General features: G+C 42.9%; 3 protein-coding genes across 3 annotated transcripts in view; all 3 read right to left on the bottom strand.

The window, feature by feature from the left end:
- The window catches only part of LOC128058097 (trophoblast Kunitz domain protein 1), an 8,653-nt gene extending 2,318 nt beyond the window's left edge, over window positions 1-6,335 (bottom strand). Inside the window, exons 1-6 of the mRNA XM_052650458.1 lie at window positions 6,242-6,335; window positions 4,116-4,199; window positions 2,979-3,050; window positions 1,688-1,786; window positions 1,108-1,191; window positions 1-18 (exon numbers count right to left, since the gene is read on the bottom strand). The exon at window positions 1-18 is cut by the window's left edge and continues 54 nt beyond it. Coding sequence (XP_052506418.1) covers window positions 1-18; window positions 1,108-1,191; window positions 1,688-1,786; window positions 2,979-3,050; window positions 4,116-4,199; window positions 6,242-6,335 — 451 coding nt within the window. The remainder of the gene's footprint in view (window positions 19-1,107; window positions 1,192-1,687; window positions 1,787-2,978; window positions 3,051-4,115; window positions 4,200-6,241) is intronic.
- A 43,481-nt stretch (window positions 6,336-49,816) lies between these two features.
- Window positions 49,817-112,284, bottom strand: LOC128058095 (trophoblast Kunitz domain protein 1-like). The gene is given in 22 exon segments (XM_052650457.1): window positions 49,817-50,013; window positions 51,264-51,362; window positions 52,553-52,624; window positions 53,707-53,790; window positions 54,272-54,370; window positions 55,582-55,653; window positions 56,709-56,792; window positions 57,290-57,388; window positions 58,595-58,633; window positions 58,636-58,666; window positions 59,752-59,781; window positions 59,783-59,835; window positions 60,321-60,419; window positions 61,598-61,669; window positions 62,927-63,010; window positions 102,861-102,959; window positions 104,177-104,248; window positions 105,345-105,428; window positions 105,926-106,024; window positions 107,222-107,293; window positions 108,478-108,561; window positions 112,191-112,284. Coding segments are annotated over 22 exon segments (1,818 nt in total).
- A 7,773-nt stretch (window positions 112,285-120,057) lies between these two features.
- On the bottom strand, window positions 120,058-247,425 carry LOC128058094 (uncharacterized). The gene is given in 30 exon segments (XM_052650456.1): window positions 120,058-120,196; window positions 133,614-133,815; window positions 135,062-135,160; window positions 136,381-136,452; window positions 137,665-137,748; window positions 138,250-138,348; window positions 139,553-139,624; window positions 140,827-140,910; window positions 141,427-141,525; window positions 142,728-142,766; window positions 142,769-142,799; window positions 144,003-144,032; window positions 144,034-144,086; window positions 144,586-144,684; window positions 145,887-145,958; window positions 147,174-147,257; window positions 147,764-147,862; window positions 149,050-149,121; window positions 150,321-150,404; window positions 151,075-151,173; window positions 152,385-152,456; window positions 153,692-153,775; window positions 156,030-156,156; window positions 182,806-182,942; window positions 188,510-188,653; window positions 195,094-195,281; window positions 200,134-200,353; window positions 245,620-245,762; window positions 246,393-246,547; window positions 247,360-247,425. Coding segments are annotated over 30 exon segments (3,048 nt in total).
- Window positions 247,426-288,358: the final 40,933 nt, after the last annotated feature.

Here is a 288,358-nt window from a genome sequence, read left to right as displayed (position 1 = left end):
TCTCAATAATCTTGGTACCTATGAAAGAACAGATTTCAGATTTTCAGAAATATTGAACCATGAACCAGGACAAGTTTTAAATATAGAAAATAAAATCATAGGTAAAAGTGGACAAAGAAAAAGGCCTGAAGACTTTGCTAATATTGTACCAGCCTTGGTCGCATGAGCCCAACGACGCAGGTAGTGAAATCTTTTCAGGAATCTATCCTCAAGGAAAATGACCAAACTTGGCCGTGAAAGAGAATAAGCTATTTAGTTTTATGGCTGGTAAACAAACATTCAAAGAACTCCTTTAGCACGTCTTTACTGTTCAGATGAGAACTATAGATGACTAGCCTGAGGACACATAGCAAGAGGCTGATAGGGTTCAAAATAGACACTCCCTGTCAAAACCCACCTGATATACTATCCTATTCAGCCAGGAACTCTGACCATATGGGTAAATGCTGAGAGCTTCAGGGTGCAGTGTCCTACTTTCATTAGTCCCCTGTCCCCAGGATTCACCCGAGCTTCCAAAGCACAGGGAGGGTGAGTCTGGGTTTCCCTGACACCAAATCTGCGATGCGTCAAGAAACAACATGCAATTCCTCCAAACACCCCCTGGGTGCCCCACAGGGCCATTTAATTCTGACAGCAAATCCAGGGAGTTAGTAGAGATTGTGCAAGTGGAGGGCTCAGAACTGTCCTCAGTTCAGATGCCAGCCATGTTATCCCGAGTCACTCCTGATTTGACACAGTGTCTAAAACTGGGAAGTTCCATCACCCCACGCCATGTTCTATAACTCAGTAAATCAGATGACCATTCTAAGGAGGACCACTCACATAGTGGTGTCTTATATTCATGAAGGATGAATCTGGGCACAGAGAGATGAGTGAGAAGTGCGGGGCAAGGTGGAAGTAGAGTGTGAAGAGCCTACATTCCCTAGAAAGCACGGGACCCTCACATCACCGCCATGTGCTACAACCCCAAACGCTCTCTGAATCACATATTTATGGATTCTTATTGAGGTTTCATCAAATAGGCATTGGGATTGAATCATTGGCCGATGGTGCCTGTTCTCATTCTCAATGCCCTCTCCTCTCCCCAGAGTTGCAGAGAGTTCACACCTGTAGCCACGCCGTTGATGATACTTGTAACCACATCTATTACTGAACGCTTCTCAAGTCCCCTTCTGTGGCTTGTCTTCAGACCTATGAAAGACAGGAAATTCCAACAGTTTCAGGAAGCCTGGGACATGAACCAAGTAAGGATCAAATATGCACATAAAATAGTAGTCTACTGTGAACACGGGAGGGAACAAATATGGATAATAAACAATAGTCAAACGGGAACATGGGAAAGGGCCTGGAAACCTTCCTAATAATCTCTCAGCTTTGGTATCAGGAGTCATCCTACATGGGGCTCTTTCTTACATTTGCTCTAGAGAGTTCACCCCAGGTATTTCTATTTATTTTTCATGAAAGAGGAATACTCATTATTTGATGTCCAAATATTCTTTCCTGCCTAAAGTAAATAGTTAAAGACATTTTTTAGATGAACACATCTTGGCGAAACATGCATAATTTTCACCATGAAATATTTATGGACTGCTGAGGTTTCAAGAACTAGGCTAATTGATTGAAGCATTGGTCATTGATCAGAACCTCAGTGCCCTTCCCTCTTCCCCAAGGTGCAGAAACTACAAACCATTATTCTCCTCACTGAGTGTTGTATATTCAAGCTGGAGTGTTGGCAATTCCTCTAGTGTATGGTTATCAAATTGAATTCTGGAAATCATCACCTGACCTATGAAAGAGAGTAAATTTCAAGAGTTTTAGGAGGCCTGGTCCATGAAACAGGAAAAAGATCAAACATGGATAAGATAATAACAGTCAAAAGACAACAAGGGAAAGGGCCTGGAGACTTCCGTTATATTGTATCAGCCTTGTTCCCACAGGCTACCCCACAAGGGCCGTGTTTCTTGCTTTCCCTGCTCTGTGGTTCCACATCTTTTTGATTATTGTAAATAATACAGGAATAGACATTATTTGATAAAGAAATAGTTTTACTAGGCCAAAGCAAGTAGGTAGAGAATTATTTTCAGATTAAAACATTGTGGTGAAAAATGGAGAAATCTGGTCTTTGAATAAAGTCTTTCTATTCATAACTCATCATCTGTTCTAGGAACTCATGTACATGTTTCCGCTGTTCAGATGAGGAAACTGCAGATGACTCGCAGCAGGACACAAGCCTGTGGGTGGCCTGGTCAGGACAATATACTGTCATGTCACAACCCAAATGATGCACTATTGATTGGCTAGGAACTCAACAATACAGAGAACTGGAGAGACTTTCCAGGTCCGGGGTCTTAGTTTCACTACTCACCTCTCCGCAAGCCTCACCTGAGCCCTCAAATCACAGGAGAGGGTGAATCTGGGGTTTTCCTGGCACTAAATACATGGTTTTTCCCTCAACCATCCAATTCCCAACACCCAACCAGCTGCCCACTGTCCACTGACTTCTGATACCGTATCTGTGGAGTCAGGGCCAATGGTTGAGGTATCCAGAATGCCCTGACTTCAGAGGCCAGCCATGTGTTCTCGAGTTATCATGCTTCTGACCAAGTGACTAAAACTCGAAAATTCCATGACTCCACCTCCATGGTCAAACACTCAGTGGAAAAGGTGACCAAACTCAGGAAAACTTTTAACCACTGTTTTCACATTAATATCTAGGAGAAAACTCAGAAACAGTGAAATGGAGGAGATCTTTAGGGCACGGGAGGAGTGGAGTAGGCGGAGTGTCCACGCCCTCCTGAGCAGAGCACCCTCACCTCAGGACCATTTGTTCCCCCTTCCTAAGCTCTTTCAGCCACTATTGATGAATTTGTGCTGAGGTTTCACTCAACAGGCATAAGTATTGAATTGTCAGCCAGTGGTGCTGATCTCAGTCTCAGTGAGTGCCCTCCTCTCTCCCCACAGGTACAGAAAGTTCAAACCTTTAATGGCTTTAGTGATTATTTCAGCCAATCCTGTTAGTATTCCAGCTCCCTTCTCAATAATCTTGGTACCTATGAAAGAACAGATTTCAAATTTTCAGAAATATTGAACCATGAACCAGGACAAGTTTCAAATATGGAAAATAAAATCATAGGTAAAAGTGGACAAAGAAAAAGCCCTGAAGAATTTGCTAATATTGTACCAGCCTTGGTCCCATGAGCCCAAGGAAGCAGATAGAGAATATTTTCATGTCTCTATCCTGGTGGAAAATGACCAAACTTGGCCATTAAAGAGAATAAGCTGTTTAGTTTTATGACTGGTAAATGTTCAAAGAACTCCTTTAGCACTTCTTTACTGTTCAGATGAAGACTAGAGATAACTAGCCTGAGGACACATAGCAAGAGGCTGATAGGGTCCAAAAGAGATATTCCCTGTCAAAACCCACTTGATACACTATCCTCTTTGGCCAGGAACTCTGAACATATGGGTAAATGCTGAGAACTTCGGGGTGCAGTGTCCTACTTTCATTAGTCCCCTGTCCCCAGGATTCACCCGAGTTTCCAAAGCACAGGGAAGGTGAGTCTGGGTTTCTCTGACACCAAATCTGTGATGTGTCAAGAAACAACGTGCAATTCCTCCAAACACCCGCTGGGTGCCCCACAGGGCCATTTAATTCTGACAGCAAATCCAGGGAGTTAGTAGAGATAGTGCAACTGGAGGGCTCAGAACTGTCCTCAGTTCAGATGCCAGCAACGTTATGCCGAGTCCCTCCTGATTTGACAAAGTGTCTAAAACTGGGAAGTTCCATTTTCAACAACTCAGTAAAATGATGACCATACTCATGAAGAGCACTTACATCAGGATGTCATGTTATCATAAGGATAAATCTAGGCACAGCAAAATGAGTGAGATTTGCAAGGCAAAGTGGAAGTGTGGGGAGACTCCACACCCTCGACAACACACAACCCTCACATCACCGCTGTGTATTACCACCCAGAATGGTCCCTGAATGCCCATATTTATGGATTCTTACTGAGGTTTCACTAAGTAGGCATTTTGATTGAATCATTATTCAGTGTTGCCTAGTCTCAATCTCAGTGTCCTCTTCCCTCCCGAGAGTAGCAGAAAGTTCATACCTGTAGCCACACCGTTGATGATACCTGAAACCACATCTATTACTGAACGTTTCTCGGGCCCCCTTCTATGGCTTGTCTCCAGACCTATGAAAGACAGGAAATTCCAACAGTTTCAGCAAACTGGGGCATGAAGCATGTAAGGATCAAATATGCCAATAAAATAGTAGTCAACAGTGGATGAGGGAGAAGACAAATAAGCATAATGAGGAATAGTCAAAAAGGGACATGGGAAAGGGCCTGGACACTTTCCTAACTGTCTCAGCCTTGGTCCATTGGTCAGCCTACAGAGGGCTACTTCTTACGTTCCCTGCAGCACATTCATTGCAGGTCTATCTGATTAGTTTTCATGATAGAATAACACTCATTATTTGACATGCAAATGTTCCTTCTAACCCAAAGTAAGTAATAAAGTAAATTTTTTCAGATTTTTTCAGATTAACACATTGGTGGAAAATGTACAAAATTCAGCATGAAATGTCATTCACCTCCTTATACATGTGAATGGTAATTGGTTCAAAACCCGTGTAACATACATCCCCTGTTTGAGAAGAAAATTGCAGATGACCTGCCCCAGGCATGTGGGTGGCAGGGCCAGGACAAGATACTAGCATGTTACAACCCATTTGATACACTCCCTGATTCTCCCAGGAACTCTGAAAACACAGAGCACAGTTTCTGGCTGCAATGTGAACATTCATTACTCCTCCTTTTTGGAGCATCCCCTGAGCCCCAAATCACAGGGCACAGTGATTCTGGGTATTCCCCTGACACCAAATACGTGGTGTCTCTCGCAACAGCATTCAATTCCCCAAACACCCACTGGGTGTGCAACAAGTCCATTTACATGTGATGGGAACTGATGGAGCTTCTGCAGATTCTGCAGGTTGAGGGCTGAAAACTCCTCAGTTCAGATGCCAGCCATGAGGTCCCAAGTCAATCATGCTTGTGACCAAATAATTAAAAAGGGGATTGTGGGTCCATGACCCCATCTTCAAATTCAACAACTCAATAGAACCGGTGGCTGAACTTTGGAAAACCATTGCTTATATTCCCGAAATAGAACTCAAGGCAGAAAAATGGAAGAGATGTGCCGGCAAAAAAGGAGGGAGCTGTGCCCAGCCTCTGTGCCCTAGAGAGCACAGCACCCTCACATCAGCTTCCTGTATTCACCAACCCACAAGCTTTCTGAGCCCAGTTCATATGTATTTCTCCCTAGGGTTCACTAAGCAGGCATGTTGGTTGGATTAGCAGCCACTGTAATTAATCTCACTCTCAGTTTCCTCCCTTCTCCTCAGAGGTGCTGGAGTGACAGTTGTTGAAAACTGTAAACAGTAGAGGCATGCTTGTGATTTTTGGACACCTACCATATCTTGAGGTTCCCTTGAGTTGCCTCGTCTCATCTCATAACATCTAACAGCAGGAAACTCCAACAGTTTTAGAAACTCCAACAGACCTAGGCCATTAACTAAGAGATGGTACAAATTTGAAGCTTTCTACTACTATGCAGGGCTTTCCTGGTGGCTCAGCTGGTAAAGAAACCACCTGCACTGCTGGAGACCGGGCTTCAATCCTTGTGTTGGGAAAACCTTCTGGAGAAGGCAAAGGGATCCCATTCCAGGATTCCAGCTTGGAGATATATATATATATACAATAAAATAATAAAATTGTAGTATATATCCTCATATAGTCAACATATCAGTGGAGTCAAATCTTTGCACTTTAAGTCCTCCCTGATGGTCCAGTAGATAAGAAGGCACATGCTAAGGCAGGGGACATGGGTTCTCTCCCTGGTCAGGAAGATTCCACGTGCCTGGTGGCAACTAAGAAGGTAAACTGAAACTTACGAGCCCAAATTCCTAGAGCCCTTGCTCTGCAACCAGAGAAGCCACTCCTACAAGAAGCCCACACACCACAACCAGAGAGCAGACCATGGAACTAGAGAATATCCTTTCATGGGAGGAAGACCAATGCTGCCAAAACCAAAGAAATGGACAGTAATCCTGACCAACATGACAGGAGATATCTAGAAATGCTTGGCAATACCCACTCCACACCTGCCCTGCCCCCTTCCATGGACTTCTGTCATTTTCCCAGAAGCTGTAGAGGAGAGGTGAGGCTGGACCTACCTTCATCCTGGATATGGTATATATTCAGCGGGGTGCTGTCCACCAGGATAACCAGGAAGGAAAGAAGGGCTGCAGAGAGGCAGAGCCGTCTCATCTTGGTGGCCTTGCAGGAGGGCTCCTGAGGATGCTGAGGATGGACACACTGAGCTTTTAATATTGTGGCTGAGTGGTGAGATCAGGTGATAAGGAGGGGAGTGGGCAAGGGGAGGAGTTGAGTCAGTCCTGTTTATTGCATAATCTCCCTACCTAACCATGCCTCCTGCATCTGTCTGCAGGGCTCAAAAGCCCAGTAAGAGCACTTCTCACTTGATGATGCCTGTGGGTCTCGTGTAAACACAGATTGTGATCAGAGAGATGCAGTGTGTCCTATATGGACAGTCAGGGAGCATCCCAGCCCCTAGAGCAGTGCCTGGCATGTGATGAACGATAAGTACGTTGATGAGGGCAGATCAGAGGGCAGATCAGTAACCAGCGGTGTGGTAACCAGGTCCTCCATTCCAGCCTCCTGCAGGTGTCGTCTCACCTGGACCTCAATGTCCTGACCCCCCTCCCCTACCTCAGATGGCAACTGTGACACAGGTCACCTTCCTACAACCGTTGCCACAGCTTCTCTGGTGGATGGACACTTGCACTTTTCCAGACATTGGTCCAGGAAGGGGCTTAGCTGGTGAAGGTGATGTTGTCCTGGGCAATAACCGTCTTTATGCATCAAAAAATGAGTAATGGAGGGTGGCTGAGGGGAAACAGGGAGCGGAATCTGTCTCCGCAGCATGTCCAGCAGTCACCCCTCACCTGGTTTCACCAACAGGAGAGCGGTCTCCCTGAGTGGACATCAGGAGACCTCAGAACACCGTGGCCACCCACTTCCTCCTGCTCTCTCCCTCTCTGTCGATGGGGCCATAGGACCTCAGTTTGGGAACCAGCTCTGCATTGTCCTACCTTTTAGCCTGAGGATTTAAACCTCTCAGAACCCCGTGTCTTCAGGAGTCACATGAGACACGTGCTATGTACCCATGTGGTTGCCATGGAAGCAATGGATGCAACAGGCATATGTTCCTCCTCCCTAGAAGGCAAATCCTTTCTAGTAGTAATAAAAACAGTAATGAGTAACTTCTCCAGGCAAAACTTCAATTCTTTAATGTAACTAGCATTATTCTAGACACATGAAATATGTAACTCATCTAATCCTAAAAATCTTTAAAGAAAGGGGGAGAAACTGTTGACATATCCTCGGGTTACTGAGGAGGGACCTGAGGTGAAAAGAAATAAGGTAATTAGCCTAGATCATAGCTTGTAGAGAGGATTTGGACCCAGTGATCTGACTTAGAGTCTGTGCACATGCACTCTGCTGCACTGCAAGCTGTAAATTAGAGTGCACACACGCCACACCCACCAGCCCTTCAGTCACTCTTGTTTATCACTTGTAGTTACAAACATAGAGCACTGCTGAGGATGGCGGGCACTCTCAGTACCAAGCTGGCTTAGTACACATGTGCATCGGAGTGGGTTACTCACAAAACAAGCCACTGTGAGTCGAGGGTCTACTCCCTTCTGAGACATTTCACATGCGTGATTTCATTTAGCCTCATGTCAATCCTGCAACATCTGGAATTCTCGCCCTTCGTGTTAAGCAGAAAGCAGAGGTCAGAGGTAAAGCCACTTGCAAAAGATACACAACCCGCTGATGGTAAAACAAGGATTTGTATTCAGGACGTGCTGCAGCCCTGCCCCTCTTTCTGAGTCAATCTCTGCATCTGAGACCAGGGAGTAGTTGAGACTCTCCCCAAAAGAAACTCCTCTTTCCTCTCTTCTCATCTCTCATCAGTCTGTCTTTCTCTCCCAATACCCTCCCCTCCTGATCCTCCTCACTCTTGCCCTAATTAGAGGCCCCCCAGGTCCACAAGCCTTCTGAACGGCCAGTTTTCATTCCAGCGCCCCTCTCCCTGTTCATGGATGTCTGGTCTCTAATTAGAAACCTCCCTGGCCCCTGAAGGCCTCTTTAGAGAAATTGAAGAACAGGAACAAACAGTCACTGTATACTGGATGAAAACAAGCGACCCCAACCCTCTGGGACCCCAGGTCATACTCTGCTTCTGTTCCTCAATATCTCCATCTGAATAATGAGAACCTTCGAATCCTTGGTATCAAAGGTCACATGTTCAAATGGACGGAATGCACCTGGGGCAGACAGAAGATGTTTAGATATTTAAGATGCTGTGCCGTCAGAGAGGTATGTTCATATCCAAGTAATTGCTGATTACTTTCTGCTACAGGATAAACGAGCACCTGACTTTTGGAACCCTGCAGTATCTTTCGCCAGATTATTTTCAAAATTAAAAAGGAATGTCACCAGAGGATGCACATCTGGCTACCACATATGTATCGTTAACTACAGAGTTCATTTTACAATTTTAGGAATTTATAAGATTTCACAGTGGGACATTTCACTAAAAAATTTTCTGTCAATGTAAGACAAGTAAACAAACTGTCATCACAGTCCTGGTATTTAGCAAGGACCATGGGTCTCAAATGTGAGTGAGCATCAGAATTCCTTAGTCATTTGGTCAAACACAGATTTGAGATCCTCATCCCCAGAATTTTGATTCAGTAGCACAGGTTGGGACCTGACTAGCTGCATCAACAAGGTTCCCAATGTGCTGAGGGTGTTTCTCCATGGACCTCCTTTTGAAAACCATGAACTAAGCTAAAGAAGAGCAACCCTCTTCTTAAGAAGGGACCATTCTCTCCAGTTTCCAGAAGTCCCATCATTCCTTATTGTCTGTTTGCCTTCACCCCAACTCCGAATACTTCCATTCCCATTACTCATCTGTCCAGGAGGGCATTTAAAATTGTGACCTGTGATGAGGGCCCACAGTAAGTGTTGATAAAAAGATACCTTGCCGTTCTTAAGGGCTTCTCTGGTGGAGCAGAAGTTAAAGCATCTGCCTGCAATGTGGGAGACCTGGGTTCGATCCCTGGGTCGGGAAGATCCCCTGGAAAAGGAAATGGCAACTCACTCCAGTATTCTTGCCCAGAGAATACCATGGACAGAGGAGCCTGGTGGGCTACAGTACATGGGGTCACAAAGAGTCGGACAAAACCGAGCAACTTCACTTCACTTCACTTCACTTCATTCCTATTTTAGAGATGAAGATGTTGAACTATAGCTATGAAAAACAGACTTTCTGGAAGACAAACAGATGAAAAGCAGGAGGAAGACACTTACATGTTTTTCAAGTGTTCCCAGATTTTTCGATTTCACTAGTACACAAACAAGCACAACCCATGCAAAGCTATTTGATATTAACACAGATGATGCATTAAAGATATTGGACATAACTTCATGAGTTCACATCATATTTACAAGAATAGGAGGTGGCCCCAGCCTCTCTAACAACATCCGGGTAGCCACATTCCAAGCTTCTTCATGTGCTGGTGGGGTTGAGGATGACGTTGAGGATGCAGTGAGGAAGACGATTACAGCAAGAATCAGGAATTCACATCCCAGACTCTACTTTCACTGCAGTCATGAGGAGCTTTTCTCCTGCATAGTTGCCATCCTTACCTAAATATTTATAGACTATCCTCTGTGCCTGGAGCTGTGCAAAGGTCTAGGGATAAAGGGAAGTCCTGCTTTCATGGTGCTTGGAGCCAACTGGATGAGGCAGGAGTAAAGCAAGCAGTCATATGGGAGAGAGGAAAGAAGCAGATTCCTGCTAAGGAAGGTGGGGTTTAGAGGCAAGATGGAAAGGCTGAATATTATCACAAGCAACCAGAGCTCAGCCCTGACTGGGTCCTCCTTGGACCTCAGCATCTCAGGAGAGCCCAGTTCCCATGGCCTCTGCAAAGGAGAGGAACTTGCTAACTGAAACTCTGAAGCCCTGACCCAGACACTGAATACCTGGGCGGGATCTAAACCATCCTAGAAATGAGCAACCGCAGTGCTCTCAATATCAGAATGGCCAATAAAAAGAAAGTGAATTTTTGGGCTGAGGTGGCTCAGTAGACCTACTGACCTGCTCTGTGTCATGGCTGACTTTCTCTTCCCATGTAACCAAGGGCATCATGAGAGTAAGCTTGGATTATCAGGATGGTGCTTCTACGGCTGACCATTTGCCAAGTTGACACCTGGAGGACAATGCTCAGCCCATGATTTCTAAGGGCACTGCAGCCACTTCTCCAGGGAGGCAGCAAGGAAAATAGTCACTATGGGTGGTTTACAGGAGTGTGTATCCTCCTGAGGTCCAGCTCTTTTCCCAGGCCTTCCCCTCTGCCTATACTGTGCCTGCTATCTTTCCCAGGATAGGATAGCACCTGCAGGGGCTTTAACACAGCCTGGCCCCCATTGTAGTCTTTGTTCTTAACATTTTAACTACCATACACAAAAATCTCCCAGAACCTGGACTGGTGTTGTAGCTGTGTCTGCCTAGTTTGGCCTTGCAGGGACCCATGAATGGATGCTCCAGCCATAGGTCAGGCCATAGGGCAGCAGGGATGGGAGCATCTTGGTGAAATAGGAGGATGGTCATCACAGCTGGCTCTAAAAGGTACATACAGATAATACCAGTTTGTCTGCAATAGAAACTGGTAGGGGTGTGTGTGAAAAGGCCCTTTCATATCCTGTGTAGTAGGACATTATTATTCATATTGTTAGGCTTCAGATCGACAGGATGATACTGTAAACAATTGCATATCCTTACTGATATTTATACATGAAGTGGCATGTTGCCACTGATTAGCTTCAAGTAGAACAAGAATAAAAGATACATATGAAGAACATTCTCCTCATGTTGATTATGACTGGTACAGGACAATGGTCCATGAGTTTATAATACTAATATCTGCACATGTATATAGCTGAAAGCTTCTGGTAAAAAGAAGAAAGTGTGAAGCCATCATGATTTAATGGACGAAGGCATGGAACCAAACCCCTCACTGTGTTCACTTTGTTTACTTCATGGGCACTCAAATTATGGAATATTGAGGAAGGACTGATATTTTGAAATAAGAAAATATAAATAAATATATAATATATATAATTTATAAGATATATATATAATTTATAATATATATAAATTATAAGAAATATAACTGGTCTTTTACCATTCCTGAAACCAAGCTCCTAAAATAATTGGAATTCCTAGGAGAGGACAGCACCCAGAGAGTCTCTCATGAAGTGAGAGAGTGACTAGCAAAGCCTCAATCTAACCTTAGACTGGGGATTTGTTGCCTGGATAAACCAACTCATGATTTGGTGGTTGAATTCTTTCTCTTTTTTTTCTGAATTTATAAATACTTTATTTGTAGGATAATTGCTTTGCAGATTTTATTGTTTATTGTCAAATATCAACGTGAGTCAGTGATAAGTATAGGTTTTAATTCCCACCTTCTGCTTTTCCCTGACCCCAAACCTCAAGGAGAGTTGAGAGTTTTAAGGGTAAATACATCACAAATGCCTAAAGATTTGATGAATCCTGATTTGTGATGATTCCTCCACAGAAGTCTCAATACAGCAAGTTATTCATGTTATTCTAATGAACTGAGATCAATCCAGGCAATAACATGGATATACACTTCATCATGGCTCACCTGGAAAGTTCAGCAGCCTGCCCAGAGGCCTTTGTCTCTGCCCTTCACCCCTTAGAGGCCACTCTCCACACTACAGCCACCATGGTCCTATTTCAAAGCGAATCATATCACATGGTTCCCATGACCAGTGCCTCAGTGACCACCTAGCTTTCTGAGAGTCATATCCTGATTTTTAAAATTCTACAAGCCTCTTCCTGAATTGTCCCCAGGCCTTCTATGTCTCATCCTGTCCACTCCCCTGCCTCTCAACCCTCTCAGCCTCAGCCACTCTGGCCCTGGTTGTGGCTCTAACACTCAGGCCCTTTTTTGCATGCTCTGCCCAAAGCTTCCTTATCACAGAGTATTTCCCTGACCCTTGCCACCCTCCTAATCCCCAACACTCCTCAACACTCATCATATCTGGTATAAGATATTCCTCAGTCTTCATTGTGTGTGTCCCTCCTTAAATTGTATAGTATTTTACTGTATTCTGTTTAGAGCTGTTTCCCTACTGAAACAGCTATGCTCTCAGAGTCAAAAAGATACATTTTGATAAATATTTCTCAAGTCAATGGCTCTTCTATTTCATACTCGTGCCAAGTGCACCATCATTGTAGAGAGTGGATAAAGTAAGAATTCTATTAGTTTCTATGATGATGAGGCATATCTACATAATTATGAGCAAAAATGTCATCTATATCATTATAGGAAAACAAAATATAGTCTGTTAGGTGAGCATAGAGAAGGCCATTGAGTTTTTACTAAGATCATACCAGCCTGGGAAAAGCAGTCTTGGCCCCAAGAGCAAATTCATCAAAGGACTTCATTTCTTGCTCTGCCTGCAGTTGCCTCTGAAGAGAAGACCCTCAGCTGTCATTCAACTCTCTGATTAATTTCATCACAAAAAATGATCATTATTTGACACATTTTTTTTTTTTTGCATATGTCATGGAGAAATAAATGTAGGTAGGTCAACAAATCTTTCAGATGAAAATGCCTTTGCGGAAAATGGAAACCACTGGCCACAAAGGTGTAAATTCTTTGTCCTCATGACTAGTAATCCTTTGAAAAATCTCTAGAAACATGGTGACCCTGCTCTCATGAAAAAGCTGCAGGTGGGAATATCCCCAGAGACACAGCATGCAGGTGGTAGGATGAGACAAGACACAGTCTGTCACAACCCATTTTATCAAGTCTCTGATTCTGGTAGGAATTCTGAAAATGCATAAAACTATTGAGGGGTTCTGAGCGCTCTGTTCAACATAATATAGTCCCCTGTCCCTGAGCCTCACCCCAGACACAAATGGAGGAAAATAGTAAGGCTGGGTGTTATCCCTGACACCAAATATGTGGGTATCTGCCAACAGCAACTATTTTCTCCACACCCACTGGGCATCCAGGAGTCAATTCACTTCTGACACTAAATCTGCAGAGGTGATCCAGAGCCTATAGGGTGAGGTTTCCATACTTGAGTACAGCCCACCCTTCAGGTTTTGATCACAAGTCCTGGGATCACTTACACGTGTGACCAACTGGCTGTCAATTCAGAGATTCCTTGACCCAATTCCCATGGTGAACAAGTTAACAGAACCACTCACAGAAACGGGGACACTTTACTTCAGGCCCCAGTTATTATAAACTATGACATTCAGACAACAGAAGAGAGGAGAAGCATAAGGCAAAGAGGTAGCAGGAATTGCTAAGCATCTACACCATCTCCAGACACTCCTCCCTTACAAACCCTTGATGTTATCAACCCTTTGAAGCTTTCTGAATCCAGGGTTCATGGGTTTTAATTGATGGTTTGATGTGTTCAGTTTGATTGACTCTTTGGCCATTGTTGATGTAACTCAGAATCTGTTCTCTTCTCCCTACGGGGACTGAAAATTTTAACCCCCTAATCATCTGACGATATTTCTGGAGTCTAGCTAAACACAGATACTATCTAAGTTCTGACACTTCAGAGATTGCAGTGTTTAAAGTAAGACAATAAATTCCAAGAGTTTCTGGAATCCTAGGGCATGAACCAGGTCAAGGATCAAATATGGATCTTTTTACTGTTCTATAGTGGGGTTTAGGGACAAGGAAAATACCAGGAATAGACAGTCTCAGAGATGAAGTTCATGATTTTTTAAAATGAGGTGGGACACTTTTATTAAAAGCAGAACACATAATGATACTTTTGGAGAGTCAAGAAATGTCCCTTGAGTTCAACTGCTCACTTCCCAGAAGAAATCTAGAGAGGGCTGGCAGCATCCTCCACACCCCTCTTCCTGCCCCTTCCATGGACTCACCTTCTTGCCCTCCAGTCTGTAGAGAAAAGGTGAGCTAGGACTTACTCTTGGAGAAGGAAATGGCAACCCACTCCAGTGTTCTTGCCTGGAGAATCCCAGGGATGGGGGAGCCTGGTGGGCTACCGTCTATGGAGTTGCACAGAGTTGGACACGACTGAAGCGACTTAGCAGCAGCAGCAGCAGGACTTACTCTGGACCCGTGTTGGCTTCATCCCCCAGAATGCCGGCCAGAAAGCTGCCCAGGAGGATGAGCAGGGCTGCAGAAAGTCAGAGTGTGCTCATGTTTCTGGCCTTGAAGAATGGCATCTATGGAAAGAAGGATGCCTACAAATCTGTTTATGCCAAGCCAATGTGTAAGAACAAACAAGAAGAAGTGAGTGTGGAAATGGAGGATTGGGGTCAGCCATGTGCAATGTGTAATCTCATCACCTCCCATTGTCCTGCCTGTACGTGTGTGTCTGCTCAGTCACTCGGTTTTATCTGACTCTTTGAGACCCCATGGACTGTAGACCACCAGGCTCCTCTGTCCTGCTTCTGTCTGCTTTGGCGAGGATGCCCAGGAAATACGATTCTCAAACTTGACCCTGTCTGTGGTCTCGTGAGAAGACGACTGTGATTCTAGTGTAGAATTTTGTCCAGTATGGTCACTCAAGGGGCATTCCAGCACCTAGAGCACTGCATGGCACATGATGGATGGTCCATGAGTGGATGAGACCTGAACAAAGGACTGCTAGGTGACCAGCAGTGTATTAGCCCAGGTCCTCCTTTACATCCTCATGAGGAGACTTCATATCTACCTGTCAATGTTCCCCCTTTCACATTAGTTTCACCTACTTCAAAAGACAGGTGTGACACAGGTAAGCTTCCTGCAGCCGTTGTGGCAGCATCTCTACTGAAACATACAAGCTCTGACCTGGCAGTGTTCCAAAGAGATGTTGAGCCAGGAAACAGCATCTCCATGCGGGGCACAAATCCTGATATTCTGGGTAGAAATAAAGAGAAGGGAGTGGGCAGAAGGAAGTAGAGACATACACACATCTCCAGAGCATGACCACCCACTGCCCCTCACCTGGTTTCACCAACAAGACAGCTACCTGCTGGATTGGACCTCAGTGGCTAGAGTGGATTTCAGGGACTTTGCAAGATTACATACCTGCCATATACCCCCACCACAGCTCTGAACTCTCCACTACTGGTTTTGGGAACAGAGGAGCTCAGTTTGAGTCTCAGTTTTGCCATTACCTAACTATGTGATCTGGGGTGGGAAATTATCCACTTCTTCACTTGTAACATATATGGTGTTGCTCATTTCCTGGGAGTGCACTGAATCATTTCAGGTGATAAGACATATATTCTTATCTCTGCAAACTCAAAGTCCTTTGAAATAATTATAATCAGTAATTAGGATAACTAACACTTAACTAAGCTTTGGTGTCATGGTGGTCATAGCAGACACCCTCTTCCAACAACACAAGAGAAGACTCTACACATGGACATCACTATATAGTATATACTGAAATCAGATTGATTATATTATTTGCATCCAAATTTGGAGAAACTATACAGTCAGCAAAAGCAAGACTGGGATGGTGGCTCACATCATGAACTCCTTATGGCCAAATTCAGACTAAAATTGAAGAAAGAAAGGAAAACCACTAGACCCTTCAGGTATGATCTAAATCAAACTTTAATGATTATACAGTGGAAGTGACAAATTACTCAAGGCTTAGATCTGATAGACAGACAGCCTGAAAAACTATTGTTCAGGATGCAGTGATCAAGATCATCCCCAAGAAAAAATAATTGAAAAAGCAAAATGATTGTCTGAGGAGGCCTTACAAATAGCTGAGAAAAGGGAAGGGAAAGGCAAAGGAGAAAATGAAGGATATACCCATTTGAATGCAGCATTCCAAAAAATATCAAGGAGAGATAAGAAAGCATTGCTCAGTGACCAATGCAAAGAAATAGAGGAAAACCATAAAATGGGAAAGACTAGGGATCTCTTCAAGAAAATTAGAGATACCAACAGACCATTTCAAGCAAATATGGGCAGAATAAAGAGCATAAGTGGTATAGACCTAAAATAACAGCAGATATTAAGAGGAGGTGGCAACAATTCACAGAAGAACAGTACAAGAAGATCTTCACGATCCAGATAACCACAATGGTGTGATCACTCACCTACAGCAGACATCCTGGAATGTGAAGTCAGGTGGACCTTAGGAAGCATCGCTGTGAACAAAGCTGGTGGAGGCTATGGAATTCCAGTTGAGCTATTTCAAATCTCAAAAGATGAGGCTGTGAAAGTGCTGCACTCAATATGCCAGCAAATTTGGAAAACTCAGCAGTGGCCACAGGACTGGAAATGGTCAGTTTTCATTCCAATCCCAAAGAAAGGAAATGCCAAAGAATGTTAACTAACACACAATTGCACTCATCTCACAGGTTAGCAAGATAATGCTCAAAATTCTCCAAGCCAGGCTTCAACAGTATGTGAACTGTAAGCTTCCAGATGTTCAAGCTGGACTTAGAAAAGGCAAAAGAATCAGAGATAGAACTGCCAATATCCATTGGGTCATCGAAAAATCAAGAGACTCCAGAAAAATATCTACTTGTTCTTCACTGACTATGCCAAAGCATTTGACTGTGTGGATCACAACAAACTGTGGAAAAATCTTCAAGAGATGGGAATTTCAGACCACCTTACCTGCCTCCTGAAAATCTGTATACAGGTCAAAAAGCAACAGTTAGAACTGAACGTGGAACAACAGACTGGTTCTAAATCAGGAAAGGAATATGTCAAGGCTGTACATTGTCACCCTGCTTATTTAACTCTTATGTAAAATACATCATGCAAAATGCCAGACTCTATGAAACACAAGCTGGAATCAAGATTGTAGGGGGAAATATGAATAACCTCAGATATGCAGATGATACCACCCTCATGGCAGGAACCAAAGAAGAACTAAAGAGCCTCTTGATGAAAGTGAAAGAGGAGAGTGAAAATGTTGGCTTAAAACTCAACATTCAGAAAACTAAGATCATGACATCTGGTCCCATCCCTTCATGTCAGATAGATGGGGAAACAATGAAAAGAGTGAGAGAATTTATTTGGAGGGGCTCTAAAATCACTGCAGGTGGTGACTTCAGTCATGAAATTAAAACATGCTTGCTCCTTGGAAGAAAAGCTAGAAGCAATCCAGATGGCATATTAAAAGGTAGAGACATACTATGCCAATAAAGTTCCATCTAGTGAAATCTATGGTTTTTCCAGTCATCATGTATGGATGTGAGAGTTGGACTATAAAGAATCACAGGGGGAAGAATTGATGCTTTTGAACTGTGGTGTTGGAGAAGACTCCTGAGAGCCCCTTGGACTGCAAGGAGATCCAACCAGTCCATCCTAATGGAGATCAGTCCTGGATATCCATTGGAAGAACTAACTGATGCTGAAGCTGAAACTCTAATACTTTGGACACCTGATGCAAAGACGTGATTCCTTGGATTAGATCCTGATTCTAGAAAAGATTCAAGGCAGGAGGAGAAGGGGATGACAGAGGATGAGATGGCTGGATGGTATCACAGACTCGGTGAGCATGAGTTTGAATAAGCTCCGAGAGTTGGTGATGGACAGGGAGGCCTGGCATGCTGCAGTCCATGGTGTGCAAAGAGTCGGATACGACTGAGCAACTGAACTGAACCGAACTGAACAGAACACTTAACTACATTATCCAGAGAGTCAAATAAAGACAAGGAGGACTAAGGAAAGGGCTGGACCTGGGTGAGATCAATCACTGAAACAAGAGGGCTTTCAGTTTCCCCTGAGAAGGGACACCTAGTTGAAATTGGGATGGTGACTCCACTCTGGCCCTGAGGGAGATTCCTGAGGGTGGAATTCTAGAAGATTATGCTAATACAGTTAATGCTATTTCTTCCTTTCTTACTCCAGTCAACAGCACATTTAAGGGCAGTCAGGAACAGAGGAAAATAAAATCCTGATTCTAGACGATTTGCTTCAGTCTGTCATGTTCAAAGTACTTTAGCACTGAAATCACCCTGGTTCTCAATGTTCCCAAATCTGGGCATATCTTAATGCATATATCACCTTCCTCTTTATATGAAAAAAGAATCTGTGTCTCAGGAAGATGAAAGGACTTGCAGAAGACCACAAAACACTGTGAGTTACAGAAGCCAAATTCTTTTCATTAATATCAATCATTTCATTGCACTGTTATAAACTAAGAATAATTAAAAATTAAATAACGTATATTTATAGTATGACTCCTCTTCATAGATCACAGCCTTGTTGTGGCGAAAGGACTTGTGTAACTCAATGAATCTATGAGACCTGCCATTTAGGGACACCCAACTCATCTCACATGCTAGTAAAGTAATGCTCAAAATTCTCCAAGCCAGGCTTCAGCAATACGTGAACCGTGAACTCCCTGATGTTCAAGCTGCTTTTAGAAAAGGCAGAGGAACCAGAGATCAAATTGCCAACATCTGCTGGATCATGGAAAAAGCAAGAGAGTTCCAGGAAAACATCTGTCTGCTTTATTGACTATGCCAAAGCCTTTAACTGTGTGGATCACAATAAACTGTGGAAAATTCTGAAAGAGATGGCAATACCAGACCACCTGACCTGCCTCTTGAGGAATCTGTATGCAGGTCAGGAAGCAACAGTTAGAACTGGACATGGAACAACAGACTGGTTCCAAATAGGAAAAGGAGTACGTCAAGGCTGTATATTGTCACCCTGCTTATTTAACTTCTATGTAGAGTACATCATGAGAAACACTGGACTGGAAGGAACACAAGCTGGAATCAAGATTGCCGGGAGAAATATCAATAACCTCAGATATGCAGATGACACCGCCCTTATGGCAGAAAGTGAAGAGGAGCTAAAAAGCCTCTTGATGAAAGTGAAAGAGGAGAGTGAAAAAGTTGGCTTAAAGCTCAACATTCAGAAAACGAAGATCATGGCATCCGGTCCCATCACTTCATGGGAATTAGATGGGGAAACAATAGAAACAGTGTCAGACTACTTTTTTGGGCTCCAAAATCACTGCAGATGGCGACTGCAGCCATGAAATTAAAAGACACTTATTCCTTGGAAGAAAAGTTATGACCAACCTAGACAGTATATTCAAAAGCAGAGAGATTACTTTACCGACTAAGGTCCGTCTAGTCAAGGCTATGGTTTCTCCTGTGGTCATGTATGGATGTGAGAGTTGGACTGTGAAGAAGGCTGAGCACCGAAGAATTGATGCATTTGAACTGTGATGTTGGAGAAGACTCTTGAGAGTCCCTTGGACTGCAAGGAGATCCAACCAGTCCATTCTGAAGGAGATCAACCCTGGGATTTCTTTGGAAGGAATGATGCTAAAGCTGAAGCTCCAGTACTTTGGACACCTCATGCGAAGAATTGACTCATTGGAAAAGACTCTGATGCTGGGAGGGATTGGGGGCAGGAGGAGAAGGGGACGACAGAGGATGAGATAGCTGGATGGCATCACGGACTCGATGGACGTGAATCTGAGTTAACTCTGGGAGATGGTGATGGACAGGGAGGCCTGGCGTCCTGCGATTCATGGGGTTGCAAAGAGTCAGACATGACTGAGCAACTGAACTGAACTGAACTGAATAAAGATGGGTCATAGTGAAGAGTTCTGACAAAATGTGATCCACTGGAGCAAGAAATGGCATAGCACCCCAGTATACTTGCCATAAGAACCTCATGAACTGTATTAAAGGACAAAAGATATGACCCTGAAATTGAGTCCTTCAGTTTGGAAGCTGAACAATATGCTACTGGTGAAAAGCAGAGAAGAACTACAAATAGCTTCAGAAGAATGAACCAGCTGGACCTAATCGCAAACGATGCTCAGTTCTGGATGTGTTGGTTGATGAAAGTAAAATCTGATGCTACAAAGAACAGTACTGCATTGGAACCTGGAATGTTACATTGGTGAATGAAGGTAAATTGGATGTGGTCAAGTAGGACTGGAAACAATAAACATGAACATCTTAGGAATCCGTGAACCTAAATGGGAGGCAATGGGTAAATTTAATTCAGATGACCATTTTATCTACTACTGTGGGAAGAATCCCATTGAAGAAATGGAGTAACCCTCAAAATCAACATAATAGTCTGAAATGCAGTACTTAGTTGCAGCCTCAAAAATGACAGCATGTTCTTGGTTCGTTCCAAAGCAAGCCATTCAACATCACAGTAATTCAAGTCTATCCCCCTCCTACTGACGCTGAAGAAGCTGATGTTGATCATTTCTGTGAAGACCTAGAAGACCTCCTAGAACTAATACCAAAAACACATGTGCTACTCATCACTGAGGATTGGAATACAAAAGTAGGAAGTCAAGAGATACCTGGAGCAACAGGCAAGTTTGGCCTTGGAGAACAAAACAAAGCAAGGCAAAGTCACACTGAATTCTGCCAAGAATGCACTGATCAAAATGAATGCAGAATACCCTTTATCAAGAACACAGAGGACGACATACACATGAACCTCACCAAATGGTCATTCTTTGTAGCAGAGATGGAAAAGCTGTGTAGTCAGTAAAAACAAGACCAGGAGCTGCCTGTGGCTCAGATCATCAGGTTCTCATAGCAAAATTCAGAATTGAACTAAAGAAAGGTGGAAACTGCTAGGCCAACCAGCTACAACTTAAATCTCATGCACTGTGAATATGTAGCAGAGGGAACAAATAGATTCAAAGGATTAGAGCTTGTAAACAGTGTGCCTGAAGACCTTTGCACGGAGGTCTGTAATATTGTACAGAAGGCAGCAAACCAAACTATTCCAAAGAAAAAGGAAAGCAAGGAGGTAAAGTGGAGGATTTTAGTGGTTTCTGTCTGGAAATATGAACAAGTACAAGCATTATCTTTATTTTTTACTAATAAAATAAAAATCTCAGACATGTTGAGAATTTGCCCAAGACTGGAAAGATATGAAACAGAGCACCAACACCCTGTGTGTTCTCATTTAATCAAATACTAATACTTTTGTGGACTCCATGCCAAGATCATGGCATCCGGCCCCATCACTTCATGGCAAATAGATGGGGAAACAGTGGAAAGAGTGACTGACTTCATTTTCTGGGCTCCAAAATCACTGCAGATGGTGAACACAGCTACGAAATTAAAAGACACTTACTCTTTGGAAGAAAGTTATAACCAACCTAGACAGCATATTAAAAAGCAGAGACATTACTTTGTCAACAAAGGTCTATCTAGTTAAGGCTAAGGTTTTTCCAGTGGTCATGTATGGATGTGAGAGTAAGATTATAAAGAAAGGTAAGCACAGAAGAGTTGATTCTTTTGAACTGTGGTGTTGAAGAAGACTCTTGAGAGTTCCTTGGACTGCAAGGACATCCAACCAGTCCATCCTAAAGGAGATCAATCCTGGTTATTCCTCGGAAGGTCTGATGTTGAAGCTAAAACTCCAATACTTTGGCCACCTGATGTGAAGAGCTGACTCATTTGAAAAGCCCCTGTTATTGGGAAAGATAGAGGACAGGAGGAGAAGGGGATGACAGAGGATGAGATGGTGGTACGGCATCACCAGCTCAATGGACATGGGTTTGGGTGAACTGTGGGAGTTGGTGATGGACAGGGAGGACTGGCATGCTGTGGTTCATGGTGGCACAAAGAGGCAGACACGACTGAGTGACTGAACTGAGCTGATGCCAAACTTTACTGTTCTGTGGTGAACAGATACTGTCCATTTCCAAAGTTGCTTCCATTGTAAATCTTCCCAGAAGCAGAGCAGGATAGCCGCATCAAAGTCCCTCTGCTTGGGAGAGCAAGGACCTGCCATGTTAGGTGATGAATAAAGCAGCTAAGTGCCATTTCTATGCTTCCATTTCCTCCCCTGAAGGATTCTTAGCATGATTAATCCAAAAACGTGGCAAAATGCTAACAAAGAGCCAGGGATACTAAATGATAGTTGTACTTTTTTAACTGAAGTAAGAAGCCCCCTCCCCAGCTGTGACTTCAGGGAATCAGATTTCTGGGAGGACAGCACAATTGAGCCTCCAACCCCTTCTTCTTCAGAGAGTCAGGAGGATGACCTGCCCCCTTGTTTGCCTGAACTTAGAAGTAAGGAAGAAAAACTGTCATGTTGACGTGTGTAAATCCCAGGTTTCTGTGTAACTTGTGTTGCTATTAAGGAGTCCATGATGATTTATTGGGTTTGCTTCCTACACCAGGTAGGGTACAGTCTCTGGAAAGGGAAAGCAGAGGGACCCACTATCGGCAGAACAATGAGAAGGGCCACCATTTCCATGATTCCTGTTGGTTAAGGTTTGTAATTACAAACAACAGACTCCACTCCAGTCAGTTTAAATTTGAATATACATTTACTGAAATATAAACCATAGTCCAGTCCTTTGGCTACCTCATGCGAAGAGTTGTCTCATTGAAAAAGAGTATGATGCTGGGAGGGATTGGGGGCAGGAGGTAAAGGGGACGACAGAGGATGAGATGGCTGGATGGCATCACTGACTCGATGGACGTGAGTCTGAGTGAACTCCAGGAGTTGGTGATGGACAGGGAGGCCTGGCGTGCTGCAATTCATGGGGTCCCATAGAGTCGGACACAACTGAGTGACTGAACTAAACTGAACTGAAACCATAGTCTTAGAAGCTACAGAAATGAAAATTGCAACATCATTGTGCAGTTAAGGAGCTTTTGTAAAAGAAACTCTTCTCTTATGACTGATGCTGAGAACAGGATGCTGGAAATTCCACCTTGGACACCCACAAGGAGAGTAGAGGTGTTGGGAAGGGTGATAAAGGTGAGGATGCCATGACGATGGGAGTTAAAACAAAAACCCTGTGTTGCACCGCAGCCTTGTAGTTAATCTGGCCAAGAGGAATGTGCTCCTACATTCCTTCCTTCCTTCCTCAAGTAATTACAAGCTATCTCATGCATCTAGAAGCTGTGCGAAGTGCTAGGGGTAAAGGGAAGACATGCTGTCATGGTGCTGAGAGCCAGCTGGATAAGACAGAATTAGACATGCTGGCCAATAGAGGAAAGGAAACACGCAGGCTCTGCTGAGGAGGGTAGGGGAGAGAAGACTGTGAGGAGACTGAAGAGGTTCAGATGCAGCCAGAGCCCAGCCCTGCAGGAGTCCTCCTCGGATTTCAGAGTTTCCGGGAACCACTCTCTGCATGTCCTCTGCAAAGAGAAAGGAACTTGTTGGGTGCCATCATTGTAGCCCCAGGCCTGGACACCCATCATCTTGACAGACCCTATGTTTTCCAAAAACTATGGAACTGTAGTCCCCATGACTCGAATGGCCAACAAGAAAGAAGTGAATTTTCCAAGCCTAGGTGTGGTGCTCAGGAGCATGCAGACCTGCCCTGTAGCATGGCTGAATCAGTGTTCCATTTGAAAAAGAGGAGCATGTGATCAGGCTCAGATGATCACAAAGAGGGCCTCTGGAGTTGTCCTTCTGCCATTCTTTCCCTGGAGAACTCGTTCAGTGTGTGGTTTCACAGGACACTGCAGCCTCTTCTCCTGGCAGCAGCGAGGAGGAAGACAGTGTGCAGGGTGAATGGTGTATGTGTGGTCCCCTGAGCTCCCTCTTTCCCCAGCCCTTCCCCTTCTCCTGTGCCCTGCCCCTGTCTTACCACAGGGAACCAGCCCCTTGAGAGCAGGTCTTTATGCAATCCTCTAACTTTTCAAAGTTATTTTCGTTCCCTTCACAGCCACCATACACAAATTGCTCGCAGAATCTGGTCTGGGTATTATAGAAGTACCTGGTCATCATGGCATTGCAGCCACTTGTTAATTTAGGCTCCAAGTAGAAGACAAGCTTAGAAGCTGCTGGAAGGAGAGGAGCAATGGCTCAGTTATGAGGATGGTCATCACAGCTCTGTAGAAGGACAATGAGAACAGCCAATTTCCTTGCAATAGTGAATGTTAGCATTGTGGAGGATGGTCAAATTGAAAAGACCATTTGAAAACCTCCTTGCTGGGACAGAATTATGAATGTTGCTAGGGGTGACATGATATAATAATAATGTACAAATGTATATCTTCTCATGAAGTCTTTTAAGAAAGATTGGTATAATGACATAGCTAAGCCTTAAAATGTCTGTAAGATCTGAGGACTCCCAGTGGTTAAGAACCACCTTCCAATAAAGGAGTCATAGATTCAATACCTTGTCAGGGAGATGAACTCCCAAGTGCTGTAGACACTAAGGCAGCAGGGCACAAATTCTTTATATTCTTGACTGGTACTCTGTTCAAAGAAGGCATGGAACATTTTTTCCCCTCTTCAGATGAGGAAACTGCAGATAACTTTCCCCAGGAAACAAAGCACATGTGTGGAGAGTTAGGACAGTTTCCTATGATGTCAAAACACATCTGATGTAATTTCTGATTCTACCAGGAATTCAGAAAATACAATTTATTTGCAAGTGTTTCTGGAGCCAGTGTCCTACTTTCAACACTACCTGTATCCAAGGAAACCTAAGCCCCAAATTTACAGGACAGAGTGAACTTGGGTTTATTTTAACACAAATATGTGGTGTCTACCAACATCAAGCAATTCTCCTGATACCCACTGTGCGTCCCCCAGTCAATTGATGGCTGATAGAAAATCTATGCAGTTAGTGCAGATCCCACAGGTTGAGCACTCAAGACTGTTCTCAATTTATGCCAGCCACGTGGTCCCCACTTACTTTTACTTGTGACCAAATGGATAAAATGGGGATGAAGATGACCCTACCTCCATGTTCAATAACTGTGTTACTGAACAGGAAAACACTTCCTTACTGTTTTCAGTAAAGCAAATCTATTAATACAGAAGAAGCATCAAAGATTTTGGATATGACATCATGGGTGTATTCGCAAGAATAGGAGGGGATCCCAGCATCTCTGGCAGCATCCAGGAGGCCAAATTCCAAAGGCTCTCAAAATGCTGATGGGGTGGAGGATGAAGGTCGTGATGCAGAGACAAAGAAGATTGCAGCAAGAATCATGAATTCATATCCCAGGCTCTCCTGGAGGAGCTTTTCTCCTGCACTGTTTCCATCCTTACTTCTATATTTATGGACTGTATCTTTTGTGCCTGGAACTGTGCATAGTTCTAGGGATAAAGGGAATTCTTACTCTCATGGTGCTTAGAGCCAACTGAATGAGACAGGAGTAAAGCGCGTACTCTTATGGGAGAGAGGAAGAGGCAGATTTCTGCTGAGGGAGGTAGGGATGAGAAGCAAAAGGGAAAAGCTGAATATTATCACAAGCAGTCAGAGCTCAGCCCTGACTGGGTGCTCCTTGGACTTCAACCTCTCAGGGGAGCCCAGTTCCCATGGCCTCTGCAAAAGGAGAGGAACTTGCTGATTGAATCTCTGAAGCCCCAGACCTGTACACTGGGTACCTGGACAGGACCTAGACCTTCCTAGAAATGAGCAACCACAGTGTTCTCAGGATCATAATGGCCACCAAGAAGGAACTGAACTTTTGAAGTCAAGGTGGGGGACTCAGTAGCCCTACCAACTTGCTCTGTGGGGTGCTGACTTACTCGTACCATCTAAGAAAGGGGAGCATTAAAGTTAGCTCAGATTATCAGGATGGTGCTTCTAGGGATGACCTTTCATCAAGCTGGCTCCTGGAAGACATGCTCAACATGACATTGCAGCCATTTCCCCTGGGAGGCAGTGGGGGAAAACAGTCACTTTGGGTGGTTTTGAGAAGCGTGTATCCTCCCAACCCTTCCCCCATCCCCATAGCCTGCCTGCTGCTGTTGAGTATAAAGGATGTACAATTGAGAGTTGTGAGTTAAGTTTTATTTGGGGCAAAATGAAGACTGCAGCCTGGGAGGCAGCATCTCAAATAGTTCTGAGAGACTGCTCCAAAGCGACAGTGGGGGAAGGTCAATATATAAGGTTTTAGGGAAGGAAGAGTTCAATGCAATGAAGCACTCATTTTACAAAAGGTGTTTTTCTTAGTCATGAGGATCTGATGAAGGGCTTTAGTGCTCTAGATATGAGGAGATGCAAGTATTGACATCATGCGATCTATTCCTAAAAACTTCCAACTATCTAAAGACCTGTCCACCAGATTCCCTGGAGCAGAGAGTGACTCAGTTCAGTTCAGCTCTTTACAACCCCATGGACTGCAGAACACCAGGCCTCCCTGTCCATCACCAAATCCCAGAGCTTGCTCAAACTCATCTCCATAGAGTCAGTGATGCCATCCAACCACCTCATATCTGGAGTCCCCTTGTCCTCCCACCTTCAATCTTCCCCAGCATCAGGGTCTTTCCAAGGAGCCAGTTCTTCACATCAGGTGGCCAAAGTATTGGAGTTTCAACTTCAATCAAACCTTCCAATGAATATTCAGGACTGATTTCCTTAGGGATTGACTGGTTGGACCTCCTTGCAATCCAAAGGACTTTCAAGAGACTTCTCCAACACCACAGTTCAAAAGCATCAATTCTTCTGCTCTCAGGTTTCCTTATGGTCCAACTCTCACATCCATACATGACTACTGGAAAAACCATAGCTTTGACTAGATGGGTCTTTGTCAACAAAGTAATGTCTCTGCTTTTTTAAAAATATAAATTTATTTATTTTAATTGGAGGCTAATTACTTTACAATATTGTATTGGTTTTGCCATACATTGACATGAATCAGCCATGGGTGCACATGTGTTCCCCATCCTGAACCCCCCTCCCTCCTCCCTCCCCATCCCATCCCTCTGGGTCATCCCAGTGCACCAGCCCTGAGCACCCTGTCTCATGCATCGAACCTGGACTGGCGATTTGTTTCACATATGATAATATACATGTTTCAATGCCATTTTTCCAAATCATCCCACCCTCTCCCTCTCCCACAGAGTCTAAAAGACTGTTCTATACATCTGTGTCTCTTTTGCTGTCTTGCATATAGGGTTATCACTACCATCTTTCTAAATTCCATATATATGTGTTCAGTTCAGTTCAGTTCAGTTCAGTCACTCAGTCATGTCCGACTCTTTGCGACCCCATGAATCGCAGCACGCCAGGCCTCCCTGTCCATCACCAACTCCCGGAGTTCACTCAGACTCATGTCCATCGAGTCCGTGATGCCATCCAGCCATCCCATCCTCGGTCATCCCCTTCTCCTACTGCCCCCAAACCCTCCCAGCATCAGTCTTTTCCAATGAGTCAACTCTCCGCATGAGGTGGCCAAAGTACTGGAGTTTCAGCTTTAGCATCATTCCCTCCAAAGAAATCCCAGAGTTGATCTCCTTCAGAATGGACTGGTTGGGTCTCCTTGCAGTCCAAGGGACTCTCAAGAGTCCTCTCCAACACCACAGTTCAAAAGCATCAATTCTTCGGCGCTCAGCCTTCTTCACAGTCCAACTCTCACATCTATACATGACCACAGGAAAAACCATAGCCTTGACTGGACGGACCTTAGTCGGCAAAGTAATGTCCCTGCTTTTGAATATGCTATCTAGGTTGGTCATAACTTTTCTTCCAAGGAGTAAGCGTCTTTTAATTTCATGGCTGCAGTCACCATCTGTGGTGATTTTGGAGCCCCCCAAAATAAAGTCTGACACTGTTTCCACTGTTTCCCCATCTAATTCCCATGAAGTGATGGGACCGGATGCCATGATCTTCATTTTCTGAATGTTGAGCTTTAAGCCAACTTTTTCCCTCTCCTCTTTCACTTTCATCAAGAGGATAATTGGTGTTTTTCTTTCTGGCTTACTTCACTCTGTATAATAGGCTCCAGTTTCATCCACCTCATTAGAACTGATTCAAATGTATTCTTTAAATGGCTGAGTAATACTCCATTGTGTATATGTACTACAGCTTTCTTATCCATTCATCTGCTGATGGACATCTAGGTTGCTTCCATGTCCTGGCTGTTATAAAAAGTGCTGCGATGAACATTGGGATACACGTGCCTCTTTCAATTCTGTTTTCCTCAGTGTGTATCCCAGTAGTGGGATTTCTGGGTCATATGGCAGTTCTATTTCCAGTTTTTTAAGGAATCTCCATACTGTTCTCCACAGTGGCTGTACTAGTTTGCATTCCCACCAACAGTGTAAGAGGATTCCCTTTTCTCCACACCATCTATAGCATTTATTGCTTGTAGACTTTTGGATAGAAGCCATTCTGATTGGCTTGAAATGGTACATCATTGTGGTTTTGATTTGCATTTCTGTGATAATGAGTAATGTTTTCATCTTGAGCATCTTTTCATGTGTTTGTTAGCCATCCCTATGTCTTCTTTAGAGAACTCCCTGTTTGGTTCTTTGGCCCATTTTTTGATTGGTTCATTAATTTTTCTGGAATTGAGCTGCAGGAGTTTCTTGCATATTTTTTAGATTATTTTTCAGTTGCTTCATTTGCAATTATTTTCTCCCATTCTGAAGGCTGTCTTTTCACCTTGCTTAGAGTTTCCATTGTTGTGCAAAAGCTTTTAAGTTTAATTAGGTCCCATTTGTTTATTTTAGCTTTTATTTCCAATATTCTGCGAGATGGGTCATAGAGGATCCTGCTGTGATTTATGTGGGAGAATGTTGTGCCTATGTTCTCCTCTAGGAGTTTTATAGTTTCCGGTCTTAGGTTTAGATCTTTAATCCATTTTGAGTTTATTTTTGTGTATGGTGTTAGAAAGTGTTCTAGTTTCATTCTTTTACAAGTGGTTGACCAGTTTTCCCAGAAACACTTGTTAAAGAGATTGTCTTTTCTCCATTGTATATTCTTGCCTACTTTGTCAAAGATAAGGTGTCCATCAGTTCAGTTCAGTTGCTCAGTCGTGTCTGACTCTTTGCAACCCCATGAACTGCAGCATGCCAGGCCTCCCTGTTCATCACCAACTCCCAGAGTTCACTCAGACTCACGTCCATTGAGTCAGTGATGCCATCCAGCCATCTCATTCTCTGTCGTCCCCTTCTCCTCCTGCCCCCAGTCCCTCCCAGCATCAGAGTCTTTTCCAATGAGTCAACTCTTTGCTTGAGGTGGCCAAAGTACTGGAGTTTCAGCTTTAGCATCATTTCTTCCAAATAAATCCCAGGGCTGATCTTCAGAATGGACTGGTTGGATCTCCCTGCAGTCCAAGGGACTCTCAAGAGTCTTCTCCAACACCACAGTTCAAAAGCATCAATTCTTTGGTGCTCAGCCTTCTTCACAGTCCAACTCTCACATCCACACATGACCACAGGAAAAACCAGAGATCAAATTGCCAACATCCCTCTGCTGGATCATGGAGAAAGCAAGAGAGTTCCAGAAAAACATCCATTTCTGCTTTATTGACTATGCCAAAGCCTTTGACTGTGTGGATCACAAGAAACTGTGGAAAATTCTGAAAGAGATGGCAATACCAGACCACCTGACCTGCCTCTTGAGAAATCTGTATGCAGGTCAGGAAGCAACAGTTAGAACTGGACATGGAACAACAGACTGGTTCCAAATAGGAAAAGGAGTACGTCAAGGCTGTATATTGTCACCCTGCTTATTTAACTTCTATGCAGAGTACATCATGAGAAACGCTGGACTGGAAGGAACACAAGCTGGAATCAAGATTGCCGGGAGAAATATCAATAACCTCAGATATGCAGATGACACCACCCTTATGGCAGAAAGTGAAGAGGAGCTAAAAAGCCTCTTGATGAAAGTGAAAGAGGAGAGTGAAAAAGTTGGCTTAAAGCTCAATATTCAGAAAACGAAGATCATGGCTCCGGTCCCATCACTTCATGGGAAATAGATGGGGAAACAGTGAAAACAGTGTCAGACTTTATTTTTGGGGGCTCCCAAATCACTGCAGATGGTGACTGCAGCCATGAAATTAAAAGACGCTTACTCCTTGGAAGAAAAGTTATGACCAACCTACATAGCATATTCAAAGCAGAGACATTACTTTGTCGATGAAGGTCCGTCTAATCAAGGTGTCCATAGGTGTATGGATTTATCTCTGGGCTTTCTATTTTGTTCCGTTGTTCTATATTTCTGTCTTTGAGCCAGTACCATACTCTCTTGATGACTGTGGTTTTGTAGTAGAGCCTGAAGTCAGGCAGATTGATTCCTCCAGTTCCATTCTTCTTTCTCAAGATTGCTTGGCTATTCGAGGTTTTTGTATTTCCATAGAAATTGTAAAATTATTTGTTCTAGCTCTGTGAAAAATACCATTGATAGCTTGATAGGGATTGCATTGAATCTATAGATTGCTTTGGGTAGTATACTCATTTTCTCTATATTGATTCTTCCAATCCATGAACATGGTATATTTCTCCATATATTAGTGTCCTCTTTGATTTCTTTCACCATTGTTTTATAGTTTTCTATATATAGGTCTTTTGTTTCTTAGGTGGATATATTCCTAAGTATTTTATGCTTTTCATTACAATGGTGAATGGAAGTGTTTCCTTAATTTATCTTTATGTTTTCTCATTGTTAGTGTATAGGAATGCAAGGGATTTTTGTGTGCTAATTTTATATCCTGCAACTTTATCTTATTCATTGATTAGCTCTAGTAATTTTCTGGTGTAGTCTTTAAGGTATTCTATGTTTACCTTCCTCTGAAATTTTCTGGAAGAGTTTGAGTAGGATAGGTGTTAGCTCTCCTCTAAATTTTCAGTAGAATTCAGCTGTGAAGCCTTCTGGTCCTGGGCTTTTGTTTGCTGGAAGATTTCTGATTACAGTTTCAATTTCTGTGCTTGTGATGGGTCTGTTAAGATTTTATGGTTCAGCTTTGGAAAGGTGTACTTTTCTAAGAGTTTGTACATTACTTCCAAGTTGTCCAATTTATTGGCATATAATTGCTGATAGTTCTCTCTTATTATCCTTTGCATTTCTGTGTTTCCTGTTGTGATCTCTCCATTTTCATTTCTAATTTTGTTGATTTGATTCTTCTCCCTTTGTTTCTTGATGAGTCTAGCTAATGGCTTGTCAATTTTATTTACCTTCTCAAAGAACCAGCTTTTGGCTTTGTTGATTTTTGCTGTGGTCTCTTTTGTTTCTTTTGCATTTATTTCTGCCCTAATTTTAGAGACTTATTTCCTTCTACTGCTTTTTTTTTTTTTTTTCTTCTTCTACTGCTTTTTAATATGCTGTCTAGGTTGGTCATAGCTTTTCTTCCAAGGAGCAAGTGTCTTTTCATTTCATGGCTGCAGGCACCATCTCCAGTGATTTTAGAGCCCAAGAGTGCCTCACTCCACCCTGAACTCCCACCAGGTTTGTTGATGGTCAACAGCTACAGCAAGCAGCATGGGGTTCAGTCTCCATAGAGGCAGATGGCAAATGGCTTTGTTGTTCACTCATTGCCAATGCCCTTGGTAAGTGCCAATTTGTAGTTGACACAGCCCCCTTGTGGTCATCAATCTGACCAACCTGGGGGCAGTTCATGACCATTTTGTCTGGCTTTGCTGAGAAGGCTCATTCCCAGTTCTGAAGAAGGTTATTGCTGATAGGTCACTCAATGTGCTGTTACTGGAGTAGGTCTTCATAGACAAAGATCTTCTAGTTATGGTCCATGAAAGTATTTCCTTCATTGCCCCTTCCCATATCTAGAGTTACACTATCACAATCATTGATCACAAATCGAGATATACATTTGATCAACTGCTTTAAGTCTGGTCATCATTATTTTCATTGGAGGCTCAGTCATACTCTTGGTAATACAAGAAGAAATAATCTTGTGAAATATGCAGAATACAAAGAGTATAGTTAATAAAATTAGTGAAATTGAAGGTAAATATTTTAGCCATGTGCTTCCCACACCAAATCAGTTTTTGTTTTGTTTTGTTTTTTAATCATCAAAACTGGGGAATGGGTCATTTAAAGCAGAAATCTGATTTTTCATGTGGTTCATCAAATGTGTTACATTTAAGGATTTATCAGGTATGAAAATAGAGCACTCACTTTGAATGAGAGCACAGATATCTCCTTGTGATTCTAAGGTGTCAAAGGCCTTGCAGTTGCATAGCATCCCCTTTCTCATCATAGAGATTTCAGAATTCAATAGGCTAATAGCCCAGTTACTATCATTTAAAGCTTATGAAAGTTGCTAAGGCATCTATATAGCCAATTACATCCTCCAACCCCATTGAAGACATGCACACACACACAAGGTGCTAAATGGTCATACCAATAGAATACAGATCTTTGACCCACTGGGATCATATGAATGGTAGATTGGTTGTGATGACCTCTAATTCGCTGACATGTATGACCTTAAATTCATGGGACTCCTAGGATACACCTTTGTATCCATATCTGTAGACGTCAAAGCCATAAATTAGTGCCACAAATCCACTGAGTTCCATACCAATCACTCTCTCTAAGGGTAATAATAGGCATAGTCCATAAAGCACCCAGCCTTGTCTCATAATATTACCAAGTTAATCATTTTTAGTTTGATTTAATTGATCCCAATATAGAGGAGCTTTTAAACTTAAATTACTATGATGCTGCTGCTGCTAAGTCACTTCAGTCATGTCCGACTCTGTGCGACCCCAGAGACAGCAGCCCACCAGGCTCCCCCGTCCCTGGGATTCTCCAGGCAAGAACACAGGAGTGGGTTGCCATTTCCTTTTCCAGTGCATGAAAGTGAAAGGTGAAAGTGAAGTCGCTCAGTCGTGTCTGACTCTGTGCGACCCCATGGACCCCATGGAGCCTACCAGGCTCCTCCGTCCATAGGATTTTCCAGGCAAGAGTACTGGAGTGGGGTGCCATCGCCTTCTTGGTGGTAACCATATAGATCCGTCCCATAATTGTGGGAGCTTTCCTTTTAAAGATGAGAGGTTAGCTTGTGTGTGTGTGTGTGTGTGTGTGTGTGTGTGTGTGTGTGTGTGTGACTTAGCTTGTCACTCTGAGTTTGAATGACCATAAGAGAAAACTTGAATCTATGGTGAGCATCAGAACAGGTATCATTAATTGACCGGGTGAGAGGATCCCAACTAGTAATATCATGAATAGACAGAGCATGACTGAACACTTAGCTAAAATAAATTTCCTAGGGGTATCCAATCAGAGCCCTGAAGGACAGAAATCTATAAAGGTAGAAATACTATCAGAAATACTGTCCAGAAATACTAGATACAGGTAATTTGTCACACCCCAAAAACTGGATTGAGTTTTAAACTAGCATAGAATCATGTCCATAATGGAAAACATTTGATCGATAGGCACAGGTCCAAGGAATCAAGAAAATATTATAATTGATCATGCAAATCAGTTCCAGTACCTTGGGCAAGCTATCTACTTTTGAGGTCATCTTCTCATCCCAGTGTAGTGCAGTTTCCTCTGTTTTGGCATTGTTAAGGTGAGTTTGAGTTCAGCAGGCCTCTTTATAGACCAGTCCAGCTTAGGGGTCTTTGGAAGTCACTATCCCTTCAATTTCACTGGGCATGAGTTGGTCAAGAGTATCTGATAGAAAGGTCCTTCCATCCAGGTTGGAGACAGTTTCTTAAATTGTCTTTTTCCAGTCTCGGTTGCAGATCATGCATGAGGCATCTGATCTTCATTGAAAGACAGATTATTGAGATAAGCTTCAGAAACAAACCTATAGTGTCCTTTAATAACTCAATTAAATTTTGCATTGATATACCCTAACAAACAGCTGACTCGATGGACGTGAGTCTGAGTGAACTCCGGGAGATGGTGATGAATAGGGAGGCCTGGCGTGCTGTGATTCATGGGGTCGCAAAGAGTCGGACACGACCGAGTGACTGAACTGAACTGAATTGAACTGAACAGCTAAGAACTGTCCAAGAAATGAATCTTAGTAGATACAGACCTCCATTAACGAAGTGGGGTTTAACATTCATTGAAACTTCTTTTTCTCCCTAAAATCATCATCATTTTTTACCAAACAGAACCAAATTAAGACTTGTTTGTGATATATGTCTGGCCTCGCTAGACTTGCCCTGGTGATTTATACAGCCATAATTGATCATAGACCTTTTTGCTTTGCTGAAACTTTTTATAGAGTCTAAGACTGAATGAAACATTTCAGGGCTAGGAAAGTCATGCCAAAGGCTTGTCACATATTTTGCCTGACAGATCTGAGTGAATTCCTCCCTTCTCAAGGTCTCCAAAATTCCTTGAGATGTCTGTACCTGTGAGTGAGATAACCTCCCTAACTTATCTAATAAAATTACTGAAAATAAAGAGTTTCCAAACTCTGGAGGGCTCAGATAGAGAGAAAAGATAAATGTTTCAATTTGTTTACAAAATATAATTTTACCAAATTACTGTCAAAATTAGTTTTAAGGGGAGGTTTTTATCTTATACCCGGAAAACACAGATTCGAATCAGTGATTTTTCAGATTATAAACCATAAGAGTTATAAGTGTATCACCAGTTCATTCAGTCCTTTTGTTAACCTTTGTGAAGCCATCAGGATTTCCATTAGAATCCTTACCCAGTTCAGAAACTGGTATTTATCCAAAAGTCCTTTCTATATATCTTCTTGAAGAGGAAGCATTTCCATGAAACTTGGCTTGTGCTATGAAAATATTTTGAGATAGTAAGTAAAATTATGCCTGGTAACATTTCACCCAGACACATCAGAATTTTAAGAACTCCATACAGTTTCTAGGATACCTGTATTAGTAACATTACTACTACTACTACTAAGTCGCTTCAGTCGTGTCCGACTCTGTGTGACCCCATAGACAGCAGCCCACCAGGCTCCCCTGTCCCTGGGATTCTCCAGGCAAGAACACTGGAGTGGGTTGCCATTTCCTTCTTCAATGCATGAAAGTAAAAAGTGAAAGTGAAGTCGCTCAGTTGTGTCCAACTGTTAGCGACCCCATGGACTGCAGCCTACCAGGCTCCTCCATCCATGGGATTTTCCAGGCAAGAGTACTGGAGTGGGGTGCCATTGCCTTCTCCAATTAGTAACATTAATCGTACAATATAACCTGAGACTTATTACTCACTTGACAATATTTCCCATGTCATTCTGTAACAAAATGAACCTAGTTAGTGTAATATCTCTCTTTGGGATGTTTCAGGGGCCCTCTGAAGCATCCCAAAATTAGCTAGAAATCAAGTTGGTTATTAGGTTGATTTAGGAAGTTTTGTCAACAAATATCAAAAAGCTTTAGAACACTCAGTCAGATAGGATTATCTGAATTTTATATTAGCATTTTATAGATTTGTGAGCATAAATACCAGTGACAATTTTTAAAACCTTTTCTTTCTTAGACAGCACATTTTAGGATGGCACCAAACATGGTTCATTTTTAGTTCCAAATCTCTTTATTTCACTGTAAGACGAGATTAGTGTTCAGTAACAAGTGTTCCAAAATCTTATTTTATTTGGAAATGACCTACCTATTCAATAGACTTTCAACCCTTAGTTTAACATAACCCTTAGAAATTCAAGTTGCCCCAATCTGGAGAGACTATTTTAGACAGACATTCCTAAAGCATAATGATTCATAATAGAGCTTACCTAAAAGCTCATATCTCATTTATATTTTTTAGAAGTTACTCAAGATAATTTCCTTGTTGACAAACTTGTAACAGATATAATAATATTGAACTAGTATTAAATCTAGATAAAATGAAAATATTCTACTTAATGTTAATTATACTAAGACATGTATGTATTAGCCAGATCAACAGACATTAATATTAGGTATTTAATACTGATTATTTCCCAGTTCACATGAACCTGAAATTCATTTCGGTTAATTTCTTTTCTATTTAGAAATATTGGGTTTGTAACTGCTTACAGTTGTTGTCCCCCCCCCCCCCCCCCCAGGACAATTAGATTAGGGCTCATTTACAAACTGATCTCAGCATTCAGCAATATTATCCAAAAAACAAAGACACACAGACATACATATATCCAAATAGGCACAAGAGATCCTATAGCTCTGTTTTCCAAACTTAGTTATGAATCAGATATCACAATACAAAACTCACTAGTTGTAAATAATGACCAGAATAAGATTTTAAAAGGCTCTTTCCCCTTTATTTCCCTTTTGGTTTCAGGAATTAGAGATAGTCTAGATACGTGATCCAGAGAGCTCTGGTTTAAAGGTATAGGAGGAGTTATTTCCTTAGGGCATGAATTCTTAAAGAGATAATTTTTTTCCTTCAAGCTTTTTCTCCAGTCTAAACAATATTGCAAAATTCAGACTTAAATTGAAGAAAGCAGGAAAAACCACTAAACCATTCAGGTATGACCTAAATAAAATCCCTTATGATTATACAATGGAAGTGACAAATAGATTCAAGGAATTAGATGTGATATAAGAGTACCTGAAGAACTATGAACAGAGATTCGTGGTATTGTAGAGAAGGCAGGGATCAAGACCATTCCCTGAAGAAGAAAAGAAAAAGGCAAAAAGGTTGTCTGAGGAGGCCTTACAAATAGCTGAGAAAAGAAGAGAAACTAAAGGCAAAGGTGAAAAGGAAAAATATACCCATTTGAATTCAGAGTTCCAAAGAACAGCAAAGAAATATTAGAAAACAAACAAACAAAAAAAAACAACCCTTGCTCAGTGATCAATGCAAATAAATAGAGGAAAACAACAGAATGGGAAAGACTAGAGATCTCTTCAAGAAAATTTGACATACCAAGGGAATATTTCATGCAAAGATGGGCAGAATAAAGGACAGAATTGGTATGGACCTAACAGAAGCAGAAGATATTAAGAAGAGGTGGCAACAATACACAGAAGAATATACAAAAAAAGATCTTCATGACCCTGATAACCACGATGGTATGATCACTGGATTACAGCCAGACATCCTGGAATGTGAAGTCAAGTGGGCCTTAGGAAGCACCACTATGAACAAAGCTAGAGGGGGGGAAGGAATTCCAGTTGAGCTATTTCAAATCCCAAAAGATGATGCTGTGAAAGTGCTGCACTCAATATGCCAGCCAATTTGGAAAATCCAGCAGGGGCCTCAGGACTGGAAAAGATCAGCTTTCATTCCAATCCCAAAGAAGGGCAATGCCAAAGAATGTTCAAGCTACCACACAATTGTACTCATCTCACAGGCTAGCAAAGTAATGTTCAAAATTCTCCAAGCCAGCCTTCAACATACGTGAACTGTGAACTTCCAGATGTTCCAGCTGTTTTAGAAAAGGCAGAGGAACCAGAGATCAAGTGGCCAACATTCATTGGAAAATCAAAACAGCAAGAAAATTAAAAAAAAAAATCTACTTCTGCTTTACTGACTACATCAAAGCCTTTGACTATGTGGATCACAGCAAACTGGAAAATTCTTCAAGAGAGGGGAATACCAGACCACCTGACCTGCTTCCTGAGCAATCAGTATGCAGGTCAAGAAACAACAGTTAGAACTGGACATGGAGCAACAGACAGGTTCCAAATCAGGATATCAAGGCTGTATATTGTCACCCTGCTTATTTAACTTCTATGCAGAGTACATCATGAGAAATGCCAGGCTCTATGAAACACAACCTGGAGTCAAGATTGCCCAGAGAAACGTGAACCTCAGATATGCAGATGACACCACCCTCATGGCAGAAAGCAAACTAGAACTAAAGAGCCTCTTGATGAAAGTGAAAGAGGAGACTGAAAACATTGGCTTAAAACTGACATTCAGAAAACTAAGATCATGGGATCTCGTTCCATCCCTTCATGGCAGATACATGTGGAACAGTGCAAACAGTGAGAGAATTTATTTTGGGGGGCTCCATCACTGCAGATGGTGATTTCAGCCATGAAATTAAAAGATGCTTTCTCCATGGAGGAAAAGCTATGACCAATGTAGACAGGACATTAAAAAGCAGAGACATACTTTGGCAATAAAGTTCCATCTAGTGAAAGCCATGATTTTTCCAGTCATCATGTATGGATGTGAGAGTTGGACTATAAAGAAGCATGGCATTGAAGAATTGATGCTTTTGAACTGTGGTGTTGGAGAAGACTCTTGAGAGTCCCTTGAACTGCAAGGAGATCCAACCAGTCACTCATAAATGAAATCAGTCCTGAATATTCATTGGAAGAACTGATGCTGAAGCTGAAACTCCAATACTTTGGACACCTGATGCGAAGAGCTGACTCATTTGAAAAGATCCTGCTGCTGGTAAAGATTGAGGGCAGGAGAAGGGGACAACAGAGGATGGGATGGTTGGATGGTATCACTGACTCGATGGGCATGAGTTTAAATAAACTCCAGGAGTTGGTGATGGACAAGGAGGCCCAGCATGCTGCAGTCCATGGGTCACAAAGAGTTGGACACAACTGAGCAACTGAACTGAACACTTAACTACACTATTCAGAGTTAAAAAAAAAGACAAGAAGACTGGGAAAAGGGATAGACTTGGGTGAAATCAATCACTGAAGCAAGAGGACTTTCGATGACTGCTCAGGAAGAAGGACACCTAATTGAAATTGGGATGGTGACTCCACTCTGGCCCTGAGGGAGATTCCTGAGGGTGAAATTCTAGAAGATTATGCTAATACAGTAAATGTTATTTCTTTCTTTCTTACTCCAGTCAACAGCACATTTAAGAGCAGGCAGGAAGAGAGGAAAATAAAACTCTGTGAATCTAGACGATTTGCTTCAGTTTGTGGTGTTCAAAGCACTTTAACACTGAAATCACCCTGGTACTCAAAGTACCCAAATCTGGGCATATCTTAATGCATATGTCATCTTCCTCTTTTTAGGAAAACAGAATCTGTGTCTTTAGAGATGAAATGACTTCCCCAAGATCAAAAACCACAGTGAGTTACTAAAGCCAAACTCCTTTCATTAATATCAATCATTTAATTACACTGTTATAAACTAAGAATGATTAAACATTAAATAACAAATATTTATAGTATGACTCCTCTTCATGGATCACTGCCTTGTTGTGGCAAAGGGACTTTGTGTACCACAATGAATCTATGAGCCATGCTGTTTTCAGTTCAGTTCAGTCCAGTCACTCAGTCATGTCCGACTCTTTGCGACCCCATGAACTGCAGCACGCCAGGCCTCCCTGTCCATCACCAACTCCCAGAGTTCACTCAAACTCATGTCCATCGAGTTGGTGATGCCATCCATCTATCTCATCCTCTGTCGTCCCCTTCTCCTCCTGCCCCCAATCCCTCTCAGCATCAGAGTCTTTTCCAATGAGTCAACTCTTTCCTTGAGGTGGCCAAAGTATTGGAGTTTCAGCTTCAGCATCATTCCTTCCAAAGAACACCCAGGACTGATCTCCTTTAGAATGGACTGGTTGGATCTCCTTGCAGTCCAAGGGACTTGCAAGAGTCTTCTCTAACACCACAGTTCAAAAGCATCAATTCTTCTGTGCTCAGATTTCTTTACAGTCCAACTCTCACATCCATACATGAATATTGGAAAAACCATAGACAGACGTTTGTTGGAAAAGTAATGTCTCTGCTTTTGAATATGCTATCTAGGTTTGTCATAACTTTATTTCCGAGGAGCAAGCATCTTTTAATTTCATGGCTGCTATCATCATCTGCATTGATTTTGGAGCCCCCCAAAATAAAGTCTGACACTGTTTCCCCATCTATTTCCCATGAAGTGATGGGACCAGATGCCACAATCTTAGTTTTCTGAATGTTGAAGTTTAAGCCAACTTTTTCACTCTCCTCTTTCACTTTCACCAAGAGGCTTTTTAGTTCCTCTTCACTTTCTGCCATAGGGTGGTGTCATCTGCATATCTGAGGTGATTGATATTTCTCCCGGCAATCTTGATTCCAGCTTGTGCTTCTTCCAGCCCAGCGTTTCTCATGATGTACTCTGCATAGAAGTTAAATAAGCAGGGTGACAATATACAGCCTTGACGTACTCCTTTTCCCATTTGTCTGTTGTTCCATGTCCAGTTCCAACTGTTGCTTCTTGACCTGCATATAGGTTTCTCAAGAGGCAGGTCAGGTGGTCTGGTATTCCCATCCAAAAAGGACAGGTCATAATGGAGAATTCTAACAAAATGTGATACAATGGAGCAGGGAATGGCAAACTACCCCAGTATACTTACCATGAGAACCTCATGAACTCTTAAGGACAAAAAGATATGACCCTGAAAGATAGTTCCCCCAGGTTGGAAGCTGAACAATATGCTACTGGGAAAGAGCAGAGAAGAACTACTAGTAGCCTCAGAAGAATGAAGCGGCTGGACCTAATTGGAAATGACGCTCAGTTGTGGATGTGTCGGTTGATGACAGTAAAATCTGATGCTGCAAAGAACAGTACTGCATTGGAAACTGGAATGTTAGGTCAGTGAATCAAGGTAAATTGGACGTGGTCAAGCAGGATTGGAAACAATAAACATGAACATCTTAGGAATTGGTGAACCTACATGGGAGGGAATGGGCGAATTTAATTCAGATGACCATTTTATCTACTACTACGGGCAAGGTTCCCATTGAACAAATGAAGTAACCACCATAATCAACATAACAGTCTGAAATGCAGTTCTTACTTGTAACCTCAAAAATGAAAGCGTGTTCTCGGTTCATTTCCAAGGCAAGCCATTCAACATCACAGTAATTTAAGTCTATCTCCCTCCTACCGATGCTGAAGAAGCTGATGTTGATCATTTCTGTGAAGATCTAGAAGACCTCCTAGAACTAACACCAAAAAAATATGTTCTACTCATCATTGAGCATTGGAATACAAAAGTAGGAAGTCAAGAGATATCTGGCTTAACAGGTGAATTTGGCCTTGGAGAACAAAACAAAGCAAGGCAAAGACACACTGAATTCTGCCAAGAACGCACTTGTCATAGCAAATACCCTTTATCCACAACACAAAAGATGACTTACACATGAACCTCACCAAATGGTCAATACCAAAATCATATTGGTGGCATTCTTTATAGCGGGGATGGAAAAGCTGTATAGAGTCAGTAAAAACAAGATCAGGAGCTGACTGTGGCTCAGATCATCAGGTTCACATAGCAAAACTCAGGCTTAAATTAAAGAAAGTTGGAAACTACCAGGCCATCCAGCTAAGACTTAAACTTAATGCACTGTGAATATGTACTGGAGGTAACAAACAGATTCAAGGGATTAGAATTTTTTAAACAGTAATTGAAGATCTTTGCATGGAGGTTTGTAATATGGTACAGGAGACACCAAACAAAACTATTCCTAAGAAAAAGGAAAGCAAGGAGGTAAAGTGGAGGATTTTAGTGATCTCTGGCTGGAAATATGAACTAGTACAAGCCTTATCCTTATTTTATACTAAAGAAAAAAAATCTCAGACATGTTGAGAATTTGCCCAAGACTGGAAAGATATGAAACAGAGCACCAACACCCTGTGTATTCTCATTCAATCAAATACTAATACTTCTGCGGTCTCCATGCCAAACTTTACTAATCTGTGTAAGATTAGTAAAACTTTACTATCTGTGTAAACAGATACTGTCTATTTCCAAAGTTGCCTCCATTCTAAATCTTCCCAGAAGCAGAGCAGGATAGCCTCATCAAAGTCCCTCTGCTTGGGAGAGCAAGGACCTGCCATGTTAGGCGATGAATAAAGCAGCTAAGTGCCATTTCTACGTCTCCATTTCCTCCCCTGAAGGATTCTTAGCGTGATTAATCCAAAAATGTAGGCAAAATGCTAACAAAGAGCCAGGGATACTAAATGGTAGTTGTACTTTTTTAACTGAAGTAAGAAGCCCCCTCCCCACCTGTGACTTCAGGGAATCAGATTTCTTAGAGGACTGGACAACTGAGGCTCCAATCCCTTCTTCTTCGGAGAGTCAGCAGGATAACCTGCCCCCTGTTTGCCTGAACTTAGAAAAAAAGAAGAAAAGCTATCATGCTGACATGAGTAAATCCCAGGTTTCTGTGTAACTTGTGTTGCTATTAAGGAGTTGATGATGATATATCGGGTTTTCTTCCTATGCCCGGCAGGGTACAGTTGCTGGAAAGGAAAAGGGAAGGGAACCCACTGTCTGCAGAACAATGAGAAGGACCAGGTTTAGTGCCAACCACGTGGTCCTCACTTTCATTTACTAGTGACCAAATGGATGAAATGGGGAGGTAAATGACCCACCTCCATGTTCAGTAATTGAGTGTTACTGATCACCAAACTTAGGAAAACACTTCCTTACTGTTTTGAGTAAGGCAAATCAATTAACACAGAAGAAGCATTAAAGATTTTGTACATGACATTATGAATGTCACATCATATTTGCAAGAACAGGAAGAGGTTCCAGCCTCTCTGGCAGCATCCAGGCAGCCAAATTCTAAAGGCTATCGCAGTGCTGGTGGGGTGGAGGAAGTAGGTTTCCATGCAGACAAAGAAGATCACACAAAAATTGTGAATTCCCATCCCAGGCTCTACTCTCACTCCAGTCATGAGGAGCTCTTCTCCTGCACTGTTTCAATCCTTACCTCTGTATTTATGGACTGTATCCTCTGTGCCTGGAGCTGTGCAGAGTTCTAGGGATAAAGGGAAGCCATGCTGTCATGGTGTTTAGAGCCAACTGGATGAGACAGGATAAAGCAAGCAGTCGTATGGAAGAGAGGAAAGAGGCAGATTTCTGCTGAGGAAGAAAGGGTTGAGAAGCAAGATGGAGAGGCTAATATTATCACAAGCAGCCAGAGCTCAGCTTGACTGGGTGCCCCTTGGACTTCAGTTTCTTGGGGGAGCCTAGTTCCCATGGCCTCTGCAAAAGGAGATGACCTTGCTGGTTGAATCTCTGAAGCCCCACTCCTGGGCACTGTGTACCTGGACAGGACCTAGACCTTCCGAGAAAGAAGCAACAACCATGCTCAGGATCACGATGACCACCAAGAAGGAAGTGAATTTTTGAAGTCAAGGTGGGGGACTCAGTAGCACTACCGACCTGCTCTGTGGGGTGCTGACTTACTCTTCCCATCTAGAAAGGGGAGCATGAGAGTAAGCTCAGATGATCAGGATGGTGCTTCTAGGGCTGACCTTTCGTCAAGCTGGCTCCTGGAAGATGCTCAACCCATGATTTCCAAGGACACTGTAGCCATTTTCCCCGGGAGGCAGCGAGGAAAACAGTCACTTTGGGCGGTTTTGAGGAGTGTGTAACCTCCTGAGCCCCACCTCGTTTCCTGCCCTTCCCCCGTACCTGTGGGCTGCCTGATGCTGTCGACCATAAAAGATGTACAACCTGAGAGTTGCGAGTTAAGTTTTATTAGGGGCATAATGACGACTGCAGCCTGGGAGCATCTTAGGGAGCTCTGAGAGACTGCTCCAAAGCGACAGTGAGGGAAGGTCAATATATAATGTTTTGGTGAAGGCGGAGTTCAATACCATGAAAAGCTCATTTTACAAAATATATTTTTTGTTAGTTATGAGGATTTGATGTCACCATGAAGGGATTTAGTGTTCTAGAATGAGGAGATGCAAGGATTGAGATCATGCAATCTGTTCCTAAAAACATCCAACTATCTACAGATCTGTCCCACCAGATTCCCTGGAGCACAGAGTGACTTAGTTCAGTTCCACTGTCCAGTCACTGTCCTGTCCAACTCTTTGCGACCCCAGGGACTGTAGCACGCCAGGCCTCCCTGGCCATCACCAACTCCCAGAGCTTGTTCAAACTCATCTCCATTGAGTCGGTGATGCTATCTAACCATCTCATCCTCTGTCGTCCCCTTATCCTGCCCTCAATCTTTCCCAGCATCAGGGTCTTTTCCAAAGAGTCAGCTCTTCGCATCAGGTGGCCAAAGTATTGGGGTTTCAGTTTCAACATCAGTCCTTCCAGTGAATATTCAGGACTGATTTCCTGTGAAATTTACTGGTTGCATCCTTGCAGTCCAAGGGACTCTCAAGAGTCTTCTCCAACACCACAGTTCAAAAGCATCAGATCTTCAGTTCAGTTCAGCCCAGTCACTCAGTCATCCAATTCTTGGCAACACCATGAACCACAGGACGCCAGGCCTCCCTGTCCACCACCAACACCCAGAGTCCACCCAAACCCATGTCCATTGAGTTGGTGATGCCATCCAACCATCTCATCCTCTGTCGTGACCTTCTCTTCCAGCCCTCAATCTTTCCCAGCAGCAGGGTCTTTTCAAATGAGTCAGCTCTTTGCATCAGTTGGCCAAAGTATTGGAGTTTCAGCTTCAACATCAGTGCTTCCAATGAACACCCAGGACTGATCTCCTTTAGGATGAACTGGTTGGATCTCCTTGCAGTCCAAGGGACTGTGTCTATATTATTTTACTATATATTGTTTAGAGCTGTTTCCCTACTCAAAAAAAAATATGCTCTCAGAATCAGAAAGATATATTTAGACAAATATCTCTCAAATAAATGATTCTCCTATTTCATACTCATGCCAAGTGAACCATCATTGAAGAGTGTATAGAGTAAAATTCCTGTTAGTTGCTATGAAGGTGAGGCCTGTCTATATAATTATGAATATAACAGTCATTTATATCATTACAGGAAATTAAAATATACTCTGATAGGAGGGCAAGGGGAAGGGCATTGAGTCGATTAATATCATATGAGCCTGGGAAAAGCAGTCTTGGCCCCAAGAGCAAACTCAACAAAGTACTTCGTTTCTTGTTTGCCTGCAGTTACCTCTGAAGAGAAGACCCTCAGCTGTCACTCAACTCTCTGATTAATTTTATCACAGAGAAATGATCAGTATTTGACACATTTTTTTTTTTTGAAAAGTCATGGAGAAATGTAAATAGGTCAGCAAGTCTTTTAGACTAAAATGTGTTGGTGGAAAATAGACACCACTGATCTTAAAGGTGTAAATTCTTTGCACTTATGGTTAACAATCCTTTCAAAAATCTCTAGAAACATGGTGCCCCGATCTCATGAAAAAGCTGTAGATGGGAAAGTCCCAGGATACACAGCATGTAGGCAGTAGGATGAGGACAAGATGCAATCTGTCACAACTCATTTAATCAGGTCCCTGATTCTGAAAGGAATTCTGAAAATGTAGAGAACTACTGAAGGCTTCTGAGAGCCCTGTTCAACATAGTATAACCCTCTGTCCTTGAACCTCACCCCAGATACAAATGGAGGAAAAGAGTAAGTCTGTCCCTCACACCAAACATGTGGGGTCTCTGCCAACAGCGAACAGTTCCCCCATTATCACTGGGCATCCAGCAGTCTATTTACTTCTGACACAAAATCTGCAGAAGTGACCCAGAAACCACAGGGTGAGTGTTCCATTCCTGAAGACAGCACACGATTCAAGTGTTTTTCACAAGTCTGTGATCTCTTACACGTGTGACCAACTCAGTGTATATTCAGAGATTCCTTAACCCAACTCTCATGTTGAACTAGTTATCAGAACCACTCACAGCACTGGGGACCTTTAATTATGGTCGCTTGTTATTTTAAAGGATAAAACTGCAAGACAGCAAAAAGGAGGAGAAGCATAAAGCAGAGAGGGAATAGGAAATGCCGAGCCTCCATGCCATCTCAAGACACTCCTCCCTTGCAAACATTTGATGTTATCAACCCTCTGTAGCTTTCTGAATACAGTGTTCATGGGTTTTAATTGTGAGTTTGAGGTAGTCAATTTGATTCTTTATGAAATCTCAGTATCCACTCTCTCTTCCCCAGAGGGACTGCTGCTGCTGCTGCTAAGTCGCTTCAGTCATGTCCGACTCTGTGCAACCCCATAGATGGCAGCCCACTAGGCTCCTCTGTCTCTGGGATTCTCCAGGCAAGAGTACTGGAGTGGGTTGCCATTTGCTTCTCCAATGCATGAAAGTGAAACTAGGGACTGATAATTCTAACTCCCTAATCATCTGATGGCATATTCTGGAGTCCAGGTGTACACAGATGCTATCTAAGGCCTGATCCTTCACAGAATTCATTACTTAGAGAAAGCCAATGAATTCCAAGAGTCTCCAGAGTCCTGGGGCATGAACAAGGACAAGGATCAAATATGGATGTTTTTACTACTCTAAAGTGGGGTTTAGGGACCAGGTAGAGAATAGGAATAGACAGTCTCAGACATGAAGTGTAGAATGAGTGGAATATTTTTATTAAAAGCAGAACATGTAATGATACTTTTGGAGAGTTAAGAAATGTCCATGGAGTTCAGCTGCTCACTTTCCAGAAGAAATCCAGAGAAGGCTGGCAGCATCCACCACGCCCCTCTTCCCACCCCTTCCATGGACTCAACTCCTTTCCCTCCAATCTGAAAAGAGAGGTGAGCTAGGCTGTACACTGGGCCTCTTGCTGGTTTTACCCCCTGAAATGTCAGCCACTTCTGTTTCCAGGAGGATGAGCAAAGCTGCAGAAATGCAGAATCCGTTCATGTTTTTGGCCTTGCAAGAAGGGCATCTATAGAAAGACAGCTGCTGACAGATCAGTTTACACCCCAGCTGATGGGTAAGAGCAGATGAGAAGGAGGGGAGTGAGGAAAAGGAGGATTTGGCATCAGATGTACAATGGGTAATCTCCCCACCTTCCATTTCCTGCTTCTGCCTGTGTGCCTGCTCAGTCATTCAGTGTGGTCTGACTGCTTGAGACCCCATGGACTGTAGCATGCCAGGCTCCTCTGTCCAGGTTCTGTCTGCTCAGGGAAAATGACCAGTGATTTCAGTCCTCAAACTTGACTATTTCAGTGGTCTTGTGAAAACACAGAATGTGATGCTACAGGTGGAAATTTGTCCAATATGGTCACACAGGAGCATCCCAGCAGCCAGAGCCATGCACGGCATGTTATGGATGGTGCAAGGGTGGATGACAGCAGACTAAAGGACTGCTAGGTGACCAGCCGTGTGTTAGCCCAGGTCCTCCTTTACAGCCTCATTCACGGGGCTTCATATCTACGTGTCAATGCACCCCCTCTCACATTAGCCCCACTTACTTCACAAGAAGGTATGACACTGGTAACTCTCCTGAAACCATTGTGGCAGAATATCTACTGGAACACACAAGCTCTTTAACTGTCACTGGCCCAGGCAGTTGTTGAGCTGGGGAAAGAGCATCTCCATTTAGGACACAAACCCTGATATTCTGGGTAGAAATAAAGCAAAGGGAGTGGGCAGAAGGGAAGCAGAGACATAAACACGTCTCCAGACCATGACCACCCACTGTCCCTCCCTGGTTTTGCCAGTAGGAGAGCTACCTGCCAGAGTGGACCTCGGGGCTCAAGTGGATCTCAGGGACCTTGGGAGATAACCTACTACCCATCCAACCCCACCACAACTCTTCCCCTGCAAAGTTAAAATCCTTTGAAATAATAATAATGAGTTATTATGATAATTCACACTTAACTACATTGTCGAGAGAGTCAAATAAAGACAAGGAGGGGTGGGAAAGGGGCTGAACTAGAGTAAGATCAATCACTGAACCAAGAGGGCTTTCGGCTACCTCTGAGGAAGAAGGAGACCGAATTGGAATTGGGACGATGACTCCACTCTAGCACTGGGGCCGTTTCTTGAGGGTGAAATTCTAGAAGATGACACCACTACAGTCAGTGTTATTTCCCCCTGTCTTTAACACAGTAGACGGCACATTTAAAGAGCAGTCAAGAGCAGAGGAAAATTAAACACTGTGTTTCTCGACAATTTGTTTTAATCTGTGCTGGTACAGTGTTCACCATGGTTCTCAAAGTACCCAAATCTGGGCATTTTTAATGTAGATATCACCTTCCTCTTTTTATTAAAAAAGAACCTGTATCTCAGGGAGTTAAAATGACTTGCCCAAGATCACAAAACACAGTGAGTTACTGAAGCCAAACTCTTTTCATTAATATCAAGTCATTTTCATTACACTGTTATAAACTAACAAATATTAAAAATTAAATAACATATATTATAGCGTTACTCCTCTTCATGGATCACTGCCTTGTTGTGGCAAAGGGGCTTGTGTAACTTGATGAATCTGTGAGCCATACCGTGTAGGACCACATAAGATGGACAGGTCATATTGACGAATTCTGACAAAACATGATCCACTGGAGCAGGGAATGGTGTACTACCACAGTACACTTGCTATGAGAACCTCATGAACTGTATTAAAGGACAAAAAGAAATGATCCCGAAAGATGAACCCACCAGGTCGGAAGCTGTCCAATATGCTACTGGGGAAGAACTGCTAAGTCACTTCAGTTGTGTCCGACTCTGTGCGACCCCATAGACGGCAGCCTACCAGGCTCCCCTATTCCTGGGATTCTCCAGGCAAGAACACTGGAGTGGGTTGCCATTTCCTTCTCCAATGCATGAAAGTGAGAAGTGATAATGAAGTCGCTCAGTCGTGTCCTACTCCTAGCGACCCCATGGACTGCAGCCCACCAGGTTCCTCCGTCCATGGGATTTTCCAGGCAAGAGTACTGGAGTGGGCTGCCATCGCCTTCTACTAATAGCCTCAGAAAGAATGAGCGGAAACGATGCTCAGTTGTGGATGTGTCTGGTGATGAAAGTAAAATCTGATGCTGCAGAATAGTCCTGCATAAAAACCTGTAATGTTAGGTTTGTGAATCAAGGTAAATTGCACGTGGTCAAGTAGGAGATGGTAAGAATAAACATTGAGGTCTTAGCAACCTGTACACCCCCCTCCCCCACCGTTTGAGTGAATTTACAAGTAACGAAGAAAAGCTGTCACGTTGATGTGTGTATCTTTCAGGATTCTCTGCAGCTTGTGCTGCTATTAAGGAGTCAATGATGGTCCAATGGGTTTTCCTATATCCAGTAGGGCACAGTCTCTGGAAAGGGGAACAGGAGGTGCCCACTGTCTCCAAAACAGTTAGAAGGACCACCATTTCCATGGACCCTGTTTGTGATTATAAACAACAGACTCCACTCCAGTCAGTTTAATTGTGAATATATATTTATTGAAATATGAACCATAGTGTTTGAAGCTACAGGAATGAAAACTGCAACATCGTTGTGTAGGAAAGGGGCTTATTTAAACCAAACTCTTCTTTCATTACTGATGTTGAGAACTGGATGATGGAAATTGAACCTTGGACACCCTCAAGGAGAATAGTGATGGAGGGAATGGGGATGAAGGTGAAGATGCCTTGAGGATGGGGGTGAAAACAAAAGTCCTGTGTGACACCGCAGGCTCTGCTGTTACTCTGGTCATGAGGAATGTGCTCCTACATTCCTTCCTTCCTTCCTCAAATAATTATGAACTGTCTCATTGGTGTCGGGTCCTGTGTGAAGAGCTAAGAGTAAAGGGAAAACATGCTCTCATGGTGCTGAGAACCAGCTGGATGAGACAGAATTAGACATGTTGACCAATGGAGGAAAGGAAAAGGCAGGCTCTGCTAAGGATGGTAGGGGAGAGAAGGACTGTGAGGAGGCTGAAGAGGTTCAGACGCAGCCACAGCCCAGCCCTGCAAGGGTCCTCCTCGGACTTCAGAATTTCTGAATCCACTCTTCGCATGTCCTCTGAAAAAAGAAAGGGACTTGTTGAGTGCCATCAGTGTAGGCCCAGACCTGGACAATGATCAACTTCATAGATCCAATATTTTCAAAAAAATATGGAACCACATTTCGAATAACAAACAAGGAGGAAGAGAATTTTCCAAGCCTATGCAGGATATATAGAAGCACTGCAGACCGGCCCTGGAGGGTGGATGAGTCAGTGTTCCCAACTGAGAAAGAGGAGCATGTATTCAGGTTGAGATGATCACAAAGAGGCATCAGGGGTTGACCTTCTGCCATCCTCTCCCCGGAGAACTCGCTCAGTGTGGCTTTCACAGGACACTGCAACCTCTCCTCCTGGCAGCAGCGAGGAGGAAGACACCATGCAGGGTGAATGGTGTATAGTTCCCTGAGCTCTGGCCCCTTTCCCCAGCCCTTCCCCTCCCCCTGTGCCCTGCCCCTGTCTTACCACAGGGACCCTGCCTCTTGACAGCAGGTCTTCATGCAGTCCTCTAACTTTTCAAAGTTGTTTCCATTCCCTTCACAGCCACCGTACACAAACTGCTCACAGAGGCCAGTCTGGGCATTGTAGAAGTACCTGGTCATCGTGGCATTGCAGCCACCTGTTACTTTAGGCTCCAGGCAGAGGGCAGGCTTAGAAGCTGCTGGAAGGAGAGGAGCAATGGCTCAGTTATGAGGATGGTCATCAAGCTCCATAAAAGAACAACAACTAGAACCCCCAGTTTGTTTGCCATAGAGAATGTTAAGGTTGTGGAGGAATGCCAGATTGAAAAGACCATTTGAAAACCTCCTTTCTGGGACAGAATCATGAATGTTGCCAGGGGTGACATGATATAGTAATCAGGTACAAACGTATATCTCCTCATGAAGTCCTCTAAGGAGGTTTGGTACCGTGCCTGAATAGCCTTAAAACATCTATAAGGCATCCAAGGCTGTCCAGTGGTTAAGAATCTGGCTTCCAGTACTGGAGTCATATGTTCAATCCCTTGTCAGGAAACTAAACTCTCCGGTGCTGTAGACACTAAGGCGGCAGGGCATAAATTCTTTGTATTCATGACTGGTAACCTGTTCAAAGGATGCATGTAACTCATTTTCCCTCTTCAGATGAGGAAACTGCAGATAACTTTCCCAGGAACAGAGCATGTGGGTGGTAGAGTCAGGACAAATTGCTATGATGTCACAACCTATCTGATACAATACCTGATTCTACCAGGAATTTGGAAAATATAGTTCTCTTGTAGAATATCTCGAGTCAGTGTCCTATGTTCATCACTTCCGTGTACCCAAGGTAACAATAGCTCCTAATCATGGGCCAGAGTAAGCCTGGGTTTCTCCTAACACAATGTCTCTACCATCAACCAATTCCCCTTCACCCACTGGGCGTCCCCCATTTATTTGCCTGATATGAAATCCATGCAGTCTGTGCAGACCCCACACTTTAAGTGCTCAAGACTGTCCTCAATTTAGTGCCAGACGCGTGGCCCCCACTTACTTTGGCTTATGACCAAATGGATAAAATGGGGAAGTCCATGACCTCACCTCCATCTTCAATAACTGATGGTTACTTATGACCAAACTGAGGAAAATACTTACTTGCTGTTCTTAGATGAATATACATGAAACATTCACAAAGAGTGAAATGGAGGATACGTGTAGGGCAAAGGGATGTGTGTGTGTGTGTGTGTGTGTTGTGTGTGTGTGTAGATTCCATTCCCTTGTCAGCACAGCATCCTCACAATCATATTCACCACCTAGAAAGCTCTCTGAACCCAAATATTTATGCACTGTTGAGGTTTCAAGAAACAGGCTTATTGATCGAAGCATTGGTGTTTGGTCATTGATCTGAATCTCAGTGCCTGTCCTTCTTCCCCGAGGGGCAGAAACTACAAACCTTTATTCTCCTCATTGAGTGTTGAGTATTCAATCTTGAGTGTTTGGTATTCCTCTAGTGTATGGTTATCAAATTGTATTCCGGAAATCATCACCTGACCTATGAAACAGAGTAAATTTCAAGAGTTTCAGGAGGCCTGCTTCATGAAACAGGAAAAGGATCAAACACGGGAAAGATAATAACAGTCAAAAGACAACAGGGAAAGGGCCCGGAGACTTTTGTAGTTTTCTCTGCTTTCATCCCACATCCTCCTTCACAAGTGCTGTTGCTTGGTCCCCTGCCATTGCCCTCTTCCATGGTTCAACGTCTTTTGATTTCTTTTAATAATACAGGAGTAAATATTATTTGATAAAGAAATATTTTTACTGGGCCAGAGCAATTAGGCAGAGAACTTCTTTCAGAGTAACACATATCTGGTCATGACACGTGAATAGAGTCTTGCTGTTCATAACTCGTCCTCTATTCAAAGAACTCAGGTAACATGTTTCCCCTGTTCAGATGAGGAACCTGAAGATGACTTTCCCCAGGACACAAGCATGTGTGTGGCCTGGTCAGGACAAGATACTGTCATGCCACAACCCCTCTGATACACTATTGATTGGCTAGGAACTCAAAAATACAGAAAACTGGTGATAGTGTCCAGGTCCTGGGTCTCACTTTCTCTACTCACCTCTCCCCAAGCCTCACACGGGCCCTCAAATCATATGGCAGTGTGAGTCTGGGTTTTTTCCTGACACCAAATATGTGGTTTTTCCACCAACCATCTGAGTCCCAACAGTCAAGGGGCAGACCACTGTCAATTTTCTTCTGATACCTTATCTGTGGAGTGTGTGCCAATGCCACAAGTTGAGTTATCAAGACTGTTCTCACTTCAGATGCTAGTCATGTGGTCTCATGTTATCATGCTTCTGCCAAGTGACTGAAAGTTGAACTTGCCATGACGCCAATTTCATGCTCAAAAACTCAGTCGACCCAGTGACCAAACTCAGGAAATCGCTTACTCACTATCTTCACATTAAGGTACCGGGCAAAATCAGAAAGAGTGAAATTGGGGAGATCTTCAGGGCATGGGAGGAGTGGAGTTAGGCGGAGCGTCCGCGCTCTCCTGAGCAGAGCACCCTTACCTCAGGACCATTTATTCCCCTTTCCTAAGCTCTCTCAGCCAACATTTACGGATTTGTGCTGAGGGTTCACTCAACAGGCGTAAGTATTGAATTGTCAGCCGGTGGTGCTGATCTCAGTCTCAGTGAGTGCCCTCCTCTCTCCCCAGAGGTGCAGAAATTTCAAACCTTTAATTGCTTTAGTGATTATTTCAGCCAATCCTGTTAGTATACCGGCTCCCTTTTCGACAATCTTGGTACCTATGAAAGAACAGATTTCAAAATATTCAGAAATCTTGGACCATGAACCAGGATAAATTTCAAATTTGAAAATAAAATCATAGGCAAATGTGGACAAAGGAAAAGGCCTCATGAATTGGCTAATAATGTACCACCCTTGGTCCCAGGAGCTCAAGGAAGCAGCTAGAGAAATCTTTTTAAATCTCTCCTGGTGGAAAATGACCAAATGTGGTCATGAAATGCAAATAAACTGTTTATTTTTATGACTGGTAAATGTTCAAAGAACTCATTTAGCACTTATCTACTGTTCAGATGAGGACTATAGATGACTTGCCTGAGGACACATGGCATGAGGGTGATACAGTCTGAACAAGATACTTCCCTGTCAAAACCCACTTGATATATTATCTTCGTCTGTCAGGAACTCTGAAAATATCGATAAATGCTGAGCGCTTCGGGGTGCAGTGTCCTACTTTCATTAGTCCCCTGTCCCCAGGATTCACCTGAGCTCCCAAAGCACAGGGATAGTGAGTCTGGGCTTCCCTGACACCAAATCTGTGGTGTCTCTAGAAACAACATGCAATTCCTCCAAACACCCCCTGGGTGCTCCACAGGGCCATTTAATTCTGACAGCAAATCCAGGGAGTTAGTATAGATTGTGCAAGTTGAGGGCTCAAAACTGTCCTCACTTCAGATGCCAGTCATGTTATTCTGAGTCACTCCTGATTTGACCAAGTGTCTAAAACTGGGAAGTTCCATGACCCCACTCCATGTTCAATAACTCAGTAAATCTGATGACCATACCGAGGATGACCACTCCACATGGATGTCACGCTATCATAAAGGATAAACCTACGCACAGCAAAATGAGTGACAAGTGCAGGGCAAAGTGGAAGTGGAGGTGTGGGGAGGCTCCACGTCCTAGACCAAACAGGACCCTCACATCACATCATGCGTTACATCCCAAATGCTCTCTGAATGCCCATATTAATAGATTTCATTGAGATTTCACTAAACAGGCACTTTGATTGAATCATGGGCCAGTGGTGCCTGTTCTCAATCTAGTGCCCTCTCCTCTCCCCAGAGTTGCAGAAAGTTCACACCTGTATCCACACCGTTGATGATACTTGTAACCACATCTATTACTGAACGCTTCTCAAGTCCCCTTCTGTGGCTTGTCTCCACACCTATGAAAGACAGGAAATTGCAACAGATTCAAGAAGCCTGTTACATGAACCAAGTAAGGATCAAATATGCAAACAAAATAGTCAACAGTGGACAAGGGAGGGAACAAATAAGGAAAATAAACAATAGTCAAAAGGAGACATGGGAAAGGGCCTGGAAAGTTTCCTAATAATCTCTCAGCTTTGGTATCAGGATTCAACCTACACAGGGCTCTTTATTACATTCCCTCCAGAACATTCGTCCCAGGTTTTTCTGATTATTTTCATGAAGGAGGAATACTCATTATTTAACACCTAAATACTCCTTCCTGCCTAAAGTAAGTAAAGAATTTTTTTTAATTAATATATCTAGGTGCAACAAGCACAAAGTTTACCATGATATTTTTATGCACTGTTTAAGTTTCAAGAAATAGGCTTATCGATTGAACCACTGATCAGAATCTCAGTGCCCTTCCCTTTTCCCTGAGGTGCACAAACTACAAACCTTCGTTCTCCTCACTGAGTGTTGAGTATTCAATACTGAGTTTTGACAATTCCTCTAGTGTGTGGTTGTCAAATTGTATTCTGGAAATCATCACCTGACCTATGAAAGAGAATAAAACTCAAGAGTTTCAGGCAGCCTGGTCCATGAAACAGGAAAAGGATCAAACATGGATAAGATCAGTTCAGTTCAGTTCAGTCGCTCAGTCGTGTCCGATTCTTTGTGACCCCATAATAGTCAAAAGACAACAATGGAAAGGGTTTGGACACTTTCATTATTTCTTGCTTTCCCTTCAGTTGCCCTTCTCTGTGGTTCTACATCTTTTTATTGCTCTTAATAATACAGGAATAAACATTATTTGATAAACAAATATTTTTACTTGGCCAAAGCAAGTTGGTAGAGAATTTTTTTCAGATTAGCACATTGTGGTGGAAAATCGACAAATCTGGTCATGACTCATGAATAAAGTCGTTCTATTCATGACGCATCATCTGTTCCAAGAACTCATGTACATGTTTCCCCTGCTCAGAGGAGGAAACTGCAGATGACTTGTCGCAGGACACAAGCCTGTGGGTGGCCTGGTCAAGACAAGACTGTCACATCAAAACACATTTGATACACTATTGATTGGCTAGGAACGCGACACTACAGAGAACTGGGGAGACTTTCCAGGTCCAGGGTCTTACTTTCACTACTCACCTCTCCGCATGCCTCACCTGAGCCCTCAAATCACAGGAGAGGGTGAGTCTGGGTTTTCTCCCAACACCACATACGTGGTTTTCCCCCCAACCATCCAATTCCCAACACCCAACAGGCCTCCCACTGTCCATTGATTTCTGATACCATATCTGTGGAGCCAGGGCCAATACCACACGTTGAGGTATCAAGAATGCCCTGACTTCGGAGGCCAGCCATGTGTTCTTGAGTCATCATGCTTCTGACCAAGTGACTGAAACTCGAAAATTCTGTGACTCCACCTCCATGGTCAAAAACTCAATCAAACAAGTGACTAATCTCAGGAAAACTCTTAATCACTGCTCTCAAATTAATATACAGAAAAAAAACTCAGAAACAGTGAAATGGAGATCTTTAGGGTACGGGAGAAGTGGAGTTAGGCAGAGTGTCCACGCCCTCCTGAGCATAGCACCTTCACCTGAAGACCATTTGTTCCCCCTTCCTAAGCTGTCTCAGCCAATATTTATGGATTTGTGCTGAGGATTCACTCAATAGGCATAAGAACTGAATTGTCAGCCAGTGGTACTGTCTCAGTCTCAGGGCCCTTCTCTCTCCCCATAGGTGCAGAAAGTTCAAACCTTTAATTGCTTTAGTGATTATTTCAGCCAATCCTGTTAGTATACCGGCTCCCTTTTCAACAATCTTGGTACCTGTGAAAGAACAGATTTCAAAATTTTCAGGAATATTGGGCCATGACCCAGGGCAAGTTTCAAATATGGAAAGTAAAATCATAGGCAAGTGTGGACAAAGGAAAAGATCTAGAGAATTGGCCAATAATGTACCAGCCTTGGTCCCAGGAGCTCAAGGAAGCAACTAGAGAAATCTTTTCATGAATATATCCTGATGGAAAATGACCAAACTTGCCCATGTAGTGTGAGTAAGCAGAATCTTTTTATGACTGGTAAATGTTCAAAGAACTCATTTAGCACTGATCCACTGTTCAGATGAGGACAACGGATGACTTGACTCAGGACATACGGCATGGGGATGATGGGTCCGAAAAAGACACTTCCCTGTCTACTATCCTTTTCGGCTAGGAACTCTGAAAATATGGATAAATGCTGAGAGCTTCGGGGTGCAGTGTCCTACCTTCATTACTCCCCTGTCCCCAGGATTCACCTGAGCTCTCAAAGCACTGGGAGACTGAGTCTGGGCTTCCCTGAGACTAAATCTGTGGTGTTTCTAGAAACAACATGCAACTCCTCCAAACACCACTGGGTGTCCAACAAGGCCATTTAATTCTGACAGCAAATCCAGGGAGTTAGTATAGATTAGAACTGTCCTCAGTTCAGATGCCAGCCATGTTATCCCGAGTCACTCCTGATTTGACAGAGTGTCTAAAACTGGGAAGTTCCATTACCCCACTCCATGTTCAATAACTCAGTAATCTGATGACCATACTCAGGAAGACCACTCACATAAGAATGTCAGGTTTTCATGAAGGATGAATCTAGGCACAGAGAGATGAGAGAGTAGTGCAAGGCAAAGTGGAAGTGGAGGTGTGGGGAGGCTCCATGCCCTAGAGACCACAGGACCCTCACATCACCGCCATGTGTTACCACCCCAAACGCTCTCTGAATGCCCACATTCATGGATTCTTATTGAGGTTACATTAAACAGGCATTTTGATTGAATCATTGGCCAGTGGTGCCCATTCTCAATCTCAGTGCCCTCTCCTCTCCCCAGAGTTGCAGAAAGTACATACCTGTAGCCACACCATTGATGATACTTGTAACCACATCTATTACTGAACGCTTCTCAAGTCCCCTTCTGTGGCTTGTCTCCACACCTACGAGAGACAGGAAATTCCAACAGTTTTAGGAAGCCTGGGACATGAACCAAGTAAGGATCAAATATGCACATTAAATAGTACTCTACTGTGAACACGGGAGGGAACAAACATGGATAACAAATAATAGTCAAAAGGGGACATGGAAAAGGGCGTGGAAACTTTCCAAATAATGTCTCAGCTTTGGTATCAGGAGTCATCCTACACAGGACTCTTTCTTACATTTCCTCCAGAACATTAATCCCAGGTGTTTCTCATTATTTTTAATGAAAAAGGAATACACATTATTTGAAACCTAAATATTCTTTTCTGCCTTAAGTAAAAAGTTAAAGAAAAAATTTTAGATGAACACGTCTTGGTGAAGCATGCACAATTTTCACCATGAAATATTTATGCACTGCTGAGGTTTCAAGAAATAGGCTTATTGATTGAATCATTGGTCATTGATCAGAATCTCAGTACCTGTCCCTCTTCCCCAAGGTGCAGAAACTACAAACCTTTATTCTCCTCACTGAGTGTTGAGTATTCAAGCTGGAGTGTTGGCAATTCCTCTAGTGTATGGTTATCAAATTGTATTCTGGAAATCATCACCTGACCTATGAAAGAGTAAATTTCAAGAGTTTCAGGAGGCCTGGTGCATGAAACAGGAAAAAGATCAAACATGGATAAGATAATAACAGTCAAAAGACAACAAGGGAAAGGGCCTGGAGACTTTTGTTATATTGATTAAGCCTTCCTCCCACAGGCTGTAGCACAAGGGCTGGGTTTCTTGCTTTCCCTGCAATTGCCCTCCTTCATGCTTTGACATCTTTTGATTGCTGTCAATAATACAGAAATAAAGATTATTTGATAAAGAAATTTTTTACTCGGCCAAACAAGTAGGTAGAGAATTATTTTCAGATTAAAACTTTGTGGTGGAAAATTGACAAATCTGGTCGTGACACATGAATAAAGTCTTTCTATTCATAACTCATCATCTGTTCTAGGGACTCATGTACATGTTTCCCCTTGTTCAGATGAGGAAACTGCAGATGACTTGCTGCAGGACACAAGCCTGTGGGTGGTCTGGTCAGGACAAGATAATGTCATGTCACAACCCATTTGATGCACTATTGATTGGCTAGGAACTCAACAATACAGAGAACTGGGGAGAGTTTCCAGGTCCAGGGTCTTACTTTGACTAGTAACCTCTCCCCAAGCCTCACCCGAGCCCTCAAATCACAGGAGAGGGTGACTCTGGGTTTTCTCCCAACACCACATATGTGGTTTTCCCCGCAACCATCCAATTTCCAACACCCAACAGGCCTCCTGTCCATTGATTTCTGATACCATATCTGTGGAGTCAGGGCCAATGCCACACGTTGAAGTATCAAGAATGCCCTGACTTCGGAGGCCAGCCATGTGTTCTCGAGTTATCATGCTTCTGACCAAGTGACTGAAACTCGAAAATTCTGTGACTCCACCTCCACAGTCAAACACTCAATCAAACAAGTGACTAAACTCAGGGAAACTCCTAATCACTGTTCTCAAATTAATGTACAGAAAAAACTCAGAAACAGTGAAATGGAGGAGATCTTTAGGGCACAGGAGAAGTAGAGTTAGGCAAAGCACCACGCCCTCCTGAGCAGAGCACCCTCACCTCAGGACCATTTTTTCCCCTTCCTAAGCTCTCTCAGCCAATATTTATGGATTTGTGCTGAGGTTTCACTCAACAGACATAACTATTGAATTGTCAGCCCGTGGTACTGTCTCAGTCTCAGTGAGTGCCCTCCTCTCTCCCCACAGGTGCAGAAAGTTCAAACCTTTAATGGCTTTAGTGATTATTTCAGCCAATCCTGTTAGTATACCAGCTCCCTTTTCGACAATCTTGGTACCTATGAAAGAACAGATCTCAAAATTTTCAGAAATATTGAACCATGAACCAGAACAGGTTTCAAATATGGAAAATAAAATCATAGGCAAAAGTGGACAAAGGAAAAGGCCTGAAGAATTTGCTAATATTGTACCAGCCTTCATCCCACGAGCCCAAGGAAGCAGGTAGAGAAATTTTCATGTATCTATCCTGGTGGAAAATGACCAAACTTGGCCATGAAATGAGAATAAGCTGTTTAGTTTTATGACTGGTAAGTGTTCAAAGAACTCCTTTAGCACGTCTTTACTGTTCCAATGAAGACTATAGATGACTAGCCTGAAGACACATAGCAAGAGGCTGATAGGGTCCAAAATAGATATTCCCTGTCAAAACCCACTTGATATACTATCCTATTCAGCCAGGAATTCTGAACATATGGATAAGTGCTGAGAGCTTCAGGATGCAATGTCCTACTTTCATTAGTCCCCTGTCCCCAGGATTCACCCGAGCTTCCAAAGCACAGGGAGGGTGAGTCTGGGTTTCCCTGACACCAAATCTGTGATGCGTCAAGAAACAACATGCAATTCCTCCAAACACTCGCTGGGTGTCCAACTAGGCAATTTAATTCTGAAAGCAAATCCAGGGAGTTAGCATAGATTGTGCAAGTTGAGGGCTCAGAACTGTCCTCTGTTCAGATGCCAGCCATGTTATCCTGAGTCACTCCTGATTTGACAAAGTGTCTAAAACTGGGGAGTTCCATTACCCCACCCCATATGCAATAACTCAGTAAATCTAATGACCATTCTAAGGAGGATCACTCACATAGCGATGTCTTGTATTCATGAAGAATGAATCCAGGCACAGAGAGATGAGTGAGAAGTGCAGGGCAAGGTGGTAGTGGAGTTTGAGAAGCCTACACTCCCTAGAAAGCACGGGACCCTTACATCACCACCATGTGCTACAACCCCAAACGCTCTCTGAATCACTTATTTATGGATTCTTATTGAGGTTTCATCAAATAGGCATTGGGATTGAATCATTGGCCAGTGGTGCCTGTTCTCAATCTCAGTGCTCTCTCCTCTCCCCAGAGTTGCAGAAAGTTCATACCTGTAGCCACACCGTTGATGATACTTGTAACCACATCTATTACTGAACGCTTCTCAAGTTCCCTTCTATGGCTTGTCTCCAGACCTATGAGAGACAGGAAATTCCAACAGTTTCAGCAAGCCTGGGGCATGAACCAACTAAGGATGAAATATGCATATTAAATGGTAGTCTACTGTGAACAAGAGAGGGTATAAATATGGATAATAAACAATAGTCAAAAGGGGACATGGGAAAGGGCCTGGAAACTTTCCTAATAATGTCTCAGCCTTGGTATCAGGAGTTCCTACATAGGGCTCTTTCTAACATTCGCTCTAGAGCATTCATCCCAGGTATTTCTATTTTTTATGAAAGAGGAATACTCATCATTTGACACCCAAATATTCTTTCCCACATAAATAGTTAAAGACATTTTTTTAGATGAATACATCTTGGTGAAACATGCACAAAATTCACAATGAAATATTTATGCACTGCTGAGGTTTCAAACAATAGGCTTATTGACTGAAGCTTGGTCGTTGATCAGAACCTCAGTGCCCTTCCCTTTTCCCCAAGGTGCAGAAACTACAAACCTTTATTCTCCTCACTGAGTGTTGAGTATTCAAGCTGGAGTGTTGGCAATTCCTCTAGTGTATGGTTATCAAATTGTATTCTGGAAATCATCACCTGACCTATGAAAGAGAATAAATTTCAAGAGTTTCAGGAGGCCTGGTCCATGAAACAGGAAAAAGATCAAACATGGATAAGATAACAGTCAAAAGACAACAAGGGAAAGGGCCTGGAGACTTCCGTTATATTGTATCAGCCTTGTTCCCACAGGCTACCCCACAAGAGCTGTGTTTCTTGCTTTTCCTGAAATTGCCCTCCTCTGTGATTCCACATCTTTTGATTACTGTAAATAATACAGGAATAAACATTATTTGATAAAGAAATAGTTTTACTCGGCCAAAGCAAGTAGGTAGAGAATTATTTTCAGAAAAAACATTGTGGTGAAAAATGAACAAATCTGGTCATGACATGTGAATAAAGTCTTTCTATTCATAACTATTCATCTTTTCTAAGAACTCATGTACATGTTTCTGCTGTTCAGATGAGAAACTGCAGATGACTGTGGATGGCCTGGTCAGGACAAGATAATGTCATGTCACAACCCATTTGATGCACTATTGATTGGCTAGGAACTCAGCAATACAGAGAACTAGGGAGAGTTTCCAGGTCCAGGATTTTATTTTTACTACTCACCTTTCCGCAAGCCTCACCTGAGCCCTCAAATCACAGGAGAGGGTGAATCTGGGGTTTTCCTGGCACTAAATATATGGTTTTTCCCTCAACCATCCAATTCCCAACACCCAGTGGGCCGCCCACTGTCCACTGACTTCTGATACCGTATGTGTGGAGTCAGGGCCAATGGTTGAGGTATCCAGAATGCCCTGACTTCAGAGGCCAGCCATGTGTTCTCGAGTTATCATGCTTCTGACCAAGTAACTGAAACTCGAAATTTCCCTGACTCTGCCTCCATGCTCAAACACTCACTGGAACAAGCGACCAAACTCAGGAAAACTCAACCACTGTTTTCAAATTAATGTCTAAGGGAAAACTCAGAAACAGTGAAATGGATGAGATCTTTAGGGCAAGGGAAGAGTGGAGCAGGCGGAGTGTCCACGCCCTCCTGAGCAGAGCACCCTCACCTCAGGACCATTTTTTTCCCCTTCCTAAGCTCTCTCAGCCAATATTTATGGATTTGTGCTGAGGTTTCACTCAACAGGCATAAGTATTGAACTGTCAGCCCGTGGTACTGATCTCAGTCTCAGGGCCCTCCTCTCTCCCCAGAGGTGCAGAAAGTTCAAACCTTTAATGGCTTTAGTGATTATTTCAGCCAATCCTGTTAGTATACCAGCTCCCTTCTCGATAATCTTGGTACCTATGAAAGAACAGATTTCAAATTTTCAGAAATATTGAACCATGAACCAGGACAAGTTTCAAATATGGAAAATAAAATCATAGGCAAATGTGGACAAAGGAAAAAGCCTGAAGAATTTGCTAATATTGTACCAGTCTTGGTCCCATGAGCCTAAGGAAGCAGGTAGTGAAATCTTTTCATGAGTCTATCCTGGTGGAAAATGACCAAACTTGGCCATGAAAGAGAATAAGCTGTTTAGTTTTATTACTGGTAAACATTGAAAGAACTCCTTTAGCACTTCTTTACTGTTCAGATGAGGACTATAGATGACTAGCTTGAAGACACATAGCAAGAGGCTGATAGGGTCCAAAACAGATATTGCCTGTCAAAACCCACTTGATACACTATCCTATTCGGCCAGGAACTCTGAACATATGGATAAATGCTGAGAGCTTCTGGGTGCAGCGTGCTACTTTCATTAGTCCCCTGTCCTCAGGATTCACCCGAGCTTCCAAAGCACAGGGAGGGTGAGTCTGGGCTTCCCTGACACCAACTCTGTGATGCGTCAAGAAACACCATGCAATAAACATTGGGGTACGTGTGTCTCTTTCAATTCTGGTTTCCTCGGTGTGTATGCCCAGCAGTGGGATTGCTGGGTCATATTGCAGTTCAATTTGCAATTTTTTAAGGATTCATGTCAATGTATGGCAAAACCAATACAGTATTGTAAAGTAAAATAAAGTAAAAGTAAAAAAAAAAAGAAACAACATGCAATTCTTCCAAACACCCACCGGGTGCCCCACAGGGCCATTTAATTCTGACAGCAAATCCAGGGAGTTAGTAGAGATAGTGCAACTGGAGGGCTCAGAACTGTCCTCAGTTCAGATGCCAGCAACGTTATGCCGAGTCCCTCCTGATTTGACAAAGTGTCTAAAACTGGGAAGTTCCATTTTCAACAACTCAGTAAAATGATGACCATACTCATGAAGAGCACTTACATCGGGATGTCATGTTATCATAAGGATAAATCTAGGCACAGCAAAATGAGTGAGATTTGCAAAGCAAAGTGGAAGTGTGGGGAGACTCCACACCCTCGACAACACACAACCCTCACATCACCGCTGTGTATTACCACCCAGAATGGTCCCTGAATGCCCATATTTATGGATTCTTACTGAGGTTTCACTAAGTAGGCATTTTGATTGAATCATTATTCAGTGTTGCCTAATCTCAATCTCAGTGTCCTCTTCCCTCCCGAGAGTAACAGAAAGTTCATACCTGTAGCCACACCATTGATGATACCTGAAACCACATCTATTACTGAACGTTTCTCGGGTCCCCTTCTATGGCTTGTTTCCAGACCTATTAAAGACGAAATTCCAACAGTTTCAGCAAACTGGGGCATGAAGCAAGTAAGGATCAAATATGCCAATAAAACAGTAGTCAACAGTGGATGAGGGAGAAGACAAATAAGGATAATAGGGAAAGGTCAAAAGGGGACATGGGAAAGGGCCTGGACACTTTCCTAATATAGTCTCACCCTTGATCCATTGGTCAGCCTACAGAGGGCTACTTCTTACATTTCCTGCAGCACATTCATTGCAGGTCTTTCTGATTAGTTTTCATGATAGAACACTCATTATTTGACATGCAAATATCCCTTCTTATCCAAAGTAGGTAATAAAGTAAATTTTTCAGATTTTTTCTGATTAACACATATTGGTGGAAAATGTACAAAATTCAGCATGAAATGTCATTCACCTCCTTATACATGTGAATGGTAACTGGTTCAAAACCCGTGTAACATACATCCCCTGTTTGAGAAGAAAATTGCAGATGACCTGCCCCAGGCAAGTTGGTGGCAGGGCCAGGACAAGATACTAGCATGTTACAACCCATTTGATATACTCCCTGATTCTCCCAGGAACTCTGAAAATACAGACAGTTTCTGGCTGCAATGTAAACATTCATTACTCCCCCTTTTTGTAGCATCCCCTGAGCCCCAAATCACAGGGCACAGTGATTCTGGGTATTCCCCTGACACCAAATACGTGGTGTCTCTCCCAACAGCATTCAATTCCCCAAACACCCACAGGGTGTGCAACAAGTCCATTTACATGTGATGGGAATTGATGGAGCACCTGCAGATTCTGCAGGTTGAGGGCTGAAAACTCCTCAGTTCAGATGCCAGCCATCAGGTCCCAAGTCAATCATGCTTGTGACCAAATAATTAAAATAGGGGGATTGTGGGTCCATGACCCCATCTTCAAATTCAACAACTCAATAGAACCGGTGGCTAAACTTCGGAAAACCATTGCTTATATTCCCAAAATAGAACTCAAGGCAGAAAAATGGAAGAGATGTGCCAGCAAAGAAGGAGGGAGCTGTGCCCAGCCTCTGTGCCCTAGTGAGCACAGCACCCTCACATCAGCTTCCTGTATTCAACAACCCACAAGCTCTCTGAGCCCAGTTCATATGTATTTCTCCCTAGGGTTCACTAAGCAGGCATGTTGGTTGGATTAGCAGCCACTGTGACTGATCTCACTCTCAGTTTCCTCCCTTCTCCTCAGAGGTGCTGGAGTGACAGTTGTTGAAAACTGTTAACAGTAGAGGCATGCCTGTGATTTCTTGGACACCTACTACATCTTAACGTTCCCTTGAGTTGCCTCATCTCATCTCATAACATCTAACAGCAGGAAACTCCAACAGTTTTAGGAGACCTGGGCCATTAACTAAGAGATGGTACAAATTTGAAGCTTTCTACTACTATGCAGGGCTTTCCTGGTGGCTCAGCTGGTAAAGAAACCACCTGCACTGCTGGAGACAGGGCTTCAATCCTTGTGTTGGGAAAACCTTCTGGAGAAGGCAAAGGGATCCCAATCCAGGATTCCAGCCTGGAGAATTCCATGGACTATACAGTTCATGGAGTCACAAATAGTTGGACCCAACTGAGCAACTTTCACTTTATTTACTTTTACTACTACACTACAGTGGGGTTCAGGGACATAGCAGGGAACAGGAATAGAGAGTCTCCGAAATGGGAACCCTGATCTGGTAGAGTTTATACATATATAATACAATAAAATTGTAATATAGATCCTCATGATACTCAACATATCAGTGGAGCCAAATCTTTGCACTTTAAGTCCTCCCTGATGGTCCAGTAGATAAGAAGGCACATGCTAAGGCAGGGGACATGGGTTCTCTCCCTGGTCAGGAAGATTCCACGTGCCTGGTGGCAACTAAGAAGGTAAACTGAAACTTACGAGCCCAAATTCCTAGAGCCCTTGCTCTGCAACCAGAGAAGCCACTCCTACAAGAAGCCCACACACCACAATCAGAGAGCAGACCACGGAACTAGAGAATATCCTTTCATGGGAGGAAGACCAATGCTGCCAAAACCAAAGAAATAGACAGTAATCCTGACCAACATGACAGGAGATATCTAGAAATGCTTGGCAACACCCACTCCACACCTGCCCTGCCCCCTTCCATGGACTTCTGTCATTTTCCCAGAAGCTGTAGAGGAGAGGTGAGGCTGGACCTACCTTCATCCTGGGTATGGTGTATATTCAGCGGGGTGCTGTCCACCAGGATAACCAGGAGGAAGAGAAGGGCTGCGGAGAGGCAGAGCCGTCTCATCTTGGTGGCCTTGCAGGAGGGCTCCTGAGGATGCTGAGGACGGACAGGCTGACCTTTTAATATACTGGCTGAGGGGTGGGATCAGGTGATGAGGAGGGGAGTGGGCAATGGGTGGAGTTGGGTCAGTCTTGTTTATTGCATAATCTCCCTACCTAACCATGCCTCCTGCATCTGTCTGCAGGGCTCAAAAGCCCAGTAAGAGCACTTCTCACTTGATGATGCCTGTGGGTCTCATGTAAACACAGATCGTGATTAGAGATATGCAGTGTGTCCTATATGGACAGTCAGGGAGCATCCCAGCCCCTAGAGCAGTGCCTGGCATGTGATGAACGATAAGTACGTTGATGAGGGCAGATCAGAGGGCAGATCAGTAACCAGCGGTGTGGTAACCAGGTCCTCCATTCCAGCCTCCTGCAGGTGTCGTCTCACCTGGACCTCAATGTCCTGATTCCCCTCCCCTACCTCAGATGGCAACTGTGACACAGGTCACCTTCCTACAACCATTGCCACAGCTTCTCTGGTGGATGGACACTTGCACTTTTCCAGACATTGGTTCAGGAAGGGGCTTAGCTGGTGAAGGTGATGTTGTCCTGGGCAATAACCATCTTTATGCATCAAAAAATGAGTAATGGAGGGTAGCTGAGGGGAAACAGGGAGCAGAATCTGTCTCCACAGCATGTCAGCGGTCACCCCTCACCTGGTTTCACCAACAGGAGAGCGGTCTCCCTGAGTGGACATCAGGAGACCTCCGAACACCGTGGCCACCCACTTCCTCCTGCTCTCTCCCTCTCTGTCGATGGGGCCATAGGACCTCAGTTTGGGAACCAGCTCTGCATTGTCCTACCTTTTAGCCTGAGGACTTAAACCTCTCAGAACCCCGTGTCTTCAGGAGTCACATGAGACACGTGCTATGTACCCATGTGGTTGCCATGGAAGCAATGGATGCAACAGGCATATGTTCCTCCTCCCTAGAAGGCAAATCCTTTCTAGTAGTAATAAAAACAGTAATGAGTAACTTCTCCAGGCAAAACTTCAATTCTTTAATGTAACTAGCATTATTCTAGACACGTGAAATACATCACTCATCTAATCCTAAAAATCTTTAAAGAAAGGGGGAGAAACTGTTGACATATCCTCAGGTTACCGAGGAGGGACCTGAGGTATAAAGAAATAAAGCAATTAGCTTAGATCATAGCTTGTAGAGAGGATTTGGGCCCAGCGATCTGACTTAGAGTCTGTGCACATGCACTCTGCTGCACTGCAAGCTGTAAATTAGAGTGCACACACGCCACACCCGCCAGCCCTTCAGTCACTCTTGTTTATCACTTGTAGTTACAAATATAGAGCACTGCTGAGGATGGCGGGCACTCTCAGTACCAAGCTGGCTAAGTACACATGTGCATCGGAGTGGGTTACTCACAAAACAAGCCACTGTGAGTCGAGGGTCTACTCTCTTTTAAGACATTCCAGGTGCATGATTCCATTAAGCATCATGTCAATCCTACAACATCTGGGATTCTCGCCTATTCCGTCAAGCAGAAAGCAGAGGCTCAGAGGTAAAGCCATTTGCTCAGGACACACGATATGCTGATGGTAAAACAAGACAAGCGACCCCAGCCCTCTTGGACCCCAGGTCATATCTCTGCTTCTGTTCCTCAGTATCTCCGTCTGAATAACGAGAACCTTAGGCTCCTTGGTATCAAAAGTCACATGTTCAAATGGACGGAATGCACCTGGGGCAGACAGAGGATGTTTAGATACCTGAGATGCTGTGCCGTCGGAGAGGTATGTTCATATCCGAGTAATGGCTGATTACTTTCTGCTACATGATAAAAGAGCACCTGACTTCTTGAACCCTGCAGTATCTTTTTTCCAGATCATTTTCAAAATTAAAAAGAAGTGTAACCAGAGGACACACATCTGGCTACAACATATGTATCGTTAACTACAGAGTTCATTTTACAATTTTAGGAATTTATAAGATTTCACAGCAGGACATTTCATTAAAAAAATTTTCTATCAGTGTAAGACAAGTAAATAAACTGGCATTACAGTCCTGGTATTTAGCAAGGACCATGGGTCTCAAATGTGAGTGAGCATCAGAATTCCTTAGTCATTTGGTCAAACACAGATTTGAGATCCTCATCCCCAGAATTTTGATTCAGTAGCACAGGTTGGGACCTGACCAGCTGCATCAACAAGGTTCCCAATGTGCTGAGGGTGTTTCTCAATGGACTTCCCTTTGAAAACCATGAATTAAGCTAAGAAGAGCAACCCTGTTCTCAGGAAGGGAGCATTCTCTCCAGATTCCAGAATCCCCACCATTCCTTGTTGTCTGCCTGCCTCCCCATCCACTCTGAATATTTCCATTCACTTTACTCAGCTGTCCTGGAGGGCATTTAAAATTGTGACCTGTGATGAGGGCCCACAGTAAGTGTTGATAAAAAGATACCTTGCTCTTCTTTAACAATCTTATCACATAGGTTCCATTATTCTTATTTTCGCGATGAAGATACTGAACTATAGCTATGAAAAACAGACTTTCTGGAAGACAAACAGATGAAAATCAGGAGAAAGACACCTGTTTTTCAAGTGTTCCCAGATGTTTCAGTTTCACTAGTACACAAACAAACACAACCCATGCAAAACTATTGATACTAACACAGATGATGCTCAAAGGTATTGGATGTAACTTCATGAGTTCACATCATATTTACAAGACTAGGAGGTGGCCCCAGCCTCTCTGGCACCATTCAGGCAGCCACATTTCAAGGCTCTTGATGTGCTGGTGGGTTGAGGATCAAGTTGAGGATGCAGTGAGGAAGACGATTACAGCAAGAATCAGGAATTCACATCCCAGACTCTACTTTCACTGCAGTCATGAGGAGCTTTTCTCCTGCACAGTTGCCATCCTTACTTAAATATATATGGACTATCCTCTGTGCCTGGAGCTGTGCAAAGCTCTAGGGATAAAAGGAGGTTCTGCTCTCATGGTGCTTAGAGTCAATTGGATGAGGCAGGAGTAAAGCAAGCAGTCAGATGGGAGAAAGGAAAGAAGTAGATTTCTGCAAAGGAAGGTGGAGTATAGAAGTAAGATAGAATGGCTGAATATTATCACAAACAGCCAAAGCTCAGCTCTGACTGGGTCCTCCTTGGACCTCAGCATCTCAGGAGAAACCAGTTCCCCTGGCCTCTGCAAAGGAGAGGAACTTGCTAATTGAATCTCTGAAGCCCTGACCCGGACACTGAGTCCCTGGGCAGGACTTAAACCATCCTAGAAATGAGCAACCACAGTGCTCTCAATATCAGAATGACCACCAAAAAGGAAGTGAATTTTTGAGCTGAGATGGGGGGCTCATTAGACCTACCGACCGGCTCTGTGGCGTGGCTGACTTTCTATTCCCATGTAACAAAGGGGAGCATGAGAGTAAGCTCGGATTATCAGGATGGTGCTTCTAGGGCTGACTGTTTGCCAAGTTGGCACCTGGAGGACATGCTCAGCCCATGATTTCTAAGGGCACTGCAGCCACTTCTCCAGGGAGGCAGCAAGGAAAATAGTCACTATGGGTGGTTTACAGGAGTGTGTATCCTCCTGAGGTCCAACTCTTTTCCCAGACCTTCCCCTCTGCCTATACTGTGCCTGCTATCTTCCCCAGGATAGGATAACACATGCAGGGATCTTAACACAGCCTGGCCCCCATTGTAGTCTTTGTTCTTAACATTTTAGCTACCATACACAAAAATCTCCCAGAACCTGGACTGGTGTAGCTGTGTCTGCTTAGTGTGGCCTTGCAGGGACCTGTGAAAAGAGGCTCCAGGTCTATGTCAGGACATAGGGTTGTAGGGATGAGAGGATCTTGGTGAAACAGGAAGATGGTCATCACAGCTGAGTCTAAAAAGGTAAAATACAGAAAATACCAGTTTGTTTGCAGTAGAGACTGGTAAGGGTGCATGTGAAAAGGCCCTTTCATATCCTGCTTTGTAGGACATTATTATTCATGTTGTTAGGCTTCAGATCAACAGGCTAATATTGTAAATAATTGCATATCATTACTGATATTTGTATTCAACAATGGAAACAGTGGTTGACTTTATTTTTGCTCCAAAATCACAGCAGATGGTGATTGCAGCAATGAAATTAAAAGATTCTTACTCCTTGGAAGGAAGTTATGACCAACCTAGACAGCATATTAAAAAGCAGAGACATTACTTTGTCAACAAAGGTCCATTTAGTCAAGGCTATGGTTTTTCCAATAGTCATGTATGGATGCGAGAGTTGGACCATAAAGAAAGCAGAGCACAGAAGAATTGATGCTTTTGAACTGTGGTGTTGGAGAAGACTCTTGAGAGTCCCTTGGACTGCAAAGAGATCCAACCAGTCCATCTTAAGGGAGATCAGTCCTGGGTGTTCATTGGAATGACTGTTGTAGAAGCTGAAACTCCAATATGTTGGCCACCTGATGTGAAGAGCTGACTCATTAGAAAAGACCCTGATGCTGGGAAAGTTTGAAGGCAAGAGGAGAAGGGGATGACAGAGGATGAGATGGTTGGATGGCATCACCGATTCAATGGACATGAGTTTGGGTAAACTCTGGGAGTTGGTGATGGACAAGAAGGCCTGGCATGCTGCAGTTCATGGGGTCACAAAGAGTTGGATATGACTGAGCAATGGAACTGAACTGAACTGATAATTATACATGAATTGGCATGTGGCCACTGATTAGCTTCAAATAGAACAAAAATTAAAAATACATAATAAAAATATTCTCCGTATGTTGATCATGACTGAAGCTGGACAATGGTCCATGAGTTTATAATACTAATATCTCTACATGTATATAGCTGAAAGCTTTCAGTAAAAAGAAGAAAGTGTGAAGCCATCATGATTTAATGGAAGAAGGCTGGAAGCAAATCCCCCACTATGTTCACTTTATTTACATGATGGTCACTGGAATAGCGGAATATGGAGAGAATTTTGATACTTTAGCTTATATAAGAAATATAATTGGTCTTTTACCGCTCCTGGAACTGAGCTCCTAAGAGGATGGGATTTCCTAGGAGAGGAGAGCACCAAGAGAGCCTCTCATGGTGTGAGAGAGTGACTAGAAAGCCTCAGTCTGACCTTAAAGTGGGGATTGGTTGCCTGGGTATCCAACACATGATTTGGTGGTTGAGTTCGTTCTTTTTTTCTGAATTTATACAATTTTTATTTGTAGGATAATTGCTTTACAAAATTTTGTTGTTTTCTGTCAAACATCAACATGAATCGGTGATATATATATAGGTTTTAATTTCCACCTTCTGTTTTTCCCTGACCCCAAACCTCACGGCGACTTGAGGGTTTCAAGGCTGAATACATCACAAATGGCTAAAGATTTAATGAATCTTGATTTGTGATGATTCCTCCACAGAAGTCTCAATACACCTAGTTATTCATGTTATTCTAATGAACTGAAATCAATCCAGGCAACAGTATGCATACCCACATCGTCATGGCTCACCTGGAAAATGCAGCAGCCTGACCAGGGGCCTCCGTCTCTGCCCTTCGCCCCCTAGAGACCACTGTCCACACTACAGCCATTATGATCCTGTTTCAAAGTGAATCATATCACATGGTTCCCATGACCAGTCCCTCAGTGACCCCCTAGTTTTCTGAGAGTCATATTCTGACTTTTAAAATTCTACAAGCCTCTTCATGACTTGTCCCCAGGCCCTCTCTGTCTCATCCCATCCACTCCCCTGCCTCTCAACTCTCTCAGCTTCAGGCACCCTGGTCCTGGTTGCTGCTCTAACATTTGGGCACTTTTTTGCACAGCTCTGTCCAAAGCTTCCTTATCACAGAGTATTTCCCTGACCTTTGCCACCCTCCTAAACCCCAACACTCCTTCTTCTCAACACTCATCATATCTGGTATAGGATACTGCCCAGTCTTCATTGTGTGCCTCCCTCCTTAAAGTGTATATTTTTTACTGTATTTTGTTTAGAGCTGTTTCCCTACTCAAAAAGCTATGCTCTCAGAGTCAGAAGGATACATTTTGATAAATATTTCTCAAGTCAATGGCTCTTCTATTTCATACTCATGCCAAGTGCACCATCATTGTAGAGAGTGGATAGAGTAAAATTCCTATTATTCTCTATGATGATGAAAGAAAGAAGAAAGAGAAGTTGCTCAGTCATATCTGACTCTGCCCCTCCATGGGCTGTAGCCTACCAGGCTCCTCCATCCATGGGAATTTCCAGGCAAGAGTACTGGAATTGAAAGTGAAGTCTCTCAGCCGTGTCAGACTCTTCGCGACCCTATGGACTGCAGCCTATCAGGCTCCTCTGCCCATGGGATTTTCCAGGCAAGAGTACTGGAGTGGGTTGCTATTTCCTTCTCCAGGGCATCTATAATGATGAGGCCTAACTATATAATTATGAGTGCAACTGTCATCTATATCATTATAGGAAAACAAAATGTAGTCTGATAGGTGAGCTATAGGGAAGGGCATTGAGTCTTTATTAAGATCACACCAACCTGGGAAAAGCAGTTTTTGCCCCAGGAGCAAACTCAACAAAGGACTTCATTTCTTGTTCTGCCTGCAGTTGTCTCTGAAGAGAAGATTAATTTCATCACAAAGAAATGAAAATTACTTGACATATTTTTTTTGCATATGTCATGGTAAAATAAATGTAGGTAGGTCGACAGTTCCTTCAGATGAAAAGGTTTTCAGGGCAAACGGAAACCACTGACTACAAAGGTGTAAATTCTTTATACTCACGACTAGCAATCCTTTGAAAAACCTCAGAAACGTGCTGACCCTGCACACATAACAAAGCTGCAGGTGGGAATATCCCAGAACACACAGCATGTAGGTGGTAGGATGGGGACAAAACGCAAGCTGTCACAGCCCATTCTATCAAGTCCCAGATTCTGCTAGGAATTCTGAAAATGCCAGAAAACTACTGAGGAGTTCTGAGTGCTCTGTTCAACATAATATATTCCCTGTCCTTGAGCCTCACCCCAGACACAAATGGAGGAAAAGAGTAGGTCTGGGTGTTGTCCCTGACACGAAATATGTGGGTATCTGCCAACAGCAGCCAGTTTCTCCACACCCACTGGGCATTCAGGAGTCAATTCACTTCTGACACTAAATCTGCAGAGGTGATCCAGAACCTATAGGGTGAGGGCTCCATCTGTGAACACAGCCCTCCCTTCAAGTTTGATCACAAGTCCTGGGATCACTTACACGTGTGACCAACTGGCTGTCAATTCAAAGATCCCTTGACCCAATTCCCATGTTGAACAAGTTATCAGAACCAGTCACAGAACTGGGGACCCTTTACTTATGGTCTCCTGTTATTATAAACTATGAAACTCACAGACAGCAAAAGAGAGGAGAAACATAAGGCAAAGAGGGAATTGCCAAGCCTCTACACCATCTCCAGACACTCCTCCCTTACAAACCTTTGATGTTATCAACCCTCTGAAGCTTTCTGAATCGAGTGTTCAAGGGCTTTAATTGACGGTTTGATATGTTCAGTTTGATTGAATCTCTGGCCATTATTGACAGAACTCAGAATCTATTTTCTCTTCTCCCCAGAGGGACTGATAATTCTAACCCTCTAATCATCTGACTGCATTTCTGGAGCCCAGCTGCACACAGATACTATCTAAGTTCTGATACTTCAGAGATTTCAGTGCTTAAAGAAAGACAATAAATTTCAAGAGTTTCTGACATCCTGGGGCATGAACCAGGGCAAGGATCTAATACGAATCTTTTTACTATTCTATAGTGGGGTTTAGGGACAAGATAGAGACCAGGAATAGACAGTCTCAGAGGTGAAGTTCATAATTTTGTAAAATGAGGTGAGATAATTTTATTAAAAGCAGACACATAATGATACATTTGAGAGTCAAGAAATGTCCCCGGAGTTCAACTGCTCACTTCCCAGAAGAAATCCAGAGAGGGCTGGCAGCATCCTCCACACCCCTCTTCCTGCCCTTTCCATGGACTCACCTTCTTTCCTTCCAGTCTGTAGAGGACAGGTGCGCTGGGACTTAATCTGGACCTGGTTGCTGACTTCACCCCCCAGAATGCCAGCCGAACAATACCCAGGTGGACAAGTAGGGCTGCACAAAGTCAGAGTGTGCTCATGGTTTTGGCTTTGAAGAATGGCATTTATGGAGAGAAGGGTGCTGACAGATATGTTTACACCCCAGCTGATGGGTATGAATAAACACGAAGAGGGGAGTGTGGAAGTGGAGGATTTGGGGTGAGCCATGTGCAATGTGTAATCTCATCACCTTCCATTGCCCTGCTTCTGCCTGTGCGTGTGTGTCTGCTTAGTAACTCCATCTCATCTGACTCTTTGAGACCCCATGGACTCTAGACCATCAGATTCCTCTGTCCTGCTTCTGTCTGCTTTGGTGAGGATATGCAGGAAGTATGATTCTCAAACTTGACTCTGTCTGTGGTCTCTTGAGAAAACAGAATGTGATTCTATGTATGGAATTTTGTGCAGTACCGTCACTCAAGGGGCATTCAAGCACCTAGAGCACTGCATGACACATGATGGATGGTCCATGAGTGGAAGACAGCTGATCAAAGACTGCTAGGTGACCAGCAGTGTGTTAGCCCAGGTCCTCCTTTACGTCCTCATGAGGAGACTTCAATCTACCTATCAATGCTCCCCCTCTCACATTAGCTCCACTTACATCAGAAGATGGGTATGACACAGGTAAGCTTCCTACGACCATTGTGGCAGCATCTCTACTGGAACACACAAGCTCTTAACCTGGCTCTAGCCAAAAGAGATGTTGACCTGGAGAAGAGCAAGTCCATCTGGGGCACAAACCCTGATATTCTGGGTAGAAATAAAGTAAAGTGAGTGGGCAGAAGGGAGCTAGAGGCATAAACACATCTCCAGAGCATGACCACCCACTGCCCTGCACCTGATTTCACCAGCAGGAGAAGTACCTACCAGAGTGGATCTCAGGGACTTTGAAAGATTACCTACCATATACCCCCACCACAGCTCTGAACTCTCCACTACTGGTTTTTGGAACAGAGGAGCTCAGTTTGAGTTTCAGCTCTGCCATTTCCTAACTATGTGACCTGGGGTGGAAAATTACCCTCTTCTTCACTTGTAACATGATATCGTGTTGTTCATATCCTGGGACTTCTCTAAATCATTAGAGGCCATAGACATATATTCTTATCCGTGCAAACTCAAAGTCCTTTGAAATAATTATAATCAGTAATTAGGACAACACTTAACTAAGCTTTGGCATTATGGTGGTCATAGCAGACACCTTCTTAGGACAACACAAGAGAAGACTCTATACATGGACATCACCATATGATAAATACTGAAATCAGATTGATTATATTATCTGCAGCTGCAGCTGAAGAAATTGTATACAGTCAGCAAAACCAAGACTCGAACTGGGAAGAGGTCATGAACTCCTTATGGCCAAATTCAGACTTAAATTGAAGAAAGTAAGGAAAAACCAATAGACCACTCAGGTATAATCTAAATTAAGCCCTAAGATTATACAGCAGAAGTAACAAGTAGATTCAAGGTTTATCTGATAGAGTGCCTGGAAAACTATTGTTCAGGATGCAGTGATCAAGATCATCCCCAAGAAAAAGAAATTGAAAAGGCAAAATGGTTGTCTGAGGAGGCCTTACAAATAGCTGAGAAAAGAAGAGAAGGGAAAGGCAACGGAGAAAACGAAGGATATACCTATTTGAATGCAGCGTTCCAAAGAATATCATGGCGAGATAAGAAAGCATTGCTCAGTGATCAATGCAAAGAAATAGAGGAAAACCATAGAATGGGAAAGACTAGAGATCTCCTCAAGAAAATTAGATACCAACGGACCATTTCAAGCAAATATGGGCAGAATAGAGAACAGAAATGGTATGGACCTAACATAACAAGAGATATTAAGAGGAAGTGGCAACAATACAGAGAAGAACAGTACAAAAAAGATCTTCATGACCCAGATAACCACAATGGCATGATCACTCACCTAGAGCAGACATCCTGGAATGTGAAGTCAAGTGGACCTTGGGAAGCATAGCTATGAACAAAGCTGGTGGAGGCTATGGAATTCCAGTTGAGCTATTTCAAATCCCAACAGATGAGGCTGTGAAAGTGCTGCAGTCAATATGCCAGCGAAACTGGAAAACTCACCAGTGGCCACAGGATGGGAAACGGTCAGTTTTCATTCCAATCCCAAAGAAAGGAAATACAAAAGAATGTTCAAACTAACACACAATTGCACTCATCTCACAGGCTAGCAAAGTAATGCTCAAAATTCTCCAAGCCAGGCTTCAACACTATGTGAACTGTAAGCTTCCAGATGTTCAAGCTGGACTTAGAAAAGGCAAACAAACCAGAGATAGAACCGGCAACATCCATTGGGTCATCAAAAAAGCAACAGGTTCGAAAAAATATCTACTTGTTCTTCACTGACTATGCCAAAGTCTTTGACTGTGTGGATCACAACAAACTGTGCAAAATTCTTCAAGAGATGGGCATTGCAGATCACCTAATTGTCTCCTGAGAAATCTGTATGCAAATCAAGAAGCAACAGTTAGTACTGGATCTGAACACCAGACTGATTCCAAATTAGGAAAGGAGTACATAAGACTGTATATTGTCACCCTGCTTATTTAACTTATATACAGAGTACATCACGCAAAATGCCAGGCTCTATGAAACACACGCTGGAATCAAGATTGCCCAGAGAAATGTGAACCTTAGATATGCAGATGACCCCACCCTCATGGCAGAAAGCGAAGAAGAACTAAAGAGTCTCTTGATGAGAGTGAAAGAGGAAGTGAAAAAGTTGGCTTAAAACCAACCTTCGGAAAACTAAGATCATAGGATCCGGTCCCATCCCTTCATGGCAGATAGATGGGGAAACAGTGGAAACAGTGAGAGACTTCATTTTGAGGGGGCTTCAAAATCACTGCAGATGGTGACTTCGGCCATGAAATTAAAAGATGCTTGCTCCATGGAAGAAAAGCTATGACCAATGTAGACAGCATATTAAAAAGCAGAGACATACTTTGGCAATAAAGTTCCATCTACTGAAAGCTATGATTTTTCCAGTCGTCATGTATGGATGTGAGAGTTGGATTATAAAGAAACATGGCACTGAAGAATTGATGCTTTTAAACTGTGGTGTTGGCGAAGACTCTTGACAGTCCCTTGGACTGCAAGGAGATCCAACCAGTTACTCATAAATGATATCAGTCCTGAATATTCATTGGAAGAACTGATGCTGAAGCTGAAACTCCAATACTTTGGACACCTGAAGTGAAGAACTGATTCCTTGGTTTATACCCTGTTGCTGGGAAAGACTGAAGGTGGGAGGAGAAGGGGACGACAGAGGATGAGATGATTGGATGGTATCACTGACTCGATGGACGTGAGTTTAAATAAGCTCCAGGCATTGGTGATGGACAGGGAGGACTGGCATGCTACAGTGCATGGGGTTGCAAAGAGTCTGACAAGACTGAGCAACTGAACTGCACCGAGAACTTAACTACATTATCCAGAGAATCAAATAAAGACAAGGAGGACGGGGAAAAGGAATAGACCTGGGTGAGATCAATCACTGAAGCAAGAGAGTTTTCAGTAATCGCTGAGGAAGAAAGACACCTAATTGAAATTGGGATGGTGACTCCACTCTGGCCCTGAGGGAGATTCCTGAGGGTGAAATTCTAGAAGATTATGCTAACACAGTAAATGTTATTTCTTCCCTTCTTACTCCAGTCAACAGCACATTTAAGAGCAGGCAGGAAGAGAGGAAAATAAAACTCTGTGAATCTAGATGATTTGCTTTAGTCTGTCATATTCAAAGCACTTTAGCACTGAAATCACCCTGGTTCTCAAAGTACCCAAATCTGGGCATATCTTAATGCATATGTCATCTTCCTCTTTTTAGGGAAACAGAATCTGTGTCTCTAGGGAGATTAAATGACTTCCCCAAGACCAAAAAACACACTGAGTTACTGAATCCAAACCCTTTTCATTAATATCAATCATTTAATTACACTGTAATAAACTAAGAAGGATTAAAAATTAAATGACATATATTTATATTATGACTCCTCTTTATGGATCACTGCCTTGTCGTGGCAAAGGGACTTTGTACCACAGTGAATCTATGAGGCATGCCGTTTAGGGCCATCCAAAAAGGACAAGTCATAATGGAGAATTCTAAGAAAATGTGATCCACTGGAGCAGGGAATGGCAAACTACCCCAGGATATTGCCATGAGAACCTCATGAACTAAATTAAAGGACAAAAAGATATGACCCTGAAAGATGAGTCCCCCAGTCGGAAGCTGAATAGTACACTACTGGGGAAGAGCAGAGAAGAGCTACTAATAACCTCAGAAGAATGAAGCGGCTGGACCTAATCAGAAACAATGCTCAGTTGCAGATGTGTCAGTTAAGAAAAGTAAAATCTGATGCTGCAAAGAACAGTACTGCATTGCAACCTGGAATGTTAGGTCGGTGAATGAAGGTAAATTGGATGTGGTCAAGCAGGACTGGAAACAATAAACATGAACATCTTAGGAACTGGTGAACCTAAATGGCAGGGTATGAGTGAATTTAATTCAGATGACCATTTTATCTACTATTGTGAGCAAGAATCCCATTGAAGAAATGGAGTAACCCTCATATTCAACATAACAGTCTGAAATGCAGTACTTAGTTGCAACCTCAAAAATGAACACGTGTTCTCAGTTCATTTCCAAAGCAAGCCATTCAACATCACAGTAATTCAAGCCTATCCCGCTACTACCAATACTGAAGAAGCTGCTGTTGATCATTTCTGTGAAGATCTAGAAGACCTTCTAGAACTAACACCAAAAAAATATGTTCTACTCATCATTGAGCATTGGAATACAAAAGTAGGAAGTCAAGAGATACCTGGAGTAACAGGCAAGTTTGGCCTTGGAGAACAAAACAGAGCTAGGCAAAGTCACACTGAATTCTGCCAACAATGCACTGATCATAGTAAAATACCCTTTATCAACTACACAGAAAATGACTTACATATGAACCTCACCGAACAGTCAATACTGAAATCATATTGGTGGCATTCTTTGTAGCAGAGATGGAAAAACTGTGTAGAGTCAGCAAAAACAAGACCAGGAGCTGACTGTGGTTCAGATCATCAGGTTCTCATAGCAAAATTCAGGATTAAACTAAAGAAAGGTGGAAACTACTACAACTTAAAACTAATCCAATTTAAAACTGCTACAACTTAAATCTAATCCACTGTGAATATGTAGCAGAGGTAACAAATAGATTCAAGGGATTAGAACTTGTAAACATGCGCCTGAAGACCTTTGCGTGGAGGTCTGTAATATGGTAGAGGAGACAGCAAACAAAACTATTCCTAAGAAAAAGGAAGGCAAAGAGGCAAAGTGGAGTATCTCAGTGGACTCTGGCTGGAAATATTAACAATTACAAGCCTTATCATTATTTTATACTAAAGAAAAAAATCTCAGACATGTTGAGAATTTGCCCAAGACTGGAAAGATATGAAACAGAGCACCAACACCCTGTATGTTCTCATTCAATCAAATACTAATACTAGTGTAGTGTCCATGCCAAACTTTCCTAATCTGTGTGAAACAGATACTGTCCATTTCCAAAGCTGCCTCCATTCTAAATCTTCCCGGAAACAGAGCAGGAAAGCCTCATCACAGTCCCTCTGCTTGGGAGAGCGAGGACCTGCCATGTTAGGCGATGAATAAAGCAGCTAAGTGCCATTTCTACGCTTCCATTTCCTCCCCTGAAGGATTCTTAGCATGATTAATCAAAAAATGTGGCAAAATGCTAACAAAGAGCCAGGGATACTAAACAGTAGTTGTACTTTTTTAACTGAAGTAAGAAGCCCTCTCCCCACCTATGACGTCAGGGAATCAGATTTCTTAGAGGACTGGACAACTGAGGCTCCAACCCCTTCTTCAGAGAGTCAGGAGGATAACCTGTCCCGTGTTTGCCTGAACTTAGAAGTAAAGAAGAAAAGCTGTCATGTTGACATGTGTAAATCCCAGGTTTCTGTGTAACTTGTGTTGCTACTAAGGAGTCCATGATGATATATTGGGTTTGCTTCCTATACTTGGTAGGGTACAGTTGCTGGAAAAGGAAAGGGGAGGGACCCACTATCTGCAGAACAATGAGAAGGGCCACCATTTCCATGGATCCTGTTGTTTAAGGTTTGTAATTACGAACAACAGACTCTGCTCCGGTCAGTTGAATTTTGAATATACATTTATTTAAATATAAGCCATAGTCTTTGAAGCTACAAAAATGAAAATTGCAACATTATTGTGTAGTCAAGAAGCTTTTATAAAAGTAACTCTTCTCTCATGACTGATGCTGAGAACTGGATGCTGGAAATTCCACCTTGGACACCCACAGGGAGTAGAGATGTTGCAAAGGGTGATAAAGGTGAGGATGCCATGACGATGGAGGTTAAAACAAAAACCCTGTGTTGCACCGCAGCCTTGTAGTTAATCTGGTCATGAGGAATGTGCTCCTACATTCCTTCCTTCCTTCCTCAAGTAATTAAAAGCTATCTCATGCATCTAGAAGCTGTGCGAAGTGCTAGGGGTAAAGGGAAGACATGCTGTCATGGTGCTGACAGCCAGCTGGATAAGCTGGCCAATAAAGGAAAGGAAACAGGCAGGCTCTGCTGAGGACGGTAGAGGAGAAAAGGACTGTGAGGAGACTGAAGAGGTTCAGATGCAGCCAGAGCCCAGCCCTGCAGGAGTCCTTCTCGGATTTCAGAGTTTCCAGGAATCACTCTTCACATGTCCTCTACAAAAAGAAAGGAAGTTGTTGAGTGCCATCACTGTAGCCCCAGACCTTGACATCCATCATCTTTTTTTTTTTTTTTTGGCAAGCTAAGTAAACCATTGTCAAATTATTTCCTGAAATAAGTTAATGTAACTTAGGTGCTTTATTAAAATAATCATTGCAGCCTATGGATGAAGACCTGATCATAATATGACTTTTTAATATAAATTATTCATTTTAATCAGAGGTTAATTACTTTACAATATTGTATTGGTTTTGCCATACACCAACATGAATCCACCACAGGTATACATGTGTTCCCCATCCTGAACCACCCCCCTCCTCCCTCCCCGTACCATCCCTATGGGTTGTCCCGGTGCACCACCCATCATCTTGACAGACTCTATGTTTTCAAAAAAAATATGGAACTGTATTCCATATATATGCGTTAGTATACTGTATTGGTGTTTTTCTTTCTGGCTTACTTCATTCTGTATAATAGGCTCCAGTTTCATCCACCTCATTAGAACTGATTCAAATGCATTCTTTTTAATGGCTGAGTAATACTCCATTGTGTATATGTACCACAGCTTTCTTATCCATTCATCTGGATGGTACCGGGGGGGAGGAGGGAGTTCAGGATGGGGAACACATGTATACCTGTGGTGGATACATGTTAATGTATGGGCAAAACCAATACAATATTGTAAAGTAATTAACCTTCAATTAAAATAAATAAATTTATATTAGAAGAATATGGAACTGTAGTCCCAATGACTGGAATGGCCAACAAGAAAGAAGTGACTTTTCCAAGCCTAGATGTGGTGATCAGAGGCACTGCAGATCTGCGTGGAGCATGGCTGATCAGTGTTCCATTTGAGAAAGTGGAGCACGTGATCAGGCTCAGATGATCGCAAAAAGGCCTCTGGGATTGACCTTCTGCCATTCTCTCCCTGGAGAACTCTCTCAGTGTGGGTTTCACAGGACACTGCAGTCTCTTCTCTTGGCAGCAGCAAGGAGGAAAGACTCCATGCAGGGTGAATGGTGTGTGGTCCCCTGAGCTCCACCTCTTTCCCCAGCCTTTCCCTTCCTCCTGTGCCCTGCCCCCTGTCTTACCACAGGGAACTAGCCCCTTGAGAGCAGGTCTTCATGCAGTCCACTAATTTTCAAAGTTATATTCATTCACTTAACAGCCAGCATACAAAAACTCTCTTCAGAGGCCAGTCTGGGTGTCGTAGAAGCACCTGGTCATCATGGCATTGTAGCCACCTGTTAATTTAGGCTCCAGGAGACTGCTGGAATGAGAGGGGTAATGGCTCGGTTATGAGGCTGGTCATCACAGCTCCATACAAGGTCAACAACAAGAACTGCCAGTTTGTTTGCAGTAGAGATTGTTAGGATTGTGGAGGATGGTCAAATTGAAAAGACCATTTGAAAACCTCCTTGCTGGGACAGAATTATGAATGTTGCTAGAGATTACATGATATATAATCATGTACAAATGTATACCTTCTCATGAAGTCTTTTAAGAAAGATTGTTATAATGCCATAGATAAGCCTTAAAATGTCTGTAAGATCTGAGGACGCCCAGTGGTTAAGAACCACCTTCCAATAAAGGAGTCATAGATTCAATACCTTGTCAGGGAGATGAACTCCCAAATGCTGTAGACACTAAGGTGGCAGGGCACAAATTCTTTATATTTGTGACTGCTACTCTGTTCAAAGAATGAATGGAACATTTTTCCCCTCTTCAGATGAGGAAACTGCAGATAACTTTCCCCAAGAAACAGACCACGTGTGTGGTAGAGTCAGGACAGGTTCCCACGATGTCAAAACACATCTGATACAATATCTGATTCTACCAGGAATTCAGAAAATACAATTTACTTGCAAGTATTTCTGGAGCCAGTGTCCTACTTTCATTACTACCTTGTACCCAAGGTAACCTAAGCCCCCAATTCACAGGGCAGAGTGAGTCTGGGTTTATCCTAACACAAATACATGACGTCTCTACCAAATTCAATCAATTTCCCAGACACCCACTGGGCATCCCTGAGTCAACTGATGTCTGATAGGAAATCCATGCAGTTAGGGCAGATCCCACAGGTTGAGCACTCAGGACGGTCCTCAATTTAGTGCCAGCCACGTGGTCCTCACTTACTTTTACTTGTGACCAAATGGATAAAATGAGGAGTTAAATGACCTGTTCAATAACTGGGTTCAGTGTTATTGAATTATGTTATAATATTATCACAAGCAGCCAGAGCTCAGCCCTGACTGGGTGCCCCTTGAACTTCAACCTCTCAGGGGAGCCCAGTTCCTATGGCCTCTACAAAAGGAGATGACCTTGCTTATTGAATCTCTGAAGCCCCACTCCTGGACACTGTCACCTGGACAGGACCTAGACCTTCCTAGAAATGAGCAAACACAGTGCACTCAGGATCACAATGACCACCAAGAAGGAGGTGAATTTTTGAAGTCAAGGTGAGGGACTCAGTAGCACTACCAACCTGCTCTGTGGGGTGCTGACTTACTCTTACCATCTAAGAAAGGGAAGCATGAGAGTAAGCTCAGATGATCAGGATGGTGTTTCTAGGGTTGAACTTTTGTCAAGCTGGCTCTTGGAAGATGCTCAACCCATTATTTCCAAGGACACTGTAGCCATTTCCCCCAGGAGGCAGCGAGGAAAACAGTCACTTTGGGCAGTTTGAGGAGTGTGTACCCTCCTGAGCTCCACCTCTTTCCTCAGCCCTTCCCCCATGTCCCCATGCCCAGGCTGATGCTGTTGACTATATAAGGTGTACAAGTTGAAAGTTGTGAGTTAAGTTTTATTAGGGGCAAAATGAAGACTGCAGCCTGATCTCAGATAGCTCTGAGAAACTGCTCCAAAGTGATGTAGGGGAAGGTCAATATACAATGTTTTGGTGAAGGAGGAGTTCAATACCATGAAAAGCTCATTTTACAAAATTTTTTTGTTAGTCGTGAGGATCAGATGAAGGGATTTATTGCTCTAGATATGAGGAGATGCAAGGATTGAGATCATGCAATCTGTTCCTAAAAACATCCAACTATCTACAGACTTGTCCCACCAGATTCCCTGGAGCACAGAGTGACTCAGTTCAGTTCCATTCAGTCACTGTCTTGTCTGACTCTTTGCGACCCCATGGGCTCCATCATACCAGGCCTCCCTGGCCATCACCAACTCCCAGAGCTTGTTCAAACTCATCTCCATCGAGTCAGTGATGCCATCCAACCATCTCATCCAACCATGCGAAGAGCTGTCCTCATTTCTTTCAATTCGTTTTTCATTTTTCCTCTCTGATTCATTTATTTCCACTATTCTATCTTCTACTTCACTGATACTATCTTCTGCCTCCATCATTCTACTATTTGTTCTCTCCGGAGTGTTTTTGATCTCATTTACTGCATTATTCAATATATACTATTTTTTATTTCTTCTAGGTCCTTGTTAAACCTTTCTTGCATCTTCTCAATCCTTGTCTCCAGGCTATTTATCTGTGATTCCATTTTGATTTCAAGATTTTGGATCATTTTGACTATCATTATTCAGAATTCTTTATCAGGTAGATTCCCTATCTTTCTCTTTTGTTCAGTTTGGTGGGCATTTATCCTGTTCCTTTACCTCCTGTCTCTTCATCCTGTTTATATTGCTGTGTTTGGGGCGGCCTTTCTGTATTCTGGCAGTTTGTAGAGTTCTCTTAGTTGTGTAGTTTCCTTGCTGTTGGGGGGGGGGGGGGGGGTTGTATGGGTAGCTTGTCAAGGTTTCCTGGTTAGGGAAGCTTGTGTCGGTGTTCTGGTGGGTCGAGCTGGATTTCTTCTCTCTGGAGTGCAATGAAGTGTCCAGTAATGAGTTATGAGATGTCAATGGGTTTGGAGTGACTTTGGGCAGCCTGTATATTGAAGCTCAGGGCTGTGTTCCTGTGTTGCTGGAGAATTGTGTGGTATGTCTTGCTCTGGAACTTGTTGGCCCTTGGGTGGTGCTTGGTTTCAGTGTAGATATGAAGGTGTTTGATGAGCTCTTGTCGATTAATGTTCCCTGGAGTCAGGAGTTCTCTGGTATTCTCAGGATTTGGACTTAAGCCTCCTGCTTCTGGTTTTCAGTCTTATTTTTACAGTAGCCTCAAGACTTCTCCATCTATACAGCATCATTGATAAAACATCTAGGTTAAAGATCAAAAGTTTCTCCACAGTGAGGGACACCCAGAGAGGTTCACAGAGTTACATGGAGAAGAGGGAGGAGGGAGTTAGAGGTGACCCGAATGAGATGAGGTGAAATCAAAAGAGGAGAGAGCAAGCTAGCCAGTAATCACTTCCTTATGTGCACTGCACAATCTGGACTGCTCAGAGATGTTCACGGAGTTATACAGAGAAGATAAGAGGGAGGAAGGAGACAGAGTTGGCCAGGAGGATAAAGGGGGGGGGGGGGGGGGAGCGGAATCAAAAGGGGAGAGACAGATCCAGCCAGTAATCAGTTCCCTAAGTGTTCTCCACTGTCTGGAACACACAAAGAGATTCACAAAGTTGGGTAAAGAAGAGAAGGGGGAGGTAGGAGATAGAGGTGACCCGGTGGAGAAAAAGGAGAGTCCAAAGGGGGAGAGAGCAGTCAAGCCAGTAATCTTGCTCCCAAGTAAAAATGGGTACTGAAGATTGGGTTCTTAAAGGTACAAAATTGATAACAAATACCAAAAAGCAAAGATTAAAAATCTAGAGAAGAGGTTGGATTTTCAAAAATACAATATTAAAGAACAGAAAAAAAGAAAAGCAAAAAAAAGCCACAAAAATTATAAAAAATATATATATATGTGAAGTTTGCTTTAAAAAATAGGGTCTTTTTTTTGCAAACTAATAGGTTATAAAAATGAAAATTAAAGGAGTAATAGAGGACTTTAAAATTTTTTTAAATGATATGTAAAACTATACCTAGGACTATCTCTGGTGTTGTGGGCAGTGTCGGGTCAGTTCATTTTTGGCTAGTTCTTTGGTCCAGCTTATGCTTCTCAAGATCTATAGGTCCCTTCCTATGTAGTCGGTGCTAACTACAGGGTTTTAATCTATTGCACCTGTCACTTCCAAGGCAGTTCCCTCTGTTTTAGCTTCTTCTGTTTGCTGGTCTCTTCAGTGTCTGATTTCCACCCTGACACAAGGGTGCGGTGGTGGACACTTTTTTAGGCTCACTTGTTCAGTCGTCCTGTGGGGAGGGAGGGATGCTGCAAACAAATAACACTGGTGTGTGCTCGCAGTGCCTTAGCCACACTGGGCCTGCCCCCGCTCGTGGCGTGTCTGCCCTCCCTGCCTACACTGCTCAGGCTCTAGGTTGCTCTACCAGGAGCCGTCCAAGGCCAGCCCTGGGCTGCATGCACATCCCGGGTCTAAGCCGCTCAGGTTCAGGCACTTGGGTAGTCCTCAGAGGCACAGACTCGGTTGGGCCTGCGTTTTGTGCCTTTCCCAGGTCCAAGCAGCTCAGGTGATGAGGTGTTTGGCGAGCGTGGTCGCTGCGACTTATCTCCTCCCCCGTCCCTGCCACTCGGTTTTCTGGGTATACAACCAGCGTGCCTTCTCAGGCAGATGTTGACCATCCAGAACCCCAAGAAGTCTTGGTTAGCAAAGAAGCCTGCTTGCAGTTTGGTAGATAATACCTCTCTGGGGCCGCGATTGCCCCCTTCTGGCTCTGGCTGCCTGTCACCAGAGGGGGATGGTCTAGCCGGCTAGTTTTGTTCAGTCCTTTGTTCTGTGAGCAGGCCTGGGGGTGTCTTAGGTTAGGGCTTTTCACGTGGTAGCTATCCCACAGTCTGGTTTGCTAGCCCAAGTTGGTTCCCTCAGATTGCCATCAGGGCATTCAGGCCTGGTCCTTACTATAAGTAATGCAGCCCACGCCTCCCTGCCCAGCCCTAGCTTGCTAGTGGCATGTGCAGGCGTCTGAACTGCTTTTCTTTTGGGGGAGTTACCACTGGGCATGTAATCTGTGGGGTTTAATTATTTATTTATTTTTCCTCCCAGTTATGTTGCCTTCTGGGGTTCCAAGGCTCGCCACAGACTCGGCAGTGAGAGTGTTTCCTGGTGTTTGGAAACTTCTCTCTTTTTAAGACTCCCTTCCTGGGACGGATCTCCTTCCCTACCTCTTTTGTCTCTCTTTTTGTCTTTTATATTTTTTCCTACCTCCTTTCAAAGACAATGGGCTGCTTTTCTGGGTGCCTGATGTCCTCTGCCAGCATTCAGAAGTTGTTTTGTGGAATTTACTCAGCGTTTAAATGTTCTTTAGATGAATTTGTTGGGGAGAAAGTGGTCTCCCCGTCCTATTCCTCCGCCATCTTAGGACCGCCTCTCTCTTCAAGAAAAATTGACATACCAAGGGAATGTTTCATGCAAAGATGAGCACAATAAAGGACAAAAATGGTATGGATTTAACAGAAGCAGAAGATAGTAAGAAGACGTCTCAACAATACACAGAAGAACTGTACAAAAAAGATCTTCATGAGCCAGATAACCATGATGGTGTGATCACTGGATTAGAGCCAGATATCCTGGAATACAAAGTCAAGTGGGCCTTAGGAAGCATTACTAGGAACCAAGCTACTGGAGGGGATGGAATTCCAGTTGAGCTATTCCAAATCATAAATGATAATGCTGTGAAGTTGCTGCACTCGATATACCAGCCAATTTGGAAATTTCAACAGGGGCCACAGAACTGGAAAAGATCAGTTTTCATTTCCATCCCAAAGAAGGGCAATGCCAAAGAATGTTCAAGTTGCCACACAAATGCACTCATTTCACAGGCTAACAAACGAATTCTCAAAATTCTCCAACCCAGGCTTCAACATGAACTGTGTACTTCCAGATGTTCAAGCTGGTTTAGAAAAGGCAGAGGAACCAGAGATCAAATTGCCAACATCTGCTGGATCATGGAAAAAGCAAGAGAGTTCCAGAAAAATATCTATTTCTGCTTTATTGACTATGCCAAATCCTTTGACTGTGTGGTTCACAATAAACTGTGGAAGATTCTGAAAGAGATGGGAATATCAGACCACCTGACCTGCCTCTTGAGAAACCTATATGCATGTCAGGAAGCAACAGTTGGAACTGAACATGGAAAAACAGACAGGTTCCAAATCAGGAAAGGAGTACATCAAGGCTGTATATTGTCACCATGCTTATTTAACTTTTATGCAGAGCACATCATGTAAAATGCTGGGCTGGATGAAGTGCAAGCGGGAATCAGGATTGCTGGGAGAAATATCAATAATCTCAGATGCACAGATTACACCACACTTATGGCAGAAAGCGAAGAAGAACTAAAGAGCCTCGATGAAAGTGAAAGAGAAGAGTGAAAAAATTGGCTTAAAACTTGACATTCAGAAAACTTAAGATCATGTCATCCTGTTCATCATTTCATGGCAAGTAGATGGGGAAACAATGGAAATGGTGAGAGACTTTATTTTGGGGGGCTCCAGAATCACTGCATACGTTGACTACAACCATGAAATTAAAATACGCTTGCCCCTTGGAAGAAAAGCTATGACCATGCTAGACAGCATACTAAAAAGCACAGACACTACTTTGCCAACAAAGGTCCACTTAGACAAAGCTATGGTTTTTCCAGCAGTCACGTACACAAATGTGAGTTGGATCATAAAGAAAGCTGAGCACCAAAGAACTGATGCTTTTGAACTGTGATGTTGGAGAAGACTCCTGAGAGTCCCTTGGACTGCAAGGAGATCCAACCAGTATATCCTAAGTGAAATCAGTCCTGAATATTCATTAGAAGGACAGATGCTGAAGCTGAAACTCCACTATTTCGGTCACCTGATGCAAAGAACTAACTCTTTGGAAAAAATGCAGAGGATGAGATGGTTAGATGGCATCAGTGACTTGATGGACATGAATTTGAGTAAGTTCTGGGAGTTAGTGATGGACAAGGAGGCCTGGTGTGCTGCCAGTCCATGGGATCAGAAAGAGTCGGACATGACTGAGTGACTGAACTGAACTGAACTGAATGAATATTGTGACCATGTTGTCAAAAATTGTATTTTTCTGTGATCATAGTTTTATAGCAGAAATAGTACTCAGCTTGGCCCTGATAACAAGGGAAGATTGATCCCAGCAGGGATTGTCCCTCTGTGGAAGTGGGGGTCTTAGTTTGATCAGCTCCAGGCTATTGATTACAGGAGAAAGTCCTGGACATAAGGGAACTTCAGTACATTTTCCTATCCTATGTCAATAAAGATCTAATATTTTTAGGCCATTTTTCTTGTCATTGGATGATTTGCAATAGATTGACCAGTCCAAAAAAAAATTTGTTTTTCCCCAAGGGGTTCCAAAGTGGGGTGTGGAAGCTTAGAGTGAGCACTTCCCATGTTAGTTCGAGCCGTTTGCACCAGTTGTCTGTACACTCAAACCAAATGGAACCAAAACCTCACCAGCCAGGAGTCAAACTCGAAATGAAACAAAAGGCAAAGAGATGCCCAGAAATCAAAAGCCAAGTGGCAAGAGTGTCCCCCAAAAGATGGTAAAGTGATACCCAGAAATCAAAAGCCAAATGGAATAAATGCCAAACATGACTTCCCAGGTCCACTCATCCTGAGACCTGGCAGAGTCAACGTTAGCAGCCTTTTTTACTGATGATATAGTTTCAGGCAATTTCTTGTTGGTTTCCTGCAAAGAAGTTACTCAATCATTTTCTCTCTTAAAAGTTTCTAGATACAAGTCAAAGTAAGCACGGCCGGCCTTTTCTAATTGTGTGTGCAAAATGTCAGTTTTGGAATATCAAAAGAACCCTGATTTGGCCATTTTAGGTTGAGATCTCTTTTAGTATAATTTCTCCAATTAACTAGGTACTTACAAGTATGAGCTCCGTACATATTGTACAAGAATCTGGTTGGAGAGTTAGTCAGAGGCTGGCTTCCTGACACCCCTTTGTTTCTGTTTTTGAGAGATTCTGTTTCTATTTTAAGCTGGGTAAAAATCACCAGTTAACTTGCGTAGTGGGCCAATGTGCTATTTGTGAGCTTAACTCCTCCAGGAGTTATCCCAGAGCTGTTTCAGCTTGTCTTACATGTCTCGGATTCTGCCTCCGGCAATCTAAGACACCGTGGCTGCTCAGGTAGCTGCATGGCCAGTTCTTATGTGCAAACCCCAGATGAGCAAGTATTTTAGTTAGTGAGTGGGTTTCCCTATGGGACCACTGCACGGAATGAGGACTAGGCCTCCACCACTCCCATCAATTTCTTTATCACCTGATAAAATGGAAACCAGCCAGGAGGAGTCTTGTCACCTTACTTCAAAGCAAAGCTCCCATATACCCTCCTCACTTTTATCTTGACGAATCTATCATGGCAGTCAAATTAAGGAAAAGTGTCAGATCAGTCTCTTACCTAACCACTCAGCCAAGACCCTTCAATCCCCTGAAACAGAGTGACCTTGGCCTCATTCAGCCAAGCCCCAGGTATTCCTTGAATTTTTTCCCGGTCGAGCCCTCCCCGCCAGTACCTTTCCACTGGGTGGGCTAGTCCCCTGGCATCTTTCAGCCATGCCCCTTCCCACCCACCCAGTATCTTTTGACTGGGTGGTAATTTCTCGGTATCTTTCAACTGACCCCCTCTCAGCATCTAGACCATGACTGGGTATGCCCTGGATGCTCCACTCTCTACCCCCACCCACCAGTATCTTTCCTACTGGGAGGGGGCAGGTAATCTGCTCCACTGCCAAATAAAACTCAGAATCTCAACCAATACAGGAAATTCAAGAACTAGGAGAGACTTACCCAAATTTGTCTGCACTCCCCGAGGAGCGGATGGGTGCAAGGCGTCACTGCTGGTACCAAAGCTCTGGTTCTTCATGAAGTCCAGTCAAAGGAAGGAAGTCCACTCTGGGTCGCTGGTTGCCATAACTGTTGACTAAAAAGTTGTACAACTTGAGAGTTGCAAGTTAAGCTTAATTTGGGGCAAAATGAGGACCACAGCCTGGGAGGCAGCATCTCACATAGCTCTGAGAGACTGCTCCAAAGTGGCAGTGGGGAAAGGTCAATATACAAGGTTTGAGTGAAGGGGGAGGTCAAGACCCTAAAGGTCTCATTTTACAAAAGATCGTTTTGTTAGTCATGAGGATCTGATGTCCCCATGAACAGATTCAGTGCTCTAGATATGAAGAGATGCAAGGATTGACATCATACAATCTGTTCCTAAAAATATCCAACTATCTACAGGCCTATCGCACCAGATTCCCTGGAGCATAGATGGCCTCACTACACCCTGAACCCCCTCCAGGGTTATTGAAGGTCAACAGTTGTAGAAGGATGGGGTTCAATCTCCCTAGAAGCAGACGGAAAATGCCTTTGATGTTCACTCATTGGCAATGCCCTTGGTAAGTGCCAATTTGTAATTGACACTGTGTAACTCAAGATAGGATACCACCAGCAGGGGTCTTAATGCAGCACAGCCAACATTGTAGTCTTTGTTCTTAACATTTTAGCTACCATATACAAAAGTCTCCAACAACCTGGACTTGGCATTTTATCTGTCTCTGCTTATTTTGGCCTCGCAGGGACCTGTGTATGGCGGCTCCAGAAGCACGTCAGGCCACAGGGCTTTAGGGATGGGAGGATCTCAGTGAAATAGGAAGATGGTCATCACAGCTGAGTCTAAAAGGTAAAATACAGGAAATACCAGTTTGTTTGCAATAGAGAGTGGTACGGGTGCAGGAATGTGAATGGAAGGTCCCTTTGATAGTCTGCTTTGTAGACATTATTATTAACGTTGTTAGGCTTCAGGTTGACAGGGTAATAGTTCTATACATTATGGATATTTATACATGAATTGGCATGTTGCCACTGATTAGCTGCAAATAGAACAAGCATAAAAGATATATATTAAGAATATTATCCATATGTTGATCATGACTGGACCTGGACATTAATCCATGAGTTTATAATACTAATATCTGTACATGTATGTAGTTGAAAAGAAAAACATGAAGTCGCTCAGTCATGTCCAACTCCTTGCAACCCCATGGACTGTCGTCTACCAGGCTCCTCCGTCCATGGGATTTTCCTGGCAAGAATACTGGAGTGAGTTGCCATTTCCTTCTCCAAGAGATCTTCCCAACCCAGGGATTGAACCTTGGTCTCCCACACTGTAGGCAGACACTTTACCGTCTGAGCCACCAAAGCTTCCAGTATAAAAAAGAAAGTGTAAAGCCACCATGAACTCATGGAGGAGGCTTGGAAGAAAATCCCCACTGTGTTTACTTTGTTTATGTCATGCACACGGGAATAAAGGAGTATTGAGGGAATAATGATACCATGACTTATATAACAACTATTAATTTGGTCTTCTAGCCATTTCTGGACCAGAGCACCTAAAACTATTGGATTTCCTGAGAGTTACCTGCAGCAAGAGAGTTTTTCATGATGTGAGGGAGGTGACTAGCAAAGCCTCAATCTAAACTTAGAATGCAGGTTGGTTGCCTGGGTAACTAACACCTGATTTGGTGGTTGAGTGTTTTTTATTTTTAAATTTATATATTTTTTAATTGAAGGATAACTGCTTGACAGAATTTTCTTGTTTTCTGTCAAACCTCCACAAGAATTGGCTGTAGATATAGGTTTTAATTCCCACCTTCTGCTTTTCCCTGACTCCAAACCTCAAAACAGGCTAGGGTTTGAAGGGTGAATACCTCCCAAATGGCTAAAAATTTAATGAATCCTGATTTGTGATGAAGCCGCCACAGGAGTCTCAACACAGCAGGTTATTCATGTTGCTTTAACGAACTGAGATCAGGCTTACCTGGCTAATGCAACAGCCTGCCCAGGGGCCTCTGTCTCTGCCCATGCCCCCTAGAGGCCACTCTCCACACTACAGCCACAGGATCCTGTGTCAGAGTGAAACATACCCAATGGCTCCCACAGTGACCCCTAGCTTTTCTGAGAGTCAAATTCTGATTCTTAAAATTCTACAAGCCTCTTCCTGACTTGTCCCCAGGGCCTCTCTGTCTCATCTCCACTCCCCTGCCCCTCAACCCTCTCAGCCTCAGCCACTCTGGTCCTGGCTGCTGCTCAAACACTCAGGCACAGTTTTCGAAGACTCTGCTCAAAACCTCGTTATCACAGAGCATTTCCCTCACCCATGCCAGCCACCTATATCCCTATCACTTTCTTTCTTCACAACACTCAAAAACCTAGCATAGGATTTTCCCCAACTTTGTTGTGTTTCCCTCCTTTATTGTGTGTATATTATTTTACTATATATTTTTAGAGCTGTTTCCCTACTCAAAAAAAAAAATCTATGCTCTCAGTATCAAAAAGATATATTTTGAAAAAATATATCTCCAAATATATTTGGATATATATCTCCAAATATATTTCCAAAAGACATTTAGAAAAATATGTCTCAGGTAAATGACTCTCCTATTTTGTATTTATGCCAAGTGAACCATCATTGAAGAGAGTGGATAGAGTAAAATTCCTATTAGTTGCTATGATGGTGAGTCCTGTCTATATAATTATGGGTGTAACTGTCATTTATATCATTATAGGAAATTCAAATGTACTCTCATAGGGGAGCAAGGGGAAGGGCATTGACTCGACTGATATCATATCAGCCTGGGAAAAGCAGTTTTGGCCCCAAGAGCAACCTCATCAAAATACTTCATTTCTTCCTCTGCCTGCAGTTGCTTCTGAAGAGAAGACCCTCAGCTGTCACTCAACTCTCTGATTAATTTCATCACAGAGGAATGATCAGTTTTTGATATATATGGATTTCTTTTTTTTTCTTTATTTTATTTTTTAATATAAATTTATTTATTTTAATTGGAGGTTAATTACTTTACAATATTGTATTGGTTTTGCCATACATCAACATGAATCCACCACAGGTATACATGTGTTCCCCATCCTGAACCCCTATCCCTCCTCCCTCCCCATACCATCCCTCTGGGTCATCTCAGTGCACCAGCCCCAAGCATCCAGTATCATGCCCTGAACCTGGACTGGTGATTCGTTTCATATATGATATTATACATGTTTCAATGCCATTTTCCCGAATCATCCCACCCTCGCCCTCTCCCACACAGTCCAAAAGACTGTTCTATACATCTGTGTCTCTTTTGCTGGTATGTCATGGAGAAATGTAGGTAGGTCAGCAAGTCGTTCAGACTAAAATGTTTTGGTGGAAAATGGACACCACTGATTACAAATGTGTAAATTCTTTGCACTCGTGATTGGTAATCTTTTCAAAAAACTAGAGAAACCTGGTGCCCCTGCCCTCATGAAAAAGCTGTAGATGGGAATATCCAGGAAGCACAGCATGTACATGGTAGGATGAGGACAAGACACATTCTGCCACAACTCTTTTAATCAAGTCCATGATTCTGCCAGGAGTGCTGAAAATGTAGAGAACTACTGAAGGCTTCTGAGAGCCCTGTTCAACATGATATAAGCCTCTGTCCCTGAACCTCACCCCAGATATAAATGGAGGAAAAGAGTAAGTCTGCGTTTTGTCCCTGACACCTAACATGTGGGCTCTCTGCCAAGAGCAAACAGTTCCCACACTATCACTGGGCATCCAGGAATCAATTCAATTCTGACACTAAATCCGCAGAGGTGACCAGGCCCCACAGGGTGAGGGTTCCATTCCTGAAGACGGCCCATGATTCGCGTGTTGATCACAACTCTGGGATACCTTACACGTGTAACCAGCTCGATGTAAATTCAGAGATTCCTTAACCAGCTCTCATGTTGAACCAGTTATCAGAACCAGACACAGAACTGGGGAACTTTAATTATGGTCCCTTGTTATTAAAAAGGATAAAACTCTGATATAGCAAAAGTGAGGAAAAGCATAAGGCAAAGAGGGAATAGGAAATGTTGAGCCTCCATGCCATCTCAAGACACTCCTCCCTTACAAACACTTGATTTATAAACCATCTGAAGCTCTCTGAATCCAGTTTTCATGGGTTTTATTTGTGGGTTTGAGGTAGTCTCTTTGACTGACTTTGGCCATTCTTCATGGAACTCAGTGTCCACTCTCTCTTCCCCAGAGGGACAAGGGACTGATAATTCTAACGCTCTAATCATCTGATGGCATGTTTGGAGTCCAGGTGCACTTAGAGGCTATCTAAGGTCTGATCCTTCACAGAGTTCATTATGTATAGAAAGCCAATGAATTCCAAGAGTTTCCAGAGTCCCAGGCATGAAACGGGACAAGGATAAAATATGGATCTTTTTACTATTCTAAAGTGATGTTTAGAGACAAGATAGAGACTAGGAACAGACAATCTCAGAGATGAAGTTAATGGCTTTGTAAAATGAGTGGGATATTTTTATTAAAAGCAGAACACATAATGATACTTTTGGAGAGTCAAGGAATGTCTCTGCAGTCCAGCTGCTCACTTCCCAGAAGAAATCCAGAGAGGGCTGGTAGCATTCACCACACCCTCTTCCTGCCCCTTCCATGGACTCACTTCCTTTCCCTCCAGTCTGCAAAGGAGAGGTGAGCTAGACCATGCTCTGGGCCTGTTGCTGGATTTGACCCCTGGAACACCAGCCACCATGGTGCCCAGGAGGATGAGTGAGGCTGCAGAAATGCAGTCTGCTCATGTTTTTGGCCTTGTAAGAAGGGCGTCTATAGAAAGATGGTTGCTGATAGATCTGTTTACACCCCGGCTGATGGGTAAGAGCAGGTGAGAAGGAGGGGAGTGAGGAAAGAAGGATTTGGGGTCAGTCATGTACAATGGGTAATCTCCCCACCTTCCATTTCCTGCTTCTGCCTGTGTGCCTGCTCAGTCATTCAGTGTGGTCTGACTCCTTGAGACCCCATGGACTGTAGCATGCCAGGCTCCTCTGTCCAGGTTCTGTCTGCTCAGGGAAAATGACCAGTGATTTCAGTCCTCAAACTTGACTGTGTCAGTGGTCTTGTGAAAACACAGAATGTGATGCTACAGGTGGAAATTTGTCCGATATGGTCACACAGGAGCATCCCAGCAGCCAGAGCCATGCACGGCACGTTATGGATGGTGCAAGGGTGGATGACAGCAGACTAAAGGACTGCTAGGTGACCAGCCGTGTGTTAGCCCAGTTCCTCCTTTACAGCCTCATTCACAGGTCTTCATACCTTCGTGTCAATGCTCCCCCTCTCACATTAGCCCCACTTACTTCACAAGAAGGTATGACACTGGTAACTCTCCTGAAACCACTGCGGCAGAATCTCTACTGGAACACACAAGCTCTTTAACTGTCACTGGCCCAGGCAGTTGTTGAGCTGGGGAAAGAGCATCTCCATCTAGGACACAAACCCTGATATTCTGGGTAGAAATAAAGCAAAGGGAGTGGGCAGAAGGGAAGCAGAGACATAAACATGTTTCTAGACCATGACCACCCACTGTCCCTCCCTGGTTTTGCCAGTAGGAGAGCCACCTGCCAGAGTGGACCTCAGGGGCCAGAGTGGATCTCAGGGACCTTGGGAGATTACCTACTACCCATCCAACCCCACCACAACTCTTCCGCTGCAAAGTTAAAGTCCTTTGAAATAATAATGATGAGTAATTATAATAATTCACACTTAACTACATTGTCCAGAGAGTCAAATAAAGACAAGGAGGGGTGGGAAAGGGGCTGGACTAGAGTAAGATCAATCACTGAAGCAAGAGGGCTTTCGGCTACCTCTAAGGAAGAAGGAGACCGAATTGGAATTGGGACGATGACTCCACTCTAGCACTGGGGCCGTTTCCTGAGCGTGAAATTCTAGAATATGACACTACTATACTCAGTGTTATTTCCTCCTTCCTTTATTACAGTAGACATCACATTTAAAGAGCAGTCAGGAGCAGAAGAAAATAAAATGCTGTGTTTCAAGACAATTTATTTTAGTCTGTACTGGTCAAAGCACATTAGCACAGTGTTCACCATGGTTCTCAAAGTACCCAAATCTGGACATTTCTAATGTAGATATCACCTTCCCCTTTTTATTAAAAAAGAACCTGTATCTCAGGGAGATAAAATGACTTGCCCAAGATGGCAAAACACAGTGAGTTACTGAAGCCAAACTCTTTTCATTAATATCAGGTCATTTACATTACACTGTTATACTAATAATTATTAAAAATTAAATAACATATATTATAGCGTTACTCCTCTTCATGGGTCACTGCCTTGTTGTGGCAAAGGGGCTTGTGTAACTCGATGAATCTATGAGCCATGCCATGTAGGGCCACCTGAGATAGATGGGTCATAGTGGGGAGTTCTGACAAAACGTGATTGACTGGAGCAGGGAATGGCATACCACCCCAGTATACTCGCCACGAGGACCTCACGAGTTGTATTAGAGGACAAAAAGATATGACCCTGAAAGATGAGCCTACCAGTTTGGAAGCTGTCCAATATGCTACTGGGGAAGACCAAAGAAGAACTACTAATAGCCCCAGAAAAATGAAGCCACTGGGCCAAAGCAGAAACGATGCTCAGCTGTGGATGTGTCTGGTGATGAAAGTAAAATCTGATGATGCAAAGAGTAGTCCTGCATAGGAACCTGAATGTTAGGTCCATGAATCAAGGTTAATTGGACATGGTCAAGGAGGAGATGGTAAGAATAAACATTGACATCTTAGGAATCAGTGAACTGAAATGGAAAAAAAAGTTTGAATTTAATTTAGATGATCATTTCATCTGCTACTGTGGGCAAGAAACCCATAAAAGATATGGAATAGCCCTCAAAATCAACAAAAGAGTCTGAAATGCAGTACTTGGTTGCAGCTTCGAAAATGACAGCTGTAACTGGTTCGTTTTCAAGGCAAGCCATTCAACATCACAGTAATTCAAGTCTATCCCCCTACCACCTCTGCTGAAGAAGTTGAGGTTGTTCAGTTCTATGAAGACCTAGAAGACCTCTGATAACTAACAACAACAACAACAAAAAATGTTCTGTTCATCATTGGAGAATGGAATTCAAAAAGTAGGAAGTCAGGAGATACGTGGAGTAAGAGGCAAGCTTAGCTTTGGAGAACAAAATGAGGCAAAGCAAAGACTAAATGAATTCTGACAAGACAATGCATGGCCATAAACATTACCCTTTTTCAACAACATAAGAGATGATTTTACACATGGACATCAACAAATAGTCAATAATGAAATCAAATCAGTTGTGTTCTTTGTAGCCGAAGATGGAGAAGCTGAGTAGAGTCAATAAAAACAAGACCTGAAACTGACTGCGGCCCAGATCATCAGGATGCCATAGCAAAATTCATGCTTAACCAGAGGAACTGGGGGCAACTGGATCATCAAAGAAGCCAGAGAGTTCCAGAAAAACATCTACGTCTGCTTTATTGACTATGCCAAAGCCTTTGACTGTGTGGACCAAAACAAACTCTGTAAAATTCTTCAAGAGATGGAAATACCAGACTGCTTGACCTGCCCCTTGAGAAATCCGTATGCAGGTCAGGAATCAACAGTTAGAACTGAACATGGAACAACAGATGGTTCCAAATAGGAAAAGGAGTATGTCAAGGCTGTATATTGTCACCCTGCTTATTTAACTTATATGCAGAGTACATCATGAGAAATGCTAGGCTGGAAAAAGCACAAGCAAGATTGCTGGGTGAAATATTAATAACCTCAGATATGCAGATGACACCACCCATATGGCAGAAAGTGAGGAACTAAAGAGCCTCTTGATGAAAGTGAAAGAAGAGAGTGAAAAAGTTGGCTTAAAGCTCAACATTCAGAAAACTAAGATCATGGCATCTGGTCCCATCACATCATGGCAAATAGATGGGGAAACAGTGGAAACAGTGGCTGACTATTTTTCTAGGCTCCAAAATCACTGCAGATGGTGACTGCAGCCATGAAATAAAAATATGCCTACTCCTTGGAAGAAAAGTTATAACCAACCTAGACAGCATATTAAAAAGCAGAGACATTACTTTGCCAACAAAGGTCCATGCAGTCAAGGCTATGGTTTTTCCAGTAGTCATGTGTGGATGTGAGAGTTGGACTGCAAAGAAAGCTGAGCACTTATTGCTTGCAGACTTTTGGATCGCAGACATTCTGACTGGTGTGAAGTGGTACCTCATTGCGGTTTTGATTTGCATTTCTCTAATAATGCGTGATGTTGAGCATCTTTTCATGTGTTTGTTAGCCATCCATATGTCTTCTTTGGAGAAATGTCTATTTAGTTCTTTGGCCCATTTTTTGATTGGGTTGCTTATTTTTCTGGAATTGAGCTGCATAAGTTGCTTGTATATTTTTGAGATTAGTTGTTTGTCAATTGTTTCATTTGCTATTATTTTCTCCCATTCAGAAAGCTGTCTTTTCACCTTGCTTAATAGCCAGGACATGGAAACAACCTAGATGTCCATCAGCAGATGAATGGATAAGAAAGCTGTGGTACATATACACAATGGAGTATTACTCAGCCATTAAAAAGAATCAGTTCTAATGGGATGGATGAAACTGGAGCCGATTATACAGAGTGAAGTAAGCCAGAAAGAAAAACACCAATACAGTATACTGACACATATATATGGAATTTAGAAAGATGGCAATGATGACCCTGTATGCAAGACAGCAAAAGAGACACAGATGTGTATAGCGGACTGTTGGACTCAGAGGGAGAGGGAGAGGGTGGGATGATTTGGGAGAATGGCATTGAAACATGTATACTATCATGTAAGAAACGAATCACCAGTCTATGTCCGATGCAGGATACAGCATGCTTGGGGCTGGTGCACGGGGATGACCCAGAGAGATGTTATGTGGAGGGAGGTGGGAGGGTGGTTCATGTTTGGGAATGCATGTACACCCGTGGTGGATTCATGTCAATGTATGGCAAAACCAATACAGTATTGTAAAGTAAAATAAAGTAAAAATAAAAATTAAAAAAATAAAATAAAAAAAAAGAAAGCTGAGCACTGAAGAATTGATGCTTTTGAACTGTGGTGTTGGAGAAGACTCTTGAGAGTCCCTTGGACTGCAAGGAGATCCAACCAGTCCATCCTAAAGGAGATCAGTCCCGAGTGTTCATTGGAAGGGCAAATCTTGAAGCTGAAACTCCAATACTTTGGCCACCTGATACAAAGAGCTGACTCATTTGAAAAGAACCTGATGCTGCAAAAGACTGAAGGTAGGAGGAGAAGGGGACAACAGAGGATGAGATGGCTGGATGGCGTCACCACCTCAATGGACATGAGTTTGAGTATGCTCTGGGAGTTGGTGACGGACAGAGAGGCATGGAATGCTGTAGTCCACAGGGTCGTAAAGAGTTGGACAAGACTGAGTGGCTAAACTGAACTGAACCACATGTGACTTAAATCTAATCCACATGAATACGTAATGGAGGTAACAAATAGATTAGGGTTAGAACTTGCTAACAGTGTGACTGAAGACCTGTGTTCAGAGATCCACAATATTGTACAGGAGGCAGAAAAGTAAACTACTCCAAAGAAAAAGAAAAGCAAGAAGGAAAAGGGGAGTATTTCAGTGACTTCTGGCTGAAAACATTAACAAGTACAAGCCTTATCCTTATTTTATACTAAAGAAAGCAAATCTCAGAGATGTTGAGAATTTGCCCACAATTGGAAAGATATGAAAAAAGAGCACCAGCACCCTGTGTATTCTCATTAATTCAAATACTAATACTAATACTTTTGTGGTCTCCATGCCAAACTTTACTAATCTGTGGTGAAACAGATACTGTCGGTTTCCAAATTTGCCTCCATTCTCAATCTTCCCAGAAGCAGAGCAGGAAAGCATCATCAAAGTTCCTCTGCTTGGGAAACCAGGACATGCTATGTTAGGCAGTGAATACAGCAGCTAAGTGCCATCTCTATGCCTCCATTTCCTCCCTTGATGGATTCTAAACATGATTAATCCAAAAATGTCAGCAAAATGCTAACTCAGAGTCTGGGATGCTAAACAGTAGCTTACATTTCTTTAACTGAAATATGAAGCCTCCTCCCCACATGTGACTTTAAGGATGTGGATTTCTTGGAAAAGCGGACAACTGACTCTAATACCCATTCTCCTTCTGAGGCCCAGGAGGAAAACCTGCCCCCCGGTTTGACTGAACTTAGAAGGAAGGAAGAAAAGCTGTCATGTTGATGTATGTATCACCCAGAATTCTATGTAGCTTGTGTTGTGATTAAGGAGTCGATGATGATATAGTGGGTTTGCTTCCTATACCCATTAGGGCACAGTCTCTGGAAAGGGGAACAGGAGGTGCCCACTGTCTGCAGAACAGTTAGAAGGACAACGATTTCCATAGACCCTATTGGTTAAGGTTTGTAATTACAAACAACAGAAACTTCATTCAGTTTAATTTTGAATATACATTTACTGAAATATAAACTATAGTGTTTGAAGCTACAGAAATGAAAATTGCTACATCATTGAGTGGAAAAGGGGGCTTTTTAAACCGAACTCTTCTCTCATTACAATGTTGAGACCTAGATGCTGGATATTCTGCCTTGGCCACGCACAAGAGGAGAAGTGATGGTGGGCAGGAAGATGAAAGTGAGGATGCCTTGAGAATTGGGGTGAAAACAAAAATCCTGTGTTACATGGCAGGCTCTGCAGTTACTCTGGTCATGAGGAATGTGCTCCTACATTTCTTCCTTGCACAAATAAATTTGAACTGTTCCATTGGTGTCAGGAACTGGGTGAAGAGCTAAGGGTAAAGGGAAAACATGCTCTCATGGTGCTGAGAACCAGCTGGATGAGACAGAATTAGACATGCTGACCAATGGAGGAAAGGAAAAGGCAGGCTCTGCTAAGGATGGTCGGGGAGAGAAAGACTGTCAGGAGACTGAAGGGGTTCAGACGCAGCCACAGCCCAGCCCTGCAGGGGTCCTCCTCGGACTTGAGAGTTTCCGAATTCACTATTTGCATGTCCTCTGCAAAAGGAAAGGAACTTGTTGAGTGCCATCAGTATAGCCCCAGAGGAGGATGGCCAACTTAATAGACCCCATATTTTCAAGAAAGTACGGAACAAGAAGGAAGTGAATTTTCAAAGCCTACATAGGGCAGTCAGAAGCAGCGCAGTCCCACCCTGGAGGGTGGCTGAATCAGTGTTCCCAACTGAGAAACTGCAGCATGTAATCAGGCTGAGATGATCACAAAGAGACCTCTGGGGTTGACCTTCTGCCATCCTCTCCCTGGAGAACTCGCTCAGTGTGGCTTTCACAGGACACTGCAGCCTCTCCTCCTGGCAGCAGCGAGGAGGAAGACACCATGCAGGGTGAATGGTGTATAGTTCCCTGAGCTCTGGCCCCTTTCCCCAGCCCTTCCCCTCCCCCTGTGCCCTGCCCCTGTCTTACTACAGGGACCCCGCCTCTTGACAGCAGGTCTTCATGCAGTCCTCTAACTTTTCAAAGTTGTTTCCATTCCCTTCACAGCCACCGTACACAAACTGCTCACAGAGGCCAGTCTGGGCATTGTAGAAGTACCTGGTCATCATGGCATTGCAGCCACCTGTTACTTTAGGCTCCAGGCAGAGGGCAGGCTTAGAAGCTGCTGGAAGGAGAGGAGCAATGGCTCAGTTATGAGGATGCTCATCAAGCTCCATACAAGGACAAAAATTAGAATCCCCAGTTTGTTTGCCATAGAGAATGTTAAGGTTGTGGAGGAATGCCAGATTGAAAGGACCATTTGAAAACCTCTTTTCTGGGACAGAATTATGAATGTTGCCAGGGGTGACATGATGTAGTAATCATGTACAAACGTATATGTCCTCATGAAGTCCCCTAAGGAGATTTGGTACAGTGCCTGAATAGCCTTAAAACATCTGTAAGGCATCCAAGGCCGTCCAGTGGTTAAGAATCCGGCTTCCAGTACTGGAGTCCTAGATTCAATCCCTTGTCAGGAAACTAAACTCTCCAGTGCTGTAGACACTAAGGCGGCAGGGCATAAATTCTTTATATTCATGACTGGTAACCTGTTCAAAGGATGCATGAAACTTGTTTCCCCTCTTCAGATGAGGAAACTGCAGATAACTTTCCCAGGAACAGAGCATATGGGTGGTAGAGTCAGGACAAATTGCTATGATGTCACAACCCATCTAATACAATATCTGATTCTACCAGGAATTCGGAAAATACAGCGCACTTGTAAGAATATCTGGAGTCAGTGTCCTACGTTTATCACTCCCGTGTACCCAAGGTAACAATAGCTCCCAGTCACGGGCCAGAGTAAGCCTGGGTTTCTCCTAACACAAATCTGTGATGTCTCTACCATCAACCTATTCCCCAATATTCCCTGGGCTTCCCCCACCCAACTGACATCTGATATGAATACCAAGCAGTCAGTACAGACCCCACAGGTTGAGCACTCAAGACTGTCCCCAGTTTAATGCCAGACATGTGGTCCCCACTTACTTTGGCTTGTGACCAAATGGCTAGAATGGGGAAGTCCATGACCTCACCTCCATCTTCAATAACTGACAGTTACTTATGACCAAACTGAGGAAAATACTTACTTGATGTTCTTAGATGAATATACATGAAACATTCACAAAGAGTGAAATGGAGGATACGTGTAGGGCAAAGGGATATGTGTGTGTGTGTGGAGATTCCATTCCCTTGTCAGCACAGCACCCTCACAATCATATTCACCACCTAGAAAGCTCTCTGAACCCAAATATTTATGCACTGTTGAGGTTTCAAGAAACAGGCTTATTGATTGAAGCATTAGTGTTTGGTCATTGATCTGAATCTCAGTGCCTGTCCCTCTTCCCTGAAGGGCAGAAACTACAAACCTTTATTCTCCTCACTGAGTGTTGAGTATTCAATCTTGAGTGTTTGGTATTCCTCTTGTGTATGGTTATCAAATTTTATTCCAGAAATCATCACCTGACCTATGAAAGAAAGTAAATTTCAAGAGTTTCAGGAGGCCTGCTTCATGAAACAGGAAAAGGATCAAACACGGGAAAGATAATAACAGTCAAAAGACAACAGGGAAAGGGCCTGGAGACTTTTGTAATATTGCCTCAGCCATGGTCCCACATCCTATCGCTCAAGGGCTCTGTTCCTTGTTTCCCTGCATTTGTCCTCTTCTGTGGTTCAAAGTCTTTTGATTACATTTAATAATACATGAACCTTTATCAATAATTATTTGATAAAGAAATATTTTTACTTGGCCAAAGCAAGTAGGTAGGCACAGAAATTTTGTCAAAGTAACACATTGGGTGGAAAATGGACAAATCTGGTCGTGACACATGAATAAAGTCTTTCCATTCATAACTCATCATCTAATCGAAGAACTCTTGTAACATGTTTCCCCTATACAGATGAGGAAACTGCAGATGACTTGCCACAGGACACAGCCTTGTGAGTGGCCATGTCAGGACAAATTACTCTCATGTCAAAACCCATTTGCTACACTACTGATTGGCTAAGAACTTGAAAATACAGAGAAATGGTGAGAATTTCCAGGTCCAAGGTCTTACTTTCATTACTCACCTCTCCCCAAGGCTCTCCTGAGCCCTAAAATCACATGGGAGGGTGAGTCTCAGCTTTTTCCTGACACCGAATACTTGGTTTTTCCACCAACCATCCAATTCCCAACAGCCAAGGGGCAGCCCGCTGTAAACTGGCATCTGATACCATATCTGTGGGGTTAGTGTCGACGCCACAGGTTGAGTTACAAAGACTGTTCTGAATTCAGAAGCCAGCCGTGTGGTCTCACATTATCATGCTTCTGACCGAGTGACTGAAAGTTGAACTTTCCGTCACCCCAACTCCATGCTCAAAAGCTCAGTCGAACCAGCGACCAAACTCAGGAGACCTTTTACTCACTGTCCTCACTTTAAGTTACAGGATAAAATCAGAAACAGTGAAATGAAGGAGACGTTTAGGCCAACGGGGGAGTGGAGGTGAGAGGAGCCTTCATGCCCTGGTAAGCACAGCACCCTCACATCGACATTGGTTCCCACCTCATAAGCTCTCTGAGCCAACATTTATGGATTTTTACTGAGGTTTCACTCAGTAGGCATAAGTATTGAATCATCAGCCAGTGGTACTGATCTCAGTCTCAGCGCCCTCCTCTCTCCCCATAGATAAAGAAAATTCAAACCTCTAATTGCTTTATTGATTATTTCAGCCAGTCCTGTTAGTATACCGGCTCCCTTTTCGACAATCTTGGTACCTATGAAAGAAAAGATGCCAAAATTTTCAGAAACATTGGACCATGAAACAGAACAAGTTTCAAATAAGGGGGAAAAAATCATAGGAAAAGGTGGACAAAGGAAAAGTCTTGGAAAATTTGCTAATATTGTACCAGCCTTGGTCCCACGAGCCCAAGGAAGCAGGTAGAGAAATCTTTTCATGAATCTATCACAAAGGAAAATGACCAAACGTGACCTGAAATGCGAAGGAGTAGTTTCTTTTTGTGGTTGATAAAGGTTCAAAGAACTCATTTAGCACTGATCTACTGTTCAGATGAGGACAATAGATGGCTTGACGGAGGACACAAGGCATGGGGGTGATACGGTCTGAAAAAGACACTTCGCTGTCCAAACCCACTTGATATACTATCCTCTTCGGCCAGGAACTCTGAAAATATGGACAAATGCTGAGAGCTTTGGGGTGCAGTGTCCTACCTTCATTACTCCCCTGTCCCCAGGACTCACCTGAGCTCCCAAAGCATGGGGAGACTGAGTCTGGGCTTCCCTGACACCAAATCTGTGGTGTCTCTAGAAACAACATGCAATTCCTCCAAACACCCACTGGGTGCCCCACAGGGCCGTTTAATTCTGACAGCAAATCCAGGGAGTTAGTATAGATTGTGCAAGTGGAGGGCTCAGAACTATCCTCAGTTCAGATGCCAGCCATGTTTTTCCGAGTCACTCCTGATTTGACAAAGTGTCTAAAACTGGGAAGTTCCATTACCATGTTGAATAACTCCATGTTCAATAACTCAGTAATCTGATGACCATACTCAGGAAGACCACTCACATAAGAATGTCAGATTTTCATGAAGGATGAATCTAGGCACAGAGAGATGAGAGAGTAGTGCAAGGCAAAGTGGAAGTGGAGGTGTGGGGAGGCTCCATGCCCTAAAGACCACAGGACCCTCACATCACCGCCGTGTGTTACCACCCCAAACGCTCTCTGAATGCCCACATTCATGGATTCTTATTGAGGTTTCATTAAATAGGCATTGTGATTGAATCATTGGCCAGTGGTGCCCATTCTCAATCTCAGTGCCCTCTCCTCTCCCCAGAGTTGCAGAAAGTTCACACCTGTAGCTACAACATTGATGATACTTGTAACCACATCTATTACTGAACGCTTCTCAGGTCCCCTTCTGTGGCTTGTCTCCACACCTACGAGAGACAGGAAATTCCAACAGTTTTAGGAAGCCTGGGACATGAACCAAGTAAGGATCAAATATGCACATTAAATCGTAGTCTACTATGAACAAGGGAGGGAACAAATATGGATAATAAATAATAGTCACAAGGGGACATGGGAAAGAGCCTGGAAACTTTCTGAATAATGTCTCAGCTTTGGTATCAGGAGTCATCCTACACAGGACTCTTTCTTACATTTCCTCCAGAACATTCATCCCAGGTATTTTTAATTATTTTTAATGAAAAAGGAATACTCATTATTTGACACCTAAATATTCTTTCCTGTCTAAAGTAACTAGTTAAAGAAAAAATTTTAGATGGACACACCTTGGAAAAACATGCACAAAATTCACCATGAAATATTTATTCACCGTTGAGGTGTCAAGAAATAGGTTTATTGATTGAAGCATTGGTCATTGATTAGAACCTCAGTGCCCTTCCCTCTTCCCTGAGGTACAGAAATTACAAACCATTATTCTCCTCACTGAGTGTTGAGTATTCAATGCTGAGTGTTGGCAATTCCTCTAGTGTATGGTTATCAAATTGTATTCTGGAAATCATCACCTGACCTATGAAAGAGAGTAAATTTCAAGAGTTTCATGAGGCCTGGTCCATGAAACAGGAAAAAGATCAAACATGAATGAGATAATAACAGTCAAAAGACAACAAGGGAAAGGGCCTGGAGCCTTCCTCCCACAGGCTACCCCACAAGGGCTGCGTTTCTTGCTTTCCCTCCAATTGCCCTCCTCCGTGGTTCCACATCTTTTGATTACTGTTAATAATACAGGAATAAACATTATTTCATAAAGAAATATTTTTACTCAGCCAAAGCAGGTAGGTAGACAACTATTTTCAGATTAAAACATTGTGGTGAAAAATGGAGAAATCTGTTCGTGACACGTGAATAAAGTCTTTTGGTTCATAAACTCATCATCTGTCCTAGGAACTCATGTACATGTTTCCGCTGTTCAGATGAGGAAACTGCAGATGACTTGCTTCAGGACACAACCCTGTGGGTGGCCTGGTCAGGACAATATACTGTCATGTCGCAACCCATTTGATGCACTATTGATTGGCTAGGAACTCAACAACACAGAAAACTGGGGAGAGTTTCCAGGTCCAGGGTCTTACTTTGACTAGTCACCTCTCCCCAAGCCTCACCTGAGCCCTCAAATCACAGGAGAGGGTGAGTCTGGGTTTTTTTCCTGGCACTAAATAGATGGTTTTTACACCAACTACCCAGTTCCCAACACCCAACCAGCCGCCCACTGTTCACTGACTTCTGATACCATACCTGTGGAGTCAGAGCTAATGCCAAGGTTGAGGTATCAAGAATGCCCTGACTTCAGAGGCCAGCCATGTGTTCTCGAGTTATCATGCTTCTGACCAAGTGACTAAAACTTGAAAATTCCCTGACTCCACCTCCATGCTCAAACACTCAGTGGAACAGGTGACCAAACTCAGGAAAACTCTTAATCAAAGTTTTCAAATTAATGTCTAGGAGAAAACTCAAAAACAGTGAAATGGATGAGAAATTTTTAGGGTATGGGAGGAGTGGAGTAGGTGGAGCATCCATGACCTCTTGAGCAGAGAACCCTCATCTCAGGACCATTTGTTCCCCCTTCCTAAGCTCTCTCAGCCAGTATTGATGGATTTGTGCTGAGGTTTCACTCAACAGGCATAAGTACTGAATTTTCAGCCGGTGGTGCTGATCTCAGTCTCAGTGAGTGCCCTCCTCTCTCCCCACAGGTACAGAAAGTTCAAACCTTTAATGGCTTTAGTGATTGTTTCAGCCAATCCTGTTAGTATACCAGCTCCCTTTTTGACAATCTTGGTACCTATGAAAGAACAGATTTCAAGTTTTCAGGTATATTGGACCATGAACCAGGACAAGTTTCAAATATGGAAAATAAAGTCATAGGCAAACATGTACACCCATGGCAGGTTCATGTTGATGTATGGCAAAACCAATACAATATTGTAAAGTAATTAGCCTCCAATTAAAATAAATAAATTTATATATTTTTTTAAAAGTGGACAAAGGCAAAGGCCTGAAAAATTTGCTAATATTGTACCAGCCTTGGTCCCACGAGCCCAAGGAAGCAGGTGGAGAATGTTTTCATGAATCTATCCCAAAGGAAAATGACCAAACATGATGTGAAATGTGAAGGAGCAGTTTCTTTTTGTGGCTGGTAAAGGTTCAAAGAACTCATTTAGCACTCACTGATCTACTGCTTAGATGAGGACAATAGATGACTTGACTTCAGACACATGGCATGGGGATGATAGGTTCCGAAAAAGACACTTCTCTGTCAAAACCTACTTGATATACTGTTCTATTCGGCCAGGAACTCTGAAAATATGGATAAATGCTGAGAGCTTCTGGGTGCAGTGTCCTGCCTTCATTACTTCCCTGTCCCCAGGACTCACCTGAGCTCCCAAAACACGGGGAGACTGAGGCTGGATTTCCCTAACACCACATCTGTGGTGTCTCTAGAAACAACATCCAATTCCTCCGACACCCCCTGGGTGTCCAACAGGGCAATTTATTTCTGACAGCCAACCCAGGGTGTTAGTATGATTGTGCCAGTTGAGGGCTCAGAACTGTCCTCAGTTCAGATGCCAGCCATGTTTTCCCGAGTCACTCCTGATTTGACAATGTGTCTAAAACTGGGAACTTCCATTACCCAACTCCTTGTTCAATAACTCAGTAAATATGATGACCATACTCGGGAACCCCACTCACATCAGGATATCATGTTGTCAAAAAGGATAAATCTAGGCACAGGAAATGAGTGAGATTTGCAGGGCAAAGTGGAAGTATATGTGTGGTGAGACTCCACACCCTAGACAACACACAACCTGCTGTGTGCTACCACCCCAAATGTTCCCTGAATGGCCATGTTAATGGATTCTTCTTGAGGTTTCACTAAACAGGCATTTTGATTGAATCACTATCCAACGGGGCCTAATCTCCACTTCAGTGCCCTCTTCCTTCCCCAGAGTAGCAGAAAGTTCACACCTGTATCTATACCGTCAATGATACTTGTAGCCACATCTATTACTGAACGCTTCTCAGGTCCCCTTCTATGGCTTGTCTCCAGACCTATGAAAGACAGGAAATTCCAATAGTTTCAGCAAGCCTGGGGCATGAAGCAAGTAAGGATGAAATATGCAAATGAAATAGTAGTCAACAGTGGACAAGGAAGAAATCAAATATGGATAATTGACTATAGTCAAAAAAGACATGGGAAAGGGCCTGGACACTTTCCTAATATTGTCTCACCCTTGATCCATTGGTCAGCCTACAGAGGGCTCTTTCTTACATTCCCTACAGCACATTCATTGCAGGTCTTTCTGATTAGTTTTCATGATAGAAGAACACTCATTATTTGACATGCAAATATTCTTTCTTGCCCAAAGTAAGTAGTAAAGTAAATTTTTTCAGATTTTTTCTGATTAACACATATTGGTGGAAAATGTACAAAATTCAGCATGAAATTTGATTCACCTCCTTATACATATGAATAGTAATGGGTTCAAAACCCATGTAACACATATCCCCTGTTTGAGAAGAAAATTGCAGATGACCTGCCCCAGGCATGTGGGTGGCAGGGCCAGGACAAGATACTAGCATGTTACAACCCATTTGATACACTCCCTGATTCTCCCAGGAACTCTGAAAATACAGAGCACAGTTTCTGGCTGCAATGTGAACATTCATTATTCCTCCTTTTTGGAGCATCACCTGAGCCCCAAATCACAGGGCACAGTGATTCTGGGTTTTTCCCTGACACCAAATATGTGGTGTCTCTCCCAACAGCATTCAATTCCCCAAACAGCCACTGGGTGTGCAACAAGCCCATTTACATGTGATGGGAATTGATGGAGCTACTGCAGATTCTGCAGGTTGAGGGTTGAAAATTCCTCAGTTCAGATGCCAGCCATCAGGTCCCAAGTCAATCATGCTTGTGACCAAATAACTAAAGTAGGGGGTTGTGGGTCCATGACCCCATCTTCAAATTCAACAGCTCAATAGAACCAGTGGCTAAACCATTGCTTATATTCCCAAAATAGAATTCAAGGCAGAAAAATGGAAGAGATGTGCCGGCAAAGAAGGAGGGAGCTGTGCCCAGCCTCTGTGCCCTAGTGAGCACAGCACCCTCACTTCAACTTCCTGTATTCACCAACCCACAAGCTCTCTGAGCCCAGTTTGTATGTATTTCTCCCTAGGGTTCACTAAGCAAGCATGTTGGTTGGATTATCAGTCACTGTGATTGATCTCACTCTCAGTTCCCTCCCTTCTCCTCAGAGGTGCTGGAATGACAGTTGTTGAAAACTGTTAACAGTAAAGGCATGCTTGTCATTTCTTGGACACCAACCACATCTTGAAGTTCCCTTGAGTTGCCTCGTCTCATCTCATAACATTTAACAGCAGGAAACTCCAACAGTTTTAGGAGACCTAAGCCATTAACTAAGAGATGGTACAAATTTGAAGCTTTCTATTACTATGCAAGGCTTTCCTGGTGGCTCAGCTGTTGAAGAAACCACCTGCCTTGTGGGAGACCTGAGTTTGATCCTTATGTTGGGAAGATCCCCTGAAGAAGGCAAAGGGATCCCATTCCAGGATTCTAGCCTGGAGAATTCCATGGACTATGCAGTTTAAGGGGTCACAAAGAGTTGGACACGACTGAGTGCCTTTCACTTTACTTATTTTATTACTACACTTCAGCGAGGTTCAGGGACATAGCAGGGAACTGGAAAAGAGTCTCAGAAATGGGGACTCTGATCTGGCAGAATTATTTTATATATATATACTCAGCAGTGGCCACAGGACTGGAAAAGGTCAGTTCTCATTCCAATCCCAAAGAAATGCAATGCCAAAGAATGCTCAAACTACTGAAAAATTGTGCTCATCTCACACACTAGTAAAGTAATGCTCAAAATTCTCCAAGCCAGGCTTTAGCAATACGTCAGCCATGGAATTCCAGACGTTCAAGCTGGTTTTAGAAAAGGCAGAGAAACCAGAGATCAATATGCCAACATTTTCTTGATCATTGAAAAAGCAACAGAATTCCAGAAAAACATCTATTTCTGATTTACTGACAATGCCAAATCCTTTGAATGTGTGGATCACAATAAACTGTGGAAAATTCTACAAGACATGGGAATACCAGACCACCTGGCTTGCTTCTTGAGAAACTTATATGCAGGACAGGAAGCAACAGTTAGAACTGGACATGGAAAAACAGACTGGTTCCAAATAGGAAAAGGAGTACATCAAGGCTTGTCACCTTGCTTATTTAACTTATATGCAAGTATTGTCACCCTGCTTACTTAAATTATATGCAGAGTACATCACAAGAAAGGCTGGGCTGGAAGAAGCACAAGCTGGAATCAAGATTGCCGGGAGAAATATCAATAACCTCAGATATGGGGATGACACCACCACCCTTATGGCAGAAAGTGAAGTCGAATTAAACAGCCTCTTGATGAAAGTGAAAGAGGAGAGTGGAAAAGTTGGCTTAAAGCTCAACATTCAGAAAACAAAGGTCATGGTCTCCAGTCCCATCACTTCATGGCAAATAGATGAATAAACAGTGGAAACAGTGGCTGATTTTATTTCGGGGGGCTCCAATTTCACTGCTGATGCTGATTGCAGCCATGAAATTAAAAGACACTTACCCCTTGGAAGGAAAGTTATGACCAACCTAGATAGCATATTCAAAAAACAGAGACATTACTCTGTCAACAAAGGTCCAGCTAGTCAAGGCTATGGTTTTTCCAGTAGTCATGTATGGATGTGAGAGTTGGACTATAAAGAAAGCTGAGTGTCGAAGAATTGATGCTTTTGAACTGGTGGTGGTGTTGGTGAAGACTCTTGAGAGTCCCTTGGACTGCAAGGAGATCCAACCAGTCCAACGTAAAGGAAATCAGTCCTGGGTGTTCATTGGAAGAACTGATGTTGAAGCTGAAACTCCAATATTTTGGCCACCTGATGTAAAGAGCTGACTCATTTGAAAAGATGCTGATGTTGGGAAAATTGAAGGCAGGAGGAGAAGGGGACGACAGAGGGTGAGATGGTTGGATGGCATCACCGATTCAATGGACATGAGTTTGGGTAAACTCCGGGAGTTGATGATGGACAGGGAGGCCTGGCATGCTGTGGTTCATGGGGTCGTGAAGAGTCAGACATGACTGAGAAACTGTACTGAACGAACTGATATATATATATATATATACACACACATGTGTAATAAAATATAATAAAATTGTAATATACATCCTCATGATAGTCAACATATCAGTGGAGTCAAATCTTTGCACTTTAAGTCCTCCCTGATGGTCCAGTAGATAAGAATTCACATGCTAAGGCAGGGGACATAGGTTCTGTCCCTGGTCAGGAAGATTCCACATGCCTGGCGGCAACTAAGAAGGTAAACTGAAACTTACGAGCCCAAATTCCTAGAGCCCTTGCTCTGCAACCAGAGAAGCCACTCCTACAAGAAGCCCACACACCACAACCAGAGAGCAGACCACGGAACTAGAGAATATCCTTTCATGGGAGGAAGACCAATGCTGCCAAAACCAAAGAAATGGACAGTAATCCTGACCAACATGACAGGAGATATCTAGAAATGCTTGGCAACACCCACTCCACACCTGCCCTGCCCCCTTCCATGGACTTCTGTCATTTTCCCAGAAGCTGTAGAGGAGAGGTGAGGCTGGACCTACCTTCATCCTGGATATGGTGTATATTCAGCGGGGTGCTGTCCACCAGGATAACCAGGAGGAAGAGAAGGGCTGCAGAGAGGCAGAGCCGTCTCATCTTGGTGGCCTTGCAGGAGGACTCCTGAGGATGCTGAGGACGGACAGGCTGACCTTTTAATATCCTGGCTGAGGGGTGGGATCAGGTGATGAGGAGGGGAGTGGGCAAGGGGAGGAGTTGGGTCAGTTCTGTTTATTGCGTAATCTCCCTACCTAACCATGCCTCCTGCTTCTGTGTTGCAGGGCTCAAAAGCCCAGTAAGAGCACTTCTCACTTGATGATAGCTGTGGATCTCATGTAAACACAGATTGTGATTAGAGATATGCAGTGTGTCCTATATGGACAGTCAGGGAGCATCCCAGCCCCTAGAGCAGTGCCTGGCATGTGATGAATAAGTAGGTGGATGAGGGAAGATCAGAGGACAGAACAGTAACCAGCGGTGTGGTAACCAGGTCCTCCATTCCAGCCTCTTGCAGGTGTCGTCTCACCTGGACCTCAGTGTCCTGACCCCCCTCCCCTACCTCAGATGGCAACTGTGACACAGGTCACCTTCCTACAGCCATTGCCACAGCTTCTCTGGTGGATGGACACTTGCACTTTTCCAGACATTGGTCCAGGAAGGGGCTTAGCTGGTGAAGGTGATGTTGTCCTGGGCAATAACCCTCTTTATGCATCAAAAAATGAGTAATGGAGGGTGGCTGAGGGGAAACAGGGAGCGGAATCTGTCTCCACAGCATGTCCAGCGGTCACCCCTCACCTGGTTTCACCAACAGGAGAGCGGTCTCCCTGAGTGGACATCAGGAGACCTCAGAACACCGTGGCCACCCACTTCCTCCTGCTCTCTCCCTCTCTGTCGATGGGGCCATAGGACCTCAGTTTGGGAACCAGCTCTGCATTGTCCTACCTTTTAGCCTGAGGATTTAAACCTCTCAGAACCCCGTGTCTTCAGGAGTCACATGAGACACGTGCTATGTACCCATGTGGTTGCCATGGAAGCAATGGATGCAACAGGCATATATTCCTTTTCCCTAGAAGGCAAAGTCCTTTGTAGTAGTAATAAAAACAGTAATGAGTAACTTCTCCAGGCAAAACTTCAATTCTTTATTATAACAGGCATTATCCTAGACAGGTGAAATATGTAGTTCATCTAATCTTAAAAAATCTTTTTTTTAATTTTTATTTTTACCTTACTTTGCTTTACAGTACCAGGACATGGAAGCAACCTAGGTGTCTATCAGCAGATGAATGGATAAGAAAGCTGTGGTACATATACACAATGGAGTATTACTCAGCCATTAAAAAGAATACATTTGAATGAGGTGGATGAAACTGGAGCCTATTATACAGAGTGAAGTAAGCCAGAAAGAAAAACACCAATATAGTACACTAACACATATATATGGAATTTAGAAAGATGGTAATGATAATCCTATGAAGTCTTTAAAGAAAGGGGGAGAAACTGTTGACATATCCTCGTGTTACTGAGGAGGGAACTGAGATATAAAGAAATAAAGCAATTAGCTTAGATCATAGCTTGTAGAGAGGATTTGGACCCAGCGATCTGACTTAGAGTCTGTGCACATGCACTCTGCTGCACTGCAAGCTGTAAATTAGAGTGCACACACGCCACACCCACCAGCCCTTCACTCACTCTTGTTTATCACTTGTAGTTACAGACATAGAGCACTGCTGAGGATGGCGGGCACTCTCAGTACCAAGCTGGCTAAGTACACATGTGCATCAGAGTGGGTTACTCACAAAACAAGCCACTGTGAGTCGAGGGTCTACTCTCTTCTAAGACATTCCATGTGCGTGATTTCATTTAGCCTCATGTCAATCCTACAATATCTGGGATTCTCGCCCTTTGTGTCAAGCAGAAAGCAGAGGCTCAGAGGTAAAGCCACTTGCTAAAGACACACAACCTGCTGATGGTAAAACAAGGATTTGTATTCAGGACGTGCTCCAGCCCTGCCCCTCTTTCTGAGTCAATCTCTGCATCTGAGACCAGGGAGTAGCTGAGACTCTCCCCAAAAGAAACTCCTCTTTCCTCTCTTCTCATCTCTCATCAGTCTGTCTTTCTCTCCCAATACCCTTCTCTCCTGATCCTCCTCACTCTTGCCCTAATTACAGGCCTCCCAGGTCCACAAGCCTTCTGATGGGCCAGTTCTCACTCCAGCTCCCCTCTCCCTGTTCATGGATGTCTGGTCTCTAATTAGAAACCTCCCTGGACCCTGCAGGCCTCTTTAGAGAAATTGAAGAACAGGAACAAACAGTTGCTGTGTACTGGATGAAGACAAGTGACCCCAACCCTCTGGGACCCCAGGTCATACTCTGCTTCTGTTCCTCAGTATCTCCATGTGAATAATGAGAACCTTTGATTCCTTGGTATCAAAGGTCACATGTTCAAATGGATGGAATGCACCTGGGGCAGACAGAAGATGTTTCGATACTTGAGATGCTGTGCCGTCAGAGAGGTATGTTCATATCCGAGTAATGGCTGATTACTTTCTGCTACATGATAAACGAGCACCTGACTTTTTGAACCCTGTAGTATCTTTTTCCAGATTATATTGAAGATTAAAAGGGAGTGTAATCACAGGATGCACATCTGGCTAAAATATATTAATCATTAACTGCAGAGTTCATTTTAGGAATTTATAAGATTTCACAGTGGGACATCTCATTAAAAAAATTTCTATCAATGTAAGACAAGTAAACAAACTGTCATCACAGTCCTGGTATTTAGCAAGGACCATGGGTCTCAAATGTGAGTGAGCATCAGAATTCCTTAGTCATTTGGTCAAACACAGATTTGAGATCCTCATCCTCAGAGTTTCAATTCAGTAGGTCAGGTTGGGACCTGCATAGCTGCACCAACAAGGTTCCCAAGGTGCTGAGGGTGCTGCTCAAGGGGCCACACTTTGAAAACCATGAACTAAGCTAAGAAGAGCAACCCTCTTCTCAGGAAGGGAGCATTCTCTCAGTTTCCATAATCGCCACCATTCCTTATTGTCCGCCTGCCTCCACACTCACTCCGAACTTCCATTTACATTACTCACCTGTCCTGGAGGGAATTTAAAATTGTGACCTGAGATGTGGGCCCGCAGTAAGTGTTGCCAAAAAGATACCTTGCCCTTCTTTAACAATCTTATCAATTAAGTATCATTAGTCCTTTTTTAGAGATGAAGATACTGAACCTCAGCTATGGAAAAGCGACTTTCTGGAAGACAAACAGATGAAAATCAGGAGGAAGATACCTGCCTGTTTTTCACGTGTTTTCAGATATTTCAATTTCAACAATACACAAACAAATGAACACAACCCATGTGTATCTATTTGATATTACACAGATGATGCACCAAAGGTATTGGACATAACTTCATGAGTTCACATCATGTTTACGAGAATAAGAGGCGGTCCAGCCTCTCTGGCAGCATTCAGGCAGCCACGTTCCCAAGGCTCTCGAAGTGCCGATGGGTGGAGGATGGAGGTGAGGATACAGTGAGGAAGATGACTACAGCAGAATCAGGAATTCCCATCCCAGGCTCTACTTTCACTGCTTCACGAGGAGTTTTTCTCCTGCACTCTTTCCATCCTTAAATATTTGTGGACTATCCTATGTACCTGGAACTGTGCAAAGTTCTATAGATAAAGGGAAGTCCTGCTCTCATGGGGCTTAGAGCCAACTGGATGAGGCAGGAGCAAAGCAAGTAGTCATATGAGAGAGAGGATAGAGGCAGATTTCTGCTGAGGAAGGTAGGGCTGAGAAGCAAGAGGGAAAGGCTGATTATTAAACGGCCAGAGCTCAGCCCTGACTCCGTCCTCCTTGGACTTCAGCTTCTCGGGGGAGCCCAGTTCTCATGGCCTCTGTAAAAGGAAAGGAACTTGATGATTGAATCTCGGAAGCCCCAGACCTGGACACTATGTACCTGGACAGGACCTAAGCCATCCTGGAGATGAGCAACCACAGTGCTTTCAGTATCACAATGACAACCACAAAGGAAGTGAATGTTCAAGCTGAGGAGGGGTTGAACTATAGACCTGCTCTGTGGCATGGCAGACTTACTCTTCCCATGCAAGAAGGGAAAATGAGTAAACTCAGATTATCAAGATGGTGCTTCTAGGGCTGATCTTTTGCCAAGTTGGCACCTGGAGGACATGCTCAGCACACGGTTTCTAAGGGCACTGCAGCCACTTCTCCCAGGAGGTAGCAAGGAAAATAGTCACTGTGGGCAATTTTGAGAAGTGTGTACCCTTGTGAGCTCCACCTCTTTCCCAGCCCTTTCCCTCTCCCCATTCTATGCCTGCTATCTTACTCAGGATAGGATAGCACCCACTCTTAACACAGCCTGGTCCCCACTGTAATCTTTATTCTTATCATTTTAGCTACCATATACAAAAATATCCCAGAAGCTGGACTTGGCATTGTAACTGTGTCTAATTAGTTTGGCCTTGCAGGGACCTGTGTATGGAGGCTCCAGGCACACGTCAAGCCACAGGGCTGTAGGGATGGGAGGATCTCAGTGAAATAGGAAGATGGTCATCACAGGTGGGTCTAAACGGTCAATACAGAAAATATTGTTTGCAATAAAGACTGGTAGGGGTACATGTGAAAGGCTGTTTCATATCCTGCTTTGTAGGACATTATTGTTCATGTTTTTAGGCTTCAGATCGACAGGGTAATATTATAAATAATTTCATATCATTACTGATGTTTTTACACGAATTGGAATGTTGCAACTGATTAGCTGCTAATAGACCAACATATTCTCCATATGTTGATCATGACTGGAGCTGGACATTGGTCCATGAGTTTATAATACTAATATCTGTACATGTATGTAGCTGAAAGCTTCCAGTATAAAAAAAGAAAGTGTGAAGGCATTATGATTTAATGGAGGAAGACTTGGAAGAAAATCCCCCACTGTGTTCACATAATGGACACTGGAATTAAGGAATATTGATGGTATATTGATACTTTGACTTATATAAGAAGTATTAATTGGTCTTTTAACCATTCTTGGAAACGAGCTTTAAAACGATTGGCTTTCCTAAGAGATGACAGAACCAAGGGAGTCTTTCATGATGTGAGGGAAGTCACTAGCAAAACCTCAATCTAACCTTAGAATGGAGGTTTGTTGCCTGGGTAACCAACACCTGATTTGGTGGCTGAGTACTTTGCTTTTTTAAATTTCTACATTTTTTTATTTGTAGGAAATTGCTTCACAGAATTTTGTTATTCTCTGTGAATCATCAACATGAGTCAGTGATAGATACAGGTTTTAGTTCCCACTTTCTGCTTTTCCCTGACCCCAAACCTCACGGAGAGTTGAGAGTTTTAAGGGTAAATACATCACAAATGCCTAAAGATTTAATGAATCCTGATTTGTGATGAAGCTACCACAGAAGTCTCAATAGAGCAAGTTATTTATGTTATTCTAATGAAGTGAGATCAATCCAGGCAACAATATGGATACACACTTCATCATGGCTCCCCTGCAAAATACAGCAGCCTGCCCAGGGGCCTCTGTCTCTGCCCATCGCCCCCTAGAGGCCACTCTCCACACTACAGCCACAATGGTTCTGTTTCAAAGCGAATCCTATCCGCTGGCTCCCATGACCATTCCCTCAGTGAACCCCTAGCTTTCTAAGAGTTAAATTCTGATTCTTAAAATTCTACAAGCCTCCTCATGACTTGTCCCCGGGCCCTCTCTGTCTCATCCCGTCCACTCCCCTGCCCCTCAACCCTCTCAGCCTCAGCCACTCTGTTCCTGGTTGCAGCTCTAACACTCAGGCACTTTTTTGCACAGCTCTGTCCAAAGCTTCCTTATCACAGAGTATTTCCCTGACCCTTGCCACACTCCTAATCCCCAAAACTCCTTCTTCACAGCACCCATCGTAGCTGGCATAGGATATTCCCAAGTCTTCATTGTGTGTTTCCCTCCTTAATGTGTATATTATTTTACTGTATTTTGTTTATAGCTGTTTCCTTACTTAAAAAAAACTATGCCCTCAAATCAGAAAAATCCATTTTGATAAATAATCCTCAAGTAAATAACTCTTGTATTTCATACTCATGCCAAGTACATCATCATTGTAGAGAGTCAATAGAGTAATATTCCTATTAGTCTCTTTGATGATGAGGCCTATCTATATAATTATGAATGCAACTGTCATCAATATCATTGTATAAAAATAAAATATAGTCTGATATGTGAGCAAAAGGAAGGGCATTGAGTCTTTACTAAGATCATACCAGCCTGGGAAAACAGTCTTGGCCCCAAGAGCAAACTCAACAAAGTACTTCATTTCTTGCTCTGCCTACAGTTGCCTCTGAACTGATGACTCTCCACTGACACACAACTCTCTGATTAATTTCATCACAAAGAAATGATCGTTTTGTGCAACATTTGTTTTTTTGCATATGTCATGGAGAAGTAAACGTAGGTAGGTTGACAAGTCTTTCAGATGAAAATGCTTTGGGGGAAAATGGAAACCACTGGCCACAAAGGTGTAAATTCTTTGTCCTCACGACTAGTAATCCTTTCAAAAATCTCTAGAAACATGGTGACCCTGCTCTCATCAAAAAGCTGTAGGTGGGAATATCCCCGGAGACACAGCATGTAGGTGGTAGGATGAGGACAAGACACAATCTGTCAGAACCCATTTTATCAAGCCCCTGATTCTGCTAAGAATTCTGAAAATGCAGAAAACTACTGAGGGGTTCTGAGTGCTCTGTTCAACATAATATGGTCAACTGTCCCTGAGCCTCACCCCAGACAGAAATGGAAGAAAAGTGTAAGTCTGGGTGTTGTCCCTGACACCAAACATGTGGGGTCTTTGCCAACAGCAATCAGTTTCTCCAACACTCACTGGACATCCAGGAGTCTGTTCACTTCTGATGCTAAATCTGCAGAGGTGATCCAGACCCTATAGGGTGAGGGTCCACCCGTGAACACAGCCCACCCTTCAAGTTTTGATCACAAGTCCTAGGATCACTTACATGTGTGACCAATTGGCTGTCAATTCAGAGAGTCCTTAACCAAGTTCCAAATATTCAGAACCACTCACAGAACTGGGGACCCTTTACTTATGGTCCCAGTTATTATAAACTATAAAACTCTGAGAGAGCTAGAGAGAGGAAAAGCATAAGGCAAAGAGGGAGTAGGAATTGCCAAGCATCTACACCATCTCCAGACACTCCTCCCTTACAAACCTTTGATGTTATCAACCCTCTGAAGCTTTCTAAATCCAGTGTTCTTGGGTTTTAATTGATGGTTTGGTGTGTTCGGTTTGATTGAATCTTTGGCCATTATTGGCCGAATTCAGAATTTATTCTCTTCTCCCCAGGGGGACTGGTAATTCTAACCCTCTAAACATCTGATGGCATTTCTGGAGTCCAGCCGTACACAGATACTATCTAAGTTTTTTTCCTTCAGAGATTTCAATGCTTAAAGTAAGACAATAAATTCCAAGAGTTTCCAGCATCCTCGGGCATGAACCAGGATAAGGATCAAACTGGATCTTTTTACTATTCCAAAGTGGAGTTTAGGGAAAAGGAAGAAACCAGGAATAGACAGTCTCAGAGATGAAATTCATGATTTTGTAAAATGAGGTGGGATTTTTTTTTTTTTAAAGCAGAACACATAATGATACTTCTGAGAGTCAAGAAATGTCCTTGGAGTTCAACTGCTCACTTCCCAGAAGAAATCCTCAGAGGGCTGGCAGCATCCACCACACTCCTCTTCCTGCCCCTTCCATGCACTCCCCTCCTTTCCCTCCAGTCTGTAGAGGACAGGTGAGCTGGGACATACCTCAGCCCCAGTTGCTTTTTTCACCCCCCAGAATGCCGGCCAGAAGGGTCCCCAGGAGGACGAGAAGAGCTGCAGAAAGTCAGAGTGTGCTCATGTTTTTGGCCTTTAAGAATGGCATTTATGGAGAGAAGGGTGCTGACAGATATGTTTACACCCCAGCTGATGGGTAAGAATAAACGCGAAAAAGGGAGTGTGGAAATGGAGGATTTGGGGTCAGCTGTGTGCAATGTGTAATCTCATCACCTTCTATTGTCCTGCTTCTGCCTATATGTGTGTGTAACTCAGTCTGATCTGACTCTTTGAGATCCCATGGACAGTAGACCACCAGGTTCCTCTGTCCTGCTTCTGTCTGCTTTGGCGAGGATGCCCAGGAAGTATGATTCTAAACTTGACTCTGTCTGTGGTCTTGTGAAAAAACAGAATGTGATTCTCCATGTGGAATTTTGTCCAGTATGGTCACTCAAGGGGCATTCCAGCACCTAGAGCACTGCATGGCACATGATGGATGGTCCATGAGTGGATGAGAGCTGATCAAAGACTGCTAGGTGACCAGCAGTGTGTTAGCCCAGGTCTCCTTTACATCCTCATGAGGAGGCTTCATATATACCTGTAAGTGCTCTCCCTCTCACATTAGCTCCACCTACTTCAGAAGACAGGTGTGACACAGGTAAGCTTCCTGCAACCATTGTGGCAGCATCTCTACTGGAACACACAAGCTCTTTTCTGGCACTGGTTCAAAGAGATTTTGAGCTGGGGAAGAGCAGCACCATCTGTGACACAAACGCTGATATTCTGGGTAGAAATAAAGTAAATGGAGTGGGCAGAAGGGAAGTAAACACATAAACACATCTCCAGAGCATGACCACCCACTAACCCTCACCTAGTTTCACCAACAGGAGACCTATCTGCCACAGTGAACCTCAGGGACTAGTGTGGATCTCAGGGATCTTGGAAGATTACCTACCACCCATATACACCCACTACAACTTGGAACTCAACATTAGTGTTTTTTGGAACAGAGGAACTCAGTTTAAGTCTCAGTTCTTCCTTTTCCTAACAATGTGACCTGAGGCTGGAAATTACCCTCTTCTTCACTTGTAATGTGATAGCATGTTGCTCATATCCTGGGGCTGTTCTAAATCATTAGAGGCCCTAGATATATATTCTTCTCCCTGCAAAATCAAAGTCCTTTGAAATAATGATAATGAGTAATTATGATAATTGACACTTAAATAAATAAAGTCAAATAAATACAAGAAGGAGTGGGAAAAGAGCTGGACGTGGGTGAGATCAATCAGTGAACCAAGAGGGCTTTTGCTTACCTCTGAGAAAGAAGACCTGATTGGAATTGGGACGATGACCCCACTCTATCACTGAGGCAGTTTCCTGAGGGTGAAATTCCAGAAGATGACACTGCTACAGTCAATTTTATTTCCTACTCTCTTTATTACAGTTGACAGCACGTTTAAAGGTCAGGAACAGAGGAAAATATAATTCTGTGCTTCTAGAAATTTCGTTTTAGTCTGAGGTGTTCAAATACATTAGCAACAAAGTCACCATGGCTCTCAAAGTACCCAAATCTGGGCATTTCTTAACGCAGATACATCTTCCTCTTTTTACTAAAAAAGAATCTGTGTCGCAAGGAGATGAAATGACTTGCCTAAGATCACAAAACACAGTGAGCTACAGAAGCCAAACTTTTTTCATTAATATCAAATCATTTTCATTACACAGTTACAAAATAGTAATTATTAAACATTAAATAACATACAGTATGGCTGCTCTTCTTGGATCACTGCCTTGTTGTGGCAAAGGGGCTTTTGTAACTCAAAGAATCTATGAGCCATGCCGTGTAGGGCCACCCAAGATGGACGGGTCATAGCGGAGAGTTCTGAGAAAACGTGATCCACTGGAGAAGGAAATGGCATACCACCCCAGTATGTTTGCCATGGAACCTCATGAACTATATAAAAGGACAAAAGCCTATGACACTGAAAGATGAGTCCCCCAGGCCAAAAGGTGTCCAATATACTACTGGGAAGGAGCAGAGGAGAACTACTAATAGCCCCAGAAAGAATGAAGTGGTTGGGCCAAAGCGGAAATGACACTCAGTTTTGGATGTGTCTGTTGATGAAAGTAAATTCTGATGCTGCAAAGAACAGTACTGCATAGGAACCTAGAATGTTAGGTCCATGATGCAAGGTAAATTGGACATGGTCAAGCAGGAGATGATAAGAATAAACTTTGACATCTTAGGAACCAGTGAATGAAAATGGATGGGAATGGGCATAATTAATTCAGAAGACCAATTTATCTACTAGTATAAGCAAGAATTCCATAGAAAAAAAGTGGAGTAGCCCTCATAATTAACAAAAGAGTCTGAAATGCAGTAATTGGGTGCAACCTCAAAAATGACAGCCTGTTCTCAGTTTGTTTCCAAGGAAAGCCATTTAATGTCACAGTAATTCCAGTCTATGCCCCTTCCATCGATGCTGAAGGAGCTGAAGTTAATCAGTTCTATGAAGACCTGGAAGACCACCTAGTTCAGTTCAGTTGCTTAGTCATGTCTATCTCTTTGCAAACCTATGGACTGCCGTGTGCCAGGCATCCCTGTCCATCACCAACTCACATCCATTGAGTTAGTGATACCATCCAACCATCTTATCTTCTGTCACCTCCCTCTCTACCTGCCTTCAATCTTTCCAGCATAAGGGTCTTTTCTAAGGTTCATCACATAAAGTGGCCAAATTTGGGGTTTCAGCTTCTTCATCAGTCCTTCCAATGAATATTAGGACTGATTTCCTTTTGGATTGACTGGTTTGATCCCCTTGCAGTCCGGGGGACTCTAAAGAGTCTCCTCCAACACCACAGTTCAAAGCATCAATACTTCAGTGCTCAGTTTTTTTATAGTCCAACTATCACATCCATACATGACTACTGGAAAAACCATAGCTATCACTAGATGGACTTTTGTTGGCAAAGTAGTGTCTCTACCTTTTAATATGCTGTCTACATTAGTCATAGATTTTCTTCCAAGAAGCAAGCGTCTTTTAATTTCATGGCTTTTAATTCCACCATTTGCAGTGATCTTGGAACCCCCCCAAAATAAAATCTGTCACTTCTTCCATTGTTTCCCCATCTATTTGCCATGAATGATGGGACTGGATGCCATGATCTTAGTTTTCTGAATGTTGAGTGTAAGCCAACTTTGTCACTCTCCTCTTTCACTTTCATCAAGAGGCTCTATAGTGCTTCACTTTCTGCCATAAGGGTGACGTCATCTGCATATCTGAAGTTATTGATAATTCTCCTGGAAATCTTGATTCCAGCCTGTGCTTCATCCAGCCTAGCATTTTACATCATGTACTCTGCATAGAATTTAAATAAGCAGGGCAACAATATACAGCCTTGACATACTCCTTTCCCAGTTTGGAACCAGTCTCTTGTTTCATGTCTGGTTCTAACTGTTGCTTCCTGACCTGCACACAGATTTCTCAGGAGGCAGCTCAGGTGGTCTGGTATTCCCCTCTCTTGAAGAATTTTCCACAGTTCGTCATGATCCACACAGTCAAAGGCTTTGGCATAGTCAATAAAGCAGAAGTAGACATTTTTTTCTGGAACTCTCTTTCTTTTTCAGTGATCCAGTGGATGTTGGCAATTTGATATCTGGTGCCTCTGCCTTTTCTAAATCCATCTTGAACATCTGGAGGTTCTTGGTTCACATACTGCTGAATCCTGGCTTGGAGAATTTTGAGCATTACTTTACTAGCTTGTGAAATAAGTGCAATTGTGTGGTAGTTCAAACATTTTTAGCATTGCCCTTCTTTGGGATTGGAATAAAAAGTGGCCTGTTCCAGTCCTGTGGCCACTACTGAGTTTTCCAAATTTGCTGGCATATTGAGTGCAGCACTTTCACAGCATCATCTTTTAGGATATGAAATAGCTCAACTGGAATTCCATCACCTCCTCTAGCTTTGTTCGTAGTGATGCTTCCTAAGGCCCACTTGACTTCACATTCCAGGATGTCTGGCTCTAGGTGAGTGATCATAGCATCATGGTTATCTAGGTCATTAAAAGATTTTTCCTATAGTTCTTCTGTGTATTCTTGCCATCTCTTCTTAATATCTTCTACTTCTGTTAGGTCCATACCATTTCTTCCCTTTACTGTGCCTATCTTTTCATGAAATGTTCCCTTGGTAACTCTGATTTTCTTGAAGAGATCCCAGGCCTTTCCCATTCTATTGTTTTCCTCTATTTATTTGCATTGATCACTGAGTGGGCTTTCGTATATCTCCTTGCTATTCCTTTGAATTGTGCATGGATATATCTTTCTTTTTCTCCTTCACCTTTAGCTTCTCTTCTTTTTTCAGCTATTTGTAAAGCCTCCTCATTTTGCATTTCTTTTTCTTGGGGATGGTCTTGATCACTACCTCCTGTACAATGTCACAAAGTTCTGTCCATAGTTCTTGAGACACTCTGTCATATCTAATCCCTTGAATATATTTGTCACTTCCACTGTATAATCATAAGGGATTTGATTCAGGTCTTAACTTAATGGTCTAGTAGTTCTCCCTACCTTCTTCAATGTAAATCTGAATTTGGCAATAAGGAGTTCATGATCTGAGCCACAGTCAGCTCCCAGTCTTGTTTTTGCTGACTGTAAATAGCTTCTCCATCTTTAGTTGCAAGGAATACAGTCAATCTGATTTTGGTATTGACCATCTCATGATGTCCATGTGTAGAGTCTTCTCTTGTGTTGTTGGAAGAGGCTGTTTGCTATGACCAGTGCATTCTCTTGGCAAAACTCTGTTAGCTTTTTCCCTACTTCATTTTGTATTCTAAGGCCAAACTTGCCTGTTACTCCAGGTATCTCTTGACTTTCTACTTTTGCATTCCAGTCCCCTATGATGAAAAGGACATCTTTTTGGTGTTAGTTCTAGAAGGTTTTGAAGGTCTTCACATAAATTCAACTTCAGCTACTTTGGCATCAGTGCTTGGGGCATAGACTTAGATTACTGTGATATTGAATGATCTGTTGTGGAAACAAACAGAGATCATTCTGTCATTTTTGAGATTGCAACCAAGTACTGAATTTCACACTCTTTTGTTGACTATGAGGGCTACTTCATTTCTTCTAGGGATTCTTGCCCACAGTAGTAGATATAATGGTCATCCTAATTAAATACACCCTTTCCAGTCCACTTTAGTTCTCTGATTCCTAAAATGTCAACGTTCATTCTTGCCATCTCCTGTTTGACCACTTCCAATTTACCATGTTTAGTTCACAGATTCCTAAAATATCAATGTTCACTCTTGACATCTCCTGTTTGACCACCTCCAATTTACCTTGATTCATGGACCTAACATTTCAGGTTCCAATGCAATATTGTTCTTTACATCATCAGGTATTACTTCCATCACCAGTCACATCCACAGCTGAGCATTGTTTTTGCTTTGGTTCTGTCTCTTCATTCTTTCTGGAAATATTTATCCACTCTTTTCCAGTAGCATGTTGGGCACCTAAAAACCTGGGAGTTCATCTTTCATTGTCATATCTTTTTGTCTTTTCATACTGCTCATGGGGTTTTCAAGGCAAGAATACTGAAGTGGTTTGCCATTCCCTTCTCCAGTGGACCGTGTTTTGTCAGAACTCTCCACTATGACCTGCCTGTCTTGGGTGACCCTACACAGCATGACGCATGGTTTCATTGAGTCAAACAAGGCTGTGGTCCATGTGATCTATTTGATTAGTTTTCTGTGATTGTGGTTTTCTGTGACTCAGGAGAATGTTGGATCTCACCAAAACAAGATACCCCAAATCCAAGGGCAAAGGAAAAGCCCCAACAAGATGATCAGTCAGTTCAGTCAGGCAGTTCAGTTGCTCAGTTGTGTCCAACTCTTTGCGACCCCATGAATCTCAGCACACCAGGCCTCCCTGTCCATCACCAACTCCCGGAGTTCACTCAGATTCACGTCCATCGAGTCAGTGTTGCCATCCAGCCATCTCATCCTCGGTCGTCCCCTTATCCTCCTGCCCCCAATCCCTCCCAGCATCAGAGTCTTTTCCAATGAGTCAACTCTTCGCATGAGGTGGCCAAAGTACTGGAGCTTCAGCTTTAGCATCATTCCTTCCAAAGAAATCCCAGGGCTGATGTCCTTCAGAATGGACTGGTTGGATCTCCTTGCAGTCCAAGGGACTCTCAAGAGTCTTCTCCAACACCACAGTTCAAAAGCATCAATGCTCCGGCGCTCAGCCTTCTTCACAGTCCAACTCTCACATCCATACATGACCACTGGAAAAGCCATAGCCTTGACTAGATGGACCTTAGTCAGCAAAGTAATGTCTCTGCTTTTGAATATACTATCTAGGTTGGTCATAACTTTTCCTCCAAGGAGTAAGTGTCTTTAATTTCATGGCTGCAGTCACCATCTACAGTGATTTTGGAGCCCAAAAAAATAGTCTGACACTGTTTCCACTGTTTCCCCATCTATTTCCCATGAAGTGATGGGACCGGATGCCATGATCTTCGTTTTCTGAATGTTGAGCTTTAAGCCAACTTTTTCACTCTCCTCTTTCACTTTCATCAAGAGGCTTTTTAGCTCCTCTTCACTTTCTGCCACAAGGGTGGTGTCATCTGCATATCTGAGGTTATTAATATTTCTCCCTGCAATCTTGATTCCAGCTTGTGTTTCTTCCAGTCCAGCATTTCTCATGATGTACTCTGCATTTAAGTTAATAAGCAGGGTGACAATATACATCCTTGACGTACTCCTTTTCCTATTTGGAACCAGTCTGTTGTTCCATGTCCAGTTCTAACTGTGGCTTCCTGACCTGCATACAGATTTTTCAAGAGGCAGGTCAGGTGGTCTGATATTCCCATCTCTCTCAGAATTTTCCACAGTTTCTTGTGATCCACACAGTCAAAGGCTTTGGCATAGTCAGTAAAGCAGACATAGATCTTTTTCTGGAACTCTCTTGCTTTTTCGATGATCCACTGGATGTTGGCAATTTGATCTCTGGTTCCTCTGTCTTTTCTAAAACCAGCTTGAACATCAGGAAGTTCACAGTTCACAGTTCTGAAGCCTGGCTTGGAGAATTTTGAGCATTACTTTACTAGCATGTGAGATGAGTGCAATTGTGTGGTAGTTTGAGCATTCTTTGGCATTGACTTTCTTTGGGATTGGAATGAAAACTGACCTTTTCCAGTCCTGTGGCCACTGCTGAGTTTTCCCAATTTGCTGGTATATTGAATGCAGCACTTTCACAGCATCATCTTTCAGGATTTGAAATAGCTCAACCGGAATTCCATCACCTCCACTAGCTTTGTTCATAGTGATGCTTTCTAAGGCCCACTTGACTTCACATTCCAGGATGTCTGGCTCTAAGTGAGTGATCACACCATCATGATTATTCAGGTCGTGAAGATCTTTTTGTACAGTTCTTCTGTATATTCTTGCCACCTCTTCTTATTATCTTCTGCTTCTGTTAGGTCCATACCATTTCTGTCCTTTATTGAGCCCATCTTTGCATGAAATGTTCCCTTGGTATCTCTAATTTTCTTGAAGAGATCTCTAATCTTTCCCATTCTGTTGTTTTCCTCTATATCTTTGCATTGATTGCTGAAGAAGTCTTTTTTATCTCTTCTTGCTATTCTTTGGAATTCTACATTCAGATGCTTATATCTTTCGTTTTCTCCTTTGCTTTTCACTTCTCTTTTTTTCACAGCTATTTGTAAGGCCCTCTCAGACAGCCATTTTGCTTTTTTGCATTTCTTTTCCATGGGGATGGTCTTGATCCCTGTCTCCTGTACAATGTCACAAACCTCATTCCATAGTTCATCAGGCACTCTCTCTATCAGATCTAGTCCCTTAAATCTATTTCTCACTTCCACTGTATAATCATAAGGGATTTGATTTAGGTCATACCTGAATGGTCTAGCAGTTTTCCCTGATAGGAGGGGCAAAATCACATTTAGAATCAAATTTCATACCCACTAGAGATACTTGGAGGGTTCAAACTAAACCTTTTGTGCACCGGAACCCAGAGACTCCACAGAGAATGTGCCAGGCCTCTTCGAGTGTTTGAGTGTCTCCTGCGGTGGCACAGGTCAACAGTGGTCTGTTGCAGGGGCAAGGGCTCTGTGTGCAGCAGACCTGGGTCACAGAGGATGTGGCATAAGCCCTCCTGGAGGAGGTCACCCTTAACCCCACCATACAGCTGCCGAACAGATGACTCACAAACTGCAAAACAATTATACCAAATAGATTCTTATACTATTAAGAAAGTTCTCGGACCCACAACAGAATTCTCAATCTGGGGATCTGACAAATGGACTGAGAATCCCCAGGGAATTTGACTTTGGAGGCCAGTGGAATTTTATTATAGAACTTACACAGGACTGGGAAAACAGACTCTTGGAGGGCACAGACAAAACCTTGTGTGCACCAGGACCCAGGAGAAAGGAGCAGTGACCCCACAAGTGACTGACCCAGACTTGCCTGGGAGTGTCCAGGAGTCTAAGGTGGAGGTATGGGTTGACAGGGACCTGTTGCAGGGTCAGGGGCACTGAATACAACAGTGTGTGCACAACCTTTTGAAGGAGGTCACATTATCTTTATTACCCCTACTATAGTTTACCCTCAAGTCGAAAAGAGGGAGGGAACACAGCCCCTCCCATCAACAGAAAATTGAGTTGAGATTTACTGAGAATGGCCCCGCCCATCCGAACAAGACCCAGTTTCCCCCACAGTCAGTTTCTCCCATCAGGAAGCTTCCAGAAGCCTCTTATCCTTATCCATCAGAGGGCAGACAGAACGAAAACCACAATCACAGACCTCCTAGAACTAACACACACACACACACAAAATGTTCTATTCATCTTTGGGTATTGGAATGCAAATATAGGAAGTCAAGAGATACATGGAGTAACAGGCAAGTTTGGCCTTGGAGAACAAAATGAAGCAAGTCAAAGTCTAACTGAACTCTGCCAAGAGAATGCATTGGTCATAGCAAACACCCTCTTTTAACAGCACAAGAGACAACTTTACACATGAACATCATCAAATGGTCAGTACTGAAATCAAACCAGTTGCATTCTTTATAGCTAAAGATGGAGAAGCTGTGTATAGTCAGCAAAAACAAGACCCGGAGCTAACTGTGGCTCAGACCATCAGGTTCTCATAGAAAATATCAGGCTTAAACTAGAGAAATCAGGGAAAACTACTAGGCCAACCAGATCTGACTAAATCAAATCCATTATGAATATGTAGCAGAGGTAACAAATAGATTCAAGGGATTAGAACTTGCGAACAGTGTGCCTGAAGAACTGTGAACAGAGCTCCCTCCCTATTATTGTACAGGAGGAAGCAAACAAAACTATTAAAAAGAAAAACAAGAAGGCAAAGTGATTATCTGATGAGGCTTTACAAGTAGCTGAAGAAAGAAGAGAAGCAGAAAACAAGGGAGAAAGGGAAAGGTAGATCCAACTAAATACACAGTTCCAAAGAACAGCACAGAGAGACAGGAAGGCCTTCTTCAATGAACAGTGCATAAAACTAGAAGAAAACAAGAGAAGGAGAAAGACCAGAGATCTCTGCAGTAAAACTGGAAATATCAAGGGAACATTTCACCCAAAGATGGGCACAATAAAAGACAGAAAGGTGGAGACCTAGTAGACGCTGAAGAGATCAAGAAAAGATGGAAGGAATACATGGAAGAACTGTATAAAAAAGATCTTAATGAACCAGATTAATATGATGGTGTGGTCAGACACCCAGAGCCAGACATTCCGCACTGCCAAGTCAAGTGGGCCTTAGGAAGCACTGCTGTTAATGAAGTTAGTGGATGCGATGGAATTTCAGTAGTTATGCAAAACCCTAAAGGATGATGCAATCAAGCTGTTGCATTCAATATGTCACCAAATCTGGAACACTCAGCAGTGGTCACAGGATAGGAAAAGGTTGATCCTCGTCCCAATTCCCAAAAAGGATAGTGCTAAAGAATGTGCTAACTGTCGGACAATTGCACCTACCTCCCATGCTGGTAAAGTCATGCTTGAAATCTTGCATGATGAGCTTCAGTGTTATGTGAACCAATAACTTCCAGCTGTCCAAGCTGGGTTTAAAAAAGGCAGAAGAACCAGAGACCAAATTGCCAACATTCACTGGATAACAGAGATTGCATGGGAATTTCATAAAAATATGTACCTCTGTTTCATCAACTATGTCTGGTGTAACCCTGTTTGTTTAACCTATACCCTGAACACATCATGAGAAATGCCAGGCTGGGTGAGTTACAAACTGGAATCAAGACAGATGAAAGAAACATCAACAACCTCAGATATGTGAATGATACCAGCCTAATGGTAGAACACAAAAGAGCAACTAAAGAGCTGCTTGATGGGGGTGAAGGAGAAGAATGAACGAGCTAGCTTAAACTAAATATTGAAAGAACTAATATCATGGCATCTGGCCCCATTACTTCATGGCAAATAGAAGGGAAAAATGCAGAAGTAGTGACAGATTTCCTCTAATTTGTCTCTAAAACCACTGTGGATGGTGACTGCAGCCATGAAATCAGAAGATGATTGCTTCTTGTTAGGAAAACTATGACAAACCTAGAGAGTGTGTTGAAAAGCAGAGACATTACTCTGCCCAAAAAGGTCCATATACTCAAGTCTTCTCAGTGGTCATATATGGTTCTGAGACCTGGACCAGAAAGAAGGCGGAGCCTGAAGAATTGATACTTGCAAACTGTGATGCTGGAGAACACTCCTGTAGATCCCTTGGACAGCAAAGAGATAAAACTAGTCAATCTTAAGGGAAATCATTCCTGAATACTCATTGGAAGGGTAAGGCTGGAGCTGAAGTTCCAGAATTTTGATTATCTGATGCGAACAGCCAGCTCATTGGAAAAATCCCTGATACTAGGACAGATTGAGGCCAGAAAGAGAAGAGAGTATCAGAGGATGAGATGGATGGATGGCAAAATTGATGAAATTGACATGAACTTGGGCAAACTATGGGAGGGGGACAGGGAGGCCTGGCGTGCTGCAGTCCATGGGGTTGCAAAGAGTGGGACATGCCTGGGTAACTGAACAATAACAGCAACAACATAGTATTACTATCACTATTATCATGTCTGACATTCATCAAGTGGTTACTCTGATAACACTTGAACAAAGCATTTAACAAATGCATCTCTTTCACTCTCATCACAACACTTTGAGAATGATAGAGAAAGAGAAAAGCAATCTCTGAGTTCCAAGACCTGAGCTGGTACCACAATGGCTCTTCTTTTCTGCTGCTCAACATAAACACTTTACAATGCTTCCACATCAATGAGACCATTCTGGATTGGTGAAAGATCTACACAAAAATAAGACATTGGATAATCATGTTTGAGCACTGAGCAAAGGAAACATTACGCAAACCATCAATATGACCAAACACCTTCCTATCTTGAGTGACTGTTAGATTTTGGCCAAGTACAACTCTAACCCTATCTAGTCTTTGCCTCTTAGAGTTAAGATTAAGATACTCAGAGAACTATCACACTTCCTAAATGTCATCCATCCAGACAAAGTCAGCTATCTGAAATCTTCCCCAAATTCAACTCAGAAGCCCACATCTTATAAGTTCTTTTTAATATTGTCTTAAGAGGACTGCATATTGTTTTCCAAGATAATACCACTTCCTTGCTGCAGTGAGTAATAAACCCAACGAGTTCAACTAGAAACGGGAGTATTTTAGTGTTCTCTGGTTAGAAACATTGATAAGTACAAGCCTTCTCCTTATTTTTATAAAGAAAGCAAAGCTCAGAGATGTTGACAATTTTCTCAGGACTGGAAAGCTATGAAAAATAGCACCAACACCCTGTGTGTTCTCCTTTATTCAAATACTAATACTTGCTCTGGTCTCTGTGACATAGTGAAACAGATACTGTCTGTTTCCAAAGTTGCCTCCATTCTAAATCTTCCAAGATGCTGAGCAAGAAAGCATCATCAAAGACCCTCTGCTTGGGAGAGTGGGATTCCCTGCCATGTTAGGAAATGAATACAGCAGCTAAGTGCCATCTCTATGTCTCCATTTCCTCCCTTGAAGGATTCTTAGCATGATGAATAGAAAAATGCAGGCAAAATGCTAACACAGAGCCAGGGATACTAAATGGTAGTTGCCCTTTCTTTACCTGAAGTTAGAAGCCCCCTCCCCACATGTGACCTCAAGGAATCGGATTTCTTAGAAAAGTGGACAACTGAGCTTTATGCCCATTCTCCTTCTGAAAGTCAGAAGGACAACCTGCACCCCAGTTTGACTGAACTTAGAAGTAAGGAAGAAAAGCTGTCATGTTGACGTGTGTATCTCCCAGGACTCTGTGTAACTTGTGCAGCTATTAAGAAGTCGTTGATGACATAATGAGTTTGCTTCTTATACCCAGTAGAGCACAGTCTGTGGAAAGGAAAAGGGGAGGTGCTCACTGTCTGCAGAACAGTGAAAAGGATCACTATTTCCATGGACCCTATTGGTTGAGGTTTGTAGTTACAAACAACAGACTCCACTCCAGTCAGTTTAATTTTGAATGTGCATTTATTAAAATATAACCCATAGTGCTTGAGGCTACAGAAATGAAAATTACAAATCATTGTACAGTCCAGAAACATTTGTAAATGAAACTCTTCTCTCGTGACTCACGCTCAGAACTGGATGCTGGAAATACTGCCTTGGACATCCACAAGGAGAGCAGTGATGGTGGGGACAGGGATGAAGGTGAAGATGTCGTGAGGATGGGGGTGAAAACAAAAATCCTGTGTTGCACTGCAGGCTCTGAGTTAATGTGGTCATGAGGAATGTGTTCCTACCTTACTCCTTCCTTACTCAAATAATTATAAACAACCTTATTGGTGTCAGGAACTGTGTGAAGTGCTAGGGGTAAAAGGAAGACATGCTCTCACTGTGATGAGAGCCACCTGGATAGAATAGAATTAGACATGAGGAAAGGAAACAGGCAGGCTCTGCTGAGGAGGGTAGGGAGAGAAGGACTGTGAGGAGATGGAAGAGGTTCAGATGTAGACACAGCCCATCCTGCAGGAGTCCTCCTCGGACATCAGAGTTTCAGGGGCTACTCTTCGCATGTCCTCTGCAAAAAGAAAGGAACTTGTTAGTGCCATCAGTGTAGCCCCAGACCTAGACAATGTTCAACTTAATAGACCCCATATTTTCAAAAAAATATGGACCCACATTCCTGAATCACGAACAAAAAGGAAGTGAATTTTCCAAGCCTAGGTGGGGCACTTAGGAGCACTGCAGACCTGCCCTGAAGGGTGGCTGAGTCAGTGTTCCCAACTGAGAAAGAGGAGCATGTGATCAGGCTCAGATGATCACAGAGGCCTCTGGGGTTGACCTTCTGCCATTTTCTCCCTGGAGAACTCGCTCAGTGTGTGGTTTCACAGGACACTGCAGCCTCTCTTGGCAGCAGGGAGGAGGAAGACACTGTGCAGGGTGAATGGTGTGTGGCCCCCTGAGCTCCGCCCCTTTCCCCAGCCCTTCCCCTCCCCCTGTGCCCTGCCCCCTGTCTTACCACAGGGACCCTGCCTTTGGATAGCAGGTCTTCATGCACTCCTCCAATGTTTGGAAGTTGTTTTCGTTTCCTCCGCAACCGCCATATACAAACATCTCACAGTGTCCGGTCTGGGCATTGTAGAAGTACCTGGTCATCGAGCCGTTGCAGACACCCACAAATTTAGGCTCCATGCAGAAAGCAGGCATAAAAGCTGGGGAAACTAGAGAGGCAATGGCTCAGTTATGAGGATGGTCATCACTGCTCCGTACAAAGACAACAACTAGAACCACCGGTTTGTTGCAAGAGAGAATGTTAAAGTTGTGGCATGTGGTCAAATTGAAATGTCCATTTGAAAACACCCCTTCTGGGACAGAATATGAATGTTGCTAGGGATGACATGATATAGTAACCATTTACAAATGTATATCTCATCATGAAGTCTTCTAAGAAAGATAGGTATAATGCCTTTGATAAGCTGAAGAACATCTATAAGATTTCCAAGGTGGTCCAGTGGTTAAGAATCTGTATTCCAATTAAGTAGTCCTAGGTTCAGTTCCTTGTCAGGAAACTAAACTTTCAAACGCTAGAGACACTAAGGAGGCAGGGCATAAATTCTTTATATTTATGACTGGAACTCTGTTCAAAGGATATATGTAATATATTTCCCCTCTTCAGATGAGGAAATTGAAGATAACTTTTCCCATGAAACAGAGCCTGTGGATGGTAGAGTCAGAACAAGTTACTATGCTGTCACAATGCATCTGATATAATATAAGATTCTACCAGGAATTCGGGAAACACAGTTTACTTATAAGAGTTTCTGCAGCTGGCGACCTACTTTCATTACTTCCTTGTACATAAGGTAACCTAAGCCCCCAAATCAAAGGGCAGACTGAGCCTGGATTTATCCTATCACAAATATGTGGTGTCTCTACCAACATTAAGCAATTCTCCAGACACCCACTGGGTGCTCCCCAGTCAATTGATGTCTGGTATGAAATCTATGCAGTTACTGCAGATCCCACAGGTTGAACACCCAAGACTGTCCTCACTTTAGTGCGAGCGACTGTCCTCACTTTAGGTCCCCACTTAGTTTTGCTTATGACCAAATGGTTAAAATGGAGAGGTCCATGATCCCAACTCCATGTTCAACAGCTGAGTGTTAATGATGACTAAACTTTGGACAACACTTACCTACTGTTCCCAGATGAATATACATGAAACATCGCAGTGAAATGGAGGAGAGGAGTGGGGCCAGGGGGCAGTGGAAGTGTGTGGAGCCTCCATTCCCCAGTGAGTACAGCACCTCACAATGGTATTGACCACCCAGAAAACTCTCTGAATCCAAATACTTATGCACTGTTCAGGTTTCAATAAATAGGCTTATTGAAGGAATCATTGGTCATTGGTCATTGATCTGAATCTCAGTGCCATTCCCTCTTCCCCGAGGTCCAGAAAATACAAACCTTTATTCTCCTCATTGAGTGTTGAGTATTCCATATTGAGTGTTGGCAATTCCTCTGGCATATGGTTTTCGAACTGGATTCCGGAAATCATCACCTGACCTGTGAAGGAGAGTAAATTTCAAGACTTTCAGGAGGCCTGGTCCATGAAACAGGAAAACGATCAAACATGGATAAGATAATACCAGTCAAAAGACAACAAGGGAAAGGGCCTGGAGACTTTCATTATATTGTATCAGCCTTCCTCCCACAGGCTACCCCACAAAGGCTGTTTCTTGCTTTCCCTGCAGTTGCCGTCCTCCGTGGTTCGACATTTTTTGATTACTCTTAAAAATACAGGAATAAACATTATTTGATAGAGAAATACTTTTGCTTGGCCAAAATATGAAGGTAGGCAATCTTTTTTCAGATTAAAACATTCTGATGGAAAATGGACAAATCTGTTCATGACATGTGAATAAAGTCTTTCCATTCATAACTCGTCATCTCTTCTAAGAACTAATGTAACATGTTTCCCCTATACACATGAGGAAACTGCTGATTATTTGCCCTAGGAAACAAGCATGTGGCTTGCCTGGTCAGGACAAGATGCTGTCAGGTCACATCACATTTGATACACTATTGATTGGCTAGGAACTCACCAATACAAATGACGGGTGAGCGTTTCCAGGTCCAGGGTCTTACTTTTACTACTCACCTCTCCCCAAGCCTCATCTGAGCCCTCACATCACAGAGGAGGGTAAGCCTGGCTGAGTCTATTTTTCCTGACACCAAATACATGGTTTTTCCACCAACCATCTAATTCCCAGCACCCAACAGGCCTCCCACTGTCCACTGACTTCTGATATCATATCTGTGGAGTCAGGGCCGATGCCACAGGTTGAGGTATCAAGAATGCCCTGACCGCAGATGCCAGCCATGTGTTCTCAAGTTATCATGCTTCTGACCAAGTGATTAAAACTCGAAATTTCCATGACTCCACCTCCATGCTCGAAAAGTCAATTGAACCAGTGAACAAACTCAGGAAGACTCTTAATCACTGTTCTTAGAGTAACGTACAGGAAAAAACTCAGAAACCATGAAATGGAGGAGATCTTTCGGACATGGGAGGAGTGGAGGTGAACGGAGTCTCCATGCCTTCCTGAGCAGAGCACCCTCACCTCATGACCGTTTCTTCCCATGTCATAAGCTCTCTGAGCCAATATTTATGGATTTGTATTGAAGTTTCACTCAATAGGCATATGTGTTGAATCGTCAGCCAGTGGTGACTGACCTCAGGCTCAGTGCCCTCCTCTCTCCCCAGAAGAGCAGAAAATTCTAACCTTTAAGTGCTTTCGTGACTATTTCAGCCAATCCTGTTAGTATACTGGCTCCTTTTCCGAAAATCTTGGTACCTAAGGAAGACAAACATTTCAAAATTTTCACAACTATTGGACCATGAACAAGAACAACATTCAAATATGAAAAATAAAATGATAGGGAAAAGTGGAGAAAGGAAAAGGCCTGGACAATTTGCTAATATTTTTCAAGCCTTGGTCCCATGAGCCAAGGGCTGGTGTTCATCCTTTCCCAGCAGTTCCATTTCTGACTGGTCAGGGTCTGTGTGATTAATTTTTAAACAGAGGGATAATCATTATTTGACCATAAATATTCTTTCTTTCTGGCCCCAAGTAAGTAGGTAGAGAAATATTTCATGAACATATCCCTGTGGAAAATGACTGAACATGGCCCAGAAATGTGAATAAACTGCTTATATTTATGACTGATAATATGTTTAGTGGAGAAGGAAATGGCAACCCACTCCAGGATTCTTGCCTTAAAAATCTCATGGACAGAGGAACCTAGCAGTCCATGGGTTGCAAAGAGTCGGACACGACTGAAGAAACTATACTTCATGTTCAAAGAACTCATGCAGCACTTATCTGCTGTTCAGATGAGGACTATAGATGACTTGCCAGAGGACACATGGTATGAGGGTGAAAAGGTCCAAACAAGATACACCCTGTCACAACCCACTTGATATACTATCCTATTCTGCCTGGAACTCTGAAAATACCGGTAACTGGTAACAGCTTCTGGGTGCAGTGTCCCACTTTCATTACTCTCCTGGCCCAGCAATCGCCTGAGCTCCCAAAGCACAAAGGAGAGTGAGTTGGGTTTCCTTGACACCAAATATGTGGTGTCTCTCGAAACAATATCCAGTTACCCAAACACTCACAGGGTGTGCAAAAACACAATTTAATTCAAAGAGAAAATCAGGGGAGGTCACATGTATTCGGCATGTTGAGTCTCAGAATTGTCCTGAGTTCCAGAGCCAACCATGTGTGCCCGTTTCTCATGATTTGGCAAAGTGTCTAAAACTGGGACGATCCATTAACCCACCTCCATGTTCAATAACTGAGTTAATCTCATGAACAAAATCAGGAAGACCCTCACATCACCACCCTCCCTGTTGTAACAGCCCAGAAGCTCTCTGAATCCCCACATTTGTAGATTCTTCTTACAGTTTCACTAAACAGGAATTTTGATTGAATCATGGGCCAGTGAGGACTGTTCCCAGTCTCAGCGCCCTCTCCTCTCCCCAGAGCTACAGGAAGAACACAAACCTTTAAGCACACCGCCGAGGATACCTTTAACCACAGGTAGTACTGAACGCTTCTCAATGCCCTGTTTATGGATTGTCTCCACACCTAGGAAAGACAGTAAATCCAAGAGTTGCAGGAGGCCTGATCCATGGACTAAAACAATGATTAAATATGAATAATAAAATAGTCATCAACAGTGGACAAATGAGGGCAAAAATATGGATAATACGCAATAGTCAAAACAGAACGTGGGAATGGGCCTGAGACTTTCCTAATAATGTCTCAGCTTTGGTATCATGTGTCAACCTACACAGGGCTCTCTCTCACATTCCCTGCAGAACATTCATCCCAGGTTGCTCTAATTATTTTTCATGATAGAGAAATACTCATTATTTGACAGTCAAATATCCTTTGTTGCCCAAAGTAAGTAGGTACAGAAATTTTTTATATGATACAACTTGGCGGAACATGCACTAATTCACCATGAAATGTTTATTCACTGTTGAGGATTCACGAAATAGGCGTATTGACTGAATCATTGGTCATTGCTCATGGATCTCAATATCAGTGCCCATCTCTCTTCCCTGAGGTCCAGAAAATACAAACCTGTATTCTCCTCAATGAGTGTTGAGTATTCAATCTGGAGTGTTGGCATATCCTCTTGCATGTGGTTATCGAACTGTATCCTGGAAATCATCACCTGACCTATGAAAGAGAGTAAATTTCAAAAGTTCAGAAGACATGGTCCGTGAAACAAGAGAAGGAACACAGATGCATAATATAATACCAGTCAAAAGACAACAGGGGAAAGGGCCTGGAGACTTTCCTAATATTGTTTCAGCCTTGCTCCCACAGGATACCCCACAAGGGCTGTGTTTCTTTTATTTCCCAGTAGCTGCTCCCCTCCTGGCTCAGATCTTTGATTACTCTTAACAATATGGGAATAAACATTATTTGATAAAGAAATATTTTTACTTGGCCACAGAAAGCAGGTAGAGAATAATTTTTTCCCCTTAACACATTGTGTTAGAAAATGGACAAATCAGGTCATGACACATGAATAAAGTCTTTCCTTTCATAACTCTGCATCTGTTCTGAGAACTAATGTAACATGTTCCCCTCTTCAGATGAGGAAACTCCAGATGACTAGCCCAGGAATAAGCATGTGAGTTGCCTGGTCAAGACAATATACGATGAAGTCACAACCCACATGATACACTACTGATTGGCTAGGAACTCGATAATACAGAGAACGGGTGAGAGTTTCCAGGTCCAGGGGATTACTTTCACAACTCACCGGTTCCCAAGCCTCACCTCAGTCATCAAATCACAGGGGGGTGAATCTGGGTTTTTTCCTAACACCAAATATGTGGTTTTTCCAACAACCATCCAATTCCCAACACCCAACAGGCCATCCACTGTCCATTGGCCTTAGACACCATATCTGTGGAGTTAGTGCCAATGCCACAGGTTGAGGTATCGAGACTGCCCTGACTTCACTGCCAGCCATGTGTTCTCAAGTTATCATGTTTCTGAACAAGTGACTGAAACTCGAAATTTCCATGCTACCTCCATGCTCAAAAGCTCAATTAAACCAGTGAACAAACTCAGGAAAACTCTTATTGACTGTTCTCAGAGTAATGTACAGGGAAAAACTCAGAAACAGTGAAATGGAGGAGATCTTTAGAGCATGGGTGTAGTGGAGTTCAATGTAAACTCCATGCCCTTCTGAGCAGGGCAACCTCAACTCATGACCATTTCTTCCCACCTGATAAGCCCTCTGAGCCAATATTTATGGATTTGTATTGAGATTTCACTCAAAAGTCGTATGGATTGAATCATCAGCCAGTGGTGGCTGACCTCAGGCTCAGTGCCCTCCTCTCTCCCCAGAAGAGCAGAAAGTCCTAACCTTTAAGGGCTTTCTTGACTATTTCAGCCAATCCTGTTAGTATACTGGCTCCCTTTCCTACAATCTTGACACCTAGGAAAGACAAACATTTCAGGAATATTGTACCATGATCCCGGACAATGTTCACATATGAAAAATAAAACAATAGGAAAATGTAAGACAGAGAAAAGGCATGGAAAATTTTCTAATATTCTACAAGCCTTGGTCCATGAACCAACCACACAAGGTCTGGGTTTCATGCTTTCCTGGCAGTTGTTGTTCTCAGTGGTCTAGGTCTGTGTGATTAATTTTTATATAGAGGGATAATCATTACTTGTCCTATAAATATTTGTTCTTTCTGACCCAAGTCAGTAGGTACAGAATTGTTTCATGAACACTTCCTGGTGTAAAATGACCAAACATGGCCGTGAAATGTGAATAAGCTGTTTATATTAATGACTGGTAATATGTTCCCAGAACTCATGCAGCACTTATCTGCTGTTCAGATGAGTACTATACATGACTTGCGGATGAACACATGGTTTGAGGGTGACAGGGTACGAACAATACACCCTGTCCCAAGCCGCTTGATATATTGTCTTATTCTGCCCTGAACTCTGAAAACACTGATATTGGTAACAGCTGCTGGGTGCAGTGTCCCACTTTCACTACTCCACTGGTCCAGCACTCACCTGAGCTCCAAAACACAAGGGAAAGTGTGTTGGGTTTCCTTGACACCAAATTAGTGGTGTCTCTCGAAACAACATCCAATTCCACAAACACCCACAGGGTATGTAACAACGCAATTTGATTCGGTGAGGAAATCCAGGGAGTTAATATACATTCTGCATGTTGAGTCTCAGAATTGTCCCAAGATCAGGAGCCAGCCATGTGGGCCCATTTCTCATGATTTGGCAAAGTGTCTAAAACTGGAAGTTCTGTTACCCCACCTGTGTTTTCAATAACTCAGTTAATCTGATGACCAAACTCAGGACAACCACTCACATATGGATCGCACCTTGTTATTAAGGATAATTCTAGGCACACCAAAATAGGAGATGTGCATGGCAAAGTGGAAGTGGAGTTGTGGGGAGCCACCATGTCGTAGAGAACACCGGACCCGCACATCACCACCCTCCCTGTTGTAATAGCCCAGAAGCTCTCTGAATGACCGCATTTATGGATACGTTTGCAGTTTCACTAAACAGGAATTTTGACTGAATCATGGGCCAGTGAGGCCTGTTCCCAGTCTCAGTGCCCTCTCCTCTCCCCAGAGCTACAGGAAGAACACAAACCTTTAAGCACACCGCCGAGGATACCTTTAACCACAGGTAGTACTGAACGCTTCTCAATGCCCTGTTTATGCATTGTCTCCACACCTAGGAAAGACAGTAAATCCAAGAGTTGCAGGAAGCCTGGTCCATGGACTAAAACAACGATTAAATATGAATAATAAAATAGTCATCAACAGTGGAAAATGAGGGGAAAATATGGATAATATGCAATAGTCAAGACAGAATGTGGGATGGTCCTGAAGACTTTCCTAATAATGTCTCAGCTTTGCTATCAGGTGTCAACCTACACACGGCTGTTTCTTACATTCCCTGCAGACATTCATTCCAGCTTGCTCTAATTATTTTTCATGATAGCGGAATACTCATTATTGACACCTAAATATTCTTTGTTGCACAAAGTAAATAGGTAAAGAAATTTTTTTATTTTAAATTTATTTATTAGATGAATACATTAGCAGAGCATGCACTAAATTCACTGTGAAATATTTATGTGCTCTTGAGGTTTAAAGAAACGGGCATTTGGACTAAATCATTGATCATTGGTCATGGATCTGAATCTCAGTGCCCTTCCCTCTTCACTGTGGTCCAGAAAATACAAACCTTCATTCTCCTCAATGAGTGTTGAGTATTCAATCTGAAGTGTTGGTAATTCCTCTTGAGTACTGTTATCAAACTGTATCCCTGAAATCATCACCTGACCTATGAAAGAGAGTAAATTTCAAGATTTCAGAAGACATGGTCCATGACACAAGAAGAGGAACACAGATGCATAATATGATACCAGTCAAAAGACAACAGGGGAAAGGGCCTGGAGACTTTCCTAATATTGTATCAGCCTTGCTCCCACATGCTACCCCACAAGGGCTATGTTTCTTGCTTTCCCTGCAGCTGCTCCCCTCGTGGCTTGGATCTTTTCATTACTCTTTATAATATGGGAACAAACATTGTTTGAAAAGAAATATTTTTACTTGGCCACAGAAAGCAGGTAGAGAATCATTTTCTCCCCTTAACACATTGTGTTGGAAAATGGACAAATCAGGTCATGACACGTGAATAAAGTCTTTCCTTTCATAACTCTGCATCTGTTCTAAGAACTCATGTAACATGTTCCCCTGTTCAGATGAGGAAACTCCAGATGACTTGCCCAGGAATAAGCATGTGGGTTGCCTGGTCAAGACAATATACGATGAAGTCACAGCCCACATGATACACTATTGATTGGCTAGGAACTCAATAATACAGAGAACGGGTGAGAGTTTCCAGGTCCAGGGGATTACATTCACAACTCACCTCTCCCCAAGATTCACCTGAGCTTCAAATCACAGAGGAGGGTGAGTCTGGGTTTTTTCCTGACACCAAATATGTGGTTTTTCCAACTACCATCCAATTCCCAACACCCAACAGGCTGCCCAGTATACATTGAGCTTGGATACCATATCTGTGGAGTTAGTGCCAATGCCACAGATTGAGGTATCGAGACTACCCAGACTTCAGATCCCAGCCATGTGTTCTCGAGTCATCATGTTTCTGAACAAGCGACTGAAGCTTGAAATTTCCACTCTACCTCTATGCTTGAAAACTCAGTCAAACCAATGAACAAACTCAGGAAAACTCTTAATCACTGTTCTCAGAGTAACGTACAGAAAAAAACTCAGAAACAGTGAAATGGAAGAGATCTTTCGCCATGGCTGTGGTGGAGTTGGATGGAGCCTCCATGTTTTCCTGAACAGAGCACCCTCATCTCATGACCGTTTAGCCCCACCTGATAAGCTCTCTGAGCCAGTATTTATGGATTTGTATTGAGGTTTCACTCGAGTCGTATGTACTGAATTGTCAGCCAGTGGTGACTGACCTCAGGCCCAGTGCCCTCCTCTCTCCCCAGAAGAGCAGAAAGTCCTAACCTTTAAGGGCTTTCTTGACTATTTCAGCCAATCCTGTTAGTATACTGGCTCCCTTTCTGAAAATCTTGGCACCTGTGAAAGACAAACACTTCAGGAATATTGTACCATGGACCAAGATAATATTCATGTATGAAAACCAAAGCAGTAGGAAAAAGTAAGGCAAAGTAAAGGCCTGGAGAATTTTCTAATATTGTACAAGTCTTGGTCCCATGAACCAACCACCCAACAGCTGGGTTTCATGCCTTCCCAGCATTTGCTCTTCTCCGTGGTCTAGTTCTGTGTGATTAATTTTTAAACAGAGGGATAATCCTCATTTGACCCATAAATATTCTTTCTTTCTGGCACCAAATAAACAGGTATAGAAATTGTTCATGAACATTTCCTGGTATAAAATGACCAAACATGGCCATGAAATGTGAATAAGCTGTTTATATTTATGACTCGTAATCAGTTCCCAGAATTCATCCAGCACTTATCTGCTGTTCAGATGAGGACTATGGATGACTTGCCACAGGACACGTGGCATGAGGGTGACATGATCCAAACAAGATATACCATGTCACAACCCACTTGATACACTATCCTATTCTGCCTGGAATGCTGAAAATACCAATAACTGTCACAGCTTCTGGGTACAGTGTCGCACTTTCATTACTCCCCTGGGCCAGCAATCTCCTGAACTCCCAAAGCACAAGGGAGAGCGAGTTGGGTTTCCTTGACACCAAATATGTGGTGTCCTTCGAAACAATATCCAATTCTCCAAACACCCACTGGATGTGCAACAACGCAATTTAATGCACATAGGAAATCAGGGGAGTTAAAATACCTTCTGCATGTTGATGTCTCAGAACTGTCCTCAGTTCAAATGCAATCCATGTGGGACCATCCCTCATGATTTGACAAAGTAAAACTGGGAAGTTCTATTACCCCACCTCCTTGTTCAATAATTCAGTTAATCTGATGACCAGTCAGGAAGACCACTCACATAGGGATCGCACCTTGTTATTTAAGATAATTCTAGGCACACCAAAATGAGTAGATGTGCAAGGCAAAGTGGAAGTGGAGCTGTGGGGAGCCACCCTGTCCTAAGGAACACAGGACCCTCCCATCACTACCCTCCCTGTTGTAACAGCCCAGAAGCTCTCTGATTGCCCACATTTGTGGATTCTTCTTGCGGTTTCACTAAACAGGAATTTTGATTGAATCATGGGCCAGTGAGGACTGTTCCCAGTCTCAGTGCCCTCTCCTCTCCCCAGAGCTACAAAAAGAACACACCTTTAAGCACACCGCCGAGGATACCTTTAAGCACAGGTAGTACTGCACGCTTCTCAAGTCTCTGCTTATGGCTTGTCTCCACACCTAGGAAAGACAGTAAATCCAAGAGTTGCAGGAGGCTGGTCCATGGAGTAAAACAACGATCAAATATGGATGATAAAATAGTCGTCAACAGTGGACAAATGAGGGAAAAATATGGATAATACGCAATAGTCCCAACAACGTGGGAATGGGCCTGGAGACTTTCCTAATAGTGTCTCAGCTTTGGTATCAGGAGTCAACCTACACAGGGCTGTTTCTTACATTCCCTGCAGACATTCATTCCAGCTTGCTCTAATTATTTTTCATGATAGCAGAATACTCATTATTGACACCTAAATATTCTTTGTTGCCCAAAGTAAGTAGGTAAAGAAATCTTTCGAGATGAATACATCTTGGTGGAACATGCACAAAATTCACCGTTGAAATATTTATGCACTGTTGAGGTTTTAAGAAACAGGCATATTGACTGAATCATTGGTCGTTGGTCATTGATCTGAATCTCAGCACCTGTCCCTCTTCCCAAGGTGCAGAAACTACAAACCTTTATTCTCCTCACTGAGTACTGCGTATTCAATCTCGAGTGTTGGCAATTCCTCTTGTGTATGGTTATCGAATTGTATTCTTGAAATCATCACCTCATCTATGAAAGAGTAAATTTCAAGAGTTTCAGGAAGTTTGGTATATGAAACAGGAAAAGGATCATACATGGATAAGATAATACCAATCAAAAGACAACAAGGGAAAGGACCTGGAGACTTCCATTATATTGTAAAGCCTTGTCCTCACAGGCTACCCTACAAGGGCTGTTTTTTGCTTTCCCTGCAGCTGCCCTCCTCCGTGGCTCTATAGCTTTTCATTACTCTTAATGATACAGGAATAAACCTTTTCAAACCAGAAATATTTTTACTTGGCCACAGCAAGTAGGTAGAGAATATTTTTTCAGATTAGCACATTGTGGTGGAACATGGACAAACATGGTCATGACACGTGGATAAACTGTTTCTACTCATAACACATCATCTGTTCTAAGAACTCATGTGACATGATTCCCTGTTCAGATGAGAAAACTGCAGATGACTTGCACCAGGACACACATTCAGGAGGCTTGGTCAGGACATGATACTGTCACATCGCTACGCATTTGATACACTGTTGCTTGGCTCGGAACTCGACAATACTCAGAACAGTGAGAGTTTCCAGGTCCAGGGTCTTACTTTCCTAACTTGCCTATTCGCAAGCCTCACCTGAGCCATCACATCACAGTGGTGAGTGACTCTAGGATTTTTCCTAACACCAAATACATGGTTTTTCCAACAACCATCCAATTCCCAACACCCAACATGCCACCCAAAGTCCACTGACTTCTGATACCATCTGTGGAGTTTGGGCTGATTCCACAGGTTGATGTAGGGAGACGGCCCTGACTTCAGATGCTAGCCATGTCCTCTTGAGTTCTCGTGATTCTGAGCAAGTGACTGAAACTTCAAATTTCCACAACTCCACCTTCATCCTCAAAAACTCAATCGAACCAGCAACCAAACTCAGGAAAACTCTTAATCACTGCTCTCAGTGTACATTACAGGAAAAATCTCAGAAACTGAATACGAGGAGATCTTTAGTGCATGGGAGGAGTGGAGATGGACAGAGCCTCCATGCCTTTCTGAGCAGAGCACCTTCAACTCACGACCGCTTCTTCCCCCCTCAGAAGTTCTCTGAGCCAATATATATTGAGTTTTTTTGAGGTTTCACTAGGAGTTCAATATGTACTCAGTCGTCAGCCAGTGGTGACTGATCTCAGTCTCAGTGCCCTCCCCTCTCCCCAGGGGAGCAGGAAGTCCAAACCTCTGATTGTTTTGTTCAGCATTTTAGCCAATCCTCCTAGTATACTGGCTCCATTTCCGACAATCTTGGAACCTATGAAAGACAAAAATTTCAACATTTCAGAATATTGGAACATGCATCAGGACAACATTCACATATGAAAATTAAAATGATAGCAAAAAGTGAGAGAAGGGAAGGCCAGCAGAATTGTCTAATATTGTAAAGTCCTTGGTCCCCTGAACCAGCCACACGAGGCCTGGGTTTCACGCTTTCCTGGCAGCTGCTCTTCTCGATGTTCTAGGTCTCTGCGATTAATTTTTAAACAGAGGAATACTCCTCACTTGAGCCATAAATATTCTTTCTTTCTGGCCCCAAGTAAGTAGGCACAGAAATCTCTCATGAACATTTCCTGGTGTAAAATAACCAAAAATGCCCACGAAATGTGAATAAGCTGTTTATATTTATGACTGGCATTATGTTCCCAGAACTCATGCAGCACTTATCTGCTGTTCAGATGAGGACTATGGATGACTTGCCAGAGGACGTGTGGCATGAGGGTGATTGAGTTCGAACAAGATACACCCTGTCATAGCCCACTTGATACACTCTCCTATTCTGAAGGGAACTCTGAAAATACCAATAATTGGTAACGGCTTCTGGGTACAGTGTCCCACTTTCATTACTCCCCTGGTCCAGCACTCATGAGCTCCCAAAGCACAAGGGAGAGTGAGTTGGGTTTCCTTGACACCAAATATGTGGTGTCTCTCGAAACAACATCCATTTCCACAAACACCCACAGGGTGTGCAACAATGCAATTTAATTCAGATAGAAACTCGAGGGAGTTAATATACATTCTGCATGTTGAGGTCTCAGCACTGTCCTCAGTTCAGATCCTAGCCATGTGGGCCCATCCCTCACGATCTGACAAAGTGTCTAAAACTGGGAAGTTCCATTACCCCACTCCATGTTCAATAACTCAGTTAATCTGATGACCAACTCAGGATGACCACTCACACAGGGATCACACCTTGTTATTAAGGATAATTCTAGGCACACCAAAATGAGTAGACGTGCAAGGCAAAGTGGAAGTGGAGTTGTGGGGAGCCACCATGTCCTAGAGAACACAGGACCCTCACATCACCACCCTCCCTGTTTTAACAGCTGAGAAGCTCTCTGAATGCTCTCTGAATGCCTGAATTATTCTTGAAGTTTCACTAAACGGGTGTTTTGATTGAATCATTGGCCAGTGGGGACTGTTCCCAGTCTCAGTGCCCTCTCCTTTCCCCAGAGGAACTGGAAGAACAAACCTTTAATCACACCGCCGAGGATCTTTTTAAACACTTTTTTTAATGAACGCTTCTCAAGGCCATGTTTATGGCTTGTCTCCACACCTATGAGAGACAGGAAATTCCAAGAGTTTCAGGAGGCCTAGCCATGAACTAAAACAATGATCAAATATGGATAATAAAATAGTCGTCAACAGTGGACAAATGAGAGAATAACTATGGATAATACAAAATAGTCAAAAGGGAACATGGGAAAGGACCTGGAGACTTTCCTAATAATGTCTCAGCTTTGGTCTCAGGAGTCAGCCTACACAGGGCTCTTTCTTACATTCCCTGCAGAACATTCATCCCAGCTTGTGCTAATTATTTTTCATGATAAGAGGAATACTCATTATTTGACACCCAAATATTCTTTCTGGCCCAAAGTAAGTAGGTAAAGAAATCTTTTGAGATGAATGCATACTGGCAGAACATACACTAAATTCACCATGAAATATTCATGTAATGTTGAGGTTTCAACAAACAGGCTTATTGATTGAATCATTCATCATTGATCATTGATCTGAATCTCAGTGCCCTTCCCTCTTTCGTGAGGTCCAGAAACTACAAACCTTCATTCTCCTCACTGAGTGTTGAGTATTCAATCTCGAGTGTTGGCAGTTCCTCTGGCATATGGTTATCGAACTGTATCCCAGAAATCATCACCTGACCTATGAAAGAGAGTAAATTTCAAGAGTTTCAGGAGGCCTGGTCCATGAAATAAGAAAAGGAACAAACATGGATAAGATAATACCAGTCAAAAGACAACAAGGAAAGGGCCTGGAGACTTTCCTTATACTGTATCAGCCTTGCTCCCACAGGTCACCCCACAAGGGCTGTGTTTCTTGCTTTCCCTGCAGCTGCTCTCCTCATGGCTGGGATCTTTGATTACTCATAATACTACAGGAATTACATCATTTGATAAAGAAATATTTTTACTTGGCCACAGCAAACAGGTAGAGAATTTCTTTTTCAGCTCAACACATTGTGTTGGCAAATGGACAAATCAGGTCATGACACATGAATAAAGTCTTTCCTTTCATAACTCTGCATCTGTTCTGAGAACCAATGTAACATGTTTCCCCTGTTCAGATGAGGAAACTGTTGATTACTAGACCAGGAATAAGCATGTAGGTTGCCTGGTCAAGAGAATATAGGATGATGTCACAACCCATTTGATACACTATTGATTGGCTAGGAACTCGACAATACAGAGAACGGGTCAGAGTTTCCAGGTCCAGGGATTTACTTTCACTACTCAGCTCTCCCCAAGCCTCACCTGAGCCATCAAATCACAGAGGTGGATGAGTCTGGGGTTTTTCCTGACACCAAATATGTGGTTTTTCTACAACCATCCATTCAACACCCAACAGGCCGCCCAGTATCCATTGATCTTGGATACCATATCTGTGGAGTTAGTGCCGATGCCACAGATTGAGGTATCGAGACTACCCAGACTTCAGATCCCAGCCATGTGTTCTCGAGTTATCATGTTTCTGAACAAGTGACTGAAACTCGAAATTTCCACTCTACCTCCATGCTCAAAAACTCAATCAAACCAGTGAACAAACTCAGGAAAACTCTTATTCACTGTTCTCAGAGAAACTCAGAAACAGTGAAATGGAGGACATCTTTAGGGCACAGGTGTAGTGGAGTTGGATGGAGCCTCCATGCCCTTCTGAGCAGAGCACCTTCAACTCATGACCGTTTAGCCCCATCTGATAAGCTCTCTGAACCAATATTTATGGATTTGTATTGAGGTTCCCCTCAAGAGTCGTATGGATTGAATTGTCAGCCAGTGGTGAATGACCTCAGGCTCAGTGCCCTCCACTTCCCCAGAAGAGCAGAAAGTCCTAACCTTTAAGGGCTTTCTTGACTATTTCAGCCAGTCCTGTTAGTAAACTGGCTCCCTTTCCAACAATCTTGACACCTAGGAAAGACAAACATTTCAGGAATATTGTACCGTGATCCCGGACAATGTTCACATATGAAAAACAAAACAATAGGAAAATGTAAGACAGGAAAGGCAAGGAAATTTTTCTAATATTCTACAAGCCTTGGTCCATGAACCAACCACACAAGGTCTGGTTTCATGCTTTCCTGGCAGTTGCTGTTCTCAGTGGTCTAGGTCAGTGAGATTAATTTTTATATAGAGGGATAATCATTACTTGTCCCATAAATATTCGTTCTTTCTGGCCCCAATTAAGTAGGTACAGAACTGTTTCATGAACATTTCCTGGTGTAAAATGACCAAACATGGCCATGAAATGTGAATAAGCTGTTTATATTGATGACCCATAATATGTTCCCAGAACTCAGGCAGCACTTATCTGCTGTTCAGATGAGGACTATACATGACTTGCCGGAGGACACATGGTTTGAGGGTGACAGGGTCTAAACAAGATACACCCTGTCACAACCCACTTGATCTACTCTCCTATTCTGCCCTGAACTCTGAAAAAACTGATATTGGTAACAGCTTCTGGGTTCAGTGTCCCACTTTCATTACTCGCCTGGCCTAGTACTTGCCTGAGCTCCCAAAGCTCAAGAGAGTGAGTTGTGTTTCCTTGACACCAAATATGTGGTGTCTCTAGAAACAATATCCAGTTATCCAAACACCCACGGGGTGTGAACAACGCAATTTAATTCGGAGAGGAAATTGAAGGAGTTAACATACATTCTGCATGTTGAGTCTCAGAATTGTCCCAAGTTCAGGAGCCAGCCATGTGCACCCATTTCTCATGATTTGGCAAAGTGTCTAAAACTGGGGTGTTCCGTACCCCACCTCCTTGTTCAATAACTCAGTTAATCTGGTGACCAGACTCAGGATGACCGCTCACAGAGAGATCGCACGTTGTTATTAAGGATAATTCTAGGCACACCAAAATGAGTAGATGTGCAAGGCAAAGTGGAAGTGGAGCTGAGGGGAGCCTCCATGTCCTAAAGAACACAGGACCCTCACTTCACCACCCTCGCCATTTTAACAGCCCAGAATCTCTTTGAATGCCCACATTTGTGGATTCTTCTTCGGTTTCACTAAACAGGAATTTTGATTGAATCATGGGCCAGTGAGGACTATTCCCAGTCTCAGTGTCCTCTCCTCTCCCCAGAAGTACAGGAAGAACAAACCTTTAAGCACACCGCCAAGGATACCTTTAACCACGGGTAGTACTGAACGCTTCTCAATGCCCTGTTTATGGATTGTCTCCACACCTAGGAAAGACAGTAAATCCAAGAGTTGCATGAGGCTGGTCCATGGAATAAAACAACGATCAAATATGGATGATGAAATAGTCATGAACAGTGGACAAATGAGGGAAAAAATATGGATAATACGCAATAGTCAAAACAGAACGTGGGAATGGGCCTGGAGACTTTCCTAATAATGTCTCGGCTTTGGTATCAGGAGTCAACCTACACAGGGCTGTTTCTTATATTCCCTGCAGAACATTCATCCCAGCTTACTCTATTTATATTTCATGATAGACTTATGCTCATTATTTGACACCCAAATATTCTTTTTTTTGTCACTCTAGAATTTTATTTTTATTTTTTTAATAATTTGTTTTATTTTTTTTTTTTACTTTACAATATTGTATTGGTTTTGCCATACATCAACATGAACCCACCATGGGTGTACACATGTTCCCACTGCTGGGCATACACACCAAGGAAACCACATATTTTTTGTGGCCCAAATAAGTAGGTAAAGAAATTTTTAAGATTAATATGTCTTGGTGGAACATGCACAAAATTCACCATGAAATATTTATGCACTGTTGAGGTTTTAAGAAACATACTTTTTGATTGAATATTTAGTCTTTGATCTTTGATCTGAATCTCGGTGCCCTTCCCTCTTCCCCGAGGTGCAGACACTACAAACCTTTGATCTCCTCACTGAGTGTTGAGTATTCAATCTCGAGTGTTGGCAGTTCCTCTTGTGTATGGTTATCGAATTGTATTCCCGAAATCATCACCTGACCTATGAAACCGAGTAAGTTTCAGGAGTAAATTTTCAGCCTGGTCCATGAAACAGCAAAAGGATCCAACATGGATAACATAATACTCATCAAAAGATAACAAGAGAAAGCGCCTGGAAACTGGTATATTTTATCAACCTTACTCCCACAGGCTACCCTACAAGGGCTGTGTTCCTTCCTTTCCCTTCAGCTGCCCTCCTCCGTGGCTCGATATCTTTTGATTACTCTTAATAATACTGGAATAAACATTATTTGATGAAGGAATATTATTATTTGGCCACAGCAAGTAGGCAGAGAACTTTTTTTCCAGATTAACACATTGTGGTGGGAAATGGACAAATCTGTTCAAGACACGTAAATAAAGTCTTTCTATTCATAACTTGTCACCTGTTCTAAGAACTCATGTAACATGTTTCCCCTGTTCAGATGAGGAAACTGCTGATAACTTGCCCAGGAATAAGCATGTGGGTTGCCTGGTCTAGACAATATACGATGATGTCACAACCCATATGATACACAATTGATTGGCTAGGAACTTGACAATACAGAGAACTCGGGAGAGTTTCCAGGTCCTGAGTCTTACTTTCACTACTCACCTCTCCCCAAGCCTCACCTGAGCCCTCACATCATAGGAGAGGGTGAGTCTGGGTTTTTTCCCGACACCAAAGATGTGGTTTTTCCACCAACCCCCTAATTCCCAACACCCAATTGGCCACCCACTCTCAATTGATTTCTGATACCTCATCTGTGGAGTTAGTGCCATTGACACAGTTTGGGATAGCAAGATTGCCTTGACTTCAGATGCCCACCATGTCTTCTCAAATTATCATCTTCCTGACCAAGTGACTTAAACCTGAAATTTCCATGACTCCACCTCTATGCTTAAAAACTCAATCGAACCAGTCCCCATACTCAGGAAAACTCTTAGTCACCTTTCTCAGATTAATGTCCAGGAAAAATCTCAGAAACAGTGAAATGGAGGAGATCTTTATGGCACAGGAGGAATCGGGTTGGACAGAGTGTCCATACCCTCCTAAGCAGAGCACCGTCACCTCACAACCATTTTCTCCCACCTCATAAGCTCACTGAGCCAATATTTATGGCTTTATATGAAGTTTCAGTCAATAGTCTTATGTGTTGAATTGTCAGCCAGTGGTGACTGATCTCAGTCTCAGTGCCCTCCTCTCTCACCAGAGGAGCAGAAAGTCCTAACCTTTAAGTGCTTTGTTGATTATTTCAGCCAATCCTGTTAGTATACTGGCTCCATCTCCGATCATCTTAGTACCTGTGAAAGACAGAGATTTCAAAATTTTCAGGAATATTGGACTATGAACCAGGAAAACATTCAAATATGAACAATAAAACAATATTCAAATGGGACAAAGAAAAAGGCCTGGAGAATTGTCTAATATTGTACAAGCCTTGGTCCCATGAGCCAACCACACAAAGGGTGGGTTTCATGCTTTCCCAGCATTTCCTCTTCTCAGTGGTTCAGGTCTGTGTGATTAAATTTTAAATAGAGGGATAATTGTTATTTGACCCATAAGTATTCTTTCTTTCAGTCCCTAGTAAGCAGGTAGAGAAATCATTCATGAATATATCCTAGTGTAAAATGACCAAACATGGCCATGAAATGTGAATAAGCTGTTTATATTTATGACTTGTAATATGTTCCAAGAACTCATGCAGCACTTATCTGCTGTTCAGATGAGGACTGTGGATGACCTGCTAGAGGACACATGGCATGAGGGTGACAGGGTCCGAACAAGATACACCCTGTCACAACCCAACTGATACACTCTCCTATTCTGCCAGGAACTCTGAAAATACCTACCAGAAGCTGGTAACAGCTTCTGGGTGCAGTGTCCCACTTTCATTACTCTCCTGGCCCAGCAATCACCTGAGCTCCCAAAGCACAAGGGAGAGTGAGTTGGGTTTCCTTGACACCAAATATGTGGTGTCTCTCGAAACAACATCCAATTCCCCAAACACCCACTGGGTGTGCAAGAACTCAATTTAATTCAGATAGGAAATCCGGGGAGTTAACATACATTCTGCATGTTGAGGTCTCAGAACTGTCCTCACTTCAGAGGCCGGCCATGTGGGCTCATCCCTCATGATTTGACAAAGTGTCTAAAACTGGGAAGTTCCATTACCCCACTCCATGTTCAATTACTCAGTTAATCTGATGACCAAACTCAGGAAGACCACTCACATAGGGATCACACCTTGTTATTAAGGATAATTCTAGGCACACCAAAATGAGTAGATGTGCAAGGCAAAGTGGAAGTGGAGTTGTGGGGAGCCACCATGTCCTAGAGAACACAGGACCCTCACATCACCACCCTCCCTGTTTTAACAGCCCAGAAGCTCTCTGAATGCCCACATTTATGGATTGAGGTTTTGAAACCTCTTCTTGAGGTTTCACCAAACAGGTATTTTTCTTGAATCATTGGCCAGTGGGGACTGTTCCCAATCTCAGTGCCCTGTCCTTTCCCCAGATGTGCAGAAATCTCAAACCTGTAATCACACCGCCGAGGACACTTTTAATCACATTTACTACTGAACACTTCTCAAGTTCCCGTGTATGGTTTGTCTCCAGACCTATGAAAGACAGTAAATTCCATGAGTTTTAGGATGCCTGGTTTATGAACTAAAACAAGGATCAAATATGGATGATAAAATAGTAGTCAACAATGTGCAAAGGAGGGAAAACATATGGATAATACACAGTAGTCAAAAGGGAACATGGGAAAGGGCTTGGAGACTTTCCTAATAATGTTTCAGCTTTGGTATCAGGAGTCAGCTTTCAACTGGTTGTTTCTTACATTTCCTGCAGACAATTCATCCCAGATCTTTCTGATTATTTTTCTTGTAGAGGAATACTCATTATTTGACACATAAATATTCTTTGTTTCCCAAACTAAGGAGTTAAAGAAATTTTTTTAGAGTAACACATCTTGGTGGAGTATGCACAAAATTCACCATGAAATGTAATTCAATTTTTATTTTAATCACTGATGATCTTTTCAAAAAGCCATGTAACATGTATCCCCTGTTCTGATGAGAAAATTGCAGTTGACTTGCCCCAGGACATGGCACGTGTGTTTTAGGGCCAGGACAAGATTCTGGCATGATACAACCTATTTGATACAGTCCTTGATTATCCCAGGAACTCTGAAAATACAGATAACTGGAAATAATTTATGGGTGTAATATGTACTTCCATTGCTCCCCCTCTTTGAAGCATCACATGAACTGCCAGTCACAGGGGAGAGTGATTCTGAGTTTTTCCCTCACACCAAATATGTGGTGTCTCTACCAACAGCAAACCAATTCCCCAAACACCCACTGGGTGTTCAACAAATCCATTTACTTCTGATGGGAATCGATGGAGTTTCTGGAGATTCTGAAGGTTGGGGGCTCAAGACTGTCCTCAGTTCAGATATCAGCCAGGAGGTCCTGAGTCAATCATGCTTGTGACCAAATAACTAGAATTGGGGGCAGGCAGGTCTATGACCCAACTTCAAATTCAACAACTCAATAGAACTGGTGGCTGAACTTCAGGAAACCATTGCTTACTATTCCCAGATTAATGTACAAAATATAACTCGAGGCAGCAAAATGGAAGAGATGTGCAGGGCAAAGGGACAGCGAGGTGCGTCCAGCCTCTGCGCCCAGCCTCTGCGCCCTAGTGAGCACAGCACCCTCATTTCAACTTCCTGTATTCACCAACCCACAAGCTCTTTGAGCCCAGTTCTTATGTCTTTCTTCCTAGGGTTCACTAAGCAGGCATATTGGTTGGATTATCAGCCACTGTGATTGATCTCACTCTCAGCTTCCTCCCTTCTCCTCAGAGGTGCTGGAATGACAGTTGTTGAAAACTGTAAACGTTAAATGGGTGCTTGTGATTTCTTGGACACAAACCACACCTCAAGTTACCTTGAGCGGCCTTTTGTTACTCATCTCATAACATCTAAAGTAAGGAAACTGCAAGAGTTTTAGGAGACCTGGGCCATTAGCTAAGAGATGGTTCAAATTTCAAACTTTTTATTACTATACAGGGCTTCCCTGGTGGCTCAGCTGGTAAAGAATCCACCAGCAATGCAGGAGACCTGGGTTCAACCCTGTGTTTGAAAGATCCCCTGTAGAAGGCAAAGGGATCCCATCCCAGTATTCTGGCCTGGAGAATTCCATGGATGATAGAGTTCATGGGGTCGCAAAGAGTTGGACATGGCTGAATGACTTTCACTTTACTACTTTTATTACTGCACTACAGTGAGGTTCACAGACATGGCAGGGAACAAGAATAGAGATTCTCAGAAATGGGATCCCTCATCTGGCAGAATTTTGAGACATATATACATATAATATAAAATTCTAATAAATATAAAATTTTAATAAATATCCTCATGAGAGTTATGATGTCAGTGGAGTTAAAAGTCTGCAACTAAAGACTTCCCTGGTAGTCCAATAGAAAAGAATCCACATGGTAATGAATGGGGCTTGAGTTCTATCCCTTGTTGTGAAGATTCCATTTGTCTTGCAGCAACTAAGAAGGTGAACTGCAACTACTGAGCCCAGATGCCTAGAGCCCCTGATCTGCAACAAGAGAAGCCATCCCAACAAGATTCCACACTCTGCAAACAGAGAGAAGACTCCGGAACTAGAGAATACCCTTGAATAGGGAGGAAGACCAGTTCTGCCAAAACCAAAGAAACAAACAAAAATCCTGGCCAGCATGACAGGAGAAATCCAGAGAGGGTTGACAACACCCAATCCACACCTGCCCCACCCACTTTCATGGACTTCCATCGTTTTCCCAGAAGCTGTAGAAGAGAGGTGAGGCTGAACCTACCTTCATCCTGGATATGGTGTATATTCAGCGGGGTGGTGTCCACCAGGATAACCAGGAGGACGAGAAGGGCTGCAGAGAGGCAGAGCCGTCTCATCTTGGTGGCCTCACAGGAGGGCTCCTGAGGATGCTGAGGACAGACAGACTGAGCTTTTAATATGCTAGCTGAGGGGTGGGATCAGGTGATGAGGAGGGGGGTGGGCAAGGGGAGGAGCTGGGTCCGTCCTGTTTATTGTGTAATCTCCCTACCTAACCATGCCTCCTGCTTCTGTCTTCAGGGGTCAAATATCCAGTAAGAACAATTCTCAGACTTGATGATGCCTGTGGGTCTCGTGTAAACACAGATTGTGATCAGACAGGTGGAGGGAGCATCCCAGCCCCTAGAGCAGTGCCTTGCATGTGATGGATGATAAGTAAGTGGATGAGAGTAGATCAGAAGACAGATAAGTGACTAGCAATGTGTTAGCCCAGGTTCTCCATTTCAGCCTTCTGCATGAGTCATCTCACCTGGACCTCAATGCCCTGACCCCCCTCACCTACCTCAGATGACAGGTGTGAAACAGATCATCTTCCTACAACCATTGCCACAACTTCTCCCCTGGATGGACACATGCACTTTACCAGGCATTTGTCCAGGCAAGAACTTAGCTGGTGAAGGTGAAGTCGTGCTGGGCTCTAACCCTGTTTATGCATCAAAAAACTAATAAGGGGAGAGGCTGAGGAGAAGCAGGGAGCTGATCATGTATCCACAGCATGACCCACAGTTGTCCCTCGTCTGGTTTCATCAACTAAATAGTTAAAAAGCTAAGATCATGGAATCTGCCACTATTTCATGGCAAATAGAAGGGTAAGAGGTGTAAGTAGTGACAGATATACCCTAATTAAGCTCTAAAATCACTGTGGTTGGTGACTGCAGGTGTGAAATCAGAAGAAAATGGCTTCCTTTTAGCAAAGCTATGAAAAACCTAGACAGTGTGTTGAAAAGTAGAGACATCACTCTGCCAAAAAAGTTCCATATAGTCAAGTCTATGGTCTTCTCATTGGTCACGTATGCTTGTGAGATCTGGACCAGAAAGAAGGCAGACTGCCAAAGAATTGATGCTTTGGAACTGTGGTGCTGGAGAACACTCCTGAGGTCCCTTGGGCAGCAAAAAGATCAAACTAATCAATCTTAAGGGAAATGAACCCTGAATACTCACTGGAAGGTCTGATGCTGAAACTGAAGCCCCAGTATTTTGATCATCTGATGTGAACAGCCAACTCATTGGAAAAGTCCTTGATGTTGGAAAAGATTGAGGGCAGAAGGAGAAGAGGGTGTCAGAGGAAGAGATGACTGAACGGCATCACCGATGCAATGGACATGAACTTGGGCAAACTCGGGTGATGGTGAGAGACAGGGAGCCCTGGCGTGCTGCTCTTCATGGGGTCACAAAGAGTGGGACACACCTGGGTGACTGAACAACAGCAACAATATGGTATTACTATCACTATTATCATATCTGACATTCATTACATGGTTACTCTGCTAACATTTGAACAAAGCATTTAACAAATACATCTCTTTCACTCTCATCATGATCCTTTGAGATTGATAGAGAAAGAGAAGAGCAACCTCTGAGTTCCAAGACCTGAGCTGGTACCATCAACAGCCCTTCTGTTCTCCTGCTCAACATAAACATTTTACAAAGCTTCAACATCAGATGAGACCATACTGGGTTGGTGAAAGTTCTAGACAAAAATAAGATATTGGATAACCATGCTTGAGCACTGAGCAAAGGAGCTACATTACATAAATCATTGACATGATCAAACATCTTATCTTGTGTGAGTGTTATTTCTGGGCCAGATACAGCTCAAACCTCTATCTAGTCTTTCCTTCTTAAAGTTAAGATTAAGATACTCAGAGAACTACTCCAGTTCCTAAACATCATCCATCCAGACAAAGCCAGCTTTCTGAAACCCTCCCCAAATTCAACTCACAGAAGCCCATGTCTTTTAATTTCTGTGGACAAGGGGAAGCAGGGAGCTGAACCTGTACCAACAGTCACCCCTCATCTGGTTTCACAAACAGGAAAGAGCTGTCTGCCTGACTGGACATCAGGGGACCTTGGAAGACCACCGATAGCCACCCCCTTCCTCCTGCTCTCTCCCTTAATGGCAACGGGGACATAGGACCTCGGTTTGGGTACCAGCTCTGCATTTTCCCAACTTTGTGCCTGAGGGTTTAAGCCTCTCAGAACCGCGTGTCTTCAGGTGTTACCTGAGATCCATGTGGCACACTCATGTGGTTGCCATGGAAACAATGGATGCAACAGGCATACACTCCTTCTCCCTAAAAGTCAGTCTTTGTAGTAATAACAATAACAGTAATGAGTAATTACTCTAATTAAAAGTTAAATTCTTCATTGTAGCAGGCATTACCCAAGACACATGAAACATAAAAATTCATCTAATCCTAAGAAATCTTTAAAGAAAGGGGGAGAAAATGTTGACATATCTGCATGGTACCTGAGATAACAAGAAATAAAGTAATTTGTTTAGATCATCGCTTGTAGAGAGAGGATTTGGGCCCAGCGATCTGACTTAGAATCTGTGCACATGCACTCTGCTGCACTGCAAGCTGGAAATCAGAGTGCACACACGCCACACCCACCATCCCTTCACCCACTCTTGTTTATGACTTGTTACAAACATAGAGCACCATTGAGAATGGCAGGAGCTGTCAATACCAAGCTGGCTTAGTACACATGTGCATCAGGAGTGGGCAACTCACAAAAGAAGCCACTGTGCGTGAAGGGTCCCTCTCTCCTGAGACATTCCACGTGCATGATTTCATTTAGCCTCACTGACATCAAAAAAAATCCTACAATAAAATCCTACAATATCTGGGATTCTCATACCACAGTGTCAGGCAGAAAGGAGAGGCTCAGATAGGTAATGCCACTTGCTCAGGACACGCAACCTGCAGATGGTACAAGGATTCACATTCAGGAGGTGCTCTGGCCCTGCCCCTCTTCCTGCCTCAATGTCTGCATCTAAGACCACAGAGTACATGAAACTGTCCCCCAAAGAAACTCCTCTTTTCTCCCCCTCCTCTCTCACTGGTATGTCTTTCCCTCCCTTTGTTCTCCTCTCCCGGTCCTCCTTACTCTGGTCGAAATTAGAGGCCCCCAGTTCTGCAAGCCCCCTGATGGGCCAGTTCTGACTCCACCTCCATGCTCCCTGCTCATGTAAGTGTGGTCTCTAATTAGAAACCTCGTTGACCCCTGCAGGCAGGCCCCTTTAGAGAAATTGCAGGACAGGAACAAACAGTGAATGTATACTGGATGAAGACAGGTGATGCCAACCCTCTGGGATCCCAGGTCATATCTGTACTTCTGTTCCTCAGTATCTCCATCTGAATAATGGGAATCTTCAATTCCGTGCTATCTAAGGCCAAATGGATGGAATTTCCCTCGGGCAGAGATAAGACTTTAGATATTTCAGATGCTGTGCCATGGGAGAGGTACTTTCACATCTGAGTAATGGGTGATTGTTTTCTTGCTACATGATACAGAGCACCTGACTTTTTGAGCCCCATGGTATATATATTTTTTAATTATGTCCAAGATTAAAAAGGAGTGTAAACTAGAAGTTGCACATCTGGCTAGACTATATGTAATATAAGCTCACGGGGGTGATTTTACAATTTTAGGCATTTATAAGACTTCACAGTGGGAGATTTAATTTTAAAAATTTCTATTAGTGTAGGACAAGTAACCAAACTGGCATCACAGTTCTGGTATTTAATAAGCACCATGGGTTTCAATGTGAATGAGCATCAGAATCCCTTAACCATCTGGCCAAACACAGATTTGAGATCTTCACCCCCAGACTTTGGATTCAGTAGCACATGGTGGGACCTGAGTAGCTGCATCAACAAGGTTTCCAAGGCACTGAGGGTGCTGCTCAAGGGACCACACTTTCAAAACCCTGAACTAAGCTAACAAGAGTGGCTCTCTTCTCAGGAGGGGCGCATTCTCTCCAGTGTCAATCATCCTCAGCATTTCTTATGGTCCACCTGCCTCCACCCTGACTTCAAATACTTCCATGTACATTACTCACCTGTCCTGGAGGGCATTTAAAATTGTGACCTGTGAGGTGGGCTCATGGTAAGTGTTGATAAAAAGATAGCTTGATCTTCTTTAACAATCTTGTCAATTAACTATCATTATTCCTTTTTCAGAGATGAAGATACCAAACTATAGCTATGGAAAAATAACTTTCTGGAAGACAAACAGCTGAAAATCAGGAGAAAGACATTTGGCTGATTGTCAAGTGTCACCAGATATTTCAAAATCACTAACAAACAAACATACGCATACCCCCCAGGCAAATCTATTTGGTATTAACACAGATGATGCAGCAGAGATTTGGGGCATGACTTCATGAATGTCATATTTGCAAGAATATCAGGTGGTCCCAGCCTCTCTGGCAGCATCCAGGCAGCCACGTTCCCAAGGCTCTCAAAGTGCTGGTGGGATGGAGGATGAAGGTGAGGATGCAGTGACGGAGAAGATGACAGCAAGAATCAGGAATTCAGATTTCAGGCTCCACATTCACTCCAGAATGGAGGAGCGTCTCTCCCTCATTGTTTCCATCTGTACTTTAATATTCATGGACTGTATCCTTTGTGCCTGGAGCTGTGCAAAGTTCTAGGGATAAAGGGAAGACTTGCTCTCATGGTGCTTAGAGCCAACTAATTGAGACAGAAGTAAAGCAAGTACTCATATGGGAGAGAGGAAAGAGGCAGATTTCAGCTAAGGAAGGTTTAGTTGAGAAGCAAGAAGGAAAGGCTGAATATTGTCACAAGCAGTCAGAGTTCAGCCCTGATTGGGTGCTCCTTGGACTTCAGCTTCCCAGGGTAGACCAGTTTCCATGATCTCTGCAAAAGAGAGGAACTTGCAGATTGAATCTCTGAAGTCCCAAACCTGGACCCTGTGTACCTGGATAGGACCTAGGCCTTCCTAAAAATGAGCAACAACAGTCCTCTAAGGATCACGATGACCACCAAGAAGGAAGTGAATTTTTGAAGCCGAGGCGGGGGACTCAGTAGCACTACTGACCTGCTCTGGAGGTAGCTGACTTACTCTTCCCGTCTAAGAAAGGGGAGCATAAGAGTAAGCTCGGATTACCATGACAGTGCTTCTAGGGCTGACCTTTCGCCAAGCTGGTCCCTGGAGGACTCGCTCAGCCCATAACTTCTGAGGACACTGCATCCCCTTCTCCTGGGAGGTAGCGAAGAAAATAGTCACTGTGGGCAGTTGTGAGGAGTGTGTACCCTCCTGAGCGCCACCTTTTCCCCTAGCCCTTGCCCTCTCCCTATGCCCTGCCTGCTGTCTTACTCAGGATAGGATATTACCTTCCTTAACACAGCCCAGCCCCCATTGTAGTCTTTGATTTGAACAGTTTAGCTCCCATATACAAAGGTCTCTTAAAACCTGGACTTGGCAATGTAGAAGTGTCTGCATATTTTGGCCTTGTAGGGACCTATGTACAGTAGTTCCAGACAGACATCAGGCCACAAGGCTGTAGGAATGGGAGGATCTCCATGAAATAAGACAATGTTCATTATAGCTGGGTCTAAAGGGCAAACAACAGAAAATATCAGTGTGTTTGCACTGAGAGTGGTAGGGATGCAGGGGTATGAAAACCCAGAGGGATGGGTTGAGGAGGGAGGTGGGAGGGGGTTCAGAACTGGGGGGTGGGGGGAGGCAGGGACATATGTACATTCATGGCTGGTTCTTGTCAATGTATGGCAAAAGTCACCACAATATTGTAAAGTTAATTAGCCTCCAATTAAAATAAATTAATTTTTAAAATTAAAAAATACCAGTTTGCTTGCAATAGAGTGCTATGGGGGCAGGGCTGTGAATGTGAAAAGGTCCTTTCATATCCTGCTTTGTAGGACATTATTACTAATGTTGTTAGGATTCAGATCAACAGGGTAATATTGTAAATACTTACATATCATTACTGAATATTTATATACGAATTGGCATGTTGCCAATGATTAGCTGCAACTAGAACAAGAATAAAGGATACATGTTAAGGATATTCTCCATATGTTGATCGAGACTGGAGCTAGACAATGGTCCACAAGTTTATAACCACTCATGAGTTTACTGGTCACTCTCCACACTACAGTCATAAGCGTCCTGTTTCAAAGTGAATCATATTCCACGTCTCCAATGACCAATCCCTCAGTGACCCCCTAGCTTTTGAGAGTCATATTCTGATTCTTAAAATTCTACAAGCCTCTTCATGACTTGTCCCCAGGCCCTCTCTGTCTCATCCCGTCCACTCCCCTGCCCCTCAACCCTCTCAGCCTCAGCCACTCTGGCCCTGGCTGCTGCTCAAACTTTCAGGCAATTTTTTGGAAGGAACTGATCTAAACCTCCTTATCACAGAGCATTTCTCTGATGCTTGCCATCCACCTTTTCCCCCATCACTCTCTTTCTTCACAACACTCATCATAACCTGGCATAGGATTTTCCCCACTCTTTATTGTGTGTTTCCCTCCATTTTGTGTGTATATTATTTCCCTGTATTTTGCTTACAGTTGTTTCCCTGCCAAAAAAACTATGCTCACAGAATCAAAAAGATACATTTTGATAAGTATTTCTCAAGTAAATGACTCTCCTGTTTCGGACTCATGCCAAGTGTATCATCATGGAAGAGAGTGAATAGAGTAAAAATACTATTAGTCTCTATGATAATGAGGCCTATATATATAAATATGAGTGCAACAGTCATGTATATCATTATAGAAAATTAAAATATACTCTGATAGAAGAGCAAGGGGAAGGACATTCGGTCTTGACTAATGTCATATCAGCCTGGGGAAAGCAATTTTGGCCCCAAGAGCAAACTCAACAAAGTACTGCATTTCTTGCTCTGCCTGCAGTTGCCTCTGAGGAGAAGACCCTAAGCTCTCATACAACTCTCTGATTAATTTCATCACAGGGATATGATCATTATTTGACACATATGTGGTGGGGTTTTTTTTTTTTTTTTTGGATGTGTCATGGAGAAAAATAGATAGGTCGACAAGACTTTGAGACAAAAATTTTTGCTGGAAAATGGACACAACTGACAACGAAGGTGTAAATTCTTTGTACTCATGGCTGGTAATCCTTTTAAAAATCTGTAAAAACATGGTGACCCTGCTCTCATGTAAAAGCTGCAGATGGGAATATTCTAGGACACACAGCATGTAAGTGGTAGGATGAGAACAAGACACAATCTGTCAAAACCCATTTAATCAAGGCCCTGATTCTGTCAGGAATTCTGAAAATGCAGAGAACTACTGAGGGGTTCTAAATGCTCTGTTCAACATATTATAGTCCCCTTACCCTGGATCTCACCTGAGACACAAATGGAAGAAAACAGTGAGTCTGGGTTTTGTCCCTGACAACAAACATGTGGGGTCTCTGCCAATAGCAACTAGTTCCCCCACACCCACTGGGCATCCAGCAGTCTATTCACTTTTGACACTAAATCCGCAGAGGTGACCCAGACCCCACACGGTGAGGGCTCCATCCTTGAGGACAGCCCACACTTCCAAGTGTTGATCATGAGCCTTGGGGTCACTTACACCTGTGGCCAACTGACTGTTAAATCAGATATTGTTTGACCCAACCGCCATGCTGAACAAGGTATCAGGATCACTCACAGAAATGGGGACCCTTTACTTAAGGTCCCCTCTTATATAAAGTCCGTACTGAATAAAATAAAACTCCAAGACAGCAAAAGGGAGGAGAAGCAAAAGGCAGAGAGGAAAAAGGAAATTCTGAGCATCCATGCCATCTCAGGACACTCCTCCCTTAAACCATTGATGTTATCACCCCTCTGAAAGGCTCTGAATGCAGTGTTCGAGGGTTTTAATTGACAGTTTGACTGAATCTTTGGCCATTCTTGATGGAACTCAGTATCCATTCTCTCTTCCCCAGAAGACTGGGGACTGAAAATTCTAACCTTCTAATCATATGATGGCATATTCTGGAGTCCAGGTGTGCACAGATACTATCTAAAGTCTGATCCTTCACAGATTTCAGTACTTAGAGAAAGACAATAAATTCCAAGAGTTTCCAGATTCCTGGGGCATGAACCAGGAAAAGGATCAAATATGGATATTTTAACTGTCCTAAATGGCATTTATGGACAAGGTAGAGACTAGTAATAGACAGTCTCAGAGATGAAATTCATGATTTTGTAAAATGAGGTGGGAGAATTTTATTAAAAGCAAAACACATATTGATGCTTTCTGAGAGTCAAGAAACGTACTGGAGTTCAACTGCTCACTTCCCAGAAGAAATCCAGAGAGGGCTGGCAGCATCCTCCACACCCCTATTCCCACCCCTTCCATGCACTCACCTCCTTTCCCTCCAGTCTGTAGAGGAGAGGTGACCTGGGACATACCCCAGACCTGGTTGCTAGTTTCATCCCTGGAATGCTGGCCAGAATGGTGCCCAGGGAAAATGAGCGAGGCTTCAGAGAAGCAGTCTGCTCATGTTTGTGACCTTGCAGAAGGGCATCTATGGAAAGACAGATGTTCACAGATCTGTTTGCACCCAAGCAGATGGGAAAGAACAGGTGAGAAAGAAGGAAGTGAGGAAATGGAGGATTTGGGGTCAGTCATGTACAACGTGCAATCTCCCCACCTTCCATTGTCCTACTTCTCACTGTGCCTGTGTGTTTGCTGAATCACTTCATCTTGTCTGACTCTTTGACACCCCATGGACTGCAGCTCGCCAGAATGCTCTGTCCTGCTTGTGTCTGCTCAGGGCAAATGAACAGTGACTTCAATCTTCAAATTTGACTCTCTCTGTGATCTCGTGAAAACACAGAATGTGATCCTACAGGTGGAATTTTGTCCAATATGGCCCTCAAGAAGCATCCCAGCATCCCACCTAGAGTGCTGCATGGCACGTGAAAGATGGTCTGTGGGTGAATGAGAGCAGATCAAAGGACTGCTAGGTGATCAGCAGTGTGTTAGGCCAGGTCCTTCTTTACAGCATCAGGCAGCTGTCTTCATATCTACATGTCAGTGCTCTCACATTAACCCCATTTATTTCAGAGGACAGGTATGACACAGGTAAGTTTCCTGCAACCGTTGTGGCAGCACCTCTCCTGGAACACACAGCTATTTACTTGGAACTGGTCCAAAGAGATGTTGAGCCAGGGGAAAACATCTCTATCTGGGCCACAAACCCTTTATTTCTGGATAGAAATAAGGTAAAGGGAGTGGGCAGAATGGAAATAGAATAATATGTCTCCAGAGCATGACACCCACTGCCCCTTGCCTGGTTTCACATAACAGGAGAGCTATGCGCCAGAGTGGACCTCAGAAGCTAGAGTAGATCTCAGGAACTGGAAGATTGCCTACCACCAATCTACCCCAACCACAACTCAGGACTCTACACTGTAGTTTTTGGATCCGAGGAACCCTGGCTCTGACATTGGTTCAGGCAAGAACTTAGCTGGTGAAGGTGATGTCATCCTGGGCTATAACTCTGTTCATGCATCAAAAGCAAGTAATGGGAGGGAGCAGAGGGGAAGAAGGGAACTGAACCTGTGCCCACAGCATGACCAATAGTCATCTATCGTCTGGTTTCACCAGCAGGAGAGCTGTATGCCTGAGTGGACATCAGGGGAACTTGGAAAAACACAGATAGCCACCCCATTCCTCCTGCTCTCTCTGTCACTGACGATGGGGCCATAGGATCTTGGTTTGGGTACCAGCTCTGCATTTTCCTAACTTTGTGCCTGAGGATTTAACTCTCAGAACCGTGTGTCTTCAGGTGTCACATGAGACCGATGATGCCCACATGATGTGGTTGCTGTGGAAGCAATGGATGCAACAGGCATTCCTTCTCCCTAGAAGGCAAAGTCTTTTGTAGTAGTATTACTCTAGGTAAAACTTAAATTCTTCATTGTAGCAGGCATTATCCTAGATACATGAAACATATAATTCATCTAATCCTACAAATCCTTAAAGAGTGGGGGAAACTGTTGACATATCCTAATGTGGCTCTCTTCTCAGGAGAGGAGCATTCTCTCAAACTTCCACAAGCACCACCATTTCATATGGTCCGCCTGCCTCCACCTCACACAAAATACTTTCATTCACGTTACTCACTTGTCCTGGAGGGCATTTAAAACTGTGACCTGTCATGTGGAGTCACAGAAAGTGTTGATAAAAAGATAGCTTGCTCTTCTTTAACAATCTTATCAATCAACTATCATTATTCCTGTTTTAGAGATGAAGATACCAAACTACAGCTACAGAAAAATGACTTGCTGCAAGACAAACTGCTGAAAATCAGGAGGAAAACACTTGCTTGTTTTTCAAATATTGCCAGATATTTCAATTTCACTAATACACAAACAAACAAACACCAACCAGGAAAATCTTCTTGATACTAACAAAGATGATGCATCAAAGATTTTTGATGTGATTTCATAACTGGCAGTCACATTTACAAAGAAGTAAGGTGGTCCCAGCCTCTCTGGCAGCATCCAGGCAGCCACATTCCCAAGGCTCTCAAGGTGCTGTTGGCGTGGAGGATGAAGGTGAGGATGTATTGACAAAAAAGATTACAGCAAGAGTCAGGAATTCACATCCCAGGCTCTTCTTTTCCTGCAGTCATGAAGAGCTTTTCTCCTGCATTATTTCCATCCTTACTTCAATATTAATGGACTTATCCTATGTGCCTGGAGCTGTGCAAAGTTCTAGGGATAAAGAGAAGACTTTCTCTCATGGTGCTTAGAGCCAACTGGATGAGGCAGGAGTAAAGCAAGTAGTCCTATGGAAGAGAAAAGAGGCAGATTTCTGCTGAGAAAGGTCGGGTTGAGAAGCAAGAGGGAAAGGCTGAATATTCTCACAAGCCATGATTGGCTGCTCCTTAGACATCAGCATCTCAGGGGACCCCAGTTCCCATGGCCTTTGCAAAAGTAGAGGAACTTGCTGATTGAATCTCTGAAGCCCCACACCTGGACACTCTGTACCTGGTCAGTACATAGGCCATCCTAAAAATGAGCAACAGCAAGTCCTCCCAGGATCGCAGTGATGACCAGAAAGAAGTGAATTTTTGAAGCCAATGTGGGGTACTCAGTAGCACTACCAACCTGTCTGTGGCATGGCTGAATTAATCTTCCCATCTAAGAAAGGGGAGCTTGAGAGTAAGCTTCAGATTATCAGGATGGCGCTTCTAAGGCTGACCTTTTGCCAAGCTGGCCCCTGGAGGACATGCTCAGCCCATGATTTCTTTTTTTTTTTTAATATAAAGTTATTTATTTTGATTGGAGGCTAATTACTTTACAATATTGTATTGGTTTTGAAATACAACAACATGAATCCACCATGTGTGTACACGTGTTCCCCATCCTGAACCCTCCTCCCACATCCCTCCCCATGCCATCCCTCTGGCTCATCCCAGGACACCATCTCCATGCGTCCTGTATCATGCATCGAACCTGGACTCATGATTCGTTTCACATATGATATTATACATGTTTCAATGCCATGCTCCCAAATCATCCCACCCTCTCCCTCTCCCACAGAGTCTAAAAGACTGTTCTATACATTTGTATCTCTTTTGCTGTCTCGCATACAGGGTTATCGTTACCATCTTTCTAAATTCCATATATATGCATTAGTATACTGTATTGGTGTTTTTCTTTCTGGCTTACTTCACTCTGTATAATCAGCTCCAGTTTCATCCACCTCATTAGAACTGATACAAATGTATTCTTTTTAATGGCTGAGTAATACTCCATTGTGTATATGTACCACAGCTTTCTTATCCATTGTCTGCTGATGGACATCTAGGTTGCTTCCATGTCCTGGCTATTATAAAGAGTGCTGCATGAACATTGGGGTACACATGTCTCTTTCAATTCTGGTTTCCTTGGTGTGTATGCCCAGCAGTGGGATTGCTGAGTCGTATGGCAGTTCTATTTCCAGTTTTTAAAAGAATCTCCACACTGTTCTCCATAGTGGCTGTACTAGTTTGCATTCCCACCAACAGTGTAAGAGGGTTCCCTTTTCTCCACACCCTCTCCAGCATTTATTGCTTGTAGACTTTTGGATAGCTACCATTCTGACTGGTGTGAAATGGTACCTCATTGTGGTTTTGATTTGCATTTCTCTGATAATGAGTGGTGTTGAGCATCTTTTCATGTGTTTCTTAGCCATCTGTATGTCTTCTTTGGAGAAATGTCTATTTAGTTCTTTGGCCCATTTTTTGATTGGGTCATTTATTTTTCTGGAATTGAGCTGCAGGAGTTGCTTGTATATTTCTGAGATTAGTTGTTTGTCAGTTGCTTCATTTGCTATTATTTTCTCCCATTCTAAAGGCTGTCTTTCCACCTTGCTTATAGTTTGCTTTGTTGTGCAGAAGCTTTTAAGTTTAATTAGGTCCCATTTGTTTATTTTTGCTTTTATTTCCAGTATTCTTGGAGGTGGGTCCTAGAGGATCCTGCTGTGATGTATGTCAGAGAGTGTTTTGCCTGTTTTCCTCTAGGAGTTTTATAGTTTCTGGTCTTACATTTAGATCTTTAATCCATTTTGAGTTTATTTTTGTGTATGGTGTTAGAAAGTGATCTAGTTTCATTCTTTTACAGGTGGTTGACCAGTTTTCCCAGCACCACTTATTAAAGAGATTGTCTTTTCTCCATTGTACATTCTTGCCTCCTTTGTCAAAGATAAGGTGTCCACTGGTGCATGGGTTTATCTCTGGGCTTTCTATTTTGTTCCATTGATCTACATTTCTGTCTTTGTGGCAGTACCATACTGTCTTGATGACTGTGGCTTTGTAGTAGAGCCTGAAGTCAGGCAGGTTGATTTCTCCAGTTCCATTCTTCTTTTTCAAGATTGCTTTGGCTAGTCGAGGTTTTTTGTATTTCCATACTAATTGTGAGATTATTTGTTCTAGCTCTGTGAAAAATACCGTTGGTAGCTTGATAGGGATTGCATTGAATCTACAGATTGCTTTGGATAGTGTACTCATATTCACCATATTGATTCTTCCGATCCATGAACACGTTATATTTCTCCATCTATTAGTGTTCTCTTTGATTTCTTTCACCAGTGTTTTATAGTTTTCTATATACAGGTCTTTTGTTTCTTTAGGTAGATATATTCCTAAGTATTTTATTCTTTTTGTTGCAATGGTGAATGGAATTGTTTCCTTAATTTCTCTCTCTATTTTCTCATTATTAGTGTATAGGAATGCAAGGGATTTCTGTGTGTTGATTTTATATCCTGCAACTTTATTATATTCATTGATTAGCTGTAGTAATTTTCTGGTGGAGTCTGTAGGGTTTTCTATGTAGAGGATCATGTCATCTGCAAACAGTGCGAGTTTTACTTTTTCTTTTCCAATTTGGATTCCTTTTATTTCTTTTTCTGCTCTGATTGCTGTGGCCAAAACTTCCAAAACTATGTTGAATAGTAGTGGTGAGAGTGGGCACCCTTGTCTTGTTCCTGACTTTAGGGGAAATGCTTTCAATTTTTCACCATTGAGGATAATGTTTGCTGTGGGTTTGTCTTCTATAACTTTTATTATGTTTATCAGCCCATGATTTCTAAGGACACTGCAGCCACTTCTCCCAGGAACCAGCGAGGAAAATAGTCACTGTATGCAGTTTTGAGGAGTGTGTACCCTCCTGAGTGCCACATCTTTCCCCAGCCCTTCCCCTATCCCATGCCCTGCCTGCTGTCTTACCCAGGATAGGATAGCACTAGCAGGCATCTTAAAACAGTAAGGCCACCACTGTAGTTTTTGTTCTTAATATTTTAGCTGCCATATGCAAAAATATGCCAGAACCTGGACGTGGCATTTTAACTGTGTCTGCTTAGTTTGGCCTTGCAGGGACACTTGAATGGAGGCTACAGACAGACGTCAGGCCACAAGGCTGTAGGAATGGGAGGATCTCAGTGAAATAGGAAGATGGTCATTACAGCTGGGTCTAAAAGGTAAAAGACAGAAAATACCGGTTTGTTTGCGATACAGAGTGGTATGGGTGTGAATGTGAAAAGGCCATTTCATATCCTGCTTTGTAGTACATTATTGTTAATGTTGTTAGACTTCAGATCGACAGGGTAATACTGTAAATAATTACATATCATCACTGACATTTATACATGATTTGGCATTTTTCCACTGCTTAGCTACAAATATAACAAGAAAAAAAGGTACATATTAAGAGTATTCTCCATATAATACACTGATCTGTAGATGTATATAGTTGCAAGATTCCAGTATAAAAAAGAAACTGTGAAGGCATCGTGATTTAATGGAGGAACGAATGGAAGAAAACCCCCCACTGTGTTCACTTTGTTTATATCATGGTCACTGGGATTAAGGAGTATTGAGAGAATACTGATGTTCTAATTTATATAAGAGGTATTAGTTTGATCTTCTAACTGGTCCCAGAATTGAGCACCAAAAACTACTGGTTTTCCTTAGAGGTGACAGCACCAAGGGAATCTTTTATGATGTGAGAGAGGTAACCAGCAAAGCCTCAACCTAACCTTCAAAAGGAGGTTGTTTGCCTGGGTAACAAACACCTGATTTGGTGGTTGATTTGTTTTTATTTTTATATATATTTTTAATTGAAGGAAAATTGCTTTACAGAATTTTGTTGCTTTCTGTCAAACATCAACATGAACAGCCATAGGTATAGGTTTTAGTTGCAGCCTCTGCTTTTCCTTCCCCCAAAACTCAAAGAGAGGCAAGGGTTAGAATGGTGAATACATCATAAATGGCTAAAGGCTGAATGAATCCTGATTTGTGATTAAGCCACCACAGAAATCTCAACAGAGCAAGTGATTTGTGTTGTTCTTATGTACCGAGTTCAATTCAGGCAACAATATGGATACACACTTCACGTGGTTCACCTGGAAAATGCAGCAGCCCACCCAGGGGCCGCTGCCTTGGCCCTTTGTGCCCTAGAAGCCACTCGCCATGCTATAGCAACAAAGATCCTGTTTCAAAGTGAATCCTATCCCATGGTTCTCATGACCTGTCCCTCAGTGAACCCCTAGCTTTCTGAGAGTCAAATTCTGATTCTTAAAGTTCTACAAGCCTCTTCATAACTTGTCCCCAGGTCCTCTCTGTCTCATCTCCTCCACTCCCCTGTTCCTCAACCCTCTCAGCCTCAGCCACTCTGGTCCTGGCTGCTACTCAAACATTCAGGCACTTTTTTGGAAGCATCTGCTCAAAACCCCTTATCACAGAGCATTTCCCTGACCCTTGCCAGCCTCCTTTATCCCCATCTGTCTCTCTCTTCACAACACTCATCATAACCTGGAACAGAATTTTCCCCAACTTTATTGTGTGCTCCCCTCCTTTATTGTGTGTATATTATTTTACTATATTTTGTTTATAGCTGTTTCCTACTTAAAGACTATGCTCTCAGAATCAAAAAGATACATTTGGATAAATATTTCTCAAGTAAATGACTCTCCTGTTTTGTACTCATGCCAAGTGCACCATCATTGAAGACAGTGAATAGAGTAAAATTATTCTATGATGATGAGGCCTGTCTATATAATTATGCATGTAACTGTCATCTATATCAATATAGGAAAATAAAATGTAGCCTGACAGGGGCACAAAGGGAAGGGCATTGACTCTTGACTAATATCATACCAGCCTGGAAAAAGCAACCCTAGCCCCAAGAGCAAACTCAACAAAGTACTGCATTTCTTCCTCTGCCTGCCATTGCCTCTGAAGAGAAGACCCTCAGCTGTCACTCAACTCTTTGATTAACTTCATCACCGGGATATAATCATTATTTGATGCGTATGTTTTTTAGGATATGTCACAAAGAAATTTACGTAGGTTAACAAGTATTTCAGATGAAAATTTTTGGTGGAAAATGGACACTGCTGACCACAAAGGTGTGAACTCTGTACTCATAACTAGTAATCCTTTCAAAAATCTCTAGAAACTTAGTGCCCCTGCTTTCATGAAAAAGTTGCAGATCAGACTATCACAGAACACACAGAATCTAGGTGGTAGGATGAGGACAAGACACAATCTGTCACAACCCATTTAATCAAGTCCCTGATTCTGTCGGAAATTCTGGAAATGCAGAGAAATACTGAGGGGTTCTAAATGCTCTGTTCAACATATTATAGTTCCCTGTCCCTGAATCTCACCCCAGACACAAACGGAAGAAAACAGTGAGTCTGCATTTTGTCCCTGACACCAAACATGTGGGGTCTTTGCCAACAGCAACCTATTCCCTCACACTCACTGGGCATACAGGAGTCAATTCACTTCTGAAACTAAATCAGCAGAGGTGACCCATATCCCACATGGTGAGGGCTCCATCCTTGAGGTCGGCCCACACTTTAAGTGTTTATCACAAGCCTTGGGGTCACTTACACATGTGACCAACTGACTGTTAATTCAGATATTCTTTGACTGAACTCCAATGTTGAACAAGTTATCAGAATTGCTCACAGAAATGGGGACCCTTTACTTATCAGTTCAGCTCAGTTGCTCAGTCTTGTCTGATTCCTTGCAACCCCATGAACCGCAGCACGCCAGGCCTCCCTGTCCATCACCAACTCCCGGAGTCCACCCAAACCCATGTGCATTGAGTCAATGATGCCATCCAACAATCTCATCCTCTGTCATCCCCTTCTCCGCCTGCCCTCAATCTTTCCAGCATCGGGGTCCTTTCAAATGAGTCAGCTCTTCGCATCAGGTGGCCAAAGTATTGGAGTTTTAGCTTCAGCATCAGTCCTTCCAATGAACACCCAGGACTGATCTCCTTAAGAATGGACTGGTTGGATCGCCTTGCAGTCCAAGGGACTCTCGAGAATCTTCTCCAACACCACAGTTCAAAAGCATCAATTCTTCTACGCTCAGCTTTCTTTATAGTCCAACTCTCACATCTATACTTGACCACTGGAAAAACTATAGCCTTGACTAGATGGACCTTTGTTGGCAAAGTAATGTCTCTGCTTTTCAATATGCTATCTAGGTTGGTCATAACTTTTCTTCCAAGAAGTAAGCATCTTTTAATTTCATGGCTTCAGTCACCATCTGCAGTGATTTTGGAGCCCCCAAAAATAAAGTCTGACACTGTTTCCACTGTTTCCCCATCTATTTCCCATGAAGTGATGGGACCAGATGCCATGATCTTTGTTTTCTGAATGTTGAGCTTTAAGCCAACTTTTTCACTCTCCTCTTTCACTGTCATCAAGATGCTGATGGACAGGGAGGCCTGGCGTGCTGCAATTCATAGGGTTGCAAACAGTCGGACACGACTGAGCAACTGAACTGAACTTAAGATGCTTTTTAGTCCTCTTCACTTTCTGCCATAAGGGTGGTGTCAGCTGCATATCCGAGGTTATTGATATTTCTCCCAGCAATCTTGATTCCAGCCTGTGCTTCTTCAAGTCCAGCGTTTCTCATGATGTACTCTGCATATAAGTTAAATAAGTAGGCTAACAATATACAGCCTTGATGTACTCCTTTTCTTATTTGGAACCAGTCTGTTGATCCATGCCCAGTTCTAACTGTTGCTTCCTGACCTTCATTCAGATTTCTCAAGAGGCAGGTCAGGTGGTCTGGTATTCCCATCTCTTTCAGAATTTTCCACAGTTTCTTGTGATCCACACAGTCAAAGGCTTTGGCATAGTCAACAAAGCAGACATAGATGTTTTTCTGGAACTCTCTTGCTTTTTCAATGATCCAGCATATGTTGGCAATTTGATCTCTGGTTCCTCTGCCTTTTCTAAAACCAGCTTGAACATCTGGAAGCTCATGGTTCACGTATTGCTGAAGCCTGGCTTGGAGAATTTTAAACATTACTTTACTAGCACGTGAGATGAGTGCAATTGTGTGGTAGTTTGAACATTCTTTGGCATTGCCTTTCTTTGGGATGGAATGAAAACTGACCTTTTCCAGTCCTTTGGCCACTGCCGAGTTTTCCAAACTTGCCGGCATATTGAGTGCAGCACTTTCGCAGCATCATCTTTCAGGATTTGAAATAGCTCAACTGAAATTCCATCACCTCCACTAGCTTTGTTCATAGTGATGCTTCCTAAGGCTCACTTGACTTCACATTCCAGAATGTCTGGCTCTAGGTGAGTGACCACACTTTCATGATTATCTGGGTCGTGAAGATCTTTTCTGTAGAGTTCTTCTGTGTATTCTTGCCACCTCTTCTTAATATCTTCTGCTTCTGTTAGGTCCATACTATTTCTGTCCTTTAATGAGCCCATATTTGCATGAAATGTTCCCTTGATATCTCTAATTTTCTTGAAGAGATCTCTAGTCTTTCCCATTCTATTGTTTTCTTCTGTTTCTTTGCACTGATCACCGAGGAAGTCTTTCTTATCTCTCCTTGCTATTCTTTAGAACTCTGCATTCAGATGCTTATATCTTTCCTTTTCTCCTTTGCTTTTCACTTCCCTTTTTTTCACAGCTATTTGTAAGACCTCTTCAGACAGCCATTTTGCTTTTTTGCATTTCTTTTTCTTGGGGTGGTCTTAATTCCTGTCTCCCATACAATGTCATGAACCTCCATCCGTAGTTCATCAGGCACTCTGTCAGATCTAGTCCCTTAAATCTATTTCTCACTTCCACTGTATAGTCATAAAGGATTTGATTTAGGTCATACATGAATGGTCTAGTGGTTTTCTCCACTTTCTTCAATTTCACTCTGAACTTGGCAATAAGGAGTTCTGAGCCACAGTCAGCTCCCGGTCTTGTTTTTTCTGACTATAGAGCTTCTCCATCTTTGGCTGCAAAGAATATAATCAATCTGATTTTGGTGTCAAAATCAGACTCTACAAGAGTCTTCTCTTGTGTTGTTGGAAGAGGGTGTTTGCTATGACCAGTGTGTTCTCTTGGCAGAACTCTATTAGCCTTTGCCCTGCTTCATTCTGTACTCCAAGGCCAAATTTGCCTGTTACTCCAGGTGTTTCTTGACTTCCTACTTGTGCATTCCAGTCCCCTATAATGAAAAAGACATCTTTTGGGTGTGTTAGTTCTAGAAGGTCTTGTTGGTCTTCATAGAACTGTTCAACTTCAGCTTCTTCAGCATTACTGGTCGGGGCATAGACTTGGATTACCGTGATATTGAATGGTTTGCCTTGGAAACGAACAGAGATCATTCTGTCGTTTTTGAGATTGCATCCAAGTACTGCATTTTGGACTCTTTTCTTGACTATGATGGCTACTCCATTTCTTCTAAGGGATTCCTGCCCACAGTAGTAGATACAATGGTTATCTGAGTTAAATTCACCCATTCCAGTCCATGTTAGTTAGCTGAGTCATAGAATGTCGATGTTCACTCTTGTCATCTCCTGTTTGACCACTTCCAATTTGCCTTGATTCATGGACCTAACATTCCAGGTTCCTATGCAATATTGCTCTTTACAGCATCAAACCTTGCTTTTATCACCAGTCCCATCCACAACTGGATGTTGTTTTTGTTTTGGCTCCATCCTTTCATTCTTTCTGGAGTTATTTCTCCACTGATCTCCAGTAGCATACTGGGCACCTACCGACCTGGGGAGTTCCTCTTTCAGTGTCCTATCTTTTTGCCTTTTCATACTGTTGATGGGGTTCTCAAAGCAAAAATACTGACTGGTTTGCCATTCCCTCCTAAGTGGACCACGTTCTGTCAGACCTCTCCACCATGACTCATCCATCTTGGGTGGCCCCACATGGCATGGCTTAGTTTTATTGAGTTAGACAAGGCTGAGGTCCATGTGATCAGACTGGCCTGTTGTCTGTGGTTGTGGTTTCAGTCTGTCTGCCCTCTGATGCCCTCTCTCAGGCCTACCATCTTACTTGGTTTTATCTTACTTTGGATGTGGGGTAGCTCCTCCTGGCCTTTACTTATGGTCCCATATTATAAAATATAAAACTCCTAGAAAGCGAAAGGGAGGAGAAGCATAAGGAAAGAGATAGTAGGAAATGCTGACCCTCCACACCATCTCAGGACAAGCCACCCTTACAAAATCTTGATGATATTACCCCTTTGAAATTATCTGAATGCAGTGTTCATGAATTTTAATCGACAGTTTGAAGTGGTCAGTATGATTGAATCTTTGGCCATTCTTGATGGAACTCAGTATCCATTCTCTCTTCCCCAGAGAGGCTGGGGACAGATAATTCTAACCTTCTAATCATATGATGGCATATTCTGGAGTCCAGGTGTGCACAGATACTACCTAAGGTCTGATCCCTCACAGATTTCTCCCAGTTAATAGGAAAGACAATAAATTCCAAGAGTTTCTGGATTCCTGGGGCATGAACCAGGACAAAAAACAAATATGAATCTTTTTACTAGTCTAAATGACATTTAGGGACAAGGTAGAGACTAGTAATAGACAGTCTCCGAGATGAAATTCATGATTTTGTAAAATGAGGTGGGATAATTTTATTAAAAGCAGAACATATATTGATACATTTTGAGAGTCAAGAAATGTGCTGGAGTTCAACTGCTCACTTCCGAGAAGAAATTCAGAGAGGGCTGGCAGCATCCTCCACACCCCTCTTCCCACCCTTTCCATGCACTCACCTCCTTTTCCTCCAGTCTGTAGAGGACAGGTGAGCTGTTATGAACCCCAGAGCTGGTTGCTGGTTTTATCCCCCAGAATGCTGGCCAGAACAGTGTTCAAGAAAATGAGCAGGGCTGCAGAGAAACAGAGTCTGCTCATGTTTGCAGTCTTGCAGAAGGGGATCTATGAAAAAATGGATATTCAGAGATCTGTTTACACCCCAGCAGATGGGTATGAATGGGCCAGAAGCAGGGGAATGTGGAAATGGAAGATTTGGGGTCTGTCACATACAATGTGTAATCTCCCAACCTCCCATACTCCTGCTTCTTCCTGTGTTTTTGTGTCTGCTGAGTCTGCTGTGTCTGCTGAGTCTGACTCTTTGACACCCCAGAGACTGAAGCTGGCCAGGCTCCTCTGTCCTGCTTGTGTCTGTTCAGGGCAAATGAACAGTGATTTCACTCTTCAAACTTGACTCTGTCTGTGGTTTCATGAAAACACAGAATGTGATCCTACAGGTGTAATTATGTCCAATATGATCCTCAAGAAGCATCCCAGTACCTAGAACACTCCATGGCACGTGAAGGATGCTTTGTGGCTGGATGAGAGCAGATCAAAGGACTGCTAGGTGATCAGCAGTGTGTTAGACCAGGTCCTCCATTACAGCCTCAGGTAGCTGTCTTCATATCTACATGACAGTGCTCTCACATTAACCCCATTTACTTCAGAACAGGTATGACACAGGTAAGCTTCCTACAACCATTGTGGCAGCATCTCTACTGGAACACAGAAGATATTTACATGGAACTGGTCCAAACAGATGTTGAGCCAGGGAAAAGAATCTCCTCTGGGGCACAAACCCTATATTCTGGGTAGAAATAAAGTAGAGGGAGTGGGCAGAATGGAAGTAGAGACATAAACATGTCTCCAGAGCGTGACCACCCACTACCCTCCCTTGGTTTCACATAACAGGAGAGCTACCTGCCAGAGTGGGCCTCAGGGTCTTGAGTGGATCTCAGAACCTTGGAAGATTACCTACCACCAATCAACCCAACCACAACTCAGGACTCTACTCTAGTGGTTTTTGGAACCAAGGAACTCTGGCCCTGATATAGGTCCAAGCAGGAACTTACTGGTGAGATTGATGTCATCCTCGGCTACAGCTCTGTTTACCCATCAAAAAGCAAGTAAGGAGAGGGAGCAGAGAGGAAGCAGGGAGCTGAACCTGTATACACAGCATGACCCACAGTCATCTGTCACCTGGTTTCAACAACAGGAGAGCTGTCTGCCTGAGTCGACCTCAGGGGACCTTGGAAGAACACTAGTGGCCACCCCATTCCTCCTGCTCTCTCCCTCACTGGTGATGGGGCCACAGGACCTCGGTTTGGGTACTAGTTCTGCATTTTCCTAACTTTGTGCCTTAGAATTTAAAACTCTCAGAACCCTGTGTCTTCAGGTATCACATGAGACCGATGATGCCCACATGATGTGGTTGCTGTGGACGAATGGATGCAACAGGCATACATTCCTTCTCCTGAGAAGGTAAAGTCTTTTGTAGTAGTAATAATAACAATAATGAGTAATTACTCCAGGTAAAACTTAAATTCTTCATTGTAGCAGGCATTATCCTAGACACATGAAACATATAATTCATCTAACCCTAAAAATCCTTAAAGAAAGTGAGCAAACTAGTGACATATCCTCGTGGGCTCTCTTCTCAGGAGGGGAGCATTCTCTCAAACTTCCACAAGCACCCCCACTTCATATGGTCCTCCTGACTTCACCTCACACAAAATACTTCCATTCACATTACTCACTTGTCCTGGAGGGCATTTAAAATTGTGACCTGTCATGTGGACTCACAAGAGGTGTTGATGAAAGGATAACTTGCTCTTCCTTAATGATCTTATCAGTCAACTATTATTATTCCTGTATTGGAGATGAAGATACTGAACTACAGCTACAGAAAAGTGACTTGCTGCAAGACACACAGCTGAAAGTCAGGAGGAAGACACTTGCCTGTTTTTCAAGTATTCCCACATATTTCTATTTCACCAACACTCACACAAACAAACACCAACCAGGAAAATCTTCCTGATACTAACAAAGATGATGCATCAAAAATTTTCGATGTGATTTCATGACTGGCAATCACATTTATAAGGAAATGAAGTGGTCCCAGCCTCTCTGGCAGCATCCAGGCAGCCACGTTCCAAAGACTCTCGAAGTGCTGGTGGGGTGGAGGAGGAAGGTGAGATTGTAGTGATAAAGAAAATTACAGCAAGAGTCAGGAATTCACATCCCAGGCTCTACTTTCACTGCAGTCATGAGGAGCTTTTCTCCCACATTGTTTCCATCTTTACTTCAATATTTATGGACTGTATCTTATGGGCATGGAGCTGGGCAAATTCTAGGGACAAAGGGAAGACTTGCTCTCATGGTGCATAAAGCCAACTGGATGAGGCAAGAGTAAAGCAAGTAGTCCTATGGGAGAGGAAAGAGGCAGATTTCTGCTGAGGAAAGTAGGGTTAAAAGCAAGAGGGAAAGGCTGATTATTCTCACAAGCAGTCAGAGAGCAGCCTTGACTGGGTGCTCCTTGGACTTTAGCATCTCAGGGGAGCCCAGTTCCCATGGCCTAAACAAAGGAAGAGGAACTTGCTGATTGAACCCCTGAAGTCCCACACCTGGACACTGTGTACCCGGACAGGACCTAGGGTACATTTCTAGGACCTCATCCTAGAGATGAGAAACCACAGTGCTCTCAGGATCACAATGACCAACAAGAAGGAAGTGACACAAGAGCACTGCAGACCTGCTCTGGGCTGGCTTACTTACTCTTCCCATCTAAGAAAGGGGAGCATGAGAGTAAGCTCATATTATCAGGATGGTGCTTCTAGGGCTGACCTTTTCCCAAGCTGGCCCCTGGAGGACATGCTCAGCCCATGATTTCTAAGGATACTGCAGCCAATTCTCCCAGGAGACAGCAAGGAAAATAGTCACCGTGGGTGGTTAAGAGAAGTGTGTACCGTCCTGAGCTTCACCTCTTTCCCCAGCCCTTCCCCTCTCCTTATGCCCTGCCTGCTGTCTTAACCACGATAGGATAGTACCAGCAGGGGTCTTAACACAGCGAGGCTGCCACTGTGGTCTTTGTTCTTATCATTTTAGCTACCATATACAAAATCTGCCAGAAACTGGATGTGGCACTGTAGCTGTGTCTGCTTATTGTGGCCTTGCAGAGACCCATGAATGGAGGCTCCAGGCAGACTCAGGCCACAGGGCTGTAGTGATGGAAGGATCTCAGTGAAATACCAAGATGGTCATCACAGCTGGGTCTAAAAGGGAAAATATCACTTTGTGAATATGAAAAGGCCATTTCACATACTACTTTGCAGGACATTATTATTCATGTTGTTAATTTCAGACTGATGGGATAATATTGTAAATAATTGCATAAAAATTAAAATCCCTCATGATTATACAGTGGAAGTGAGAAATAGATTTAAGGGACTTGATCTGATAGACACAGTGCCTGATGAACTAAAGACAGAGGTTCGTGACATTGTACAGGAGACAGGGATCAAGACAATCTCCATGTAAAAGAAAAGCAAAAAAGCAAAATGGCTGTCTGAGGAGGCCTTACAAACAGCTGTGAAAAGAAGAGAAGTAGAAAGCAAAGGAGAATAGGAAAGATATTCCTATTTGAATGCTGAGTTCCAAAGAATAGCAAGAGATAAGAAAGATAAGAAAGAGAGATAAGAAAGCCTTCCTCAGCAATCAGTGCAAAGAAATAGAGGAAAACAACAGAATGGGAAAGACGAGAGATTTCTTCAAGAAAACTAGGGATATCAAGGGAATATTTCATGCTCAATAAAGGACAGAAATGTATGGACATAACAGAAGCAGAAGATATTAAGAAGAGGTGGCAAGAATACACAGAAGAACTGTACAAAAAAGATCTTCACGACCCAGATAATCACGAAAGTGTGGTCACTCACCTAGAGCCAGACATCCTGGAATGTGAAGTCAAGTGGGCCTTAGAAAGCATCACTACGAACAAAGCTAGTGGAGGTGATGGAATTTCAGTTGAGCTATTTCAAATCCTGAAAGATGATGCTGTGAAAGTGCTGCGCTCAATATGCCAGCAAATTGGGAAAACTCAGCAGTGGCCAAAGGACAGGAAAAGGTCAGTTTTCATTCCATCCCAAAGAAAGGCAATGCCAAAGAATGCTCAAACTACAGCACAATTGCACTCACTCACACACTAGTAAAGTAATGTTTAAAATTCTCCAAGCTAGACTTCACCAATACATGAATCATGAACTTCCCGATGTTCTAGCTGGTTTTAGAAAAGGCAGAGGAACCAGAGATTAAATTGCCAACATCTGCTGGATCATCGAAAAAGCAAGAGAGTTCCAGAAAAACATCTATTTCTGATTTATTGACTGTGCCAAAGCCTTTGACTGTGTGGATCACAACAAACTGTGGAAAATTCTGAAAGAGATGGGAATACCAGACCACCTGACCTGCCTCTTGAGAAACCTATATGCAGGTCAGGAAGCAACAGTTAGAACTGGGCATGGATCAACAGATTGGTTCCAAATAGGAAAAGGAGTACGTCAAGGCTGTATCTTGTCACCCTGCTTATTTAACTTCTATGCAGAGTACATCATGAGAAACACTGGGCTGGAAGAAGCACAAGCTGGAATCAAGATTGCCAGGAGAAATATCAATAACCTCAGATATGCAGATGACACCACCCTTATGGCAGAAAGTGAAGAGGAACTAAAAAGCCTCTTGATGACAGTGAAAGAGAAGAGTGAAAAAGTTGGCTTAAAGCTCAACATTCAGAAAACTAAGATCATGTCATCCGGTCCCATCACTTCATGGCAGATAGATGGGGAAACAGTGGAAACAGTGTCAGACTTTATTTTGGGGAGCTCCAAAATCACTGCAGATGGTAATTGCAGCCATGAAATTAAAACACACATACTCCTTGGAAGGAAAGTTATGAGCAACCTAGATAGCATATTCAAAGGAGAGACATTACTTTGCCAACAAAGGTCCGACTAGTCACGGCTATGGTTTTTCCAGTAATCATGTATGGATGTGAGAGTTGGACTGTGAAGAAAGCTGAGTGCTGAAGAACTCATGCTTTTGAACTATGGTGTTGGAGAAGACTCTTGAGAGTCCCTTGGACTGCAAGGAGATCCAACCAGTCCATTCCAAAGGAGATCAGTCCTGGGTGTTCATTGGAAGGACTGATGCTGAAGCTGAAACTCCAATATTCTGGCCACCCCATGCAAAGAGTTGACTCATTGGAAAAGACCTGATGCTGGGAGGGATTGGGGGCAGGAGGAGAAGGGGATGACAGAGGATGAGATGGCTGGAAGGCATCACTGACTCTATGGACATTAGTTTGGGTAAACTTCGGGAGTTTCTGATGAACAGGGAGGCCTAGCATGCTGTGATTCATGGAGTCATAAAGAGTCGGACACAACTGAGCAACTGAACTGAACTGATATTCATACATGAATTGGCATGTTTCCAGTGATTAGCTGCAAATGGAACAAGAATAAAAGATACACATTACGGTTATTCTCCATATTTTGATCATGACTGGAACTGGACAATGGTCCACCAGTGTATAATATATGATCTGTACACGTGTATAGTGGAAAGTTTCCACTATGAAAAACACAGTGTGAAGCTGTCATGGTTTAATGGAAACTCCCTGATTGGGAGGTTGAGTTTTTTCTATTATTCTTTTTTTTAATTTAAATTTTAATTGGTTATTCTTAATTTATATTTTTTTGTTGTAAGTAGGATAATTACTTTACAGAATTTTGTTGTTTTCCGTCAATCACCAACATGAATCAGCCATAGGTATATTTTAATTCTCACCCTCTGCTTTTCCCTGTTTCCAAACCTCAAGGGAAGGTAAGGGTTAGAAGTGTGAATACATCACAAATGCCTAAAGATTTGTGATGATGCTCCCACAGAAATCTCAACAGAGCAAGTTGTTCACGTTATACTACTGAACTGAGATCAATCCAGGCAACAATGTGCATACACACTTGAACATGGCTCACCTGGACAATACAGCAGGCTGCCAGAGTCCTCTGTCTCTGCCCTTCAGCCCCTAGAGACCACTCTCCACACTATAGGCACAAGCACCCTCTTTCAAAGGGAAACTTTACTCTGGACCTGGATGATGGTTTCATCCCCTGGAATGCCGGCCAGAACGGTGTCCAGCAAAATCAGCGAGGCTGCCAAAAGGCTGAGTCTGCTCAAGTTTGTGGTCTTGCAGAAGGGCGTCTGTGGAAAGAAGGATGCTGACAGATCTGTTTACATACAAGCAGATGGGTAAGAACAGGCCAGTGGAAAGGAGTGGATTTGGGGTCAGTCATGTACAATGTGTAATCTCCCCATCTTCCATTGCCTGTGCATCCGTGTCTGCTGAGTCACTTCATCTTGTCTGACTCTTTGACACCCCGTGGAATGCAGCTCGCCAGGATCCTCTGTCCTGCTTGTGTCTGCTCAAGGCAAATGAACAGTGACTTCAGTCCACAAACTTGACTCTGTCTGTGGTCTCTTGAAAACACAGATCGTGATTCTACAGGTGGAATTTTGTCCAATATGGCCCTCAAGAAGCATCCCAGCACCTTCAGCACTGCATGGCACGTGAAGGATAGTCTGTGGGTGGATGAGAGCAGATCAGAGGACCGCTAGGTGATCAGCAGTGTGTTAGGCCAGGTGCTCCTTTACAGCCTCAGGCAGCTGTCTTCATATCTACATGTCAGTGCTCTCACATTAACCCTACTCACTTCAGAAGGCAGGAATGACAAAGGTGAGTTTCCTGCAACTGTTGTGGCAGCATCTCTGCTGGAACACACAAGCTGTTCACTTGGAACTGGTCCAAAGAGATGTGGAGCCAGGGAAGAGAATCCCCACTGGGGCACAAACCCTGATATTCTGGGTAGAAATAAAGTAACGGGAGAGGGCAGAATGGAAGTAGAGACATAAACACATCTCCAGAGCATGACCACCCACTGCCCCTCATCTGGTTTCACCAACAGGAGAGCTACATGCCAAAATAGGCCTCAGGGGCTAGAGTGGATCTCAGGGACCTTGGAAGGTTACTTACCACCCAACTACCCCAACCACAAGTCGGGACTCTACACTAGTGGTCTTTGGAACCGAGGAACTCTGGCCCTGGTATTGGTCCAGGCAGGAACTTAGTTGGTGAAGGTGATGTCATCCTGGACTATAACTCTGTTTATGCATCAAAAAACAAGTAAGGGGAAGGGACAGAAGGGAAGCAGGGAGCTGAACCTGTATACACAGCATGACCAAGAGTCATCTGTCATCTGGTTTCAACAACAGGAGAGCTGTCTGCCTGAGTTGACCTCAGGGGACCTTGAATGAACATCTGTGGCCACCCCATTCCTCCCGCTCTCTCCCTCATTGGTGATGGGGCCACAGGACCTCGGTTTGGGTACTAGTTCTGCATTTTCCTAACTTTGTGCCTTAGGATTTAAAACTCTCAGAACCCTGTGTCTTCAGGTATCACATGAGACCGATGATGTCCACATGATGTGGTTGCTGTGGACGAATGGATGCAACAGGCATATATTCCTTCTTCCTAGAGGGCAAAGTCTTTTGTAGTAGTAATAATAATAATGAATAATTACTCCAGGTAAAACTTAAATTCTTCATTGTAGCAGGCATTATCCTAGACACATGAAACATATAATTTATCTAACCCTAAAAATCTTTAAAGAAAGCGAGCAAACTAGTAACATATCCTCGTGGGGCTCTCTTCTCAAGAGGGGAGCATTCTCTCAAACTTCCACACCACCACCATTTCATATGATCCGCCTGCCTCCACCTCACACAAAATACTTCCATTCACATTACTCACTTGTCCTGGAGGGCATTTAAAATTGTGACCTGTCATGTGGACTCACAAGAGGTGTTGAGAAAAAGATAGCTTGCTCTTCTTTAATGATCTTATCAATCAACTATCATTATTCCTTTATTACAGATGAAGATACTGAACTACAGCTACAGAAAAGTGACTTGCTGCAAGACAAACAGCTGAAAATCAGGAGGAAGACACTTGCCTGTATTTCAAGTATTCCCAGATATTTCTATTTCACTAACACATGCACAAACAAACACCAACCAGGAAAATTTTCTTGGTACTAACAAAGATGATGCATCAAAAATTTTCGATGTGATTTCATGACTGGCAATCACATTTACAAAGAAACGAAGTGGTCCCAGCCTCTCTGGCAGCATCCAGGCAGCCACGTTCCCAAGACTCTCGAAGTGCTGGTGGGGTGGAGGAGGAAGGTGAGATTGTAGTGACAAAGAAAATAACAGCAAGAGTCAGGAATTCACATCCCAGGCTCTACTTTCACTGCAGTCATGAGGAGCTTTTCTCCCACATTGTTTCCATCTTTACTTCAATATTTATGGACTGTATCTTATGAGCATGGAGCTGGGCAAATTCTAGGGACAAAGGGAAGACTTGCTCTCATGGTGCTTAGAGCCAACTGGATGAGGCAAGAGTAAAGCAAGTAGTCCTATGGGAGAGGAAAGAGGCAGATTTCTGCTGAGGAAAGTAGGGTTAAGAAGCAAGAGGGAAAGGCTGATTATTCTCACAAGCAGCCAGAGAGCAGCCTTGACTGGGTGCTCCTTGGACTTTAGCATCTCAGGGGAGCCCAGTTCCCATGGCCTAAACAAAGGAAGAGGAACTTGCTGATTGAACCCCTGAAGTCCCACACCTGGACACTGTGTACCCAGACAGGACCTAGGGTACATTTCTAGGACCTCATCCTAGAGATGAGAAACCACAGTGCTCTCAGGATCACAATGACCAACAAGAAGGAAGCGACACAAGAGCACTGCAGACCTGCTCTGGGCTGGCTTACTCTTCCCATCTAAGAAAGGGGAGCATGAGAGTAAGCTCATATTATCAGGATGGTGCTTCTAGGGCTGACCTTTTCCCAAGCTGGCCCCTGGAGGACATGCTCAGCCCATGATTTCTAAGGATACTGCAGCCAATTCTCCCAGGAGACAGCGAGGAAAATAGTCACCGTGGGTGGTTAAGAGAAGTGTGTACCCTCCTGAGCTTCACCTCTTTCCCCAGCCCTTCCCCTCTCCTTATGCCCTGCCTGCTGTCTTACCCACGATAGGATAGTACCAGCAGGGGTCTTTTTTTTTTTTTTAACTTTACAATATTGTATTGGTTTTGCCATACATGAATGAATCTGCCACGGGTGTACGGTGTACACGTGTTCCCCATCTTGAACCCCCTCCCACCTCCCTCCCTGCACCATCCCTCTGGGTCTTGCCAGCGCACCAGACCCAAGCATCATGTATCCTGCATTGAACCTAGACTGGCGATTCATTTCACATATGATATTATACATGTTTCAATGCCATTCTCCCAAATCATTCCACCCTCACCCTCTCCCACAGAGTCCAAAAGACTGTTCTGTACATCTGTGTCTCTTTTGCTGTCTCGTATACAGGGTTATTGTTACCATCTTTCTAAATTCCATATATATGCGTTAGTATACTGTATTGGTGTTTTTCTTTCTGGCTTACTTCACTCTGTATAATCGGCTCCAATTTCATCCACCTCATTAGAACTGATTCAAGTGTATTATTTTTAATGGCTGAGTAATACTCCATCGTGTATATGTACCACAGCTTTCTTATCCATTCGTCTGCTGATGGACATCTAGGTTGCTTCCATGTCCTGGCTATTATAAACAGTGCTGTGATGAACATTGGGGTACACATGTTTCTTTCAATTCTGCTTTCCTTGGTGTGTATGCCCAGCAGTTGGATTGCTGGGTCATAATGCAGTTCTATTTCCAGTTTTTTAAGGAATCTCCACACTGTTCTCCATAGTGGTTGTACTTGTTTGCATTCCCACCAACAGTGTAAGAGGGTTCCCTTTGCTCCACACCCTCTCCAGCATTTATTGCTTGTAGACTTTTGGATCGCGGCCATTCTGACTGGTGTGAAATGGTACCTCATTGTGGTTTTGATTTGCATTTCTCTGATAATGAGTGATGTTGAGCATCTTTTCATGTGTTTCTTAGCCATCTATATGTCTTCTTTGAAGAAATGTCTATTTAGTTCTTTGGCCCATTTTTTGATTGGGTCATTTATTTTTCTGGACTTGAGCTGCAGGAGCTTGCTTGTATATTTTTGAGATTACTTGTTTGTCAGTTACTTCATTTGCTATTATTTTCTCCCATTCAGAAGGCTGTCTTTCCACCTTGCTTATAGTTTGCTTTGTTGTGCAGAAGCTTTCAATTTTAATTAGGCCCCATTAGTTTATTTTTGCTTTTATTTCCAGTATTCTTGGAGGTGGGTCCTAGAGGATCCTGCTGTGATGTATGTCGGAGAGTGTTTTGCCTATGTTCTCCTCTAGGAGTTTTATAGTTTCTGGTCTTATGTTTAGATCTTTAATCCATTTTGAGTTTATTTTTGTGTATGGTATTAGAAAGTGATCTAGTTTCATTCTTTTACAAGTGGTTGACCAGTTTTCCCAGCACGACTTGCTAAAGAGATTTTCTCTAATCCATTGTATATTCTTGCCTCCAGCGAGTCTGCCACTGTAGTCTTTGTTCTTATCATTTTAGCTACCAGGTACAAAATCTGCCAGTAACTGGATGTGGCATTGTAACTGTGTCTGCTTTTGGGGCCTTGCAGGGACCCATGAATGGAGGCTTCAGGCAGACTCAGGCCACAGGGCTGTAGTGATGGAAGGATCTCAGTGAAATATGAAGATGGTCATCACAGCTGGGTCTAAAATGTAAAATACAGAAAATACCAGTTTGTTTGCGATAGAGAGTGGTATGGGTGTGAATATGAAAGGGCCATTTCATATACTGCTTTGCAGGACATTATTATTCATATTGTTAATTTCAGATTGACAGGGTAATATTTTAAATAATTGCATATCATTACTGATATTTATACATGAATTGGCATGTTTCCACTGAGTAGCTGCAAATGGAACAAGCATAAAAGATACACATTATGGTTATTCTCCATATTTTGATCATGACTGGAGCTGGACAATGGTCCACCAGTTTATAATATATGATCTATACATGTGTATAGTTGAAAGTTTCCACTATGAAAAACACAGTGTGAAGCTGTCATGGTTTAATGGAGAAGGGCATGGAAGAAAACCTCCCACTTTGTCCACTTTGTTCACACCATGGGCACTGGAATAAAGGAATATTGAAGGAATACTGATACTCTTACTTATACAACAAGTATTAATTTGGTCTTCTAACAAGTCCTGAAGCCAATCTCCTAAAATGATTGGATTTCCTAAGAGATGGCAGCATCAAGGGAGTCTTTTACAATGTGCAGACACTGACCAGAAAAACTCAAATCTAATCTTAGAAAGGAGGTTGTTTGCCTGGGTAACAAACACCTGATTGGGAGGTTGAGGTTTTTTCTTTTTCTTAATTTATATATTTTTCATGTAGGATAATTACTTTACAGAATTTTGTTGTTTCCTGTCAGTCATCATCATGAACCAGCCATAGGTATGTTTTAATTCTCACCTTCTGCTTTTCCCTGTTTCCAAACCTCGAGGAGAGGCAAGGGTTAGAAGCATGAATACGTCACAAACGCCTAAAGATTTAATGAATCCTGATCTGTGATGATACCTCCACAGAAGTCTTAACAGAGCAAGTGGTTGTTCTACTGAACTGAGATCAATCCAGGCAACAGTATGGATACACACTTCAACATGGCTCACCTGGACAATACAGCAGTCTGCCAGAGTCCTCTGTTTTTGCCCTTTGGCCCCTAGAGGCCACTCTCCACTCTACAGCCACAAGCATCCTCTTTCAAAGGGAAACTTTACTCTGGACCTGGATGCTGGTTTCATCCCCTGGAATGCCGGCCAGAACGGTGTCCAGCAAAATCAGTGAGGCTGCCAAAAGGCTGAGTCTGCTCATGTTTGTGGCCTTGCAGAAGGGCGTCTGTGGAAAGAAGGATGCTGACAGATCTGTTTACATACAAGCAGATGGGTAAGAACAGGCCAGTGGAAAGGAGTGGATTTGGGGTCAGTCATGTACAATGTGTAATCTCCCCATCTTCCATTGCCTGTGCATCCGTGTCTGCTGAGTCACTTCATCTTGTCTGACTCTTTGACACCCCGTGGAATGCAGCTCGCCAGGATCCTCTGTCCTGCTTGTGTCTGCTCAAGGCAAATGAACAGTGACTTCAGTCCACAAACTTGACTCTGTCTGTGGTCTCTTGAAAACACAGATCGTGATTCTACAGGTGGAATTTTGTCCAATATGGCCCTCAAGAAGCATCCCAGCACCTTCAGCACTGCATGGCACGTGAAGGATAGTCTGTGGGTGGATGAGAGCAGATCAGAGGACCGCTAGGTGATCAGCAGTGTGTTAGGCCAGGTGCTCCTTTACAGCCTCAGGCAGCTGTCTTCATATCTACATGTCAGTGCTCTCACATTAACCCTACTCACTTCAGAAGGCAGGAATGACACAGGTGAGTTTCCTGCATCTCTGCTGGAACACACAAGCTGTTCACTTGAAACTGGTCCAAAGAGATGTGGAGCCAGGGAAGAGAATCCCCACTAGGGCACAAACCCTGATATTCTGGGTAGAAATAAAGTAACGGGAGAGGGCAGAATGGAAGTAGAGACATAAACACATCTCCAGAGCATGACCACCCACTGCCCCTCATCTGGTTTCACCAACAGGAGAGCTACATGCCAAAATAGACCTCAGGGGCTAGAGTGGATCTCAGGGACCTTGGAAGGTTACTTACCACCCAACTACCCCAACCACAAGTCGGGACTCTACACTAGTGGTCTTTGGAACCGAGGAACTCTGGCCCTGGTATTGGTCCAGGCAGGAACTTAGTTGGTGAAGGTGATGTCATCCTGGACTATAACTCTGTTTATGCATCAAAAAACAAGTAAGGGGAAGGGACAGAAGGGAAGCAGGGAGCTGAACCTGTATACACAGCATGACCCACAGTCATCTGTCATCTGGCTTCACAACAGGAGAGCTGTCTGCCTGAGTGGACATCAAGGGACCTTGAAGGAACAACAGTAGCCATCCCGTTCCTCCTGCTCTCTCCCTCATTGGTGATGGGGCCACCGGACCTCGGTGTGGGTACCAGCTCTGCATTTTCCTAATTTTTATCCTGAGGATTTAAAACTCTCATAATCCTGCGTCTTCAGGTATCACATGAGACCCGTGCTGCCCACATCATGTGGCAGCAATGGATGCAACAGGCATATATCCCTTCTCCCAAGAAGGCAAAATCCTTTGTAGCAGTAATAATAATAGTAGTGAGTATACTCCAGGTAAAAGTTAAATTCTTCTTGGAAGCAAGCATTGTCCCAGACACATGAAAAATAATTCATCTAATCCTAAAAATCCTTAAGAAAGGGAAAACTGGTGACATATCCTCATGCAGCTCTCTTCTCAGGAGAGGAGCATTCTCTCCAATTTCCGTAAGCCCCACCATTTTGCATGGTCTGCCTGCCTCCACCTCACACAAAATACTTCCATTCACATTACTCACTTGTCCTGGAGGGCATTTAAAATGGTGACCTGTCCTGTGGACTCACAGGAAGTGTTAATAAAAAGATAGCTTGCTCTTCTTTAACGATCTTATCAGTCAACTATTATTATTCCTGTATTGGAGATGAAGATACTGAACTACAGCTACAGAAAAGTGACTTGCTGCAAGACACACAGCTGAAAGTCAGGAGGAAAACACTTGCCTGTTTTTCAAGTATTCCCACATATTTCTATTTTACTAACACTCACACAAACAAACACCAACCAGGAAAATCTTCTTGATACTAACACAGATGATGCATCAAAAATTTTCGATGTGATTTCATGACTGGCAATCACATTTATAAGGAAATGAAGTGGTCCCAGCCTCTCTGGTAGCATCCAGGCAGCCACGTTCCCAAGGCTTTCAAAGTGCTGGTGGGGTGGAGGAGAAAGGTGAGATTGTAGTGACAAAGAAAATTACAGCAAGAGTCAGGAATTCACATCCCAGGCTCTACTTTCACTGCAGTCATGAGGAGCTTTTCTCCCGCATTGCTTCCATCCTTACTTCTATTACAGACTCTATCCTATGGGCATGGAGCTGGGCAAATTCTAGGGACAAAGGGAAGACTTGCTCTCATGGTGCTTAGAGCCAACTGGATGAGGCAGGAGTAAAGCAAGTAGTCCTATGGGAGAGGAAAGAGGCAGATTTCTGCTGAGGAAGGTAGGGCTGAGAAGCAAGAGGGAAAGGCTGAAAATTCTCACATCAGAGAGCAGCCCTGACTGGGTGCTCCTTGGACTTCAGCATCTCAGGGAGCCCAGTTTCCATGGCCTCTGCAAAGTAGAGGAACTTTCTGATTGAATCTCTGAAGCCACAGATCTGGACATTGTGTACCTGGACAGGACCTAGGCCATTCTAGAAATGAGCAACCACAGTCCTCTCGGGATCACAGTAATCAGCAGAAGGAAGTGAATTTTTGAAGCCGAGGTGGGGGACTCAGGAGCACTACAGACCTGCTCTGTGGGGTGCTGATTTACTCTTCCCATCTAAGAAAGGGGAACATGAGTGTAAGCTCAGATTGTCAGGATGGTGCTTCTAGGGCTGACCTTTTCCCAAGCTGGCCCCTGGAGGACATGCTCAGCCCATGATTTCTAAGGATACTGTAGCCACTTCTCCCAGGAGACAGCGAGGAAAATAGTCACCGAGGGTGGTTTAGAGAAGTGTGTACCCTCCTGAGCTTCGCCTCTTTCCCCCGCCCTTCCAGTATCCCATGCCCTGCCTGCTGTCTTACCCTAGATAGATAGCACCAGCAAGGGTCTTAACACAGCCTGGCTCCCATTGCAGTCTTTGTTCTTAACATTTTAGCTGCCATATAGAAAAATCTGCCAGAAACTGGATGTGGCATTGTAGCTGTGTCTGCCTAGTTTGGCCTTGCAGGGACCCTTGAATGGAGGCTCCAGGCAGACATCAGGCCACAGGGCTATAGGGATGGGAGGATCTCAGTGAAATACCAAGATGGTCATCACAGCTGGGTCTAAAAGGTAAAATACAGATGATACCAGTTTATTTGCAATAGAGACTGGTATGGGTGTGAATGTGAAAAGGCCACTTCGTATCATGCTCTGTAGGACATTATTATTCATGTTGTTAGGCTTCAGATCGACAGGGTAATGTTGTAAATAATTGCATATCGTTACTGAATTGGCATGTTTCCACTGATTAGCTGTAACTAGAACAAGAATAAATGATACACATTAAGAATATTCTCCATATGTTGATCATGACTGGAGCTGGACAATGGTCCACCAGTTTATAATACTCTGATCTGTAGATGTATATAGTTGAAAGCTTTTGGTATAAAAAGGAAAGTGTGAAGGCATCATGATTTAATGGAGGCAGGCATGGAAGAAAACCCCCCAAAATGTTTACTTTGTTTACATCATGTGCACTGGAATTAAGGAACTGTTAATCCTGGAAGTATGCTCCTAAAACGATTGGATTTCCTTAGAGATGATAGCACTAAGGGTCTTTTATGATGTGAGAAAGGTGACCAGCACAGCGTCAATCTAACCTTAGAATGGAGGTTGGTGGCCTAGGTAACACCTGATTTGGTGGTTGAGTTTATTTTTTTTAATACATATATTTTACTTGAAAGATAATTGCTTTACGAATTTTTGTTGTTTTCTGTCAAACATCAACCTATCAGCCATAGGTATAGGTTTTATTCTCACCTTCTGCTTTTCCCTGCCCCTAAAACTCAAGAGGCTAGGCTTTGAAGGGTGACTACATCACAAATGGCTAAATTCAATGAATCCTGATTTGTGATGAAGCCGCCACAGAAATCTCAACAGAGCAAGTGATTCATGTTGTTCTAATGTACCGAGTTCAATCCAGGCAACAACATGGATACACACTTCATCATGGCTCACCTGGACAATTCAGCAGCCTGCCCAGGGGCCTCTGTGTCTGCCCTTCGCCCCCTAGAGGCCACTCTCCACACTACAGCCACAAGGATCCTGTTTCAAAGTGAATCCTATCCCATGGTTCCCATGACCCGTCCCTCAGTGACCCCCTAGTTTTCTGGGAGTCAAATTCTGATCCTTACAGTTCTACAAGCCACCTCATGACTTGTCCCCAGGCCCTCTCCGTCTCATCTCCTCCCTGTCCCTCAACCCTCTCAGCCTCAGCCACTCTGGTCGTGGCTGCTGCTCAAACATTCAGACACTTTTTTGGAAGCGTCTGTCCAAAACCTCATCACAGAGCATTTCCCTGACCTTTGCCAGCCTCCCTTATCCCCATCTGTCTCTCTCTTCACAACACTCATCATAACCTGGCATAGGATTTTCCCCAACTTTATTGTGTCTTCCCCTTCTTTATTATGTGTATATTATTTTACTATATTTTGTTTATAGCTATTTCCTACTTAAAGACTATGCTCTAAGAATCAAAAAGATACATTTGGATAAACATATCTCAAGTAAGTGACTCTCCTGTTTTGTACTCACGCCAAGTGCACCATCATTGAAGAGAGTGGATAGAGTAAGATTATTCTATGATGATGAGGCCTGTATATACAATTATCCATGTAACTGTCATCTATATCATTATAGGAAAATAAAATGTAGTCTGATAGGGGCGCAAGGAAAAGAGCATTGACTCTTGCCTAAGATCATACCAGCCTGGAAAAAGCAATCCTGGCCCCAAGAGCAAACTCAACAAAGTACTGCATTTCTTGCTCTTCCTACCATTGCCTCTGAAGAGAAGACCCTCAGCTGTTACTCAACTCTGATTAATTTCATCACAGAGAAATGATCACTATTTTTCACATTTTGGGGGATATGTCATGGAAAAATGTAAGTAAGTCAACAAGTCTTTCAGATGAAAACATTTTGGTGGAAAATGGACACTGCTGACCACAAAGGTGTGAAATCTTTGTACTCACTAGTAATCCTTTCAAAAATTTCCAGAAACTTAGTGCCACTGATTTCATGTAAAAGTTGCAGATGGGACTATCCCAGGATACACAGCATGTAGGTGGTAGGATGAGGACAAGACACATTCTGTCACAACCCATTTAATCAAGTCCCTGATTCTGTCAGGAATTCTGAAAATGCAGAGAACTACTGAGGAGTTCTAAATGCTCTGTTCAACATATTATAGTCCCCTTACCCTGGATCTCAACCCAGATAAAAAATGGAAGAAAACAGTGAGTCTGGGTTTTGTCCCTGACAACAAACATGTGGGGTCTCTGCCAACAGAACCCAGTTCCCCCACACCCACTGGGCATTCACTTTTTACACTAAATCCACAGAGATGACCCAGACCCCACAGGGTGACGGCTTCATCCTTGAGGTCAGGTCACACTTCAAGTGTTAATCATGAGCCCTGGGGTCACTTAGACCCGTGATCAACTGACTGTTAATTCAGATATTCTTTGACCCAACTCCCATGTTCAAGAAGTTATCACAACCACTCACAGAATTGGGGAACCTTTACATATGGTCCCCTCTTATAATAAAAAATAAATCTCTGAGACAGCGAAAGGGAGGAGAAGCATAAGGCAAAGAGGGAGTAGGAAATTCTGAGCGTCCATGCCATCTCAGGACACTTCTCCCTTACAAACCATTTATGTTATCATCCCCTCTGAAGCTCTCTGAATGCAGTGTTCATGGATTTTAATTAAGAGTTTGAGGTAGGCAATTTTATTGAATCTTTGGCCATTGTTGATGGAACTCAGTATCCATTCTCTCTTCCCCAGAGGGTTTAGGGACTGATAATTTTAACCCTTTAATCATATGATGGCATATCCTGGAGTCCAGCTGCACACAGATACTATCTAAGGTCTCATCCTTCAGAGATTTCAGTACTTAGAGAAAGACAGTAAATTCCAAGAGTTTCTGGAGTCCTGGGGCATGAACCAGGCCAAGGATCAAATATGGATCTTTTTATTATTCTAAACTGGCATTTAGGGACAAGGTAGAAACTAGAAATTGGCAGTCTCAGAGATGAAGGTCATGATTTTGTAAAATGAGGTGGGATTTTTTTTTTTAATACCTGTAATATTTTTTGAAGTGGGCAATTTTAATCTTTTTTTTAATCACTTCACTGCTTTATTTTTTTTTCTTTACTTTGCAATATAGTATTGATTCTGCCACACATCAACATGAATCCGCCACGGGTGTACACGTGTTCCCCATCCTGAACCCCCCCTCCCACCTCCTTCCCCATACCATCCCTCTGGGTCATCCCAGTGCACCAGCCACAAGCATCCTGTAAAGCAGACCACATGCTGTTTGGCAATCAAGAAGTGTCGCTGGAGTTCAACTGCTCACTTCCCAGAAGAAATCCAGAGAGGGCTGGCAGCATCCACCACACCCCTCTTCCCACCCCTTCCATGCACTCACTCACCTCCTTTCCCTCCAGTCTGCAGAGTAGAGGTGATCTGGGACTTACTCTGGACCTGGTTGCTGGCTTCACTCCCTGAGATTCCAGCCACTAGGGTGCCCTGGGGTATGAGCAGGACTGCAGAAAGCTCGATTCTGCTCATGCTTTTTGCCTTGAAGAGGGCATCTATGGAAAGACGGATGCTGACAGATCTGTTTACACCCCAACAGATGAGTAAGAACAGGTGAGAAGGAGGGGGGAGTGTGGAGACGGAGGATTTGGGGTCAATCATGTACAATGTGTAATCTCCCCACCTTCCATTGGCCTGCTTCTGCCTGTGTGTGTCTGTCTGCTCAGTCACTCAGTCTGTTCTGACTCTTTGAGGTTCCATGGACTGTAGCCCACCAGGCTCCTCTGTCCTGCTTGTGTCTGCTCAGGGCCAATAACCAGTGACTTCAGTCCTCAAACTTGACCCTGTGGTCATGAAAACACAGTGGTCATGAAACACTAGTGATTCTACAAGTGGAATTTTGTCCAATATGGTCCTCAAGAAGCATCCCAGCACCTAGAGCACTGAATGGCACCTGAGGGATGGTCCATGAGTGGATGAGAGCAGATCAAAGACTGCTAGGTGACCAGCAGTGTGTTAGTCCAGGTCCTCCTTCACAGCCTCATGCAGGGTCTTCATATCTACATGTCAATGCTCCCCTTCTCACATTAACCCCACCTACTTCAGAAGACAGGTATGACACAGATAATTTCCTGCAACCGTTGTGGCAGCATCTTTACTGGAACACATAAGCTCTTGACCTGGCAGTGGTCCAAAGAAATGTTGAACTGGAGAAGAACATCTCCATCTGGGGCACAAACCCTGATAATTCTGGATAGAGATAAAGTAAAGGGAGTGAGCAGAAGGGAAGCAGAGACATAAACACATCTCTAGAGCATGACCACCCACTGCCCCTCGCCTGGTTTCACCAACAGGAGATCTACCTACCTGCCAGAGTGGACCTCGGGGGCTAGAGGGGATCTCAGGGACCTTGGAAGATTACCTACCACCCATTTACCCCCACCACAACTCTGGACTCTTCACTAGTGGTGTTTGGAACAGAGGAACTCAGTTTGAGTCTCAGTTCTGCCATTTCCTAGCTATGTGATCTGAGGTGGGAAATTACGCTCTTCTTCACTTGTAGCATGAGATCATGTTGCTCACATCATGAGGCTGTTCTGAATCATCATGGACATATATTCTTCTCCCTGCAAAGTCAAAGTCCTTTCAAACAATAATAATAATGAATAATTATTGTAATTAACACTTAATGGCATTGACCAAAGAGTCACACAAAGACAATGGAGGGTTGCGAAAAGAGCTGGACAAGGGTGAGGTCAATCACTGAAGCAAGAGGGCTTCAGTTATCTCTGAGGAAGAAGGAGACCTAATTGGAATTGGGGCTATGACTCCACTCTGGCACTGCGCCAGTTACTTGAGCGGGAACTTCTAGAAGATGACATTACTGCAGTCAGTATTATTTGTCCCTTTCTTTCTACAGTCGACAGCACATCTAAAGAGCAGTCAGGAGTGGCGGAATCTAATACTTGACTTGCTTCTAGACAATTTGTTTTGGTGTTCAATGCCATTAGCAGTGTAATCAACATGGTTTTTAAAAGTATACAAATCTGGGGATTTCTTAATGCAGATATCACCATCTTCTTTCATTAAAAGCATAAGTAAAATCTGTGTCTCAGGGAGATGAAATGACTTGACAAAGACCAGAAAATATAGTCAGTTGTTGAAGCTAAGCTTTTTCATTAATACCAAGTAATTTTCTTTACACTGTTATCAACTAAAAATTATTAAAAATTAGATAACATATATTTATACTACTAATATCACTATTATCATATCTGACCTTCATTAAATGGTTACTCAGGCAGTCTTGGACAAAGAATTTAACAAATAAATCTCTTTCATTCTCATCAATACTCTATGAGATTGATAAAGAGAAAAGCAACCTCTGAATTCTAAGACCTGGCCTGATACCACAATGACCCTTATGTTCTTCTGCTCAAGATAAACACTTTACAAAGCTTCAACATCAGATGAGGTCACTCTAGGTTGGTGAAAAATTTAGACAAAAATAGGACATTGGGTAATCATGTTTTAGCCCTGAGCAAAGGAGCTACATTACACAAACTACCGATATGACCAAATACCTTCTTATCTTGAGTGACAGCTTTTCTTGAACAAGTACTGCTCTAAACTCTATTTAGTCTCCCCTTCTCAGAGTGAAAATTAAGGTACCATTCAGATAACCCTATGTATGAGACACCAAAAGAGACACAGATGTATAGAACAGTCTTTTGGACTCTGTGGGAGAGGGCAAGGGGGGGATGATTTGGAAGAATGGCATTGAAACATGTATATTACCATATGCAAAACAGATCGCCAGTCCAGGTTCAATGCATGGGACAGGGTGCTCAGGGCTGGTGCACTGGGATGACCCTGAGGGATGGGATGGGGAGGGAAGTGGGAGGGGGGTTCAGGATGGGGAACACATGTACACACATGGCTGATTCATGTCAATGTATGGCAAAAACTACTACAATATTGTAAAGTAATTAGCCTCCAATTAAAATGAATTTTTTTTAAAAAAATAAATAAAATAAAATATAAAATATAAATAAGTAAATAAATAAATGCTTTACATATTTTGCTCCAAAAAAGGAAAAGAAAAGATATCAATCAGAGAACTACCCCACTTCCTAAACACCATCCTTCCAGAGCAAAGCCATCTTCCTGATACCTTCCCCAAATTCAAATCACAGAAGCTCACATCTTATAAGTTCCTTCAAACATTGTCTTAATATGACAGCATATTGTTTTCCAAGATGATTCCTGTTTCTTGCTGCTGTGAGTAGTAAATAAATCCAATGAGCTCAACTAGAAACAGGAGTATTTCAAGTGGTCTCTGGCTAGAAACTTGAACAAGTACCAGCCTTATCCTTGAAGTGAAGTGAAGTGAATTCGCTCAGTTGTGTCCAACTCTTTGCGACCCCATGGGCTGTAGCCTACCAGGCTCCTCTGTCCATGGGATTTTCCAGGCAATAGTCCTGGAGTGGATTGCCATTTCCTTCTCCAGGGGATCTTCCCAAGCCAGGGATCGAACCCGGGTCTCCCGCATTGTAAACAGACACTTTACCGTCTGAGCCACCAGGGAAGCCTTATCCTTATTTTATAACTAAAGAACGCCAAGTTCAGAGATGTTGAGAATTTGCCTAAGACTGGAAAGCTATCAAAAACAGCACCAACACCCTATGTGTTCTCATCTATTTCAGTAATATACTTGCTTCGGTCCCCAAGGTAAACTTTACTCATCTGTAGTGACATAGATACTGTTTCTGAAGTTGCCTCCATTCTAAATCTTCCCAGAAACAGAACAGGAAAGCATCATCAAAGTCCTTCTGTTTGGGAAAGTGGGGACCCACCATGTTAGGAAATGAATACAGCAGCTAAGTGCCATCTCTATGATTCCATTTCCTCCCTTGAAGGATTCTTAGCATGATTAATAGAATAATGCAAGCAAAGTGCTTAATAGAATAATGCAAGCAAAGTGCTTGCACAGAGCCTGGGACACGAAATGAGAGTTGCCCTTCTTTACCAGAACTAAAAAAAACCCTCCCCAAATGTGACATCAGAGAACAGGATTCCTTAGGAATTGGACAACTGAGCCCCAAGCCTTTTCTCCTTCTGAGAGTCCAGGAGAACAACGTGGCCTCAAATTTGAACTGAACTTAGAAGTAAGAAATGAAGTTTTCATGTACAGGTGTGTGCCTCCCAGGTTTCTGTGTAGCTTGCGTGACTACTAAGATGATGAAGCTATAACAGGTTTGCTTCCTATACCTGGTAGGGCACAGTCTCTGGACAGGAAAAAAGGAGGTGCCCAATCCTCTGCAGAACAGTGAGAAGGATCACCATTTCCATGGACTCTGCTGGTTAAGTTTTGTAGTTCCAAACAACAGACTCCAGTCAGTTTAATTTTTAATATGTATTTATTTAAATATAAACCACAGTGTCTGAAGCTACAGAAAGGAAAACCACAGCATCATTGTGGGGTCAAGAGGCTTCTTTATCCCAAACCCTTCTCTTACTACTGACAATGAGAACTGAATGCTGGAAATTCCTCTTGGCCACCCAGAAGGAGAGCAGTAATTGTGGGGACAGGTTGAAAGTGAGGATACCGTGAGGATGGAGGTAAAAACAAAAATCCTGTGTTACACCACAGCCTTGTACTTAATCTGGTCATGAGGAATGTGCTCCTACATTCCTTCCTTCTTTCCTCAAATAATTATAAACTGTCTCACTGGTGTCAGGAACTGTGTGAAGTGCTAGGGGTACAGGGGAGACATGCTCTCATGGTGCTGAGAGCCAGCTGGATGAGACAGAATTAGACATGTTGACCAATGGAGGAAAGGAAATAGGCAGGTTCTGCTGAGGAGGGTAGGGGAGAGAAGGACTGCGAGGAGACGGAACTGTTTCAGAAGCAGCCACAGCCCAGCCCTGCAGGGGTCTTCCTTGGATTTCGAGTTTCAGGGACCACTCTTCACATGTCCTCTGCAAAAAGAAAGGAACTTGTTGAGTGCCATCACTGTGGCCCCAGACCTGGACACTGGTCATCTTGACAGAGCCTAAACTTTCCAAACAATATGGAACTGTAGTGCCCATGACCCAAATGACCTACAAGAAGGAAGTGAGTTTTTCAAGCCTACATGGGGCACTCAGGAGCACTGCAGACCTGCCCTGGAGGGTGGCTGAGTCAGTGTTCCCAGCTGAGAAAGAGGAGCATGTGATCAGGCTGAGATGATCACAAAGAGGCCTCTGGGGTTGACCTGCCATTCTCTCCCTGGAGAACTCGCTCAGTGTGTGGTTTCACAGGACACTGCAGCCTCTCCTCCTGGCAGCAGCGAGGAGGAAGACACTGTGCAGGGTGAATGGTGTGTGGTCCCCTGAGCTCCGCCCCTTTCCCCAGCCCTTCCCCTCCCCCCTGTGCCCTCCCCCTGTCTTACCCCTGGGACTCTTTCAGTGTGCAGCAGGTCTTCGTGCAGTCGGGACAGCAGGACTTTAAGCAGTCCTCTATCGTGTTGAAGTTGTTTTTGTTCCCTTCGCAGCCACCGTAAACAAACGGTTCACAGCATCCGGTCTTGGCATTGTAGAAGTACCTGGCTGTCTTGTTCTTGCAGGAACCAGCTAACTTAGGCTCCAGGCAGAAGGCAGGTTGAGAATCTGCTGGAATGAGAGGGGTAATGGCTCAGTTATGAGGATGGTCATCACAGCTCCGTAGAAGGCCAACAACTAGAACCTCCAGTTTGTTTGGGGTAGAGAATGTTAGGGTTGTGGGGATGGTCAAATTGAAATGCCCATTTGAAAACCTCCTTTCCTTTCTGGGACAGAATGATGAAGGTTGCTAAGCGTGACATGTTATAGTAATCATGTACAAAGTATTTTAAGAAAGATTGGTGTAATGCCTTTGAATAGCCTTAAAACTTCAGAAGGACTTCCGAGGTGGTTCAGTGGTTAAGAATTTGCCTTCCAACAAAGGAGTCCTATCTTCAATCCCTTGTCAAGGAATTAAAGTCCCAAATGCTGTAGGCATGGAGTCGACAGGCCATAACTACTGAGTCTGGGACCCACAAATAAGAACCAGCCCACACAAACAAATACATAAATGCTTTAAAAAGAAAAAAAAAAAAACTACAACAAAAAGAGGACAAAGGTAAAAATCATTCCTTATATGTCAATAATTAATGGGTTTGATAACAGAGTTTTATAATACTGTTATATATATATTAATATTAATATAATATTAATATTCTCTTTGCTTAAGTGTGTGGTAAAAAACTTTTCACCATTAATAACAATGGTGAAGGAATCATGCTATAATGGGAAAAGGCATGAAGAAAACGTAACACTGTGTTTACTTCGGTTACCTCACAAGGATTCTGTAAAATAAATATTGATACTAATGATATTGTGATTCTAAGAAGAAATATACATATTTCTTATTTCATCATTTTCCTGACACTGTTCCTAAAACTCTTGGTATTTCTTATATGATGATAACAATAAAGGTGTCTTTTAGTATGTGAAGTTGGTGAGTTTGGAAAGACCCTCATAAGCCCAGCTTGGGCTCTGATATTGCACCAGAAAGGACTGCCTACAGGAGGGTGAAAACTTTCACTCCCACCCTCCCCCATGGTCTTTCTTCCACAATCTCCTTGCCTTCCCTCAACCTCAGTGAGGTTAATGGAGCTCTCTGTTGAACAGTCCCCAATGGCTAATGATTTAATGTATCACGACGAGGTAATGAAGCCTCCATAGAAATCTCAACAGAGCAAGACATTTATGTTATTGGAGAGACCTGGGATCCACCCAGGGAACATGGATATGGACACACACACGAATACACACTCCATATGGACCACTGCAGCAGCCTGCTCAGTGGGGCACTGTGTCTGCTCCTTGCCCCCTAGAGGACACTCTGTGCACTGCAGCCTCAGGGATTCTGTTATTATTCAGTCCTATCCCACTCCAGTGTTCCTGTCTGGAAAATCCCACGGATGGAGGAGCCTGGTGGGCTACAGTCCATGGGGTGGCACAGAGTCGGACACAAATGAAGCGACTTAGCAGCAGCAGTAGCGTCCCACGGCTCCCTGGAGACCAGTTCCTCAGTGAGTCCCCTCTTTCATGATAGTGAAATTCTGATTCTTAAAAACTCCTGCAGGGCTCCTCGCGACCTGCTGCCATGACCTCTATGCCTCATCCGTTTCCACTGCTTTCCCCTCACCTAAACCAACTCAGCTCCAGCCACGCTGGCCCTGGCTCCTGCTCAAACACAGTCGTAATGAGTAACCTGGCACGTTGTTTCTGCAGTTCTGCTCAGCACTTCCTTATCACAGAGGGTTTCCCTGACCCTTTAGAGAAAAAGCACAGCATCCTTTCTCTGCTTTACTCTCTACCTTCAAGAAACTGATAACCTACCATAAGATTTCACTCTTTGGTGTTTTCAAGTGTCCCTCCTAGAAGGCAATTTATTTTGCCTTATTTTTTTGACAGCTGTGTCCCGATCCCCAAGAACACTGTTTTGTAGGGACTTCCTAACTCCTATTTTCACTCTCTCCACAAGTGCAAGGTTATCAAATAGAACGGGTATAATTGAATTCCTTTTAGTACAAAATCACCTTGATGATGGAGCACATCGACACAATGGTCAGTCTCCCTCTAACATCCCATTGCTGAGAGGATAATAAAATAATGTGTCCTGGTGATCTTTAATGCCAAAACCTCTGAACCCAAATACTTCTGGATATTTATGGAAGTTTTCAATAAATAACCATGACTGAATTAGCCATTATTGCTGATTAATCACAAGTTCAAAACCTGCCCCTGAAGGTTCCTGCGTTGCTTTCCCTGAGTGCTCTCATGACCTAGCAAAGAAAGTAAATGCCAAGAGTTTCAGGAGGCCTGGGCAATGAACCAGGACAAGGATCAAATATGGATCAAATATGAATATTAAACTCAGTCAAAAGAGAATAAGGAAAGGGTCTGGAGGCTTTACTCATATTGTCTCAGCCTTGATCCCATGAGCCAAACCACACGAGCACTGTTTCTTGTGCTCCTGCAGTTGCTGCTCAGTGGTCCCAGGTCTTTCTGATTGTTCTAATAATAAAGGAATAATCATTATTGGACACCTCAATATGTTTTGTTGCCCAAAGGAGATCAAAGGATAAAGTTCTTCAGATTAACACATTCGTGGATAATGGACAAAATTGGTCATGAAATGTGAATAAATTCTTTATATTCATGACTGGTAATCTGTTCAGAGAAGCCATGTAACATGTTTCTTCTGTTCAGATGAGGAAACTGCAGATGACTTACCCCAGGACACAGAGCATGTGGGTGGTAGGGTCAGGACAAGTAACTATGATGTCACAACCCATCTGATACAATACCTGATTCTACCAGGAGTACTAAAACTATAGTTTACTTGTAAGAGTTTCCAGCTTCCCACGTGGCTCAGATGGTAGAGACTCTGACTGCAATGCAGGAGACCTGGGTTTGATCCTGGGTTGGAAAGATCCCCTGGAGAAAGGCATGGCAACCCACTGCAGTATTCAGGCAGAGGAGCCTGTGGCCTTCAGTCCATGGGGTGGCAAAGAGTCAGACATGACTGTGCAACTAACACTCCACTTTCACTGTAAGATTTTCTGGATGCAGTGTTCTATTTTCATTACTTCCCTGTCCCCAGGTCTCATCTAAGCACCTAAATCACAGGAGAGAGTGAGCTCGTGTTTACCCTATCACCAAATATGTGGTGTCTCAACCACCAACCAGTTCCCCAAACATCCACTGGGCGTCCCCCAGTCAATCGATGTCTGATATGAAATCCGTGCAGTTAGTGCAGATCCCACCTATTGAAGGATCATGACTGTCCTCACTTTAGTCCCAGCCACAAGGTCCTGACCAGCTTGGGCTTGTGACCAAATGTCTAAAATGTAGAGGTCCATCTCCCCAGAGGTCCAAAAAGCACAAACCTTTATTCTCCTCTTTGAATATATATGTTGGGAACTCCTGTAGTGTATGGTTCTCAAGTTGCCTTAAGGAAATCAACTCCTCACCTATGAAAAAGAAAATTTCAAGAGTTTCAGGAGGCCTGGCCCATGAAACAGGAAAATGATCAACCATGGATAAGAAAATAAGTGTCAAAAAAGGACAAGGGAAAAGGCCTGAGACTTTAGCAATGTTGTATCAGCCTTGGTCCCACAGCCTACCACACAAGGGCTGTTTCTTGCTTTTCCAGCAGTTGCTCTCCTCCATAGTTCAACCTCTTTCAATTAGTTTTAATAATAGAGGAATAATCATTATTTGCTAAAGAAATATTTTTACTTGGCCAAATCAAGAAGGTAGAGAAATTTGTTTTTCAGATTAACACATCATGGTGGAAAATGGACAAATCTGGCTATGGCATATGAATAAACACTTTCTATTCAAGACTCGTCATCTGTTCAAATAACTCATGGAACATGTTTCCCCTATTTAGATGAGGAAACTGCAGATGATTTGCCCCAGCACACAAGCCTGTGGGTGGCCTGGTCAGGACAAGATACTGTCATGTCACAACCCATTTGATACATTACTGATTCTGCTAGGAACTCAAAAATACAGATGACTGGTAAGAGTTTCTGGGTGCAGTGTCCCACTTTCACTACTCACTTCTCCCCAAGCCTCACCTGAGCCCTCAAATACAGAGGACAGTGGGTCTGGGTTTTTTCCTGACACCAAATATGTTATTTCTCCACCAACACCATCCAGTTCCCAACACCAACTGGGCAGCCTTCTGTCCATTAACTTCTGATACCATGTCTGTGGAGTTAGTGCCAATGCCACAGGTTGAGGGATTCAGACTGTCCTGACTTCAGATGCCAGACATGTAGTCTCAAGTCACTTATGATTCTGACCATCTGACTAAAAGTGAGAGTTTCTATGACCCCACCTCCGTGCACAATACCTCAATTAAACCAGCAACCAAACTCAGGAGAATTTTTACACACTGTTCTCAGATTAATGTATAGGATTAAATCTGAGAAAAAGTGAAATGGAGGAGATGTTTAGGGCAAAGTGAGAGTGGAGGTGAGTGGAGCCTCCATGCCCTGGTGAGCACAGCACCCTTACCTCACCACAATTTGTTCCCACCTCATAAGCCAATATTTATGGATTTTTATTGAAGTTTCACTAAACAGGGATACTTACTGAATCCTCGACCAGTAGTAACTGATTTCAGTTTCAGTGCTATCCCCTCTTCCCACAGGTGCAGAAAGTTCAAACCTTCAAGGCATTTTTTGAATGTTTCGGCCACTTTTCTTATCATCTTGCACGCCTTGCATATAATTTTGGTACCTATGAAAGAAAAAAATTCCAAAATTTGCAGGAGTCTTGGACCATAAACCAGGATGAGGTTCAAATATGGAAAATAAATTGATGCCAAAAGTGGACAAGGGAAGAGGCCTGGAGACTTTGCTAGTATTGTATCAGCCTTGGTTCCATGAGCCAGCCACACAAGGGCTGTGTTTCATGCATTCCTAGCAGTTGCTCTACTAAGTGGTTCTAGGCCTTTCTAAATAATTTTTATTGTACAAGGATAATCATTGTGATGCATAAAGGTTCTTTCTCGTCCCAAGCAAGTAGGTAGAGAAATCTTTTCAAATGAACATATCCTGTTGGAAATTAACTAAAATTGGCCATGAAATGTGAATAAACTCTTTATATCTGTGGCTGGCAGTATGTTCAAAGAAATCAAGTGGCATGTATCTGCTGTTCAGAAAAGGAAGCTGTAGATGACTTGCCACAGGACACAAGGCATGTGGGTGGCAGGGTCAGGACAAGATACTTCCCTGTTACAACCCATCTGTTACACTATCCTGTTCTGCCAGGAACTCTGAAAATGCCAATAACTGCTGAGAGCTTCTGGGTGCAGTGTCCTACCTTCATTACTCCCCTATCCCCAGGACTCACCTGAGCTCCCAAGCACACAGAGTGTGAGTTTGGGTTTCCCTGACACCAAATACGTAGTGTCTCTAGAAACAACATCCGATTCCCCAAACACCCACTAAGTGTCCAACCAGTCAATTTACTTCTGATATGAAATTGAGGGAGTTGGTACAGACTCTGCATGTTGAGGACTAACTCTGTCCTCAGTTCAGATGCCAGCCATGTTGTCCCGAGTCATTCATGATTTGACAAAATGGCTAAAACTGGGAAGTTCCGGTTATTGAAACTTCATGTTCAATAACTCAATAGATCTGATGACCAACTCAGGACAACCACTTACATACTGATCTCACATTGTTATTGTTAAGGATAAATCTACGGACAGTGGAGCAAGTGAGATGTGCAGGGCAAAGTGGAAATGGATGTATGGGGAGCCTTCAAACCATAAAGAGCACAGGACCCTCACATCACCATCATGTGTTACCACCCCCAAATCTCTCAGAATGCCTGTATCTATGGATTTTTATTGCAGTTTCACTAAACAGACATATTGATTGAATCATTGTCCAGTGGTGGCTGTTCTCAGTCTCAGTGCCCTCTTTTCTCCCAAGAGATTCAGAAAGTTCAAACCTATAATCACATCATCGACGATTTCTTTAATCACAGATGATACTACAAGCTTCTCAGGTCCCCTTGTAAGGCTTGTCTCCAGACCTGTGAAAGACAGTAAATTCCAAGAGTTTCTGGAGATGTGGGATGTGAACTAAGACAAGGATCAAATATGGATCATAAAATAGGAGTCGGCAGTGGACAAGGGAGGAGACACATATGAATACTAAAATAATAGCCAAAAGGGGACAAGAGGAAGGGCCTGGAGACTTTACTAATGTTGCATCAACCTTGGTCCAAGGAGCCAACCCACACAGGGCTGTGATTCATTCTTTCCCTACAGTGGCTCTGCTCATTCACCCCAGGTGTTTCTGGTCATTTTTCATAATAGAAGAATAAAAATTATTTGATACCTAAATATTATTTCTTGCCAAAAACAAGCAGGTAGAGAAACTGTTTTCAGATTAACACATCTTGTTGGAAAATGCACTAAATTCACCATGACATCTGATTCATCTCCCTTATATGTATATGACTGATAATCTGTCCAAAAACCCATGCGACATTATCTCTTGTTCCAATGAGAAAATTGCAGATGACTTTTCCCAGGACGTGGCATGCGGGTGGCAGGGCCAGGTTACAACCCATTTGATACACTCCCTCATTTTTCCAGGAACTCTGAAAATACAGATAAGTGAGAACAGTTTCTGGTTGCAACATGTACTCTCATTTCTCCCTTTTTCTGGAGCATCACCTGAGCCCCAAATCACAGGGGACAGTGAATCTAGGTTTGCCTAGGTTTCCCTGACATCAGATAAGTGGTGTCTCTACCAACAGCAACCAATTCCCCAAACACCCACTGGGTGTCCAACAAGTCCATTTACTTCTGATTCCAATCCATGGAGTTACTGCAGATTCTGCAGGTTGAGGGCTCAAGTTTGTCCTCAGTTTAGATGCCAGCCATGAGGCCCCGAGTCACTCATGCTTGTGACTAAATGGCTAAAAATGGGGCATCCATGACCCCACCTTCACATTCAACAATTCAATAAAATCAGAGGCTGAACTTAGGAAAACCCTTACTTACTGATCTCAGAAAAATATACAAAATAGAGCTCAAGGCAGCAAAAGGGGGAGATGTGTAGGGCAAAGAGGGAGGGAGGTGTGCCCAGCCCCCATGCCCTAGTGAGCAGAGCATCATCACACCATCCTCCTGCAAGCTCTCTGAATGCCAACATTTCTGTATTTCTCTCTAGGTTTCGCTAAACAAGCATATTGGTTGGATAATCAGCCATGGGTGATTGTTCTCACTTTCTGTTCCCTCCTGTTAGCTCAAAGTGCTGGAATGAGAGGTGGTGAAGACTGTAACCTTTAAGCGGTATTTGAGGTTTCTTAGAGACCAGCCCCATTCTTAAGGTACCCTGAGTCACCTTTAGTGATTCATCTCATAACCACTAAAATCAGTAAATTCCAAGAGTTTAGGAGGCATGGGCTGTATCATGAGAAGGATCAAATATGGATCTTTTTATTACTATACTACAGTGCAGTTCATGGACAAGGCAGGGACCAGGAATAGATAGTCTCACAAATAGGGTCCCTGATCTGGTATGGTTAGGTGGGATTATTTATCTTTATATATATGAATTTTAATGTATCTCTTCATGTAAATCATAGTGTCAGTGGAGTTAAAAGCTTGCAACTTCTGACTTCCCTGGTGGTTCAGCAGTTAAGAATCCTCCTGCCAATTCAGGGGACGTGGATTCGATCCCTAGTGTGAGAAAATTCCACATTGCCTCAAGGGAACATGTGAACCGCAACTACTGAGTCCAGATGCCTAGAGTCCCTGCTCTGCAACAAGAGAAGCCACGCCAATGAGAAGGCCACACACAGCAACCACAGAGAATATCCTCACATATCGAGGAACACCAAGGCAGCCAACACCAAACTAACAACAAAATCCTGCCCAGGTTGGCAGGAGAAATCCAGAGAGGGTTGGCAGCACCCACCCCACCACTGATCCCCTCCCCCTAACCCTTCTATGGACTCTCCTAATTTCTTGAGAACCTCTAGAGGAAAGGTGTCCAGACATACCTTGGTCCAGGGAATGGTGTTCATACACCGGAGTACCATCTACCAGGATAACCAGGAGGAAGAGAAGGGCTGCAGAGAAGCAGAGGCAATTCATCTTTGTGGCCTTGCAGGAGGGCTCCTGAGGATGCTAGGGACGGACTGAGCTTTTAATATCCTGGCTGAGGGGTGGGATCACGCAATGAGGAGGAGAGTGAGGGAGGGGAGGAGCTGGGTCAGTCCTGTTTATTGCGTAATCTCCCTCCTAACCATGCCTCCTGCATCTTACTGCAGGGGCCAAAAGTCCAGTAACAGCAGAACTTAGATGTGACTATGCCTGTGGGTCTCCTGTCAATACAGATCATGATTTCAATATATTCACTTGGGGAGCATCCCAGGACCTAGAGCAGTGCATGGCGCATGATGGACAGTCAGTGAGTGGATGAGACAAATCATAGGACCTATAAGTGAAAAGCAGTGTGTGAGCCCACATCCTCCTTTTCAGCCTCCTGCACATGTCATCTCACCTGGACCTCAATGCCCTGACACCCCTCACCTAGCTCAGGTGACAGGTGGGACACAGGCCACCTTCCTACAGCTATTGTCACAGCATCTCCACTGGATGGACACTTGCTGTTTACCAGACACTGGTCCAGGCACGAACTTAGCTGGGGAAGTTTATGTCCTCCTGGACTGTAACCCAGTGTGTTCACTTTGGTCACAGCATGAGCACAGAAATAATGGAATATTGAGGGAATATTGATACTGTGACTTATGTAAGAAATATTAATTCGGTCTTCTTATTCCTGACACAGAGCTCCTAACGCTGCTGAAGTTTCCTGCGAGATGAGAGAAACAAGGAGACTTTTGTCATGTGAGGGAGATGACTAGTAAACACTCAGCCTAAACCAAGAACAGAGTTGGTTGCCTGGGTAACCAACACTTGATTGGGGGAGTGGCAATTTTCATTTCCACCTTTCTTCTTTCCCTGCTCCCACACCTCAGGGAGGAGTGAGGGGTGGAGGGTGAATCCATGATAAATGCCTAAAGATTGAATGAATCATGATTTGGAATGAAGTCTCACAAAAACTTAACAGAGCAAGTCATACATGTTCTGTTAAGGAAATAAGATCTACTCAAGGAAAGACACAGGTACACACTACACCATGGCTCACTGGACCGCTGCAGCAGCCTGCTCAGGGGCCTCTGTCTCTGCCCTTCACCCCCTCTAGGTCATTCTCCTTTCTGCAGCCTCAGTAGGTCAGTTCAGTCAGTTTAGTCACTCAGTCGTGTCAGACTCTTTGCAAACCCATGGACTGCAGCATGCCAGGCTTCCCTGTCCATCACCAACTCCCGGAGCCTACTCAAACTCCATTGAGTCAGTGATGAGTCATTTCCATTGAGTCAGTGATGCCATCCAACCATCTCATCCTCTGTCCTCCCCTTCTCTTCACACCTTTAATCTTTCCCAGCATCATAGTAGTGAGGAGTGAAAGTTGCTCAGTCGTGTCTGACCCTTGCGACCCCATAGACTGTAGCCTGCCAGGCTCCCCTGTCCATGGGATTCTCCAGGCAAGAATACTGGAGTGTGTTGTCATTTCCTTCTCCAGGGGATCTTCCCGACCCAGGGATCGAACCCAAGTCTCCTGTATTACATGCAGATTCTTTACCGACTGAGCTATGAGGGAAGATCCCAGCATCGTGGTCTTTTCAAATGAGTCAGTTCTTCGCATCAGGTGGCCCAAGTATTGGAGTTCAGCTTCAGTATCAGTCCTTCCAATGAATACTCAAGATTGATCTCCTTTAGGATGGACTGGCTGGATCTCCTTGCTGTCCAAAGGACTCTCAAGAGTCTTCTCCAATACCACAGTTCAAAAGTATCAGTTCTTCAGTGCTCAGCTTTCTTTACAACCCAACTCTCACATCCATATATGACTACTGGAAAAACCAAAGTTTTGAGTAGATGGACCTTTGTTGGCAGCCTCAGGGATCCTCTTAAAATTTGAGTTCTATCACATGGCTCCCATAACCAGTCTCTCAGTGACTCCCCAGCTCTCTCAGAGTCAAATTCGGATTCTGATAAAGTCCTACAAGGTTTCTCATGACCTTCCCCCATGGCCTCTCTGCTTCATCCCCTTCCACTCCCCTCCCCTCACCCACTCAGCTCCAGCCACTCTGGTCTGGGCTGCTGGGCAAACACATCAGTCTCATTTTTGGCAGCCTCTGTTCAAGGCCTCCTTATTACAGTGTTTCCCTGACCCCTTAAGCCTCATGAATCCCCATCACTCTCTTTTTTCATGTCACTCATCACCACCTGCCATAGCATTTCCCCACGTCTTCATTGTCTGTTGGTCTCAGAAGGCATATAATTTTACTATATTTTGTTTACAGCTGTTTTCCTAAACCAAGAAATATACCTTCTGGGATATTTCTGGGATACTGATGTTGAGAGAGAGAGGCTTCATCACCAAATAGACTAACAGGAATTTTATTATATCCAGACTCTTCAATGACTGTGTACTTAGCTTGAGTATGACATGAGAGATTCATTTACTTGATAAATATTTATCAAATATGTAGGCTTTATGTCACAGAAGGTCTTTTGGTGTGCATATATATACATATACAGAGAGAGAGAGCTTCCCTCATGTCTCCATGGTAAAGATTGCCTGCAATGCAGGAGACCTGGATTTAATCCCTGGATCAGGAAAATCCCCTCAAGAAGAGAATGGCTAACCACTCCACTATTCTTGCCTGGAGAATTCCGTGGACAGAAGAGCTGGTGGACTACAGTCCATAGGGTCACAAAGATCAGACACAACTAAGCCATTAACACTTCTATTTTTTTTCACCTGTCTATGCAATTATGAGTCTCCTCTATAACTGCATATCCTGATAGGAAAATTAAATAATAATCTGACAGGACAAAAAAATGAGGTGCATCGAATTTTGATTTATGTCATACCAGTCTGGAAAAAACACTCTTTGCATCTTGAGAAAACTCTCAAAAGTACTGCATCTTCTGCTGTTCCTACACTTGTCTCCAAAGGTATGAAGCTCAGTTTTCACTCAACATTCTGATTAATTTCATTACACACAAAAGATCATTATTTGACAGATAAATTTTTAAGAGGGATGGTGAGGAAATGTAGGCAGAAAAGTCTTTTGGACTAAAACATTTTTGTGGAAAGTGGACATCATTGTCCACGAATGTGTAAACTCTTTACACTCATGACTGGTAATTCTTTCAAAAAACTCATGTAACCTGGTCCCCATGTTCAGGAAATGAAACTGCAGATGACTTGCTCCAGGACAGAAAGCCTGTGAGTGGTAAGATCAGCACAATCCAGTGCTTATGAGTTTTAATTGAGGGTTGGATGCAGGTAATTTGATTGAATCTTTGGCCACTGATGCCTGAACCCAGTATCAGTACACTTTCCTGTCCCCCAGAGGGACTGGGCTTGATAGTTCTAGCCCTTTAATCACCTGATGGCAGGCAGTGGAATCCAGTCCCACCCAGACACTATCTTAGGCCCCATTCTTCACTTATCTCCTGATTTTGATACAGGAAATACAAGTGTTTCAGGGGGCCTGGGGCATGGACAGAGACAGTGGTCAAATTTGGATGTTATTATGACACTACAGTAAGATCAGGGTCCAGGAAGTGACGAGGAATAGGGTCCCTGAAATGAAAACTGCTAAATTTACCAGAAGAAATGCAGAAAGATTTTGCTGTACCCACCCCACACCTGTACCTGAGTGCCTCCCATTAACTCCTCTCATCACCTGTCCCCTGCCTGTAGAGAAGTGAGCTTTCCCTGGGACCAGTTCCTGGTTTTACCAGGTGCCCAGGAAGACAAGAAGGGCTAAAGAGACGCAGAGCTGGCTCATCTTTGTGGCCTTGCAAGAGCGCCTCTTGGGAAAGCTGGGGGCTGACTGAGCTTTTGGTACCCAAGCTGAGGGGTCAGAACAGATGACAAACAGGGAAGTGAGGAAGGGGTTAATCTGGGATCAGTCTTGTACAATGTGTAAGCTCCCCACCTCTCATGGTTTTGCTTCTGCCTGTTGGGGCCAAATGCCCAGTATCATTGATTCTCAAAGTTCCTTATGCTTGTGGGTCTAATGGGAAACACAGCTTGTGATTCCAAAGGGGAAATTTTGTTCCAATATGGTCACTCAGGGAGAATCCCAGCCCCTAGAGCACTGCATGGCACGTGATGGATGGTCAGTGAGTGGATGAGAGCAAGTCAAAGATGGAGCATTGATCAGTGTTGTTGGCTCAGTGGGTGAAGAATCTGCCTCCAATGCAGAAGACCCAGGTTTGAACCCTGGGTTGGGAAGATCCCCAGGAGAAGGAAATGGCAACCCAGTCTGGTATTCTTGCCTGGAGAATCCCATGGACAGAGGAGCCTGGTGGGCTACAATCCATGGGCTCAGCTTGCAAAGACTGACTAAGCACAGCACACTGTTGATCAGAAGTGTGTTAGCTCATATCCTCTTTTCAGCTGAGTTAAATTCACCCATTCCAGTCCATTTTAGTTCACTGGTTCATAAAATGTCAGTGTTCACTCTTGCCATCTCCTGTTTGACCACTTCCAACTGGCTTTGATTTATGGACCTAACATTCCAGGTTCTTAGGCAATATTGCTGTTTACAGCATTGGACTTTACTTCCATCACCAGTCACATCCACAAGTGGGTGTTATTTTCCCTTTGTCTCCATCTATTCATTCTTTCTGGAGTTATTTCTCCACTGATCTCCAGCAGCATACTGGGCACCTACAAACCTGGGGAGTTCATCTTTCAGTGTCCTGTCTTTCTGCCTTTTCATATCGTTCATGGGATTCTCAAGGCAAGAATGCTGAAGTGGTTTGCCATTCCCTTCTCCTGTGGACTATGTTTTGTCAGAACTCTCCACTATCACCCATCTGTCTTGGGTGGCCCTACACAGCATGGCTGATAGTTTCATTGAGTTAGACAAGGCTGTGGTCCATGTGATCAGTTTGGTTAGTTTTCTGTGATTGTGGCTTTCATTCTGTCTTCCCTATGATGAATAAGGACAAGAGGCTTATGGAACCTTCCTGATGGGAGAGACTGACTGAAGGGGAACTGGGTCTTGTTCTGATGGACAGGGCCATGCTCAGTAAATCTTTAATCCAACTTTCTGTTGATGAGCAGATCAAACACAGCCTGTTGTATGATCTGAGGCCAAACTATGATGGAGGTAATGAAGATAATGGTGACTGCATTCAAAAGGTCCAGTGCACCCACTGTTGCACTCAGTGCCTCTGATCCTGTAGCAGGCCACTGCTGACCAACGCCTCTGCAGGAGACTCCTGAACACCTATGGTCAAGTCTGGATCAGTCTCTTCTGAGGTCACTTCTCCTTTCTCCTGGATCCTGATGTTCACAAGGTTTTGTTTGTGCCCTCCAAGAGTCTGTTTCCCCAGTCCTGTGTAAATTCTGGGGGCTCTATGCTGGGGTTAATGGTGACCTCCTCCAACAGGGCTTATGCCAAACACAGGTCTGCTGCACCCAGACCCCCTGCCCCTGCAGCAGGCCACTGATGACCTGTACCTCTGCAGAAGACACTCAAACACAGCTCTGGCTCAGTTTCTGTGGGGTCTCTGGGTCCTGGTGCACACAAGGTTTTTTTGTGCCCTCCGAGCATCTCTGGCAAGTATGGGAATTGATTCTAAAAGTGATTTCGCCCTTCCTACCATCTTGCTGGGGCTTCTCCTTTGCCCTTGGATGTGGTGTATCTTTTTACAGTGGGATCCAACATTTTCTTGCTGATGGTTGTTCAGCAGCGAGTTGTAATTTGGTGTTCTCGCAGGAGAAGATGAGCACACGTCCTTCTACTCCACCACTTGTATCCATCTCATCACACCTCCAGGTAATTCTTCACAAAACTTTTGTAGAACATAAGCACCCTGAGGGCAAGGACATTTTGTTGTTCTTCAGTATATCCCTGTTGCCTTTCCAGCATCATACAGTCCACTTTACAGGAAACTGAAGTCAGCTTTTGTCCTGGAACAAAGAACTATCTGAAACTGAACTGACCCCACACTGCCCACAATATCTCCAGAAAAATTCCTAGATATATTTTTACTATTCTCATTTAAAATTTTTTTAAGTTCTTTATTACTCCTTCCTCATTTTTATAGTACATTGTCAAATATATATATTTTTAAAGCAAATTTCATATTTAAATATTTTATAATTTTTTGATTGATTTTATTTTATATTTTTAATATTGTATTTTTTATAGTCTAACCTCTGCTCTAGATTTTTAATCTGTGCTTTTTGGTATTTGTCATCAGTTTTGTACCTGTAAGAATCTAATCTTCAGTATCCATTTTCACTTAGGGGTGTGATAACTGGCTTCATTGCTCTCTCCCCTTTTGACTCTCTCTTTTCTCCCCCAAGTCACCTCTATCTCCTCCCTCCCTCTTCTCTTCTCTGTGTAACTCTGTGAACCTCTCTGGGTGTTCTGGGCTGTGGAGAACACTTAAGGAATTGATTACTGGCTGTATAGGTCTCTCCCCTTTTGACTCCCCCTCTTCTCCACCTGGTCACCTTTATCTTCCTCCTCCCTCTTCTCTTCTCTATGTAACTCCGTGAACCTCTCTGGGTGTTCCAGACTGTGGAGAGCACATAGGGAACTGATTACTGGCTAGATTGCTCTCTCCCCTTTTGACTTCCTCTCTTCTCCTCGTGGCCACCTCTATCTCCCTCCTCCTTCTTCTCTTCTCCATGTAACTCTGTGAACCTCTCTGGGTGTCCCTCACGGTGGAGAATTTTTCACCATTAACCTAGATGTTTTATCACCTGTGCTGTATGGATGGAGAAATCTTGAGGCTACTGTAAGAATAAGACTGAGAGCCAGAGGCAGGAGGCTTAAATCCAAAACTTGAGAACACCAGAGAACTCCTGACTCCAGGGAACATTAATAGACTAGAGATCATCAAAAAGCCTCCATACCTTCACTGAAACCAAGCTCCACCCAAGAGTGAACAAGTTCCAGAGTAAAACACACCACACTAATTCTTCAGCAACGCAGGAACATAGCCCTGAGCATTAAAACACAGGCTGTCCAAAGCCATGCCAAACCCATAAACACCCCAAAACTCACTACAGGACACATCATTGCACTCCAGAGAGAAGAGATCCAGCTCTACCCACCAGAACACAGACGCAAACTCCCCTAACCAGGAAACCTTGACAAGCCACTAGTCAAACCCCACCCACAGGGAGCAAGCTCCACAATAAAGAGGAACCACAAACTTCCAGCCTCCAGAAAAGCCAGCCTAAACACAGCAATCTAAATAAAATGAAAAGGCAGAGAAATATTCAGCAGGTAAAGAAACATGATAAATGCCCACCAAACCAAACAAAAGAGGAGGAGATAGGGAGTCTACCTGAAAAAGTATTCAGAATAATGAAAGTAAAGATGATACAAAATCATTAAAACAAAATAGTTACAGATAAATAGACAAGAGACAAGGATTGAGAAGATGCAAGAAATGTTTAACAAGGACATAGAAGAAATAAAAAGGAGTCCATCAATAATGAGTAATTCCATAACTGAGATCAAAAGCACTCTAGAGAGAACCAACAGTAGAATAACTGAGGCAGAAGATAGGACAAGTGAGGTGGAAGATAGAATGGTGGAAATAAATGAAGCAGAGAGGAAAAAAGAAAAAAGCATTAAAAGAAATGAGGACAATCTCAGAGACCTCTGGGACAATGTTAAACACTCCAACATTTGAGTCATAGGAGTCCCAGATACAGAACACAAAAAGAAAGGCCATGGAAAATACTTGAGGAGATAATAGTTGAAAACTACCCTAAAATGGGGAAGGAAATAGCCACCCAAGTCCAAGAAAGCCAGAGAGTCCCAAACAGGATAAGCCCAAGGCAAAACACCCCAAGACACATTAATCAAATTAACAAAGATTAAATACAAAGAGCAAATATTAAAAGCAGCAAGGGAAAAGCAACAAATAACATATAAGGGGATCCCTATAAGGATAACAGCTGATCTTTCAATAGAAATTCTTCAGGCCAGAAGGGAATGGCAAAACATACTTAAAATGATGAAAGAGAAAACAACCCAAATTACTATACCCAGCAAGGATCTCATTCAAATATGAAGGAGAAATCAAAAGCTTTACAGACAAGCAAAAGCTGAGAGAATTCAGCACCATCAAAACAGCTCTTCAACAAATGATAAAAGAGCTTCTCCAGACAGGAAACACAGAAAAGGTTCATAAACTCCAACCCAAAACAACCAAGTAAATGGAAACAGGATCATACTTATCAATAATTACCTTAAAGGTAAATGGGTTGAATGCCCCAACCAAAAGACAAAGACTGGCTGAATGGATACAAAAACAAGACCCCTATATATGCTGTCTACAAGAGGCCCACCTCAAAACAAGGGACACATACAGACTGAAACTGAAGGGCTAGAAAAAGATATTTTACGCAAATGGAGACCAAAAGAAAGCAGGAGTAGCAATACTCATATAAGATAAAATAGACTTTGAAATAAAGGCCAGGAAAAGAGACAAAGAAGGACACTGCATAATAATCAAAGGATCAATCCAAGAAGAAGATATAAAAATTATAAATATACATGCACCCAACATAGGAGCAGTATAATATGTAAGGCAAATGCTAACAAATATGAAAGGGGAAATTAACAGTAACACAATAATAGTGGGAGACTTTAATACCCCATTCACACCTATAGATAGATCAGCCAAACAGAAAACTAGCCAGAAAACACAAACTTTAAATTATACAATGGACCAGTCAGACCTATTTGATATCTATAGGACATTTCACACCAGAACAATGAATTTCACCTTTTTCTCAGGGGCACACAAGACATTCTCCAGGATAGATCACATCCTGGGCCATAAATTTACCTAGTCTTGGTAAATTCAAAAAAACTGAAATCATTTCAAGTATCTTTTCTGATCTTAATGTGGTAAGATTAGATGTCAACTACATCTTAAAAACTATTAAAATACAAACATATGGAGGCTAAACAACGTGCTTCTGAATAACAAACAAATAACAGAAGAAATCAAAATATGCATAGGAACAAATGTAAATAAAAACACCACAATCCAAAACCTATGGGATTCAGTAAAAGCAGTGCTAAGGAGACGGTTCATAGCAATACAAGTGTACCTCGAGAAACAAGAGAAAAATCAAATAAATAACCTAACTTTATGCCTAAAGAAACTAGAAAAAGAAGAAATGAAGAACCCAAGAGTTAGTAGAAGGAAAGAAATCATAAAAATTATGACAGAAATAAATGAAAAAGAAACAAAGGAGACTATTGCAAAAATGAACAAAACTCTGCACGTCAGGAAGCAACAGTTAGAACTGGACATGGATCAACAGACTGGTTCCAAATAAGAAAAGGAGTAGAGTACGTCAAGGCTGTATACTGTCACCCTGCTTATTTGACTTATATGCAGAGTACATCATGAGAAACGCTGGGCTGGAAGAAGCAAAGATGGAATCAAGATTGCTGGGAGAAATATCAGTAACCTCAGATATACAGATGACACCCCTTATGGCAGAAAGTGAAGAGGAACTAAAAAGCCTCTTGATGAAAGTGAAAGAGGAGAGTGAAAAGGTTGGCCTAAAACTCAACATTCAGAAACTAAGATCATGGCATCCAGTCCCGTCACTTCATGACAAGTATGGAAAAACAATGGAAACAGTGAGAGACTTTATTTCTGGGGGCTCCAAAATCACTAAACATGGTAATTGCCGCCATGAAATTAAAAGATGCTTACTCCTTGGAAGGAAAGTTATGACCAATCTAGATGGCATGTTAAAAAGCAGAGACATTACTTTGCCGACTAAGGTCCGTCTAGTCAAGGCTATGGTTTTTCCAGTAGTCATGCATGGATGTGAGAGTTGGACTATAAAGAAAAATCAGCACCGAAGAATTGATGTTTTTGAACTGTGTTGGAGAAGACTCTTGAGAGTCCCTTGGACTGCAAGGAGATCCAACCAGTCCATTCTAAAGGAGATCAGTCCTGAGTGTTCACTGGAAGGACTGATGTTGAACCTGAAACTCCAATACTTTGGCCACCTGATGCCAAGAGCTGACTCACCTGAAAAGACTCTGATGCTGGGAAAGATTGAGGGCAGGAGGAGAAGGGGATGAGAGAGGATGAGATTGTTGGATGGCATCACCAACTCAATGGACATGAGTTTGGGTAGACTCTGGGAGTTGGTGATGGACAGGGAGGCCTGGTGTGCTGCGGTTCATGGGGTCGCAAAGAGTCAGACGACTGAGGAACTGAACTGAACTGAACTGAAAAGCTGGTTCTTTGAGAAGATGAATAAAATAGGCAAACCATTAGCCACACTCATTGAGGAAAAAAGGAAGAAGAATCAAATCAACGAAATTAGAAATTACAATGGAGAAATCCCAACAGAAAACACAGACATACAAAGGATCATAAGAGACTACTATCAGGAGCTATATGCCAATAAAATGGACAACTTGGAAGAAATGGATGAATTCTTAGAAAAGTATAACCTTCCAAAACTGAACCAGGAAGAAATAGAAAATTTTAACAAATGTATGACAAGCATGGAAATAGAAACTGTAATCAAATATCTTCCAGTAAACAAAAACCCAGGACCAGATGGTTTCACAAGTGAATTCTACAAAAAATTTAGAGAAGAGGTAACACCTATCCTACTCAAACTCTTCCAGAAAATTGCAGAGGAAGGTAAACTCTCAAACTCATTCTATGAGTTTGGTATCATCCTAATACCAAAACCAGACAAAGATTCCACAAGAAAAGAAAACTACAGGCCAAATACTGATGAACATAGATGCAAAAATCCTTAACAAAATTCTAGCAAACAGAATCCAACAACATTCTAAAAAGATCATACATCATGACCAAGTGGCTTTATCCCAGGGATACAATGATTCTTCAATATTTGCAAATCAATCAATGATATACCACATTAACAAATTGAAAGATAAAAATCATATTATTATCTCAATAGATACAGGAAAGCTTTTGACAAAATTCAACATCCATTTATAATAAAAACCCTCCAGAAAGCAGGAATAGAAGGAACATACCTCAACATAACAAAAGCCATATATGATAAACCCACAGCAAACATTATCCTCAATGGTGAAAAATTGAAAGCATTTCTCCCAAAGTCAGGAACAAGACAAGGGCACCCACTCTTTTCAACATAGCTTTGGAAGTTTTAGCCACAGCAATAGGAGAAGAGAAAAGAAATAAAAGGGAGAGGAAAAGAAGTAAAACTCTCACTGTTTGCAGATGCATGATCCTCTACATAGAAATCCCTAAAGACATCACCAGAAAATTACTAGAGCTAATGAATGAATGTAGTAAAGTTGCAGGATATAAAATCAATACAGAGAAATCCCTTGCATTACTATACACTAACAATGAGAAAACAGAAATAGAAGTTAAGGAAGCAATTCCATTCACCAATGTGACAAAAAGAATAAAATACTTAAAATAAATTTACCTAAAGAAACAAAAGACCTATATATAGAAAACTATAAAACACTGATGAAAGAAATCAAAGATGACACAAATAGATGGAGAAATATATTATGTTCATGGGTCAGAAGAATCAATATAGTGAAAATGTGTTTCCTACCCAAAGCAATCTATAGATTCAATGCAATCCCTATCAAGCTATCAATGGTATTTTTCACAGAACTAAAACAAATAATTTCACAGTTTGTATGGAAATACAAAAAAAAAAAACTCAAATAGCCATAGCAATCTTGAGAAAGAAGAATGGAACTGGAGGAATCAACCTGCCTGACTTCAGACTATACTGTAAAGCTAGTCATCAAGACAGTATGGTACTGGTGCAAAGACAGAAACGTAGCTCAATGGAACAAAATAGAAAGCCCAGAGATAAATCCACGCACCTGTGGACACCATATCTTTGACGAAGGAGGCGAGAATATACAGTGGAGAAAAGACAATCTCTTTAACAAGTGGGTGACAATAGGCAGCTTTGACATATTCCTTTCCCCATTTGGAACCAGTCTGCTTTTCCATGTCCAGTTCTAACTGTTGCTTCCTGACCTGCATATAGATTTCTCAAGAGGCGGGTCAGGTGGTCTGATATTCCCATCTCTTTCAGAATTTTCCACAGTTTATTGTGATCCACACACTCAAAGGCTTTGGCATAGCCTTTAAGATTTGCAATTTATGAATATGGTATCTCTTTCTTTCTCTTTAGGTATTCTTTAATTTCTCTTGAAAAATGTCATCATTTTCTCCATAAAGATTTTGCACATCTTTTCTTAATCTTAGTTGATTTTTTATGTGACTGTAAAAAGTTCATCTTTAATTGTTTCTGGGATATAGAAATATAATTAGTTGTTTACTGCTGAGTGCTGATCTGCCAGAATCAGAGACCAACATCCATGCACAGTACAGAACCATTCCCTGGGGTGATGGGCCAGCTACCTGGTGGCAGGTTGATTACATCAGGCCACTTGCATCATGGAAGGGACATCAGGGAATAGACATTCTGGATATGAATTTGCCTGCCCTGTATGCAGTGTTTCCCTGTATGCAAAACTACCAGACATGCACTTACAGAATGCCTTATCCACCTTGCCTTACAATAATGCTCTGATCAAAGAACTCACTTCACAGCAAAAGAAGTGTGGCAATGGGCCCATGATCATGGAATTCACCATCACTCTAAAACAACTGTCTTGATAGAACAGTGAAACAGCCTTTTGAAGACTCAGCTGGAGTGCCAGCCAGATGACAATACCTTGCAGGGCTGGGGTAAGGTTCTCTCGAAGGCTGTCCATGCTCTCAATCAGTGTCCAATATATCTTGCTGTTTCTCCCATAATCAGGATTCATGGGTTCAGAAATCAAGAGGTAGAGATGGAGGGGCACCTCCCATTATGACCCCTAGGGAGCCACTAGCAAATCTTACCTTCTCGACCCCTTGACTTTGTGTACTGTTGGCCTGGAGGTGCTGGTTCTGGAGGGAGGAACGTTTCCACTAGGTGACACAGCAGTGATCCCATTGAACTGAAAAAAGCAAAAATAAACAAATAGGACCTAATTAAAATTAAGAGCTTCCGCACAACAAAGGAAACTATAAGCAAGGTGAAAAGACAGCCTTCTGAATGGGAGAAAATAATAGCAAATGAAGTAACTGACAAACAACTAATCTCAAAAATATACAAGCAACTCCTGCAGCTCAAGTCCAGAAAAATAAACGACCCAATCAAAAAATGGGCCAAAGAACTAAACAGACATTTCTCCAAAGAAGACTAACAGATGGCTAAGAAACACATGAAAAGATGCTCAACATCACTCATTATCAGAGAAATGCAAATCAAAACCACAAGATGGTACCATTTCACGCCAGTCAGAATGGCTGCTATCCAAAAGTCTATAAGCAATAAATGCTGGAGAGTGTGTGGAGAAAAGGGAACCCTCTTACACTGTTGGTGGGAATGCAAACTAGTACAACCACTATGGAGAACAGTGTGGAGATTCCTTAAAAAACTGGAAATAGAACTGCCATACAACTCAGCAATCCCACTGCTGGGCACGCACACTGAGGAATCCAGAATTGATAGAGACATGTGTATCCCAACGTTCATCACAGCACTGTTTACAATAGCCAGGACATGGAAGCAACCTAGATGTCCATCAGCAGACGAATGCATAAGAAAGCTGTGGTGATATACTCAGCTATTAAAAAGAATGCATTTGAATCCGTTCTAATGAGGTGGATGAAACTGGAGCCTATACACAGAGTGAAGTAAATCAGAAAGAAAACCACCAATACAGTATATTAACACATACACACATAATTTAGAAAGATGTGAGACAGCAAAAGAGACACAGATATAAAGAATATATATTAAGAATATATTGTGGCAGCATCTCTACTGGACCCACACAAGCTCTTCTCCTGGCAGTGGTTCAGACAGATGGTGAGTCAAGGGGAGAGCAACTCCATCTGGGAAACAAACACTGATATTTTGGGGTAGAAGAAAGAGTAAGAGGTGGCCAGAAGGGAGCCAAGAGACTTGCATGTCTCTACAGCGTGACCACCCACCATCCCTCAACTGGTTTCATCAATAGGAGAGATGCCTGCTGAGTGGACCTCAGGGGCTGGAGTGCATGTCAGGGGTCAACTCTTAGAAGTACACCTGCACTTCCTGACCCCCAACTCTGGTCTCCCCAGTGTGCATTTTGGGATCAGAAGATCTCAGTTTGAGTCCCAATTCTGCCTTTTCTAACTTTGTGACCAGAATTATCCCAGGGCCCCTTGACTCCAGGTGTCACAAGAGATCAGCACTGCCCACATCTTGAGGGTGTTGCAGAAGCAGTAGAGACCACAGACATATATTCCTACTTCCTTCAAACTCAAAGTCCTTTGTAATGATAATATTATTGAGTAATTATGAATGTAACACTTAGCTCCTTTGACTAGAGGTTTAAGTACTGGCAAAGTAAGGTGGAAAAGGGTTTCCCCAGTGGTGCTAGTGGGAAAGAACCCACCTGCGAATTCAGGAGAGTTAAGAGACCTTGGTTCTTTCCCATTTGGGGAGATCACTTAGAGGAGGAAATGGCAACCCACTCCAGTATTCTTGCCTGGAGAATCCCATGGACAGAGGAGCTTGGTGGGCTACAGTCTGTAGGGTCACACATAGTGGGACATGCCTGAAGCAACTTTGGGACACATCCAATAGCACGAGGTGGGAAAAGGCCTGGACGTGGGTGGGGTCAATTACTGAAGCAAGAGGGCTTTCCACTACCTCTGAGGAAGAAGGAGACCTATTTGGAAGAGAGACTGCAACCCCACTCTGGCACTGAGGGAACTTCCTGCTCTGCTGGTGAATTTCTATATCAGAAGGTGAAACTACAACATCCAGTCCTATTTCATCCTTTCTTTACTACAGTTGACAGCACATTTAAAGAGCAGTCAGGAGCCAAGGAAACTAAAAGTCTATGTGCTTCTTGACAATTTGCCTTGTTCTGGGCTGTTCCAAGCACATTACCTGGATAATCAACATGGTTCTCAAAAGTAACCAAATCTGGGGATTTCTTGATGCAGACACCATTATTCTCTTTTAGAAAGAGAGAATCTGTGTTTCAGGGAGATGAAATGACTTGCCCAAGACTGCACAACAGCATAGTGAGTTACTTAAGCCAATATCTTTTCATTAATAACAACTCATTATCCCATTTTTGTCCTTGTTCAGTCCCTAAGTCCTGTCTAACTCTTTTGAGACCCCATGGGCTATAGTCCACCAGACTTACCTGCCCATGGGATTTACCAGGCAAGAATAATTGAGTGGACTGCATTTCTTCTCCAGGGGATCTTCTCCACCCAGGAATCAGTACCGTGTGTCCTGCATTGGCAGGTGGATTCTTTACCACTTAACCAAGAGGGCAGCCCTTAGGAAAAGGTAGCTGTTTTTATTTAACTGTCTTATGAGTTAAGTATCATTATTACTATTTTGGGTCGCCCCAGGTCGCTCAGTGGTAAAGCAATGCAGGAGACATGTGAGACTCAGTTTCAATCCTTTTGTCCAAAAGATCCCCTGGAGCAGGAAATGGAAACCCACTCAAGTATTCCAGCCTGAAAAATTGCATGAAAAGAGGAGCCTGGTGGGCTACAGTCCATGGGGTGGCAAAAGTCAGACACACAGAGTACACCCACACCTACTGATATTTTAGAGATGAAGAAATGAAGTTCACCTAAGGAAAAGTTTCTTGCTGAAAGAAAAACACCTGAAAATCAGAAAAGGACATTTACCAAAGTGTTAGTCATATGTCCCAGTTCTTGACCAAGTACAGCTCTAACCTCTGTCTAGTCTTCCCTGTTAGAGTTAGTTCTTCCCTTGTGGCTCAGTTGGTAAAGATTTCTCCTGCAATGCAACAGATCTGGGTATGATCCCTGGATTGGGAAGATCCCCTGGAGAAGGGAAAGGGTAGCCACTCCAGTATTCTGGCCTGGAGAATTCCATGGACTGTATAGTCCAGGGGATTTCAGAGTCACACACAACAGAGCAACTTTCACTTCACTTCACTTCACTTCTTAGAGTTAACATTAAGATACCAAATCAGAGAATTACCTCACTTCTTCAGAGACTTCATCCAGAGCAAAGACAGCTTCCTGAAACCCTCCACCAAGTCATCTAATCCAGCCTATGTCCTATAAGTTCTTTCAAACATTGTCTTTATAAGACAGCATATTGTTTTCCAGAATAATTCCTGTTCCTTCCTGCAGTGAGTAACAAACCCAACAAATTCAACTAGGGGTGGGGGTATTTCTACTGGTCTCTAGCTAGAAATACTAAGAAGTAAGATCGTTATCATTATTTTATACTAAAGAAAAGAAAGCTCAGGGATGTTGAGAAATTTGCCCGAGACTTCAAGGAAGTGAGTAACAGCACCAGCACCATCTGTGTTCTTGCTTATTACAATTCTGTGTTTCTGTGGTCCCCATGCCTACTTTACTCATCTGTCATGAAATGGATACTGTCTGTTTTCCCAAGGTGCCTCCATCCTGCATCTTCCCAGAGGCAGAAGCAGGAGATCATCAAGGGCCCTCTGCTGGGGAGAGCAGGAAACTGCCACGTTAGGAAATGAACACCCAGAAGTGTCATCTCCATGCCTGTCTCCTCTCTTGAAGGACTCAAAATGGCTAATACAATAATGCAAGCAAAATGCTAACACAGAGCCCGGGGCACTAAAGGGTAATTGTCCTTCTTTAACTGAATTAAGCAGCCCCCTCCCCACAGGTGACTTCAGGGAATCAGATACCTTAGAAAACTGGACAAATGAGCCTCATGCCCATTCTCCTTCTGAGCGTCCATGCGGACAAACTACCCCAAAATTTTGACTGAACTTAGAAGAAAGGAATAAAAGCTGTCATGTGGAAGAGTCTGTCTCCCGTGGTTTTGTGTGGCTTGTGTAGCTATGAAGACGTCAATGATGCTACAATGAACTTGCTTCCTATACCTGGTAGGGCACAGTCTCTGGCCAGGGCAAGGGGAGGTGCCCACAGTTTGCAGAACAGAGAGAAGAACCACCATTTCCATGGACCCTATTGGTTAATGTTTGTAGTTGCAAATAACAGACTCCACTCCAGGCAGTTTCCTTTTGAAAATGCATTTATAGAAATATAAGCCACAGTGTGTGAAGCTACAGAAAGGAAAATTGGAACATCATTGTGGGGTCAAGGGTCTTCTTTATCCCAAACTCTTCTCTCATTATGGATGCTGAGAACTGGATCCTGGAAATTCCACCTTGGCCACGCACAAAAAGAGCAGTGATGGTGGGGAGGGGGATGACGGTGAGGATGCCGTGAGGATAGGGGTCAAAACAAAAATCCTGGCATCAAACCAAAGGGCTATAATTACTTTGGTCATGAGGAATGTGCTCCTATATTCCTTCTTTCCTTTCTTAAATAATTATGAACTCTCTCCTTCAGCCAAGAATTGAGCTTAGGGGCCTCATGGTGTTGAGAGCCAACTGGATGAGGCAGAGTTAAGACATGAAGACAATGGAGGAAAGGAAATAAGCAAGTACAGCTGAGGCATGTAGGGGGAGAAAAAACTGGAAGGAGATTGAACTGTTTTAGAAGCAGACACAGCGTAGCCCTGCAGGGATCTTCCTCAGACTTCAGAGTTTCAGGGGGCCATTCCTCTCATGTCCTCTGCAAAATGAAAGGAACTTGTTGAGTGACATCATTGCAGTCCCACAGGTGGACACCAGTCAACTAGACAGAGCCTAGACTTTCCAAATAATACGGAACCATAGTTCTCATGACCCAAATGGCCTAAAAGAAGAAAGTGAGTTTTCCAAGCCTACATGGGGCACTCAGGAGCACTACAGACCTGCCCTTGAGGGTGGCTGAATCAGTGTTCCCAACTGAGAAAGAGGAGCACGTGATCAGGCTGAGATGATCACAAAGAGGCCTCTGGGGTTGACCTGCCATTCTCTCCCTGGAGAACTCGCTCAGTGTGTGGTTTCACAGGACACTGCAGCCTCTTCTCCTGGCAGCAGCGAGGAGGAAAGACACTGTGCACGGTGAATGGTGTGTGATCCCCTGAGCTCCCCATCTCTTTCTCCAGCCCTTCCCCTCCCCCTGTGCCCTGGCCCCTGTCTTACCACAGGGACTGTGCCTTTGGACAGCAGGTCTTCATGCACTCCTCTTTTGTTAGGAAGTTGTTTTTGTTTCCTCCACAACCACCACACCTAAACAGCTCACAGAGGCCGGTATATGCATTGTAGAAGTACCTGATCATCATGGCCTTGCAGTCACCAGTTAATTTAGGCTCCATGCAGAAAGCTTGCCTGGAAAATCCCATGGATGAAGGAGCCTGGTAGGCTGCAGTCCATGGGGTTGCTGAGAGTCGGACATGACTGAGCAACTTCACTTTGACTTTTCACTTTCATACACTGGAGAAGGAAATGACAACCCACTCCAGTGTTCTTGCCTAGAGAATCCCAGGGATGGGGGAGCCTGGTGGGCTGCCGTCTATGGGGTCACACAGAGTCGGACATGACTGAAATGATTTAGCAGCAGCAGCAGCAGAAAGCAGGCTTAGGAGCTGCTGGAAGGAGAGGGGCAATGGCTCAGTTATGAGGGTGGTCATCACTGCTCCGTACAAGGACAACAACTAGAACCACCAGTTTGTTTGCAATAGAGAATATTAGGGTTGTGGAAGATAGTCAAATTGAAAGCCCATTTGAAACCTCCATTTTCAGATAGAATTATGAATGTTGTGTGGCATGATGTGATATACAAATGTCTTTGATTAGCCTTAAAACTTCTATAGGATCCCCTGGTGGTCCAGTAGTTAAGAATTCTCCTTCCAAGAAAGGAATTCTGGGTTCAAATCGTTGTCAGGGAACTAAAGTCCCAAATTCTGTAGCCACTGAGTCAGCAGCCCATAATTACTGAGCCTCGGACCCACAACTAATCACCAGTCCACCCAAATAAATACATAAATGCTCAAAAAAACCCACAGCTCTACAACAATAAAAAGAGGTCACAGGTAAAATATATTCTTTATATGTCAATAATTATTGGGTAGAGATACCTGAGTTTTATAAGACTATTAATGTTCTCTGCACTCATCTATATGGTAAAAACATTTCACTACTCATAAAAATTGTGAAGGAATCATGCTATAAAGGAAAAAGGCACTTAAAAAACAGCATACCACTCTGTTTACTTTGTTTACCTCATGGGATTCTATAAAATGAATAATGATACTAATGATACTGTGATTATAAGAGGAAATACATATAATTGTCTTTTCATCTTTTCTCTGACACTGTTACTAAAAATCTTGATATTTCTTATGTGACGAAAACAATAAGTGTCTGTTGGTATGTGAAATCAGTGAGTTTGTTAATACCCTCATAAGCCAGAATGGGTTCTGATTGCACAGGAAAGGACTGCCTATAGGAGAGTGGGAAATTTCATTTCTACCCTCTTCCATGGTGTTTTATCCACCAACCCACACTTTCCCTCAACCTCAGGGAGGGTAATGGAACCATCTATTGAACAATATCCAATGGCTAATGATTTAAAACATCATGACTAGGTAATGTTCTCATACCAGACACCCTCTTCCAACAAGACAAGAGAAGACTCTACACATGGACATCACCAGATGGTCAATACCAAAATCACATTGATTGTATTCTTTGCAACCAAAGATGGAGAAGCTCTATACAGTCAGCAAAAACAAGACTGAGAGCTGTCTGGGGCTAAGATCATTAACTCCTTATTGCAAAATTAAGACTTAAATAGAAGAAAGTAGGGAAAACCACAAGACCATTCAGGTATGACATAACTCAAATCCCTAACGATTATACAGTGAAAGTGACTGATTCAAGGAATTTGATCTGATAAAGTGCCTGAACAACTATAGATGGAGGTTTGTGACATTGTACAGAAGGCAGTGATCAAGACCATCCACAAGAAAAAGAAATACAAAAAGGCAAAATGGTTGTCCGAGGAGGCCTTACAAATAGCTGAGAAAAGAAGAGATGCTAAAGGCAAAGGAGAAAAGGAAAGATATAACCATTTGAATGCAGAGTTCCAAAGAATAGCAAAGAGAGATAAGAAACCCTTCCTCAGTGGTCAATGCAAAGAAATAGAGGAAAACAACAGAATGGGAAAGACTAGAGATCTCTTCAATAGAGATACCAAGGGAATATTTCATGCAAAGATGGGCACAATAAAGAAGAGAAATGGTATGGACCTAACAGAAGCAGAAGATATAAAGAAGAGGTGGCAAGAATACACAGAAGAACTACAAAAACCAATACAATATTGTAAAGTAAAAATAAATAAATAATAAAAGGAAAAAAAAAAGATATTCAAGACCCAGATAAAAATGATGGTGTGATCACTGGACTAGAGCCAGACATCCTGGAATGCAAATTCAAGTGGGCCTTAAGAAGCATCACTATGAACAAAGCTAGTGGAGGTGATGGAATTCCAGTTGAGCTATTTTAAATCCTGAAAGATGATGCTGTGAAAGTGCTGCACTCAATATGCCAGCAAATTTAGAAAACAGCAGTGGCCACAGGACTGGAAAAGGTCAGTTTTCATTCCAGTCCCAAAGAAAGACAATGCCAAAGACTGTTCAAACTACCGCACAATTGCACTCATCTCACACAAGAGCAAAGTAATGCTCAAAATGCAAGTCAGGCTTCAACAGTACGTGAACAGAGAACTTCCAGATGTTCAAGCTGGATTTAGTAAAGGCAGAGGAACCAGAGATCAACTTGCCAACATCCAATGGATCATCAAAAAAGCAAGAGAGTTACAGAAAAACATCTATTTCTGCTTTATTGACTACAACAAAGCCCTTGACTGTGAGAATCACAACAAACTGTGGAAAATTTTTCAAGAAATGGAAATACCAGACAACCTGACCTGCCTCTTGAAAAATCTGTATGCAAGTCAAGAAGCAACAGTTAGAACTGCACATAGAAAAGCAAACTGGTTCCAAATGGGGAAAGGAGTAGGTCAAGGCTGTCTATTGTCACCCTGCTTATTTAACTTATATGCAAGTACATCACGCAAAATGCCGGCCTGGAGGAAGCACAAGCTGGAATCAAGATTGCCAGAAGAAATATCAGTAACCTAAGATATGCAGATGACACCACCCTTATGGCAGAAAGCAAAGAGAAACTAAAGAGCCTCTTAATCAAAGTGAAAGAGGAGAGTGAAAGAGTTGGCTTGAAACTCGGCATTCAGAAAACTAAGATCATGGCATCCAGTCTGATCACTTCATGGTAAATAGATGCAGAAACAATGGAAACAGTGGCAGACTTTATTTTTGGGGGCTCCAAAGTCACTGCAGATGGTGACTGCAGCCATGAAATTAAAAGATGCTTGCTCCTTGGGGAAAAAAAGCTATGACCAACCTAGACAGCATATTAAAAAGCAGAGACATTCCTTTGCCAACAAAGGTCTGTCTAGTCAAAGCTATGGTTTTTTCAGTAGTCATGTATGGATACGAGAGTTGGAATATAAAGAAAGCTGAGCGCCGAAGAATTGATGCCTTTGACCTGGGGTGTTGGAGAAGACTCTTAAGAGTCCCTTGGACTGCAAGGAGATCAAGCCAGTCCATTGTAAAGAAAATCAGTCCTGAATATTCACTGGAAGGACTGATGCTGAAGCAGAAACACCAATATTTTGGCCACCTGATTTGGAGAGCTGATTCATTGAAAAAAAACTCTTGCTGGGCAAGATTTTGAGGGCAGGAGAAAAGGGGGACGACAGAGGATGAGATGGTTGGATGGCATCACTGACTGAATGGACATGAGTTTGAGTAAACTTTAGGAGTTGGTGATGGACAGGGAAGCCTCAACCTCAGGGAGGGTAATGGAACCATCTGTTGAACAGTCTCCAATGACTAATGATTTAATGCATCATGACTAGGAAATGAAGCCTCCATAGAAACTTCAACAGAACAAGACATTCATGTTATTCAAACGACATGGGATCCACCCAGGGAAAAATATAAATAAACACTCCATGTGAACCACTGCAGTAACCTAATCACTGGGGCTCTGTCTCTGCTCTTTACTCCCTAGAGGCCACTCTCTGCACTGCAGCCTCAAGGATTCTCTTAATTCAGTCTTATCCCATGGCTCCCAGGAGACCAATTCTTCAGTGAGTCCCCTTTTCTCTGACAGTCAAATTCTGGTTCTTATAAAGCCCTACAAGGCTCCTCATGACCTGCTCCCTTTACAAATCATTATATTCATGATTGATAATCTGTTCAAAGAGGCCTCTATGCCTCATCCCCTTCTACTCTTTCCCCCTCACCTACACATACTCATCTCCAGCAACACTGGTCCCTTCTGCTACTCAAAGCAGAGCAGGCATGTTACTTCTGCAGTCTCTTCTCAACACCTCCCCATCACAAAGGGTTTCCCTGACCCTTTAGACAAAAAGCACAGCTTCCTTTCTCTGCCTCGCTCTCTATCTTCCAGAAACTGATAACCCACCATAACGTTTCTCTCCTTTGCTCTTTTATGTCTCCCTTCTGGAAAGCAAGTTATTTTCCCATGTTTCCCCACCCCCAAGACCGTGCTTTGTAGGGACTTGATAATTCCCATTTTCCTTCTCTCAACAAGTGCAAGGTCCTTAAATACAAAGGACATAATTGGTTTCCTTGTAGTACACAATCACCTTGATGACGGGGCACATTGATATAATGGTCAATCTCCCTCTAACCTTCAGTCTGCTGAGATGATAATAAAATAGTCTTTATGGGTAATCATTAACCCTGAAACTTCTCCAAACCCAAATATTTATGGATTTTTATGGAGGTTTTCAATAAATAGCCATATTTACTGAGTTAGTGGCCTTTGCTGACTGATCTGAATCTCAGGTCCTGCCCCTCTTCCCAGAGGTGCTGGCAAGAAAGTGGTGAAATTTCAAAATTCTAACTGGGTGTTGGAGTTTTGGGGAAGACCCGCCCCCCCCACCCCGTACCTGAAGATTTCCTGGGTTGCTTTCCCTGAGTGGTCTCATGACCTAGCAAAGAAAGTAAATTCCAAGAGTTTCAGGAGGCCAGGGCAATGGACCAGGACAAGGATGAAATATGGATCAAATACAAATATTAAAATAATAGTCAAAAGAGGGCATGGAAGAAGGCCAGGAGGCTTTACTCATATTGTCTCAGCCTTGATCCCACGAGCCAAACCACACAAGGGCTGTGTTTCTTGTGGTCCTGTGGTTGCTTCTCAGTGGTCCCAGGTCTTTCTGCTTATTTTAATTATAGAGGAATAATCATTATTTGACATCTCAGTATGCTTTCTTCCCCACAGGAGGTAAAAGGATAAACTTCTTCAGATTAACATGTTGGTGGAAAATGATAAAATTAGTCATTAAATATGAATAATTCTTTATACTCATGATTGGTAATCTGTTCAAAGAATGCTTGCAACATGTGTCTCCTGTTCAGATGAGGAAACTGTAGATGACTTGACCCAGGACAAAAGTTGTGGGTGGTAGGGTCAAAACTAGTTACTATGATGTTACAATCTATCTAACACAATACATGATTCTACCAGGAATTCTGAAAATACAGCTTATTTGTAGGAGTTTCTGGATACAGTGTCTACTTATTCCTGGCCTCAAGCCTCACCTGAGCCCTTGAATCACAGAGCAGAGTGAGTGATGTCACACCAAATATGTGATGTCTCTACCAACATCAATCAATTCCCCAAAGACATACTGGGTGTCCCCTGGTCAACTGCCATTTTACATGAAATCAGTGCATTTAGTGCAGATTCCACCCACTGAGTGCTCAAAAGTGCCCTTACTTTAGTGCCAGCCACCTGATCCTGAGTTATTTATGCTTGTGGTCAAATGGCCAAAATGTAGAGGTTCCATGATCACCCCTCTACATTCAAGAACAGAAAGGAACTGACACCCAAACTTAGGAAAGCCCATACTTATTCTTCTCAGATGAATATACACATAAAGCTCACAAACAGTGAAATGAGTAGATGTGTAGGATAAAGGGGAGTGGAGGTGTGTGGAGCATCCATGCCCTAGTGAGCACAGCACCCTCACATCACGTACTTGTGTTCATCACCTGGAAAACCCTCTGAGCCAAAATATTCATGCGCTTTTTTGGAGTTTCAAGAAATAGGCTTGGGGGCGGTCCTAAGATGGCAGAGGAATAGGAGGGGGAGACCACTTTCTCCCCCACAAATTCATCAAAAGAACATTTGAATGCTGAGTAAATTCCACAAAACAACTTCTCAATGCCAGCAGAAGATATCAGGCACCCAGAAAAGCAGCCCATTGTCTTCGAAAGGAGGTAGGAAAAAATATAAAAGACAAAGAGAGACCAAAGAGGTAGGGATGGAGATCCGTCCCAGGAAGGGAGTCTTAAAAAAGAGAGAAGTTTCCAAACACCAGGAAACACTCTCACTGGCGAGTCTGTGGTGAGCCTTGGAACCTCAGAGGGCAACATAACCAGGAGGAAAAATAAATAATTAATTAAAAACCACAGATTACGTGCCCAACAGTAACTCTCAGTGGAGAAGCAGTGCAGATGCCTGAATCCACCACAAACAAGCAGGGGCTGGGCAGGGAGGCGCGGGCTGCATTGCTTAGAGTAAGGACCAGGCCTGAATGCCCTGAGGGCAATCTGAGGGAACTAACTTGAGATAGCAATCTGAGGGAACTAACTTGGGGTAACTACCCTTTGAAAAGCCCTATTAAGACACTACCAGGCCCACTCACAGAACAAAGGACTGAGCAGAGATAGCTGGCTGCGGACCTGCCCCTTCCCCCACCGGAGACAGGCAGGCGAGTGCAGCCAGAGCCAGAAGGGGGCAATTGTGGCCACAGAGAGGCATCATCTACCCTACTGTAAGCAGGCTTCACTGCTAACCAAGACTTCTTGAGATTCTGGACAGTTGTCATCTGCCTGAGAAGGTGCTACTGTTGTACATCCAGAAAACCCAGCGGCAGGGACAGGGGAGGAGATAAGTCACAGCGACCGTGCTTGCCAAACACCTGGTCACCTGAGCTGCTCGGACCTGGGAAGGGCACGAAACGCAGGCCCAACTGAGTCCACACCTTTGAGGACTATCAGAGTGCCTGAACCTGAGCGGCTTAGACCTGGGAGGGGCATGCAGACCAGGGCCGGCCTCAGACGGTTCCAGCAGAGCAAGCTAGAGCCTAAGCAGTGTAGACAGGGAAAGCACACAGCTGTGAGTGGGGGCAAACCCAGTGAGACACTGCAAGCACTCCCCACACACGCCAGTGATATCTGTTTGCAGCCTTCCTCCCTCCCCACAGCGCGACTGAACAAGTGAGCCTAAAAAAGTGTCCACCACTACCCCCTTGTGTCAGGGCAGAAATCAGACACTGAAGAGACCAGCAAACAGAAGAAGTGAAAACAGAGGGAACCGCCTTGGAAGTGACAGGTGAGATAGATTAAAACCCTGTAGTTAGCACCGACTACATAGGAAGGGGCCTATAGATCTTGAGAAGTATAAGCTGGATCAAGGAACTATCTGAAAGTGAAGTATAGATGGAGAAGTCTTGAGGCTACTGTAAGAATAAGACTAAAAACCAGTGTCAGGAGCCTTAAGTCCAAATCCTGAGAACACCAGAGAACTCCTGACTCCAGGGAACATTAATTGATGGGAGCTCATCAAATGCCTCCATACCTACACTGAAACCAAGCACCACCAAAGGCCAATAAGTTCCAGAGCAAGACATACCATGCAAATTCTCCAGCAACACAGGAACATAGACCTGAGCTTCAAATACAGGCTGCCCAAAATCACTCCAAACCCACTGACATCTCATAACTCATTACTGGACACTTCATTGCACTCCAGAGAGAAGAAATCCAGTTCCACCCACCAGAACACCTACACAACCAGGAAACTATGACAAGCCACCCGTCCAACCCCACCCACAGCAAGGAAACTCCACAATAAAGAAGAACCACCAACTGCCAGAATATGGAAAGGCCACCCCAAACACAGCAATCTAAACAAGATGAAAAGGCAGAGAAATATCCAGCAGGTAAAGGAACAGGATAAATGCCCACCAAACCAAACAAAAGAGGAAGAGATAGGGAATCTACGTGATAAAGAATTCCAAATAATGATAGTGAAAATGATCCAAAATCTTGAAGACAAAATGGAGTTAAAGATAAACAGGCTGGAGACAAGGACTGAGAAGATACAAGAAAGGTTTAACAAGGACCTAGAAGAAATACCAGAGTCAATATATAATGAATAATGCAATAAATGAGATCAAAAACACTCTGGAGGCAACAAATAGCAGAATAACGGAGGCAGAAGATAGGATTAGTGAGGTAGAAGATGGAATGGTAGAAATAAATGAAGCAGAGAGGAAAGAATAAAAACAAATTAAAAGAAATGATGACAATCTCAGAGACTTCTGGGACAATGTTAAATGCCCCAACATTCGAATCATGGGAGTCCCAGAAGAAGAAGACAAAAAGAAAGACCATGAGAAAATACCTGAGGAGATAATAGTTGAAAACTTCCCTAAAATGGGGAAGGAAATAATCACCCAAGTCCAAGAAACCCAGAGAGTCCCAAACAGGATAAACCCAAGGCAAAACACCACAGGACACATATTAATCAAACTAACAAAGATCAAACACAAAGAACAAATATTAAAAGCAGCAAGGGAAAGACAACAAATAACACACAAGGGGATTCCCATAAGGATGACAGCTGATTTTCAGGCCAGGAGGGAATGGCAAGACATACTTAAAGTGATGAAAGAAAATAACCTACAGCCCATATTACTGTACCCAGCAAGCATCTCATTCAAATATGAAAGAGAAATCAAATGCTTTACAGACCAGCAAAAGCTGAGAGAATTCAGCACCACCAAACCAGCTCTCCAACAAATGCTAAAGGATCTTCTCTAGACAGGAAACACAGGAAGGGTGTATAAACTCTAACCCAAAACAATAAAGTAAATGGCAACGGAGTCATACTTATCAATAATTACCTTAAATGTAAATGGGTTGAATGCCCCAACCAAAAGACAAAGACTAGCTGAATGGATACAAAAACAAGACCCCTATATATGTTCTCTACAAGAGACCCACCTCAAAACAAGGGACACATACAGACTGAAAGTGAAGGGCTGGAAAAAGTTATTCCATGCAAACAGAGACCAAAAGAAAGCAGGAGTAATAATACTCATATCAGATAAAATATACTTTAAAACAAAGGCTGTGAAAAGAGACAAAGAAGGATCAATCCAAGAAGAAGATATAACAATTATCAATAGATATGCACCCAACCTAGGAGCACTGCAATATGTAAGACAAATGCTAACAAGTATGAAAGGGGAAATTAACAATAACACAGTAATAGTGGGAGACTTTAATACCCCATGCACACCTATGGATAGATCAACTAAACAGAAAATAAAAAAGGAAACACAAACTTTAAATGATACAATAGACCAGTTAGACCTAATTGACATCTATAGGACATTTCACCCCAAAACAATAAATTTCACCTTTTTCTCAAGTGCACACGGAACCTTCTCCAGGAGAGATCACATCCTGGGCCATAAATCTAGCCTTGGTAAATTCAAAAAATTGAAATCATTCCAAGCATCTTTTCTGACCACAATGCAGTGAGATTAGATCTCAATTACAGGAGGAAAACTATTAAAAATTCCAACATATGGAGACTGAAAAACACGCTGCTGAATAACCAACAAATCACAGGAAAAATCAAAAAAGAAATCAAAATATGCATAGAAATGAATGAAAATGAAAACATAACAACCCAAAACCTGTGGGACACTGTAAAAGCAGTGCTAAAAGGAAGGATCATAGCAATACAGGCATACCTCAAGAAACAAGAAAAAAGTCAAATAAATAACCTAACTCTACACCTAAAGCAACTAGACAAGGAAGAAATGAAGAACCCCAGGGTTAGTAGAAGGAAAGAAATGTTAAAAATTAGGGCAGAAATAAATGCAAAAGACATCATAGCAAAAATCAACAAAACCAAAAGCTGGTTCTTTGAGAGGATAAATAAAATTGACAAACCATTAGCCAGATGCATCAAGAAACAAAGGGAGAAAAATCAAATTAATAAAATTAGAAATGAAAATGGAGAGATCACAACAGACAACACAGAAATGCAAAGGATCATAAGAGACTACCATCAGCAATTATATGCCAATAAAAAGGACAACTTGGAAGAAATGGACAAATTCTTAGAAAAGTACAACTTTCCAAAACTGAACCAGGAAGAAATATAAAATCTTAGCAGACCCATCACAAGCACAGAAATTGAAACTGTAATCAGAAATCTTCCAGCAAACAAAAGCCCAGGTCCAGACGGCTTCACAGCTGAATTCTACCAAAAATTTAGAGGAGAGCTAACACCTATCCTACTCAAACTCTTCCAGAAATTTTCAGAAGAAGGTAAACTTCCAAACTCATTCTATGAGGCCACCATCATCCTAACACCAAAACCTGACAAAGATGCCACAAAAAAAGACAACTACAGGCCAATATCACTGATGAACATAGATGCAAAAATCCTTAACAAAATTCTAGCAAACAGAATCCAACAACACATTAAAAAGATTATACATCATGACCAAGTGGGCTTTATCCCAGGGATGCAAGGATTCTTCACTATCTGCAAATCAATCAATGTAATACACCACATTAACAAATTGAAACATAAAAGCCATATGATTATCTCAATAGATGCAGAGAAAGCCTTTGACAAAATTCAACATCCATTTATGATTTTTAAAAAATCTCCAAAAAGCAGGAATAGAAGGAACATACTTCAATATAATAAAAGCCATATATGACAAACGCACAGCAAACATTATCCTCAATGGTGAGAAACTGAAAGCATTTCCCCTAAAGTCAGGAACAAGTCAAGGGTGCCCACTCTCACTGCTACTATTCAACATAGTTTTGGAAGTTTTGGCCACAGCAATCAGAGCAGAAATAAAAGGAATCCAAATTGGAAAAGAAGAAGTAACACTCTCACTGTTTGCAGATGACATGATCCTCTACATAGAAAACCCTAAAGACTCCACCAGAAAATTACTACAGCTAATCAATGAATACAGTAAAGTTGCAGGATATAAAATCAACACACAGAAATCCCTTGCATTCCTATACACTAATAATGAGAAAATAGAGAGAGAAATTAAGGAAACAATTTCATTCACCATTGCAAAGAAAAGAATAAAATACTTAGGAATATACCTACCTAAAGAAACTGAAGACCTATATATAGAAAACTATAAAACACTGGTGAAAGAAATCAAAGAGGACACTAATAGATGGAGAAATATACAATGATCGTGGATCAGAAGAATCAATATAGTGAAAATGAATATACTACCCAAAGCAATCTATAGATTCAATGCAATCCCTATCAAGCTACCAATGGTATTTTTCAAAGAGCTAGAACAAATAATTTCACAATTTGTATGGAAATACAAAAAAACCTCTAATAGCCAAAGCAATCTTGAGAAAGAAGAATGGAACTGGAGGAATCAACCTGCCTGACTTCAGGCTCTACTACAAAGCCACAGTCATCAAGACAGTATGGTACTGACACAAAGACAGAAATATAGATCAATGGAACAAAATAGAAAGCCCAGAGATAAATCCACACACCTATGGACACCTTATCTTCGACAAAGGAGGCAAGAATATACAATGAAGAAAAAACAATCTCTTTAACAAGTGGTGCTGGGAAAACTGGTCAACCTCCTGTAAAAGAATGAAACTAGAACACTTTCTAACACCATACACAAAAATAAACTCAAAATGGATTAAAGATCTAAACGTAGGACCAGAAACTATAAAACTCCTAGAGGAGAACATAGGCAAACACTCTCTGACATACATCACAGCAGGATCCTCTATGGTCCACCTCCCAGAATATTGGAAATAAAAGCAAAAATAAACAAATGGGACCTAATTAAAATTAAAAGCTTCTGCACAACAAAGGAAACTCAAGCAAGATGAAAATACAACCTTTAGAATGGGAGAAAATAATAGCAAATGAAGCAATGGACAAAGAATTAATCTCAAATATACAAGCAACTCTTGCAGCTCAATTCCAGAAAAATAAACGACCCAATCAAAAAATGGGCCAATGAACTAAACAGACATTTCTCCAAAGAAGACATACAGATGGCTAACAAACACATGAAAGGATGCTCAACATCACTCATTATCAGAGAAATGCAAATCAAAACCACAATGAGGTATCCAGAAGTCTACAAACAATAAATGCTGGAGAGGGTGTGGAGAAAAGGGAACCCTCTTACACTGTTGGTGGGAATGCAAACTAGTACAGCCACTATGGAGAACAGTGTGGAGATTCCTTAAAAAACTGGAAATAGAACTGCCTTATGACCCAGCAATCCCACTGCTGGGCATACACACCGAGGAAACCAGAATTGAAAGAGACACATGTACCCCAATGTTCATCACAGCACTGTTTACAATAGTCAGAACATGGAAGCAACCTATCCATCAGCAGACAAATGGATAAGAAAGCTGTGGTACATATACACAATGGAGTATTACTCAGCCATTAAAAAGAATACATTTGAATCAGTTCTAATAAGGTGGATGAAACTGGAGCTGATTATACAGAGTGAAGTAAGCCAGAAAGAAAAACACCAATACAGTATACTAACACATATATATGGAATTTAGAAAGATGGTAGCAATCACCCTGTATGCGAGATAGCAAAAGACACAGATGTATAGAACAGTCTTTTGGACTCTGTGGGAGAGGGTGAGGGTGGGATGATTTGGGAGAATGGCATTGAAACATGTATATTATCATATGTGAAACAAATCGCCAGTCCAGGTTTCATGCATGATACTGGATGCTTGGGGCTGGTGCACTGGGATGACCCAGAGGGATGGTATGGGGAGGGAAGTGGGAGGGGCGTTCAAGATGGGGAACACATGTACACCCGTGGCAGATTCATGTCAATGTATGGCAAAACCAATAAAACATTGTAAAATTAAAAAAAAAAAAGAAATAGTCTTATTGACTGAATCATTGGCCATAGGTGATTGATGTCAATCCCAGTGCCATTCCCTCTCCTCAGAGGTGCAGTAACCACAAACCTTTATTCTCTTTTTTGAGTGTTTGTGTTGGGAATTCCTGTACTGTGTGTTTTTCACGTTGTCTTCTGAAAATTATCTTCTCACCTGTGAAACAAAAGTTTCAGGAGGCCTGGTCCATGAAACAGGGAAAAGATCAAACATGGATAAGAAAATAACAGTCAAAAAAAAAGACAAGGGAAAGGGCTTGGAGACTTTCGTAATGTTGTCTCAGTCTTCATCCCACAGCCTACTACAAGAGAGCTGTGTTTCTTGCTCTCCCTGCAATTGCTCTTCTCCATGGTTCCACATCTTTTGGTTAGTTTTAATAACAGATGAATAATCATTAGTAGATAAATATTTTCACTTGGTAAAGCAAGCTAGTAGAGAAAATTTTTTTCAGGTTCATATATTGTGGTGGAAAATGGACAAATCTGGCTGTGACATGTGAATAAGTTGTTTATATTTCTGGCTCATCGTCTGTTCAAAGAACTCATGGAACATGTTTCCCTTAATCTGAAGATGAAATTGTAGATGACTTGCCTCAGCACACAAGCATGTGGATGGCCTGGTCAGGACAAGATACTGTCAGGTCACAACCCATTTGATACACTATTGATTTGCTGCTGCTAAGCTGCTGCTAAGTCGCTTCAGTCGTGTCCGACTCTGTGCAACCCCATAGACAGAAGCCCCCCAGGCTCCCCGGTCCCCAGGATTCTCCAGGTAAGAACACTGGAGTGGGTTGCCATTTCCTTCTCCAATGCATGAACGTGAAAAGTGAAAGTGAAGTCGTTCAGTCATATCCGACTCTTAGCGACCTCATGGGTGATTTGCTAGGAACTTGAAAATACAGAATTTCTGGGTCCAGGGCCCTACTATCCAATTCACCTCTCCCCAAGCCTCACCTGAGCCTCCAAATCACAGGGGAGGGGGAGTCTCAGTTTTTTCCTAATATGAAACACATGGCTTCTCCACCAACACCATCCAATTCCATGACATTGACATTGACATTGAAGTCGCTCAGTCGTGTCTGACTCTTTGCGACCCCATGAACTGTAGCCTACCAGGCTCCTCCGTCCATGGAATTTTCCAGGCAAGAGTACTGGAGTGGGTTGCCATTTCCTTCTCCAGGAGATCTTCCCAACCCAGGGATCGAACCCGAGTCTCCCGCATTGTAGACAGACGCTTTACCATCTGAGCCACTAGGGAAGCCCTACATATGTAATATATTTACTCATGACATTCATATCAGTGGAGCTCAGTACTTGCAACTTCAGACTTCCTTGGGGTGCAATAGTTAAGAATCTGTCTGCCATTGAAGCGTTGATGAGTTTGAACCCTGATTTGGGAAGATTCCATGTGCCTTGGCACAACTAGGCAGGTGAACTGCAACTGGTGAGCCCAGATGCCTAGAGCCCTTGCTTTGCAACATGAGAAGCCACCCCAGCGAGAAGCTCACACACCACAACCGGAGAGTAGACTCCAGAACTAGAGACTGTCCTCATCTATTGAGGAAGACCAATGCAGCCAAACCAAAATAACAAAAATCCTGCCCCACATGACAGGAGAAATCCAGAGAGGGTTGGCAGCACGACCTCTCACCTTCCCTCCACCCCTCATCCCTTTGATGGCCTTCCATCATTCCCTGGAACCTGTAGAGGAGAGGTGAGTCCAGACATACCTTGGTCCTGAATATTGTTTCTAAACGCTGGGGTGCTATCAACCAGACTGACCAGGAGGACCAGAAGGGCTGCAGAGAGGCAGAGCTGGCTCATCTTCGTGGCCTTGCAGGAGTGCTCCTGAGGATGCTGGGGACGGACCGAGTTTTTAACATCCTGGCTAGGGGGTGACCTCAGGTGATGAGGAGAGTGGGGAAGGGGAGGAGTTGTGTAAGTCCTTTTTATTGCCTAATCTCCTTACTTAAGCATGCCTCCTGCTTTTCTCTGCAGAAGCTTAAGTTCCATTAATAGCAGTTCTTAGACTTGACTATGCCTGTGGGTGTCTGTAAACACAGATTGTGATTCCAGTATGTCACTCAGGGAAAGTCCCAGCACCTAGAACAGTAGATGGCATGTAATGAATGTTCATGAGTGGATGCGAGCAGATAACGGGCAGATAAGTGATCAGCAGTGTGTTAGCATACGTCCTCCTTTCAGCCTCCTGCACGTGTCATCTCACCTGGACCTCAATGCCCTGACCCCCCTCACCTAGCTCAGATGACAGGTGGGACACAGGCCACCTTCCTGCAACAATTGTCACGGCTTTTACACTGGATGGATGTGTGCTCTTTACCAGACACTGGTCCAGGCAGGAATTTGGTTGGGGAAGCTGATGTCCTCCTGGGTTGTGACCCTCCAGCATGTTCACTCTGGTCACAGCATGAGCACTGGAATCATGGAATATTGAGGTTATATTGATACTGTGACTATAAAGAAATATTAATTTGGTCTTCTTCCTATTCCTGACACAGAGCTCCTAACACTGCTGAAGTTTCCTGAGAGATGACAGCAACAAGGAGTCTTTTGTCATGTGAGGGAGGTGACTAGTAAACACTCAGCCTGAAAAACCACTGCAATATTGTAAAGTAATTAGCCTCCAATTAAAATAAATTAATTAATTTTTTAATTAAAAAAAAAACACACTCAGCCTAAACCAAGGATGGAGTGTGTTGTCAGGGTAACCAACATTTGATTAGGGGAGTGGGAATTTTCATTTCCACCTTTCCTCTTTCCCTGCACCCGCATCTCAGGGAGGGGAGAGGGGTGGAGGGTGAACCCATCACAAATGCCTTAAGATTGAATGATTCGTGATATGTGAGGAAGCCTCCAGAGAAACCTCAACAGAGCAAGTCATTCATGTTCTTCTAAAGCACTGTGATCTACCCAAGGAATAACACAGGTACACACTGCACCATGGCTCACTGGACCACTGCAGCAGCCTGCCCAGGGGCCTGGGTCTCTGCCCTTGTTTCCTAGAGGGCACTCTCCACTCTTCAGCCTCAGGGTTCCTGTTTAAACCTGAGTCCTATCACATGGTTTCCATGACCAGTCCTTCAGTGACTCCCCAGCTCTCTCAGAGTCAAATTCAGATTCTTACAAAGTCCTACAAGGCACTTCATGTCCTGCCCCTGTGACCTCTCTGCCTCATCCCCTTCCACTCCCCTCCCCTCACCCACTCAGCTCCAGCCACCCTGGTTCTGACTGCTGCTCAAACACACCAGACTCATTTTTGGAAGCCTCTGTTCAAGGTCTCCTTATTCCAGGGTGTTTCCCTGACCCTCTTCAGCCTCTTGAATCCCCATCACTCTCTTTCCTGACAACACTCATCACAACCTGGCATAGGATTTTCCCCATCTTCATTGCCTGTCGGCCTCTTAGATGGCACATTATATTACTATATTCTGTTTAAAGCTGCTTTTCTACACAAATAAATATAACTTCCGGGACAAAAAGGATAAATATTCGATAAATATTTGTCAAATAAAAGAATCTCCATGTCACACTATTGCCAAGTGTACAGTTATTGAAGAGTCTGGTTTTATTAAAATTCATGCTAGTCTATTTGATAATGAGGGCTGTGTATGTTTATAGATAGATAGATAGATATGGCTTATCTCTCATGTCTCAATGGTAAAGAATGCCTTCAATGCAGGAGACCTGGGTTTGATCACTAGGATAAGACGATCCCCGGAGAAGGGAAGGGCTACCCACTCCAGTATTCTTGTCTGGCAAATTCCATGGATAGAAGAGCCTGGAGGGGCTACAGTTCATGGGGTCACAAAGAGTCAGATCCGACTGAGTAATTAACAATTTCACTTTCTTTCACTTGTCTATATAATAATGTGTCTCTCTAGCATCATATATGCTGATATGAAAATGAGATAATAGTCTGACTGGACAACGAACTGAGGTGCATTGAGATTTTACTTACATTGTACCAGCCTGGAAATAACAGTCTTTGCACCTTGAGCAAACTCTCAGAAATACTGCATTTCCAGCTCTTCCTGCAGTTGTCTCCAAAGGTAAGAAATCCAGTTGTCACTCAATATTCTGATTAATTTCATAACAGAGAAATGATCATCTGACAGATGAAATATTTTTAGAGGGATAGTGAGGAAATGTAGGTAGACAAGTCTTTTGGAGTAAAATATTTTGGTGGAAAGTGAACCATCACGGACCACGAATGTGCAAATTCTTTATATTCATGACTGATAATCCTTTCAAAAAAACTCATGTAACATGGTCCCCCTGTTCAGGAGAGGAAACTGCAGATGACTTGCCCCAGAACAGAAAGCCTGTGAGTATTAAGATCAGGATAAGTCACAATCCATTTAGTCAAGTACGTGATTCTGCCAGGAATTCTAAAAATTCAAGAACTGGGAAGGGGTTCTGAGTGCTCTCCCCAGATAACGTAGTTCCTGGGACCTGAACCTCATACCAGACACAAATGATAGGGAAGAGTGAGTCCGGGTGTTGTCCCAGTCTCTGAACATGTGGGTTCTCTACCAACAGCAATCAGTTCCCCAACACCCATGGGCATCCAGGAGTCAGTTCACTTCTGACACTAAATCCGCAGAGATCACAAAGACCCCACAGGGTGAGGGCTTGCTCCCTAAAGACTGTTCATACTTCAAGTGTTGATCACGAGTCCTATGGTCACTTAACACGTGTGACCTGCTGGCTACAAAATAAGAGGTTCCATGACCCACCTCCAAGTTCAATAACTTATTTGAACCACTCACAGAACTGAGGAAAGCCCTTTACTTACTGTCTTCAGTTATTATAAGGCATGAAACTCAGGGACAGCGAAATGGAGAAGAAGCATGGGGGAAATGGGGAAGTAAGGCTGCCAAGCCTCCAAACCCTCTCAGGACTCTCCCCTTTACAAACCCTTGATGTTATCACCTCCTCTGAAGCTCTCTGAACCCAATCTGCATGGGTTTTAACTGAGGGTTGGAGGTAGGCAATTTGATTGAATTGGCTATTGGTGACTGAACTCAGTATCAGTACCCTCTTGTCCCCAGAGGGACTAGGGTTGATAGTTCCTAACCTTCTAATCACCTGATGGAATGTTCTGAAGTCCAGTCCCATTCAGATACTATCTCAGGTCCCATCCTTCACTCATCCCATGACTTACAGAAAGACGCTAAATTCCAAAAGTTTCAGGAAGCTTGGGCATGAATGGGAACAAGGAACAAACAAACAAAATAAGGATTTTGTTATTATACTACATTGACTTTTAGGGACAAGATAGTGACCAGGAATGGAGAAGGAAACGGCAACCCACTCCAGTATTCTTGCCTGGAGAATCCCAGGGACAGAGGAGCCTGGCGGGCTGCAGTCTGTGGGGTCACAAAGAGTCGGACACGACTGAGGCACTGAGCACAAAAACACATAGTGTTACCTTTTGAGAGTCAAGGAAGCAACCTAGATGTCCATCGGCAGACAAATGGATAAAAAAGCTGTGGTACATATACACAATGGAATATTACTCAGCTATTAAAAAGAATGCATTTGAATCCATTCTAATGAGGTGGATGAAACTGGAGCCTATTACACAGAGGGAAGTAAGTCAGAAAGAAAAACACCAATACAGTATAATATGGAATTTAGAAAGATGGTAACAATGGCTTTATATGCAAGACAGCAAAAGAGACACAGATGTAAAGAACAGACTTTTGGACTCTGTGGGAGAAGGTGAGGGTGAGATGATTTGAGAGAATAGCATTGAAACATATATATTATCATACGTGAAATAGATCGCCAGCCCAGGTTCAATGCATGAGACAGGATGCTCAGGGCTGGTGCACTGGGATGACCCTGAGGGATGGGAGGGGGAGGGAGGTAGGAGGAAGGGTTAGGATAGGGAACACATGTACACCTATGGCTGATTCATGTGAATGTACGGCAAAAACTACCACAATATTGTAAAGTAATTAGCCTCCAACTAAAATAAATAAAAGAAAGAAAAGTCTCTGTGGTGAAAACTGCCCAATATCCCAGAAGAAATCAAGAGAAACTTGGCAGCCTCCATCCAACCCCTGCTCCCTAGCACCTTCCATGGACTCTCTTCATCCTACCACATTCTGCAGAGGAGAGGTGAGCTGAAACTTACCCTGGGCCTGGTTGCTGGTTTCACCCACTAGGGCGCCAGCCATCACAGTGCCCAGGAGACTGAGAAGGGCTGCAGAAAGACAGAAGGCCTTGCAGAAGGGCTCCTGAGGTAAGCTCGGAGTGACTGAACTTCTCACTCCCCAGCTGCATGGTGGGACAGGCCACAAAGCAGGGAGTAAGTAATGGGAGGAGCAGGGGTCAGGCTTGTCCAGTGTGAAATCTCCCACAGAGCCAGACTTTCTGCTTCTGCCTGCTGGGTCCAGATGCCTGGTAACACTGCTTCTCCAGCTTTACTTTGCCTGTGGATCCTCTGAAAACACAGTCTGTGATTCCACAGGTGCAATTTTTGTTTGATGTTCACGGAGCATCCCAGCACCTAGAGCAGTGCATGGCAAGCGATGGACGCTGAGTGAGTGGATGAGAGTAAATCAATGGGCAGATAAGTGCCCAGCCAAGTTTAGCTCAGATTCTCCTTTTCAGCCTCCCACTGTTATCATCGCATCCTGATAGCAATGTCCTTCCCTCCTCACCTAGCTCAGAAGACAGGTGTGACGCAGGGTGCTTTCCTGCAACTATGTCACCACTTCTCCACCGGATGGACGCTTGCTGGCTACTGCCACTGGTCCAGACAGGAACTATGGTGATGAGGAAAGTGATGTCCTGCTGGAGCAGCAACCCTGTTTTCTGGGTAGAAAAGGGGGTAAGGGGAGTGGACAGACGGGAAGCAGGGAGTTGATACACATCTCTACAACCTGGCCACCTACTGTCCCTCACCTGGCTTCACCAACAGGAGCGTGCCTTGCTTGAGTGGACGTCAGGGGGCCTTGAAGACTGGCTGCAACTTCCCCTTCCTCCTCCTCTTCCTCAGTGGTGATGGGGCCACAGGACCCTGGTTTGGGTACCAGCTCTGCCTTTTCCTGACTTTGTTCCTGAGGATGTAAACCTCCCAGAGCTCCGTGTCTTCAGGTGTCAGATGAGATCCATGCTGCCCACATCACGGGGTTGCTGTGGAAGCAACAGCCACAACAGAAATATATTCCTTCTCCCTGAGAAGTCAAAGTCCTTTGTAGTATTAATAAGAATACTGAGTATTTATAGATGATAATATATAGACTCTTCTATGTGTTATATGTGTTATGGTCTTGACATATATTAACTCATTTTATTCACAAAAATCCTAAAAGAGGGTGTGAAGGACTACTGATATTTCCTCAGGCTACAAAGAAGGAAATTGAGGTAAAAAGCAATAAAGTAATCTTCCTAAAGTCATAGAGTGGGGAGAGAGGATTTGACCCTAGAAATCTGGTTTGAGTCTGTGCACACACACTCTTTGCATTGTTGGCTGTAAACTATGGTGCACACATGAGGGTGACACACCCACAATCCCCTCACTCACACCCGTTTATTCACTCTCAGTTACAAGCATGTAGCACAAGACACTCCCCCCATTCACTCATCCACACACTGACAAGCATTTCCCAACCACACATACATGCACATGCACACACACACACTCTTTGCTCCACTTCAGGCTCAAGGAGAAGGGAGCTGGGCTCAATGCCCAGAAGCCCCAGGAGCAAGTCCAGCCAAACGTCAAGCAGGCACAGAGCTGGGTGATGAGCTGCAGAGGACACAGGAGGGCTGCCTTCCTGCACAGAGACACCCATTCCCTGGAGAAGAACAGGAGCTCTCAATACAGAGTTGCCCCAGGACAGAAGGGCATCAGGAGCCCGTGACTCACCAAACAAGCCACGGTGAGAGCCACGGTGTCTCTGCTCTCTCCTGAGACATTCCACATGCATTTCATTTAGCCTCACGTCCATCCTGCAGCATCTGGGTTCTCATCCCATTGTGTCAAGGAGAAAGTATGGACTCATAGAGGTAAAATCACTTGTTCAGAACCCACAAACAACAGATGGCACAACTACGATTTCAGTTGAGGAGCCCTCTGGCCCTGTGCCTCTTCCTGCCTCAGTTTGTCCATCTGAGACCAGGAGCAGCAGAGCCTCCTCCTAACAACAGAGACTCCTCTTTTCTCCCCAATGCTCTTTCATCTGTCTGTCTTTCTCCCTCATGTCCTCCTTTCCTGGTTCTCCTCACTCTGATCCAGATTAGGGGCCCCCAGAGGAGAAGCCCCCTGATGATACTGTCCTCCCCTCGCCTCTCCCCTGCCTACTCTTGACTGTGTCTGGTCTCTCATTAGGAATCTTGCAGGCCCTTCCAGGCCTTTTCAGAGAAATTACAGGGCAGGAACCTCATATTGTTCATATTCTGGATAAGGACCAGTTACCATGACAACCTGGGACCACAGTTCATATCTCTGCTTCTATTCTGCATTTTTTCCCTCTGAAAAATGAGATATTGTATTCCATGCTATCTAAGGCTGTATCCTGATATGGATGGAATGCACCCAGGGGAGACAGATGTTTAGATGTTTGAGATGCTATGCCCTCTGAGTAGTTGTTGTTTAGTCGTTCAGTCATGTCCAACTCTTTGTGACCCCAGGAACTGCAGCACGCCAGGCTTCCCTGTTCTTCACAATTTCCCAGAGTTTGCTCAAACTCATGTCCTTTGAGTGAGCGATGTCATACAACCATCTCATCCTCTATCGTCCACTTCTCCTCTTGCCCTCAGGCTTTCCCAGCATCAGAGTCTTTTCCAATGAGTCGGCTCCATGAATCAGGTAGCCAAAGTATTGAAGCTTCTGAGAAGTACATTCATATCCGAGTAAAGGATGACCACTTTCTTGCTACATGATAAAATAGCACCTCAATTTTTGGACCACATAATACAATTTTAAAGATTATTTTCAAGATTAAAAGGAAGAGAATAAACCAGAGACTGCAAACCTGTCTAGAATATATGTATTGCTAACCCACAGAGTTCATTTTACTATTTTAAAGCATTTACAAGATTTAACAGTGGGAGATTTCATATAAAAATCCTATCAATGCTGGAAAAGGAAAACAAACTAGCATCACAGTCCTGCAATTTAATAAGGGCAGTGAGACTTACACTTGAGTGAGCATTAGAATCCCTTAGCCATTTGGTCATACACAGATTTGAGAACTTCAGCCCAGAGCTTTTTATTCAGTAGCAAAGGTGGGATCTGAGTATCTGCATCAACAAGTTTCCTGAGGCACTGAGGGTGCAGTTCAAGGGACCACTTTTCAAAAACCATGAACTAAGCTATGGAGTGCAGCTGTCTCCTCAGGAGGGGAACATTCTCTCTGGTTTGGAGCATTCATTCCTTATTGTTCTCATGCCTCCATCCCTACCCCTACATACTTCCAACCTTAGGGATTACTCACCTGGTAAGATGGCATTTAAAACTGTGACCTGTGGGATGGGCTCACAGTAAGTGTTCAAAAAAGGTAGCTTGCTCTTCTATAACAATTTATCAGCTAAGTAATATTATTCCTTTTTTAGCAATGAAGATATTGAACTTCAGCTACGGAAAAGTGACTTGCTGGAAGAGAAACAGCTGAAATCAGAAGGAAGACACTTGCCTGTTAGTTGTGTCGTCAGTTATTCAATGTCACTAATACATAATCATACAAACACCACCCAGGCAAATTTATTTGATACTAACATACATGATGCATCGAAGATTTTGGACATGACTTCATGAGTGCCAAATCATATTTACAAGAATTGGAGTTGCATCCCAGCAATTCTCGGAGCATCCACACAGTCCAGGTTCCAAAGGCTCTAGAAGAGATGGTGGGGTGGAGGATGAAAATGTAGTGAAGAAGAAGATTAGGACAAGATTCTGGATTCAACCCCAGGCTCTACAGTCACTCCAATCATAAGGAGCTTTTCTCCTGCATTCTTTCCTCCCTTCCTTCAATGTTCATGGACTGTATCCTTTGTGCCAGAAGCTGTGCAAAGTTGTAAGAATAAAGAGAATACTTGCTCTCAGGGTGCTTAGAGCTGACTGGATGAGACAGAAGTAAAGCAAGTAGACCCATGGGGGGAAGGAAAGAAGCAGATTTCTGCTGAGGAAGGTAGGGTTGAGAAGCAAGAGGGAAAGGCTGAATATTATCACAAGCAGCCAGAGCTCAGCCCTGACTGCTGCTCCTTGGACTTCAGCTTCTCAGAGCCCAGTGTTCATGGCCTCTGCAAAAGGAGAGGAACTTGTTGACTGACATCGCTGAAGCCCCAGACCTGGACAAGGTATACCTGGACAGGTCCTAGACCATCCTAGAAATGAGCAACCACAGTCCTCTCAGGACCACAGTGACCATCAGAATACTCAAAGGAAGTGAATTTTCCAAGCCAAGGTGGAGCACTGAGGAGTACTATGGACCTGCTCTGTGGGGTGGCTGACTTAGTGATCCCCTCTGACAAAGGAGAACATGGCAGTAAGCTCTGGTTATCAAGCTGGTGCTTCTACAGCTCGCTTTTTGTCAAGCTGGCCCATGGAGCGCATGCTCAGTCCATCGTCTCAAGGACCCTGCAGCAACTTCCCCTGGGAGGCAGCAAGGGAAAAAACCTCACTGTAGGCAGTTTTGAGGAGTATGTGCCCTCCTGAAGTCCAGCTCTTTCCCCAGCCCTTCCCCACCATGCCCATGTCTTACCCAGGATAGGATAGCACCACCAAGGGTCTTAACACAGCCCCAGCAACCCAGAAAGACCGACCCATCTTTGTTCTTAACATTTTAGCTATCATATACAAAGGTCTCCCAGAACCTGGTTTGGCATTGTAGAAGCATCTGATCATTTTCCCCTTGCAGGGACCCATGTATGGAGGCTCCAGGCAGATGTCAGGCTGCAGGGCTATAGGGATGGGAGGATCTCTGTGAAATAGGACAATGGTCATCACAGCTGGGTCTAAAAGGTAAAAAATAGAAATCACCAGTATGTTTGCAATAGAGAGTGGAAGGAGTGCAGAGGTGTGAATCTGAAAAGGCCTTAGATATCTTGCCTTTTAGGATATTATTATTAATATTTTTAGGTTTCACAATTACAGGGTAATATTGTAAGTAATTACATGTTGTTACTGAATATTTCTAGATGAATTGGCATGACACATTGATTAACTGCAAATAGAACAAGAATAAAGGATGTATACTAAGGATATTCTCCATATGTTGATCATGATTGGAGCTGGACAATGGTTCGTGACTTTATACTATTTTCTGTACATGTGTGTGGTTGAAAGCCTCTACAAAAAAACAGACAGAAAGTGTGAAGGCATCATGATTTAATGGGAAAAGGCATGGAAGAAAGCCCACTAATGTGTTTACTCTAGTTACATCATGGGCACTGTGTTGGGGTCATTTAATGGACCAGAACCTGGTGGTCCAGAGTTGACAATAAGAAAGTGAAAGAGAGAGCCAGAGGGAGGGAGAGAGAGAGGGAGAAGGAAAGAAAGAAAGACATGGGGACCCAAGCTCTGATGGACCAAAGGTATTTTATTAGCAGAAATGCAGGCTTATATATCTTCAGTAAGATGATTACTCAGCTATTACACAGGATGAAATTTTATCAAGAGCCACAATATGGATAGTCTAATACGTACAAGGTCGCTTACGCTGAAAAGAGTCACTGAAGGGAGTTACTGAACGGAATCCAAGCAGATCCCGTTTCTCATGATCTCAGTCCTGAGACCTGCATGCAGCTCTACTCGTACTCAGAATAAAAACTGATAAGGAACAGAGAATTATGAGAAACGGCATGTAGGAATCCTCCTGTTAAACATTCCCTGACAATTCCCCCTTATTTATTTATAATATTTGTAAAAAGGGTTCTGATCATTTGAGTTTGTTTAGTTTAAATTTTTTTGCATGAAGGTAATGGTAAACGATAAATATAATTGTCAAGACAATCACCAAAATTACAGTTCTAGACCCGATGATGTGAGTGATGCTTTGAAACCATCCGCATGGGTCTAGCCCAGATAATTGATCAGCTAGTTGTTCAGCTAAAGTTTTCAAATTAGTAGAAGAGGACAGATTTTTAGAAAAGGCTTTAAAGATTTCTTTTTGTAATAATTGTACATTCAGAGAGGCATTATCATGTATGTCTTGTAAATGAAATTTGATTTATTCCCAGCTGTAGGCACTATTATTGAACAGGAGTAACACAAAATTGAGTAGAATTTCAATCACACTTTAGCATCACCTGTTTTTGTACATCTGTTAATTGATCTCTAACCCATTTGATGGCTGTTTTTAGTTCCTATATTTCATCTTGAATATCTTCATCTATCTGAGCCTGAGTGGCCCACATAGTATAAGCATCTTTAGTCCAATTTTGGATAAAATTATGTGTTTAATTTGAGGTTTGTAAAGCAACGCCAGTGATGGCAGCAATGGTGCAAATAGCTATTAATGCCAAAATGCCAAAAATCAGCCATCCAATGAATCTTTTAGATCACCGGAGCAACTTAGTAAGTAACCGGGAAGCAAGTCTAGCGATGGGACCTTCTTCCCAGGGCCAGTGGAGATTTATTGGTAACCACAGACTACGTGGAGATCGAAGAATCAAAAGGGATTCATTTCTTAAGGAAACAGAAGAGTTAAGCCAAGTATATAATTTGCAATTTATACAAGTTACAGAACGTAAAGTCTTATTGAATTGTAAATTTCCTATAGCTAGAACAAAAGGAAGGGGAACACATGCTTATATGAAATATGATTGATTATAATGAAAGAAATAGTTTCTATGACTATGATTGGTCCTTGTGAAATGTCCAGTCCAAATCCTAAGTTCTTCAGTGCTAGCAGCAAGTTTCCAGATGTCCCATTGTTCAGGCCTAATCTGTTTATTGAGGACGATTCGAGGACGAGGAGGTGTCATTTTGCAGTCAAGCCAGCCAAGGAGTCTTTTTCATGGAAGTGTTTCATTGAATTGTTGGTAATCTTCTATGCTACTTGAGTGGCATAGTCACACATAGTGCTGTTAATATAATCTGAGCAGTTAGAAATCCACATATCATGGGGTCCCCAGTCAACAGTGGTGTAATTGGCCATAAATATTAATTTCCCTGATTTAGCTTGACATTTATCTCAATAAACAAGAGTATTTTTCTTCAGTGTTTCATTTTTTTTATTTATTTTAATTTTTATTTTTACTTTATTTTGCTTTACAATCAGTTCAGTTCAGTTCAGTCGCTCAGTAGTGTCCGACTCTTTGCAACCCCATGAATCGCAGCACGGGTTTTGCCATACACTGACATGAATCAGCCACGGGTGTACATGAGTTCCCAATCCTGAACCCCCACCCACCTCCCACTCCATATCATCTCTCTGGATCATCCCCGTGCACCAGCCCCGAGCATCCTGTATCCTGTATCGAACATAGACTGGCTATTTGTTTCTTACCTGATAGTATATATGTTTCAATGCCATTCTCCCAAATCATCCCACCCTCGCCCTCTCCCACAGAGTCCAAAAGACTGTTCTATACATCTGTGTCTCTTTTGCTGTCTCACATACAGGGTTATCATTACCATCTTTCTAAATTCCATATATATGTGTTAGTATACTGTATTGGTGTTTTTCTTTCTGGCTTACTTCGCTCTGTATAATCGGCTCCAGTTTCATCCACCTCATTAGAACTAATTCAGATGTATTCTTTTTAATGGCTGAGTAATACTCCATTGTGTATATGTACCACAGCTTTCTTATTCATTCATCTGCTGATGGACATCTAGGTTGTTTCCATGTCCTGGCTATTTTAAACAGTGCTGCGATGAACATTGGGGTACACGTGTCTCTTTCAATTCTGGTTTCCTCGGTGTGTATGCCCAGCAGTGGGATTGCTGGGTCATAAGGCAGTTCTATTTCCAGTTTTTTAAGGAATCTCCACACTGTTCTCCATAGTGGCTGTACTAGTTTGCATTCCCACCAACAGTGTAAGAGGGTTCCCTTTTCTCCACACCCTCTCCAGCATTTATTTTTTGTAGACTTTTGGATCGCAGCCATTCTGACTGGTGTGAAGTGGTACCTCATTGTGGTTTTGATTTGCATTTCTCTGATAATGAGTGATGTTGAGCATCTTTTCATGTGTTTCTTAGCCATCCATATGTCTTCTTTGGAGAAATGTCTATTTAGTTTTTTGGCCCATTTTTGATTGGGTCGTTTATTTTTCTGGACTTGAGCTGCAGGAGTTGCTTGTATATTTTTGAGGTTAGTTGTTTATCAGTTGCTTCATTTGCTATTATTTTCTCCCATTCTGAAGGCTGTCTCTTCACCTTGCTTATAGTTTCCTTTTTTGTGTGGAAGCTTTTAATTTTAATTAGATCCCATTTGTTTATTTTTGCTTTTATTTCCTGTATTCTGGGAGGTGGATCATAGAGGATCCTGCTGTGATGTATGTCCGAGAGTGTTTTGCCTATGTTCTCCTCTAGGAGTTTTAAAGTTTCTGGCCTTACTTTTAGATCTTTAATCCATTTTGAGTTTATTTGTGTGTGTGGTGTTAGAAAGTCAATTCCATTCACCATTGCAACAAAAAGAATAAAATACTTAGGAATATACCTACCTAAAGAAACTAAAGACCTATATATAGAAAATTATAAAACACTGATGAAAGAAATCAAAGAGGACACTAATAGATGGAGAAATATACCATGTTCATGGATCAGAAGTATCAATATAGTGAAAATGAGTCTACTACCCAAAGCAATCTATAGATTCAATGCAATCCCTATCAAGCTACCAGTGGTATTTTTCACAGAGCTAGAACAAATAATTTCACAGTTTGTATGGAAATACAAAAAAAACTCGAATAGCCAAAGCAATCTTGAGAAAGAAGAATGGAACTGGAGGAATCAACCTGCCTGACTTCAGGCTCTACTACAAAGCCACAGTCATCAAGACAGTATGGTACTGGCACAAAGACAGAAATGTAGATCAATGGAACAAAATAGAAAGCCCAGAGATAAATCCACACACCTATGGACACCTTATCTTCGACAAAGGAGGCAAGAATATACAATGGATTAAAGACAATCTCCTTTATAAGTGGTGCTGAGAAAACTGCTCAACCACTTGTAAAAGAATGAAACTAGATCACTTTCTAACAGGAGTATATTTAAAGTCTTTATAAGTAAACCCCTTACACTTTAACTTTTGTCTTTTTCCTAGAGTTTTGGTAGTATCGACTTGGTTTTTATAAAAGGACAGGGCAGTAAACAGTCCAAGCAATGTGTGGAAGTTCCTTTTTGAGGCAGGACGAAAGCCCATGTTTGTCGACTAACATTAATACATAATTTTGTTGGGCCCATGCATAAAGGAAGGATTTCATAGCCTAGAGAAATGTTAATTAGTCTTCCTTCTTCCTCAGGATGAGAGGGCCCCTCCAAGCTCCAAGGAGGGGGCATATATGTTGAGTCATTAGTGGATACTATTGGTCCTATATCTGTCCATTCTATAACCTACAATAAAAGAGGTGGGGGTTAGGTATATAAGACCAATAAATGTGATCAATCAAGTCAGCCTGACCGGGGGAAGCAAAAGAAAGCAAAGCAAGCATAGCGACAAAAATATTTTCAGGATTCCGAGGCATTCTCTGTTGAGAAATCAGATTTTCATCTTGATTAGTAAGGGTTTTTATCTGTCCCCAAGTAGGGAGATCATAAGGTCGATGACGTCAAGTGCAGCGTTTTTTGGAAATTTTTAAAGCCGCCATGGCTTGTACTGGAATATCTTCCTCCTGAGGTTTTTGTTGTTTCGTCTCTAGTTTGAATGTTGGGGGCCCCCTTAGGTCGAATCTTCTGAAGAGGAAGCCATGTGAGTTCGTTGGATCCATCTGGAGAAATAGAAGCATACTGCTTTCCTTGTAAGATTAGTTTCTTAGCTTTCCATTGATTAGTTAACCTGTCTTGAAACCAAATGGGCAAAGGAAGGGAGGTGTCCTTCAATGTCTCGAAACGTTTTTCTGATTTTGTCAAAATATCTCCTTGCAGTAAGTTTTTAAAATTTAAAACAAATAAAGCTATATTAACAATAGTTATAGGCTTAAAGAATATATTGCATTAGAATCTAGTAAAGTCTGCTCTGGATAAGGAAGATAAAAGTGTTTCTATGTATTCCCCCTTAGTTAATTTTTTATTTGTAGTTTCAGTGTGTAATGTGTTTGTTTAATTATGTCTTGTGTTTGTGAATTATAAGGAATGTCTGTAATCTATTTAATAAAGAATGAATGTAAAAATTGTTTGAATTGCTTAGAAATATAGGCAGGGCCATTGTCTGTTTTTATAGAATTAGGTCATCTCATTATTGCAAAGTAAGTTAATAGGTGGGTTATAATATGTCGTGTAGTTTCACCTCAGAGAGGTGTGGCCCATATAAAAGAAAAAGAATTTGTATTGATTGAGACATGTAAGAAGGAAGAGGAAGAAAGTTTAGAGCAATGAGTTATATCCATTTGTCATAAAATTCTCTTCTATTTGTCATAAACCTTTTTTACATTTTTGTATTCATTTTATTTGTTATTTCTTATACCTTTTTATTAAAAATATACATCTTATTTTTCTTTAGTAACCATGAAGTGTCTTGTATATTAGCATTTTATAATTTGTGAATATATTATTATATTATATATTATCATATATTATATATATTTATTAATAGTCTAAAATCTCTTTAGTTTTTCCGTAAGAAAAACTTTTGTAAGAGGAAGTTAGTGTTCAGTAATTAATGTTTCAAAATCTTATTTTATTTGGAAATGACCTAGCTATTTAATAAACTTTTATTATTTAGTTTAGTACAACTTTAGAAATTTAAGTTACAACAATCCTAAGAGATTATTTCAGATTATAATAATAGATTATTCTATTAAAAATATAATTATTTTAAATAGTTTATCTAAAAGTTTTCATCTTATTTATATATATATATATATATATATATATATAAAGAGTTACCTTTTTGTTGACAAATTTAGTTTACTTCAAACCTAGGCATAATAAAAGTATTATACAATGTTGATGACTTAAGACATGTCTTAATTAGATTAGCAAACAATTATATTTGAAGAAACATTATATTTAATACTGAATATTTTTCAGTTCATCTGAACTTGAATTTAAATAGAGCTCATTAACTTCATATTATCCAAAAACAAAGACATACATTGAGATATATATATATATATATATATATATATATATATATATTTTTTAGTTCCACCAATTTGTTTATGACTGGAGTCTCAGAGAGAGTGGGCTGTGTATCCCAAGTACCTGATAAGAGTTAACTTTAGGTTTTTTCTTAGGTCTGTTTTTGTTTCCCAGGCAGAATTGGAGCTCTAAAAAAAGTATTTTAACAAGTTAACCTTTTCCTAACTGCACGTGTAAGAAGAACCAGTTTTGCAATTGTTAAAAAGATTTTATTTTAATCAGTTTTTTCTGGAGTCTAAAGAATATCATGACCATTCAGTGTCAAAAATATCATTTCTCCTTTTTGTAGTTACAGTATATTATTAATGATATATATGTGAGGAAATTGCTGTCACATTGGATTAAATTCTTGGCTACAAAATTTTGACAAATAGTAGGACTGTTAAGCATATCTTGAGGTAACACAGTCTATTGAAATCATTTATGAGGCCTGATATGATTAGGATAAGGGAGAGAGAAAGTGAATCTCTCCTGGTCTAAAGGGTGTAAAGATATATTAAAAATCAGTCTTGTAAATCACTAATAATAATGTGTCAATTTTGAGGAATAGTAGTAGGTGATGGGATCCCTGGTTGTAATGCACCCATAGGTTTCATAGTTGCATTAACTTTTCTAAGGTCTGTTAAGAGATGCCATTTGTTAGATTTTTTTTTATATATAACAAAAATAGGAGAGTTCCAAGGAGAACAAGATTCCTCAATATGTTTTAATTCTAATTGTGTGTCTATAAGTTCTTTAGTAGCCTGTAATTCTTCTTTCGTAAGGGGCCATTGCTCTGTCCAAAAAGGCTCGTCATTCTTCCAAGTTATTTTAATAATTGCTTGTCTGTTAAATGAGCAGTGGCCCTTAGCAAAAATGTGGAATGTATATCTGAGTTTGCCATTGCATAAGTAAGTCCCTTCCTATTAGATTAAGGGGTGCATCTAAGGGCTACCCCTAACATAGCATAAAGTTGAACTAAAAATATAAGAACTATTTTTTTATCAATCTATAGTAAATAAAGAACAAAAAAGATGAAGAGTAAGCATGGTAAACATAAAATCTTAATAATACAGCAGAATTAATTTCAAATATATCATAAGCCCCATGAATATCATTCTTGCCTACTAAAAAACTGAAAATCTCAGATATTATTTTTGAAGAGTTAGATTTGGCTAACTTTACCAAGGAAAGATAAATTACGGGAGTTGAAGGTGGATTGAAAAGGAGAAAAAGCATAAAGTTCAAGAAAAGTTCAGAGAACATTTCAGTCTTGGTGGTAAGAATAGAAATGAAGTAAAATAAGTATTTTAAGAAAATATTTAGAAAGTAGGTTTAATAATATATTATATAATCCAAGGGTCAGAAAGCAATGTATTCCTAAATCTTACAATTCCCTGAAGTTATCCTCACGACTGAACTTTTAAAATAATTGACTATAGGTCCCAGTCCCCCAAACTGAAAAATATAGGTCCCCTTTTTGCTTTACCTCTCTTAAGATTTGTAAGTAACTATTATGCCTCTTTGAACTCTGGGAGCTGGTGATGGACAGGGAGGCCTGGCGTGCTGCGATTCATGGGGTCGCAAAGAGTCGGACACGACTGAGCGACTGAACTGAACTATCATATAAGGTCTTAATGTTGTAGGCTGGCCTTTTGGTCCTTCACATGGGTAGATTTGAACATTTTGATAAATCTCTTGTACTTTGGTTTGAGAAATTCCTGCAATTTGGCAAGAGATTTTTTGTACAGGCCAGGATTTTGGCCATAAGTGTTTGGAAATAATAGTAATATTAATATTAGATCCAGTGTCAAGGAGACTAGAAAATCTTTTACCATTATTTTAGATATTTATACTTGGTTGGGCATATTCAGATAACAATGATGTCCATAAGGATTATTTTTGATCTGCAGCGTTGAATATGCCTGTCCATACATCATTAGAGGAATTAATAGAAATGTAAGGCAAAAGAAGTAATTGAGCAATTTTGTCCCCCTTTCTGAATTGCCATAGAATCTCAGATGACATCATGATTTGAACTTTTCCTTTATAATCTGAATTGATTACTTCAGGATGAACAGCGATTTCTTTAGAAGTCAAATTAGATCAGCCAAGTAAAAGATCAAAGTTTTGTGGGGGCAGGGGTCCAAAAAGTCCAGTAGGTATTCTAGAAGGGACTGCTTGAGGGTAGAGGAAAAAATCATTTAGGGCTGGTATATCGACGGCAGCACTGCCAGATGTTGAGGGTTTGAGGAAAAAGAATTTGCCCCTAGTTTTTGTTGAAGGGGACCTGGGGGGTCCCCTGCTTAGAGTTTCTTGGAATAGGTTTTCCTTCAATGTTAAATTTAGATTTACAATCTTTGGCCTGATGCATTCCTCTACAGCAGCGAGGGCAGATTTTTGTAGGTTTTTTATGAGCCTTCTTAGGGAAATCCCTTTTTAAATGGTTTTTATCTCCACATATAAAGTATCCTTTATTTCCCTTTCTAAAGGCAGTAGCCATTGTCTTAGCTAGCATTTGCATCTTTTGAGTTTCTGATCGTAGATTGCGACAAGCCTTCAAATAATCAATAATAGTCCTGGTCTCACAAAATGGAGTGATAGCTTTTTTACATTCATGAGTTGCATTTTCATAAGCAAGTAGTTTCTCTAGCTGTTTTTTGGTTTCTTCTCCGATTACAGTACGGGAAATAGCAGTTTCTAATCTAGCTAAAAAATCAGCATAACTTTCATTAGGTCCTTGTAATATTTTAGTGTAGCAGCTTGTAGGCTCTTCTTGAGGAGTAATTCGATCCTAAGCTTCAAGGGCCACTGTTTTTAATTGTTCATGCAATAAGGGAGGGCATTGCATTTGAGCTCCTATGGTATCAAATTGGCACCAGTTAACATTTCAAAAAGTAATTTGGTTTGGGGGAGTGCCAGCTCAAGCATTCCTTTTAGCACGGTCTCTGGCTATATCATGAAACCACATTGTCCATTGAAGATATTCTCCTGGTTTAAGGAGAGCTTTTATTAAAACTCACCAATTATAGAGAATAAAGTTTCCAATAGAAGATGCCACAGCATTTAGAAGTTCTTTAGTAAAAGGCAAATGTGGGCCATACATAGTTATGGCCTTTTTCATTTGTAGCATGTAAAAAAGGTTAATACCTTCATATTGAGGTATTATGTGCCCTTGAGCATCAGGATTTCTTAAAACTGGAAAGATGGAGAAAGCATTGGTGTCAGAAACTTGTGATTGCAAAGCCAGTAATTCAGAGAGTCTCTGTCATGGAGGAGAGCAAGTAAGTGCCAATTTTTTGCAAATATGAGTCTGTGCTAAGGACTTACTATTATCAAAAAAAGTATTGCCGGTTTTGGTGTCAAAAGGTGTCTTAGGAGAGTTGTTATCAGAATTATTAGGTTCTAGCAAAGGAGAGACGTTTGGAGTTGCACTTGTTGGCAGAGGAGGAGCATTTGGAGTAGCCAGGATAGGATTAGTAGGAAAATTTTGAAATATTTTATGTTGTTTAAACTGGGCCTTTTGTAAAGTTTTATCATTTAATTTATATTCATGTAATAAGTGTTCTGTCTGTTGTCAAATATTGGGAGGGCTAGAATTTACCTTGAAATTGCAGAATTACAGCTTTAATGAGAGCCCACAGGGGCCAGAAATCAAGTGGAATATTTTCTCCCTGCCTGGCAGCTCGCTCAGCATTTTCTTTGACCCGATGCCAAATTTCTAAATCAAAACTGCCTTTATCAAGGAACCAAGGATTACATTTAACTACTGTTTGAAAGCAAGCCTCTATTCATTGGCATGAAACCAAAAGTCCCTGAGCTTTAAACAAATAGTGAGATAAAGTAGAGAAATGATGGGGCTTTCCAGCCGCTTTACTCGTGTCTTAGTACTTACGGACCTCAATAGGTCTCAACTTCAATAGGCCTCTTGAGTCACTCTGTCCAAAATGTAACGTATACCAGAGTCCCTGTTCTGGGCGCCACTTGTTGGGGTCCTTTAATGGACCAGAACCTGGTGGTCCGGAGTTAATGATAAGAAAGTGAAAGAGAGAGCCGGAGGGAGGGAGAGAGAGAAGGAAAGAGAGGACAGAAAGACATGGGGACCCAAGCTCTGATGGACCAAAGGTATTTTATTAGCAGAAATGCAGGCTTATATATCTTTAGTAAGATGATTACTCAGCTATTACACAGGATGAAATTTTATCAAGAGCCACAATATGGATAGTCTAATATGTACAAGGTTGTTGACACTGAAAAGAGTCACTGAAGGGAGTTACTGAACGGAATCCAAGCAGATACCATTTCTCATGATCTGTCCTGAGAGCTGCATGCAGCTCTACTCGTACTCAGAATAAAAACTGATAAGGAACAGAGAATTATGAGAAACAGCACGTAGGAATCCTCCTGTTAAACATTCCCTGACAGTACTGGAATAATGAAACATTGAGGGAATATTGATACTATGACTTACATGAGAATAATTAATTTGGTCTTCTTCCAATTCCTGAAACAGAGCTCCTAAAACCACTGTATTTTCTAAGACATAAGAGCACTACAAGAGTCTTTTATCATGTGAGGGAGGTGACTAGTAAAGGCTAAATTTAACCTTAGAATGGAGGTTGCTTGCCTGGGTAACCAACTCCTGATTAAGGGGTGGAGTTTTAATTTCCACTTTCTGCTTTTCCCTGCCACCACACCTCAAGAAAAGGAGAAAGTTTGAGGAGTAAATCCATCACAAATGGCTAAAGATTTAAGGAATCATAATTTTTCATGAAGCCTCTACAGAAACCTCAACAGAGAAAGTTATTCATGTAATTCTAATGAACTGTGATCCATCCAGGCAACAAAATGTGTACACATGCCAGGGTCACCTGGACTAATGCAGCCGCCTGCCCAGGGGCCTCAGTCTCTGCCCTTCGCCCCCTAGAGGTCACTCTCCACGCTGCAGCCACAAGAATCCTGTTTCACAGTGAATTCTACCCCCTGGCTCCGCTGTCCAGTGCCTCTCTGACTCCTCAGCTTTCTGAGAGTCAGATTCTGATGCTTATAGTTCTACAAACCTCACATGAGCTTTTACAAGGCTCTTTAAGACCTGCCCCATGGCCTCTCTGCCTCATCCCCTTTCACTCCAGTGCCCTCAACTCACTCAGGTCCAGCCATCCTGTTCCTGTCTGCTGCTCAAACACAATAGGCATGATTCTGGCAGGCTCTGCTCAACACCTCATTATCACAGAGGGTTACCTGACCCTGGACAGTCTCCCTTATCCCCATCACTCTCTTTCTTCACGACACTAATCACCACCTGGCATAGGATTTTCCCCTCTTTATTCTGTGTCTTTCTCCTATAAGGGTGTTATTTTACTATATTGTGTTTACAGCTGTTTACCAACTCCAAGAACCATGTTTATTTTCTGAACCAAAAGGATAAATTTTGATAAATATTTCTCCGGTAAATGACTCTTCTATTTCATACTCATGCCAAGTACACCATCATTGAAAGGAGTGGATAGAGTAAAATTCCTGTTAGTCTTTATGATGATGAGGCCTGTTTATGTAATTATGATTCTAACTTTCATCTATATTATTATAGGAAATTAAAATATAGTCTGATAGGGGAGCAAGAGGAAGGGCATTGAGTCTTGACTAATATCATAAAGTGAAGTGGCTCAGTCGTGTCCGACTCTTTGCGACCCCATAGACTGGGGCCTACCAGGCTCCTCTGTCCATGGGATTTTCCAGGCAATAGTACTGGAGTGGATTGCCATTTCCTTCTCCAGGGGGTCTTCCCAACCCAGGGCTCGAACCCGGGTCTCCTGCATTGTAGACAGGCGCTTTACCATATGAGCCACCAGGGAAGTTGATTCCTGATATTAGTCAATGACTAATATCATACCAGCCTGGAAAAAGTAGTCTTGGGCCCACAAGCAAACCCAAGAAAGTACTGCATTTCTTGCTCTGCCTGCAGCTGCCTCTGGAGGGATGATGCTCAGCTGCCGTTCAACTCTCTCATTAATTTCATCACAGAGAAATGATCATTATTTGACACATACTTTTTTTTTTTTTTTGATGCATCATGAAGAAATGGAGGTAGGTCATCAAGTCTTTCAGACTAAAAGCTTTTGGTGTAAAATGGACAATATTGACCACAAACATGTAAATTCTTTGTACTCATGACTGGTAATCCTTTCAAAACACTCAGGTAATATGGTTCCCCTGCTCTCACCAAAAAAACTGCAGATGGAACTTGCCAAAGGACACACAGCGTGTAGGTAGTAGAATGAGGCCAAGACACGATCTGTGACAATCCATTTATTCAAGTACCTGATTCTGCCAGGAATTCTGAAAATGTTGAGAAGTGGAGAGGGGTTCTGAGTGCTCTGCTCAACATAATATGGTCCCCTGTCCCTGAGACTCACACCAGACACAAATGGTAGAAAAGAGTGTGTCTGAGATTTGTCCCTGATTCCATACATGTGGGGTCTCTGCCAATAGCAGCAAGTTCCCCCACACCCACTGGACATCCAGGAGTACATTCATTTGTGACACTAAATCCACAGAGGTGACTCAGACCCCACAAGGTGAGGACTGCCTCCCTGAGAATGGCTCACACTTCAAGTGTTGATCATGAGCCCTGGAGTCACTTACACTTGTGAACAACTGGCTATAAATTCAGTGATCCCTTGACCCATCTCCCATGTTGAATAGGTTATCAGAACCACTCACTGAACTCAGGAAATCCCTTTACTTACTGTCCCCAGTTATTATAAAGAATAAAACTCAGGGATAGCAAAACTCAGGGGCGGGGAGGAGAAGCATAAGACAAAGAGGGAGTAGGAAATACTGAGCCTCTAAGCCCTCTCAAGACCCTACCCCCTTCACAATCCCTTGATGTCATCACCTCAGCTGAAGCTCTCTGAACCAGTATTCATGTGTTTTAATTGAGGGTTGGATGGAGGCAATTTGATGGAATCTTTGGCCATTGCTAATGGAACTAAGTATCAGTACAATCTCCTCTCCCCAGAGGGACTGGGAACTGATTGTTCTAACCCTCTAATCATCTGATGGCATGTTCTGGAGTCCAGGTCCACATAGACATTATCTAAGATCTCATTCTTCACTTATCTCATGATTTATTGAAAGATATCAAATTCCAAGAGTTTCAGAAGTCGGGGCAGGAACCAGGACATGGATCAACTATGGATATTTTTGTTATACTAAAGTGGGATTTAGGGACAAGATAGAGACCTAGAGTCTAGTTAGAGAGTCTAGAGATGAAGTCCCTAATTCTATAAAGTGAGGTAGGGTTATTTTTTTTTTAAATCTGAACACATAGTTTTTTTGAGAGTCAAGAAATGTCCCTAGAGTTCTATTGCTCACTTCTGGAAAAAATCCAGAGAAGTCTGGCAGAACCCAACATACCCTTTGTTCCCAGCCTATTCCATGGACTCACCTCCTTCCCCTCCAGTCTGTAGAGGAGACGTGAGTTGGGACTTATACTGGGCCTGGTTACTGGCTTCACCCTGTGTGATGTGGGCCACTAGGGTGCCCAAGAGTTCGAGAAAGGATACAGAAAGGCAGACTCCGAGAAAGCTGGAGAGTCACTGAGGGATTCATCATGCAAGCATTTTGATAAAACTCAAGTTTTAAGAAGATCCCTGAGTTGAGCTATTTCAAATCCTGAAAGATGATGCTGTGAAAGTGCTGCACTCAACATGCCAGCAAATTTGGAAAACTCAGCAGTGGCCACAGGACTGGAAAAGTTCAGGTTTCATTCCAATCCCAAAGAAGGGCAATGCCAAAGAGTGCTCAAACTACCTCACAATTGCACTTATTGCACCTGCTAGTAAAGTAATGCTCAAAATTCTCCAAATTTTGAGGCTTCAGCAATATGTGAACCATGAACTTCCAGATGTTCATGCTGGTTTTAGAAAAGGCAGAGGAACCAGAGATCAAATTGCCAACATCTGCTGGATCATGGAAAAAGCAAGAGAGTTCCAGAAAAACATCTATGTCTGCTTTATTGACTATGCCAAAGCCTTTGACTGTGTGGATCACAATAAACTGTGGAAAATTCTGAAAGAGATGGGAATACCAGACCACCTGACCTGCCTCTTGAGAAACCTATATGCAGGTCAGGAAGCAACAGTTAGAACTGGATATGGAACAACAGACTGGTTCCAAATAGGAAAAGGAGTACATCAAGGCTGTATATTGTCACCCTGCTTATTTAACTTCTATGCAGAGTACATCATGAGAAACGCTGGACTGGAAGAAACACAAGCTGGAATCAAGATTGACGGGAGAAATATCAATAACCTCAGATATGCAGATGACACCACCCTTATGGCAGAAAGTGAAGAGGAGCTAAAAAGCCTCTTGATGAAAGTGAAAGAGGAGAGTGAAAAAGTTGGCTTAAAGCTCAACATTCAGAAAACGAAGATCATGGCATCTGGTCCCATCACTTCATGGGAAATAGATGAGGAAACAGTGGAAACAGTGTCAGACTTTATTTTGGGGGCTCCAAAATCACTGCAGATAGTGACTGCAGCCATGAAATTAAAAGACTCTTACTCCTTGGAAGGAAAGTTATGACCAACCTAGATAGCATGTTGAAAAGCAGATACATCACTTTGCGAACATAAGTCCGTCTAGTCAAGGCTATGGTTTTTCCAGTGGTCATGTATGAATGTGAGAGTTGGACTGTGAAGAAGGCTGAGCACCAAAGAATTGATGGTTTTGAACTGTGGTGTTGGAGAAGACTCTTGAGAGTCCCTTGGACTGCAAGGAGATCCAACCAGTCCATTCTAAAGGAGATCGGTCCTGGGTGTTCTTTGGAAGGAATGATGCTAAAGCTGAAACTCCAGTACTTTGGCCACCTCATGTGAAGAGTTGACTCATTGGAAAAGACTCTGATGCTGGGAGGGATTGGGGGCAGGAGTAGAAGGGGACGACGGAGGATGAGATGGCTTGATGGCATCACCGACTCGATGGATGTGAGTTTGAGTGAACTCCTGAGTTGGTGATGGGCAGGGAGGCCTGGCATGCTGCGATTCATGGGTCGCAAAGAATCGGACATGACTGTGCGACTGAACTGAACTGAACTGAACTGAGGCTGCAGAGTGGAGAGTGGCCTCTAGGCGGCGAAGGGCAGAGACAGAGGCCCCTGGGCAGGCTGCTGAGTGGTCCATGATGGAGTGTGTCCCTGTGCTGTTCCTTGGGTAAATGACACTTCTTTAGAATAACCTGAATGACTTGTTCTGTTGAGGTTTCTGTGGAGGCTTCATCACAAATCATAATTCATTAAATCTTTAGCCATCTATGATGGATTCACCCTCCACCCCTCAGTAAGGGGTAGAAATCGCCTTGGAAAACAATATGATGTCTCATTAAGAGAATGTTAGAAAGAACTTCTAGGATGTAGGCTGTGTTAAATGATTTGGGGGAGGGTTTCAGGATGATTGGTATTATGAAGTGGGGTAGTTCTCTGAATTGGTATCTTAATATTAACTCTAAGAAGGGAAGACTAGATAGAGATTAGAGCTGCACTTGTTCAGGAAGTAGCAGTCACTCAAGATAGGGGGATGTGTGGTCATTTCAGTGGTTTGTATAATGTAACTTCTTGTGTCTATTCAGACATAATTACCAAATGTCCTATTTTTGTTTTGACCTTTCACAGACACAGTAAGAACTTGTCTGATCTTTAAGTTCTGTATAATGTTTATGTTCAGCAAGAAAACAGAAGCCCCACTGTGGTGCCAGGTCAGACCTTGCAACTCAGAGGTTGCTTTTTGCTTCATCTATCAATCTCATAATATTGTGATCAGAAGGAAAAAGATATGATATATGTTAAATCCTTTGTGTAAGTATTGACAACAGTAACATTTTGATAAATGTCAGATCTGATGGCACTTCCCTGGCGGCTCAGATGGTAAAGTGTATGTCTACAATGCAGGAGACCCGAGTTCGATCCCTGGGTTGGGAAGATTCCCTGGAGAAGGAAATGGCAACCCACTCCAGTACTCTTGCCTGAAAAATCCCACGGACGGAGGAGCTTGGTAGGCTGCAGTCCATGGGGTCGCTACGAGTCGGACACGACTGAGCAACTTCACTTCACTTCACTTCAGATTTGATGGCAATAATAGTGATACTATTAATATTAAAGAATTTTATTTTTACTAAAATTATTAATTTATAACAGTGTAATGGGAAATGACTTGGTATTAAAGGAAAGAGACTGACTTCCATAACTCACTATACTGCTGTGAGGTCTTGAACAAGTCATTTCATCTCCCTGAGACAGAGATTCCTTTTTAGAGAAAGAGGATGATGTTGTCTGCATTAAAAGAACCAATACAATATTGTAAAGTAATTAGCCTCCAATTAAAATAAATAGATTTAAATTTTTAAAAGAAAAAACCCAGACTTGGGTCCTTTTGAGAACCATTGTTGATTATGCTGATAACATGCTTTGAACACCACAGAACAAGGCAAATTATAAAGAAGCACATAGAGTGTTAATTTCCTCAGCTCCTGACTCCTCTTTAAATGTACTGTTGATTGTAATAAAGAAAAAAAAAGTAGCATTGATTGTTGTAGTGTCCCCTCCTAGAAGTTCACTGTGAGGAATTTCCCCCAGTGCCAGAATGGAGCCACAATCTGTCCTCCAAATAGGTCTCCTTCTTCCTCAGAGGTAACTGAAAGCCCTCTTGCTTCAGTGATTGACCTCACCCAGGTCTAGCCCTTTGCCCACCTCACTTTGCCATTATTTGACCCTCTGGCCAAAGGAGTTAACATAGTTATTCATCATTATTATTATTTCAAAGGACTTACACTCAGCAGGAAGTAGGATATATGTCTATGGCCTTCATTGCTTTCAGAACAGCTCCACAATGTGAGCAGCATGAGCTGCTACATAACTGTGTGTGTATGTCACTACGCTATGTAACATGTAAAGAGGAGGGAAATTTCTGGCCCCAGGTCACAAAGTTAGGAAAAGGCAGAACCAGGACACAAACTGAGGCCTCTGCTCCCCAAACCACAGGTGGAAAGACCAGAGTTGTGTGGTGTTGCAGGCGATCTGCCAAGGTGCCCTGAGTTAGACAGCTCTCCTGTTGGTGAAACCAGGTGAGGGGCAGTGGGGGATCAACCTGTGGAGATGTGTTTGTCTCTCTGCTCCCCTTTGGCCCACTGCCCTTACTCTTCTTTTTTCTACCCAAAATATCAAGTCTGTGCCCCAGATGGACATGCTCTTCCCCCCGGCTCACCATTTGCCTGGACTACTGCCAGGTAAAGAGCTGGTGTCTGTCCAGTAGAGATGCTGCCACGATAATTGCAGGAAGCCTGACACATCACACCTGCCTTGTGATCAACCCTGGGATTTCTTTGGAAGGAGTGATGCTAAAGCTGAAACTCCACTACTTTGGCCACCTCATGCGAAGAGTTGACTCATTGGAAAAGACTTTGATGCTGGGAGGGATTGGGGGCAGGAGAAGAAGGGGATGACCGAGGATGAGATGGCTGGATGGCATCACTGACTCGGTGGACGTGAGTCTGAGTGAACTCCGGGGGTTGGTGATGGACAGGGAGGCCTGGCATGCTGCAATTCATGGGGTCGCAAAGAGTCGGTCACGACTGAGCCACTGAACTGAACTGAACTGAAGTCTGGGTGGGGAGGGGGGGAAGTGCTGTAAAGACACCTACAGGAAGCTAAAAAGGAGGACCTGAGCTAACACACTGCTGATCACCTACCTGTCCTGTGATCTGCTCTCATCCACTCACAGACCATCCATCCTGTGCCATGCACAACTCTAGGTGCTGGGATGCCCCTTGAGGGACCATATTGGACAAAATTCCACCTGCAGAATCACAATCTATGTTTCCACCAGGCCCACAGGCATAGTCAAGTCTAAGAAATGTTGTTACTGGGCACTTGGCCCCAGCAGGCAGAGACAGGAAGTCTGGTTAGATGGGGAGGTCAAGCATGAACAGGACTAGCCCAGTCCTCCCCTTCCTCTTTGCTCTCCTCATCCTCCATACAGTTGGGAGGTGAGAAGTTCACTCAGCCCCCAGTTTTCCTCAGAAGTCCTCCTGCAAAGCCACAAAGATGAGCCAGAATCTGCCTTTCTGTAGACTTTCTCATCCTCCAGAGCACCCCCAGGGGGTAAAACCTGCCTCCAGGCCCAGGTTATGTCCCTGATCACCTCCTCTTTACAGGCTGGGGGAGGGGGGATTGAGGGGAGTCCATGGAAGGGACTGGGGAGCCGGGGTGGAGGAAGTACAGCAAACCCTTTCTGGATTTCTCCTGATAAATTGGGCAGTTTTCACTCCAGGAACTTTTCTTGACTCTCAAAAGGTATCATTATATGTTCAGCTTTGGGGAAAAAAAGCATTCCACCTGACTCTACCAGATCATAGACCTCATCTCTGAGACCCTATTCCTGGTCACTATCTAATCCCTGACTGCACTGTAGTGTCATAACAAGATCTGTGATTGATCCTTTTCTCCATTTATGCCCCAGGCCTCCTGATACTCTTAGAACTTACTGTATCTCTGTAAGTCACAAGATGAGTGGACTTGAGATAGTGTCTGGATGGGACTGGACTCCAGAACATGGCAGGAGGTGATTAGAGGGTTAGAACTGTCAACCACAGTCCCTCTGGGGAGAGGAGAGGGTACTGACATGGAGTTCAGGCATCAGTGGTCAAAGATTCAATCAAATTGCCTGCACCCAACCCTCAATTAAAACCCAAATAAACATTGGGTTCAGAGAGCTTCAGGAGAGGTGAGCACACAAAGGGATAGAGGAGGGGAGAGTCCTGAGAGGGCCTGCAGTCTCGGGATCCTCTACTCCCTGTTTAACCTAAGCTTGTCCATTTCCCTGTCCCTGAGTTTTATGCTTTACACCCCTAACTCCCCATTTACCCTATGCTTCTCCTCCATTGGGCTTCCCTGGTGGTACGGATGGTAAAGTATCTGCCTACAGTGCAGGAGACACAAGTCCCATCCTTGGGTTGGAAAGATTCCCTGGAGAAGGGAATGGCTACCCACTTCAGTATTCTTGCCTGGAGAGTTACATGGACAGAGGAGCACGGAAGGCTACAATCCATGGGGCTACAAAGAATCAGACATGAATGAGCAACTAACACCTTTTCTCCTCCATTTGGCTGTCCCTGATTTTATGCTTTATAATAACTGGGGACCATAAATAAAGGACTTTCCTGAGTTATGGGAGTAGTTCTAATACGTTATTGAACATGTGAGGTGCATCATGGAACCTCTGAATTTATAGCCAGTTGGTCACACATGTAAGTAACCACAGGACTTGTGATCAACACTTGAAAGTATGGGCAGCCCTCAAGGACCAAGCTCTCCCTTGTGAGATCTGGGTCACCTCTGTGGATTTAGTGTCCAAAGTAAGTTGACTACTGAATGCCCAGTGGGTTTGGGGGAACTCAGTGCTATTGGCAGAGATCCCACATGTTTGGAGTCAGGGACAAATCTCAAACTGACTCTTCTCTACCATTTGTGTCTACCATGAGGATCAGGACCCTGGGACTAAGCACTCAGAACCCCTTCCCAGTTCTCTGCATTTCAGAATTACTGGGAGAATCACATACTTGATTAAATAGATTGTGACTTATCCTGACCCTAACATTCAAACATTTTCTGTCCTGGAGCAAGTCACCTGAAGTTTCCTCACCTGAACATGGGAACCAGGATACAAGTGTTTTTTGAAAGGATTACCAGTCATGAGTATCAAAAGTTTACACATTTGTGGTCAATGATGTCCACTTTCCACAAAAATTTTTTACTCCAAAAGACTTGTATACCTACATTTCCTCACCTTTCTAAAAAAATTTAATCTGTCAAATCATGATCTGTTATGCAATTCATCACAACGTTGAGTGACATCTGAGCTTTTGCCCTCCAGATGAAAGTAGATGGAGAACAGGAAATTTCTCATATAAGTCACAGTGTCAGTATTCCATTATTCCAGCACCCATGATGTAACCAAAGTGAACACACTGGTGGCTCTTCTTTCATGCGTTTCTCTAGTACAGCATAATGCCTCCCCACTCTCTTTTAACTCTTTATTTTGTATTGGAGTATAGACTATCAGTTCAGTTCAGTCCAGTCACTCAGTTGCATCTGACTCTTTGCAACCCCGTGGACTGCAGCATGCCAGGCCTCCCTGTCTATCACCAACTCCCAGAGTTTACTCAGACTCATGTCCATTGAGTCGGTGATGCCATCCAACCATGTCATCCTCTGTTGTCCCCTTCTCCTCCTGCCTTCAATCTTTCCCAGCATCAGAGTCTTTTCAAATAAGTCAGTTTTTCGCATTAGGTAGCCAAAGTATTGGAGTTTCAGCTTCAACATCAGTCTTTTCAATGAACACCCAGGACTGATTTCCTTTAGGATGGACTGGTTGGATCTCCTTGCAGTCCAAGGGACTCTCGAGAGTCTTCTCCAATACCACACTTTAAAAGCATAAATTCTTCAGTGCTCAGCTTTCTTTATAGTCCAACTCTCACATCCATACATGACTACTGAGAAAACCAAAGCCTTGACTAGATAGACCTTTGTTGCCAAAGAAATGTCTCTGATTTTTAATATGCTGTCTAGGTTGGTCATAACTTTCCTTCCAAGGAGTAAGTGTCTTTTAATTTCATGGTTGCAGTCACCATCTGCAGTGATTTTGGAGCCCAAAAAAAAAAATGAATCAGCCACTATTTCCACTGTTTCCCCATCTATTTGCCATGAAGTGATGCCATGATCTTAGTTTTCTGAATGTTGAAGTGAATTGATAGTCAATTAACAATATTGTGATAGTTTCAGGTGGACAGCAAAGGGATTCAGCCTTGCATATACATGAATTCATCTCTCCCAAATTCTCCTCTCATCCAGGCTGCCACTTAACACTGAGCAGCATTACATGTGCTATACAGTAGGTCCTTGTTGGTTATCCAGCTTCACACTTTCTTTATTAATGGTGAGAAGTTTCAATCACACACATATCCAGAAAAAGGTATTATAAACCCACAGACCATTGTACAGCTCCAATCATAATCAGCATAAGGAGACTATTCTTAATACATATCCTCCCTTTTTATTCTTTTGGAGCTAGTCAGTGGCATTATGCCATTTAATTTAAAGATATTCAGGGGCAGTCCTAAGATGGCAGAGGAAGAGGACAGGGAGACCACTTTCTCCCCCACAAATATATCAAAAGAACATTTCAATGCTGAATAAATTCCACAAAACAACTTCTGAATGCCAGCAGAGGACATCAGGCACCCAGAAAAGCAGCCCATTGTCTTCAAAAGGAGGTAGGAAAAATATAAGACAAAAAAAGAGACAAAAGAGGTAGGGACAGAGCTCTGTCCTGGGAAGGGAGTCTTAAAAAGAGAGAAGTTTCCAAACACCAGGAAACACTCTCACTGCTGAGTCTGTGGCAAGCCTTGGAAGCACAGAGGGCAACATAACAGGGAGGAAAAATAAATAAATAATTAAAACCCATAGATTACGAGCCCATCCATAACTCCCCCAGCGGAGAAGCAGCGCAGAGGCGTGCAACCGCCGCTAGCAAGCGGGGGCTGGGCAGGGAGGCAAGGGCTGCATTGCTTAGAGTAAGGACCAGGCCTGAATGCCCCGAGGGCAATCTGAGGGAACTAACTTGGGCTAGCAAACCAGACTGTGGGATAGCTACCACGCGAAAAGCCCTGACCTAAGACTCTGCCTGCCAGGCCTGCACACAGAACAAAGGACTGAACAGAACTAGCCGGCTGCAGACCATCCCCCTCCGGTGACAGGCAGCCAGAGCCAGAAGGGGGCAATCACAGCCTCAGAGAGACAATATCTACCAAACTGCAAGCAGGCTTCTTTGCTAACTAAGACTTCTTGGGGTTCTGGACAGCCAACATCCGCCTGAGAAGGTGCTCTGGTTGAACACCCAGAAAACTGAGCAGCAGGGACGGGGGAGGTGATAAGTCGCAGTGACCGCGCTCACCAAACACCTGCTCACCTGAGCTGCTCGGATCTGGGAAGGGCACAAAACGCAGGCCCAACCGAGTCTGCGCCTCTGAGGACTACCTGAGTGCCTGAACCTGAGCATCTTAGACCTGGGAGGGGCATGCAGACCAGGGCTGGCCTCAGACATTCCTGGTGGAGCAACCTAGAGCCTGAGCAGTGTGGGCAGGGAGGGCACATGCGCCGTGAGGAGGGCAGGCCCAGTGTGGCTAAGGCACTGCCAGCACACGCCAGTGTTATTTGTTTGCAGCATCCCTCCCTCCCCACAGCACAACTGAACAAGTGAACCTAAAAAAGTGTCCACCACCGCCCCCTTGTGTCAGGGTGGAGATCAGACATGGAAGAGACCAGCAAACAGAAGAAGCTAAAACAGAGGGAACTGCCTTGGAAGTGACAGGTGCAATAGATTAAAACCCTGTCATTAGCACCGACTACATAGGAAGAGGCCTATAGATCTTGAGAAATATAAGCCAGACCAAGGAACTAGCCGAAAATGAACTGACCCCACACTGCCCACAACAACACCAGAGAAAGTCCTAGATATATTTTTACTATTTTTACAATCATTCTTTTTTTATATATTTTTAATTTTTAAGTCCTCTATTACTCTTTTAATTTTCATTTTTATAACCTACTATAACTTTGCAAAAAAAAAAAGACCCTATTTTTTAAAGCAAACTTCATGTATATATTTTTGTTTATAATTTTTGTGACTTTGTTTTTTTTTCTTCTTTTCTTTAACATTGTATTTCTGAAAATCCAACCTCTACTCTAGATTTTTAATCTTTGCTTTTTGGCATTTGTTATCAATTTTGTACCTTTAAGAACCCAATCTTCAGTACCCATTTTTACTTGGGAGCAAGATTACTGGCTTGACTGCTCTCTCTCCCTTTGGACTCCCCTTTTTTTCTCCACCAGGTCGCCTCTGTCTCCTCCCTCCCCCTTCTCTTCTCTACCCAACTCTTTGAATCTCTTTGTGTGTTCCAGACGGTGGAGAACACTTAGGGAACTGATTACTGGCTGGATCTATCTCTCTCCTTTTGATTCCCCCCTTTATCCTCCTAGCCACCTCTGTCTCCTTCCTCCCTCTTCTTTTCTCTGTATAACTCCGTGAACATCTCTGAGTGGTCCAGACTGTGGAGTACACATAAGGAAGTGATTACTGGCTAGCTTGCTTTCTCCTCTTTTGATTCCACCTCATCTCATTTGGGTCACTTCTAACTCCCTTCTCCATGTAACTCTGTGAACCTCTCTGAGTGTCCTTCACTGTGAAGAAACTTTTCATCTTTAACCAGATGTTTTATCAATGGTGCTGTATAGATGGAGAAGTCTTGAGACTGCTGTAACAATGAGACTGAAAACCAAAAGTAGGAGGCTTAAGTCCAAATCCTGAGAACACCAGAAAACTCCTGACTCCAGGGAACATTAATCGACAGGAGCTCATCAAAAGCCTCCACCTACACTGAAACCAAGCACCACCCAAAGGCCAACAAGTTCCAGAGCAAGACATACCATGCAAATTCTCCAGCAACACAGGAATACAGCCCTGAGCTTCAATATACAGGCTGCCCAAAGTTACTCCAAACCCATCAACATCTCATAACTCATTACTGGACACCTCATTGCACTCCAGAGAGAAGAAATCCAGCTCGACCCACCAGAACACCGACACAAGCTTCCGTAACCAGGAAACCTTGACAAGCCACCTGTACAACCCCACCAATGACAAGGAAACTCTACAATTAAGAGAACTCCACAAACTGCCAGAATACAGAAAGGCCACCCCAAACTCAGCAATATAAACAAGATGAAGAGAAAGAGGAATACCCAGGAGGTAAAGGAACAGGATAAATGCCCACCAAACCAAACAAAAGAGGAAGAGATAGGGAATCTACCTGATAAAGAATAATGATAGTGAAAATGATTCAAAATCTTGAAATCAAAATGGAATCACAGATAAATAGCCTGGAGACAAGGACTGAGAAGATGCAAGAAAACTTTAACAAGGACCTAGAAGAAATTTTTAAAGAGTCAATATATAATGAATAATGCAATAAATGAGATCAAAAACACTCTGGAGGCAACAAATAGCAGAATAATGGAGGCAGAAGATAGGATTAGTGAAGTAGAAGATAGAATGGTAGAAATAAATGGAGCAGAGAAGAAAAAAGAAAAACGAATTAAAAGAAATGAGGACAATCTCAGAGACCTCTGAGACAATGTTAAATGCCCCAACATTCGAATCATAGGAGTCCCAGAAGAAGAAGACCAAAAAAAAAGACCATGAGAAAATACTTGAGGAGATAATAGTTGAAAACTTCCCTAAAATGGGGAAGGAAATAATCACCCAAGTCCAAGAAACCCAGAGAGTCCCAAACAGGATAAACCCAAGGCAAAACACTACAGGACACATATTAATCAAACTAACAAAGATCAAACACAAAGAACAAATATTAAAAGCAGCAAGGGAAAAACAACAAACAACACACAAGGGGATTCCCATAAGGATAACAGCTGATCTTTCAATAGAAACTCTTCAGGCTAGGAGGGAATGGCAAGACATACTTAAAGTGATGAAAGAAAACAAACTACAACCCAGATTACTGTACCCAGCAAGCATCTCATTCAAATATGAAGGAGAAATCAAACGCTTTACAGACCAGCAAAACCTGAGAGAATTCAGCACCACCAAACCAGCTCTCCAACAAATGCTAAAGGATCTTCTCTAGACAGGAAACACAGGAAGGGTGTATAAACGCTAACCCAAAACAATAAAGTAAATGGCAATGGGATCATACTTATCAATAATTACCTTAAATGTAAATGGGTTGAGTGCCTCAACCAAAAGACAAAGACTAGCTGAATGGCTACAAAAACAAGACCCCTATATATGTTCTCTACAAGAGACCCACCTCGAAACAAAGGACACATACAGACTGAAAGTGAGGGGCTGGAAAAAGATACTCCACGCAGATAGAGACCAAAAGAAAGCAGGAGTAGCAATACTCATATCAGATAAAATATACTTTAAAACAAAGGCTGTGAAAAGAGACAAAGAAGGCCACTACATAATGATCAAAGGATCAATTCAAGAAGAAGATACAGCAATTCTAAATATATATGCACCCAACATAGGAGCACCGCAATATGTAAGACAAATGCTAACAAGTATGAAAGGAAAATTAACAGTAACACAATAATAGTGGGAGACTTTAATACCCCATGCACACCTATGGATAGATCAACTAAACAGAAAATAAAAAGGAAACACAAACTTTAAATGATACAATAGACCAGTAAGACCGAATTGATATCTATAGGACATTTCACCCCAAAACAATAAATTTCACCTTTTTCTCCAGCACACATGGAACTTTCTCCAGGATAGATCACATTCTAGCCTTGGTAAATTCAAAGAAAGATGAAATCATTCCAAGCATCTTTTCTGACCACAATGCAGTAAGATTAGATCTCAATTACAGGAGGAAAACTATTTAAAAATCCAACATATGGAGGCTGAACAACATGCTGCTGAATAACCAACAAATCACAGAAGAAATCAAAAAGAAATCAAAATATGCATAGAAATGAATGAAAATGAAAACACAACAACCCAAAACCTGTGGGACACTGTAAAAGCAGTGCTAAGAGGAAAGATCATAGCAATACAGGCATACCTCAAGAAACAAGATAAAAGTCAAATAAATTACTTAACTCTACACATAAAGCAACTAGACAAGGAAGAAATGAAGAACCCCGGGGTTAGTAGAAGGAAAGAAATCTTTAAAATTAAGGCAGAAATAAATGCAAAAGACACCATAGCAAAAATCAACAAAATCAAAAGCTGGTTCTTTGAGAGGATAAATAAAATTGACAAGCCATTAGCCAGACTCATCAAGAAACAAAGGGAGAAAAATCGAATCAATAAAACTAGAAAAGAAAATGGAGAGATCACAATAGACAACACAGAAATATAAAGGATCATAAGAGACTACTATCAGCAATTATATGCCGATAAAACGGACAACTTGGAAGAAATGGACAAATTCTTAGAAAAGTACAACTTTCCAAAACTGAACCAGGAAGAAATAGAAAATCTTAACAGACCCGTCACAGAAATTGAAACTGTAATCAGAAATCTTCCAGCAAACAAAAGCCCAGGTCCAGACGGCTTCACAGCTGAATTCTACCAAAAACTTAGAGGAGAGCTAACACCTATCCTACTCAAACTCTTCCAGAAATTTTCAGAAGAAGGTAAACTTTCAAACTCATTCTATGAGGCCACCATCACCCTAATACCAAAACCTGACAAAAATGCCACAAAAAAAGACAACTACAGGCCAATGTCACTGATGAACATAGATGCAAAAATCCTTAACAAAATTCTAGCAATCGAATGGCACAATAAAAAGATCATACACCATGACCAAGTGGGCTTTATCCCAGGGATGCAAGGATTCTTCAATATCTGCAAATCAATCAATGTAATATACCACATTAACAAATTGAAACATAAAAGCCATATGATTATCTCAATAGATGCAGAGAAAGCCTTTGACAAAATTCAACATCCATTTATGATAAAACTCTCCAGAAAGCAGGAATAGAAGGAACGTACTTCAATATAATAAAAGCCATATATGACAAACCCATAGCAAACATTATCCTCAATGGTGAAAAATTGAAAGCATTTCCCCTAAAGTCAGGAATAAGACAAGGGTGCCTACTCTCACCACTACTATTCAACATAGTTTTGGAAGTTTTGGCCACAGCAATCAGAACAGAAAAAGAAATAAAAGGAATCCAAATTGGAAAAGAAGTAACACTCTCACTGTTTGCAAATGACATGATCCTCTACATAGAAAACCCTAAAGACTCCACCAGAAAATTACTACAGCTAATCAAAGAGTATAGTAAAGTTGCAGGATATAAAATCAACACACAGAAATCCCTTGCATTCCTGTACACTAATAATGAGAAAATAGAGAGAGAAATTAAGGAAACAATTCCATTCACCATTGCAACGAAATGAATAAAATACTTAGGAACATATCTACCTAAAGAAACTAAAGACCTATATATAGAAAACTATAAAACACTGGTGAAAGAAATCAAAGAGGACACTAATAGATGGAGAAATACACCATGTTCGTGGATCAAAAGAATCAATATAGTGAAAATGAATATATTACCCAAAGTAATCTATAGATTCAATGCAATTCCTATTAAGCAACCAATGGTATTTTTCACAGAGCTAGAACAAATAATTTCACAATTAGTATGGAAATACAAAAACCCTCGAATAGCCAAAGCAATCTTGAAAAAGAAGAATGGAACTGGAGGAATCAACCTGCCTGACTTCAGGCTCTACTACAAAGCCACAGTCATCAAGACAGTACGGTACTGCCACAAAAACAGAAATGTAGATCAATGGAACAAAATAGAAAGCCCAGAGATAAACCCATGCATTATAGACACCTTATCTTTGACAAAGGAGGCAAGAATATACAATGAAGAAAAGACAATCTCTTTAACAAGCGGTGCTGGGAAAACTGGTCAACCACTTGTAAAAGAATGAAACTAGAACACTTTCTAACACCATACACAAAAATAAACTCAAAATGGATTAAAGATCTAAACGTAAGACCAGAAACTATAAAACTCCTAGAGGAGAACATAAGCAAAACACTCTCCGACATAAATCACAGCAGGATCCTCTATGACCCACCTCCCAGAATATTGGAAATAAAAGCAAAAATAAACAAATGGGAACTAATTAAAATTAAAAGCTTTTGCACAAAAAAAGAAACTATAAGCAAGATGAAAATACAGCCTTCGGAATGGGAGAAAATAATAGCAAATGAAGCAACTGACAAACAACTAATCTCAAAAATATACAAGCAACTCCTGCAGCTCAAGTCCAGAAAAATAAATGACCCAATCAAAAAATGGGCCAATGAACTAAATAGACATTTCTCCAAAGAAGATATACAGATGGCTAAGAAACACATGAAAAGATGCTCAACATCACTCATTATCAGAGAAATGCAAATCAAAACCACAATGAGTACCATTTCACACCAGTCAGAATGGCTGCGATCCAAAAGTCTACAAGCAATAAGTGCTGGAGAGGGTGTGGAGAAAAGCAAACCCTCTTACACTGTTGGTGGGAATGCAAACTAGTACAGCCACTATGGAGAACAGTGTGGAGATTCCTTAAAAAAACTGGAAATAAAACTGCCATATGACCCAGCAATCCCACTGCTGGGCATACACACCGAGGAAACCAGAATTGAAAGAGACACATGTACCCCAATGTTCATCGCAGCACTGTTTATAATAGCCAGGACATGGAAGCAACCTAGATGTCCATCAGCAGAAGAATGGATAAGAAAGCTGTGATACATATACACAATGGAGTATTACTCAGCCATTAAAAAGAATACATTTGAATCAGTTCTAATGAGGTGGATGAAACTGGAGCCGATTATACAGAGTGAAGTAAGCCAGAAAGAAAAACACCAATACAGTATACTAATGCATATATATGGAATTTAGAAAGATGGTAATGATAACCCTGTATGCAAGACAGCAAAAGAGACACAGATGTATAGAACAGTCTTTTGGACTCTGTGGGAGAGGGCGAGGGTGGGATGATTTGGGAGAATGGCACTGAAACATGTATAATATCATATAAGAAACAAATCGCCAGTCCAGGTTCAATGCAGGATACAGGATGCTTGGGGCTGGTGCACTGGGATGACCCAGAGGGATGGTACGGGGAGGGAGGTGGGAGGGGGTTCAGGATGGGGAACACGTGTACACCCGTGGCAGATTCATGTTGATGTATGGCAAAACCAATACAATATTGTAAAGTAAAAAAATAAAAATATTCAGTAACAATATGTAATTATTTACAGTATTACCCTGTCACTGTGATGCCTTACAACACTGGTAATATTGCCCTGGACAGAAGGATATCAAAGGGCCTTTTCACATTCACACCCCTAGACCCCGACCATCTCTATTGCAAACAAACTGGTGGGTTTCAGTTGCTCACCTTGTACACCAAACAGTGATGACCATCCTCTGTTTGATTGAGATCCTCCCATGTCTGCAGCCCTGGGGCCTGACTTCTGCCTGCAATCTCCACACACAGGTCCCTGCAAGGCCAAAGTAATCAGATACATCTACAACACCAAGTCTGGGATCTTCAAGTCCTTTGCTTCAAAGCAAAGAAGAACAATGTCAAGATGGGGAAGGACTGTTCCAGACCCACAGTGGTGCTATCAGGCCCTGGGCTAAGACAGGTAGAGGATGAGCTAGGGAGATGTGGAGCTCAAGAGAGCACACACTCCTCACCAACCCACAGTGTCTTTTTCCTTGGGGCATCCCAGGGGAAGTGGCTGCAGTGTCCTTTGAAACCATGGACTAAGCATGTCCTCCATGGGCCAGTGTAGCATAGGTCACACCTAGAAGCCACATCATGACAATCTGAGACTACTCCCATGTTCCCCTTTCTCAGATGGGAACATTAAGTCAGTCACCCTACACAGAGTCACCTCTCACTCTACAGAGCCATCTATATTGCTCCTGAGTGCCCCACCTTGGCTTAGAGAATTCACTGCCTTCTTGGTGGCCACCCTGGTCTTGGGAGGACAGTGGTTTGCTCCTTTCTGGGATGGCCTAGGAGCTGTCCAGTTATGCAGCATCCAGGTCTGGGTCTTCAGAGGTATTAATTAGCAAGTTCCTTTCCTTTTGCTTCCCTGCTGGCTCAGATGGTAGAAGCATCTGCTTGCAATGGGGGAGACTGAGGTTCGATCCCTGGATCAGGAAGATCCCCTGGAGAAGGAAATGGCAACCCACTCCAGTATTCTTGCCTGGAAAATTCCATGGATGGAGGAACCTCATAGGCTACAGTCCATGGGGTCGCAAAGAGTCGGATACGACTGAGCGACTTCACTTTCACTTTTCCTTTCACAGAGGACCCGTGAACTGTGCTCCCTTGAGATGCTGAAGGACAAGGAGAATCCACCTATGGCTGGACTCTGTCTGCTTCTGAAAATGTTCCGCCTTCTCTTGCTTCTCAACTCTATCCTCATCAGCAGAAATCTGCCTCTTTCATTACCCCCTTGGGGCTACTTGGTTTAGTTCAGTCTCATCCAGTTAGCCCTAAACACCATGAGAGCAAGTCTTCTCTTTATCCCTAGAACTTCTCACAGCTCCTGGCACAAAGGATATAGTCAGTCCATAAATATTGGGGGAGGAAGGAAGGAGAAAAGCTCCACATGACTGGAGTGACTGTGGACCCTGGGATTAAATCCAGGATCTTGTCCTAATCTTCTTCCTCACTGCATCCTCACCTTCATCCTCCACCCCACCATCACTTCCAGAACCTTCCGGAACCTGAGTGCTTGGACCCTGCCCCTCTTCCCTTAGCCGCAACTGCTGGGACCTGCCTCCTTTTCTTGATAAATATGATTTGACACTCATGAAGTCTCATGTTCAATATCTTCAATGCATCATCTACGCTAATAACAGACTAGTTCACCTGAGTGTTGTTTGTGTATTAGTAACATTAAAAGAAATGGGACACACAACTAACACTTTTCATACATGTCTCCCTTCTGACTTTCAGCTTTTTTTCTTTCAACTAGAAACTTTTCCTTAGGTGAACTTTGTTTCTTCACGTCTAAAATAAGAATGTGCGTGTATGCTCAGTCACTAGGTCGTGTCTGACTCTACCTAATCCAGACTTTAGCCCACCAGGCTCCTCCATCCATGGGATTCTCCAGGCAAGAGTACTGGAGCAGATTGCCATTTCCTTCTCCAGGCCATCTTCCAAACCCAGGGATCAAACCTGTGTCTCTTGCATTCTAGGTAGATTATTTACCACTGAGCTACCAGGAAAGAGGGCTTCCCTGGTGGCTCAGAGGGTGAAGCACCTGCCTGCAATGCAGGAGACCCCGGTTCAATCCCTGGGTTGGGAAGATCCCTTGGAGAAGGAAATGGCAACCCACTCCAGTATTCTTGCCTGGAGAATTCCACGGACGGTGGAGCCTGATAGGCTACAGTCCACAGAGTCTTAAAGAGTCAGACAAGACTGAGCAACTTCACTTTGTTTCTTTCTTACCAAGAAAGACCCAAAATCAGAATAATAATACTGAACTCATAAGATTGTGAAATAAGAACAAGTTACCTTTTCCTGAGGGCTTCCCTGGTGGCTTAGTGGTAAGGAACCTGCCTTCCAGTACAGATGTGGGCTTGATCCCTGGGAGGGGAGGATCCCTGGGAGAAGGAAATGCAACCCCCTCCAGTATTCTTGCCTGGAGAATCCCATGGATGGAGGAGCCTGATGTGTTACAGTCCATGGGGTCGCAAAGAGTCAGACATGACATAGCAGCTAAAAAGAAACTAACACCTTTTCCTGAACACTTAGTGTGAGCCCATCCCATAGGTCACAATGTTAAATGCCCCTGGACCAGCCAAATATGGCTGGACGTATTTGGAGTGGGGGTGGAGGCTGGAGGGACAATAAGAACGGTGGGGATTATGGAAACTGGAGAGAACACTCCCATCCTGAGAAGAGAGCAGCTCTTCTTAGCTTAGCACACGGCTGTCAGAACGTGGTCCCTTGAGCAGCAGCCTCAGTCCCGGAAACCTGGTAGATGCAGATACTCAGATCCCAACCATGTCTTACCAAATCAAACCTCAGACAGTGGAGGGCTCAGATCTGTGTTTCAACAAATGTCGAATGGATTCTGAAGCTCACTCAGAGTTGAGCCCCACTGCTCCCTGGTGGCTCAGACGGTAAAGGTGGCTTCTCAATGCAGGAAACATGGGTTTGATCCCTGGATTGGGAAGATCACCTGGAGAAGGGAATGTTTACCCACTCCACTATTCTTGCCTGGAGAATCCCATGTAACAGAAGAGGGCTCTTGTTAAATGTCAAGACTGTGTTGCCAGATCACTTATTTTTCCAACAATGTGAGAAGTTCATTTTCTATAAAATTTCCCACTGTTAAACCCCAGAAATGTTTCATAATTGTAAAAAAGTACTATGTGGGTTAATAATACTTGTATGCTAGCCGCATTTTCAATCTCTGCTTTCTGCTTTTCCTTTCAATCCTGAAAATTATCCTAACAAAAACAGTATTCACAACATCATTTTAAGAATGCAAACTACTTATTTCCAAAAAGCCAGGTGCTGTTTTATCATGTAGCCTGAAATTGGCCACCCATGACTCAGATGTGAATGATGGTCACAGGACAAAGCCTCAGAAAAATCTAAACATCTTCTGCATGCCCAGTGTACATTCCATCCTTTCAGGATGTGGCCTTAAATATCATGGAATTCAAATTTCTCCCTTTTTTTGAGGGAAAAACTGAGGATTAAGGGGCAGAGATATGACCTGATATCAGAGTTTTGGGTTCTCTGGTCTTTATCCAGATACAAACCCTGTGATTTTCCTGTCTTGTGATTTCTCTGAAGATGCCCCCAGGAACTGGGGAGGTTTCTAATCAGAGATCTCACTAATGAGTAGGGAGGAGGGAGGAGGAGTGGGGACCAGCCCATCAGGGGACTTCTGATCCAGGGGTGGGTGGGGGCTCTAACCTGAGTCAAACTGAAGAGGACCAGGACAGGAGGACACTGGGAGAGAAAGACAGACAGATGAGAGGATGGGGGAGAAGAGAGGAGTTTGTGCTCTTAGGGGGAGTCTCTGCTGCTCCCTGGTCTCAGGCAGACAGATTGAGGCAGGAGGAAGGGAAGGGCCAGAAGGCCTCCTAAACCAAAGTCCTATTTGTGCCATCTGCAAGTTGTGAGTAATGAGGAAGTCTCTTTACCTCTCTGAGCCTCTGCTTTCTCCTTGACACAATGGGATGAGAATCCAGATGCCGTAAGATTGACATGAAGCTAAATGAAATGGTACACATGAGATGTCACAGGAGAGAGGAGACCCTCCACTCACAGTGGCTGGTTTTGTGAGTGACTGACTATTAATGCCATTCTATCCTAGGGTACCTCAGGACTGAGAGCTCCTTTCCTTCTCAGTGGTGTTACATGGTTGTGTGCTGTGCTAAGTTGCTTCAGTCACATCTGACTCTTTGTGATCCTATGGACTGTAGCCCACCAGCCTCCTCTGCCAATGGGGGATTCTCTGGGCAAGAGTACTGGAGTGGGTTGCCATACCCTTCTCCAGGGGATCTTCCCAACCCAGGGAGTAAACCTACATCTCCTGTGTCTCCTGCATCAGCAGGCGGGTTCTTTACCTCTAGCACCACCTTGGAGGTTACATGGTTGTAACTGCAAGTAAATATACAAAAAGGGATTATGGGTGTGTCGAACAGTGGCAGATTTTATTCTCTTGGGTTCCAAAACCACTGCAGGCGGTGACTGCAGCCATGAAATTAAAAGATGCTTGCTCCTCGGAACAAAAGTTATGACAAACCTAGACAGCATATTAAGAAGAGACCTAACATTGCTGACAAAGGTCCATATAGTCAAAGGTATGGTTTTTCCAGTAGTCATGTACGGATATGAGAGTTGGACCAAAAAGAAGGCTGAGCACCAAAGAATTTATGCTTTTGAACTGTAGTCACGGAGAAGACTCTTGAGAGTCTTTTAGACAGCAAGGACATCAAACCAGTCAATCCTAAAGAAATTAACTCTGAATATTCACTGGAAGGACTGATGTTGAAGCTGAACCTCCAGTACTTTGGCCACCTGATGCAGAGACAACTCTTTGGGAAAAAAAGACCCTGATGCTGTGAAAGATTGAGGAGAGGAGGAGAAGCGGGTGATGGAGGATGAGATGGTTGGATGGCATCACTGATTCAATGAACATGAATTTGAACAAACTCTGAGAGATAGTGAAGGACAGGGAAGCCTGGTGTGCTGCAGTCCATGGGGTCACAAAGAGTCAGACACAACTGCGTGACGGAACAACAACACACGTGATGTGTGCGCTCTAGTTTACAGCTCGCAGTGCAGCAGGGCACATGTGCACAGACTCTGAAGTCACATCCCTGGGTCCCAATCCCCTCTCTACAAGCTATGACCTAAGCAAACTACTTTATTTCCTGTTATCTCAGGTACCTCCTCATTCACATGAGGAAATATCAAGAGTTTCTCCATCTTTCCTTAAATATTTTTGAGGATTAGATGAATTATATGTGTCAGGTTCTTAGGATAATGCCTGCCACAATGAAGAATTTAAGTTTTACCTGGTGTAACTACTCATTACTGTTATTATTAATACTACAAAGGCCTTAAACTTCTCAGGGGGAAGGAATACATGCCTGTTGCCTCCATTGCTTCCACGGCAACCACATGATGTGTGCCGTACGGATCTCATCTGATACCTGAGGACACAGGACTCTGGGAGATTTAAGTCCTCAGGCACAAAGTTAGGAAAACACAGAGCTGGTGCCCAAACCAAGGTCCTACGGTCCCATTGCCACTGAGGGAGAGCAGGAGAAAGGAGGTGGTTACCAGTGTTCTTCCGAGGTCCCCTGGAGTCCAGTCAGGCAGACAGCTCTCCTGTTGGTGAAATCAGATGAGGGGTGAGGGGTGGTCATGCTCTGGAGACATGTCTGTCTCTGCTTCCCTTCTGACCACTCGCTTACTCTTTTCTCCCCAAAATATCAGAGTTTGTGCTCCCGATACAGATGCTCTTTCCCTGACTCACCATCTGTCTGGACCAATGCCAGGTGAAGAGCTTTTGTGGGTCCAGTAAAGATGCTGCCAGAATGGTTGCAGGAAGCTTACCTGGGTCACATCTGTCTTCTTAAGTAGGCACAGTTGAGGCAGGTGGGCATAGAGGCCCAGATGTGAAGACACCTGCAGGAGGCTGCAAAGAGGACATGAGCTAACACAGTATTGCTCAATTATCCACCTTTGATTTGCTTTCATCCATCACTTGCTATGCACTGCTCTAAGAGCTGTGATGCTCCCTGAATGACCATACTGAACAAAATTCCACGTTTGGTATCACACCCTGTGTTTCTATGAAACCAACAAGCATAGTCAAGTTTGAGAATCAATGTTACTGAGCATTTGGCCCCAGTAGGCAGAAGCAGGACCGTGAGAGGTGGGGATATTACACACTGTACAAGACTGACCCCTGATCATTCCCTTCCTCATTCCTCTCCTTGTTGGCTGTTCTGACCCCTCAGCTGGAGTGCAAAAAGCTCAGTCTGCCACCAGCTTTCCTTCGAAACCCTTCTGCAAGGCCACAAAAATGAGCCAGCTCTGCCTCTCTACAGCCCTTCTTGTGTTTCTGGGCACTTGGTGGGTGAAACCAGGAACCAGTGCCAGGGTAAGTCCTGGCTCACCTCTCCTCTACAGCCTGGGGACAGGTGATAAGCAGGTTCCATGGAAGGCACTGAGGTGGGTACAGAAAACCTCTCTGCACTTCTTCCAGTAAATTGAGCAGTTTTCACTTCAGGGAAATTCCTTGCCTCTCAAGAGATATCATTATGTGTTCCGCTTTGTAACAGACATATCCCACCTGATTCTACCAGATTAGGGACTTCATAACTGAGACCCTATTTCTGGTCCCTGCCTTGACCCTGATCCTACTGCAGTGTCATAACAACATCTAAATTTGACCCCTGTCTCTATCCATGCCCCAGGCCCCCTGAAACACTTGGAATTTTCTGTATATTCTCAATCGTGAGATGAGTGAAGGATGGGACCTGAGATAGTGTCAGGATAGGACTGGCCTGTAGAACATGCCATCAGGTGACTAGAGGGTTAGAAATATCAAGCCCAGCCATCTGGGGACAGGAGAAGGTACTAATAATGATTTCAGTCATCAATGGCCAAAGATTCAATCAAATTGTCTGTGTCCAACCCTCAATTAAACCCCATGAACACTGGGTTCAGAGAGCTTCAGAGAAGGTGATACCATCAAGGGAATGTGAGGGGGGAAAGTCCTGAGAGGGCTTGGAGTCTCGGCATCCTCTACTCCCCATTTACCAGAAGCTTTTCCACTTCCCTGTCCCTGAGTTTTATGCTTTACATCAACTGGGGACAGTAAGTAAAGGGCATTCCTGAGTTCTGTGAGTGGTTCTAATAAGTTATTGAACCTTAGAGGTGAGTCTTCGAAGCTCTCAGTTTATTGCCAGTTGGTCACACATGAAAGTGACCCCAGGACTTGTGATCAACACTTGAAGTGTGGGCCGTCCTCAGGGAGGGAGCCCTCACCCTGTGGGGTCTGGGTCCCCTCTGCAGATTTAGTGTCAGAAGTGGATTGACTCCTGGATGCCCAGTGGGTGTTGGAGAACCAGTTGCTATTGGTAGAGACCCAGAATGTTTGGAGTCAGGGACAACACCCAGACTCACACTTCCCTATCATTTGTGTATGGTATGAGGGTCAGGACCCTGAGACTATATTATGTGGGGCAGAGCACTCAGAACCCCCTCCCAGTTCTCTGCATTTTCAGAATTCCTGGCAGAATCATGTACTTGTCCTGATCCTACCACTGGCACGTTTTCTGTCCTAGGCAAGTCACCTGCACTTTCCTCTCCTGAACAGGGGGACCAGGTTACATGAGTTTTTTGAAAGAATTACCAGTCAATGAGTATAAAGAGTTTGACATTCATGGTCAATGATGTCGAATTTCAACCACAATGTTTTAGTCCAAAAGAATTGTCTGCATATATTTCCTCACTAGCCCTTCAAAAAAAATTGTCAAATAATGAGCACTTCTCCGTGATGAAATTAATCAGAACCTTGAGTGACAACCAGGCTTCTTACCTTTGGAGACCACTGCGGGAAGAGCAGGCAATGTAATACTTCTAGGAGTTTGCTCAAGGTGCAAAAAATGTTCTTTCCAAACTGGTAAAATATAAGTCAAAACTCAATGCAACTCATTTTGTTGGTCCTGTCAGATGATTATTTCATTTTCCTATTGGGATATATGGTGTTAAAGGAGACTCACAATTATATGGACAGGTGAAAGAAAGCGCTCATGGCTCAGTCATGTCTGACTCTTTGTGACCCCATGGGCTATATCGGTTGCCAAGGTCTTCTGTCCAGGGAATTCTCCAGGCAAAAATACTGGAGTGGGTACCCATTCCCTTCTCCAGGGGATCTTCTTGACCCAGGGATTTAACCCAGGTGTCCTACATTGCAGACAATCTTTACTGTTGAGCAATGAGGGCGGCTATATATATATATATATAGCTTCCCTCTCCAGTGTTCTTGCCTGGAGAATCCCAGGGATGGAGGAGCCTGGTGGGCTGCCATCTATGGGGTCGCACAGAGTCAGACACAACTAAAGTGACTTAGCAGCATATATATATATATATATATATATATATATATATATATATACATACACACACACACATAGGTATACATAGAGAGACAGGTTTCATCATATGTATACACATAAATACAGGTGTATATCAGTCAGTTCAGTTCAGTCGCTCAGTCCTATCCGACTCTTTGCGACCCCATGAATCGCAGCACGCCAGGCCTCCCTGTCCATCACCAACTCCCGGAGTTCACTCAGACTCATGTCCATCGAGTCCGTGATGCCATCCAGCCATCTCATCCTCTGTCATCCCCTTCTCCTCCTGCCCCCAATCCCTCC

This window comes from Budorcas taxicolor, chromosome 13, assembly GCF_023091745.1.
Source record: "Budorcas taxicolor isolate Tak-1 chromosome 13, Takin1.1, whole genome shotgun sequence".
NCBI classification, from domain to species: domain Eukaryota; kingdom Metazoa; phylum Chordata; class Mammalia; order Artiodactyla; family Bovidae; genus Budorcas; species Budorcas taxicolor.
Note: the sequence above shows the minus strand (reverse complement) of the source record. Positions and strands in the feature narration are given on the sequence as shown.